At 44.1% G+C, this 258,519-nt stretch overlaps 2 protein-coding genes and 1 pseudogene across 5 annotated transcripts; 2 read left to right on the top strand and 1 right to left on the bottom strand.

Moving 5' to 3' along the window:
- The first annotated feature begins 21,037 nt into the window (after nucleotides 1-21,037).
- Nucleotides 21,038-45,997, top strand: LOC310796896 (ATP-binding cassette sub-family A member 2-like). 3 transcript variants are annotated; one of them, XR_014553696.1, is made up of 9 exons: nucleotides 21,038-21,098; nucleotides 23,171-23,252; nucleotides 24,461-24,567; nucleotides 25,208-25,306; nucleotides 26,018-26,162; nucleotides 26,341-26,457; nucleotides 27,063-27,220; nucleotides 36,081-36,226; nucleotides 44,227-44,346. XR_014553696.1 is itself a non-coding variant. In XM_083659140.1 (4 exons), exons 2-4 carry the CDS (start codon nucleotides 27,158-27,160, stop codon nucleotides 45,710-45,712), a joined length of 300 nt encoding a protein of 99 aa, XP_083515266.1. In that variant the 5' UTR covers nucleotides 26,352-26,457; nucleotides 27,063-27,157; the 3' UTR covers nucleotides 45,713-45,997. The 3 variants fall into 3 exon arrangements, 1 of the variants encoding a protein (XP_083515266.1); XR_014553697.1 differs by lacking the exon at nucleotides 21,038-21,098 and having other exon boundaries at nucleotides 23,136-23,252; XM_083659140.1 differs by lacking the exons at nucleotides 21,038-21,098; nucleotides 23,171-23,252; nucleotides 24,461-24,567; ... (1 more) ...; nucleotides 26,018-26,162; nucleotides 36,081-36,226 and adding an exon at nucleotides 45,677-45,997 and having other exon boundaries at nucleotides 26,352-26,457; nucleotides 44,227-44,427.
- Nucleotides 45,998-80,255: 34,258 nt separating this feature from the next.
- On the bottom strand, nucleotides 80,256-212,466 carry amph (amphiphysin; the record flags this gene model as incomplete). Its single annotated transcript, XM_083658963.1, has 21 exons — nucleotides 80,256-80,360; nucleotides 86,348-86,449; nucleotides 95,033-95,257; nucleotides 100,381-100,437; nucleotides 104,893-105,144; nucleotides 110,340-110,402; nucleotides 113,283-113,543; nucleotides 117,746-117,769; nucleotides 118,983-119,009; nucleotides 121,527-121,610; nucleotides 122,445-122,564; nucleotides 137,289-137,430; nucleotides 145,788-145,870; nucleotides 156,849-156,924; nucleotides 165,659-165,744; nucleotides 169,543-169,650; nucleotides 175,485-175,580; nucleotides 177,864-177,958; nucleotides 185,223-185,277; nucleotides 187,354-187,434; nucleotides 212,395-212,466. The coding sequence occupies 21 exons, from the start codon at nucleotides 212,464-212,466 to the stop codon at nucleotides 80,256-80,258; spliced, it is 2,214 nt and encodes a 737-aa protein (XP_083515089.1).
- Nucleotides 212,467-235,965: 23,499 nt separating this feature from the next.
- Nucleotides 235,966-250,072, top strand: LOC310796725 (inhibin beta A chain pseudogene; annotated as a pseudogene). The gene is made up of 2 exons: nucleotides 235,966-236,761; nucleotides 249,189-250,072. The product of its transcript is annotated as an inhibin beta A chain pseudogene (transcript).
- Nucleotides 250,073-258,519: the final 8,447 nt, after the last annotated feature.

Here is a 258,519-nt window from a genome sequence, read left to right as displayed (position 1 = left end):
CACTTACACTGCATCCCTGCACACTTACACTGCATCCCTGCAATCAAGGGATTTTTCCTTAAAGCGATTTGTCAATTTAATGGATTTATCCCTTTTTTTCCTGATTTATATTTTTCTACTGCTTTATCAGTTCAGTTACATTACACTCTTTTTCTGTGTTGTATTTCAAGTGACTGTGTGTTTAGTTGTGTGGTTTGGACTCTGTTATAGACAGTTTTCACGGAAATTGTGTGAGGCTGTAGGTGTCCACATCATGTGTTGTGGCTGTAGGTGTCCACATCATGCGTTGTGGCTGTAGGTGTCCACAGGGGCGTAGGCAAAAATTCAATTATGGGTGGGCCTGGATAAAATTGGTGGGGTAATTGCATGACGAAATTTTGCGTGCAAAGCGCGCAAAATTCCTAGATGTCATGAAGTTGTCATGCATTAGACTCTGGAGATGATGTGCCCTGCATTTTTAAGCTACAAAACCATTAGCTAGCAAGGCAGCAGCAAGTTTGCCTCTAGAAAACAACCAATTAATTATTTATTTTTTTGTTTTTTGGATGGGCCAGGGCAAGAAGTGGGTGGGCCTGTGCCTACCCAGGCCCACCTGTAGAAACGCCCCTGTGTCCACAGCATGTGTTGTGGCTGTAGATGTCCACAGCATGCGTTGTGGCTGTAGGTGTCCACAGCATGTGTTGTGGCTGTAGATGTCCACAGCATGTGTTGTGGCTGTAGGTGTCCACAGCATGCGTTGTGGCTGTAGATGTCCACAGCATGCGTTGTGGCTGTAGGTGTCCACAGCATGTGTTGTGGCTGTAGATGTCCACAGCATGTGTTGTGGCTGTAGATGTCCACAGCATGTGTTGTGGCTGTAGATGTCCACAGCATGTGTTGTGGCTGTAGGTGTCCACAGCATGTGTTGTGGCTGTAGGTGTCCACAGCATGTGTTGTGGCTGTAGGTGTCCACAGCATGTGTTGTGGCTGTAGATGTCCACAGCATGTGTTGTGGCTGTAGGTGTCCACAGCATGCGTTGTGGCTGTAGGTGTCCACAGCATGTGTTGTGGCTGTAGGTGTCCACAGCATGCGTTGTGGCTGTAGGTGTCCACAGCATGTGTTGTGGCTGTAGGTGTCCACAGCATGTGTTGTGGCTGTAGGTGTCCACAGCATGCGTTGTGGCTGTAGGTGTCCACAGCATGTGTTGTGGCTGTAGGTGTCCACAGCATGTGTTGTGGCTGTAGGTGTCCACAGCATGTGTTGTGGCTGTAGGTGTCCACAGCATGTGTTGTGGCTGTAGGTGTCCACAGCATGTGTTGTGGCTGTAGGTGTCCACAGCATGTGTTGTGGCTGTAGGTGTCCACAGCATGTGTTGTGGCTGTAGGTGTCCACAGCATGTGTTGTGGCTGTAGGTGTCCACAGCATGTGTTGTGGCTGTAGGTGTCCACAGCATGCGTTGTGGCTGTAGGTGTCCACAGCATGTGTTGTGGCTGTAGGTGTCCACAGCATGTGTTGTGGCTGTAGGTGTCCACAGCATGTGTTGTGGCTGTAGGTGTCCACAGCATGCGTTGTGGCTGTAGGTGTCCACATCATGTGTTGTGGCTGTAGGTGTCCACAGCATGCGTTGTGGCTGTAGGTGTCCACATCATGCGTTGTGGCTGTAGGTGTCCACATCATGTGTTGTGGCTGTAGGTGTCCACAGCATGCGTTGTGGCTGTAGGTGTCCACAGCATGTGTTGTGGCTGTAGGTGTCCACAGCATGTGTTGTGGCTGTAGGTGTCCACAGCATGCGTTGTGGCTGTAGGTGTCCACAGCATGCGTTGTGGCTGTAGGTGTCCACATCATGTGTTGTGGCTGTAGGTGTCCACAGCATGCGTTGTGGCTGTAGGTGTCCACAGCATGTGTTGTGGCGTTAGCTGTTGTCAGATCACTGTAAACCAGGGCCTCTTGGGGCTTATTGCTTCATTTGAAACCTAGCTTATTTTACTGTCAGCTATTATATTAGCAAACAGTGCAAGCTAGAGGCAATTTACAATGCTTATGTTGTCAAGTTAAAAGTCTGTATATATGTATCTATATATATATCACATATTATGTGTTTATGTTGTCAAGTTAAAAGTCTGTATATATGTATCTATATATATATATATATATAAAGTCTGTATATATATATATATATATATATATATATATATATATATAAAGTCTGTATATGTATCTATATATATATCACATATTATGTGCCCTCTGTGCTGCAGATGTTTGACTGGAGCAAGACAGAGACAGAGGGGAAGGACCGTCTGCTGGTGTTTTACCGGCTTGCCGAGCGCCTCAAAGGCCTGTTCGTCCTGTTCGCAGGAAACCTGGTCAAACCTTCTCTGACCTGCTGAGACACAGACAGACCAACGCCTCCAACACAGGTTCCACATAGTGTTCATTTTGTTGGCTATTTTTATGCCTCCACCGGCAACAGCTAGGAGGCATCATGGTTTCGGGTTGTCCGTACGTCCGTCCGATGTCCGTTAACGCGGTATCTGAGGAACCTGGACTATCCACCTGGACTCAAGGATGAACTGATTAGATGTGGCGGTCAAAGGTCAAGGTCACTGTGACCTCACGACCGCTTGTCTCATGCTTGTTAACGTGATATCTCAGGAACACTTTGACGGAATCTCATCAAATTTGCCTCAAACATCCACTTCGACTCAGGAATGAACTGATTAGACTTTGGTGGTCAAAGTTCAAGGTCACTGTGACGTCATGACCTCCCGGTTCATGCACATTAACGTGATATCTCAGGAATGCCTTGAAGGAATTTCTTTGAATTTGCCTCAAACGTCCACTTCGACTCAAGGATGAACTGATTACATTTTGGTGGTCAAAGGTGACCTCACGAATGCCATTTTCAAGCTGATTAACGCAATATCTTGACGGAATTTCTTCACATTTGGCTCAAACGTCAAAGTCTGGACAGACATGGATGTCGCCTGCTGACTTGTTGGCGGAGGCATATATCCGCGGTGTGGTCGTTCTAGTCATTAAAATATGATGATTATTATTATTGATGTCATTATTCAGTCTTAACCATGAAGATGTCACCTCTCCCTGTCCTGTTGGCATCCTCCTCCTCTCTCTTCTGCTCTCTCTCTCTCTTTAGTCTGAACACAGCATGGTGAACATGAATCTGTACATCACAAGTGCTGTTTCTTGCCATTATTTGCAAATGCAAATTCTGATCTGAATGTCAATGATTATTAAATCCAGAAACATTGTGTCACATGGCTGTATGCTTACTTTAGTAGGTGGTAGCACTGGTGCTAGTAAGCAAAAAACACAAAGTAGCACAAAGACAAAGACAGATTTAGTAGCACACACTGGTGGCAGTTGAACACATGCTTGTTGTTAAGATGTTAACGTAGCCGTACCAGATGTTTCTGTTCACACACCAATCTGTTTTAATCATGCTTTTTTGCCCTCATGGTCAGATAGAATTTGCCATGCCTGGAGTGAAAAGGGGCTGGTCTCCATCAGTGACCTGTATATTGATGGCCAATTTGCATCCTTTGATCTTCTGAAGAGAGCATTTGAGTTGCCCCAAACGCATCTTTATAGATATATACAAGCTAGACATTATGTCCGATCCAAGATTCGCAATTTTGAAGTTCTCCCAGAGGAACATGGTTTTGTTAAGCCCTCCCAACTCCAGGCATCTTATTTCTAAGTTTGTGTGTTTGTTCGACGATTGCATTAAGGCCCCCACTGAGAGGATCAGAGAGGCGTGGCAGGAGGAACTTGGTGTTGATCTGTCTGAAATCATATGGGACAGGAGTCTGTCTGTGGTCCAGCTCTGCTCACTTAATAGCAGACATCAACTTATCCAATTTAAAGTTGCTCACCGTCTTCATTACTCCAAGCATAGGTTACACAAGATATATCCTTCGGTCTCACCACTATGTGATAGGTGTCGGGTGTCGGAGGGCACACTGTCCCATGCTTTTTGGTTTTGCCCTTCACTATCAGGATCTGGGCCAAAATATTTGACTGGTACTCTAAGGCCTACAGGGTAGCCCTCCAGCTGGAGGCGGAACTCGCCATCTTCGGCTGCTCTGAGTCCTCTTTGCTCCTCCCAACGGCCGTGCAGCAATCTCTGACACAGGGAATGACGGTTGCCAAGAAACTAATTTTGAAGGAATGGAAGTCCTCATCTCCACCTTCTTTTCAGCTGTGGCTGACAGACATGATCTCAGTTATAGGTCAAGGTAAAAAAAAAAACTACTACACATTTGTCTGAATAAAAGAAACAAAAACTATCATTATCCTTTTCATCTGTAGTGGTTATTTGCATAAAAACACAATTTGATTAGGAAATTATGGTATCTTTAAATATATGTGCTTTGATTAAAAAAACGTAACTCAATTTGTAAATGTGTTACTTGACAAAGTAACTGGTATAATATTACTGAAATCCTATTGGCAAGAAGTTATAATACTGAGTTACTGCTACATTATATTACATAATAGCTATACTTTCATAATGTGTTACCCAACAGCTAGAAATATGCTTTTTATCCACATTTTCTATGGTGACAGGGTGCTAGCTTGCATAGGAAGCTACAATCAGCATTACTGTACACAGGCCACAATAATAATAATAATTATTATTATCGCTATAAATATGCACAGACATATTGGAGACATTACAAACAGCACTGTCTGCTAAGTGCTAACACTTCAGACAGACTGCATAACAGCTAATGTTATATCAGAGCTAGAACTGCATGTTTTTGAATGGAGTTTGGGTAAACATAGGCTACGTCAGACTGATACATGCTATTTCACGATCACCCACAGTGAGATATCGGTGGTCTCCCAATTATGGGACGTGACCGGGAGGCTAGGGGGCGTGGCATGTTTCAACGTCAGTGTCACTCATCTCAGTGTGGAGCAGAGAGGAGAGCGGAGAGACTTCGAGAGAGAGCAGTGAAGAGGAGGAGAGACAGAAGAGTAAACGAGAGAGAGAGGAGTAGACTACGACTGTTGAAGAAGACAATTAGATTGAGTGTACTCGAGCCATGAGCAGTTTTTTTAAAAACTCACAGACATCCGAAGAGCACACAGCGACAGGTGAGCCGATTTAAAATCTTTATTGGAACGAGGATGGAGGCACTGACCTAAAATGGCGCTGGCTACCTAGCTCAGCGCTAGCGCTAGCTAGCTAGCTAGTTCAAACATTAGTTACGTTGGAACATCAAACAGCTAACTGTGTCCGTCGTGTAACTGCTTCACTCAGCACAGGTGTTCTACATCCCAACCGAGAATTGCATCCCCACCATGTTTTGGTGCTATTTTAACTTAAAAATTGTGGTTTGCACCTGCCGAAATTTACCCCCCATAAAACGTCAAACTCATTGCTTGAGACGAGCGATCTGTCTAAACACTTTTATTTGCGAACATAGCAAGTGAATGTGAAGTGAAACTGCCAAATGGAGGCAGGGAAGTGCAGTTTTCGACTGCCTCACTCAACACATCACGTAACGTTATTCTGGCAGGGATTATAGTGCCGTGTGCACCTGCTCCCCTCACTCTGTCACTCTGTGCTGCGTGCTATCTATCTATCGTTAACGTCACTTGGTCATCTCATTCAAACGATCGATATGTTACATAATCCAGGGGTGTGTAGTGCAGGGTAAACAATGCATGAATGTGCCCCCTTCGGAGGTGACCAGACCCCGTTTTAGGTGACCTGTCCCTGCTTTTCTACTCCTCCTCCGCGGCCGTGATTACTGTATTTCAGGCTCACTTTTAAAGCTAGTAAAGATACTACAGTACGGATCACCCCCCACGCCATGCAAGTGAACCGCGGATTAATTGCTAATTTAACCATCAGTGTGAAATACAACTGCACTATTACTTTTTTAAAGTGTAATTAACGTGACCTACATCTCCATGCGATGCAGTAATGAGACAGATGTGTCACATTACCTTCGGGAAGGAGAAGGGGGAGACCGAGCGACTGATTGAATTGAGTGACATCCTGTAGGCTGTGAAGTGCGGGCATTTTCAGTCGTGTAACTTGGAAACAGGGCCATGCTTGTCATTGAAATAGATCACAAGAGTGTGGTGTTTATGCCACCAGTGGTGTAGCCTATGCAGGGGCTGAGGGCTGACAGCTGTCTCTTTGCCTGTCTGTGGCATAGGCATGTAACCAATCAATCAGCTGTCTGCATCAGAGTCAAAGTAGCAAAAATAATTATGGAGTTTATTTATCTATCTAGTATATTTATATTTTTGAGTAAATGATTATTAGCCTACATTTAGGCTATTTGTTTATTTAAATTCATATTATTTTTTCTTTGTATACCACTGTGATGAGAACATCTGCACTGTTTGCATAGCCTATTTGAATGTTTTTTCTTTAATCAAAGTAGCACATTTTAAAATTAATTAAAAAATTGCTGATGTGGAAAAAAATGATCCAATCTGTGACATCAAAACCGTCACACGACACGATCTGTGAGTTTTGTGATCCGTTGCACCCCTAGTGGTCAAAATACATGAAACTGCAATTGTCCCTCTTTTTATTTAATACATAATGACATTGTATATTTTTATGATATATTGCGTGGGGGAGGTTAGGTTTAGGCGTGGGGGGTGGGAGAGGTTAGGTTTAGGGTTAAGGTCTGGGGGAGGTTAGGTTTAGGCTCAACTGAAGCTGTACCTACGCTGTACCCACAAGTTTCATTTCGGCGTCCTTGTTAACAGGCGAAGGCGTTCACACCACCCGCACGCGTGCCACGCTGAAGCCGTGCCGAAGCCACGCTCACGCCACGCTGAAGCGATCACTCAGGCCTGACGCCGAATTTCCAAGCTTGACGCTGAAGCCGTGAAGCCGTGAGGCATGAAGTCAATGGGGGTTGTTGTGGGCGGGTTCAAGGTGCGAGAGTAGGCGCTGAGAGGAAGAGAGGAAAAGAGAAGGCGTCTTGTGTGAACAGTAAGACGTACGTACGTTCAGCTTGTGCCTGCTTCAAGCTTCAGTTCTGCTTACGTTTGGCGTCCTGTGTGAATGAGGGCTTAGGCGTGGGGGCTGGGAGAGGTTAGCTCCAGCCGGTCCACCGACTCCCTGCACGCCACCTCGCTCAGCTGGTTCTGCTTGTGGCCTGTCGGCACATAGACGGGGTACCGCACCTCCTCCTCCCTCTCTCACTCTGTGCTGCGTGCTGTCTATCGTTAACGTCACTTGGTCATCTCATTCAAACCATATGTTACATAATCCAGGGGTGTAGTGTGCAGGGTAAACACCTGAATCAATGAGTGCAAACAGGTGGGTAAACTACTCACCATGGATGGTTTCTTTACTAACTCACATCACCCCTGTATTTACCACTCCAGCCCTGCTTAACATAATGTACTGCTATTATTGTCATAGCCTGTGTGTGATCAGTAGGCCTAATGAGTTTTGGGGTGTGTGGCATGCTGATTTATTAGTGTGTGCATGTATTGATTACGATTTATTGTTATGTTGTTATTTATATGTTATTGTATGACGAGACACAGATTGTCTCTTAACAGGCTATGTTTTTCATATGTATGTCCATATGTATATATATATATATTAGGGGTGTCAAAAATAATCGATTATAAGATGCATCGCGATGCGGACGTGCACGATTCTGCATCGATTCACAAATGTCAAAAATCGATTATTATTATTATTATTATTATTTTTTTTTTTTTTTTTAATAATCGAATAAAATATAATGGAAGTACATGCAGTTGTTTATTTGGATCATAATACAATGCAATTCCAAATGCACTTTTATTTTAAAAGTAGCCACACAGTGAGAAAAGAGAAAGTGAGAAAAAATAAATCATGTATTGGGAAAAAAAGTGATGCATCGATTTAAGATGCATTGAGATGCATCGATAATCGTAATCGAATCGAATCGTAGCCCTCTGAATCGTAATCGAATCGAATCGTGAGGCCAGTGAAGATTCACAGCCCTAATATATATATATGTATGTTTTTCATATGTATGAAGCGCTGTGCCATTTGAGCTCTGGCGTGGCTGCGTTGCATAAATAGTTAACTACTCATTAGTAACTCAGCAACTGTAATTAGCATCATTTTATTTTCATTCAATACATTATTTAATCTGCATCTCTAACACACACTCAGCACCTACAAGCTGGTTGCCAGAAGAAGATGATGAAAAACACACACAAACACACACACACACACACACACACACACACACACACACACACACACACACACACACACACAAACAGTCCTGTTTTTTTTAGCAACTTTATGCACTAATTACTTTTTTCCTAGTGCTGCCAACACTTTGTTAATGGCGCCATGTTTTAGACAGAAAGACACAGCTGAATCATCTATGAATTGTCTGCTATAATAGTGGGTTGTTTTGTCTTTTCTAGATATCAACGACATGGAGACGCACCAGCTGATCGATAGGGAGTCCTCTGACTGCATCATCCCCTTCATCATCACCAAGTGCCTCTCTGACATAGAGATAGAGGAGGAGGAACTCAATCTGGTGGTGAGGGAGCACTCTCGTGCACGCGCGTGTGCACGCACACACAAACACACATACACACACACAAACACACACAACACACACACACACACACACACACAACATATTTACGTTTCAAAAGTCATAAGAGTGATTCATGTTTGTGAAGACAAATTAATCTCCATTCTAAAACCCCATTCACTTTTCCCCTGAAGATCCAACATGCTAGCCTGGTAAACCAGCCCGTCACGTGAACTCACATTTCATTTGGTTCTGCGTGACGGTCTGGCCCCAACTCTTCACCCAGTCCTTAGCAGGGGCAGGAGCATGGGCGGGCGTAGTTGCCTTGACAGACAACTCCTTCAGCCAAACCCAAATCCACTCGGGAGAACGGCAAAAACAAAAGCCGTTGTTGTTGTTATTGAGTCTTTCTGTAATAACTGCACTTTATGGCTGTTTAAACTAGACAAACGCTGACATTACTCCTCGAGACGATCAGGCAAGGAGGCGGCCATTACTGTTTTGTTAGTGCAGTGCTAGTAGCATTCCTGATTGGCCAACTTGCACTGTCAGTCACGCTGATTGGCTCTGCAGCTTCTGCTAAACCCCCCCCCCACTGGCTTTGGGGCCAGACCGTCACGCAGAACCAAATGAAATGTGAGTTCACGTGACGGGCTGGTTTACCAGGCTACCAACATGCTACTTCTGGACTCATTCCTGCAGGTCTCTATAATTGTGATCTTGTTAAAGGATCGTTTCCAGGGAAACAAAGTTACAGCATTTTCCTAAACAATTGAACTGAATGGTGACCATCTTTTCAAATGTAAAAAAAAAAAAAAAAAAAAAGCCTCCATGCTTGTCTGTTTTTGTTTACATTTGAAGTTGGTCAAAACCTGCTACCTACAGATGGAACTCAGCCATCAGCCAAGCGTACAGTGTTTAAAAGGGGACCTATTGCGCTGCCTTCACAGGGAGGAATAAGAATCACATTTGATCACCAAGTACAATAAATGTACAAGACTATTTTTTTGCAAATCAGGAAGCAACAGAGTACATACTCACACGGGGTACTGGAAACAGCTGGATTTACAATAGCCAGCAGATGATAGATATCTCTCTCAAAGAGGAGGAGATATTGATTCAAAGTTTTCAGATTGGTTGATATCTTTACCTCCATCCATCTTTGTACATACCCGGGTCCACAATGTGTTTTTGTTCCAGTCCAGACCTTCATACAGACACAATTGGCCGTGTCTGCGGGTGGGAAGCCGGTGGGTTATGACTGAGTCCTGGTCACTGCACGAATGCCTCTTCTGGTGGGTCGGGGCGCCTGTTCGTTGGGGAGAGGAACTGGGGGGAATAGCTGTCTGAGTCCAACTCGCTTGTGTTTATCCCTGTCCAGCTCGCCTCGTGTCCCGAGCCGATGGAGGTTCCTGACTACAGCCCCATGTTCCTGAGCACCTGGTCTCTGAACAATGGCGAGGACGACGTGGACCTGGATGACAACCCACCAAACTGGTGCCCATTGGAAATGGACAGGCTGCTCACCGCCCCACTGGTGTCCCACAACACTGTAAGTAACAAGTCCTCTATGGTTTAGATTTGTCTCAGGGGCAAATAGCAATGGAATTAAACCTAAGCAGCTTGATTTGTGATCATAATTGTAGACATCTATAATGTAGCATAATAGCAATGCTTTTACGTATTTTGTCATCTACCTGTTACAATGCTGGATGTTCATATTACAGGCTTTTATTACAGAGTCATAATGGAGGTAAAGTGTATACATATCTGTAATGGGTCAAAATCTAGCCTAAATTAAATTAATAAATACATTTAATTGAAGAAGTATAATGCACTATCTGAGATGGATTCTCCCTTTACAGCCTTTACATATTTGGACATGGACACACAATTTCCATCATTTTGGCTCTGTACACCACAACAATGGACTTGAAATGAAACAATCAAGAAGCGCTTTAAGTGCAGACTTTCAGCTTTAATTTGAGGGTATTTACCTCCAAATCAGGTGAACGTTGTAGGAATGACAACAAATGTTATATGTGGCCACTCCTTTTCTGTTTTTTTGCAGAAGCAAAGCTCTGAGCAGTCAGAGCTGGCTCAGGACATCCAAGAGTGGATCGACCACATCAACCAGATTGAGCAATACCAGGCACAGGTGAGTGTGATCTCACACACACAGTCCCCACTGAACACAACACACTTGAAGTTTAAAATGTCTCTCTTGTGCATATCTCTAACTACTTAATTGTTGAATGTCAAAAATAGGTGGCTGACCTGCATGAAGGGCTCCTGCAGGCAAAGATGGCCAATGAAAAGTTGGTGAAAGAACTGGACGAGGCCAAATGCCAGAACAAGGTACATGGAGACAACAACATTTATTTTTTGAATGTACAGTATTTAAAGTATGTTTGATTGAGCAGTTGCTAATCATGAGCTCACTTCAAAACAGATCCTGTCCTCTGAGTTGAAGGCCTACAAGAAGAAGATGCGTCGTAAGAATGATCGCAACCTAGAGGACAAGGAGAACCTGCAGCAGCATGTCACAAGGTAATGCAAGACCTACAAATCTGCCATTTCAAGTGCAATTGCCTCCCCCCTCCCCTTTTTTTTTGTCCCCAAAGAATAGAGTTTAGGCTTACGCACCAGAGCCATTCATCCGCCATTCCCCCCCCCCCCCCATCTCCATACAACATAAATAAATATTGCATAATATATGCTGTATTTTAAATATGAGTCTTAACTGCAAGTTGTTTAGACTAAGATCAAACATCTCCTGCTTCATATGATGCTCTTACTTTGACTTGACTACATTACCATTTATTTTCTATCATACTTGGGGATGCTTTTTGCACTATCACGGGGGATTCCATATTATAAATGATCTGAACTTTTCAGACCCAGTACACATGACTTCATGTGTAGATGTTCCATCTGCAATTTCACAATTGTTGTTGTTGAAGTATAGCTATTCTTCAGCCATAACGTGATATAGATTAGCTAACAATAATATTGAACCCTGACCCAAAATCTTTAAATCCAGTCAGGGAATTCAGGTCTGGAACAGGCCTTCCCAGGGGAGCCCAAGCAGTTTCAGGGGAGGCTCAGTGAATCAAAGTGAAAAAAGATTACATATTACATTTTTAGTTTTCAATAGTTTTAGATAATTTTACAGTTTTTGTCACTTTCCCAGAGTCAAACTAATAAATGCCATCAAACAGACGTTCTTTCTGTATTTGGTTTAGTCTGAAGGATGTCAAACAGTAATATCAGGCTATCTTGGCTCAATTGTTAAGTGTCTATGGGATCAAATAACATAATCATGATCCCATAGGCATCCAGGAATTGAGCGAGGTGGAGGCTCCTTTTTGCAAGCTTTGTCTGGGGGGAGGCCCACAGTCTCAGACTTTGAACACCCCTGATCTAACCCTGCATAACACTCCTGCTGCTGTTTCAGAAAAATGGCTGAATAATGTTTACTATGTTGCCCACCACCACTGTCTTGTCTATTGCCTAATCTTATTCACATGGCAACTATGTCATATATTGACAGATATATTTGGACACTTTCATGTGAATACGCCTCCCTCACAGACACGCACTCACAGAATTTCCACCTAAAGTGTTCTTGTTAGTGTCACCATGGATCTCATTCCTGGTTTCATTTCTCCAACTGCAGAGAGGCCAGAACCAAGGCCCACCTTGCCCCGCTGAGGGAGATCCGTCCCAAAGACAGCCCCACGAAGCAGCACACCTCCACCTGCAGCTTCATCAACCTTTCAGAGACCGAACAGGTAAGAAAAAAAAACAGACTTCTTTCATATGAATCACTAAGATGCATTGGATTCACGTCATGTTTGTCTGATGCACTACTTGTGCCAGTTTGCAATTTGGTGACTTTGTTGTAGAATACTTGAATGCAGGTTGAAGATATCAACTTTTTTTAAGAGTGGAAATTTCCTGGATTCGTTTCTCACAGAAGAATTCAACAGCCATTTTTGGTCACAGGCAGCATTATCCATTGACACTTTTTCACCAACCAAACAAATTCTTCACATACAAATGTAGCAGCCAGCACCGAAGTGTACCCACATTCTCCCAGTGGCCACTGTTGGTATTGTCCCCTTGTAGACCAGAGGCTGTTTTGAAGGTGTGACGGCTTGGTATAAAATGACTGCATCATCAGATTTGACTGGTGATGTGCTTGTGTGTGATTGTTTCAACTCTTGCTTGTGTGCTATCGCCTTTTAGGAATGTTGCTCTTTTAGGATCTTAGCTCATGGTTGTAAATGATCATTACAAACCTGGAAATGTATTGTCAAAGAATTTGGTCACTTTCAGCTCTTAAAGTCTGGAAATTGCAGCAAAGGTTTGCAGGATTGCCACAGGTCTGAAGGTGCTTCAAGACAAAAGAAACATCTGTTGCACAAAACACCTTGAGTTGAGATGTTCTTTAACGTCCTGGTGTTTTTTTCCTCATAGGCTTTGCCTCACGACCTCCATGAGGTGCAGGAGGCCACCTCAAGGAAGAGACATGAGGTGCAGGCCACCTCAAGGAAGAGACGGATTGAGGGGTCGTCAACTGACCACCCTGCAAAGCTGCGCAAAATCCAGGTAGAAAACACACACACACACACACACACACACACACACACACACACACACACACACACACACAGACAAGAGTGCAGGGAGGTCACTAGCAGGCCAAGAGATGAAGGCGATATATAATCATTCATCGATTAACTTGATCGGCAGAAAATGTATCAACAACTATTTTGATAATCCATTAATTGTTTTGAGTAAAATTTTAAGAGAAAAGGTCAAAATTCTCTGATTCCAGCTTCTTCAATGTAATTGTTTTCTGGTTTCTTTACTCATCTATGACAGTAAACTGAATATCATCTTGGGCTTTGGGAAACACTGATCGTCATTGTTCACCATTTTCTGACATTTCATAGACCAAACATCTAACAGAAAAATAAATATTAATGGTGGTTTATTAACTCATTGAGTGCCAAGGACGGACATGTTCGTCATTTCAAATAGTAACGTAGAGTGCCAAGGACGGACATGTTCGTCAATTGCGTTTTTTGACGGTGGGGCGTCGATCAAAGCCTTCTGCCTCTGATGTACAAATATTATAGCTATTGGATGTGTCTAACCTATTTTACAGAACCCTTAGGTGGCGACAGTGCTCTCCACATAACAGAAAGGCAAGGAAAAAACAAAGAAGAAGTCGTTATGGAAACGGAAATCCCATCGCATCCGTATGCATCGATATGCTGAAGCACGTTACTGCAGCTGTGCCTGCAGCAGCCAATCTGCTCCCACAATTGAGCCGCTCCGTGTCGGTTGCGACAGCACATCTGCACATCCACACCGTGGAGTTGTTATTATTCTCAACTGGAAGCATCGTTGCCGGTGACAAACACACGCGGAACGCTGTAAAAAAGCCTGGCTGTTCCGCACCCTTCACTGTGCGCACAGCAAACTCAGCAGAGAGCCACCACAGACAGGAGGAGGAGTGTGCAGTTGAGGCGAGGCGGGGCGGGGCGGGGGGGGGGGGGCACGCAGAGCAGCACGCAACACCCAGACAGACCCAGGCAGCAGGACAGGATTGACAAACGCAAGCCAGAATATCCGATACCCACCAGCAGCAAATCAAAACCAGCAAGAAGCTGCAACCAGCAGCGCACGCAGGGGCCAGCGCTGCTGGTTGTAGCTAAAAATATTATTCTGCCAAACAAAATTCCCTGGCCTAAACTGTTTTATTGAAGGAAATTATTTTTGAGGTGTGACTACATTAGAAAAGATTAGCTTCAGAGTCAGTGATGTGCTTGAAATGATTAATTTCACAAAAGGCCAATTATCTCAGCTTCTAGAAAAAAATTGCTTTTTTTGGATGAATCAAGCTATCTTCTCCGGCTCATAACTAAAGAACGGAAAATGGGATCAATAAACTTTTTTTTGCAGATGATAGAATAGAGTCTCATCGTTCTTTGTGCGTGTTCAGTGTTTACATAGTAATATCACACAATATTCTGTGGGCCTCGAGAAATCACTGAAAACGCTCTGAAACTCTGGCACTGGGAGCGTCCGTTCTCCAAAAGTGGCTGGCACTCAATGAGTTAACTGGCCCCTGGCCTCCTATCATTTTACAAAAGTGCCCCCCCGGGCAAAGAAAGTTGAGTATCCCTGATTTATCGGTTTGATAAATATCCTGCATCCATCAAAAGTTCTGTCATCACTTTCATAGCATCTTCAGCCACACAGACACGTATTACCGCCCAATCCTAATTCACCAGTTGGTGTTACAGAATACTGACTGTATTATGTGTGTTATTATTCTCTTCTTCTGACTTCATGCTCTGCCTCTGCTACTTGAACTTTTTCAGTTCATCCTCTCTGCAACTCCACTACCCCAGACCCAGCCCACCTTCACCGTGCCCAGAGGCTGCACCTGCAAGCAGTCGCATTGCATCAAAAAGTACTGCGAGTGCTTTAAGGTGCGTTTTCCCCTTTCCCGGGGTGTCTCCACTAGCAGTATTAATGTAGCTGTTCATATTAACACAATGGACTGTTTGCATGCAACCTAACATCTCTCCTGATTCTGATTCTCTCCCTTCATATTGAAGGCCAACGCAGTTTGCTCTTCACTGTGCAAATGCATCGGATGTAAGAACTGTGAGGAGAAGCCAGACCTGCCCATCTGGACCACACCTGTCACTTCAAGTGGAGGCGGGAGGTAAGACTTTTCTCTATAATAGGGATATTAAATTAGTTGGCCGTGACGTAGCAGGTTTGAACCCATAGAGGGCACTTTTGCTGCTGAAATTGGTGCAGTTTATACAATTGTTTGGATATTTTGACCAGAATCCTTCATAGACCACTAGGGATGGGAATTTCATGCATTTTCCTTAACCGTTAGTTGCGCACCTTAACAATCAGTTAATCGGTTAATTGCTAACGGTGTTTTGGGGTTTTAGTTACACTTTAACTTGCTCCTGAAGCCTGGTACCTCTTAGCTTTCACAAGTGCATCACATTGGATTGAAGCCGGTTCTGGCCCCCGGGCCGTATGTTTGATACCCCTGATTTATTGTGTCTCCTGTCTGTCTCCTGTCAGTTTCTGTGGGAGCGAGTGGACCGTGAGCAGCATGGCAGGTGCAGTGAACCAGCTGATGGGAACGTCAGAGAACGGGCTGGAGGCAGAGAAGGAGAACAGACCAGAGCAGGAGTTCACCGGCGAGGAGGGGGGTGCCGAGGACGCAGGCAAGATCAGCAGCAGCGAAGGAGAAAATGACGCTGGGTAAGTTGGCACCAACACTGCAGGGGTTCAACTCCCACTGGGACAGTCACACTAGTGGCGTATGACAGTGGTTCTCAAACCTTTTCACATCAAGGACCCCTAAACTGACAGAAATTGGACCACGGACCCCCATTTGATAAGATTTTGTCCCAGCGTCCCCCATCTGATAAGATTTTTGCTTTCAGATGTTATATTACAGAAAGTGTATGAAACCCATGACCAAAATAGTTATGCATTCTGTCATTGTGTTGCTTATGGATGGAATTATAGTGAAAATAAATTATTCCCTTTTTCTGTTTTCAATTATTTGCTCGGGAGCCCCTGGAACCCCCTCAAGGACCCCTGGGGGTCCCTGGACCTCACTTTGAGAACCACTGGACTATAGGGCAGGGTTCACTTTGAGAACCACTGGACTATAGGGCAGGGTTCACTTTGAGAACCACTGGACTATAGGGCAGGGTTCACTTTGAGAACCACTGGACTATAGGGCAGGGGTTCTTGAACTCAAATGAAAATTCAGCAACTCTAGCACTTATAATGCGGGACATTCCCACACACATTTACAGAGATATCAAATTCAACCATTTCCCACAGGTCCTTGAAATCCTCTTGTGAATTTTATTTTATTTTTAAATCAAGGCCTTGAAAGTTTTTGAAAATTGACATGGTCCATTGAAAGTGCTTGAATTTATAGATGTTGTGCAACAATTACTCGACATTGAAACACAACATAGTCTGCCATTATTGTAACACAGCGCAGTTGAGAACTGTTCACACATTCAAGCCTCTCTTTTTAATAGTTGTCTGTGAGCTTCTGTAAAGCTGCTAATTCTCAATGTTATAAATAGTCATGAACCTCAAACTAGGCCATGTTGGCTCCTTGAATCTGAGGGAATTGGGCCTGGAAAGTCTTTGAAAAGTCCTTGAATGTGATGTTTAAGAAGGTGTGGGAACCCTGTGAATGCCACTAACTGTGGCAGAAAACGTGTTTGTTGCAGCTGTGCCGGAGTCGATTTAGCCGATACACACATTCCGAATGCACCGCCCACGAGGTCCCTGGTTGGTCAATTCATACGTCTGTCACAGATCTTTTTTTATTTTTTTGGCTTGGGGGGCGGGCGTTAACCACTTTTGAGAGTTGTGCTCCAGACGTAGATATCATCTACGGCTGGCACTGCGAGACTAGGGTAAAGCCAGCCTCCACGTGACCTCTATGGCAGAGCCTGTGACGTCACGTTGAAGGCTGGCTTTACCCAGGCTAGGACTCGTACGTATTGCGCAACATATCATGCGCACGGTATTACAGTGGTTGTTTGATATTGCTGTATATACCTTCAAACAGTATCTCGTTACATCCCTAGTTCCAAGTCAAGCACGCATTTAGTGCAATTCAAGCACAAGCGGCCAATTGGAGTGTCCACCTCTGCTTATGGAGGATGATGCATTGCCTTCCTAATGCCTTATTTCCTTCTGCTGCAGGCTGGATGAGGAGCAGCTGGATGCAGCATTGCTGGGGCTGCTCAAGCTGGTGGAGGAGAAACTCCAGCCTCAGGTCCAGGCAGAGAGGATGAGCCTGGAGGAGTTCTACAAAAGAGATGGAGTGGGGGAATGTGAGGTCACATGGTCAGGATAGCAGGGAAAGGACATGCATGGTTCCAGCACCTCGTCCCGGTGTGTCAGTGGACTGTCACAGACAAACTGTTGTTTCTAATGTCAAAGGAAAAACGACTGACCACAAATATGTCAACAAGAATCTGCATAATATGAATGTAAAAAATCTGTCAGTTGCTCTGCTTGTTGCTCTTATGAGTAACTAGAAATCTCGTGCGCTATGCGTGCTTGATTCCTAGGCTTGCGCGCTGCGCGGCCTTGCCCGCAGCTCGGCTGCTGCGTGGCCTCGCCTGCTCTATTGGCACGCGCAGCGCACAACTGCTCAATTTCGCCTCACTGATGACATCACAATTGTTCGAGTGACCATCACTGATATGGGTACTCTCGAGTGATGTCACTCAATGCACAATTGCTCAATTTTGGCCTCGCCCGCAGCTCTGCTGCTGCGTGGCCTCGCCCGCAGCTCTGCTGCTGCGTGACTTTGGTCAATCAGTCCTGGCCTACATTCATGCATATTATATAACGGCTGATTTAAACTGTTGAAATCAAAAAGCTAAAAGATCACGCAAGAAAATAACTATCCTAAAAATCCCAATAAAAACGGACGACCCTTCAGACGCAATCCATACATCACTGATGATGTCATAGACATTGTGACATCATCAGTAGAACAAAAATTGAAACAGACAAACAGCCCACTTGCTCCCAGGCCCAGAGGTCTCTCCTCGTAACTCTACAATAACCCAGTCCCTCCAGGAAATTGCGATTTTGCAATTAATTAATTAATTAATGCCCATTCAACCAATCTCCGTGATATTTGTGGGGGCGTGCAATTTTTCAATATTCCCGCAATTTCACTGCAAAAATGGCAGATTTCTCAACTTACAATTTTTGCCAGTTCTCGCAATTGTACCACCCAAAAAAATCACATACAATTTTGCAAATTACATTGCAATTTTTGAGAAAGTTGTCATTAGGTAGTAGAGGTAAAAATACCCCTCAACTTGCTATTTTTGCCAGTTCCCGCAATTTTACAGCAAAGAAAATCACATAAAACTATGCAAAGTGCATTGCAATCTTTGAGAAAAGCCGCTGCAAAATCAAGCCTTTTTGATTGCAACAATCAGAAAGAACTCAGCAAAATCTTGGAGAGACTGATAACTGCTGTTTGAAGTATCAGACTTGGAGTTACTTGCTACAACATTCAGTTGTCATTTATGACAGTTTTTCTGAAGATGCCCTCAGACTTTCAGCATTCATTTGCATACATTTATATTAGTTTTCTATGTCAGGAATTATTTGTATTTCACCAATGATTTAACTGTAAATTGCTATTTTTGATCAAATGTATTGTAACTGTGAAACCCTTAATACAAATATTTCTCAGTGAAAAAAAAAAGAAAAGAGATGGAGTGAGTGTGACGTCACCCCTTCGTTTGTGATCGCCCATTCGGAAGACTCTAGTTTGGCATTTTCGACCATCTTGGTTTAGACATCTCGCACGAGACCAGGGGTTTCCCACAGAGCTGGAGCTCCACCTGCTTATTGGTCCGTGATCGGTCAGCTGCGTGATCATTGGACATTTCAATCACGCCCAAAACGAGTCTTTTTTTTATCGTCAATTTTACTCTAAATGAGTGAGTTATATAAACATTCACCCCCCGTATAGTTGTCATGAAAGGTGAAATTAGGCTACAGACCAAAAGCATCTTTTGAACCAGACTGGAAACATGTTTATTGATGCTGTAAACATGGGCACTTTGACATGAGCGTGAATGGGGACTGACTCGCTTCTGCAGCCAGCCTCAAGTGGCCATCTCAGGAACTGCGGTTTTCAGTACTTCCGCATTGGTGTCACTGCGACCAAGAAAGCCTGCCCCTTGCCCCCTTCGGTGGAGCCTAGCACCTAACAAGAAAGCAATACACGCCTGGAAGAGACAGGAGGCCAATGTGTTTATTTGTGGATGTAGTGAGGCATGTCCGTGAGGGTGTGTGTGTGTGTGTGTGTGGATATGGATGTAAAGGGGAAGGGCTTCGTGCATGTGTGTGTGTGTGTGTGTGTGTGTGTGTGTGTGTGTGTGTGTAGACACCTGTGTTACTGTCAGTATGTGTGGGCGTGTGTGTGACTGCCCGTGGATGTGTTTGTCATTGTTTAGTGACGAGCTCATGTTTTCCATGTTGTCGCCAAAGTGCGCGGGGCAAGTTTTCTTTATTATTCTTCTTATTATTAAATACATTTGTTATGTTTGTTCAATTGGTTTAATTGGTTCTCTATAGATTGTTGTTGTATATTGTAGATAGTTTTATATAGATTTTCCTGTAAATCCCAAGTTCAAGTTTTCTTTATTATTGTTATTATTATTATTATTATTATTATTATTAAATAAATTGTATCTTAATAAATATGTTTATGTTCATTCAATTGGTTTAATTGGTTCTCTATAGATTGTTGTTGATTGTAGATTGTTTTATATAGATTTCCCTGTCAAGTTCAAGTTTTCTTTATTATTATTATTATTATTATTATTAATAAATAAATGTTATCTTAATGAATATGTTATGTTAATAAACAAATGTCATGTAAATAATTGTTGTAGATTGTAGATGTTTTATATAGATTGTCCCAGCTTTAAGCCAATGCTAAAGGAGTCTGTGTAAAATCTCCACATTTGAGAGTAAACTAATTCTACACACTGTCATTTTCACGTAGTGAGAGTGCCCTCTAGGGATTGGAACCTACTTTTGCAGTTGGGTCTGCTGATAGATGGCTTCAAATACAGTGGAATCCGCTTATAGTGTTCACGGTTATAGTGATTAACCGCTTATATTCATCAAAAAGCTTTGTCCTGAATCATTCCTATACACATGCTGTTTAAATAATCCGCTTACAGTGATCATTTTGGGCCTTGTCCCACCTAAGAACTTTTTTTTTTACTACAGTAATTTTATTATTTTTGTCCTTACAAACTGCTAAAAATGAGCCCACAAGATACAGCAGTGATACTCGGTGCATGCCTGTCTGTACAGTGGAGAGATCGCAGCATCTCTGTCTGTCTGTGGAGAGATGTCTTCACAAGACCGCTGTTTGAAACAGCAGGAGGCCTAATTTACTGTATGGATTTTTTAAGTCAATAACATTCCTTTACTTAATATGTACTGTATTCATGTAATACATACAAATGTCGATTAGATGGTAATCTGCATGAAAAAGAAAGAAAAAAAGAAATTGCTTATAATGATCATCTGCTTATAGTGATCAGTTTGACCCGTCCCAGGGGTACTGTAGGGGTGGGCAATTCTTTCCACCATACTGATTTACATAGTTTTTACAAGTAAGTGAAGGGCCATACATTTTACATCATACCTGCCAACACTTGCAGGAGTCTCCCTATTTTTAACCCTCTCTCCTGCTGTGATTGGTCATTTCTCATGTTAATCCCCCTATACACACACACACACACACACACACACACACACACACACACACACACACACACACACACACACATTATGCGGTGTGTGTGCAGCGACAGTGTCGGCGTGACGTAATCAGTGCGCGACAACCATTTGGAATGTTGTTTCTTCATATCGTGGTGTCGTTAGATGTAAACTCAGTTGGTTATTTCACAGACAACAAGGTAGTATAATAGTTATGGCTCACGTCATTTATTGTCGTAGTTTTTATTGTGTAGTCACTAGTCAGTGCCATCACTCGACTGTTTCTTTGTCCTCGGGCGCCTCTAATTTCCTAGTGAAAGTGGAGCGAATGTGTCGAGTCGCTGCTTTGTGTTTTTCCTCTGTGTTTACAGTAGCTAGCCCAGCTAGTTTGAGAAGAATGGGTCTGTAACGTTAACGTTACGGTTCTGAAATACCATATTCTACAGTAGTAAATGTAGACTACTGAAATCTGTCAAATCTTAAATGGGGGACATCATTTTTTTTTTTTTTACTGCGGACGTGTTCAGGGAGCGTGGTGCCCAACTTCAGTTTTGTTTCGCTAACGTACAGTATAAGTATAACGCGAATGCACCCATGCAACTTAGTTGAAACAATAGAGCAGTGCAGAAGGACATTAATGTTAGCGAAGCATCGTTAACCTGCTTAACTTAAATGTGCATGTGCAATGCATGATTTGAAAAATGTAGCTATATGGCTGTTTAGGCCACGTCGCCACAGTTAATGTTGCTAACTACCTTATCCTAAATTAAGTTCTACCTTTTGAAAAAGTAACGTAACACGCCTTCAGGGTGGATGATAAATGGTACAACATTAAATCAAACTATGATGATACTTTTGTTGAGGATTATGTGTGAAACTTTAATGTCTATTTAATAGATAGTAATATGTAACGTGATGTACCACCGATACTCAAGTTGGCCAAGACAATAATATAATATATATTTTTAGTTGAATCTTCTCCACCATGGTTATCTTATCACCACACCAACTATTACTATTAATGACAAAAAACAAACACACTCAGATGGGTTTCCTTAGAACAAAGTTTATGAGGGTTAATTCTTAATTGGTGTACCCACTACTGGTGTGTCTTTTTTTCACATGAAAGTGTTTGGGAACTCTGGTGTTCCCAAACGCTTCCAATTAGAAGTGATCCAACTATCTAGCCATTATGAACATGGACTTGTTAAAAAAGAAAATCCAGTGCATTGTAATGCATTGTTTACATTTTCTTTCTTCCCATCTCTTCCTCCCTCTCCTTCCCATTTTCCCTCTTGCCCTAATTAGGAAGCTATGGTGTTATTTTTTTCTTTTTTTATATTTCCCCCCCCCAGATTTTTTATCCCCCATTAGTGCTAATTCAATTATTTATCCTGGTTGCTACTCCACCCTCTGCCGATCTGGGGAGAGCCAACAGGCACCTTTAACGACCAGAGGAGGAACCACATTAGTAACCGGGATATTGCATGTTTTGGTGAAGGGGGTTCCTATATGAAGGAAACCCCCGGGAGGCACGGGGAGAACATGCAAACTCCACACAGAAAGGCCCTTTTGACGACCCCACCCGGGCGGTGGGCACTCGAGGACATGCGGACGGGCACGCATTCCTTCAGCGTTCACAGCGTCCCAGGTGGGAATCGAACCCAGGACCTTCGAGCTGTGAGGCGTATGGTGTATGGTGTTCTTTTTATCCCAGATGGAGTCTAACTACCACTGAGGAACACTCACTACCTGCAATATTCTAGTCTGCGATCTAATGAATGAGCTCTGTGGTGGGAAAGGCCTGAGTCAAGATAGCTGTTGTACACTGGAAGATCAGAGAGCAATACCTTGAAAGGCAGGAAGGAGACGTGGAAGAGAGCGAGCGGAGCAGATTCAGACCTGGCACGACGGATCAGAGGAGCACAGGGGAGAAGAGGTGTTGGGGGATGGGGGTTGGAGCGCCATAGGAGGTGGTTGGTGTCATCTCAGGTGTCGTACGATATTTGTGGCGTCTGTCAGAGGAACCGGGATGTGCTTTTCCCTGACCTCATCGAGCTCATGCAGAACAGCGAACAGTTAGTGTCCCATACCGAACCAACATTTCCACGTACAAATTGTGTGGGACCGTTAAAACCATGGGAACTTACAGTATGTGTGGTATCATTAAAAACCATGGGAACTTACAGTATGTGTGGTGTGGTATCATTAAAAACCATGGGAACTGCGGTGAGAAGATGCTTTGACCCTTGTTCTCGATTCATCTTCACAGTCACTTCATTCGCAGCTTGTTCCCTGAAAACCTCAACACAGATAAGAAAAGCAGGCCGACCACAGCCAGCTCCAAGATCAAGGTGAGAACCTGGCTGAAACATCTTCTACCTCATGCCACATACAGACTCAATGAGATTCCTTGTTCTGAATGAGAACAAGAAAAGTGTGTACGGAAATGTCATTATGAAGAAATATAAAACAAACAAACAAACCAAAAAAATGGGACAAATACACAGAATACAGTCAACCATAAAAGTGCACCGCTACTACATATTTTTGCTATTTGCCCCAGTTTTTGTTGGTCCTGATCACACCGCTGAGCAAGAATAGTAGTGTGCACATCTCAAAGTCCCATTTGTTGAAAATATGAGGTGGTACATGACATGATGACATGGTAAACAAAGGGCAGCTTATAATGGGACCCTATGGAGCCAGCCTTGAGTGTCTCACTCTAGCAGGCTGTGCTTTTTACTGAATTCACTTGATTTGAAAAACGGCGACAGTTCACACAACCTTAACATGACATACATACTGTATATACGTCAGGCATTTGAGCTACTTCTGCTCTCACTCAGAATGTCAAAATATAAGCCATGTGATGTATGCTTTTTGAGATATTAACGTTTTGTTCGGCACAACTCATGCTAGTTAACTGCTGGGGTTCCGGGGTGGCTTATCCGGGTGTCGTGATGTCACGCTGATTCGTCCTATAACACCCCCAGAAGGCTCAACGTGGTATATCCCACAACCGACCCCACCATCCTGTTCTCAGTGCTGATCAGACCATCCTGTTCTGAGTGCTGATCAGACCATCCTGTTGTTCTTAGTGCTGATCAGACTCTTCTGCTGAAACTATCATCAATAAATCTAAATCAATAAAATCTATGATGATTTCTCTCAGTCGGGACGGTTTTGAGCGGCAGCTTGGCAGAGCGACCAGTTTCAGTACCTTCTTACCACCATGCATCTTCATTAGTAAGGCGGCGACTGCGTGTGCGACCAAGTCATCCACACATGAACGTGCAATTGTGTTGTCAGTGCTGTCACAGCAGAGATTCAGTGCACACACAGTTCACACAACAGGAAGGACTTGTGCCCATACTGATCTTGACATACTGTACACACCTGCTCTGCCTCACTCCACTCTCTTTCCCACAACAGTAGTGAGTGAATGGATAAAACCCACCCGCAGCACAGCTCAAATTGGGCAGACACACAATGTGGAAAAGGTTGTAATGATGCTTGGACTGTACACCTACTGTATGACGTAGTGAACATCTTCCCACAGGAACAAGCTAATGACCTAGTGAACACATTGATGAAGTGCACTCCTCATTATATCCGCTGCATCAAGCCCAATGAGACCAAGAGACCCAAAGACTGGGAGGAGAGCAGGTTGGCATCCTCACTCACGCACACACACACGCACACATACACACACACACACACACATGGGCTGGGCAATATATCAACATTATATTGTGATGTGAGACTAGATATCGTCTTAGATTTTGGATATTGTAATATCGTCGTTATACCGGCTCCTCCAGTCTGCATGTCGATGTGTCCTTGGGCAAGACACTGAACACCAAATTGCTGCCGTTGGTGTGCCAGCACCCTGCGTGGTAGCCTGCCACCATCGGTGTATGAATGGGTGAATGTACCTACTGATTGTAAAGCGCTTTGGATAAAAGCGCTATATAAATGCAGGCCATTTACCATTTATAGAATATGGCATAAGTGTTGTCTTTTCCTATAAGGCTGCATTACAGTAAAGTGATGTCATTTCCTGAACTTACCAGACTTTTCTATTTTATATTTTGTGTATCGCCGTTCAGCCTAGAAAATACAAAGATGTGATTTTTGGTCCATATCGCCCAGCCTCCCTCTCTCTTTCTCTGTTTCTTCTGTCTCACGCATACATATTTACATCTTCGTGTTGTCTCTCTCACACAGACACACACAGACACACACACACACACACAGAGTAAACGCCACTGGAATAATGATGGTAATTAATTCCAACTGTTTCCAGGGCTAAGCATCAGGTGGAGTACCTCGGGCTGCGAGAAAACATTCGCGTCCGGAGGGCCGGCTTTGCCTATCGCAGAGCATTCCCTAAGTTCCTGCAGAGGTGAGTCAAACATGTGTGACTGTGTGTGTGTGTGTCGCAGCAGAGATGGGGACTTGCACTTGAGACTTGGACTTGAGTCGCACTTAAGTCACCAACACAGTGAGTTGAGACTTGACTTGAGACTCGTCCTTCAAAGACTTGAGACTTGACTTGGACTTGAGGTTTGGGACTTGTGAACAATCTTTATTTTTTATTTGTATTTTTTTGGTGCATTAACATTAAGGAAATGTCTACTAATGTCATCCAATCAACTGCACACTGTATTCTAATAGATAAGGAGTGAGGATAATACAGTACATGCTTTGAATTCCTTAGTTTTAGCTATGCAGTGTTCTAAGCAGACCGGATTGCATGCAGCAGATGATAGAACACTCATCCACAAGACTTGAGACTTGACTTCGACTTGTGACCTGAGACTTGACTTGGACTTGCAAAAAATGACTTGTGAGCATGCATCCCATTTCTGTGTGTTTGTGTGCACGGTTTGCTCTAAGATCGTCCTGGGAGAGCAACATATATGTAACGTCTTTGTGCCTCCTGCTGTGTGTGTGTGTGTGTGTGTGCGCGTGTACGCGCATGCGTGTGTGTGTGTGTTCGCGCGTGCGTGCGTATGTGTCTGTGTGTGTGTGTTCGTGCGTGCGTGTGTCTGTGTGTGTGTGTGTTCGTGCGTGCGTGTGTCTGTGTGCGTGCGTGTGTGTTTGTCGTGTCCAGATATGCCATTCTGACCGCTGAGACATGGCCGCCCTGGAGGGGTCCCGAGCAGCAGGGGGTCCTTCACCTCCTCAGATCCGTCAACATGGACACCGACCAGTACCAGATGGGACGCACCAAGGTCTTTGTCAAGAACCCCGAATCGGTACTGAGCAGTTCATTGACTTGATGGATAGCAAACTGATGAAAATGAAATAGTTTAAAAAACAACATGAGGAATCATTCCGAACTGAAAAGAATGTACATGTATGTATGTATGTATGTATGTATGTATGTATGTATGTATGTATGTACCGTATGTATAATGTATGTGTGCTCCACAGCTCTTCCTGCTGGAGGAGATGAGAGAGAGAGACAGTTTGACACTTTCGCCAGGACCATCCAGAAGGCCTGGAGGAAATACAGCGCCAGGAGGAAGTATGAACAGATGAGAGAGGAGGGTGAGTTGTCAACCAGTTTTCAGGCTTTCGAATCTGCCCACTCCACATTTGGATAGGATGAACTTTTGTGGGGCGGGCAAATGGCAGAGCCAATGGCAGACCTCTGTGCATTTCCTGCTCGCGCATGTGTCATTTCATTCACGGACAGCTAGCGCTGTGAACGGACCAGTCCTCCTCTTTCTGCCTTCTTCCACCCCTCCCCTCCCTTCTCCTACCAAACACCAGCAGTGTTTGCATACTTCCCAGAGAGCATTGCGGCAGCATAACATTTTACAAGAAAACAACCAAATCAGGCTAAAAAGTGTTGGATAGAAATCATATTTATTTTTAACACAACATGCAATTCTGGAATATTTACATTTACATACAGGACTTTCACTTGTAACAGATTGAAACTAGTATTTATAGTTGATTGATTGATTAATTGATTGATTGATAGTAGCTATATATAAACTATAGTATTTGTATACTGTGGTATTTCTACTTTTACTCATTTAGGCCTAAAAGATCTGAGAACTTCTGCAACACCACTGTCCTAATCGCACTATTCGAGTCACATCTTATGTCCCGGTCCATAACGTGTGTCCCTCCTTTGCCCCACTCAGCCTCAGACATCCTGTAGAACTCCAAGGAGCGGCGGAGGAACAGCATCAACCAGACCACCTGGGTCTGGAGCAGCGGCCAGAGCTGCGCCAATTCCATGGCCAAGAGGGAGCGGGTCGACTTTGCCGACTCCGTCACCCAGTATGACCGCAGGTTTAAGGTGAGGTCCAACTCCTGTTTGATTCAGATGGAAAAATGATTACTGTAAAGACAAGTCAAGTAAAGACAAAAATGTGTCCCTAAAGGCTGGCTCACACTACAGGATTTTCGGGCCGATTTATGCCCGATTCACCCCTCCCGAGAATCGGAGGAGAAATCTGGCCTGGCAGCTTGCCAAGCTTGGTCGGGCCCGACGTTCGGCACCGATTATCTTGTAGTGTGAGCTGTTTGCAGATCCAATCTTAAGCCTCCCGATCTGCTCAAAGCCTCATCGGGGCCGTCCCGATCATATCAAACATGTTTGATATTTAGGACTGAAAATCTGCGCGAATACATCATTCTGCTGCTGCGCGAGACTCCCGTCGTTAATTGACGCGGCTCATTTGATGCGCTGCACTGCAGGCATTATAGGCTACCAAATACCAACAGCACAGAACCACGAGTATTTGGGGGAAAATGTCACTCATTTATATCACAATGAATGACCAATGAATAAAAAGTTGTTATATCGTAGTTTTGAGCCCCTGCCAGTCAGAGGCTGTAATCTCCTACCTGTCTATCAGCCAGGCAGTGTGGGGAAAAGGCATTGCTGCTGCGGGAAGCAATCCAGTACTATCCAAACTTTTGCCGATCTCATGACATGCAGCAGGGAAATATATTTTGTGTGTGTGTGTTTGTGTTCTCACTTGTACAGACAATAGAGTCGCGTTGTTTACACGCATGCTAACTACCGTGAGATTCATTTGTTTGGCGAGACGGGCATGAAAATGAGGAAACGAGAGAGAGAGGTGAGGTGGGGGCGGAGCGCTTTGGTCACTGCTGGAACCCCAAAAACGAAACAGGTTCGTATGGCCGGGCATCAATGTGATTATCCTGCCGATAATCTTAATAATATCCTGTAGTGCGTGGTGCGCCACATTTACAAATCTTGTAGTGTGTGCATGTTTGAGATTCTAGGGAAGATAATCTGGGAAGATTCTCCTGTAGTGCGTGTCACAGCCAGATTTCAAAATCGGCTAAGATTGTTAGAATCCTGTAGTCTGAGCCCAGCTTAAGCTAGGTAGGAGATTACAGCCTCTGACTAGCAGGGGCTCAAAACTACGATATAACAACTTTTTATTCATTGGTCATTCATTGTGATATAAATGAGTGACATTTTCCCCCAAATACTCGTGGTTCTGTGCTGTTGGTATTTGGTAGCCTATAATGCCTGCAGTGCAGCGCATCAAATGAGCCGCGTCAATTAACGACGGGAGTCTCGCGCAGCAGCAGAATGATGTATTCGCGCAGATTTTCAGTCCTAAATATCAAACATGTTTGATATGATCGGGACGGCCCCGATGAGGCTTTGAGCAGATCGGGAGGCTTAAGATTGGATCTGCAAACAGCTCACACTACAAGATAATCGGTGCCGAACGTCGGGCCCGACCAAGCTTGGCAAGCTGCCAGGCCAGATTTCTCCTCCGATTCTCGGGAGGGGTGAATCGGGCATAAATCGGCCCGAAAATCCTGTAGTGTGAGCCAGCCTTAAAGCTGGGCTCAGACTACAGGATTCTGACAATCCTAGCTGATTTTGAAATCTGGCTGTGACACGCACTACAGGAGAATCTTCCCAGATTATCTTCCCTAGAATCTCAAACATGCACACACTACAAGATTTGTAAATGTGGCGCACCACGCACTACAGGATATTATTAAGATTATCGGCAGGATAATCACATTGATGCCCGGCCATACTCCGAACCTGTTTCGTTTTTGGGGTTCCAGCAGTGACCAAAGCGCTCCGCCCCCACCTCACCTCTCTCTTTTCCTCATTTTCACAAGTACCGTCTCGCCAAACAAATGAATCTCACGGTAGTTAGCATGCGTGTAAACAACGCGACTCTATTGTCTGTACAAGTGAGAACACAAACACATGCGCTACCAAAATATATTCCCCTGCTGCATGTCATGAGATCGGCAAAAGTTTGGATAGACTGGATTGCTTCCCGCAGCAACAATGCCTTTTTTCCCCACACTGCCTGATAAAACAGGTAGGAATGAATGAATGAATGAATGAATGAATGAATATTTTATTTTCGTGTCAGGACAATTACATGACCCATCCCACATGGGATTATCAGACACATCAACATTCAATATTTAACAAAACATAACATTCTGGTATGTTACCCAACCAGAAGCTTTCAGTGCAGCCCAAATTAGAGAATATATATACATGCAGACATAATATGCCTATACATATACATACATATACATTCATACATACCTGCACTGAATACGAAAATAAAACGAAAAAAAATAAATAGAAAATAAACTCTACTTTATCAGTTGTACGTCAACCTTCTCCTCCTGTCCCATGCTTTAGAGAGAAATTCAGAGAATGCAAAAATATTATCAAAAAGAAATTCGAGTATTACTCCGTTCTCACTATCTATCATATTTAGCTCAGGAGTATGGACTCTTTTAAACATTGTTTCTCTCAAGTCATGATACAAAGGACAATATAAAATGAAATGAATTTCATTTTCCACCTCATTCAACTCACAATATTCACATATTCTATCCTCCTCAGCTACCCCTCTGTATCTTCCTGTTTCAATATGTAATGGTAGGATGCCACATCTTATCTGTGCACAGAGTGATCTCTGACTTTTTGGCAAATTATACAAAACATATTTTTCACATTTATAGTCTTTTTTAAATAAACAATATGTTCTTAATTTTGGCTTTTGCCAAATTTCTTCAGCCCAGGATTGTAGACATTTAACCCGGATTCGATTTTTAAATTCCTCCACATTCACAGTTTTTCTTTGGAAATAATGGTCTTCCAGACCACATTCCTGTAGTAAGTCATACAGTTCAGAGACCCATTCCCCATCAACAAACAAATCCCAAAAGAAAATATGGCTAGCCACCCTGTTGGGTGGTAAACCCAGCAGCCTGTTCCAAAGAAAGGTAGGAGATTACAGCCTCTGACTGGCAGGGGCTCAAAACTACGATATCACAACTTTTTATTCATTGGTCATTCATTGTGATATAAATTACCGTAGTGACATTTTCCCCCAAATCCTCATGGTTCTGTGCTGTTGGTATTTGGTAGCCTATCTGATGCCTGCAGTGCATCAAATGAGCCGCGTCAATTAATGATAATGACGGGAGTCTGACGCAGCAGCAGGATGATGTATTCGCGCAGATTTTCAGTCCTAAATATCAAACATGTTTGATATGATCGGGACGGCCCCGATGAGGCTTTGAGCAGATCGGGAGGGTTAAGATTGGATCTGCAAACAGCTCACACTACAAGATAATCGGTGCCGAAAGTCGGGCCCGACCAAGCTTGGCAAGCTGCCAGGCCAGATTTCTCCTCCGATTCTCGGGAGGGGTGAATCGGGCATAAATCGGCCCGAAAATCCTGTAGTGTGAGCCAGCCTTAAAAGACACACTTATTGTCCTTCAAAGGAATGAAGAAAAAAACATCTGTTACTGTAAGTTGCTTTGCATTACAAAAGTAAAGGCCATTCCGTGGCCTAATGGATAAGACACAGGACTGCGAATCGGGCGCCGCAGGATCAAATCCCCCATGAGGTGCTACCCCCCCCCATTAAAAACATGCAGAAGATCAGGGCCCGTATTTATCAAGCGTCTCAGAGTGCCATTTTAGTCGTAAGTGCTGAGAATTTGTGAAATTTAGTCCTACTCTCACACTTAAGAATAAAAGCTTTTTATCAACCTTCTTAAGACTAGGAAACACTCCTACTCCCCCAGCTATTTAGGAGTCCTCAGGAGGTGTCCTAAGTGGTTAGGAGTTGCCAGCAGGGCAATGTTGACATCATGGCATTCAGGAGACAGAGACGTGCGCGAATCTTCAGAGAGCGGAAGGATGTACTTGAATTATTTGACAACGAGCAGTTGATCAAACGATATCGATTAGACAGAGCGGGCATCATCTATGTGACCGATTTGATTAGGGACATCATCACACCACTGACCCTTCGCAGCAATGCCATAACAGCAGAACATGTTTGCTCATCATACAGCCTATAGAACCTGGCTATATAGGGTAGTCAATTGACAGCACACCAGTTTCGAGTCAGTTGTGGGATTAGGTGAATTGGGTGGATTAGGAAAGATTTAGCCTATTCTTGAGTCATTTTCAATGTAGGCTATCTTGTATTATTTTGTTGATAATTTCTTCTGAAATTATTGGTGAATATATGCTACACTCCCATTGTGCATTTCACTGTTGAATCATCTCTATTTAGGATATTCGTGCATAAGGGATCCATTCAGCGATTGGCCATTCCTGTGTACTTGGAATTGCGTCATCAACATTTCCCTTTACGGCACACACACCTGTCACCACACACACACACACACACACACACACACCTGTCGTAAATCAGCTCTGAGATTGACACTTAGGATTCAGTCCTACACCTCGCTGAAAGAGGGAGTGAGATGCATAATAACTGACTTTTAAGTGCAGCTTTTGGCTGGGATTTTTTTTGCTCATAAGTGTACTCTTAGCAGTGTTCTTAGCAGTAATTCTAGGAAGCTTGATAAATACGGGCCCAGGGCCCGTATTTATCAAGCGTCTCAGAGTGCCATTTTAGTCCTAAGTGCTGAGAATTTGTGAAATTTAGTCCTACTCTCACACTTAAGAATAAAAGCTTTTTATCAACCTTCTTAAGACTAGGAAACACTCCTACTCCCCCAGCTATTTAGGAGTCCTCAGGAGGTGTCCTAAGTGGTTAGGAGTTGCCAGCAGGGCAATGTTGACCAGTGGTGTAGTCTACCTTTTTTCAGAGGGTATACTGACTCTGACTGACATTTCCCACGGATATTGTCGCGTTTTTCTTTCATGGCTTGACAGAAAAAGTATGCCTTCACGCGCCTAGTTGGCTTGAAAATAGAACTCACGTAAAAATCGGCGCAGCTCAGGCGAGGCGTGGGTACACGGAAGGTTCACGTTGAGGCGCCCTGTGTACACAGCCTCATTGACTAAAAAGGACGCCTTTAAAAGCGTGGGTAAAGGCAAGGCTTGGGTGCTGTGTGTGAACGTAGGGTAACACACAGAGCGCACAGGGTGAATTTTATAAATGGAAATTGAAAACGATACATATCATAGCGCATTTCCCAGTGCGCATATGCAAATCTGAGTCATTTCGCAGTGTGTATACGGCGTATACCTGCGTATCACGTAGACGACACCACTGATGTTGACATCATGGCATTCAGGAGACAGAGACGTGCGCAAATCTTCTCCACTAAGCACAGCGTGTCATCCTCCATCCAATTCGGCTTTCTTTTGGATTCCATGTTTGCTCATCATACAGCCTATAGAACCTGGCTATATAGGGTAGTCAATTGACAGCACACCAGTTTAGAGTCAGTTGTGGGATTAGGTAAATTGGGTGGATTAGGAAAGATTTAGCCTATTCTTGAGTGATTTTCAATGTAGGCTATCTTGTATTATTTTGTTGATAATTTCTTCTGAAATTATTGGTGAATATATGCTACACTCCCATTGTGCATTTCACTGTTGAATCATCTCTATTTAGGATATTTCGTGCATAAGGGATTCCATTCAGCGATTGGCCATTCCTGTGTACTTGGAATTGCGTCATCAACATTTCCCTTTACGGCACACACACCTGTCACCACACACACACACACACACACACACACACACACACACCTGTCGTAAATCAGCTCTGAGATTGACACTTAGGATTCAGTCCTACACCTCGCTGAAAGAGGGAGTGAGATGCATAATAACTGACTTTTAAGTGCAGCTTTTGGCTGGGATTTTTTTTGCTCATAAGTGTACTCTTAGCAGTGTTCTTAGCAGTAATTCTAGGAAGCTTGATAAATACGGGCCCAGGGCCCGTATTTATCAAGCGTCTCAGAGTGCCATTTTAGTCCTAAGTGCTGAGAATTTGTGAAATTTAGTCCTACTCTCACACTTAAGAATAAAAGCTTTTTATCAACCTTCTTAAGACTAGGAAACACTCCTACTCCCCCAGCTATTTAGGAGTCCTCAGGAGGTGTCCTAAGTGGTTAGGAGTTGCCAGCAGGGCAATGTTGACCAGTGGTGTAGTCTACCTTTTTTCAGAGGGTATACTGACTCTGACTGACATTTCCCACGGATATTGTCGCGTTTTTCTTTCATGGCTTGACAGAAAAAGTATGCCTTCACGCGCCTAGTTGGCTTGAAAATAGAACTCACGTAAAAATCGGCGCAGCTCAGGCGAGGCGTGGGTACACGGAAGGTTCACGTTGAGGCGCCCTGTGTACACAGCCTCATTGACTAAAAAGGACGCCTTTAAAAGCGTGGGTAAAGGCAAGGCTTGGGTGCTGTGTGTGAACGTAGGGTAACACACAGAGCGCACAGGGTGAATTTTATAAATGGAAATTGAAAACGATACATATCATAGCGCATTTCCCAGTGCGCATATGCAAATCTGAGTCATTTCGCAGTGTGTATACGGCGTATACCTGCGTATCACGTAGACGACACCACTGATGTTGACATCATGGCATTCAGGAGACAGAGACGTGCGCAAATCTTCTCCACTAAGCACAGCGTGTCATCCTCCCTCCAATTCGGCTTTCTTTTGGATTCCATGTTTGCTCATCATACAGCCTATAGAACCTGGCTATATAGGGTAGTCAATTGACAGCACACCAGTTTAGAGTCAGTTGTGGGATTAGGTAAATTGGGTGGATTAGGAAAGATTTAGCCTATTCTTGAGTGATTTTCAATGTAGGCTATCTTGTATTATTTTGTTGATAATTTCTTCTGAAATTATTGGTGAATATATGCTACACTCCCATTGTGCATTTCACTGTTGAATCATCTCTATTTAGGATATTTCGTGCATAAGGGATTCCATTCAGCGATTGGCCATTCCTGTGTACTTGGAATTGCGTCATCAACATTTCCCTTTACGGCACACACACCTGTCACCACACACACACACACACCTGTCGTAAATCAGCTCTGAGATTGACACTTAAGATTCAGTCCTACACCTCGCTGAAAGAGGGAGTGAGATGCATAATAACTGACTTTTAAGTGCAGCTTTTAGCTGGGAATTTTTTTGCTCATAAGTGTACTCTTAGCAGTGTTCTTAGGAGTAATTCTATGAAGCTTGATAAATACGGGCCCAGATCGTCATCGTCATCCGACCAGTGACGACAACATCCGAAGTCGGTCCCCGGGCGCTGTACGAGAAAGCGACCACTGCTCCTGGCCTGCCCCTCGGAGGAAAGGACAAAAAGCCAGGATGGGTTAAATGCAGAGGACAAATTTCACCGGCCACCGTCAGCATGTGTGTGTTTGTGGCCCTCCGTGCATGTGTTGATGTGTAACCGTGTGACAATAAAAAGACGGGCTTGTCCGTCTAAAATCGTGTTTAAAAAAAACATATTACATGTAATATATTACTTTTAGCAGTAACTCAGTAATATAACTTATTACTTATAGGATTTCAGTAATATTATACCAGTTACTTTGTCAAGTAACTCAAGTTACAAATTGAGTTACATTTTATTAAATACATTACATTACATAATTTTTTTTTTTTTTTTTTTACATATTTACATATTTAAAAAAGATACAATAATTTCCTAATCAAACAGTGTTTTTATGCAAATAACCACTGTAGATGACAATAACAACGGAAAAGAATAACATTTAGAATTTTGGATTGTTTACACTGACTTCAAGGCGGTTGAAATTATTTTTCGGAATGGTCCCGGGGCGGCGATGTCATTCTGCTGCTGCTGTTGTTTTGGTAAAAGTAATGCAAAAGTAGTCTAATAAGTAACAAGTTACTCTACACAGAAAGTAATATTGGAAAGTAACTTATTACTTTCAAATGAAAGTAACTAGTAATATGTAGTAGGGCTGTGCCGATTCACTTATCTCCCGATTCGATACTATCACGATACTTTGGTGCCGATTCGATATATATTGCGATTCACGATTATTGCGATTCTACGATTATTGCGATTCGATATTACGATTTATTGCGATTTTTGTTTATTTTTTTCTTTTCTTTTTTCAGTTTGTTTGCTTTTTTACACTAGATTAGAACATGGGAAAAGTTGAATCATACACTAGAGACTGTATATTATATATCATGAGTAGGGCTGGGCGATATAGTTAAAAACAGGGGCGGACTGGGATCATAATTCAGGCCGGGCATTAGATACCAAGCAGGCCAGGCCGATATGGGCCAACGCGCGTGAAATTTGGGCCGTTTGAAGCCAGATTTGGGCCGTTTGAAGTCCAATTTTACAATGAGATGCACCCACTTTAACCCTGAAGTGTAATTATTACTTCAGACTAACTAATAAAGTAATAAAACCACTAGTAAACCAGTAGGCGGCGCCTAGCCTGCTGTTCAGTGAGTGGCCTGACTGCAAGCACCAAAAAAAAAAAAAAAATTTTTTTTTTTTTTTTTTTTTTTTTTTTTTTTTTTTTTTAATTTGCGATTATCGATTCTGGAATAAAAGATCGATCCAAAAAATCGTGACATTAAAAATCGCGATACTTAGGTGAATCGATTTTTTCTCCCACCCCTAATATGTAGTATATTACATTTTGAAAGTAACTTGCCCAACACTGGTCATTTGACACTAGCAAAATGTGGCTTGGTTTTATCCTACACTGCGACAATGTGAGACTGCAGATTTATCGAGCATCTGTTCCCATTAAAGTCGACTTCTAGAATAGATTAGAGGCTTCTTTGTGGCCTTGACATAACCATCCTTCTCCCGAGCCACCCACTCTACTTCTCCTTCCTTGCATTAGTCACCCCTCTCACTTCCTTCTTTTGTCTCACATCCAGTCCATTAAGAGAGACCTGATCTTGACCCCCAAGTGTATCTATCTGATTGGCCGGGAGAAGGTGAAGAAGGGGCCGGAGAAAGGACAGATCAAAGAGGTGCTGAAACGAAAGATGGAGTTTGGAAACATCACCGGCATCTCTCTCAGGTAGTAGCATATCTCTCAGGTAGTAGTATCTCTCTCAGGTAGTAGCATATCTCTCAGGTAGTAGCATATCTCTCAGGTAGTAGTATCTCTCTCAGGTAGTAGCATATCTCTCAGGTAGTAGCATCTCTCTCAGGTAGTAGCATATCTCTCAGGTAGTAGCATATCTCTCAGGTAGTAGTATCTCTCTCAGGTAGTAGCATATCTCTCAGGTAGTAGTATCTCTCTCAGGTAGTAGCATCTCTCTCAGGTAGTAGTATCTCTCTCAGGTAGTAGCATCTCTCTCAGGTAGTAGCATATCTCTCAGGTAGTAGCATATCTCTCAGGTAGTAGCATCTCTCTCAGGTAGTAGCATCTCTCTCAGGTAGTAGTATCTCTCTCAGGTAGTAGCATCTCTCTCAGGTAGTAGTATATCTCTCAGGTAGTAGTATCTCTCTCAGGTAGTAGCATATCTCTCAGGTAGTAGCATCTCTCTCAGGTAGTAGCATATCTCTCAGGTAGTAGTATCTCTCTCAGGTACTAGCATCTCTCTCAGGTAGTAGTATCTCTCTCAGGTAGTAGTATCTCTCTCAGGTAGTAGCATCTCTCTCAGGTAGTAGTATCTCTCTCAGGTAGTAGTATCTCTCTCAGGTAGTAGCATATCTCTCAGGTAGTAGTATCTCTCTCAGGTAGTAGCATATCTCTCAGGTAGTAGCATCTCTCTCAGGTAGTAGCATATCTCTCAGGTACTAGCATCTCTCTCAGGTAGTAGCATATCTCTCAGGTAGTAGTATATCTCTCAGGTAGTAGCATCTCTCTCAGGTAGTAGCATCTCTCTCAGGTAGTAGCATCTCTCTCAGGTAGTAGCATATCTCTCAGGTACTTGCATCTCTCTCAGGTAGTAGCATATCTCTCAGGTAGTAGCATCTCTCTCAGGTAGTAGCATCTCTCTCAGGTAGTAGTATCTCTCTCAGGTAGTAGCATCTCTCTCAGGTAGTAGTATCTCTCTCAGGTACTAGTATCTCTCTCAGGTAGTAGTATCTCTCTCAGGTAGTAGCATCTCTCTCAGGTAGTAGTATATCTCTCAGGTAGTAGTATCTCTCTCAGGTAGTAGTATCTCTCTCAGGTAGTAGTATCTCTCTCAGGTAGTAGCATCTCTCTCAGGTAGTAGCATCTCTCTCAGGTAGTAGCATCTCTCTCAGGTAGTAGCATCTCTCTCAGGTAGTAGTATATCTCTCAGGTAGTAGTATCTCTCTCAGGTAGTAGTATCTCTCTCAGGTAGTAGTATCTCTCTCAGGTAGTAGCATATCTCTCAGGTAGTAGCATATCTCTCAGGTAGTAGTATCTCTCTCAGGTAGTAGTATCTCTCTCAGGTAGTAGCATCTCTCTCAGGTAGTAGTATCTCTCTCAGGTAGTAGCATATCTCTCAGGTAGTAGTATCTCTCTCAGGTAGTAGTATCTCTCTCAGGTAGTAGCATATCTCTCAGGTAGTAGCATATCTCTCAGGTAGTAGTATCTCTCTCAGGTAGTAGTATATCTCTCAGGTAGTAGTATCTCTCTCAGGTAGTAGTATCTCTCTCAGGTAGTAGCATCTCTCTCAGGTAGTAGTATCTCTCTCAGGTAGTAGCATATCTCTCAGGTAGTAGCATATCTCTCAGGTAGTAGCATATCTCTCAGGTAGTAGTATCTCTCTCAGGTAGTAGTATCTCTCTCAGGTAGTAGCATATCTCTCAGGTAGTAGTATCTCTCTCAGGTAGTAGCATATCTCTCAGGTAGTAGTATCTCTCTCAGGTAGTAGTATCTCTCTCAGGTAGTAGCATATCTCTCAGGTAGTAGTATCTCTCTCAGGTAGTAGCATATCTCTCAGGTAGTAGTATCTCTCTCAGGTAGTAGTATCTCTCTCAGGTAGTAGCATATCTCTCAGGTAGTAGTATCTCTCTCAGGTAGTAGCATATCTCTCAGGTAGTAGCATATCTCTCAGGTAGTAGTATCTCTCTCAGGTAGTAGTATATCTCTCAGGTAGTAGTATCTCTCTCAGGTAGTAGTATCTCTCTCAGGTAGTAGTATCTCTCTCAGGTAGTAGTATCTCTCTCAGGTAGTAGCATCTCTCTCAGGTAGGAGTGGTCATGGCACCATCTCTCTCAGGTAGGAGTGGCAGCATTTGTGGTTGATGTTTTTTTTTTCTGGACAGTAAAACTAGAAAATGAAAATATTCCCCAGAATTCAGAATTTGCATAATTAATTTCTCTCTTCTTGGGGTCAGTTTCAAAAACGCTGATTCAGCATAAGTCAAATTTAAAGTTATTTTTCAATGGGGAAAAACAATCTAGTGTTTGGTTAGGCTTTTTACATGTTACATTTGAGTAATTTGGCTGACACTTATTATGAACCAGTTAAAATGAGTACAAATAATCCACAAATCACAATCATTTCAATGAATGCAGTTCTGCTGTAAATAAGTATAGCCTATCCACAGAAAGACGGATAGAGACCGATAGAGACACACCTTTTTAAGCCCCTCCCCCTGACTCTACAAGGAAGCGAGAGTGGAGACAGAAAGCGCAGCGGCCGGTGAAGCACGCACATACGCACGCACGTGCACACACACACACTCATGCACGCACATGCGCGGAGTGCCAGAGAGGGGAGGGGGGATGGGGGAGAAGTCTATGCGTCCAACCTGAGCAAACCTGCACGACTTACTTCAACACCTGGATGTGTTTTTTTTATGCTGCCTTGGGGGACATTCAGACCAAAAGCATTTTTGGAGCTGCCAGCATCTTTCTGCAATTCATTCTCTATGTAAGGACGCGCTAAACGTGCTCCTATTTTAATGAACGCACCTGGGGCCAGTTGAACCAACTGGTCTTACACTGGTCTTAAGCTAAGTTGGTCGTAACTTTACGACCTAACAGCTACGCTGGTTGCACCAAGACGGCTTAAGCCTTCTTTTCACTACGACCAGGCGTAACTCTTACGCCTGGTCAGGAGGAGGCGTAGAGCCTGCCTGTAACAGAGATCTCCGTGTCTTATCAGCGGAGACCTTTTTGAGTCCTTACTGTCATCGTCGTAACACAGCCAGTTCTCCGTCTTTGAAGCATGATGTTAGATTACAACGAACTAGTTGTGTGGCTTAGCCTTCCCAAATGTTGCCGTTAATTTTTTAGAATTTAATACATAGAATTGGGAACGTTACATTCAATTTCATTCAGACTGTCTGTCTGGCTCAATCGCCACCATTTTTCCCCGGGAGCGAGGGAGGGTGGGAGGAGGGAGGGTGTAGTGATGCACATACAGTAGTGGTTGAGAGAGCGTAGTGGCACAGTGCGCTCCAAGCAGGTCGCGAGGCACATTTTTGCAACATCATCCAATCAGGGTGCATTCCCTGGCAATTCACATGGACGCGCATTGCTACGACCCGCGTAGTTAAGACCAGACGTAAGCCGTGTTGGTGCAACAGGCGTAAATCCACTCTAAAGACTGGTCTTAACTAAGACCGACGTAGGAGTTACGACCAGGCATAGTTAAGACCACTTGGTGCAACCGGCCCCTGGTGTGAAGTGCGGCTCGTCTGCATTCGGCAGCGCCTTGTCCACGCGCCTCGGGAGCGCCTCGGGAGCGCCTCGGGAGCGCGCTCTGTGCTTTCATTATAACTTGATATCAAGTCGCGGGCCGTATTAAATCGTTTTAGGGGCTGTGTCTCGCCCGGGGGCCGTACGTTTGAGACCCCTGATATAAAGGCTGATCACTGAAGTGGCTCTACCCTGGAATTTAAAAAAAAATGCATCAGAATGTATCAAGTTGTGCAGCACTGGAGGGGGGAGGGGAGTGGGGCAGAGCACTGGGGGCACTTCAGCTGACCCACAGCAAACCTAGCCTAGGTAAACCCAGCCACCACGTGACCTGCTCTCTCAGTTCCCAGTCACTAGCGTCTAGACTCCGGGCCATTCAGATCGATTTCTGGGGCGATTGAAAGACCCGCGCAGACCCGCAGCCACCCCGCAGCCAATGAGTGACGGCGTGACTGCCAACATCAGTCCTGCCGTGATCGGCCAATCAGAGAGTGCGTCTTTGTCAATGACGTGTAACAGCTGCAGCGGCTTAGCACTACCTAGCCGTTAGCATTTGGCCTCTCTAAAGCATAGCTCCCGAGCTAGCTACTAGCTGGCTAGCTATATGGCTATGCAACTACGTGAGGAAATTCAAGTGAAAACAGCTGTTGAGGTTGAGGTCTGTTGATCAAAATAACACCTAGCGTTATCGAAATCGGATTTTAGCGGACCATACAAGCCAGGGCTTCAGAGCTGATCACCTGGACACATTTTATGGCGAAATTATCTGATAAACTTGTCTGTGCTGCTCTGTGGTGATCAGCTAATGTCTTCATAGCATTGTGATTATGATTTAATGCATTATGGAAGATAAACGCTGGTTTAACATAATTAAAATAATTCCCTACCAAACATGTAAAGTGACGCTTCTGGGCAGTAGACCATTTGGGCATAACATTATGTAATGTGACATGAGATCACCACATTTCAATAAATATAACGTTTTTGCACATTTGAATGCTGCTGGTCGTTTGTTTAATGCTGTATATATTGGATATTTAAAGCTGATACACTTTACACAATCAAATCTAACTTATTCACAGCAATACACAGTCCAGTAGTACAGTGGGCTAATTGTTTGAATTATATCGAAATATATTTGCATGGTGTAGCATGTAATGCAGATAATGTAGCTAGATACTCTGACACAGAAAGGCAGACAAGCTAGCAGCAGGGATCTTGTCACACTGATTCCAGATAAACTCCTCTGTCTAGCCAGCTATACAATATTGATCAAAATAACACCTATATCGAAATCGGATTTGAGCGGACCATACAAGCCGGGGCTTCAGAGCTGATCACCTGGACACATTTTACGGCGAAATTATCTGATAAACTTGTCTGTGCAGCTCTGTGGTGATCAGCTAATGTCTTCGCATTGTGATTATGATTTAATGCATTATGGAAGATAAACGCTGGAAGGCTGGGTAGCATTAGCTGACGTCATCCAGGCTACAGTAACATTAGGCTATTATAGTTATGAAACGCTGAAATATTTTGTGAACGCACCAATAGTTAGAGAAGGAAACCTCTCTTTGCATTTTATTTTTTAATAAAAGTAGGCTACTTGTGATATCTCACGTGGTCGATCATCATTGCAAATTTATGTGAACAGCTAGGTTTAATGACAAATATGGAATATCACCCAAGGAAATACCACGGTTTAATGCCAACAGATAAACCATACAGATTTGTTGTAATTGTGAACACATAAGGGAGCAAAGACATGGTTTTCAAGCATAACACAATGTACAACTTTTATTCAAAGACAGGATTGAAAAATATAGGTCACTTGTATTCACTTCAGTAATGTCAGGTCTCAGTCGCATTCACGCTAACCTCTTAACTTCTAGCTAGGTCAAACACACCTTAACGTTATGAGTGTGGCCGTTTTGGATTAACATTAAGTCCACGATCAAGTCTAGCATTTCGGTATATTCCTACCTCTTAACATCTAGCTAGCTAGGTTGGATCTGGAATATGATATCGGCTTGATACATTTGATTATAGCTACTCATACAGCCGTGTGGAGCTTATCTAGCTAGGTTGCATCTGGAATATGATATCAAGCCAGTAATGTAGCTAGCTAGCGTTAAATAGGTTTATCTGTAACCACGCTGAAATGTGAGGGCATTAACGTTAATATTTCTAGCTAGGTCAAACACACCTTAACGTTATGAGTGTGGCCGTTTTGGATTAACATTAAGTCCACGATCAAGTCTAGCATTTCGGTATATTCCTACCTCTTAACATCTAGCTAGCTAGGTTGGATCTGGAATATGATATCGGCTTGATACATTTGATTGTAGCTACTCATACAGCCGTGTGGAGCTTATCTAGCTAGGTTGCATCTGGAATATGATATCAAGCCAGTAATGTAGCTAGCTAGCGTTAAATAGGTTTATCTGTAACCACGCTGAAATGTGAGGGCATTAACGTTAATATTTCTAGCTAGGTCAAACACACCTTAACGTTATGAGTGTGGCCGTTTTGGATTAACATTAAGTCCACGATCAAGTCTAGCATTTCGGTATATTCCTACCTCTTAACATCTAGCTAGCTAGGTTGGATCTGGAATATGATATCGGCTTGATACATTTGATTGTAGCTACTCATACAGCCGTGTGGAGCTTATCTAGCTAGGTTGCATCTGGAATATGATATCAAGCCAGTAATGTAGCTAGCTAGCGTTAAATAGGTTTATCTGTAACCACGCTGAAATGTGAGGGCATTAACGTTAATATTTCTAGCTAGGTCAAACACACCTTAACGTTATGAGTGTGGCCGTTTTGGATTAACATTAAGTCCACGATCAAGTCTAGCATTTCGGTATATTCCTACCTCTTAACATCTAGCTAGCTAGGTTGGATCTGGAATATGATATCGGCTTGATACATTTGATTGTAGCTACTCATACAGCCGTGTGGAGCTTATCTAGCTAGGTTGCATCTGGAATATGATAGCAAGCCAGTAATGTAGCTAGCTAGCGTTAAATAGGTTTATCTGTAACCACGCTGAAATGTGAGGGCATTAACGTTAATATTTCTAGCTAGGTCAAACACACCTTAATGTTATGAGTGTGGCCGTTTTGGATTCACATTAAGTCCACGATCAAGTCTAGCATTTCGGTATATTCCTACCTCTTAACATCTAGCTAGCTAGGTTGGATCTGGAATATGATATCAAGGCTTGATACATTTGATTGTAGCTACTCATACAGCCGTGTGGAGCTTATCTAGCTAGGTTGCATCTGGAATATGATATCAAGCCAGTAATGTCAGGTCTCAGTCGCATTCACGCTAACCTCTTAACGTCTAGCTATAGCTAGGTTACATCTGGATTATGTATAATATACAGTATAATACTACGCTCACTACGTCATGACATTCACATTAACGCCTCCAAAAATCTACTGTAGCTAGCTAGCGTTAAATAGGTTTATCTGTAACCACGCTGAAATGTGAGGGCATGAACGTTAATATTTCAATTAGGTCAAACACACCTTACCGTTATGACTGCGGCCGTTTTTATTAACATTAGCGTTAAGTCCATGATCAAATCTAGCATTTCGGTATATTCAGTGTGTGTGTGTGAAAAGGATGTTAGCATGCTAGCATTATTAGCACAGAATGTATACAGTCCATGGTACAACGTTAGCCCTTCAAGTCCTGAGGCGAACAGCACTGGAGGATGAAGTCTGCAGTCTGGCATTCAGTGTCCAGCATAACAAGCACGCCTGTTTCCTCATCAGGTTGGCAGCAGCTGTATAGATGATGACTGTTCTTCACAGCCACAAATATCTCTCCAGATCTGCGGCCATCTGCAGCAGGGATCGAGGTTTGGGTCCGTGTAGACACGTCCTGTTCCTCTTTCATTCCCTGACCACCGTCACGCGATGTTCTCTCTTCTTGTAGCTGGTTGTAACCATTTGCGTGCTAGCAGTACTGAAATGAAAAGTGTTAGCTCGCTTGCTAACAACAAAGGTCGCAGAGCGATGACGCCATCTGCTGCACTGCGCATGTGCTCTGTGCACAAAGCTGGTTGGATGACGGTTGCGTAATGGAGCGGTCTATCGGGGGGGGGGCCAACAACCGCAGGAAATCGTTTAACAATGGTGGGAATCCAGACCATAGTGACTGAGAACAGAGGTCTGAGAGCAGGTCACGTGGGGGATGGGTTTACCCAGGCTACAGCAAACCCGCAGTTGCAGAGCAATAGAATACTGCTTATTCTTTCATGATCTTGAAACCTAATTTGCTGTACTTGGCGACATTTTTAATCTGGCTGGGTGGTTTATAACACATCTTTCTGTGGTGTGACTGACAAACTCAAAACACTTTTTTCTTTTGTTTCCATGGGCTTTAAGGATCAGGACACAGTACACATGACTATTCCCTCCCCTTTCCTTCCTAGGTGTTTGTGAACTTCGCCAAGAAGCAGAGCGACAACCTGGAGCAGCAGGAGCCGTCGCCCCCTGGCGGCGGCCAGTCGCCCCTGCAGCGCATCCTGAGCCTGCTGAAGCCTCGGCCAGCCAACACCGAGCTCAACGCTCTGGTCAGCGAGGAGCTGGAGAGCGACGACGACGAAGGTCTCATCAGCTTCGAGGAGGAACGGGTGAGGAGAGAAGGAACTGCCAGATATGAGTTTTTAACGGACGATACTGATCGCGATAGTTTTGGATTGAAGGAGCTGATAGCTTATGTATTATTACCATATGTCATAATCAGGGTTCACACACCTTCGTAAACGTCAAATTCAAGGACTGTGCATTTGGGGGGGGGGGGGGGGGTCAAGGACTTGAAAGTTTTTGAAAATAGACATAAATAGACTTGGGTCATTAGTCGGGTTTCCATCCACCTGTTTTGATGCGAAATTTCAATTTGTGCATAAAAAAATGAGTGGAAACGCTTTTGCTAATTCGCAAAAACCTCCAAATATCGCAAAAAAGTTTTCACGCTTGAGGGAGGCGGAAAAGTCGAGTGTATCGATAAAAAGAAAATGCGAAACGTGCGGTGGAAACAGTTTAAGCGATATACTGTTGTCTCTCTATTCAAAAACAACAGTTTGCCTTGATCACTGCAAAACATGACATGCCGTGTGTCGCCTCCACACAATGGGGCTACACACGGTAAATCATGGTAAATACACAGCACAATACCTGCTGTGGTAAACAGAAGAAGACTGGGATATTAACTTTAAGGCGACTCACTTATAGACTTGAATGAAATTGTATTCACCTACTATCTGCTCCGTGGATTACCATTTTACAATTTCGGAGCCGAAATTGTGGTTGGTCCACAAACGTTGCTATTTTACAATACTTTTGGAGATCGGGTTGGGATTATAACGTTAGTTTGCCGAGTCGCACCTGGTAATCTAGAAATGGCGTTATGGTACCTTTGTCTACTTGTAGATCATCAAGAAACTTTAAATTAATAAAGTTAGTGTTTAACAGAGCTGTATATCGGGTCTAGCAGCTGATCAGCAGCTCAGACAGCCTCAAACACGAGGTGATTGACAGCTCTATAATTCGCAAAATAGCAGTGCATTGTTTCGCATTTTATTTTGCCGACTTTCTGAAAATTCGATTAAAAGTTGCGATACATTTGGATGGAAACCCAGTCATAGAAAGTGCTTGAATTTATACATTGTGTCATGTTGGTAATTATATCCTTATCTGCAATGAACATTCTGAAATTGTTGGTTGCATCATATTTAATATCCCAACATTGGGCTAAATTCTTATTTAAATTATATTTATTTGTGCTGTGTGTGTGTGTGTGTGTGTGTGTGTGTGCGCGCGTGCGTGTGTGTGTGCGTGTGTGTGTGTGTGTGCGTGTGTGTGCGCGCTTGTGTGTGGCAGGTGCAGCTCTCTTTCAATACGGACACCCTGTGTTGAATTGAAGAAACTCAAAGAGCAGACAGACGAGGAACTGGCACAGAGGAGGGGGAAAAGGAAACATTTGCTAAAGCTGTGAAGCCAGGGGGAGAATGTAGCTGTTCATCTAGCCCGTGAAGAGGACCAAAACTCTCTCCGTGCCGTGGATTATAGGACCACTAGTTCACTATTTCAGCCTCAAATTCTTGCCGGCGGGAAGGGGCCCGAGGTGGTTCAAGCCCCGAGGTGGTTCAAGCCCCGGGTAGAAAGCCAGATCCGGACGGACGAGAGGAGACCACCTGCCCAGCCGAGGCCCGCCGCGCGGGGGGGGGGGGGGGGGGGAGACGCTGCCGCCAGCTTGTGAGATGTTGTCCCGGAATGTTCCCATATTTCTTTTCTTCTTCGAGAATGTATATCCATAGACGGCCATTATTGATAAGGTTGATACCAATGATGTCAATGAATTCACATATCGTGTCCCCGACATCACGTGTCCGACACCGCAGGGTCACTTTTTCAATTTGTTCAAACGCGCTCCCTGCCTAAAGGGGTCCGGTTGCAACCAGAAACGGCCCTTTTGACCAATCTAGACCTGCCTTGAGAGCATGCCGTGATGAGTCCAAGTCCAATCAAAGTCGTCAGTGTCGTGATACAGTATATTTTTCTGTGGCAAGAAGAAGAATGCTTTATTTTGGAATATGGAAGGAAGCACCTTGTGGACTGACGAGTGGGATTTGGTTTTGCAATAACGGAGGGGTCGCGGTGAGGTGAAAGCGCGTCTGGGGGAAGTGCCGAGTTTTGAGGTTGATGGAAACCAGACGCAGAGGTGGTTTTTCCCGCTTTGGAGAGAATGTACGTGGCATGATTTTTTTTTTGTCCGGATCGGTGCCTCCCTTATATCAAGCCGACTTATTTTGACACTGTACATTTTGACATCTCTCTAATGGCTCTTTATACAGAATGCTCTCTTTTTGTGCTTTTTACATATTATTGTTCTGGATTCTGCCAAGAAGATCCTCTATCCGCTGGACTCAGTGTACCAGCTTCTTTTACAGTGAAGGTAATCCACATTATAACAGAACTGAAGTCAGCTCTCGTCACGTTCAGCGCTCTCTTACAGGATGTTCAATAATAACCGCACTACCATCACTGTGATACTTAAGGGAACTCTCAGATTCATACAGTCGGTTTCACTTTGGGAAGTACACGTTTTTATGATTTGCAGGAAAATCGTACAGGATTTGGGGTACCCCTCGTGCAAAATATCCACATTAACGAAAGGCAGACATAAGATGTTTTTTCCTGCCTCTGTACGTCGGCATGTGATTTCAACTGGTCTTTCTCATGAGGTGTACATTTTGTTGTCAACGTACTTCTGTCAAAAATGATTGTTTCACCATTTCTTCTTCACGGCTAGTAATTCCGGTCATATTTTGGTGATTATGTGGGACTTTTCGTGGACTTTTTTCCTACTTGAAGGGGTTGTCATTAAACAAGGAAAACTGAATGTTGTAATTTCTTTATTTTCCTAGAATGTAAAACTGGAGGGATTTTTTGCATTCATGCGAATATGAAATTGAAAAGTTAAACAGTAACTATGACCATGACCATCATTATGACCATGACACTGTGAACCGAAAACCTCAGTGGAGACTAATTTTGACAACCTGTCCTGTTGTCACTCCTAACCCATCTTCAATAATGACAGACTAGTAAGAAGGTACAAACAAACTTTAATGATACAATGAACAAAGATTTGGCGTATGACTCCATGATATGATGAAGCTCCTGAGACGTCAGGAGGATAGGATAGAGAATCCCCCCATAGGGAATTCTTCTGGAGCAGTGTTGGGCAAGTTACTTTCAAAATGTAATATACTACATATTACTAGTTACTTTAATTTGAAAGTAATAAGTTACTTTACAATATTACTGTCTGTGTAGAGTAACTCGTTACTTATTACACTACTTAAGCAGCAGCAGAATGACATCCCCGCCCCGGAACCATCCCAAACTAATAATTTAAACTGCCTTGAAGTCAGTGTAAACAATCCAAAATGTTATTATTTTCCTTTGTTATTGTCATCTATAGTGGTTAAACTTATTTGCATAAAAACACACTTATTAGGAAATGATTGTATCGTTTAAAAACATTTTTTAATTCAATATGTAACTTGAGTTATTTGACAAAGTAACTGGTATAATATTACTGAAATCATATAAGTAATATTACTGAGTTACTGATAAAAGTAATGGATTACATGTAATATGTTACTTTTGTAATGAGTTACCCCCAACACTGTTCAGGTTGGTGGTTGTCAGGGGAGGAGGTGGGGTGAAACTACTGCTTCGGCGATGATCTGCAACTGAGGGGTGACGGCACATGGTGAGTTACGACATAGTAGAAAACATGGGCTCTGATATACTTCGGTTAGGTGAATGGCCAGCGAGGGAAATGGAGTGGCTTGAGCTGATTGGTTATTGGCCAGAGAGGGAGAGCGTGGGAGACTGTGATTGGACGAGGAGAGAAGCATGAATAAGTGATATCTGAACAAGACGTTGACTGCAGAGGGGTGAGAGATGGATGAAGGGGGTGTGCATGCATATCAATGAATGGGATGATCCAAGATATAACCATTATATATATAACCTAAACAAATTCTGCCGACTTTGTTGTGCAGTCCTTAATAAATGAATCCGGCAATGGCTGAAGTAGTCTTCATCATTGAAATTAGTCAGACATCACAAAAACTGACGTCTGTCACAAAGAAAGGTAGCCACCTCCCATCAGAATTCAACAGTGCGGGCAAGGCAATCATGAATCACGTGATTCATGAGTCATGAATCACGTGACCAGCTTGTCCCTCCAGCAGTCTTAAACATGACGGCAGTCTAATTTTCATTGATTTATTTCACACGGACAGTGCATAATAAACAGTGCATGTTAAAAACAATAAATATGCCAAAATTAGCCAGGAAGCTAGTTTCCACCTGCAGTCCCTGGCCAGCTGTGAATTTGGCAGCCAAGTACATGTCTCATCGTCGTTGACACATGGTTAATGGGTCAGCGTGGGGGAAATCTTCCAAGTTTTTCCCAGGCAGCACACAGCATTTTGCTGCTAGCCCAGCACAGCAGAGGAAGGCAGGGGACACGGGGCCCTGCTAGATGTTCTTTGAACACACCATGTTGACTGACCTGAAGATACAGCAGGACTCCGGGTGCCTCAGGGACCTCTTGGAGCCGCAGCGCCTTCTGCTGGTGAGTCAGATCATTAATTAATTAATGATTAATTAATTGCTATGTTTATTCTTATACTTCTGTAAAAGTGTATGTACGTCAGAAACCATAAGGCAGCAGCCAAGCTTTGCACATAGGTTGGAAATGTCACCCACAAAAAAATTACACCAATCTAACTACCAAATTCTGGCGATATAACAGCCCATTTCATGTTTTTAGGCCGGAATTGGCCGGAAAACCAGGATAGCCTCGATTTCTATTTTTCTGCGCCCGTAGTCGAGCTGAACAGATCAGATCAGGGCAGTCCACAGTCAAAAGATAAAACAAGGCAGATGGTTGTTAAAAATGCTCCAATGATACTCGGTACTCTGGGCGGGGAACTGTGATCCAAAAGAAACAATAATGACACACTGCAATCACCAACAAAACATGCAAAGGCTGACTGCCCATCAATCTGGCTTTACCTTGGCTTAAATGACCACTGCCCATCAATCTGGCTTTACCTTGGCTTAAATGACCACTGCCCATCAATCTGGCTTTACCTTGGCTTAAATGACCACTGCCCATCAATCTGGCTTTACCTTGGCTTAAATGACCAGAGTCAAACAACGCTCCAACTGGTACTCTCAGCAGTCTCACTAGGAGTCAGGGAAGACGCAGCCTAAAATCATGGAACAAAGTCAGTAAACCACACACCTTTAAACCTTTAAAATAGCCAGAGTACCATTCTCAGTTGGAGGGAGAGGCCAGACCTAGTTTCTCTACCCACCTGCCAGCTTATATACTGTGTTTAATTGGGGGCACACACCTGGACCTTGTCAGGAGGGGATTGGCTATTTAAGGTGGACTAGTGCAGTTCACCTGGTTACATTATCTTATTGCAAAGTTGCTGAGGTGAATGTATTCTGACACAGTGTTACCGACAGTGTTGGGCAAGTTACCGTACTTTCAAAATGTAATATACTACATATTACTAGTTACTTTCGAGTGTGCGAAATTTGTTCTCCGCAGCTCGGGAATCATATGGTGATCTAACCCCCCAATTCCAACCCTTTGATGCTGAGTGCCAAGCAGGGAGGCAAATGGGTCCCATTTTTATAATCTTTGGTATGACTCGGCCGGGGATCGAACTCACAACCTCCCAGTCTCAGGCCGGACACTCAAACCACAAGGCCACTGAGCTGGCCACTGAGCTGGCCTTGTGGTTGTAAGTTACTTTACAATATTACACTCTGTGTAGAGTAACTCGTTACTTATTACACTACTTTTGCATTACTTTTACCAAAACAACAGCAGCAGCAGAATGACATTGCCGCCCCGGAACATCCTGAAAAATAATTTCAACCACCTTGAAGTCAGTGTAAACAGTCCAAAATTCTAAATGTTATTATTTTCCTTTGTTATTGTCATCTATAGTGATTATTTGCATAAAAACACACAGTTTGATTAGGAAATTATTGTATCTTTTTGAAATATGTGCTTTGATTTAATCAAATGTAACTCAATTTGTAACTTGAGTTACTTGACAAAGTAACTGGTATAATATTACTGAAATCCTATAAGTAATAAGTTATATTACTGAGTTACTGCTAAAAGTAATATATTACATGTAATGTGTTACTTTTGTAATGAGTATCAAGTTCATAATTCTCCGCTTGTACCGTGCGATTCGGGGGCTGTATAGAGAAGAGAAGTGTAATACGCACAGGAGGAGACCGCTTTAATGCAGATGAAATTGATTTGATACTGTTGCCATCCACCGCCCATCCAACAGGCGTTTCTACACTCCTCCAGTTTCCCCCTGACATAATATCCAGGGTGTTTGCTTTTCTTGGAAATGTAAGAGAAGTTCAGTCATCAAGCCTTAATTGTTTCCCTACATTGAGTGACGAGCATATACAAACACGACATGTTCATGCATCAAAACTGACAATGTGCGGCCATGAACATTGTTGTGTTTTGATAGCCAGTGTTTAGCCTAAATGAATTTGGGGTGCTGCCTTGCCCCCGCACCGGTTGATCGTTTCTCTCCCTCTCTCCCACACAGGTGTTGCTTGTAGGCAACCCCCCCCCCCCATCCCACGACACCGGGTCATACCAAAAAGTTTGGCCAGGAGGGGTGTTGTTGGGTATAGTTGCTGAATTCGGAAAAGCAAAAATATATAGGCCTAAATAGATCAAATAAAATAGGCTAAATATATATTTGATCCGTTCAAATTTGTATGACCCTCCTCAAGACTCGAATGAATAACAGTGTACCCTCCCTGATACTAAATTTACAAGAACAGAATCCTCACCTGGGAAAATCTAACAAAATACACTGATGCCTGCCTACTGTTTAAGATTCTAAATGGCACGACCCCCCCCCCCTGTAAAACAAAAAACATCTCACAACAGGTCCACAAGATCTGCCCTGAGAGGAGACTGTACTGTACCGTTTAGGTCCAGCTCCTTCAGTCCATCCTGTTTTGCCGTCAGAGCCACTCAGTTTTGGAACACCCTACCAACTGAAATAAGATACTGTGCCACCTACCACACCTTTACAAAAAGAACTCAAGACCTGGATATTAACAAATCAAACATGTGATCACTTCTAATTAGTTCATGGGATATTTTATTATTGTTTTGATGTATTATGTTGTAAATACTGTACTTTACTTTTAATGCTTCTGTTTCAGGTCTATGGTCTTTATAACATCTTGCCAAAGGACTGCAGTTGATAATTAGCGAGCTGGCTAAGACTGGCACATTTACAGTAATGTTGATTCATGTGTCCTTTTACAATAAACTGAAACTGAAACTGAAATTTTAAAAAGCATCACCCTCCCCTATTGTTCTCCAGTGACCACCCCTTTTAAATATCGAAATCTCCCTCACATAGTTTAGGCAGTGCACAGACGCAGTAGCGTTAGACTCAGCTCTCAGTCTTACTACAGTAGCGTGAACTAGCGTTGTAATGGACTTTGTCATAGGACTGCGTGTTTTTATTGTCTCTTCACACTGTAATGGACGACAGAGCAGCTAAGTAAGGGCTTATATATATATGAGGTAGAAATACAGTTTTGGTGTCTATCTTTTTTTTTTTTTACCATTAGAAACGTGTTGGAATGCTTATCTTTACTAGGGCAGATGTGTGTGGAACCCTAATCTGAATATTTCCAAGATGAGTTTGATCATAACTTGTTGATGCTTTTAGCAAACTCGGTGTCCATTTTATGTTTTTTGAGTTTTAGAAACACATTGTAATACTCAGATTTATGATGGAATCTATCTATAGCACTCTACTTTGCATAGTAAGTAGGCTACCAATATGGCCGCTATCCCAGAGTCAGTCAGAGTCAGTTTATTTACCATTTGCAGTCGAAACTACATTGGAATTGGGGTGCAAGAGCTTAAAACATAGACACATATATGACAGGTCATGACAACATAAAATAGCATAAAAAGACAGACAATAAAAAGGTCTTTTTTACATACACTTTCACCCAGATTGAGTGTAGAGTTGTAAGAATAAGTTACCATTAAACTGGTGGAAACAACAAACAATCTACAGTATGTATCTTACAGATTTTATTGAAACAATTAGAGTAGACAAATAGAGTAGATCCCATTCCCATTGATTATGTAGGCTACAAGCGAGTAGTAGCCTACAGGGCTCCAGACTAACTTTTTACCTTGGGTCCACTGGTGCACCTTACTTTTTAATTTAGGTGCACCAGCACGTAATTTAGGTGCACCCAACATTTTACACCGCGTCTTTTGCCGCCGCAAAATACATTTTAAGCGTTACCTTTTTTTTTTCAGTTCCCACATTGGTAATTTCTTAACACATTGTGTAAATTGTGTAAAAAAGGGGGGGGCATGGTGGTGCAATGGTAAGCGCTGTCGCCTCACAGCTAGAAGGTCCTGGGTTGGATTCCCACCTGGGACGCTGTGAGCGCTGATGGAATGCGTGCCCGTCCGCATGTCTTCGAGTGCCCACCGCCCGGGTGGGGTCGTCAAAAGGGGCTTTCTGTGTGGAGTTTGCATGTTCTCCCCGTGCCCCCTGGGGGTTTCCCTCATATAGGAACCCCACACCACAAACATGCAATATCCTCTTGCTGATGTGGTGCCTCCTCTGGTCGTTAGGGGCGCCTGTTCGGAGGGAGGGGAACTCGTTGGAATAGCGTGATCCTCCCACGTGCTATATCCTACCGCTGAAGCTTCCCCTGTCAGGTGAAAAGAAGCGTCTGGCTAACTGCCCATGTCTCGGAGAAAGCATGGAGCCAGTTTCGGCTCTCCCCAGATCGGCAGAGGGTGGAGCAGCAACCAGGATAAATAAATTAAAAATTAGCACTAATGGGGGATAAAAATGGGATAAAAAAATCGGGGGAAAATATAGCCTATAAAAAAAACAAAAAAACATTGTGTAAATGACTGTAAACAGGAATAAAGCTACGAGCAGCAAATGCCTTTTTGTTGCATTTTTTCTTTTTCTTTTTTTAATCTGTGTAACACATTCAGCTCAACAGCCTAAACCCAGGTTTCAGATAGTAGGCCTACTCATTATCAATACTCCACATTAAAGCTGAAAATGATCATGAAAAAATAAAACAGAATAATAACATGATAACAGATTCTATAGTCAGGGCCCTACAAGAAATGCAACAAATTGTAATGGTTATATTCAGATTGATTCAATCAATGAATAGCTTAATAACGATTTGAATGTGTTGCATGTTTTATTTATGCTTAAAATACTATTACCCCAATAATAACGTTATGTACCTACCTTGTCACATGCGCGATTCGAAGAGACGTCCTTTTTTTTTTAAGAGCCTGAAATGACTCCAATGAATTGGGCACAATCAGTGTCATTACTGGAAGTTGGATTGAGTCTAACCCGCTTTTCTTCAAGAGGGAGATTTGACACGTGTACTTTGTAAACGGCAGCTCCCCTTTGCCTTTGTTTCAGGAAGTCACCTTAATGTTTCTCACTTAGGCTACTCATTTCCCTCTCTCCTTCAGGTGTCATGTATCTATAGGAGGTTTTGCTGATCCAATCACAGCTGGCCACATCCTTCCCATTCAGCCAATCGCAGCTTTAGCGGCAACCTTTTAAAACTGTTCCCTTCTCATACTCTGATCTGCTGTCATTTCAGTGCTGCTGCAAGTAACCCTCCTCCGCCCCATTCTCCTCCAGGTCAGAGATCTCCAGAAGCCCTTCTTAGTTCACCACCACCAGGTCTAGACTCCACAGGGGGGATATCCTATTCTACTCACGGCTTCACTACCCCCTTCATAATCACCATGACGTCAGCATGACATCTCACGGTGACGTCAGCATGACGTCTCAGAGTTGTGATGGAGTCTAATCGCCAAAGACTTTGAACTTTTCATAACCATTGAACATTCATAATCTGTTATTCATAATCATTGATCACATGTAAATAAATCATTGCTCATCATGTTAATAGATCATCAAAAGAATAGTGACCTCTGTCTGAAATGCTATCAGGCAGGCAGATCAGGGTCCCTCAATGGTGCAACAGGTGCAAGCCCTCCTTTGTCCCCATGCCCATCAAAGTCCCAAGCAATGTAAATTTATGAATGCATGAAATATACGTATAGGAATGTATGTATGAGGTACGTATGTACCGTAGTTGCTTTTTTAATGTGCTGGAAAGTGCAATTGTAGAAGATGTGTATTTATGTGAATTTCCTTTAGGACAGGAAAGTCTGTGTCTAATCAATAATTTATGTCTGAGGCTGTTTTAAGGGTATGTGCCAGTCAATCCTCTGCTGTTCTGACTGTCTCTTAGTGAGTTAATATCCACATCTACAGATGCAATGACTTTTCCACATTATTTAGAGGTAAGATGACAAATGCCAGTATTATTGGCATATCTTGTCAAATGAATGATGAATGTTTTTTAGCATTATTATTATACAGTCTATGATTTTAGCAGATCTTGTATCACCACCAGAGGGTGCTCCTGAATCCTTCGTCGAGGTGGAGGATCACAGGGTGAAATGCTGGGGTATTGGTGCCTTGCCTTACTGCCTTGACATAACTTGATAATACAAAGGCACTGTCTTTCTGACCTATCTAGGATTTATTGGAAGCTTTTATCACCACTCACCAGTATGCTTGACAACTCTAATGCACTTCTGTATAGACCTTCCACTGTGATAGTTAAGGGAACTCTAAGATATGTCATTTTACTGTGGGTACACAGTAAAACAGTACAGGTTTTATGATCTGCAGGGCACTTAAACTTTCTTCATTCCTTAAACAAATGCTACTGGCTGCACAACTGCCGCTTATGCATAGGACGGGAATCTCTACTTGCAGTTTTATTTGATTAATTTGCTTATTATTTTGACCAAATTTTATATTCACAGATCCAAAATTTTAAGCACAAAACCACACTTTCCAGAGCTATGTATATCAAACATTTCAACAATATCTGAATGTACAAACAAAAAAGCTGTTAAAACGTATAACCACTTCAAGCTTGACAAGATATTCATTCAACTATTTTTCTTTATTTTTTTTGTCATTTTCAACTGTTGTATAAGACTATTGTGAACTTGCTGATATTGTTACATGCATGCTTCCTGCAATAAAGGTTGTTTTGATATGGGTTTCATTTGGGATGGCTTATTTATCTTAATCTCTTTGCCATCTCTCTGTGATACATTAATATGAAAGCCTTGTACAATTTTGAAGAAAAAAAAGGATCAGGAACTCTGCCATTTCAATCTATTTACAGATTCGAAAACACAAGTTAATGTCGGAAATTATTGCATAAAATAACTAAAGGTTAGGTTCATGATGAGCTCATGCTGCATTCAATGTACTTTTTTGTTTTATTTTATGAAATGTTTAATTGCCCATGACCGAAATAATAAAAAAAAAAAAAAAAAAACATACAACATACATTGCTGCCTGCATTTATGTGGTAAATAACCAGTGTGTAGTGTACGAATGAGCAACTTTTTTTACGTGGGTATGAAACCGTCATGATGGAAGTGGTTAAGAGTGACTAGTGACTGAGGCTAGGGGTGATGGACGGCCCGCCCGGCTGGTTTGATCCCATGCACAATATCTTGTACAAGCACCTTATGTGGCTGGCTGGTATCATCCCGTTACAATGCTAAATGTCAAAGATATATGTATTTCTCTCTCTCTTCTTTTCCTGTGTCTGAGGCTGTTTGTTTGTCTTGTTTGTTTATTCTTCTATTTAAAAAAAAATGTAAATAAAATATTGGGGGAGGGGGGATGAATAGAATATAGGCTATAGGCCTAAATTAATTTAATAATAATAATTTAATTAATTAATTTCCTTTGTTATTGTCATCTATAGTGGTTATTTGCATAAAAACAGACAGTTTGATTAGGAAATGATTGTATCTTTATCAGTGTTGGGGGTAACTCATTACAAAAGTAACATATTACATGTAATATATTACTTTTAGCAGTAACTCAGTAATATAACTTATTACTTATAGGATTTCAGTAATATTATACCAGTTACTTTGTCAAGTAACTCAAGTTACAAATTGAGTTACATTTGATTAAATCAAAGCACATATTTAAAAAAGATACAATCATTTCCTAATCAAATTGTGTGTTTTTATGCAAATAACCACTATAGATGACAATAACAAAGGAAAAGAATATAATTTAGAATTTTGGATTGTTTAGGCTACACTGATTTCAAGGCGGTTGAAATTATTTTTCGGGATGTTCCGGGGGCGGCAATGTCATTCTGCTGCTGCTGTTGTTTTGGTGAAAGTAATGCAAAATAAGTGTAATAAGTAACGAGTTACTCTACACAGAAAGTAATATTGTAAAGTATGTATAATATATTGTATAAAATATGTGGTATATTACATTTTGAAAGTAACTTGCCCAACACTGATCTTTATTTAAATATGTGCTTTGATTTAATTTTGTGAGTTACTTGACAAAGTAACTGGTATAATATTACTGAAATCATATAAGTAATATTACTGAGTTACTGCTAAAAGTAATATATTACATGTAATATGTTACTTTTGTAATGAGTTACCCCCCAACACTGGTTACATTACACCACTGCTTCTTAAATCACAACTTGGGGGGAAAAGATATCAGCGGATATCATGCAGCAACAATTTTTTGGATGCTAACCGCCATTAAACACCACAGAAGAAGAAGCAACGCTCATTTGATTTCCGATGTGTTTTGAATATGTGAGCAGTTGCATCAGTCATTGCGCAGGTGCAGTCGCAACGGTCCGAGCTAGCGTTACTTTCATTATTGTTGATTTAACCACTAGAAGCGTCTGCTTTGCTTGTCTGGGAACACGGAATTTGCATCACTTGCAACCATTTTCTTCACCATGATGAACAAAGAAGAGGTAAGACAGGTTTATTTATGCCCAGGTACTGATATTTATGGCGAATGATTTTGGGTTGAGTGTTTGTACAGTAAGGTTGTGTGTTTCGCCCGGCTGACGGCGGGCTTCTCTCTGTAAATTAACGTTAGCGAACGTTAGCTAGCTTAGTTATTTTTCATTATAAAAGTTGTCGGTGTTGTAGCAGTAATTTACCGTCATCCGTGTCTCAAACTACGTCGTGTTATGTCGTTAAATTTGGGGGAATTGAGCAGGCTTGGAGTTATTACCGTGACTTTTGGATGTAATAGCTGGCAGCCTGGGGGCAGGACGGAGTGGCCGTGCTGCTCTTAGCCTGTTACGTTAAAAAAAGAAAAGGCCGGGGGGAGAGGAGGGGGGTGAACACAGTTCGTGCTGCACACAAACTAACATTAGTGACAATGTGACAGTGTTAAGTTATCATTAATGTCCTTTCACGGGTTTTAATAGTTCCAACGGGCCGCAGCAACGAACGTTTCAGCCAAAGGCCTTCCTCCAGCGTTCAGCTGCGCAGCCTGGCTGAAACGTTCGTTGCTGCTTCCCGGTTTGAGGAACTGTTAAAAGCTGTGAAAGGATTTGGAGTGCTGGCTTTTCTCTATTTACTGAACTCTTTGCTTGCCCTGCACCCAGTGAGTTTTTAATCCATTTTGAGTGTGCTCGCTGCCGGCGAGTTTCTAGTGTTAAGATGTGACATAATCAAACATGCGTTCTCAGTTGTTCCCGTTTGCTTGGCCCCATTAAATTGTATGGCGTAAGTGACGCAGGCCAGGCGTTGTACGGGACGTAAACACACATTTTGATTCGGTAGATTGATAGTGTTCTATTACTACATCACCACACGGCCACCTTGGAAGAGTCGATTGTGCTCAGCCATTGTACTCGATTAACAGGTGATTACAATCATGATACAAACAGCTAATGAGCTGTGTGTAGGCTATTGGTATGGAAAATGCTTGTGACATCGTGGGAATAGTAGCCTACAGGCTGTTTATTTTTACATTGCTCCATGAAATGTCACAAAACATATTTCACTAATGGCTGGACTGTGTTAATGAGAGATGCCTACACTCTCTGTCTCTCTCTCTCTGTGTGTGTGTGTGTGTGTGTGTGTGTGTGTGTGTGTGTGTGTGTGTGTGTGTGTGTGTGTGTGTGTGTGTGTGTGTGTGTGTGTGTGTGTGTGTGTGTGTCAGTGTGTGTGTGTGTGTGTGTGTGTGTGTGTATGTATGTATGTACCCTTCTTGAAAACTCCCAGTTGGTGAATCAAATGTTGTCCTGTTAGCTCAGAGCAAGGCGTGTGTGTGTGTTTGTGTGTGAGAGAGATTCCTATAATAATTGTGTAATGATGACTCCATATCTTCTCCCTAAACCCACCTCTCCCCATTTCAGAGAATGTACAACTGGTGGGACCTCGCCTACGAGGGGGGTCCGCTCCAATTCGAGGAACTTAGAGCAGCCAGGTATCAGACTACATATCTGGCTCTCGAGAAACAACGAGAATTGGGTAAGCTAATGGTTTCTAAAGTTCTCCCTTGTGTTTTTGGAGACTAAGTGGGACAGTAGTGATCAGATTTGAGGCAGCGGGCTGGTCAAAAGGTGAATGGGGCGGGGCTTGTTGTGACAGACTGGCGAAACCGGAGCAGGAAAAGGCGAATAAGTAACTGCTATCTTTGGTGAAGTGGGAATATTTGTTGGAATGTCTTCATGAGTGATGCTCTATTTGAATAAAAATGACCCTTACCCCCCCCCCCCCTTCCTATTGACATTCACTTGAACTAAAGAGTTCCTTTTTGGGTAGAATTCTTTAAAAAAAAAAAGTAGAAATTAGCCTTAAAACACTGATTTCAGGTTTTGTTTGCTTTTTCTTCTACTATTATCAACTCCTGAATGATGTTTTTGAATGTAAAGCAGGATTGTGCTAAAAACAAATAACATCCTCAGTGATGAACTGTTAAAAAAGATGGCTTCTCAAACTGCCATAAATATTGGTGACATTTTTAATTAAGGCATGGATAGCTAGACTGGGATGATGTGTTTAATGCATAATGCTGTGCGTGCGTGCGTGTGTGTGTGTGTGTTTTATGAATTTAGTCAGATATTTTTAATTTTGACATCTCTCTGTTTCTGTCATTAACCAGAAGCCCAGCAGAAGATGCTGGAGGAAGAAATTGCTGATCTCAAATCGAAGCTGGAGGACGAGGACCGAAAAATTGCGCTCCTCAAATCGAAGCAGGATTTAGAGAGGAGAAGCCAGCAGGTGAGACGACCCACTCGACAACTCAAATGATACGCCAAAATAAAAGCATCCGCCAAATGACACATCGCTGCATTCACACTGTGGTGGTATGTGCTAGACCATGGGTTTTCAAAGTCTGAAACTGTGCCCCGCCCCCCCTCCCTCCCTCCAGGCAAAGCTTGCAAAAAGGAGGTCACCCTCACTCAATTCCTGGATACCTATGGGATCATGATTATGTTATTTGATCCCACAGACATTCAACGATTTTGTCAAGATAGCCTGATATTGCTTTTTTGCCATACTTCAGACTACAACAAATACATAAGAAGGTCTGTCTAAAGGCATTTATTAGTTTCAGACTCTGGAAAAGTGGGGGGGAAAACGGTCAAATTCTTCAGCGTCGTATTTGTTCCCCTAGACCTTTGGGGGCACTTTGTCAAGTGCTGAAAAAGAAATGAGGCAGATTCAGCAAAAAGTGTTAGCGCTTTGCTGTAGCGAATCGAGTCGTGTACTAGAGAATCACATCGAATGCTGATTATCGGGTTACATTTACAGAGGACTTGGAAATAATAGCGGGACTATGAATTGGTTCTCTCTTGGGTCTGTCTCTGTGTTTCTCACGGCTCTCTCTCTCTCATCTCATCTCTCTCTTTGTCGCCTCCTGTCTCTTCTCTCACAGCCGAGCCTCATCAGACGGCTGACAGACACAGTGAAGAGCATGGTTCCTTCCTGGCTGCAGGAGCACTTCAAGAATGAAGATGCTGCTGAAGGGGGAGGGGCTGTGCAGGGGACAGAGCAGAACGTCCAGCCCACTCCCAATGACAGCGAGGAGGGACATCCTCCCCTTGACGGACGGGACTGCCCAGAGCCCGGCACCAGTGACGCTCCACCAGTACCCCCACCGGGTTTCAACATCTCCCCTGATAGCGGATTCTCCTCTGACAAAGGTACAGCGAGAACGCAGCATTTGTACAAATGGTTTTGTCTCATCATGTGTAGGCTTGTGTGTCTTTAAAGGCGACTGCGGTGTGTCAGAATATACTGTTTTTTTTTAAGAGATCAGGCCACCACTTTTTGAACGATCCACATCTCAAACGGTCTCAACGTGACACAAATGGCAAGTTTATAAATGATGAGAACATGTTATCAACTGGGTGTTAGGCTAATTGTACGGTAGCGTAGGTGACTATATTTCTGTTAAGTGAGAGCGGGTGGGGAAGGGGGTTGGTTCTGGGACGCCAGAACTTGGTGTTGAGCGTGTTATTGAGAGTGTTGTTTCACTAAAGTACATGTTTCTCTGCAGATGTCCCCACCTCCAAAACAGCATCGATGCCCCGGCTATGGTCTGGAGAGACATACAGGAGCCCTTCTGCGCCCCAGCTATGGTCTGGAGAGACGGACAGGAGCCCTTCTGCGCCCCAGCTATGGTCTGGAGAGACGGACAGGAGCCCTTCTGCGCCCCAGCTATGGTCTGGAGAGACGGACAGGAGCAGTTCTGGGCCCCGGCTATGGTCTGGAGAGACGGACAGGAGCAGTTCTGGGCCCCAGCTATGGTCTGGAGAGACGGACAGGAGCCCTTCTGCGCCCCGGCCTGCCCACTCCGGTCTGAAAAAGCCTGCTTTCAACCGGCCTGTCATGGGACCCTCCATCAATGTGAGTGTTTAATTTCCCTGCCAGCCGAATAGTGAGTTTCCTCAGCGATTAAAGATTGTTTACAGACAACACATTTGAGCCACAAACACAGTTTTGCATTTATATTGAGATACATTTTTAATTGATGACTACAGCGGCTTAGATTTTCCCGTTATATTTTGGATCCAAAAGTAGCACATCTTTCAATTAATTTGCCTTTTTTTGTGGGCTGATCCGATACATGACACGCACACACACACACGCACACACAAACACACACACACACACATGCACGCAAGCACACACACACACACACACACACACACACACACACACACACTGTATTATACTTGCATATTGGGGGGAATGACACACGTGGTCCTGGGCCGGATTTGCCCTTATTCTTCTACCAGTCCTTGGGGGAGAGCAAAGAAGTGAATGTGAGACAGTGGTGCTGTAGGATCAAAGTCAATGTGACATATGAATATTGATTTGGTTATTTGAGAGTGATTACATGACTGTCTGATTGATCTGTAGGCCCCAGTGAGGAGGCAGATGGAGGTCAAACCTGCTGATTCCCAGCTCTGTGGCATGAGCACCAGAGCCAGACGCATCCTTCAGTCCCTGGAGCGCACGTCAAGCCCTGGAGAGCGGACCAATAGTGCACGCAAGGCAACTAATAACACAAAGGTAAAGTTACAACATGGCAAAAGCAGAATTAGTTTGTGTTTGAGAACCATTCAAGATGTATTACTCTGAAGTCATTTTGACGTGGTGCACAAAGGCTGTGTTGAAGTTTCCCTGTTTACTGCTCTCTCCTCCAGTTGACATTGACCAGCAGAGTGATGAACTACGGCCAGCCGGGGGATTCTCCCTTCTACCCTGGGAAGACCACGTATGGAGGAGCAGCTTCAGTCAGAAGCTCTCACAGTCGCCTACAGGAGCTCTTGGCCCAGCAGAAGGCAGAGGAGGAGGAGGAGGAGCAGCGAGTCCGCAGAGCGAAGGAGCTCGAGAGAGAGAGACAAGCTGCTGCTGAAAGGTTGGTCCTTGACTTTTTAACGCAGAATCGATATAATATCGTATCGTGATGACACTTGAGATTTACACCACTATCGCCAATGTGACGCAAGTGGCATTGAGGTCTTGAAATATATTGAAAATGTCTTAAAAGGTCTTGAATTTAACTTCAGGATTCCTGCATATACCCTGCATAAATAACTAGCATTGTTATCTTTTGAGCATGATGACAGTTCATTCAATTTAAATTTAAATTGGTGAAGCTGGCAGTTAAGTGTGGACTGGTAGGAATTGTATTTTGGTTCTTTTTGTTTTGCTGACTTGAATCCTGTTCTTCAGGGAGCAAGCAGAAAGAGTAAGGGCTCTCCTTCTGCAGTGGGAACTGGAGACAGCTGCAAGGGAGAAAGAGAGGAGAGACTTGGAGGAGAAAAGACAGGCGCTTGAGGAAACCAGAAAACAGGTAAGCATCTGAAATTGGTGACCAATATGTCTTCGACATTCATGCACAAATGTATTACTGGGCCTTGCCCAGCAGGGGGCAGTGTTACTCTTGGCCACAGAGCAGCTTCATTGGAGCAACTGATGCCAAATAGATGAGAAAGAGCCTTCAGACGAAAGTGCATAAAAATCCAATAGCATTTATCAATCACAGATAGTGTTAATGATTCAATAGCATTTATCAATCACAGATAGTGTTAATGATTCAATAGCATTTATCAATCACAGATAGTGTTAATGATTCGTAGCTCATTGGCTCCTCCAGGTAACAACTGCTTGAATGAAAATAACTCCTCCAAATAGTAAATGTGAAGACATTCTTCTCCTGTTCAACTAGGAGGAGCAGCAGAGATTGGCTGCAGAAGAGCGGGCTGCTGAAGCCAGAAAAGCCGCCAAACAAAGAGAGGTGGCTTCTCCATCCACAGGAGTGCTTACGAGTGATTACGGAATGGACCTGAACAGCGAGGACTCGACCGATGACGAGTCCGCTCCAAGGAAACCGATACCGTCATGGGCACAAGGTATGCATGAACTATTGTACTGATGATACATGTCGGTTCAGTCTTCACAATGTATCTGAGCTGCTGTCATCTTATAGATTATGAATCCATTTTACTGTGACACTTTCTTTGGATTCACAATTTAATTATCCACATATTCATGATCTTTGAAAGTTGCTTTGCTTGTGGTATCTTGTTATTTTTAAAGGGCCTTTTTAGGGTTAAATATCTAGAAAGAAAGTACATAGGTTTGCCAGATTTGCTCGGTATATCTCAGAGCTGCCTCAATAGCCTATAATCTTATCATTGTCAAACTCTGTAGATGTTCTGTACATAATGCTTAATTTAAGGTGTTTTTCCTCCTCCAAGGTGACCAGCTGGAGCAGGCCATTAACAGGCAGTACTATGATCCTCCTGATCTCCGCTCCTTCTTCGGAGTCATAGAACCTGTCAAGCTGGAGGTAATCTTCGCTAAGAACAAACCAAGATATTTCAGGCGGACCAGCTCTGGCGTTTGGGACTCACCACCCTACCACCAAGCGGGCGTGGCAGATAACACTAAGGTAAGGTTATGATTCAAGCAACATGCGTTGTGTTGAACTAGCCAACAGTATGTCTGACTCTGAGTGACATTCCCTCTGGAATGTGGTCAGTGTGCCCAATTGACCATCTGTAAAGCCACAGGCAACAGAACCTTAAATACAGCTGGCACTGACCATTGCTTTTTAGGTGTAGACAAAATGTTGGGACATTGAGCACCAACTTAAAATATCAGTTAAATGCAGCACTAGACAAATCTGTTCTGCAAAAACATGCAAAACCATAATTAGTTTGTGTTTGAGAATCATTGAAGATTTTACTCTTAAATTAAGTCATTTTGATGTGCTCTACATTTATTTATTTGTTTGTTTGTGTGTTTATTTTTAAGCCAAAGGAGGGAGAGAAGCGCCAACAGGAGCTCTTGGCCAAGCAGAAGGCAGAGGAGGAGGAGCGAGTCCGCAGGGAGAAGGAAAAACAGCTGATCCTGCGTGTTCCCAAAACATATAAGTGGAAACCCATGCGCGTTCCAATTGAGAAGCCCAACTTGAAACCCATGTGTGTTCCCAAAAATTATAAGTGGAAACCCATGCGCGTTCCCAGGAAGCCTGTGGTTTAAAGACATGTCCAATGTGACTTGATCACAAGTTTTGGTTTGTTTGTTTTTCCATTTTTGTTTTGATCGCAGTTTATTTTTATTTATTTATTCTTTTTTTTTTAAGAGGTCACTTTTTTATTTGCTGTGTATTTGTTATTTTTGACTGGAATTCGTTTGCGAAGAAGAAAAAGAAAACACGCCATTAATTGCTCTCTGCTCCTCTTTATTTGACTGTGGTCAAACAAACTCGATTATGAGAATAGTGAAGAGCCAACCCTGTAAGAAAATACTGTGGAATTAATGTCTGTATTAAACAACAAAAGGTATTTTATGGGAATGGTTTTGAATTACCTTTTAGTTTTGTTTTATAAATAGCTATATGAAAAAACAGTATAACAAATGTGAATTTAAAAAAAATGTGAACTATTGTCCCTTTTATCGTTAATTGTTGTACTTGGACAATACTTAAGGGTGTTTCAGCACATGGAATGAACTATGAAAGGTGGTTTAGCTAAAACAATTATTGTGTTTTTCATTAGACCAACAACTACATTCTACTGATCTCAATTGCATATGAATGGCAGTGTTTATTTGATCAATGTACATTTCTCAGTATTCCTCGCCACAATTTACAATCAAACAATGGTTGGGATGAAAAACATGCTAAAAGGGAGAATACAAAGATAGTTGAAAAAGGATCCATCTGGTCACTGGAACACATACACTACATGAACATGCTGGCTGCTGAGATGAATGGGCGTAGCATTGTATTGTGGTTGAGTTGAAATATACAAATTGCCTTTTTCCTAAGGGCTGCCCGGGGTTCAGCATCTAAAGTGCTCTCCTCTCCACTTGGTCCCATTGCTGGCTGAGATGCATTATACCTGCAGGTGTGCTAGTTCCAGTTTACAGACTAAAGGGTCGTACATACACGCCAACCTTGGAAATAACCCTTGTGGACATAATTACTGTTAGTGCATTCAGATATCCCAGCTCCCATATGTCCATGTCCTCCTTAGCGGAGACTTCAGAGGACACTTGACTTCAGCTCCTATGAAAATGTCATGATCTGGAAAAACCCAACTCGAAAAAAGGAGTCCTAAGCGTTTTGGAATCGGTGTCATTGGTTTGACCTCTGCTACTTTTTAAACTATGCCAAGCCACCGCACACTCTTGACTTTCTTATCAACGTTTTTCCATCAAACATGTGAACGTGTGTGTGTGTGTGTGTGTGTGTGAGCGGGCGGGGAAGGGTTAGAGTGGGGGCATGATTGAAGTGTCTCAATCTGTACAAAGGTTAAGCATAACAATACACGGTTATTTTTCTGCTGTTGGTTGATATGATATTGACATGTTTCCCCCAAAAATATGGATGTTCAACATAATATGAATGAAGGATATTTGCATTGTGGAATATTGCACTGAGAACTGTTGTGTCATAAGACTATCTTTTTCTAAAGTTTTGGACTCATTTTGAGTTTTGGTTTGTTCTCCACACTGTGTTTTTAGCGCTTCTCTTTGACTATGTAAATATGAAGACATCAAAATAAGCTATTTTGTAATATTATATCTCTAAATACATGGTACCTTTTTACAATCAAGTTCATGTCTCCTGAGTCTTCCTTATTCAGTGTACATCAAATGTATTTTGCCTCCTCTCCCGTTCCTGACATCTTCTGATCATTAGCCTATACTTGATGATATTTAGCTCCCACAGTTATTGTAAGATATTTCTGGTAACAGGGTGCTACACTGGCCTTACCGGTGTTCAGACACTACTATTGGGCTGCTTATGTCAGAGCTTTAATGTTTTGGTGGCAAGGTATTCCTGGTCATTTAATTCTCGGGGCCCCCCTGTGGCTAAAAATGGAGCCCAGCTCTATTGCAAACTCCTCCCTGTCAGCTATGCTGTTTTCTAAGCTGGGGAAAGCCTGGGGCTTTGAGGAATTAGAGTTTTGTTGTGAAAAACTCGATCAGAATTCTGAATCAGGTCAGGAAAGTTTTGAATATACCGGACATTTCAGTCCACACACCGATTTGCTTTAATCATTCTTTTCTGGCCCCATGGTCAGACAGAAGCTACCATGCCTGGAGTGAGAAGGGGCTTGTTTCCGTCAGAGACTTATACATAGATGGTAACTGTGCATCCTTTGAACTTCTGAGGGGGAAATTTGAGTTGCCTAACACACACTGGCTCAGATACCTTCAAGTTAGACATTATGTTTGATCCAATATTCGTGATTTTGAAGTTCTCCCAAATGAACATGCTTTTTTTTATGTTCTGTTGAGCCCCCCCCCTCCCCACTTCAGACATATTATTTCTAGATTTGTGTACATGTTTGATGGCTGTCGGGGGCCTCCACTGAGAGGATCAGAGAGGCATGGCAGGAGGAACTTGGTGTTGTATTGTCCTAAATTATATATATCAATGATTAGATATCGGTCATCTGAGCAGTACAATGACCGGCAGGAAAGTCACATTTGAACACCAAAGCACATAAAACCATCATTCTGTGCTTTTGGCTTAATGTTGATTGTGTCCAGCTTGATTTGACAAGACTGTAGGCCTATAGGCTACAGCACATGTGGTTGACCCATTGCTAATTCTGCAGGGGTCTTCTCGGTACAGCTGATCACAAAACAAAAAGGATGTCTCAATAAAGGGAATATTTATCGGTAGCTACTTACTGTAGGCTATAAAAATGTATTTTACAGCTGCCAAGAGAGTACTTTTAAGTGCACAATGCTTTTTATGTGATTTTATTTATATTTTCTAAAGCCAGAATGTTTATATTTTTTAAGAACGTTTTGATCTCTGGGACATTTAAAAAAAATATGATTATTCTATTCCAGTGTCAGTATGCCTTTTTTTCTTACCTCAGAGATCTCAAGGCAAACATTTAAGGCTTTCTCAATGCTTTGTCTCCCTCCTTTGGCGTGAAAGTAAAATGCAGTTTGCATTGCGTCTCTATGGTGATGTTTGTGTGAGCAACATGGTGACAAGGACTTCATATGTGGAGCTTTAAAACCTGTATTATGAGGAGATAACTAAAGTAGAAAGGAAAATTGGTAGTCTATTCTCTACTGGATGAGATGAATCATGTCTAGTTTTGAGGTGGATATTTATTTACCCAAATATCTCAAATAGACTCTTCAGAGCAGTGATTAACATACCTGCTCTATGACTAAGATTCAAATAGGTTGCTATAAAAGAGGACATCTTCATACAGGGTAAGACTGACTTCTGATTCTCTTGAACTGGAATGATATAGACAAGATGCAACTTTGACTGGTGTTCAGTGACCACATATTCCCAGAAAATACAGCATGTGCAACTCTTTATCCAGGCAAGAAAAAATTGTCACCGGGCAGAACTTCTCAGAACATGTGAATTGAAAAAGACTCAGTGGAGTTGTGAGGATAAATAAAACATGCACATTAAATATAATATTGTGGGGGCAATGCATAAAATGCACAGCTGTTTGCGAGACTGAAGATGTATTAGTTCATATATTTGAGAATCAGTGAAGTCTAACTGTTGTTTGTAAATGTACAATCAACGAGCCCGAAAAACCTGAGCCACAGATGACTTTTGAACCAGCCGATCCAAGCAGAGAAGCAGGAAGTACTGCGTGCAAATGCCTGGAGGACCCTGGGAATTGTAGGCAGATCCAAGCAGAGAAGCAGGAAGTACTGCGTGCAAATGCCTGGAGGACCCTGGGAATTGTAGGCAGGACATCAACCAGGACCTGAACCCTCATAGTTTTTTTTTTTTTTTTTTCTGAACCCTCATAGTCTGGGCACCTTCCACCCCGCTTTTTGTCATGGGGGCGTAAACCCCGGACCCAGAATTAACACCGGATAGCCGCATCATGGGGTATTACATCATGTGTCAAGTATGGGGTTTGGTCTGTATGGGGGCAGTATGGGGATGCGGTGGCACAGTTGAGCAGTTGAACCGGTGAGCAGCAAAAAAGAAGAAGAGTCGTTGCACGACTCGTGGTGTAGAGGGCGTACAACAGGTGTAGAGGGCGTCCGGGAGGCAGGGCCGAAGGGTGGAGCAACCCTGGACGATGGGCCGGACACCAACGACACAGGCGGAACCTTTCAGGAGGCCGGCCCGGACACTGGTGACGAAGACCATGACGGTGGCTGGCCGTGCAGAAAGCTGGCGACTAAGGATGGGCAAAAACAAAAGGGGTCAGACGTCACAGCCCTAAAAGAGGCCTTGATTGTCATGCCTGGCCTAATGTCAAATTCAAAGCAACAAAGCTATACACTAAATTACATAACATCCAGTGTGACAGTCAGTCAGTCAGTCAGTCAGTGGCAGACAGACAGACATCAGTCAGTCAGGTAGACAGGCAGACAGTGAAACACACAGTCAGTTCAGACACTGACAGACAGTGGGACAGGCAGACAGTCAGGCAGACAGTGAGACAGTCAGTCAGGTAGACAGGCAGACAGTGAGAGAGTCAGGCAGACAGTGAGACAGACAGACGGTCAGTCAGGTAGACAGACAGTCAGGTAGACAGGCAGTCAGTCTGATAGACAGGCAGACAGTGAGACAGTCAGGCAGACAATTAGACAGACAGACGGTCGGTCAGTCAGTCAGTCAGGTAGACAGTCTGACAGACAGTCAGTCAGTCAGTGACAGACAGACATCAGTCAGTCAGGTAGACAGACAGTGAAACACACAGTCAGTTCAGACACTGACAGTCAGGTAGACAGGCAGACAGTGAGACAGTCAGGCAGACAGACAGACAGACAGACAGGTAGACAGGCAGTCAGTCTGACAACAGTCAGTCAGGTAGACAGGCAGACAGTGAGACAGTCGAGCAGACAGACAGAAAGTCGGAAAGTAGGATATTGACTGTCTGTCTACCTGTTGAAAGCACATTAATGTAACATACACATCTGTTATAGCTGATATAAGTTTGCAAGCATGGCCACATGGAGAGGACAACATAAAAATGACAAACATAAAACATACCGAAATAACGTTACTCACCTTCATTCCAGAACTGATATTTCAGCCAGGTCCACTTGCTCAGCCCTGCTACAGACAGCTTTGTCTGTGATCCCCGTCTGTCTGTCTGTCTGTCTGTCTGTCTGTCTGCTGCAATATAGGGCTGTTTTTGTGTTGACAATGACAGAATGTTGGCCATGGGTGCCACACACTATCTCCTAATAAAACATCTAATATCAGATGGGGGACCCTGATCAAATATGATCGAATGAGGGTCCATGTGGTCTAATTTGTTTTAGTTTAGGGGACCTTGACATGAAAAAGTTTGAGAACAGTGTATAAAGGCAGAGACTTTATTGATTTTTTTTTTTAGCTATGTATTTTTATTTTTTATTTTTTGTAGCCTATTATTTATTTATTTTTATTTATTCATTTATTTTGTATTTATGTATGTATTTATTTATTTTTATATTATTTATTTTTATTTATGGATTAAATATAGCATTGATGCACTACCACCATTTATACTTGAAACTGTCAAATTTTGAATATTCATTGAAGGTAAAAAAAAATAATTTTTAATGAACAATGTAATTATTTTGACCAAATATTTTATACAGAAATGTAAATACTGTATAGCAAAACTCTACTCTGTCTACAACCTTTAAAAATGATTTAGAAACATTTTCCAAGTCCATAAAATATACAGTATGAAAAACAAAATGTGTTGGGTGAGTTGAAAACGAGCCTAACTACGCTCAGTGTGGAAGATAGAAAGCATAATTGTTCTTGTAATTCTTTAAATCAAGAGAAAAATAACGAGTATTTTATTTTGAAGGGTGATGTGTATACCAGACCGTGTCAAGAGGCGTAGCCAGACCGTGTCAAGAGGCGTAGCCAGACCGTGTCAAGAGGCGTAGCCAGCTGGCTCTGCGGCGCTGCAATTAGATGTATCGCCACAGCTATGTCAGTCAGTGATGATGTCATCAGGCAGTGATGATGTCACCAGTGATGATTTCACCAGTTATGTGATCATGCCTGTTCATCCCTGGGTGAGGCTATTATACGTTCTGTGATGATGTCACCAGTCATAATGTCACCAGTGATGATGTCATCAGTGATGTGATCCTTGGGTGAGTCTATTATAAGTTATGTGATGATGTCATTGGGAATGATGCCATCAGTGATGTCATCAGTCTAAGCTATATAAGGCTATTATACCGCAGTAACTCACAGTCGAGTGCGTGTGTCATCCTTAGGTGAGGCTATTACAAGTTATGTGATGATGTCATCGGGGATGATGTCATCAGTGATGTCATCAGTCTAAGGCTTTTATTATGAATGTAACCCCCATAGTTTGAATATTATTTGACCACACGTCCACATATCGTGACTCTGGTGGGAATGAAAGCAACAATGGTATGTGAGCATCACTGAGCAGACTGGGCCGGGGCCATGGACCAAGTTACACGTTAAGAGAGCCTCTTTACCCACAAGCGATAGCTGCTGGCAAGCCTGTGTGGAGCTTTTTTCCCCAAATTCTTCGTAAAGCTGCCAAATTATTAATATACACCCCTGGTTACCCACCTCAAATGGTGTCACAAGTGAATTTAGTGAAGAATAGAATGTGAAAATTGTAGAAACGTACCGTGGTGTATAATGGCGGCTTCTGTTTTTCAGTCCACTGAAGAGTCGCAATGCATTATGGGGAAGATGAGTATATGAAGTAACCCACCATTCTGTACTCAGAAATTCTTGCGAATGTAGTATACTTCTGGGAATATCTCGCCTAGACAAAATGTATATTCTGTGCAGTGTGAACACACTACCTCCTCAATTTGAGTATCAAAAGTAGGCTTAGTAGAGGCAGGCCCATATACTGTGACATTATCAATGATGTCTTAGACATTGTGACATCATCAGTGATGTCATAGACTGATTCATTATGTCGGGCAATTGTAATGTCATCTTCTGGGCTCAGCTGTCCTTGGTGACGGACTGGAGAGTTGAGGGATTAGTAGAAGATTCTGTGTGGCTTGGGGTGGGCCACCGAGGGTCCAGTGGGAATCAGGTTTTACAGAATGTAGGGAAACAGTGATAGGATAAATCCAGGAGGTGTGAATGCAACATAACGGATGCAAACTGCCATAAAACACCACAGAAGAAGAAGCTGTCCTTAGCTGTGTTCTTCTGTGCTCAGCATTTCAATCGGCTGTCTGTTGTCCCAATAACCCGAGGAGAGCAGTTGGGTTATTGAGTCATGTTGTGTCTCTCAGTCTAGGGGAACACAACACAGTTCATCGCCATCACTGCTATCTCATAAGTGCACATTGTTTTGGGACTGTTCGATGACAAGTTAGTAGTGAAGGCTTTCTCTACCTGGAGTGTAGCTGATATAGCATTGTCCATGGACAAGCTTTGATTTCAAAGGTACGTACCCAAATCAAAGCTAATCAAACTAAAGGGTTTCTGCTTAGGGGGAGTGAATAAATGAAGGAGAGTGAATGAATGGACATGACAACTAACAGGTCTCTTCTTCCAGAACTTTCACAATAGCTTAATTTGACATAAGTCTCAGCCAAAACAATCTCAACACATTAACACCTCCTTTTCTCTTTCTTTATTATCTCACTCCCCCTTTCTCTTGAAATGAGCTCTAGTTCCCTGTCTGTCTATCTATGATGAGATGTGATTGGGCCGGCCCAGTGTCACTCAGTATACTTCTATGGGCCGGTCGCTGGAAGATGGGGCGGCCGCATGGTCCTAGTGCCTGACGCTTGGGGTCCGTCCGCTCACTATGCCGACAACCCGCAATGCCGAAAAACCCGCAATGCCGATAGCCCGGTAGGGTTAGGGGTTAGGATTAGGGCGCACTACACGCCCTAAGGGCACTAAAGGCACCGGATTAGCAGGCTATTGGCATTGCGGTTTGTCGGCATTGCAGGTTGTCCGTTTCAGTTTTTTAACATAATTTTTGTTTTTGGACTTCAAAAAGTGCATAGGTCCAATACTGCCTTCTTAAAAAGTGTGGGGGAGCATATGCACTGTGTCCCCACCCTTTGCTACATCCCTGGCGTCTTCAATGTTGATCCACCGCACTTCTCCAGGTCTCTTTGGCTGTCCACCAACCACGCCTCGGCTCTGTATGTCCACGGTGTCGATGTTCCGCCTAAAGACAGGACGTCCACTCAATGTGGGACATTCGCTCATTTCATGTGTTGTGATTGGTCTAATACATTGAGATTTGCAATTTTTTTAGGAAAAAAATGGCTCCTCCGAGTTTGTCTGCACCAGATTCATGCCAAACAACTGAAAAGTGGTATATAGATTATATTTTGGGCCAATAAGATAACTATACATCCTTGTGCAAGGTTCAGCCAAAAAAAGGCCCTTTGTCTGCCAGACTACTGTAGCTGGACAGTTTCCTTCTTTCTATAGGAAACTCTGTCCTAGTCAACCTGATGCCGGTTGTCTCTACTTGCTTGCCCAGTCCAGAGTTCTGGCCTTCAAAGAGGCATAATTCTCATCACTACTCTGAGCTGAAAGCAGACATCTCACATATAAAAGGGTGTGGAGAGCGACAGATGCCATCAATCCAGTTTTTGTATTGTAATTTTTCAATCGGGCCATCAGATATAGCCATGAGGATACAGTCCTGTCCATTTTGGTCATTTTGCCAAACGGGTATAAAATTATCGGGTTGATTGGTCCAAAACTGATATTCCTTGTATACCAGTAGAGTGGCATCGACCCACATATACACACCCTCCTTTACCAAGTCCTCCAGGCCAATCCACCATGCTACCACCGTAGTAGGGTCACTATGGTACGGTGCTTTTAGACTAAGTTGCTTTTGATGTACTAGGTTAGTCAGGAACTCCTGAGTTTCCTTAGTTTTAATCACAACCAGGTCGGCACCGCCTAAGAGACACATTCGGCGGGCCTCCGGCCACTTCAGATAAGTAATGTTTAGGAAGAAGCAGCGGGACTCATGCTTCTCCCAGCCAGCTGGGCAGGGCTGACACAACAGCGTCTCTGGGTCGCAAAAGTCCCACATGAACAAATTCTTCTTAAGGGAAGAGACAGCCTTTAAGGGTTTGTATTTTACCCACAGAATGAAGTTGATGACCAGGCATATGCATAAAGCCAAAGCGATGGCTGCATTCACAAATCCGGAACAGTGCCTGTGCCACTTGGACCGCTGTGTCTTCCGCTCTCTCCTCGGCTCATAGAGTGTGAAAAGCTGATCTTCTGGGCTCAGCTGTTCTTGGCTCTGTTCTTCTAGACTCAGCTTTCTGTTGTTCTCCCAATAACCAGAGGAGAGCAATTGGTTTATTGAGTTTGATTCATTTTGTGTAAGCACTGTATTTAGCTGCGATTCATTTTGTGTAAGCACTGTATTTAGCTTCTGCACGTTCAAAGTGTCCGTCATCCTTTCTGACGGAGAAACAACCCCCCACCACCTATATAGCATCAGCCAGGAGTGTTATGACAGGTCTTCTTTCATCACTGATAATGTCAGAAGATAATGTCAGTGCTCTATGACCTCACTGATAATGTCCATAGGCCCACAACATCATCTGGGGTCATTGTGACCTCATGATGGTCGTGACTGGTGACATCATGTGTCTGACCGGTCCGCTTCGTCAATTTCCACACAACTGACAGAACATCTAGCATCAGTAGCAGTATGGCTTAAACGTTCCGGTCTAACACTGAACATTAAGAAAACTGTGTCAATTTGTTTTTCGTCTAGGAGACGTCATCACCAAATCAAGTGAATAAAACAAATAAGTTAGATCTAAAAATCAATGATGAATCTATTGCTCAGATATCTGAGGTTAGATATCTTGGCCTGATGTTAGATACTCACCTTGAGAAACACATTCAGATGGTGAGTAGAGTTGTAAAAGCAAACCTATATACGTTCAGAATGATTAGGGACTGTCTCCCTTTTTATCGTATATGCACTCTACAATTCTAGGACCTGGCTCAGATATGTATGCGCTTCATATAGGAGAGAATATACCAACTGTCAATCACCATCATCATCATATAAAAGGGAGTAAGTGGGCTCTGTTCGTTTAAATTTTTTGTCCCACATTGTGATGTCACTGTGATGTCACAAAGTCTATGATGTCATCACTGATGATGTCACAATGTCTATGTGTTCAAAATCTCAAAATAAATATACAGTATTTACTCTGAGAAATGAAATAATGAGAAAAGGAACAATTATTGATGGTTAAAACTGAATAATGACATCACAACAGTCTAATCCTAATGCTAATTTAAAATGAGATTTGGGCGTTTTGGGCAAAAGAGGAAAAAAAAAACGCCCAAATTTTTTCCTCCGACACCATGGTGTCCAGTTTCACTGCTACGCCGATGATACCCAGGTCTATGTCTCCACCAAACCCACCACCGCTCTTCCTCCCACCTCCCTCACTGCCTGCTTCCAGGACATCAGGAGCTGGATGAGCAGTAACTTCCTGAAGTTAAATGCCAGTAAAACCGAGGCCTTGCCCATCGGCTCCAAAAACATCCTGTCCAAAGCTCAAAACACTACTGCCCCAAACATCATCATTGACAGCTTCCCTGTTCCCTTCTCCACCCAAGTCAAGAGCCTCAGTGTCATTCTGGACAGCACCCTTTCCCCTTTGCACCCCACATAAAAAACATCACCCGGTCTGCTTTCTTCCACATCCGCAACATCTCCAGACTCCGTCCATCCCTGTCCCAACACAGCACCAAAGTCCTCATCCACACATTTGTTACATCCCAGATTGATTACTGCAGCTCTCTTCTCTCTGGCCTACCCACCAAATTGCTTATCATCTGGCCACCTCACCCCTGTCCTCATTCAACTCCACTGGCTTCCCATTCACTACCGGATTGACTTCAAAAACCTTCTGCTCACTTACAAAGCCCTACACAACCTAGCACCCACCCATCTCTCTGACCTCCTCCAGGAATACACCCCTTCCCGCTCCCTATGCTCTTCCTCAGCTGGCCTCCTGACCGCCCCCCCCCCCCCCCCCCTCGCCTCAGTACCATGGGTGCTAGGGCCTTCAGCTGCTCTGCACCCAGACTCTGGAACTCCTTGCCATCACACATCCAACAGTCTGACTCCATCACCACATTCAAAACCCACCTGTTCAAATTGGCCTACTACTTTGGCACTCACTGTTATTCGGCTGCCGTGTGTATCTCCTGTCTTTTCTTATATCTACGCTTGTCGTATTTTAATGATGCTGGTGTTTGCAATCCTTGTTTTTATGTATGATCTTTTAGAATGTCATGTCTCTTTTATGACCTTGGGTGTTTTGAAAGGTGTCACCAAATAAAATGTATTATTATTAGTATTATGCCACTTATCCCCCCATTCGGAATTTCTGTTTCAGTGAAGAGGTATAGGCCTATGTCTAAAGAAATCTCATTTGCAATAGAACTGTACCAGATATCTCCATACAACTACTGGTCAGTGTTCAATAGCATCATAGACAATTCAGTAATGGTATATTTTTCAGGGAATTCAGTTTTTCTGATAAATGAGAGAAAAGTGATGGAGTCCTATGTTCCTATCACCACAAAGTACAATTTCCGCCTAAACTAAAGCTATATTTACAGGACTATAATTCATTATCTTTTTAGGTAAATAATTTTCTGACTATTTCGTGATGTAGGGCAGCCACCTGGTTCATACCTCAGCAAATCTGATGAAGAAAAGAGTGAGCATTCTCAAGTTATTGGCTTTTTTGTCACCTTTCCCCTATTCGGACTGGCCTAATTTGGCTCTTTTTCAGGGATTGGGGTAGTTCTAAAGAACAGCAAAAAAAACATTTTTTCCCCCATTTTTTTGACAACAATCAATTTCATTAATGGGAGACCCTAAAGATAAGAAAAATCATTGTTGTCATTTGTTCTACCTCGGGTAGGGGTATCTCAAAATCTGAAGGCCCTTTCTGCTAGACTAATAGGCTTGTATTACATATACTTCTACTCAATACATACTTATATTATATAGACCCTGGGCAGCATTCGCTGGCTTGCTTGCCGTTTCTCTGTGAGTGATAACCAAATTACTTAGAATGAAGAAACCACAAACGGTACCATATGAACTATCCTTTATTCACCTTGAGATCAATAATAATGGATCAATAATAATGGATTGAGAATAATGGATCAGTAATAATGGTATCTACATCACAAAACATTTGGTAACACTAGAATGCAGCCCTCAACTTACAGTGCTTTTGTTGCCCTGTACAGGGCAACAAAATCTGAATTTATGGAATAAGAGGGTAATAAAGGGGGACTTATAAAGAACTTATACGTTACCTATTCTTGTAACTACAGAGTACCTATTCTGTTGTTACAGGGTACGTGACCCATGAGAAATAAAATTTAAACTTATACTGTAGTTCTTCCGTGACTATTGGGTACCTATTATAAATTGTAAATGGACTGCATTCATATAGCGCTTTTATCCAAAGCGCTTTACAATGTGCCTACATTCACCCATTTACACACCGAGGGCGGCCAGCCATCAGGAGCAATTTGGGGTTTGACCAAGGACATGCGGACTGGAGGAGCCGGGGATCAAACAACCAACCTTCCGATTAGTGGACGACCTGCTCTACCTCCTGAGCCACAACCGCCCCCATTATACAGGGTAACTACAGGGGCACAGGCTGTATTCTAAAGCAATGGTAATTCCCTCCTACTTACATGTAATTACAGGGTAACTACAGGGGTGCAGGTGAGGAATTTAGGAGAGTTATGACAAGGACCATGGGTCAGATTTGAATACCGGGTCGGCCACGTGAACGACTAAGCTTTAGTGGTACACGCTCTACCAGGTGAGTCACAAAAAACAAAGTCTCCAGGCTAACTCTGGGGACAGGCCGGCAAAACTAATGTTTTGGTCAATGAAACAGACTGAGCTTGTAAGTACGAGGCAATTAACGTTGCTTTAAGAATACAGCCCGCACTCCTGTAGTTACCCTGTCATTTCATGTAACTAGGAGCGACTTAACAGTGCTTTAGAACACAGCCCGCGCCGCTGTAGTTACCCTGCATAATAGGTACCTGATAGTTACAGAATAACTACAGTATAAATTCTCCTAAATTAAAATTACAATTTCTCATAGAACATATCTACCCTGTAACAACAGAGTAGGTACCCGGTAGTTATAAACATTGCTACATCTTAATATCTTTAGATAAGAGGGGATTTTAAGTCTCCGTTTATTACCCCCTTATACCATATATTCAGATTTTGTTATCCTGTACTTAACCTGTAACTTTAGATTTTGTTACCCTCTACTTAGCCTGTAAGTTGCGGGCTGTATTCTACAGTGTTACCAAAAAGTTCTACAGTGAGGGCTAACTGTATCACCACAGGAAGTGACATCATATCCTTTGATCTATAAACCGACAACACAGATTGCATATCGGATATACACCAATCCCTTCTCTATGATCATACACTTACAAAAACAAGGTACATTTTATTTGATTTTCATGGAAATATAATTTGATATGAGATGTAAGTTATAAGGATACAGTCATTTGGAGATCAGTTTCTTCCATCTAGGAACAGGTTCTGACGTTTTTCGAACGTCACTTTATTTAACGATTCTTTTAATTTTTCATGCTAGAAATCCACTCACAATGCTCAGATGGTCGACGTCAATTAGCCAGTCCCTCCATGAAATTGCGATTTTGTGATTGCAATAATTAATGCAAATTATTTTGTCAGTTACTGCAATTTTACCACAAAAAGCACATACAATTTTACAAATTGCATAGCAATTCTTGAGAAAAGCCGCTGCAAAATCAAGCATTTTTTATTGCAATAATCACCACACACAAAAAAGGCGAAATCCTGGAGGGACTTCGCTTTTGGCAAATCTTGTCAATGGACCGATTACACCCAAAGCAGCCATTTTGTGTTTAAAAAAAAGGAAACCTACCTCCCCACACAGATTAAAGGAGTCGTTGTCTTTCACACTTGGAGGGCGCACATACGAGAAAGGAGCCAACAGGAGCTTGAATCCATGTGGGTTTTAGACACAAAATGGCTGACACACACACACACACACACACACACACACACACACACACACACACACACACACACACACACACAGAGTTAGCCATGACACTACAGGAGAACACTAACAACGATGTAAGGGAACCGTCATGGCCGACACGTGTGAGAAAACCCAAAACACTTTAAGTCTCATAAAACCCTCAAGAAGGTTTAAATAGATTACAGCACGACAAATATGATATATTCCAGCAGAGCAACTAAATCAGGGTTGCCAAGTCACGCGTCCCTGGCGGGTGAAGTCACGCGTCCCTGGCGGGTGAAGTCACGCGTCCCTGGCGGGTGAAGTCACGCGTCCCTGGCGGGTGAAGTCACGCGTCCTGGCGGGTGAAGTCACGCGTCCTGGCGGGTGAAGTCACGCGTCCTGGCGGGTGAAGTCACGCGTCCCTGGCGGGTGAAGTCACGCGTCCTGGCGGGTGAAGTCACGCGTCCCTGGCGGGTGAAGTCACGCGTCCTGGCGGGTGAAGTCACGCGTCCCTGGCGGGTGAAGTCACGCGTCCCTGGCGGGTGAAGTCACGCGTCCCTGGCGGGTGAAGTCACGCGTCCCTGGCGGGTGAAGTCACGCGTCCCTGGCGGGTGAAGTCACGCGTCCCTGGCGGGTGAAGTCACGCGTCCCTGGCGGGTGAAGTCACGCGTCCCTGGCGGGTGAAGTCACGCGTCCCTGGCGGGTGAAGTCACGCGTCCCTGGCGGGTGAAGTCACGCGTCCCTGGCGGGTGAAGTCACGCGTCCTGGCGGGTGAAGTCACGCGTCCCTGGCGGGTGAAGTCACGCGTCCTGGCGGGTGAAGTCACGCGTCCTGGCGGGTGAAGTCACGCGTCCTGGCGGGTGAAGTCACGCGTCCTGGCGGGTGAAGTCACGCGTCCCTGGCGGGTGAAGTCACGCGTCCTGGCGGGTGAAGTCACGCGTCCTGGCGGGTGAAGTCACGCGTCCCTGGCGGGTGAAGTCACGCGTCCTGGCGGGTGAAGTCACGCGTCCCTGGCGGGTGAAGTCACGCGTCCCTGGCGGGTGAAGTCACGCGTCCCTGGCGGGTGACGCTCTCTTTCACCTTCAATCTCATGCGCTCACTCTGCCCAAACAATTCTCACGCCAATCAACACTGACTGCGGTCGCTGCATGTCTGGTACGTCCAGAGCAGGGCTAACCCTAACCCTATCCTGTGTGTGTGTGTGTGTTATCCGCTCAATATAGAGGTGCTGCTTTTTGTACCAATGAAGTGGATACTGACAGTTATCTTGTCTTAGAACCGTATCTGTCAACCTTCCATTGTTATCATCCTGTGTGGCGTTATCCTTTTTGTGTATGCGTTAATGTGGTCGCCAATTAGGCACTCATGTGACTGACTCCCAACATTTGATTGCATTATTATTATTAGTTTATGTCCTTTTTACTTTGTATCCATGTAGATGTAAATACATCATTTAAGTGTGTGTGTGTGTGTGTGTGTGTGTGTGTGTGTGTGTGTGTGTGCACGAAGCTGCATAGTAGCCTACTTTTTTAAAGCCTGATGGTGAATTGAGACACGTACACGTGATTATGTGGGTGTATGCATGTCCCATGCCATCAAAATCTCACTCCAGCCAGGTACCCAAAGTTGGCAACCCTGAACAAAATCAACACAATAACACTCGGTGCAGAGGAAAGAGGGCCATTTTGTTTTTCTCTTCACGACAAAATCTCCCACTAGTCCCCCCCCCCCCCCCCCCCACACACACACACACACACACACATTTAGACTGACGAGGTCACTCAGAGGACAGAGGGGTGGCCACATGCTGACTGGAGGACACGTCTCTCTCTCCTCTTCCAGGGCAGGCCAGACAGAGCTTTAGTCCAAGCGTTGGGTGAAATTCTCTGGGAAAAGCCCTCTCTGGGCGCTGACGCTGTGCTTTAGCCAGTCGTTCTCTTTGATGCCTGTGAGCCAGCCAGCATCCTGCACCAACAACAAGACAAATGTTTTACATTTACTTTTTTATCAAGGTCCCCCATAATTCACCCCGCCACCTGCCGTTTTTTCCCCAATTGTACTTGTCCAATTTCCTCTGCTGTCCCAGTAGTTGCTCTGTGAGTGAAAATTATATTATTGATTGACAGTTGATCAGTATTGAATGTATTCAATGTTAGTGAGACCTGCTGATGTTCCATTTGGATGAGTCAAGAATTTTCTGCTTTCCTCTCTCACAGCCTTGTGTTTGTGTGGGAGTAAAGTAGATATGATTGTATTTTTCCCAGCCATCTGCAAAGTGGGTGAAGGTTCAAATCCCTAGACAGAAGTCCTTTGACTTCATGGAAACTCACAGGTTCCGAAGGTGGGGGCTATCTCTCTGTATAAGACACAGAGCTGATGTTGGCTCTGGGCACACTTGGTTGGAATTTGCACTGAGTTAGACTCCACTGCAGACTGGATAAATGCTCCACCCACCCCCTATGGCGATCCCGGGAGAGTTGTAGACTAGCATCATGCTAGTCTTGCAGTAGCCAGCTGTACAGTAGATATGATACATCTATGTCTGCAACACAAAGGGGTTACATGACTCCGTGTTAGTTTGTCTGTAATCGCCCCTTGACGATTAGCTGGTAAGCCTCGTGATGAAGGAGACAAGAAAGAGCTGATTGCACATCTGCATCATTAGTCGGGTTTCCATACACCTGTTTTTATGCAAAATTTCAATTTGCGCATGAAAAAACTGAGTGGAAACGCCGCCTAATTCGCAAAAGCCTCCAAATTTCGCAAAAAAGTTTTCACACTTGAGGGAGGTGGAAAAGTCGGGTGTATCGATAAAAGGAAAATGCAAAACGTGCAGTGGAAACAGATGAATCGATATTCCGTTGTCTCTCCATTCAAAAACCAGGCAGTTTGCCTTGATCACTGCAAAACATGACATGGCGTGTAGCCTCCACACAATAGGGCTACACACAGTAAATAATGGTAAATACGCAGCACAATACCCGCCGTGGTAAACAGAAGAAGACTGGGATATTAACTTTAAGGCGACTCACTTCTAGAATTGGATGAAATTGTATTCACGACTTACTATCTGCTCCGTGGATTATAACGTTATGCTTGCTGAGTCGCACCTGGTAATCCAGAAATTGCGTTATGGTACCTTTGTCTAGTTGTAGATCATCAAGAAACTTTAAATGAATCATGTTAGATGTGTTTAATAGAGCTGTATATTGGGTCTAGCAGCTGATCAGCAGCTCAGACAGCCTCAAACACGAGGTGATTGACAGCTCTATAATTCGCAAAATAGCAGTGGATGGAAACGCACATTATTTAGCATTTTCTTTTGCCGACTTTCTGAAAATTCTATTAAAAGTTGCATTTGGATGGAAGCCCAGCTAAATCCTATTGTCTGCTATTTCTGAAATTGGAAACGAATCCTGAAATTCGTTCCAAGAGCCCTACCGCACACTGTCAGGATTAAGGTGAGTTCAGCTCCAATAACACATAGCAAAATGTTTATTTAAACGGAAACGGTGGTGCATTGAAACATGCGAGGAAACATGAATGTTCACCCTGGGAACCATAGCAAATCTGTGCACACCGTTTTCATAGATGAACAAATCTCAGCTAAATAAGATAAAAGTACTCCGATATTGAGAAAAACAACAACGAACGTGCAAAGCCATAAGCCAAATAACATAGCTTACTACTTTGATTGCCAAATAAATCTAGAAAAAGTAAATATAAGCCGTTTTCCCACATGCGTACCGGAAAATTACCTGTAAGTCAATATCGGACATTTCCCTTCACACCTCTCCTCTGGCATGTGGGAATCTATCAGCGAAATTGCCTGTATGTGGGGGGGGGGGGGGGGCGTCACTGCAGAGCGGGTGGGGAGTGACGTGTCGGCAAAACTCCAAATGGTGAAATAAGTTTGCTTGTTTATCCGTTCACCTGCGTCGCGTTGAAGCACTTTTTACAGACTGGCTTCATTTGATGTGTCCGGGCTTGCCTTGGCTGTCGGCAACGTTGCTTAGTCCCTGTCGGGCTGTGACTGAAGGAGGAGGACGGACTGTGGCCAGAGAGCGAGCAGAGAGGAGAGGGGAAAATCAGCACACACACACATGAAGCTGACATAGGCTACTGCTCTTATTATCACAAGATCATTTCGCCAGTTTGCTTTAATGTGCGCTAATGATTAGATTATGCCCGCTGGAACATTAAGCAACGTGTGTACACCTCGCCCATGAGAGTGTCGCGCAGAATATGAAGACAGACTAAACCAGGGACAGATCATGACAGTGTTATGTACCTCTGCGCTGCTGCGTGAGACTAGAGCCGTCTGGAAGCGAGAGAGACCAGGAGGGAATTTATTTTGGGAAGATGCTCTGAACAATTTTGACGACGTGGAATGGAAGCGTCATTTTCGCATGTCCCGGTATTACGTGCTGAGTCTGGTCCGACCCGCACGCAAGATCACCCGGTGGCGAAAACCACTGGAAGCGCGTTTGCGACTGGCAATAGTCCTTTGGTGGTACGCAACACCAGGGGAATATCGAACAATCAGCTGTGTATTTGGTGTTGGACTGTCTACTGTGTGCAACCTGGTCCACGAAGTCACAGCCCACTGATAGCGGAAAATGACTGGACCCCTTTCTCACCTGTCTGTCTATCGCGGCATACCGCTCTTCTGACTAGCTCAAAACTGGTGAAATGGCCGCGACGACGGGGTCGCGCTTATACCGGCACGGCGCCTTTCCCACATGCAGCCATTTGACCACGTTCCGGTCATTTTGCGGTACAAAGCGCATGTGGGAAAAGGGCTATAGAGGAATGTGTGAAAAAGACACAAGATAAGATGAGCAGCTCAGGCAGGCTGCTGCCTGGGGGCTGGGGCAGCGCTTTGAGCTTAAAGTCCCTGGAAACCAAAATCCACAAAAACGTTCTAACTATGTTATTTAGGGTCTTATGTTAGTAATTATATGCCTCCGAAATTATTATGCATTACTTTCAACCCAAAGCCTTAAAATCAACACTTTTCTACAAGATTCTACAAGATACTTCCTCATTGAAGAGAGCAGTGCGCGAGGTGCTAAAATGCAGGAGCTTATGACATCATAAGCTCTATATAACCTTTGTACACGCACGCAACACGCAGTCCCGCACATTCTGCCTCCATCTCTCTTCAGAGTTCTAGTGGTCCCACACCTTTTTCTGCAGCTAGCTAACTACGCATTGCATCAACACAAAGGCTCTTTTAAGAACCAACATCTATCTATCTATCTATCTATCTATCTATCTATCTATCTATCTATCTGCGAGTTTATCGCCGGCGGTGTGTTGGAACCTTGAGAGGGAGAGCTCTCTCCTCTGCCTGCTGCGGCGCTGCTGCTACTGCTGTGTGTGTGTGTGTGTGTGTGTGTGTGTGTGTGTGTGTGTGTATCTCAGACCTCTCTCCTATGCTCCGAGAGGGAGAGAGGAGAGAGAGATAAGAAGGAAATAAAGTGTGTGTGTGTGTGTGTGTGTGTGTGTGTGTGTGTGTGTGTGTGTGCGCGCGTGCAGACAGATATGACAGATGACCGTCAGTCAGTACGCTATGCGCTGCGTGGAGCAACCAGGGAGCAAAGCGCGAACACACGCACACACACACACACACACGCACACACACACACACACACACACACACACACACACACACACACACACACACACACACACACACACACACTTTATTTCCTTCTTATCGCTCTCTCCTCTCTCCCTCTCGGAGCAGAGGAGAGAGGTCTGAGATACACACACACACACACACACGCACACACACACACACACACACACACACACACACACACACACACACACACACACACTTTATTTCCTTCTTATCTCTCTCTCCTCTCTCCCTCTCGGAGCAGAGGAGAGAGGTCTGAGATACGTGCACACCATGAAACGCTCGGCGGCATGTGAAAGCCGCTTTGAGCTGCATCTTGATAGGCTGTCTTGCTCTATTTCCGTGTCTGATTGGTCCATTTCAACCTCGCGCCCCCTGCCGCTGGAACCGCCCAGCGTTTCGTTGTCGCAGACTAGCCCCCTCCCCCCCTCCCCTGCTCCTCTCGCGCTTGAGAATTGTGGACACGCCACACAGTCCGCGGGAAAAAGGACACTCTAAAAAATAATCGATTCTCATGCGTTTTGCCACACCTGTCAAACCTAAATTTATATACTTTGCGACGTTCATCATCGTTCAAATTTGGCTGGTGGCTTATTAACATAGGGTCCTGTGATGTGATGAACTCAAAATGCTAAATAATAAAGAAATATTTCTGGTTTCCAGGGACTTTAACGACTTTTCGACGTCCTTTGATAGGTGTTGACGCGTGATAGTTCATGCAACCCATAGGGGTTGCATGAAGTCGTCGACACAACTATCACACGTCAACACCTTCTAGGCTACAACACAACTCTTGAAAAGTGGTTAACGCCCGCCCCCAAGACAAGAAAAGAGGCGTAACAGACATGAATTGACCACAGACGACATGCCGGACTTCCATATAGCCCAGCCTATCAGATTTGAAACAGACTCAGGTTGTAAGTAGGAGGCAATTAACAATGTACGCCAGGCTCTACTTTATCGGCTTCTCACACGGAGAGTCCCACAAGAATGAGTGCATTTTTCAATAGGTGAGAGCCTGGCAAGCATGATTATAGGTGAAACAACAGATATGATGTTTGTAGTGGGACGTTCCATGTCGCCGTGTGTGCTTTGAGCACCACAAGCCGAGTGCCACCCAGTTCCATTGTATTAGAGAGAAGACAGACAGATGTCTCCAAAACTCAGCAACTCACACCAAAGCTATCTAGATGGACATATTCTGTGGGTGGCTGTAGTTTTAATTCAAGCTGACTGGTTTGTTAAATAAATGATTTGTGCACATAGCTGATGCACGATCCCATGGAACCTCACGGATGTGTCAGTGAATTTTGCCTCTATTTACCAAATTGTAATGTGTCTGGGATGGATGAGCTGTTTTAGCAGGTTCCAAGGTGGATCTGAAAGTTGTGATTTAATGCCCCCAGTATGTGGCTTATCAACTTGAGATTAATTTTAAGATGTTGCGTGGTGAGTACACAACATGTACACATGGACGGTACTATGGCTCAGTGGTTAGCACTGTTGCCTCACAGCAAGAAGGTCCGGGGTCGAACCCCGGTCCGTCCCAGGTCCTTTCTGTGTGGAGTTTGCATATTCTCCCCGTGTTCGTGTGTGTTTTCTCCGGGTGCTCCGGTTTCCTCCCACCATCAAAGACATATGTATGTTAGGGTTAATACTCCTGTCAGTGCCCCTGACCGAAGCAATGGCAAAAAGACGTACAGGGAAGAGAAAGGCATCTACATTCTAGTTTTAGTATCGGGAATTTGGCAAATAGGCGAATCTTCCAAAATGTTGGCGTATCCCTTTAACATCCATATTTTTTTCTTTTAAAAATATGCCCTCGGACGCTATAGAGTACCTGCAGCAACCAAGAACATCTACAAAAAATCTTTCATACCAAACACAATAAATCTGCTAAATTCATAAACGTCAGACTCATCCACATCAGAACCATGTCCGTTATGACTGTCTGTATTGTGCTGTTTTCCTGTTGTCTTGTTCTATGTTGTATTATGTACCCTGTCATTTCCTGTGCTGTGTACTGTGTATTCTGGTGTTTGTTGCATGTACTGTACTTTTCATGTGTGCACGCAAACATATGAAGCCAAAGACAGATTTCCACATTGTAGACAACAATAAATTGAATTGAATTCAATGGAATTGAATTAATTACCCCTGGGTCAGTACATGAAAGGAAAGAAGGGCAAAGATAACAGCACTTTCACTGGGCATAAGATATGGCCCAAAGACTTTTAGTGTGGATCCTACACACTGTTTTATAAATGAGCCCCCAGTCCTCAGAGGCAGCAGAAGCATTACTGACCTGGTCTTCTGCCAGTGCAGTGGGAACCACCAGAACCACATCACCTCTCTTCAGATCCAGCTCGTCTGAGTTCGCTGCCTCAAAGTCATGCATGGTCTCCACCTACAGGAACACAAACTATATTTTACACAAATATGACAAATCCTCAAGGCATCCCCCCAGGCAGTGGTGTGCACAGACATTTTGGGGGGCAGGTGCTCTAGTGGAAAAAAGGGCACCTTGTGTGGCGCACGGAACCACCAGCTACCTTATGTTTGGGTAAGACTGGGTAAGAACTGGAACTGGCCAAAACAGGCATACATAGTACACACTGCAAATAACATATTTCTGCAATGTAGCGGTTCATATCCTCATAATATCTCATCCATAAATGAACGTGACGTGAATCCGTCTAGTCTCATCTGGGCTGCCTCGGGCAGCTTCATTTATGGACGAGATATTATGAGGATATGAACCGCTACATTGCAGAAAATACGTTATTTGCAGTGTGTACTACATATGCCCCGTTTGCCCGTTTTGGCCAGTTCCAGGACCTGAATATCTTCTATGGCGATCAGAATGAAACCAAAGTTATCTGGGTGAGTAAAACATCATATTTTAAGCTGGAAATAAGGTCCGGGGTGTAAAAAACTGGAATTCTTTAAATCTATGATCTAAATAGGCCTACGGATTTTGGAAATTTAGACTGAGATTACACTTCTACTCGCAAAAAAGGCATGCAGGTTTTATTAAGTATGCTGCTGTAGATTCATGGGCAGAAACGGCAGCAGAAATCAAATGACTGATGTGAATAAAAGTGGTAACTTTTGTAGGTTTTAGGGCGTTCCCCTCAGGTGTCAAACAGTCAAAAGTATCAGTTTTACTGCATGCGTCAAGAGAATTCAACAGACGTACATTTGTGGTTTAACCACAATTATAAAACGGCTCTCTCAAATCAAGCAATCTGATTGGTTCACAGCCATTGTATAATTCCAGTAACCGAGTTCAATAACCCATGGCCATGGGTTATTGGTTGCCATGGCAACTCTCTTACTAAAAGGCTCGAGCTCCGTGTTGGGCTTTCCAGAAAGCTCTCAGCTTCTCAGCAAGCGCCAGGATTGGCCAATGTCAACTTCAGTCTCCAGAACGATCCAATCAAATCACCCGCACGTCTATCTTCTTGCTAGATGTCCCGCCTTACAGTAGTGTCAAAACAAAAAGCTACTCGCTTGCAGCCAGACGCATGATGGCGCAACTCTCTTAGGCTTTGGTTACCTCAAAAACAAAATGGCGGAGACAACTTTCAGATCCTTGTGAATCGATCTTCGCTTATAACTTTACTAATACTTCGCAGAAAATGATGTTTTGTACAAGAATATACGCGGGCTAATGTCTCCCCTCTCTCGCGCGCCCTCACTCTTAACCCCGCAGTACTAAATAAGACGTAACGTTACTTGGTGTCGGCATACGGCTCTGGTGTCGAGCTTTGCAAAAAGCTCTCAGCAAGCACCAGGATTGGCCAATGTCGACTTCAGTCTCCAGAACGATCCAATCAAATCACCCGCACGTCTATCTTCTTGCTAGAGGTCCCGCCTTACAGTAGTGTTTCAACTGACTCTATCAGAATACGATGCCAGTCGGACTTATAGTATTATTATTATTATATTATTATACTTGGAAACCGTTTTATAAAAGCAATATAGCACTCGAGCAGCGTGTGTTGTGGAATATATCCCGCTGATAAGCTGTTATCCCACTCGGCCTGCGGCCTCGTGGGATAACAGCTTATCAGCGGGATATATTCACCACAACACACTTGCTCTCGTGATATATTGCTTAATTATAAAATGGCTCTCTCAAATCAAGCAATCTGATTGGTTCACAGCCATTGTATAATTCCAGTAACCGAGTTCAATAACCCATGGCCATGGGTTATTGGTTGCCATGGCAACTCTCTTACTAAGAGAGTAATAATAAGGCTTACCTCAAATGACAACGTAGGAAAAAAAAATGGCGGAGACAGCTGTCAGATCCTTGTGAATCGATCTTCGCTTATAACTTTACTAATACTTCGCAGAAAATGATGTTTTGTACAAGAATAGATGCGGGCTAATGTCTTCTTTGCAAAAGAAAGGCTGTTAACTCCGCATTTAACCCCGCATTTAACCCCGTAACGTTAGTTGGTGTCGGGCAAGCCCTGAGAATGCCAGGGTCACTACTGCTTCAAGTCTTTGTACAATGAGTCATTATGGACGCATGATGGCGCAACTCTCTTACTAAAAGGCTTTGAAAACAAAATGGCGGAGACACCTTTCAGATCCTTGTGAATCGATCTTCGCTTATAACTTTACTAATACTTCGCAGAAAATGATGTTTTGTACAAGAATAGACGCGGGCTAATGTCTTAACCCCTCTCTCGCGCGCCCTCACTCTTAACCCCGCATCTCTAAATAAGACGTAACGTTACTTGGTACAGCTCTGGTGTCGGACTTTGCAAAAAGCTCTCAGGTTCGCAGCAAGCGCCAGGATTGGCCAATGTCGACTTCAGTCTCCAGAACGATCCAATCAAATCACCCGCACGTCTATCTTCTTGCTAGAGGTCCCGCCTTACAGTAGTGTTTCAACTGACTCTCAGAATACCATGCCAGTCGGACTTATAGTGTTATTATTATTATATTATTATACTTGGAACCCTTTTATAAAAGCAATATAGCACTCGAGCTCAGTTGTTATCCCACTCGGCCTGCGGCCTCGTGGGATAACAACTGATCAGGGGGATATATTCACCACAACACACTTGCTCTCGTGATATATTGCTTAATTATACCATGGTCTGGGTGAATACTCGATTCTTATTGGCTGCAAGGTGTCCATTAATTTGTGATAATGTACAGTGATAATGTACACCTAGCTAAATGGTCTGTTCACCATTGATATCAATGCGCCAGGATGACGACTGTTAACGCTTAATATGGCACTTTTATAAGTTTGGGAAAAAAAATTGTCGGTCAAAGTAACTACCGGTATTTAGATTACCCCTGAGTGCTCAGTTTATTAAAATAACGGCTATTTAGAAATCAGATTTTCGTTCTGGTCAGCTGACAGAAGCCGGGCTCTCAGCTGTCAACTGTCAAACCCTCTGTTTACAACTTGCAGCAACCAGCAGCCAGGCGCTCTGGGAGAGCGCCCGCTGCCTCTATCACTGATACAAATCAAGTCAAGAGGAAAAAGACGAGATCAACAAAAAGAAAACAACGAAATGGGCAGTTGACAGCAACACACTGAGAAACGTCCTTGTACAAAACATACCTGGACTCCAACATACTGAAAGCTTCAGATGATTTTCCTCCAGCCTCGCGCCATTTATGTCTTATAAGACCCGCAGACGTTAACGTAATTCCCTGGAATGCGAGTATAAACGAGCCAGTTACATGGCGTTGCATTCTTAGAGATTGGCGTTTTATTTTGTATGTTGTTACATACAATTGGCCAAATTATTAGTTAGCTTGACTCTAGAATTGTGCCAGGTGCAGCAGGCACTAAGCGGCCATTTTATCCAATGATAGCCTAATCTTGAGCAGGGACTATTTTGTCTCGCCGCTTCTCAACTCATATTTAAGGTGTTTTGTTTTGTTTCTGTGACCATGGTATAAGCGGGTTAATGCACTTCGAGCTGTCCATTATCAGAAATGATTGGACTTCGCGGAGGCAACCTCGTCGTGCATTAACCCTTACATGTACGTCTGTTGAATTCTCAAAAAGACACAATTCTCAAAAAGACAGACAGGAACACAAAGCAGCACATAAGGAAACATTAAAACATAAAAGCAAAACATGAAACACAACATGTATGAAAGCAAAAATTAAGATCACATATAAGACAAAGACATGACTAAGACTAAAAGAGAGACAGCAGGAAACGGGCCTAGCTACGGAAGCACTCACAACCTAAATGGTAAATGGCCTGCATTTATATAGCGCTTTTATCCAAAGCGCTTTACAGTCAGTAGGTACATTCACCCATTCATACCGCGATGGCGGCAGGTTACCACGCAGGGTGCTGGCACACCATCGGGAGCAATTTGGGGTTCAGTGTCTTGCCCAAGGACACTTCGACATGCAGACTGGAGGAGCTGGGAATCGAACCACCGACCTCTTTTATCCAAAGCGATTAATGGATGACCCGCTCTACCTCCTGAGCTACAGCCGCCCCTATTCAACCTCCAATTGAATCTGCCTCCAAGCCCTTCTATATTTGTAAATGTACTAATGGGGATCAGCTCGACGAGCTGCAAGTCTGTCTGCAAGCAGGGGCAGAGAACATACAGGCCTGCTTGGTTCCAGGCAGCAGGGGCAGAGAACATGAAGGCCTGCTTGGTGGTTCCAGGCAGCAGGGGCAGAGAACATAAAGGTGTGCTTGGTTCCAGGCTGCAGGGGCAGAGAACATAAAGGCCTGCTTGGTTCCAGGCAGCAGGGGCAGAGAACATAAAGGCCTGCTTGGTGGTTCCAGGCTGCAGGGGCAGAGAACATCAAGGCCTGCTTGGTTCCAGGCTGCAGGGGCAGAGAACATAAAGGCCTGCTTGGTGGTTCCAGGCTGCAGGGGCAGAGAACATAAAGGCCTGCTTGGTTCCAGGCAGCAGGGGCAGAGAACATAAAGGCCTGCTTGGTGGTTCCAGGCTGCAGGGGCAGAGAACATAAAGGCCTGCTTGGTTCCAGGCTGCAGGGGCAGAGAACATAAAGGCCTGCTTGGTTCCAGGCAGCAGGGGCAGAGAACATAAAGGCCCGCTTGGTTCCAGGCTGCAGGGGCAGAGAACATAAAGGCCTGCTTGGTTCCAGGCAGCAGGGGCAGAGAACATAAAGGCCTGCTTGGTGGTTCCAGGCTGCAGGGGCAGAGAACATAAAGGCCTGCTTGGTTCCAGGCAGCAGGGGCAGAGAACATAAAGGCCTGCTTGGTGGTTCCAGGCTGCAGGGGCAGAGAACATAAAGGCCTGATTGGTTCCAGGCTGCAGGGGCAGAGAACATAAAGGCCTGCTTGTTCCAGGCTGCAGGGGCAGAGAACATAAAGGCCTGCTTGGTTCCAGGCTGCAGGGGCAGAGCACATAAAGGCCTGCTTGGTTCCAGGCTGCAGGGGCAGAGAACATAAAGGCCTGCTTGGTTCCAGGCTGCAGGGGCAGAGAACATAAAGGCCTGCTTGTTCCAGGCTGCAGGGACAGAGAACATAAAGGCTTGCTTGGTTCCAGGCTGCAGGGGCAGAGAACATAAAGGCCTGCTTGGTTCCAGGCTGCAGGGGCAGAGAACATAAAGGCCTGCTTGGTTCCAGGCTGCAGGGACAGAGAACATAAAGGCCTGCTTGGTTCCAGGCTGCAGGGACAGAGAACATAAAGGCCTGCTTGGTTCCAGGCTGCAGGGGCAGAGAACATAAAGGCCTGCTTGGTTCCAGGCTGCAGGGACAGAGAACATAAAGGCCTGCTTGGTGGTTCCAGGCTGCAGGGGCAGAGAACATAAAGGCCTGCTTGGTGGTTCCAGGCTGCAGGGGCAGAGAACATAAAGGCCTGCTTGGTTCCAGGCTGCAGGGACAGAGAACATAAAGGCCTGCTTGGTGGTTCCAGGCTGCAGGGGCAGAGAACATAAAGGCCTGCTTGGTTCCAGGCTGCAGGGGCAGAGAACATAAAGGCCTGCTTGGTTCCAGGCTGCAGGGGCAGAGAACATAAAGGCCTGCTTAGTTCCAGGCTGCAGGGGCAGAGAACATAAAGGCCTGCTTGTTCCACGCTGCAGGGGCAGAGAACATAAAGGCCTGCTTGGTTCCAGGCTGCAGGGGCAGAGAACATAAAGGCCTGCTTGGTGGTTCCAGGCTGCAGGGGCAGAGAACATAAAGGCCTGCTTGGTTCCAGGCTGCAGGGACAGAGAACATAAAGGCCTGCTTGGTTCCAGGCTGCAGGGGCAGAGAACATAAAGGCCTGCCAAAGGCTTGCCAAGTTCAGTGCCAACCTTGGTGGTGTCATCTGAGCGGAGGCAATAGTTTATAGTTTTGATGGAGAAATATCCACAAAGGTCAGATGGAAGCAGACCAAGGATGGACTTGTATATAAAAATGTAGCAGTGACCTGTCAACTGCCTCACCGAAATTAAATCATGGATGCAAACAAATTTCCTCAAACTCAACTCTGACAAATCGGACATGATCATCATTGGCCCAAACGCCCTCACCAAAGCCGCTCACACCTTCCGCCTCACCATCGACAACTGCACCCTGTCTCCCTCACCACACATCCTGTCTCCCTCACCACACATCCTGTCTCCCTCACCACACATCCTGTCTCCCTCACCACACATCCTGTCTCCCTCACCACACATCCACCCTGTCTCCCTCACCACACATCCTGTCTCCCTCACCACACATCCTGTCTCCCTCACCACACATCCTGTCTCCCTCACCACACATCCTGTCTCCCTCACCACACATCCTGTCTCCCTCACCACACATCCTGTCTCCCTCACCACACATCCTGTCTCCCTCACCACACATCCTGTCTCCCTCACCACACATCCTGTCTCCCTCACCACACATCCTGTCTCCCTCACCACACATCCTGTCTCCCTCACCACACTTCCACCCTGTCTCCCTCACCACACATCCTGTCTCCCTCACCACACTTCCACCCTGTCTCCCTCACCACACATCCTGTCTCCCTCACCACACATCCTGTCTCCCTCACCACACGTCCACCCTGTCTCCCTCACCACACATCCTGTCTCCCTCACCACACATCCTGTCTCCCTCACCACACGTCCACCCTGTCTCCCTCACCACACATCCTGTCTCCCTCACCACACATCCTGTCTCCCTCACCACACTTCCACCCTGTCTCCCTCACCACACTTCCACCCTGTCTCCCTCACCACACTTCCACCCTGTCTCCCTCACCACACGTCCACCCTGTCTCCCTCACCACACGTCCCTGTCTCCCTCACCACACGTCCACCCTGTCTCTCTCACCACACATCCTGTCTCCCTCACCACACATCCACCCTGTCTCCCTCACCACACATCCTGTCTCCCTCACCACACATCCACCCTGTCTCCCTCACCACACATCCTGTCTCCCTCACCACACATCCTGTCTCCCTCAGCACACATCATGTCTCCCTCACCACACATCCTGTCTCCGTCACCACACATCCTGTCTCCCTCACCACACGTCCACCCTGCCTCCCTCACCACACATCCCTGTCTCCCTCACCACACATCCTGTCTCCCTCACCACACGTCCACCCTGTCTCCCTCACCACACATCCCTGTCTCCCTCACCACACATCCACCCTGTCTCCCTCACCACACATCCTGTCTCCCTCACCACACGTCCACCCTGTCTCCCTCACCACACATCCCTGTCTCCCTCACCACACATCCACCCTGTCTCCCTCACCACACATCCCTGTCTCCCTCACCACACATCCTGTCTCCCTCACCACACATCCTGTCTCCCTCACCACACATCCACCCTGTCTCCCTCACCACACGTCCATAACTTTGGAGTCATCTTTGACAACCTCTCATTCGATCACCACGTCAAACACATCACCACAATTACCTTTTTCCATCTAAAAAACAGAGCTCGTCTACGCCCATCACTCTCCTTCCCTGCTGCCGAAACTCTAATCCATGCTTTCATCACTTCCAGAATTGACTATTGCAATAGCATTCTCCACGGTTCATCTTCCAAAGTCCTCAACAAATTACAGTACATCCAGAATTCTGCTGCACACCTCCTCATCCACACCCGCTCCCGTGATCACATCACCCCCGTCCATCAGAACCTCCACTCCCTGTCCCAGAAGGAATCTAGTTCAAACTCCTCCTCCTCACCCATAAAGCCCTCCACAACCAGGCCCCCTCCTACCTCAGCAACCTTCTCCACCATCACACTCCTTCCCGCAGCCTCCATTCCTCTGATGCTGACCTCCTATCCCCACTACTCAGGACCAAGCGCCGGACCTGGGGTGACCGAGCCTTCTCCATTGCTGCCCCCTCCCTCTGGAACTCACTCCCAAAACACATCCGTGACTGGTCCAATCTGCCCCAGTTCAAATCCCTAGTCAAAACCTATCTATTCAAAACCGCTTTTAATGTTTGATTACTTGTGTTGTGATTTTAGGCTATGTAATTGTTGTTTTTAATATATTATCTTTGATATTTTAACCTCTGTAATGTCTTTGAATTTTTAGAAAAGCGCTCAATAAATTAAATGTATTATTATTATTATAATTATTATAATTATGAATGCTGTCTGTGGCATACAGGCTGGACGGACTATGTGTATTTGCGACTCCTGGTGGCTGAAAACAGTGCACTTCCAGGGTGAAAAAAACAAACACCCCCCCCCCCCTTCCCTCTGCTTTGCTGCCGCGCTATGCATGCCAGGCAGGTGCGGTGGATTGCACCACGCTTGGTTTACTATGTCTAGGTGTTAGCCAGTAGCCACAATTGTCAAATAAATCAGTTTTTCCGTGTCAAAATCCCAGTCCAGGCAGTGGTCGAAGCCAGAAATGTAAATATAATGGGTCCAATGTCCATGATCCAGAAGAAGTAGTCAGTAGCCAGAATAATTGATCAAAAACCAAAGTGAGATGAGACGCGATATCGACAGTAGCAGTGAGGAAACAGGAAACAGGTGGGTAAACAGTTTTTGCTATGATGACACTCACCTTGTACATGAAGCTGTGAGGCAGCCCTGGTACTCCAGCGGCCATGTTGTCTTTGACCACGCCCCCTGGGTTGTCTGGGGTAACTCCGTTGTCACTGATGGCGGTGGGAGAGATGATGTCATCGCTGATGGTGGTGGGGGAGATGATGTCAGCGGCGTCTCGGTCGTCATCACCCTCGTTGCTGGAGGCGGGCTCAATCACTACTGACGGTATGGACATCTTTTCCTAACGAAGACCACGAGCTGTTACAACTTGCGGATTTCCACACATTTGTGAACATGTGAGAGAAATACGCCTTTTGTGAGCATAGAAAAATAGATAGATAATTTAATTCCAAAGGGGAGCAAAAGCAAAAGCAAGAAGCAAGCAGCAGAAGGTATGTGAACGACGCCATGTTTCTTCAAGGCAATAGATAGCCTACGATTTTACAATTCTGGTATGCTATTTGATCACTAAATTCACTTCAGACAACTTTCTGATTAACCGTGGTTTTAGATGATTAGGTATCTCACCCACTGCGCGGGCTTGCTACCCGTCCTGCAGCTCGCCGAGCTGGCCGTGCGGCTCACATACGTAGCTTGGACGCTTTGCGGCCTCACCCGCAGCTTGGCCTTGCCTGCCCTATTGGCACATGCACAATGTCTCCCTCAGTTTCTCTCCCCCTCTCTCTCCCTCAGTCTCTATCCCTCTCCATCAGTCTCTCCTCTCTCTCTCTCTCTCCCTCTACTCTCTCTCCCTCTGTCTCTCGTGAGCCTGAGACTGATGACATCATCACTGATGATCAGTGATGTCATCAGTCTGGGTGCATGATGTCTCCAGAGTGGATTTGCGTGTGCCCTAGAGGCAACGATACTGCAGTCTCTCACGTGCAGCAGGGCTGCGCTACGTTAAGACGTGCATCTATGTGCTCAGAGAAATACATCAAAAAGTATTTTGATACAAATTACAAATACTTGCTCAAAACATTTATCACAATACAAATACAAAATACTGGTCTGAAAAATGTATTTGAAATACAAATGTATTTTGTATTAAAAAAAAATCATATTTTTTTTTAAATAAAAGCCGATAAAGAGCTGCAATGATTAGTTAATTCATCGATTAATTGCCAAATATTACGGGTTAGGGTTAACCCTAACCCTAACCCTAGGCTTAAGGCTGGGTTCACACCGGCGACCCAAGCCTTGCCTACGCCTTGCCTTTACCCAGGCTTTTAAATAGGTGTCCGTTTTAGTCAACGAGGCTGTGTACACCGGGCGTCTGAGCGTGAACCCTGCGTGTACCCACGCCTCGCCTGTGCCTTTTATCGTTTAGGCGAGAGTTCTATTTTCACGCGTGCAGGCAGGCTTCTTCTGTCAAGCCATGAAAGAAAAACGCGACAATATCCGTGGGAAATGGCAAAGTCAACTGAATTTCAAAATAAAATGGAGTTACAACAGTGTTGAGCAGAGAGAGAGAGAGAGAGAGAGAGAGAGAGAGAGAGAGAGAGATTGACGGGTAGCTATCACGTGTGGCTTTCTCCCTGTCTGCAAACAAATCTTCATGAGAGAGAATAGCGACCGAAGAAGCAAGATGGACAATGTTGTTGTGCCAGCACATATTCTTGCAAGATCACCTCTCTAAAATGTCCGACTATAGTCAGACCTGGTTATACATATCCAGCATCAATAGAACATTAAATATATCAGATTTATTTTACCTAGAGGCTACCCATGACAATTCTGGACAACACGTGAAAAAATACAGTCGGGAGAGAGGAGAGGCGCTTGTGACTCGGCTCCAGGTTCGGCGTGCAAAAGGCGTGCGGTGTGATCGCAAAAGCGTGTAACAGGTTCACGCCCAGCTCGGCGTAGGCGTGGGTTGAGGCAAGGCAAGGCGTAGGTTGTCTGTGTGAACTAAGCGTAAACCCAGCTCACAGCTGATTAGGAGCTGATCTCAAACCCAGCCCACATCAGCTGACTGCTTAGCTGATGCATTCAATTGGCTCAACTCAAACAGGGCACCCTCTTTAAATCTGCTCCAGTCTGCTGCCTAACGTGGCTGCTTCATCTGCAAGGTGTTTGCAACCCACCTCTTCCCCAGCTCCTCCTTTCATGCTGTGTCTGACTTAAAACAATGTCATTTCTGTTGTCATTGTTGTTGCTCTGTTCTGTACCTGGAGGTCTTTTGTTGCTCTCCTTGCCTTAAGGCTATTCCATGTTGCTCATGGAGGGGGCAAGGAGCTCCCAGAATCTGCTGCTGCCGCTCTCCCTGCCTTACGGTGAAAACACACTGCACGCGACTCCTGCACGTAAGCTGCGCGGCGCGACCATTCGCGACCTTGTGCGCAGCCAGTTTTCATTAGGACACCATGTTAACAGATCTGTCAGTCCACACCGAATTGCGCGCAGCGCACAGCTCAGCTCAGCGGACGCTCAGGGCGCGCAAGATAGCCTGGATTTCTATTTTCCTGCGCGGCCGTCTGCGCCCGTGAGCGACTCTGTCAAGCAGAACAGATCAGATCAGGGCAGACAGGAACTCCGAAACCGGACATTCGTCAAATAAAACCAATTTCAAAGTGAAATAATGTTTATTTACGTTGTTGATTGCCCCTTTGGAAGTGTGAAAAGAGAGAAAGAGCAGTTGGAGAGGGGGATCGGCTTCTAGGGGCTCGTTGCCTGCGGAGCAACAAGTAGAGAGCTAGGACTCGCCTTCTCTCTACAACAGCGCGCACTGGGAAAACGGGAGGAGAACAGACTTACCGGTAAATATGATGCAATTGCATTTTATAACGCCGAAGGTAGCCATTAACAGTTATCCCAAACATATTACTTTATATATTTATGTCGTTATTTACTACCCATGATAACGAAGACAGTAGATCTGGGGCAAAATATATAGCGGACGAGCAGAGCGCGCAAAGTGAGCTGCGCTCTCTGTGTGGACACTTTAAGCGCCTTCTGCGCGGAGGTGCGCTGCGCGGCGCATACGCACAAGTCCCGCGTACCGGTGTGTCCCCAGCGTTAGGCTTTCCATGTATGCGCATGGAAGGGCAGGGAGCCTCCAGAACAGAGCCATACCGCCAAATATAACTCTTGCTAATAAAAGCTTTAAATTGATCGAAGTGGTCTTATGTTTTTGACTAAAGTGGTCCTGACTGAAATGTACTTAAACTTTTCAACTTTGTAATTATTCATATAGATAAAGGTAAAGATAGCTTTCTCTCACAACAACAGACAGCCAGACAGAGACACAGACAGACATTTACCGAGGCCTCATCGACTGAGCTTTCCCTCCTTTCCTCTGGAGCTGAAACTGGTTCCTACGTAGAAAGAATGGATTAGGTTTTGTTATAACATTTATAATATGCAGGGGCCGTAGGACGGCAGCTCAAAGGGGTTGTGGACAAAAGGTGTCTATATTTTAATGTACAGTATATATCTATAGACCCTTTTCACAGCAACCATCTTCAGGTGGTAAACAGTGGCGGATCTAGGCATCTGGAGGCTCCAGGCCAAGCCACGAAGGAGGCCCCTACCGGTGGCGCCCTTTCGGGGCGGCCTGGTTCAAGAACTGGTTCAAGAACCGCCTCTGGTGGTAAAGCAGGTGTACTGTAACCAATACCATTAATGATGGTTGCCATTCCATCTAGGTGTTCCATTGCCAGAGCCCTCAATGTTATTGGTTACACCTGCTTTACTTGCTGCTTTACCACCTCAAAATGGGTGCTGACAAAAGGGTATGGTCTACATCAAATGAAACGAGTCTGTGAGCTTATAACTGACACAAGACACTGGGTCATAATAATGTGTATTTAATATTTACCAGTGGAGCTGCTTGGCTGGGAGAAGCTGTGGCCTCTTCAGGGGGAGTCTGTGATGGAGAAGTTACTGACGTTACAAAGCTTTTAAAGTCAAGTATGAATTCTCCTGAGTCGTGCATTATCTACTCTGGATTAGGATTTAATCTGTCATTAGTCATGGACATAAGTGATTACATTTGGGATGACCGTAGTTTAAAAAATGCAAAGGACCATCTTTAAAATGTGGTTACATTGGCATATACAGCATTAAAACATTACAATAAAACTTGGTTTAAAAAGATGAGCAGCAAAACAAATACAATCTTGATGATAACCTAATTGTGAGCCTCAGAGCTGCACAAACAATAAAACGACACATAAATGCCGATTTCCTCTAGTCAATGCTTCAAACACATGGGACAAACTATTAAAAAATGAATAATGTATGTCTCAGAAACTCAGCAAAAGCTACGTATTCCTATTTAAAAGGCTTGGCTGACGCAGAGTGTGATGCACACTTGGTTTTACTGTTGACAAAATGCACTACTGTGAGTCACTGTACAAAAGCATTTGCTAAAAAATGTAATGTAAGTATTATCCAATCATCACTGAAACATTGAAACACAACAGATACAAATACAAGCAATTCAAAATGCACAAATAAAAGCTGAAACTTAAGTATCTGGAGAAATCTGGCTTTTCCTGTGCAGGTTTTTCTGTTAAAATGTCAATTAGCAGATGTTCACTAAATAAACTGATACACTGCTCCACTATGTTTTTACAGGAACATTGACTGAAAGCTGTCACAGATTAACTTCAGGAACAGGTGGGCCTTGCTCAGGGGCACCTCAGTGGTGGTAATGAGGGAGGGGCAAGCGCTGCCTTTTCACTTTCCCTACTCAAATTTATCCTGCCGGTCCTGGGGATTGAGCAGACGACCTTCGGGTCAGAAGCTCACTTCTCTAACCGTTGCGCCACCACTGCCCTAAGCTATTATGAAGCTCTTCTTCAGGTGTTACTAGTCTATATTTTAAACCAAAATCCTAAGCAATTACAAAATAATGTCAAAGGAAACATTTTATTTTTTATTTTATTTTAGCTTTATTTATACATGGGTGGCCCTTGAGAGCAAGCTCTCATTTTCAAGGGTGCCCTGTTAGAGTAAAACATGTATAAAAGTTACAAAATTGCAAACATACAAGCAGAAATAGACAAACAAAACAGATAAAAAAAACACATCAAGTAAAACAAGAGCACTGCCCATAAAGGGTAAAATTGTCAGACTAAACTCTGGCTGACACCCCAAAAACGGGCAATCCGCTACAGAAAAATGCATATTAATGTTTGTTTATTAAATGGCCCCTGACCTCCTGTCATTTTGCAAACGTGGCCCCTGGGCAAAGCAAGTTGAGTATCCCTGCTCTAGGAGCACTCTAAACGACTCTAAAGAGACCAATCTTAGTGTCCTGGAGCCTATTCCATTTATCAGGGGTGTAGAATGAAAAAGCAGTCTTTTTCAGAGCAAAGGAAAGGGGAGGAGCTTGTTGAAAGGAGAGGAGCTACATACCTGGTCGAGCTCCGCCCCCTCAGCGGCGGAGAGCTCCACGGGAGAGCCGACAGAGGACTTTGGAAAAGATTCACATCACATTTAATCATCTCATCTTGACATGTTCTCAACATTATCAGTTGCAGGAAGAAGAATGAGAAGTGAATGAAATGGATAGTAGGGCATGTTTGTGATGTAATGATGTATGCATTCTCAGTTAAAATAAATATATAATAAATCAAATATATATATAAAATTGACATTTAATACTAAATCAACACAAGCCAAATGGGAAAACTCAATGATCAACAAAATCCAAGGATGCTGAGGAGAAACAGGAGGACTATGATGCAGATGCAGATGATGGTGGTGATGCATAAGGCCATTAGGTGCTTTGGGACAAAACAGATGGGGACTCGAGGAACTGCCCTCCGGAGACCTCCTCAAAAACTACATACCTTCAAGGGCTTTTTTTACACCAATAGGAACGCTGAAATGACGTAAGCTAGCCACTTGTTAGCATGCTAACTGCTAGTAGCTTCTACATTCTCACGTCATATAACAATTTCTTAAAACACCACTGAGTGACTGAAACACTACTGTACACTACTGTACTACTGTAACAAACAAAGTCATGCTGACTTCAATGGTGAAATCTGTTTCCTGCTCGGTTGCTGAGAAAATAAAACATGCATGGTAAAACATGGTAAATGGCCTGCATTTATATAGCGCTTTTATCCAAAGCGCTTTACAATCAGTAGGTACATTCCCCCATTCATACACCGATGGCGGCAGGCTACCACGCAGGGTGCTGGCCCACCATCAGGAGCAATTTGGGGTTCAGTATCTTGCCCAAGGACACTTCGACATGCAGAGTGGAGAAGCCGGGAATCTAACCACGGACCTCTTTCATCCAAAGCGATTAGTGACGACCCGCTCTACCTCCTGAGCCACAGCTGCCCCGCTTAAAATTGACTATTTTCTAGGGAATAAAAATTATGATTTTTTTAAACTAACAAACATGCTGACATTTGTTGGTATACTGTAGTTACCATCTGGGATCTCGGTCAAAAAATGGGAAGGTGCCGGCTGTCGCAGGTGTGACCTGACCAGTAAATTCTTTAAATTAGGAGGTCTCTTATACACAACACGGGGGGGAATTGCAAATACATTATTAAGAGAGGAGTCAGAACTTAAAATATGCCAGTGTTTTTTGATTGTCTTTTCAAACTGACAGCCAAGAGGAGATGGCTATGAGAAACCTCCTTGAGGCCAGTATCCAGAATACTAGTTTTATTTTATAACTATTAAAGATGTTGTTGGTTTTCTATGTGACCCAACACACTACCTACACTGCTTACACTGAATAGATTTATATCATGTTTTTTAATTTTTTGGGGTTTGCATTTATATAATGTCAGTTTGTTAGTAGTGAAGGTCTATGCACTCTGTACTTTTACTTACATGCAAATGTATACCGGTATCTATGTATTGTTCTGTATGAGCATTGATTGACACAAATGTATTCACCCGTCTAGTTGTCTCTCCACCAATCGGTGTTGAGTCCCAGATGTATATGAGTGCTCCTCCTACTTCCTCCTTCATTTCTGATGAAGACTGTTTGGTCGAAACGTCAATAAACTGACCTGGGAGCTGACAAAATATCAGTGTGCGGACGCTATTTATTTTCTGAGGATGCAGGTGGAGCCAGCATTAGTCTCTTGGGTCAGGGACTACCTGATTTGCAGACCACAGAACTGTGCCTTCTGAACTGTGTTTCTGGAAAAATCCGGAGCAGCACGGGGGACCCACAAGGAAATGTCTTCTCCCCTTTCTTCTTCACACTGTACACATCTGACTTCTGATACAACTCAGACAGCTGTTTTCTCCAGAATTTCTCTGACGACTCGGCAGTTGTTGGATATATTGAGGGAGGAGGTGAGGGGGAGTACAGGGGCACAATCGAGGACTTTGTGGTTTGGTGTAACCACAAACACAACAGCTCAACATACTGTATCAAATACTAAGGAGAAGGTTGTGGACTTTAGGCGGAAGAGGCCCAAACCGGCTCCAGTTACCATCCAGGGTATGGAGGTGGAGCTTGTCTCCAGCTACAATACCTTGGAGTACAGCTCGACAACAAGCTGGACTGGTCCACCCACATGGAGGCTCTGAACAAAAAGGGTCAAATGCTGTATAAAAAAAAAAGATGAGATCCTTCAACATTTGCAGGCCTCTACTGTGCTCCTTCTACCAGTGTGTGGTGGCCAGTGCTCTGTTCTTTGGTGTGGTGTGCTGGGTGCTCACACAGCAGACAGGAACAGAATAAATAAACTCATCCAAAAGTCGAGCTCCACCTTTGAGACAAAATGGTAAATGGACTGTACTTTTAGAGCGCATTTTATATAGTCTATTGACTACCGAAAGCACTTCTACATGAATACCTCACATTCACCCATTCACACACAGACGGCATCTACAGCCATGCAAGGTGCTAACTGCTCGTCGGGAGCAGTTAGGGGTTCAGTGTCTTGCTCAAGGACACTTTGACACACTACCGGGAGGAGCCAGCCTCGATCCGGGAAGCTTCCGATTCCCAGGCGACAGCTCTACCTCCTGAGCTAATGCCGCCCCAAAATCCAGCAGGTGGCAGAGTGGAGAATGCCCTCAAAACTCAATCCTGCTCACCCACTCCATACCCTAGAGGTGGTTCGGCTGAGCACCTTCAGTCATAGGCAGTGTTTGGAATAACGCCGTTTAAAAGAACGGCGTTAGGTAACGCCGTTATTTTTTCAGTAACGGGGTAATCTAACTAATTACTGTTTCCGTCGTTACAACGCCGTTATCATTACTGAACACTAAATGCGGTGCATTACTATGAAATGATTGAGTAAACTACCCGTAGCCTACACTAGTGTTGTCAAGTGAGGAGACCGGGTGGGTTATAACGAGATAAACGATTATGATTGGCTAAGGCAGAGTCATGTGTTTCATGGTAGCCAATCGGAGCCAGTGTTACACACGAGCCAGGAGTCAGGACACGGGCGACACACACACACACACACAAACAGACACACCAAACAGATTCGAGGAAGCAGCAGAAATGGCGAGTCCGGAGTAGAGAGCTGCGCGGGGCTGAAATTTCGGCCCGAGCCCTCCCCGGCCCGTGACATGCAGACCCGTGCCCGATCCAGCCCATTGCGAGGCCCGAAGCCAATATTACGATATAATGACACATCTCTCTCCCTCTCTGTTCCGCGTGCTGCGTCGCCGCGCGGCCGTCCTGCGCAGCCTCTCTCTGTCTGTCTCTCTGACTCTCTCTCTCTCTCTCTGTGTTCGGGAGCTGTCCGCTCGCTGTACATGGACGGACAGGGTCTGTGTGTGGCTATGGGAGTGTCTGTGCACTCCTCCTCTTTGTCTGACTGTGCTCCGCTGTGTAAAATCAAGCGAGTACGCTAATACAACATTATTTAATTGAATTATTGAAACGGCCCGACCCCGGACCTATTAATTAAAAATAAATAAAAAACAAGCCCGGCCTCGGCCCGTTTTGGTCGGCCCGAGGGGCCCATGAGGGTACCCTCAGGTTTGCAGCAATCCATGAAAATTTGGCATTTTCAAGGTGGAGATAACGCAAATAGTTACTTTCCCTGGTAACTAGTTACTTTTATTATAGAGTAATTCAGTTACTAATTCAGTTACTTTTTGGAACAAGTAGTGAGTAACTATAACTAATTACTTTTTTAAAGTAACGTTCCCAACACTGGTCATAGGCTGATCCCACCCAGGTGCAGGACTTTGATTTTATTTTATTAGACAGTATGCAATACATAAGTACTGTAAGACAAAATGCTGCATTGTCAGGGATAAAACAAAAAAGTCCAGGACTTATTTCCATCGTTGTCCCTGGGACTGGGACATCGTTGTCCCAGGACTGAACGTTACAGGAAGTCCTTCCTGTTAGCTGCCATCAGGCTTTTTAATTTGCACACTAAATAAATTGTATGCTGTATAATGCACTTCTCAGAGTATATATTTTTAGTCGTATAGCTATGTGGCTGTGGGGGTTTGTTAGTTAGTTTTGTTTCTTATATTTTTAAAACTTTTATTTTTTAAGTCACTTTATGCACATTTGAGCACTTTCAGTATTTTTTGCATAATGTTGTATTAGATATATCTTTTCTATTTCCCTGTGTCTGTGGGTGGGAATACAGATTGAGGGTATGTGTCCTGGTCACTGCACTAACGACTAACTAGGGAACTGGTGGGAAAAGCGTGATCCTCCCTCTATAGTTCCTGTGGTGTGGACACACTAAAAAGGGGAGAGTTCACCCAGTTGTTTTTTGAACTATAAAAAAGATCCTCCACTCCGAAAACACCTACAGACAATATGATGAAGATGATGATGATGATGATGAACAAGAGATGATCACAGAGTTCTCTGACAGTGATGATGTCAGGCTGACAGCGATGGTGTCAGTCTGACAGTGATGATGTCAGAGTGATGATGTCAGTCTGATCAAGCTGACTCACAGCAGATGTCTCCTCCGTGCTGACGGGATTATCTGCTGCTGCTGCTGCCGCCTCACCAGCAGAGGGTGGTGTGGGCTCTGCTGGGATGTCCCCGGGCCCCTCAGTGACGTCACCGGGTCCTTCAGTGACATCACCGGGCCCCGCTGTGATGTCACCGGGCCCCTCTGTGGTGTCACCAGGCTCTGGGGGGACAGCTTCTGTCTCTGAGGCTTTGGGGGCTTCAGTTGTTTCGGCTGTGGTGTTGCTCTCGTTCTTTGGCCACACAGGCAGGAAAAAAAGGCCGTCAACCATTAAAACACTCTCCAGTAAATAAAGTCCAAACAGTACAAGCTTCTACAGGGCTAAAAATGTCATTCATGAATACTGATTCACTTTTCTTTATTTTACTTTTGCTTTAGTCACGGAATTTATAGCGATGTCACTTCATTGATTAGAAACGAGGGGGGCACGTTGGCGCAGTGGTACTGTAGCACTGTCGCCTCACAGCTATAAGGTCCTGGGTTTGATTCTCGCCTGGGATGCTGTGGGCGCCGAGGGTGTGCTCTCCCCATGTCTTCAGTGCCACCTGCCCAGGTGGGCTATCTCGTCGAAAGGGCCTTTCTGTGTGGAGCTTGCATGTTCTCCCTGTGCTCCCTGGGGTCCCTCCCAGGGCTGTAGTACTTGAGTCCGGTCTTGAGACCGATTTTTGACAGTCTTGGTCTCGTTTTGGACATTGGAGGCAATATGACTTGGACTTGACTCGGTCTCGGGAGTGAATGTGACTCGGACTTGAATCAGTCTCGGTAGTGAATATCTGATTCAGACTAGAATCGGTCTCTGATTAATCAAATTTAAATCAGAAGATGCCCCCGAGACCAAGTCCGCGTGAGAGCGGGGTGCAGGGGCGGAGCGACCCTCTCAGTCCATAGTGGGCAGACCATTCGCAGTGGGCCCCTCCCTGGCGCCGCCGCCGAAGAAAGATTTGCCTTTTTTTTGCATGTTTGGATCTTTTTTAGCCATATTTCGAGGAATATCTCATTTTAAACACACTAGTGTTATTGTCTATTCATTTAATTTCTCTCTCTCACACACACGCACCACCGACTTTATTAAATAAAGTCATTTTAAAAGTCACAACTGTAAAATAGCTGATAGCCCCTATATCCAAAAACACAATTTATCACTCATTGAGCCAAATAATATTATGTCCAAGAAAGCCTACAGTAAAGCCACTTTACAGACAAGCTATTCTGAAGAAAAAGAAAAAGAAGAAAAAGAAAAAGAAAAAGAAAAAGAAGAAGAAGAAGAAGAAGAAGAAGAAGAAAAAGAAGAAGAAGAAGAAGAAGAAGAAAAAGAAAAAGAAGAAGAAGAAGAAGAAGAAGAAGAAGAAGAAGAAGAAAAAGAAGAAGAAGAAGAAGAAGAAGAAAAAGAAGAAGAAGAAGAAAAAGAAGAAGAAGAAGAAGAAGAAGAAGAAGAAAAAGAAGAAGAAAAAGAAGAAGAAGAACAAGAAGAAGAAGAAGAAAAAGAAGAAGAAGAAGAAGAAGAAGAAGAAGAAGAAAAAGAAGAAGAAGAAGAAGAAAAAGAAGAAGAAGAAGAAGAAGAAGAAGAAGAAGAAGAAGAAGAAGAAGAAGAAGAAGAAGAAGAAGAAGAAGAAAAAGAAGAAGAAGAAAAAGAAGAAGAAGAAGAAAAAGAAGAAGAAAAAGAAGAAGAAGAAAAAGAAAAAGAAGAAGAAGAAGAAGAAGAAGAAGAAGAACAAGAAGAAGAAGAAGAAAAAGAAGAAGAAGAAGAAGAAGAAGAAGAAGAAGAAGAAGAAGAAGAAGAAGAAGAAGAAAAAGAACAAGAAGAAGAAGAAGAAGAAGAACAAGAAGAAGAAGAAGAAGAAGAAGAAGAAGAAGAAGAAGAAGAAAAAGAAGAAGAAGAAGAAGAAGAAGAAGAAAAAGAACAAGAAGAAGAAGAAGAAGAAGAAGAAGAAGAAGAAGAAAAAGAAGAAGAAGAAGAAAAAGAAGAAGAAGAAGAAGAAGAAGAAGAAGAAATGTTTCAGCACTGAGGACAGCACACGACGCTCTATACATGCATCGATTGGTGAACGGAACAGTCACCTTCTGATATTTAAACAGCACAAACGCTGATAGGCTATTGTTGCATAAACCATCGTTGGCGCCATGGATTTTACCAATAATTTGCTCAAACAAATGAATACAGTTTGACATTCCCATGCATACAGAATTGCCATACAGACACACAGCCATATAGTCAAGCAACACATAGCCTAATAAATAACCAACACAACAAACTACAGGCTATTTGCAAGCCTGCCCAATCTGACTGTTGTCACCTATAGACTCAGTAGGCTCGCCATCAGCCCCATTCCTGTCGCTGATAAACCTGCTAGTAGGTCGGAATGGCTGTTATCAAACAACTTTATATTTAGGCAAATACATGTCTATCTAACCTATAAAGAAATTAAAGGAGAATTCAGTTTTTTTTACACCCCAGACCTTATTTCCAGCGTAAAATATGATGTTTTACTCACCCAAATAACTTTGGTTTCATTCGGATGCCCACAGAAGATTTTCAGCTCCGAGTACAGTCCTCAAACAGGCTATAATGGGCGCAAACGGGGCATGCTGAATGCGCTCTGTAAATAACACCTTTTCTGTCACATCGCGGTTCATTGTGGTTGTTATATAATTATGAGAACATGAATTAGCTATCTAACTAACGTCCCGTGCTGCCGACAGCCTGCTCTGTTTACTGTCCGAGTGTCCGTCACATAGATAACACTTCCCACTTTATCTCCCGCTGCTGTTTGTAATTGATATATGGCCTTATTCCATACGAGCGGCAATTGAATTGAATCGTCCATAATCTTGAAATCAGATCATCAATAAATACAATGGTAGCATTGGATAGCACATTGCTATGGTATTGGACTCGAAATGGACTTGTAGTTTTGGTCTCGACTCAGTCTCGACCCGACTCTGTCTTGGTTCCGACGCGATTCACCAATGACCTGATCTGGACTTGGACTCGACCAAGGTGGACTCGACTACAGCGCTGATTCCTCCTGATATAACCCCCCCCCCACTGAGAATATGCAGAAGATCATCATCTGACCAGAGGCGGTTGGAAGAAGTTGGTCCCCGTGCATTTTACTGCAGCTGCCCACCTAATCAGTTCTCTTTCTCTGAGATTACTCAAGAGTGAATTGGCTATTATTTTCAACTCACTAAATAACTCCAAAGCTAAAGATGTCTTTGGTTTAAATATGCAGTTCTATAGGACTCATGCCGATATTCTCCTTTATTTCTCCACCTAATCAACCTCTGTATAAGGCACTCTATTTTCCCCTTTTCATGGTAATCTCTCAAACTGGACCCATCACTGTACAGCTCTCTCACATTCCAATGCCTTAAACTTGCAGAACTACACAAATCTTTTAGCAATTAAATTGTATTTTCAGTTACAAAATAATAACTTCCCTCCTGCAATTACCACCTTACTCCCAAGACGCCGTGCCAGACAGACAAGCGTTACCCGTGCAATCGCACATAGGAAGTTATCCCAGTTCCAGCGTATAAAAACAACTTTGGCCTGAGATCTTTCTTCCGTACTTCTGCTATAATCTGGAATGAAATACCCCATCACATTAGATCTACCACATCTATCCCTCACTTCAAACATAAATATAAGCACTTTCTGTTGCAAAATTACACTTGTAACCACTGATGCTCTTGTTTTGTTAGCTATTGTTTATTTCTGATGTTTATTTTGTATATTCTAAAAATGAAGGATTTGTCCGCACACTGATTAGCAGCTCCCGCTTTTATTTGCGCTCAAGGTAGGCAAGCTTTCGACCCTATTGGGTCTTCATCAGGCAAATGAATGACAGCAGTTACAGAAGAAAATAAATAGGCCTGTGCGTATGAGACGTCACCAGGTAGACAATCAAGGCAAGTCATCACAGCCGGGCGGGGGATATAATAATTAATAATAAGTAAGTAATAAGTTTTTAATACATTTTAGAATTACTATGTGCAATACTCTATTTTTTAATCTTATGAATTATTGCTGTTTTTATTAGCATTCTAGTTGTGGTGTAATTTGTCATATTCACTGTTGTCTCTTTCTCCTTTTCCCCTTAGGCTATATTTACAGTGTATTTTCTAGGCCTACTTAAATTGTTTATCTATTTTGATATTTAATATTGTTGTCTTCTTCCTATTAGTCTTACTATTATTATTAATTAATTATTATATCCCCCGCCCGGCTGTGATGACTTGCCTTGATTGTCTACCTGGTGACGTCTCATACGCACAGGCCTATTTATTTTCTTCTGTAACTGCTGTCATTCATTTGCCTGATGAAGACCCAATAGGGTCGAAAGCTTGCCTACCTTGTGCGCAAATAAAAGCGGGAGCTGCTAATCAGTGTGCTGACAAATCCTTCATTTTTTGATTTCACCTATTTGTCCTGCACCTGATGCCCAGTGTGGTTTTGGACGTGCGCACAGTTTTCCCACTTTATTTTGTACATTCTGTCTGATTAATTATCTGTTCTATATTTAATTTTGTATGATACAGTTTTATATTCTCGATCTTGTATTTAACTGTAATTTTGATGTAATACAGGAACCTGCTGTAAAACAGTTTTTAAAATGAAATAAACAACAAGCTCCTGGCCTGAACCAGAACGAGCCGGGATGGGTCAAACGCAGAGGACAAATTTCACAGCGCCTCCAAAGCATGTGCATGTGTACTGGCTGCTGTGCATGTGTGTGCATGCCAAATGGTGTTTGTGACAAAATAAAGACGGGGTTTGTCCGTCCGCTTTAATTTAATTTAATTTAGTGAGTGTTAAAAACAAATGTCTGTCAAAAGCTATTGAGTAAAAAAAAACATAGCTAACGTAATGTAGTGGTTTCAATTATGGCAATGTGAGGAGGACTTGCACTGAAATAATTTTTACCAGACTATATTTGAGGTTTGGTTATTGGTCCCTCATTCCAGGGTGGTTCAGCGTTATTATTAAATTCTGTTAATATATTTATGAATAATGATCATTTTATCATTATTAATAATATGGTAATAACCACACCTGCTCCTACTGGTTCCCAACAAATGATGCCCGATGTGAGGACTTCTAAATGCCAACTTTATTGCTTTCACACCATTCATAAATCGTACCAAATCTCTCATGAAGCTGTTTTTCAGTTGTTATGAGCCATAATCTGACATTGTTTGAAAACATCAGCTGATCATAAAGTTTTCAGTCTCTAGTTGAACAACGCGGATCGAGACTGAGAACTGAGTCTAGACATTTCTAGAGAACAATTCAGGTAAAAGTACCATTGATCAAAGACAAAAATCACACAAACGTACACCTACAGTAAACAACCCTCACACATCATGTGATCATGTCAGCCATAATCAACGATCACAGATAATGTACTGAAACTGTAAACTCACCATCTTATCAAAATCAGCAAAAAACGATCCATCCTGCGAGAATCCGTTAAAGGCATTGGTCACCTAGATCAAATTGCAGAGACACAAATTAGCATTTGAAGCTTTTCTGAAAGATGACTCTGAAATGTGTCAATCTGGGACAGATGGACAATATTTCGGGGTTTCCGGTGTAGAGCGGACATTTGTGCCAAGACTTCCCTCTTTTGTGCCATTGTGCCTTTAACCATTGTTTACACTCTGATTGATGCAAGAATGGAGTTGATTGATTGATAGTTTGTGTAGGTATTTACAGACAGCATTTTGGATAAATCTCTATAAACAGATAATTGCATATGAGACCTCGTCGGACTGTAAACAATGACGGAAGAGGAAGTCTTGGCACTCTACACTGGAAACACCGAAATATCGTCTGTTCCAGAGTATATTAGTCATCAGACTGATAGACTCTGGGTGCCCAGATAGGAAATGTGTTGCAAAGATTGATTTATGGCATTTATGAAAATTAGACTGAAATGGGCAAGCCGACAAAGCAGGCAAGAGAACAGACAGGGGCTGGGTTCTGCTGAGTCAGGGTCCAGGTGGGGTCAGACATAGCTGCCAACATTAGGCTGTGCGCAAACCCCCCCCCCCCCCCCCCCGATCGTATCCGTCAGGACCGTCGGAACTCCGTCAGTGATGTGATCCTATCGATTTATGCTGCCTTGTCAAAAGATTCTTGCACTACCCTATCGTTAAAAAAAACTACCTTATCTGTAAAGATGAGATTTGACCCATGGAATCCATTTGTATCTAGATATCCTGAGGTGAGAGGTCAAGGGATTATTTGAAAATAATTTTTCCTTTGGAGCGTTAGCATGACATGGTTGGTACCAATGGTAGCCTCGGGTCATCTAGATTCATATGTAACCAATCTGGCTTTAAAAATAAGCCGCAATCTGGTTTTAAAACTAAGCCGCAATCTGTCTTTTAAAATAGGCCTGTTACAGCCTCTGAAAGACAGTAATCCTATTGAGATTTGCTGAGAAACAGCCATTTGATTTGTATTCGTGATAAATTACCAATCGGGACCACAGCAGGAGAAAGCATTAAAATTACGGAGACTCCCGCAAAAATCGGGAGTGTTGGCAGGTATGGGTTCAGGGTCCAGGTAGGGTCAGGGTCCACATGGGGTGCAGTGCCGCTATTTTCATGTTGTAGTTGTTTTAGTCCGTGGGAGGGTAAAAACAGGACAGGGGGTTATTTGTTCTAGTCCATCTAACTCTATGCTACACTACTACACAGAGAAGAGGAGGAAGTCAGTACCTCTTCCTTTTCTGTATCTAGCTCTTGGTACAACTTTCCCAACCTCCAATTCGCGGCCTCGTCTTCGGACATGTCTGAGTTTTCATGTTCTTTTCTCGGGGTCTTTCCTGCTGCTGTGCCAGAGAAGGAGGCGGAGTCTCCTGTTGTGGTAGAGAAGGAGGTGGAGTCTCCTGTTGTGGCAGAGAAGGAGGTGGAGTCTTCTGTTGTGGCAGAGAAGGAGGTGGAGTCTCCTTGTCTGACCAAAGAACATAAGCTGTCACCGATTTCCTGCCAGGAGCCCGTGACTTCCTGCCAGGACCCGGTGTTCAGTGACCCCGTCCCTCCTTCCTCGGTCACTTCAGCAAAGGGATCTGCGGTGAAATCGGCCACAAGTAATCCCTCACCCGGGCTCTCATCAAACAGATCCAATTTAAAACCACCTCCGTCTCCAAGCTGAGCTTCTGCAAAGGGATCTGACCTAAAGTCACGTTCCTCTCCTGCATCCTGAACTTCTGCAAAAGGGTCTTTCTCAAAGCCACCTCCCCCGTGAAGGTCCATAAAAGGATCAGTGTCAAATCCCTGGGGAGTTTCAGACGGGGTCTCTGTCAAGGTGTCGGTTTGTTTCCCAGGTGCCTCTTGTTGAGACAAAGGATTAAGGTTTGAGTTATCGGTATTGGTCGGTTGCTCTGGTGCGTCCTTCTCTTGTAGGGCTTGTTCTATGTGAGACCAACTTGCTGCAAAGGCATCGTTTTCAATCTCTGCATCGTTAAACCCCAAATCTGATAAGCCTGTATGGGTCAGTGCTTCAGAAGCAGTGACTGGGGCATACTGGGGTACTAGGCTTGGGTTTCGGTTAGGTACTGGGGCGTTCTCTTCAGGTATTGGGTTAGGGTTAGGTATTAGGATATTCTCTTCCGGTACTAGATTTGGGTTAGGTCCTGGGGCGTACTCTTCAGGTACTGGGCTAGGGTTAGCTACTGGGGTGTACTCTTCAGGTACTTGGTTAAGGTTAGGTACTGGGGTGTACTCTTCAGGTACTGGGTTAGGGTTAGGTACTGGGGCGTACTCTTCAGGTACTTGGTTAGGGTAAGTTACTGGGGCGTACTCTTCAGGTACTGGGTTAGGGTCAGGTACTTGGGCGTACTCTTCAGATACTGAGTTAGGGTTAGGTACTGGGGCATTCTCTTCAGATACTGAGTTAGGGTTAGGTTCTGGGGCATTCTCTTCAGATACTGAGTTAGGGTTAGGTACTGGGGCATTCTCTTCAGATACTGAGTTAGGGTTAGGTTCTGGGGCATTCTCTTCACAGGCCAGTTCATCATCCGCACTCGCCCAGTCGCCGCCCTGGCCTCCGTCACACCATTCTTCAGCAGTCTCATATTCTGAGACAGAGCCGTCTGGAGACCTGGAGCACTTGTCTCCTCTCCCGTCAGTAGTGTCCTCGATCTGCTCACCGTGTTCATTGGTAAATATTAGCCCTGGAGTAGACTTCCTCCGATGGTCCCACTGTGCTTCGTCTCGCTCTGACTCTGCCTGCCCTGTCCCATCTCTACCTGGGCCCTCCTCCTCCTCGTCTAAGCCTGCCTCAGCTTCCACCTGCTCCCCCACTGCAGAAGAACCAAGGTCTGGGTTAGTTTTGGAGTTTGGGTCCCAGTCGCTAACCTCATCTCCGGCTGCTGTGGCTGCCTCACTGCCCTGTGGCTGTGGGGCCGGGGTTGCATCCAGGGCGTTTGCCGTGGGGGTTGGGCCCTCCGCCCCATTCCACCCCGGGGAAGGGGCCTCTGTAGCCGCCCCCTCCCAGCCCATGGGGGCACGCTCTGTAGCTACCCCCTCCAGAGTCATGGAGGCATCGGCGTCTCCATTTGCCGTCCCTGAGCCGAAGTCAGCGGACCAGTCGACGACGAAGCCGGCGTCCGCGGCCTGCTTGGGAAATGCAGGGAACGAAGAGTTAAAGATGGGAGCCGCAGCACCCCTTTCCCTCAACAGTGCATACAGGTAACATCAACTAAATTATAGTGTGAGACAAAGACGGTAACATTGACAGGAATGACTTAGGCTGTGTCCATATAGCGTGTTTTTTTCTGAGCGTCCGCAAGGTGCACAAAAAGCGGCCGCACTCAAAGCACTGCAGCCACAGTTTTGTCCCTCAGAGCGGAGCGCTTTCAAAACCTGAAGTGCTTTTCCCAGCCAAATCGATAAAGGGATCAATAAAGTGATTCTGTTTCTGATTCTGAAACAATCACAATGACAGCTAGCCATTTGCCATAGCATCCATAGCAACAACAATAATTAGGAAGTCAAAGTGGTGGGGGAGAAATAGAACATTGTAATCAGTGAATTGACGTTACTGTAACAGCGATTATAAAGGCAGTATGGATACCGGACATGTATTGTAAATATCTGGTAAGCCTTTTCTTGTTCCACAGCACTGTATTGGCTGCTAGAAGAGCTAATCAGCTGGTTAGTGAGCTAGCAGCAGGCACACACACACACACACACACACACACACACACACACACACACACACACACAAACATTGACAAATGCTATGTGGACACATGCCCTTAAGAATACTTATGAATACTGTATGAAGAATGGTCAAATATGACTAATTTGTGGCAAAGGAAGTGGATGACTACTGTGAGAGAACAGTTTTTATACATCATGTACTGTAAAGCAGTGGTACTCAACACGGGGACAACCAGAGGTCCATGAGGGGGTTCCAGGGGGTCCCCAGCAAACAGATGAATTGTTAAACATCAGTATTATTTAGTTTACAAGAGGTTTCTCTGTTGTCTCTCTGCCTACAATTCGGTAGTGAATTCTAGGGATGGGCATTTCAAGCAAAAATAATATTCAATATTCACTGGGAACTATTCGAAGAACAGTGCTGACTTGGCTAGCTAGCCATATTTACTATAGCTAGCCAGGCTAACTAGCTAGCTTGGCCATAGTTGAGATGAGCCAGGGAATACTACTAGACAGAATATCAGCTCTTCTGCAATAACGAAGCTGGAAACCTACTTTCCTTGTTGTTTGTTGTTTTATTGCCGTAATTCAGTTTAACATGTTTTATAATCCACGTTTTATCTCCCGTCCCCATTACAAAAAACTTCACTTCCCAGAATCCCTTCCCAACTGCCATCTGCCTTAACGAGGCCCGGAAGCTGCCACGACTTTACCCCCCCCCCCCCCCCCCCCCTCCTGCCCCCGTGCCCCCTGAGCACAGCCGGCATGGTGACAGGCCGGGGTCGCCCCACTGACATGATCATACCCCCCATCATAAGGGATAATTGTTTTGCCCCAAAAAAATACTTTAACGTATACATATTTAATAAGCGCATTGCCACTTTTCAACCTATATCTCATTTGGCTGGACAGTCAAAAAACTTTAAAGGAATTTTTCTCAGTTTCAGTGTTGGCGTAGTTACTGCGGTTATGATTTGTAGGGCAGTATAGTCAGATATGACTTGAATGCCACTTGTAAAATCATCCACAGTGTAATGTAATGTAGTGCGACCACTATTTTGACTGGCGGCTTTTGGGCGATGTAACAAAGGCAAGCACTCACTTTTTTGGCACATTGCCACCCCACGTTATCACCTGAATGCTGAAATGGATCCTCCATTAAAACGTAAAACCATTTATTTTTTATCAATACACCCTACCGCACCCCCTCCCCCCACCCACTCTACTCGCCATCGGCAGAGAGAATACGGACCATTTCCAGCTGTTTCTAAACATAGACCCCTCATGTCTAGAAAGGTAAAACCGGAAAATATCCTGCTCTGGCTAGCCGGACATGATCCAGACTTCATGTTTAGAAGAGGCTTTAGTCTCTGTGATAACAGTAGGGCCTAAAAATAAATAAAGTTCGGTTCCGGTTTCCGACCGACCCTGTCAATTTACGTGCGACCCAAATTTATTTTATGAGCTTGTTGATTTGACGGTGGCGCTAAGGGTTTGCCACTGCGCGAAGGTGCTTTTCGCTACGGATACTTTAAAACGAAAATGGCAGGGAGCATGACGGACATGTGCTTTGTGTCACTTCTCTGCCCATGCAGCACTAGCGTAGCCTGGGTAAACCCAGCCACCACGCACTACAGGATATTATTAAGATTATCGGGAGGATAATCACTTTGACGACCGGCCATACTCTGAACCTGTTTCGATTTTGGAGCGTCTCGCATATGCTCCCCAAACAAATGAATCTCACGGCAGTTTAACAAGCGTCTAAACAACGCGACTCTATAGACCAATTATACGCCTACGTCACAATGACAACAAACAGCGTCAGATGCGCAAGACGGAGGCAGAAAGACAGACTCCGCGCAGCCCTGTCAAGTAGTTTTCCAGTGGTCCGAAAACTATTCGAGCAAGACATGTCTTCGTGTTGTACAGTGGGATGCCAGAATCGGAAAGCTATTGTAGCAGAGTATTCGGGTCCGCCTATTCACACTTGGTTAATAAAATAATAAACGATAGAGCCAGGCTGTAACGTTATAACCAGCTTCACCTTTATTCTCCCCACATATCCTGTTCTACGGCAACCGGAGGGAACATACACAGCCTCGCACACACGCAATAGAACACAACACTGAACAGTCTGTTACACTATCAACAAAGCAAGGACTAAAGTTTTACCGAATCCCGTCAACTCATGCTGCTTTTAATGCTAACCGTAGGTGTCTTTGGTTGCAAGCCCAAAGAGGAAATCGTTAAAAATGCCCGACTTTGCAGTGCTCGCTCATTTCATATCAGGTATGCTGTAGTAGGCTGCTAGTGACAGCCACATCGCTCGGTTAGTTAACAACCAAGTAACGTTAAATCAAATGTCATTATTGAGTTGAACTGATTGGAACGAGGACATCATTAAAAATGCCCGAAATGTAGTGCTCTTCATAATCAGGTAAGCTGCCTGAAACTGTAGGCTGCTCAGCCACATCACTCGGTTAGAACGACCAAGTAACGTTACATAATGTCATTATTGAGTTGTGTGCATTATCAACATAACAATATATCTTTGCAAGTTACAGAATAATTATCTACGCTATCCCCAGTTATAAAGGAATGCACGATATATGTATTGCTGGCCACTCTAGGCTTGGCGAATTGACAGCGCCAGTGCGTATGGTATGGGTCTGTAAGACGTATCCCATTAACCAACGTTAATTTTGATGCATAACATTGCTTATCACTAGGCGATAAGCAGTGGTAGTAAGCCAAGAACTGCATTTTAAAACTAAAATCTAACTGTGTGTCGCAGATGAGCACAGAGCAGTCCTGACAGCGGCGTCTTTCACACAGCTCTGTCTGTGTCAATGAGCGGCTCCGGGCTTTTTGCCTACACGATGCGCGCGCAGCTCCATGTTGACAAGCTGTATAAGGGGTCTATAGCAAGATTGTCTGGACAAGTGAGGACACAAACACATCGGCTACCAAAATATATTTCCCTGCTGCATGTCATGAGATCAGCAAAAGTTTGGATAAACTGGATTGCTTCATAGCAGCAATGCCTTTTCCCCCCACACTGCCTGATAGACAGGTAGGAGATTAACAGCCTCTGACTGGCAGGGGCTTTGAAACTACGGTATAACAACTTTTTATTCATTGGTCATTCATTGTGATATAAATGAGTGACATTTTCCCCAAAATACTCATGGTTCTGTGCTGTTGATATTTGGTAGCCTATCTGATGCCTGCAGTGCGGTGCCGCGTCAATTAACGATAATGACGGGAGGCTTGCGCAGCAGCAGGATGATGTATTCGCGCAGATTTTCAGTCCTAAATATCAAACATGTTTGATATGAAAGCATTCATATTGACTTAAATATTTTGTTCATATAAAAACGTGTGTAGAGCACAGTGGTAGAGTACATGTAGGCTAAGTTATGAAAAAAGTATCCATCGCTGCTGTAATTTTAAGGAAAATAAAAAAATATATATATTTCCTATCTATCCCTTGCTGCCACTAGAAAAAAAAAAAAAAAAAAAAAAAAAAAAATCCCTACCGATCCATCACCTCAACTGACAACCAACAGGAACCAAACTTTATTTTTTTTTAGGCCTAGTGATAAATGGGTGATTTACACACAGTATACAAACAGATGTGCAGGGTTACTTACAGGCTGGGCTGGCTGGGCATTTGCCTAAAATAAATAAAGAAAACAAGCTGTGATAGATGATTAGTATGTGCAGAGGCCAAACCGTAAAATACAGCTTTACTAGATAATATATCATACTAGAATACTAGATAAGTATATCAGAATCAGAATCACTTTTATTTCCACAATATGCAAGATTACATACAATTTGAATTTGTCTTAGTGTAAGTATGCAGCAATGCAGCATACTTACACTAAGTATGCTGCAGGTCATAATAGCGGTCAATATTCAGACATAAACTAAAACGACTGCACTGCGGATATGCCTCGGTCAACAAGTGAGCAGTCGACATTCATGTCTGTCTTTGACGTTTGAGCCAAATGTGGAGAAATTCCATCAAGGCGTTACTGAGATATCACGTTAACAAGCTTGAAAATGGCATTCGTGAGGTCAAAATGACCTTGACCTTTGACCACCAAAATGTAATCACTTCATCCTTGAGTCGTGAACGTTTGAGCCAAATGTGACGAAATTCCGTAAATGCGTTAATGAGATATTGTGTTAAGAAACTAGAAAATGGTGTTCGTGTGGTCACAGTGACCTTGAACTTTGACCTTTGACCACCAAAATCTAATCACTTCATCCTTGAGTCCAAGTGGAGGTTTGGGCCAAATGTGACGAAATTCAGAAATGGCGTTCCTGAGATATCGCATTAACGAGCTTGAAAATGGTGTTCCTAAGGTCACAGTGACCTTGAACTTTGACCACCAAAATGTAATCAGTTCATCCTTGAGTCCAAGTCGATGTTTGAGGGAAATTTGATGAAATGCCGTCAAGGCATTCCTGAGATATCGCGTTAACAAGCTTGAAAATGGTGTTCGAGAGGTCACAGTGACCTTGACCTTTGACCTTTGACCACCAAAGTCTAATCACATTATCCTTGAGTCTAAGTCGATGTTTGAGGAAAATTTGATTAAATTCCGTCAAGGCGTTCCTCAGATATCGCGTTAACGAACATCGGACAGTACGTCCGTCAGATCCATAATCCGTCGGATCCATAATCCGTCGGATCCATAATACCTCCGGCCTGGCTATCGCCGGCGGAGGCATAAAAAAATAAATATCTAATAGACAAAATCACAAAATTGCAAGTGCAGTCCGATACCCAACCCTAGGTACCACCAACAGAATCACGTTTTGTTAATAGAAAAAGGTGAAAAGAATATAAACTGTCCAGGCAGAGACATGACTACTTACCGACCACATGTCCCAGGGCAGGGCTGTCTGCAGGGCAGAGAAAACATGGTCAACATGGTAAGAACAGGAAACCCTATCACGGCCCTGGGCTAAGCTGTTTCTACCTCTACACAATGGTCCCACAGGAGCGAGTAGTCTCACCCCTCCTGAATGGTCTCATCTAATAATAATAATAATAACTACAACGGGTTAAATTTGCTAAAGCAAATTGAATTGTGCTTGCTGCGACGCGACGCTCCGCCCCCGTTGCAACACCCCTGCCTTAGACCCCGCCCTCCCATCCAGTATGAATACAGCCCCAATCGGCAATGTGTAGCTAGGATGTGTTTAGGTGGTTGCAAGGGTGTATTAACTGGTTGCTAGGGTGTTTTCGGCTGATCGCTATAGGTAGTTCGTAGATCGTTGCTAGGGTGTACTAAGTAGTTGTGGGCGGGAAATGGGTGGGCCTATGTGAGTACAAGCGGGAGGAGCCAAGTAAACCAAGGCAGTAAGAATTTTGATCGAAGAAGCTACGGTTCCAAACGTATGAACTAATACGTAAAGAGGGCATCCATTGTGCCACCATGAGGTCAAACGGTGTAATTATTTAGGGCCAGAGTAGAAGAGTACTTTATGAACCTATGTACCCAATTTGGGAACAGTCGCTTTTATGGTTTGTGAGATACAGGTACTTAATTTTGCTATAGCGGACAGTCCACACACGGTGTGTGATGTGGTTTGGTGAAGATCGGACAAAATTTGAAGGAGAAATAGTGAAAAAAAAAACGCTTTTGGACAAAATTCAAAATGGAGGAAAATCTAGTTAAACAGAAATGGGCGCGGCCTATATCAGCAGATGCGGAATAACCCAAGGAATATAGGGAAAAAAGAAGTTTGAATGTAGCCCCTACGGTTCAAAAGTTATGGACCAAAAAGTAAGGAGGGCTGTTATAGCTCCACCATCTGGTCCACTAGTGTAATTTTCCAGCACATAATAAAATGTGACTCTGTGAACCTACCTATGAAGTTTGGTAGTGGCAGGTCTTACGGTTTCTGAGCTACAGCTAATTTAATGCCAGCGATTTCGAAACCCCATTCAAGTGAATGGGGGAAAAATTGCACGTTATCGCGAATATCGCGAAAACCGTGCAACGAAACTCTTAGCAATGCAAATGCGCACGATTCCTCAATGAGCCGCACATTTTGATGTCTCACATGTCTATGTAGTGTGAAAACTGTAGGAGAAATGGCGAACACAACTTTTGGGAACGAGAAAATATAAATAAAAAGCAGAAGTATGAGAGATTCCAAGATTGTGCTTGCCTACCAGCAAGCACAATAATAATAATGACTAATTTATTTTATATAGCGCTTTTCAAGGACCCAAAGATGCTGACAGTGTGAGTACAACAGAAAACAAGATAACAACGAGAACAGGCAACAGATATAAAAACAATTAACAGGATAACACAAGGAAGCAAGTAACAGATCAATTTGGGCATGACCACTCAATGGGGAGTTGTGAAAACTGACCACACAGCTGTACTTCACTGTCTGAGCATAGTCTTAAGTGAATCGCATTGACATTCAACAAACTATCACGACATGCAGTCTGAAAACAAGTTGCTAAAAATACATAATGGGTGATAACTGCCTAACGTTCACGGCATATAATAGTTTGCGCATAACGTTAGTAATTAATCAAACAACCCTACAACTCACAGCCAGATGCATCGATTTCCTTGAGTCTCAAGCGCTACAAAAAAAACAGGTCTTTTCTATATTCAGTCCAAAAATGCATCACCCCTACTAGAATTATACAGAATACAGGAAGCTAGACGTTTTTACCTTCAAAATAAAGTCAATGTTGTAGTACTGAGTAACAAAAAAACAAGTAGTTGGATTCATGATCAGTTAAGTCTCTCTCATAAGCGCAGCATTGACTGCACAAAGTAGGCTGTGTGTGTGTGTGTGTGTGTGTGTGTGTGTGTGTGTGTGTAGGCTCTCCTAACTGACCACTTAAAAAAAAACTCAACACTTGTATTCGCTGCCCTCCCCCCCTTCCCAGTGCACACCTAACGTCAGTTTGCCTATTTTAGAGAGAAAGCCCCCACAAAGCTCAGATCACAAGTCAAACCCTAATTGTAGGCCAAACCATTGAAGAAGCAAAAAGCAACATAGCTGATGGTAGCGATTTTGGATTTAGGGCTCTCAAAAATGTTGACCGCTCTCTGCGGTGTCATGGAATTCCTCGAAATTACCTAACTACTAGTGAATGTTAAATGGCCCCACCCTAAATGACCTGGTGAATGATAACTGAATAACACCACACCTAGTTAACAGCCAGCACCCACCCTCACCCACCCCCGTGGCGTGCACCCTCTTCCTTGTTGCCTCGATCCACACCCAAATTACATTACATTACATTTACATTACATTACACTGTAATGTAATGTAATGTAATGTAATGTAATGTAACACCCAAATCCAGACAACATCACAGTTGAGCAATTGCAAATGCATTTAACACACACACACACACACACACACACACACACACAATACCTGTGGTATTGGTGACACGCTCTCATCTGGCTGAAAAGCATCAAAGTCCAGGTCAAGCAGAGATTCTCCTGGTTGCTCGTTGGGCTGTAGACAACAGAGACATGGCTTGGTTTCATCCTGTGACGTTAAGCAATGCTGCTTCATTTTATATGAAGCTGATCTAGAGAGAAGCCTGCACTGGGTTGCACCAGCTATACACGAGTTCAAACGTAGCATAGTTTGAGCGTGAAGTCTCACTAAGTCAGAGTTTATGCATTACCAACCAATGCACCAACCGAAATAGTTCTGTAGGAACTAGACATAATAGGCAGTAATGGGCACACTACTTGGAAAATGTAGTAGGCTAAGGTACCAGTTACTCTAGATTCAATATAGCTTCACTACATTGAAGCTATCCCCAGAGAAATGTAGCAAGCTAAGCTACAAGCAACATGACATCTCAGTGATCAGGAAAAACTTTCCACCAAACAAATAGGCCGCCAAAAAAAAGCCCAGTTCAATTGGTTAATATAAAACAAACTAAAACTCTCACTGCCACTATATTCAAAAACAGAATTCCAAAATAAAACCATAAATGATAGAAACAAAACAAAAAATCAATGGAACCCCCACCTTCCCCCCCCAAAAAATCTATTGGCAACTTCAGCACAGGATCAACTCAACTTAACTCTCCTCTCCTCTCTCCTCCCCTCTCTCCTCTCCTCTCTCCTCTCCTCTCTCCTCCCCTCTCTTCTCGTGTTGTGTTAGTATTGGGTCAGAAAACAGATGTTCTCTCTCCCCAGACTCAAATATTGCAATGAATAGCGTAGCTGCAGCGGGACCCCCACTTGGGGTCGACCCCAATGTTGGGAACCACTGCCCTAACTTAAGAGAGAACGTAGGTTCAGCTGGTGCAACAGGCTACAGTAGTCCACTGACCTGTGAAGGAGAGGGCGCTGCGAAGAATTCCCCTCCAAACAGGTCTATGATCTGCTCCTGGGCCACCTCCTTGGTAGGAGTGACCATGGGTGGGGGGCGCACTGGGGGGCCCTTTTTCATCTGCATGGAGACACAATGGTCCATTAGCAAGTCCACTCTCCAAACCAGACCTATTACACTTTCTCTAACCTTCAAAGTCAAGAATGTGTGACTAGGACTGTTCTATTAGTAGAATTAAATTAAAAGGGGGGGACTGTATATATCAGGGTTGCTTTGTTGTGTATCTCTTAGAGATGCACAATATGGATTTTGTTCAGCCAATACCATTAACCAATAAAGTACCTGCTTTGGGCCAATAGCGATAAGATAACTTCACATATTTGTATTTTAAAAAGAAGTCGATAGGCTGTAGTTGATGCACACCTGAGGGTAAGAAAGGCTAAGCTGCAGTGAGATGCAATATTCCATACTGTAGGTCTGACGACCTAACAACACCTAACTGACGTCACTATTGTGAACACAACAAAAACAAACACTTCTGACTCTTCAAATGTTACTTTAGTTTTTTTCTAGTGAAGTTCATCAAACAAGTTCACTAATACTAATTACAAAAATAATAGTCGATAAATATAAATTTCACATTACCGGCCGATAATGTATCGGCACTGATATATATTGTGCATCCCAGTATGTGTCAGAGGGGACACCAGCCAGCATGATTTCACTTTACATTAAAGGGATAGTTCAGATTTTTGGAACCCTAGCCCTATTTGCTACTTAGTACTTAGCAATGATGCTGTTGATTGGTAGAGTTCTTTCTCAGCACAATCCATGCTGTTCCTAGTAGCTCCTGAAGGCTGGGCAAAAACGCATGCAAGGTCAATGGGGTCACGCTCCTGTATGTACAAGCCGACTGAGGCTCACTAAAATGTCATCCACAGTGCACACAAGTAATCAGTCAGATTTTAGAAAAAGTTGTTGCTAAGCAGCTCACGGTTCTCTGAATAACCATACAGTTTTTGATCATTTCCAATCTGGTTTCCGTCAGAGACATTAACTCATTGGCTGCCAGCCATTTCTGGAAAACGGACGCTCCCAGTGCCAGCCCTTTCAGAGCGTTTTCAGTGATTTCTCAAGACCCACAGAATATTGTGTGATATTACTATGTAAACACCGAACACGCCCAAAGAACGATGAGACTCTCTTGTATCATCAGCAAAAAAAAGTTTATTTACCGTAAATTCCGGACTATAAGCCGCGGCTTTTTCCCCGTTTTTTGGCCCTGCGGCTTATATAACGGTGCGGCTTATCTATGGATTTTTTCAGAGAGAAAAAAAAAAAAATAGAAATAAAATCTCTCTTTTTTAGCACTCTTTCTAACTATAAATCCACTTCTGTTTTAATTTCCTCTCTTGCCCTCTTTTCACCACACCGCGGACACTGTGTGCACTGTAAAAATAAACAAAGGTGGTGTTGTGTTATGTTGTTTTGTTGAAATGTTACGGTAATACGGTAAATGGGAGCTTCCTCAAACAGCCATCTCTTTCCCGACAATCCCCTCTGTGCGTGACCCCTTACATATGGTAATTACGGTAAGCAAACGGCCACTCGGTGACCTCCAAAATCGATGGATTTTACAGGTTACACAGCTTCATCAGCACATTTTATGTGCATTGCTTTGCTGCTTGTTTTATCGATTATTTTATATATAATCTAACATCATGCTTCAAAAGATGGAGAACTGGCTGTGTTACGACGATGGCGGCGAGAAGAAGAAGGAAAGAAGGAAATCGAGCAGCAGCACGTAACCTTGGCATCAGGGTGTTGACACAGAGAGCAGACGGCCGAGGTGTGTCCACCGTTCAGATCCGACTGAAGGCCAAAACAGTCGCCACCGAAATGAAAATTGAACATTTTAGAGGTGGACCATCCTGGTGTTTCAGATTTATGAGACGAAAGGGACTGATTTTTAAGCGTCTCACAATGCCAAAAGAAAAGATCCCCAGCGGGATATGCTTGTTTTGTTGAAATGTTAATAAATGGGAGCTTCCCCAAACAGCCATCTCTTTCCCGACATTCCTCTCTGTGCACGAACCCTTACATATGGTAATTAAACATCAAAACACCCGCGGCTTATAGTCCGGTGCGGCTTATATATGTAAAAAACAGTCAATTTTGGTGCTGCGGCTTATATACCGGTGCGCCTTATAGTCCGGAATTTACGGTATATAATTTTCCGTTCTTTAGTTATCAGCAGTAGAAGATAGGTTGGTTTCACCAAAAACAGATGTTTCAAACTAGAACCTGAGATAATGAGCCTTTTGTGAAATGAAGCATTTCAAGCACATCACTGACTCTGAAGCTAATATTGTCTGATGTAGTGACACCTCAAATATCTGAACAGTAATTTCCTTCAATAAAACAGCAAAAACAAAGGAATTTTGATGGCAAAATAATATTTTTTAGCTGCAACCAGCAGCGCTGGCCCCTGCGTGCGCAGACCCTACACCTTCTTGCTGGTCTTGATTATGACTTGAAAATAACTGGTGTATTATAAAGTTGTCCTGTTACAAAAACATATCTCCCATTAGGATCAGCCATAACGTCAGAGCACACAAAGGGAATCGATTTATGAATCAAAATAGCTACACCTCTAGACTTCCCCTGGAATGTAGAGTGGAAAACTTGCTTAACCCATCTCCTCTGCAGTTTAATATGGCTGGATGAATTTAAATGGGTCTCCTGAAGAAAAGCAATATGGGCCCCTAATTGTTGAAGGTGGTGGAGCACTCTACTGCGTTTAATGGGCTGATTTAAGCCATTACAGTTCCAGCTAACAATTTTAACTCCACAATCTGACTGTTGTGATATTCTAGACATGCATCAAATCAACAAATAAATGAATGTATATAGAGATATGGTGTAGCGTGGAATGAATAGTAACTGCAATAGTATATAGAGTAAGAAAATGTGGGTGACCAGACAATATGTAGAAACACAAAAAACACTTAAAACAACACAAAATCCCCCCCACCCCCCTCCCTCTGCTGAAGCATCTCCCCAAACGAGATGCGCGCAAAACCCCAAAATACCATCCTAACACACTCCATAGTACCACCTAAAGAGTACCACCCCTTGGAGTTTGTGGTATTTAAGAATATATTTAAAGAAAACACAGTATGAGCCTTAACAGGATACATTATTTCAAGTAAGCTTATCAAGTGAGAACACAGTAACATAGGCTACAGTTAACGTAACTTTTTTCTCCTCCTTCAGTTAACATAACGTTATGCAACAAACAGGCGCTGAGTAGCTAATTAGTCTGGCAAGTCGCCAAACATCATTTAGCTTACTGTTCCAGGAGTCACACCTGTTTTAATGTTTGCCTTCACAAAGTCCATTGCAGCAGCTGGATCACGGAAGGTGTGTGACGCACCATCGGGCAGAGTAAGCATGAGAGTCGCTGGGAACCTCAAGCCAAACTTCACCCCAGGACAGGAGTGTAGCTGACGCTTAACCTCCGTGAAAGCAGCACGTTGCTTGGCAACCGAGGAAGTGTAATCAGGGAAAATGAACATCTTCTTACCCCGGTAGAGGAGAGGGGAAGCCCGGGAGACCTCACCGGCCCGACGCATGATCTCGCTCCTCACATGAAAGAAGTGCACTCTTATCACAAAGGGTCGGGGTGGTTCATTTTCCTTGGGTTTCCCCCGAAGGGTGCGATGTGCACGGTCAAGCAGGGGCACCTCATCCAGGCCAAGTGCATCCTTTAGCAGCTGGGCAACAAACTCGGTCGGGCGCGCACCCTCGGATCCCTCCGGCACCCCCACCAACCTGATATTATTCCTCCTCGATCTCCCCTCCAGGTCTTCGCATTTTTCTTTCAGCAGCGTCACCTCGGATTTTAGGGTGGAGACGGTAGAAACAAGTGCAGTCAGCTGGTCGCTGTGGTCAGTGGATGCACGTTCCAGCTCCTTGATGGCCCGGCCGTGAGAGGAAAGCTCCTGTTGTAAAGGCTCGATGGTGCGTCTCAGCTCGTCTCTTACTGAAGATATTTCCGCCCGCAAATCAACGGATAACGTGTCAATCTTGCTGCAAATATCCCCGCTCATCGAGGTCAGCATAGCCTGTAGTTGTGCCAGACTGGGATCGCTTTCAGAGCTGGCCGACAACTTCGGTGGCAAAGCCACACTAACACCCGAGTGCGATGCGTCCATGCGGTCCCCTTCGCCATTTGCCGAGCCTGCCTTCGAATTCAAACGTGTTAAAGGCGTCTTACGCGATGCCATCATTGGTCAAAAGAGACGAAAAGTGCACAAAAACTGTCCAAACACGACGTATGATCGTATACAGGCCGAAATTCTAAGAAAACTGTGATTAATAAATGCAAATTCTCACAAAACTCCAGGAGCAGTGGAGAAACACGTCTTACATGCTCGATGCTCGACAGCGCCCCCCCTCTGTGAGAACTTCTATACAAATAAAATGTACTTACTTATTTACTTACTTACTAGCTTGCACAAACAGGAGCGTGACCCCATTGACCTTTGGCCCCATTTACCTTGCATTCGTTTTTGCCCAACTTTCCAGATAGACTTTGACTATGGCTTAGAAATAGTCAGACTTCAGACATACATCTAAATTCCTCCATTGCACAAAGTCGTTTTTAGTTCTTGACTATCTTAAGCAGGACTACTAAGCGCGAGCGGAGCCGCAGACTTTTCTCTCTCAAAACAATTGAAAACAACTGTCATGTTAAGGCTGAGCAAGGAGATCGATTTTATTCCACAGCTGAAGGCAGCAAGACAAAAGACTACTGGAAATAACAGGAGAGTTTGGGAAATAACGTTACACACAAGGGAAAGTATGGTAAGTGCCACTAAACTGGTATCCAGAGAGACAGTAAACACGATTCTGCCTGACCAATCGGTCGTCTGCAGTGTTTTCACGTCACCATATGGTCCCGGGTCCACAGCCCTCAAACCTCGACAAAGATGGTACTAGAAAAAGTATCACTCAACCCGGGTTGTCTCGGTGTTTTTTTTTTTTTTTTTTTTTTCCCCCCCCCGATTTTTTTATCCCATTTTATCCCCCATTAGTGCTCACTTGATTTCTCAATCCTGGTTGCTACTCCATCCTCTGCCGATCTGGGGAGAGCCGAGACTGGCTCCATGCTTCCTCCGAGACATGGGCAGTCAGCCAGCCGCTTCTTTTCACCTGACAGAGGAAGCTTCACCGGTAGGACATAGCACGTGGGAGGTTCACGCTATTCCAACCAGTTCCCCTCCCTCTGAACAGGCGCCCTTAATGACCAGAGGAGGAACCACATTAGCAACCAGGATATTGCATGTTTTTGTGAAGGGGGTTCCTATATGAAGGAAACCCCCGGGAGGCACGGGGAGAACATGCAAACTCCACACAGAAAGGCCCTTTTGCCGACCCCACCCGGGTGGTGGGCACTCGAGGACATGCGGACGGGCACGCATTCCTTCAGCGTTCACCTCGTCCCAGGTGGGAATCGAACCCACGACCTTCGAGCTGTGTGTTTGACCGGTGGAAAGCAACAAAAAAGCAAGTCAAGCGAGTCATCAAGAAATGTGACTATGACAACAACACGGTGAACTGCTCTTTTTCATTGGCCGACAATGGCTTGCTATGTTTTGTTCTTTATTTTTTATCTTTATAATGCTACCAGGTGCTCCAATGTTTATTTCATGTTTCCCCTCCCAGTACTTCAGCATCATCAGGTCTATATAGGGTAAGGTGTCTAATGTTTTTTTGCCTTAAAATAAGTTTTCTTTATTTTTGTTAAATGGCCTAACTTGCATCGGACTAATCTATGAGCAAAATTTAGACTGGGCTAACACTATAGAGTCTAGAGACCTAAAGTCTATAGTCTAAAATGTCTTTGTGAAACCAGCCCGAGAGCTACTATGAGGAACAGCATGGATTGTGATGAGAAAGAACTCCACCAATCAACATAATCAACTATCCCTTTAAAGTCCATGGAAACCTAAAATTAATGCATTTTGAGTTCATCACACCACAGGAGCCTACAGTATGTTAACTCATTCACCACCAAAGACGTCTTTGACGTGTTATCAGGAATAGCCCTCCCCGCCAATGACGTGTTTGACGTGTTTTTGTTTTTATTAGTGCAGCGCGTAGTTCAAAGACTTCCCCAGCCTGTGACATGGTATCAGGTCCCTGCCCTCAAAGACAAGCCGACAACACGTGAACAAACACATACCGCAGCTGTTGTTTTGAAATGAGCAGGAGGAAAAACAGAAAACAGAGAAACGCGCTTCCTTGTGCAGAGAGGAGAAACGCCATTGAAACGCCCCTCGGCGCGCTGCACGAGCTGGTCGGCTTGCTGCAGGGCAGCGGACATCGATCAGTTGTTCGCGGTAGTCAAACCCGTGACCAACATGATCGATCCTGGTCCCTGGACCCCGTTCCTGTGTGCCACCCCGAAAGAGACGAGACGGAGTCACAACTTTGTGAGCAGGAGGAGAACAGCAGCCTCGCCACAGAAATTGCTTTCACACAGAGCCAAGCAGCACGGCCACTTTCCTGTCGAGGGCGAGGAAGACTGGACTCCAATGCGACAGGACCCGGATGATCTCGCGGTAAGGAGTGTGTGTGTGTGTGTGTGTGTGTGTGTGTGTGTGAGAGAGACTACACTGATCTCTGCATTCTATGATCATATACTGAGACACTGTACACTACACTGTCTCTGTACTAAATGTGATTATATAGTTTACTGAGGATATGTTGCTTTTATTTCAGATGAGGAGCCGATTGTGAGCCCACATCTCAGAATGAGGTCAGGACGGTCATTTAGGTCTGCTAAATGACGAAATGTAATGTAATGTAAAGAGACACACATGGGCCCCGCGCACACACACACATTCACACTCACTCACACTGAGTAAACTGTATTGTTGAATGTAAAAAAAGCACTTCATGTATATATATATATATATATATATATATATATATATATATATATATATATATATATATTTTTTTTTTTGTCATTTGTGTCATAACGAATAATATTTACATGTCTGATGTCAATACAGTTCAAAATAAAAGAATTGAGAGCGAGTTCTGCCTGAGATTGTGTGCTTTACAAAAATGCCATTTTCTGCAATTTCTCTTCTCAGAGAGACCTTTTTGGTGAAAACAGGGTGTATATAAATGGCTATAAGTAGAGTACAGAACATGCTAAAAGCTCACTTTTTTTTCCTTGGTGAACCCAGAGACGTACATCTTCATTTTGAGGTATTGCAAATCACTTTGGTGCTAATAGATAATTTACTGTGGGTCTTGAAAGATGACCAACAATTATGAAAATCTTTGGCCTGTGCTAAATATTGGCAGTCCTAAACTGGCCATGAATGAGTTAATAAGACACCAGCCAAATTTGCACGATGATGAACATCGCAAAGTATATAAATTAATATTTACATTGAACCTGTGTGTGTGTGTGTGTGTGTGTGTGTGTGTGTGTGTGTATGTGTATGTGTATGTGTGTGTGTGTGTGTGTGTGTATTTGAAAGCGCAGAGGGCTCGCTCTGACTCCGTTTTCCTCCGAGACCTATAAATGTCGTAAATAATTGAAAATAGCCCACCAACAGATACAAAAACATGGGCATATGTGTATTAATGTACAGACTTTTGACACACGCATTTAAAGAAACGTGATGTGTGTCTGCCTGGAGGTGAGGTCTCCCCCAAGTCATTTCCTCAAATGCTGGCCACATTCAGACAGAGATGAGACGCAGTGCATATTGAGCGGGCTGCGCGGGTACGATGGTTTTGTAAGAATGGACAAGCTTTCCCCATGTGACGGCAGATGGCGTCGCCATGGCGATATCAATCTTGGTGGTGGTCCAACGCATGATTTTCCAACGCTGCTTCTCCTCCTGATTTGCCACCCCTTTTCCAGCGTGTCAGTGAGATTCAACTAGTGAGAACTAACCCTATTCATGTATCCAACACAATATAGCCCCTTCTAAACATGCAGTGAAATCCGGATTATAACCAGCTGCTAGCCGGTCGGCCTGTATGTTTAGAAACAATTAGCCGCCTTATGCGCACTCCTGTGAGTGCGGATCATGACCATCTGAGACCCTAGTATAGGATCCGCATTATTGGAAAAACAGCTGTTGTTTAACACCGGCAGCTCATGATCCGGATCATGTATGTCTGAGTGGGTGGGTGGTTAAATGGCACTTTACAAACATTATTTTCATGAATGGACGTAGCGTTAGTTATGTGGCTGGATTATTTGGAAGAGAGCCAAATTAGATGAGTAAACAAGTAAAAGTTGAATCGTTTCTTTCTCCCCCATCTGACAGTTTAAAAATGCAACAAGGAGATAATAGCCTACTACGTTTAGCCTACTGCATAGGCTAAAGTACCCGCTAACGTTCACGTAGCCTATTAATTAATTAATCGTTCGGGCAATCGCTTATATCAACAAATTAAACAAACTTTTGTGGTCTAGTCTCATCATGGAGCGAACAGGCAGCTGAAGCACATGGCTAATTAATATGGACGTTAACATCCATATTGATTAGCCATGTGCTTTAGCTGCGCTCCCCCTGTACTTTGCTAACTTAGCATCGATGCTAGCGGGACTTACCCAGCTATCGTCATTGCCTGCTTACTGCTGCTTGCTGGTAATGTTAATCCCATGTCAGAAAAAGTCTCCAGATTTGTCGCTAACGTTAGTCTCTTCTGAGAAAGATTGTCTCCAGGAGGGTCTGAAAAGTTGTCTCGAGTTGGATGCAGCCAAGTATTGTGAGATAGCCAGTGTTGTGACGTGAGCGTCCAAGCTAACACAGCACCGGAGAGGAGCTGACTGACTGGACCGTGAGGACAGCTGAGGATTTTCTTTTGCTCACTTTTTTGGCACATTGCCACCCCACGTTATCGCTTGAATGAGTCGGAATGGATCCTCCGTTAAAACGGCATGTTTTTGAATGGAGTTTGGTTACAGATTCGCTAAAGCTGTTATCACATTTCTTTTTATCGATACACGCTACCGTGAAGAAGGAGAGAGAGGGAAGAAGAGAAAATATGTGACTGAAACAGCAGAGCAGATTGTGGGATAAACCAACGTGCTGTTGCTATCCAGAGATGTGCACAGACAGTTTAGGGGCCAGGTGCATTAAGTGAAAAAAGGGCACCCCCCCCCCATAATTATTTATAAAAAATAAAGTATACAAGTCAGGCCCGGATAAACACAGAGTAACCAGTGCCACACTTGAAGTGCTCCCCTGCTACCAATTTACATGTAAAAATAAATGGATAAATAAAAATCTCTTTATTTTCACACAATTTGAAATCACACAATCTCGATCAGTGAAATACTGTAATTTATAGATTCATTATGCTATAACTTATTTGTACTGATACTTATGCTTATGCTTATATTAACCCAGTGGCACTCATATTCTGGCCTAAATCTCGCCTAGGGCACCAATATGACTAGAGCCGGCCCTGGTTTGAAGGGGTCCTGGGGGATGCCCTTCTGGAGGATACAAATTGCAAAATTCTCCCATCACAACATGGTTTTATGGCTAAAAGATCAACTGTCACTGCTCTCATTCAGATCCTGCAATACTGGCATGAAGCACTCAATAACAACCCTAAAATGGACGTTCATGCTGTTTTTGTTTTCCCACACTTTTGACACAATAAAACATTGCCAATTGCTTCATGCACTGGCTGACATGTGGGTCAGATGCCCCCTTTGACTCATTCTTAGGAGCTACCTGAGTAACAGAGCAAAGGATGCAGTGGGTTTCATGTGTGTCTGTTCCCTGTGCAATTCCAGACGGTGTCCCCCAGGGGGGCTACTATCCACAGTGCTCTTTGTCATCTGCATTAACAGCCTGGATTTATATCTGCCTCCTTCTGTTATCCTTGTAAAATATGCAGATGACCTCACAATGACAGAGCTTCTGATGGGGTCTCTACCTGGCCTGTCTCAGAAGGCTTTGGATTCTGTGGCTGAATGGGGTCAGGAGTTTTCACTGGCAATGATTGGAGCTAAGACCATGGACATGGTAATCAGTGCCAGGAGAGAGGGCAACATCCCCTGTCCACCACCCCCAACAATCTCTGGACAAAACATCAGCAGAGTCTCCACCTTTAAACTACTTGAAGTTCAGATATCATCCGACTTGTCATGGGACGCCCACATTAAATACATGCTCTCCCAGGCACGGCAAAGGATCCATTACCTCAGTGTTGCCAAAAGAGCTGGTCTTCCATATGATGTTTTAAAACAAATCTACCATTCATTCGCCCAATCCTTGACTCTGCCAACGCAGTCTGGGGTGGGCCAATCTGGGAACCCAGAGTCTATTTTTATTTGAAAAATAGACTCTGGGAGAGCCCTACTGTTTTTCCCGGCTTCCTGTACAGTGCGCCTCTCCTGCCACCGTCACTTCCTTTGCCGCGTCCGTGCTCCACTGTTTACAGTCTAAATAGCAACTTGTGCTGCGACTTTCCAGTCATTTTCCACTGTTGTTTTAAGACGAGTTGACGTCTTCTATGCAGTGTGTTTATGCGTTAACGTTATTAGTGAATAGCCATAATTGACGCGGAAAAGGAAAGCGGAAGTGACAGAAAAGCCATCGTCACGTCGTTTTCCGCGTCTGTTTTCGGCTATTCGCTAATGATTATTTCAAAAAATAAACTATTTTTGGGAGATGCAATCGGACGAGATGAGGTCCCTCTCCCTGGAGCGTGTCACATATTTAGTTGTGAGTGTCACAAGTGTGACGGCCCAAGGCCTCTGTTAGGGCTTGTGTGTGTGAGCTGTGTACCGTGGATACCGTCTATTATGTCTTGTCTGCCTTGCAGTGCTCATGGGGCCCTATCTTCAGACAGGCGCTATCCCCTATTAGCGCTTGCGCACCTGTTTGCGTGTGCCTTAAGGCAGGGAAGATAGCAGTCCCCCTTGCGCCAGTGTCCAGGTGTTATGGCGAGTTTTGCACCCCAGCGCCGGCAGCATCCCCACCTCACGGGAGCATATTGTAATGATTTATAGAGAAATGTTTAAAAGTGATATAATTGTCTGGTAGACGTGACCTCCCTGATTTCTAAGTTAAAACAGCCCCGAAATATGTTGGGGATGCAATTCTCGGCTGGCATGAGGAAACGTTAGAGCCGTGCCAAAATCATCTGCGCCCCCAAATGCCTGTGCAAACGGGATTTGGGCAGTCTTAACTACCAGAATTATTCACGGGTGTGGCCAGCCAATCCTGGGCATTACGTCAATCAAAACCAATCAGATTCCCGTCTTGCAATGACTGTTTGCGCGAGGCATGCAATATGCTGTAATTCTCTCCATGCATAATAGAGTGTACTCACTCGTGCGAGGACAGAGAGAGCTTATTGACAGATCGTCTGTGGTGCCAACGACTTTCCAGGTTATGAAGGTAAATAGCCCATGTCCATTGGCCAACAAGTTTTCTCAATTCATTTCCCTCTGCGATGTGATAAAAGTTTCTCAGTGAGTTATAGTTGATTGCCTCACTGAATTATCTGCTAATACCCAATTTTAGCAGTATAATTTGATGTATTGGTGTGGCAAGGCTGTGCGTAATGACATATCCAAAAGGAATTATTTTTGGCAGTGCGCTGCGCTGCACGGAGATTACGGTGCGCTCCTAGCGCAGCGAGGTATTTGCGCGTAAAAGGTCCTTTTCAAAGCTCTTAGCGCAAAGTAATTGCGCGCTGCTGACGATAGGATAATGCCATCCATCCCCACATTTTAGTGCTGAAACGCCTGCTTTGACATGTGGCAGCCTATGCCCAGTGCAATTATCACAGGCCTGCGCTTGTGTCCGCCGACAATTTGCATTGCGCATGGTGTTAAACGAGCTAAAAAACACTAAATTAGCGCTTTTGGGAAGATAGGGCCCACTGTCTCTGGTTGGCTTGAGGCAGTGATCAACTGGAATTGGGAGCAGCTGGCCACTTCCCCCAGGACTCTATAAAGCCTTGAAACCCCTCGAGTTGCTTCCCTTATCATTTATGGTCCTTGAGCTAGGCCATAACACAGGGCATAGGGGGTTAGCTTAAGGCTACCTGAGACCACGGGATGGTTAAGTTATGCTCTTTACCTCTTTCTCTCTGGGACAGAGAGAGTTGTTATTTAGAAAATAAATATATTACCAATGCTTACATACATAATTTATTCTATTCCGCTCAAAGTTTGATTCCGCTCAACAATTGATTCAAAGAGAATGCCATTGGCAAATTTTTTGAAAGCAAGAAGAGTTAAGCCACTTCTAAACATGAAGTCTGGACCATGGCAGGTTAGTCAGGGCCAGTTTTACCCTGCTAGACAGGAGGGATGTTTCTTTCTAAACATGGGGAAATGGCCGATGGCGAGTAGAGCGCGCAGGGGGAGGCGAGGAGTGGAGTGGGGTGGGGTGCTGCACAGGAGATCTTGAGGCAGGAATTGGCAATAATAATTGGCTACTAGGAAATGAATGAGTAGGGATTATAATTGGAACATGTGCATAGGTCTCCATACACTGCATCCACAACACGAGATCTCTGCCCAACACTTTTCTCCACTACTCCATAACGCACATGTCTCCCTGCGAAGTTCCCCGATGCATTCCGACGCATTCAGGCGATAACGTGGGGTGGCAATGTGCCAAAAAGTGAGCGCTTGTCTTGTTACATCGCCAGAAAGCCTCAAAATAGTGGGTGCCAGGTGGATGATTTTACAAGTGGCATTGAAGTCATATCTGACTAGTTTTAAATGTATTTCTCCCCACAAAAGTTAGGCTATATCATGTCTCAAGTAGGATATAATGCAACACTATCACCCTCTTGCATTTTCACATAGACTACAAGACAGACAGGTCGGGAGGAAAATAAACCATTCAAGCCATTGGCAGCACTTTATTAAACAGTGAGTTTGCTCATTTAATTCATTGATACTCACAATTGCATGAACGATTAATTAATAGCCTACATGAATGTTAATAGCGGGCATTTATCACCCAATAGCCTAATGAAGTAGTACTGTAGACTATCATCTCCTTGTTGCATTTTCAAACTGGCAGATGGGGGAAAAAGAAACGATTCAACTTTGACTTGTTTACTCACCAATTTGCCTCTCTTCCAGCCTACGTCCATTCATGAAATTATTAAATAACATGGGGGCATTAATGCTTTGTAAAGTGCCATTTAACCAGCCGCCCACTCACGCCATGTTAATCCGGATAATGAGCTGGGAGCTGCTAAACTACAGCCGCTCTGTCAGCGATGTGGACGTTATACTAAAGGCTCGGGTGGTAATGATCCGTATTCGCGGGAGTGGACATACAGCGGATAATTGTTTCTAAACATGCAGGCTTAATTTTCATGTTGGAGCTATGTCATTGGCATATACCAGTTCATATAAATATTTGGGTTTTACTTTTGATGAATTGTTTACGTTTGAAGAGGGCGTTAGTGTGTTGGCCGACACTGCTGGTAGAGCCCTGGGTTCAGTAATAAGTAAAGTGAAAACTTGTAAAAATCTTGGTTATGCTACATTTTCAAAGCTTTATGATGTAAGTGTGTCAGCAGTTTTGTTTTATGCAGCTGGAGTTTGGGGAAGTAAGGAATTTTCCAAGGTGAATGCCATCCAAAACCGTGCAATCCGATGTTTTCTGGGCGTACATAAATTTACACCTGTGTTGGCTTTTCAAGGGGATATGGGTTGGGAGCCTTGTTTGATCAAACAAAAATGTGAAATGTTGAGATTGTGGAACCGTCTATCTAATATGTCAGAGAGTAGAGTTGCAAAACAAGTGTTTAACTGGGATAAAGCACATAACTATCCATGGTGTAATGATATGAATGATATGTTCAGGGAAGCCGACCAGCAATTTCTTTTCAGAAACAGTTTACGTTGTAGTGTTCGCTATATTAAACATAGGCTATTTCTTGATTATAATGAAAAATGGGCCAATGACATCTGGCTCAAACCAAAACTCAGAACATATGTTCTAATTAAAAATATGTTTACTCCAGAACCCTATGTTACTTTACCCCTGGATAGATCCAGAAGATCTTTATGTGCCCAGTTGAGAACGGGTAGCCTCCCTTTGGCTATTGAGGTTGACAGGTTCAATTATATTGCTGAGGAGGAGAGACTTTGTACTGTATGTGAATTAGGTGTTGTGGAAGATGAATTTCATTTTTTGTTTCATTGTACGCTATATGAGGAACCAAGATTGTCTCTATTTCAGTTAATGCAAAATAAGAAACCTGAACTATTTTGATCATGAGATGATGCTAAGTTGGAATGGTTATTCAGAGATGAAGTCTTCAGTTTGACCAGGTTTATTGGGAGGGCTTGGAAACTCAGAATGGAGAAGTTGTTCATCTGAATCTACAACTCTGTCTTGTCTTGTCTTGTTTATGTTTGAGCTTTTTGTAGCTTGTTTGTTGATTTGTTTGTATTGTTGAACTTGAATGATTTGTGTCTTGTAAGCCCAGACGGGCTGGGCACCATGAATATGGTGCATGACACAGAAATAAAAATCTATCTATCTATCTATCTATCTATCTATCTATCTATCTATCTATCTATCTGCAGGCCAACCGGCTAGCATCTGGTTATGAACAGGAGTTCACTGCATGTTTAGAAGGGGCTTTAGAAACATACAACTTCCCATTTAACAGTGGCTATAGACAATTAGTAAGCCACCACACATACTCTTTTCTGCCACTTCTTTTGGAATGTCGGCCTACCTGGTTGGGGGACTTGACTTAGGCCTACCTGGTTCGGGGACTTAAATGATTTAGGCCTACCTGGTTGGGGGACTTGGGCCGTGGAGGACTTGGGGACACTGGCCGCAGCATGTGGTGGTTGGAGGTGGAGTCTGGACTCTCCGGTGGACTCTCGTCGTCTGGAGGTGAGGGGGTTCTAGCAAGCCGCAGTGGTCCAGAGTCGCTGAGGGAGAGAGGATATATAACCTTTATTAATTTAACTAGGAAGTCACATTGAGATTAAAACCACTTATACAAATGAGACCTAGCCATCTAATCTAGAGTCACTACAGTCACAGAGACTAGAATGACCGCAACGCGGACTTATGCCTCCGCCATTAGTTCATTCTTGAGTCCAAATCGCCATTTGAGGCAAATTGGAAGAAATTCCGTCAAGGCGCTCCTGTGATGTTGCGTTACAGAGCTTGGAAATTGGGTGGGTGAGGTCACACTGACCTTGAACTTTGACCACCAAAATGTAATCAGTTCATCCTTGAGTCCAAGTGGACGCTTGAGGCCAATTTGAAGAAGAAAATGGCATTCGAGAGGTCACAGTGACCTTGACCTTTGATAACCAAAATGGAATCAGTTCATCCTTGCGTCCAAGTCGATGTTTGAGCCAATTCAGAAGAAATTCTATCAAGCCGTTCTTGAGATATTGCATTAACCAACTTGGGAATGGCGTTCGTGAGGTCACAGTGACCTTGAAGTTTGACCACCAAAATGTAATCAGTTCATCCTTGAGGCCAACTTTCCGTCAAGGCATTCCTGAGATATCGCGTTAACAAGCTTGAAAATGGCATCCGAGAGCTCACCTTGACCTTTGAGCACCAAAATCTAATCAGATCATCCTTGAGTCTAGGTCGATGTTTGAGGCAAATTTGATGAAATTCCGTCAAGGCATTCCTGAGATATCGCGTTAACAAGCTGGAAAATGGCATTTGAGAGGTCACAGTGACCTTGACCTTTGACCACCAAAATCGAATCAGTTCATCCTTGAGTCCAGGTCGATGTTTGAGACATGTTTGATTAAATTCCGTCAAGGCATTCCTGAGATATCACGTCAACAAGCTTGAAAATGGCGTTCGAGAGGTCACAGTGACCTTGACCTTTGACCACCAAAATCTAATCAGATCATGCTTGAGTCTAAGTCGATGTTTGAGGCAAATTTGATGAAATTCCGCCAAGGCATTCATGAGATATCGCGTTAACAAGCTTGAAAATGGCGTTTGAGAGGTCACAGTGACCTTGACCTTTGACCACCAAAATCTAATCAGTTCATCCTTGAGTCCAAGTCGATGTTTGAGACAAGTTTGATTAAATTCCATCAAGGCATTCCTGAGATATCGCGTTAACAAGCTTGAAAATGGCGTTCGAGAGGTCACAGTGACCTTGACCTTTGACCACCAAAATCTAATCAGATCATCCTTGAGTCTAAGTCGATGTTTGAGGCAAATTTGATGAAATTCCGTCAAGGAGTTCCTCAGATATCGCGTTAACAAACATCGTACGGACAGGGGCAGGAGTAGGGAACCTTCTCCAAAAATCAATAAACATTTATTTGGTCTTAGCCACATTTATCTCCAGGAAAGACTGGTCGCACCATTTAATTAAGTCATCAAGGACTGGGCCATGATTTTGCTCTGCACCGTGCAACAGAGTCATCCACATACTTAAGAACAGATCTAAGTGCATGATTGCTCTGATACAGATTTGTATATAAGATGAATAAAGGTGCTGAAAGCACGCAGCCCTGAGGGGATCCAGTGGCAGATAAAAGTTTACTGGACGAGGTTCCATTAACCTGGACCCTCTGGGATCTGTTAGTTAAAAAGCCAACTAGCCAGCATACTAAACTAAACTCCAAATTAAAATTGAAATTGAGATAAAAGCGTGTGGGCAAGAACATGTGGCTGAATCCAATTAAAAGCAGAAGAGTAGGGCTGGGCGATAAAACGATCTCGATAATTTTCACGAAAAAAACGGCCACAATAACGATGATAAATTTATGAGCTGTAATTTCGATAAAATATTTTCAGTGTTGCGTTCAAAACCCCTCAGAAACATGACCGCAGCTTAGCACAGCAATGCTTATTGTGAATAACGTGTCGTTTTTGGGGGGTATTTGAAGGCAACACTGAGTGGAACCAATGGCATCAATGGAAAATAAACCATGTGATGCACGCGTTTGCGGAAGAATCCCTTTCTCTGCTCAGAGCCTCGCAGTCGGCTGGCTCTTACTAACCAGTTAGAGCCTGGCCCGGCAAAACAAGAGTAACATAAACAGATGGGATTAAAATATGTCAGGCCGTGGATTTGTACACGGGAGATAAAGCAGACAGTAGTTCTGGTTATGGGTAGCGGTAGCTGGCTGTCATGAATGGTATCAAATTAGCCCATTATCTACATCGCGTTAGCTAATGTTACACGCTAACGTTAATATCTTCATACTTGATAATCTTGCTAACGTTATGCTATCTGTTAGACCATCTATAGCAGCTATCCGAATAACATTACACATCTATGGTTTAAACAGTCTTTGCTTCCTTTATCAAACCAACAGCTAGCTGCATAATCAACACCTAGCCTTGGACCAAGATGTTCATTGCATTAAAACAACATAATGCAATACACACAACAGAATAAGCACACCAAAGACCAGTGGTATAAGGGAAAACAAGTAACAAGCATAGAACAATTATAATAAGCTGAAAATGCAAATAGATCAAGTTACATTAAAAAGCCATAAGTGAATAGTATGGACAAACAGATGACTAAATAAAGGGTTATCATTTAATGACAACAATAGCCAATGAGCTGCATTGAGCCTCTCTCATGAGAATACTTTGAATTGAATTCAACTTAATTGTAACCGGTCAGAGATTAATAGAGTCGTATCGAATACATTCTATATCACTCTGCATTGAATTTTAATTGTGCCCCTAAAATTCTTCATGTGCTTTTTATGTGCAATTAGTATTATTGATAAATTTATATCGTGATAAATATCGACAACGATCGATATAAGAAAACATATTGTGATCAAAACAAGGCCAGGTCGAAACCTGGCATAGGGCCGGTGTGCTCAGTAAAGTGCAGAACTCTGCCAAGGTGTAGAGTCATTTGTGTTCAGTCTAAAATTTTGGCCCCTTGAAACCAGATTAGAGGACCATTTACATTAAGATTACCGTAAATTCCGGACTATAAGGCGCACCGGTCTATAAGCCGCACCTTCAAAGGTGACTATTTTTTTCTTATATAAGCCGCACCGGACTATAAGCCGCGGGTGTTTTAATGGTATTTTTTGTTTTTTTTACAGTGCACACAGTGTCCGCGGTGTGGTGAAAAGAGGGCAAGAGAGGAAATTAAAACAGAAGTGGATTTATAGTTAGAAAGAGTGCTAAAGAAGAGAGAATTCCGTTTTTTATTTTTTTATTTTAGTTACTCACAGTACTATTGACCAGTCCAACTCAAAAGATATTCGGCAGTTTCACTTTGAGCTCTTGTTCCGCCGCTGTCCATCAATGGTTATGACGAGTCTCGCTGGGTACAGTACGCCAAAGCGATATCCATTGACTTTAACCTTTTCGATGATGCTGTTGTATGTTGCGCGTTTCTGTTGCACCAACGCGGAGAGGTCCTGCCGGACGAAAAAGCGCGTACCCTCCCAGGTGAGGGGCTTCTTCCCCGCAGCCTGGAGGATGAGTTGACGGTCGGGCCAGCGGAGTAGGCAGATGAAGATGGCCCTCGGTGGCAGGCCGGGGTCTGGACGTGGCCGAGGCGCCCGGTGTGCCCTGTCCACCTCTGGTGGTTTCTCGCCTTCCTTCAGGTCCAGGATGTAACACAGGATTTTGCCACGAAAGCGTCCATGTCACCAATCTCAGCTCCCTCTTTTACATTGATCAGGCGAATGTTATTTCTTTTACTCCTGCTGATTAAGTCATCAACCTGCGTGTGCAGGGGTTCGATTTGTTTTTGCATTTTATCCACTTTCGGACTCACTGTGTTGTTTTTGTCCTCCAGTGCGCTGATGCGCTTTTCCGCATTAGAAACTCTGTTCACGGTTTGCTTATTTTCTTTAGTGAGTGAGTGGATGGACTTCTGCACGTTTTCAAACTTGTTTTCAAGCTGCTCAAACCTCTGAGCGATGTCGGACTTAATCGATAGTGTTTCACGGAGTAAAAGTTTAGCCCAAGCCGTGTATCTCCAGCCTCCAGCAGGTGAGTCATTTCCTCATTCATGGCGGTGATTGCTTCGTCTTTTTCTTTCTGCTTACCTGTGTTGTGTTATGTTATGTTATGTTATGTTGTTAAAAGAGGGCAAGAGAGGAAATTAAAACAGAAGTGGATTTATAGTTAGAAAGAGTGCTAAAAAAGAGAGATTTTTTTTTTTTTTTTGAAAAAATCCATAGGTAAGCCGCACCGTTATATAAGCCGCAGGGGCCAAAAAAGGCCAAAAAACGGGAAAAAAGCCGCGGCTTATAGTCCGGAATTTACGGTAGACTGTTTTTCAGTCTTAACCATCAATTTGCTGAGTGAGTGGCACTGCTCTTGCCCAGATGTAGCCATATAGGTAAAACACTAATATTTTCTGACTCACCTCCACCACCACCTGCTGATGTCTATATTATTTAACCATCTCATTCTCTTTAACAGTCCAACATTAAATCTATCAAATAAAATTAAAGCAAGAGCTTGTCCTCAAATAAAATGAATATAGTGCAATTCAAAATAAAATAGTAGAATAAATTAAATTCAAGTCACTTTCAGGAGGAATACCAAAAACCTTGTGCAATGTCAACTGAGTTTAGCAGCAGTCCAACATAAAATCATCATCTTACAGTACAATGGTGTGCAATTTACAGTAACAGTGCTCTTAATTTTGGAGAAAGACAAAATGCTCCATGTAAGATGGTCACACACATGGACTGTACACACATCATCCAGACACAAGACTGTTAGTAGCATCCACACCCAACATGGGTCCATGTGAAAGGATGGGAATGCGCACTGGAAGCATGTGTGTGTTTGTGGCCATCCGTGCATGTGTTGATGTGTAATCGTGTGACAATAAAGACGGGCTTGTCCGTCTGAAATCGTGGAATCGACTGGAATGAGGCACGCGACATGTTTGGAAGAGTGTGCTGACGTCAAATGACGCTCCGCTGATGGGTAATGTGGCTAATATGTTAGCGGCTAACTGTTACTTGTCGTTACTTTACATGGCAGTAAAACGCCACCGAATGACCAAATTGATTTAACTTTTAACCATCTCGATTTCCACTTTCCATACGGACCGCCAGCATTGGTTAGTTTATAACGTGACTATATTTATAATGTTTATAACGTGCTCCAGCTTCCGGTTTATACTATCAGTCTGAATACAGCCAGGGGTTGGAGCTATTGCGCAACACCGCAAACCAGTCGGAGTACGTTATAAACGTTATAAATTGTCACGACGTTAACAACTAACCAATGCTGGCGGTCCGTATGGAAAGTGGAAATCGAAATGGTTAAAAGTTAAATCAATTTGGTCATTCAGTGGCATTATACTGCCATGTAAAGTAACGACAAGTAACAGTTAGCCGCAAACATGAGCTACACTATTTTTATTTTGTGACGATTGGGGCGCGTCGAGGCACGTAGCGTGCGTCGACGTCATCGATTACGTCGACTCGCCGGGACAGCCCTAGTCCGAGGAGCAAACGATTAGTCACATTCACAGCTGCTTTACATTAGGACAAAAAAGACGATACATGTCAACTCCTCAAAAATCGAATCAATAAATTCCTAGTCGGATCGAGAGAGGCACCAGACGGTGAAATGTCCGAAGACCGGCTCTTGTGGAACTCTCTGAACGAGCTAGCCACAATATTAGCCAGAGGTGCATTACCGCCACCTACCGGACTGGAAAGCGGAAAGACATTACATCGCCTGAATCCTCCGTGAATCCGTGCTAAATTGGTCTGGGCGACAGAGTGGAATGTAAGGGCCCTGCTGTGCATTCTGCACACCGGCCCCAAAAATTGCCATATCGCCCAGGCCTACAGAAGAGAAATTTTATTTAACAAAAATCCTGGAAACTCCAAACAGCTTTTCGCCACTATAAACCATCTCCTTAAGCCACAAACCCCATCACAAGCCGAACCCACAGATGAACAGTGCAATGGTTTTATTGACTTTTTCCGGGCAAAAGTAAACAACATCCGTTACCTTCTCTCCAACATCTCATCTCTACATCTCCCAAATGCTGACCCTCAGCCTGTGATTTCCCAGCGTCTCTGCCACTTCGCTGAAGTTACACCGAGAGAGGTTGAGGGCATCATTCGTAAGATGAAAGCCTCCACCTGCACCCTGGACCCTTTTCCCACTGCCCTGGTGAAATCAAACATCCGTACTCTATCCCCCCTGATCACCCATGTCATTAACCACTCCCTCCAAACCGGCCATCTTCCATCTGCTCTGAAAACTGCTGTCATCAGACCCCTCCTCAAAAAACCCACCCTTGACCCAGAAGTGCTTGCCAATTACAGGCCGATCTCAAATCTTCCGTTTCTCTCGAAGGTGCTGGAAAAAGTGGTTGCTGCTCAGCTCCAGGGCCACCTAAATTCCAACGAGCTATACGAAAAGTTCCAATCTGGTTTCCGCACCGCCCACAGTACTGAAACAGCTCTGGTCAGGGTCACAAATGACCTGCTGATGGCGGCTGACGCTGGCTCTCCATCCCTTCTGGTCCTCCTGGATCTGACTGCAGCGTTTGACACCGTTGACCATAATATTCTCCTCAACCGCCTCCACTGCATCGGTCTCTCTGACTCTGCTCTACACTGGTTCCAGTCCTACCTGTCTGGGAGAACCGAGTATGTCTCCCTGGGAGACGCAAAGTCCCGGACGTACTCTGTCATCTGTGGAGTCCCGCAGGGGTCAGTTCTCGGACCCATCCTATTCATCCTTTATATGCTCTCCCTCGGCAGTGCTGCTACGCTGATGACACGCAGCTCTACCTGAAAACTGTCCCAAACCCCTCTGCATCTTCATCATCTCTCACCACCTGCCTTGAGGAGATAAGGGCGTGGATAAAAGATAACTTCCTGCAGTTTAACGGCTCCAAAACTGAAACCATTCTAGTTAGCACTCCCCACCAGGTCCAGTCATCCCCCATAACCCACATCACCTTCTCTGGCCAAAACATTCCTCTCTCTTCATCGGTCATCAACCTGGGCGTTAGGTTCGACCCTCACCTGACGTTTGACGCCCACATCAAACACCTGTGCAAAACCTCATTCTACCACCTCAAGAACATCTCAAAACTGCGTCCCACACTCAGCCTGCCAGACGCTGAGAAACTCGTCCACGCCTTTGTCTCCTCAAGGCTGGACTACTGCAACGCCCTCCTCATCGGGATCCCCAGCAAGAGCCTTCAGAAGCTCCAACACATTCAGAACTCTGCTGCTAGGATCCTGATGAGAGTGCGAAAATACGACCACATAACCCCCATCCTTCACTCTCTTCACTGGCTCCCTGTTTCCTCCAGAATCAAATTCAAAATCGACCTGCTGACACATCAATGCATCCACGGACATGCCCCCCCATACCTCAAGGAACTCCTCATAACACAATCCTCCTCCCGCAACCTCCGCTCAAATAACAACCACCTCCTCCATCCCCCCAGAACCAAGCTCCGCACCATGGGAGATCGGGCCTTCTGCTCCGCCACTCCCCGTCTGTGGAACACTCTTCCCGACCACCTAAGAGCTCCACAGACGGTGGCAAACAATGGCAAACAATATGATAACGAGCTATCAGACTCTTATGACATGACATGATAGTCTATTTGAATGCCAAAAACATGAACCATTACTTTAGTACCCTGATCCATTACGACCATTACACAGGCAATGTCATCAAACATGCCAATCAATCACTGAGTGCATGTCGTCTAACTGAGTGATGTCACTCGAGCACTCCATGATGTGATCAGTGATGGTCACTCGAGCAATTGTGATATCATCAGTGATGCTAAGTTGAGTCCTGCGCATGCCAATAGAGCAGGCGAGGCTACGCTGCAGCCGAGCTGCGTATGCGAGCCCGCTGCGCGGCCTCGCTGATTGTTTATGTTTATTGTATATTTTATTTAACTGTACTTTGCTTTTAATAACATCTAGGGACGGGCTTTGCAAATTAGTTCAGGCTATAAATGTTATGATAGATGACATCAGATATTTTTGACAAATGTTATGTTATGTATCTGTCACTTATCAAATAAATGAAAAATGAAAAATGAAATGAGATATGATGGTTTATAGTGGGACTTACCCTGCCCACCCCATTCACTTCAATAGAACTGACCCCAAAGTCTGGCCTCAATGCAAAATTCAAACGCTGTGATGTGAGTGTAGTTGTATGATGTATCCTTCTTTTTAGAGTCCTTGGTGAGATTCCAGGCAATATTTGATTTTAGGAGCAGTTTGTAGAGGACACAGAGAGTGGACTGTAGATTGAGACGTTAATTGACAGAGTGGATGGGACTGAAAGTACTGACCTGGGTGCTCCCTGGATGGTGAACATCTTGTCAGAATGCTGCTCACCCAGCTTGGTCATCACCTCATACAGCTGCTTACAGAGCTGGAAAGAATGGAGAAATAAGGTCATGACTTTCAGAAGCAAGTTGACATGATTTGTGGCACTGTTAATATAAAATCTTATTTATTTTTCTTTCTTTCTTTCATAGGGACAATGCAGCATTAATGAACATTTGCATGTAAATGTGCCGGATTGTAGCCTTAGCTCATTTCCATCCATAGTCCCTCGACAGGTAGATGTAAAGTGCATCGAGTTAAAAAGAAAAAGAAGATTTTGTGCATACATAGGGCAACTGACAGGGATACAATGTAAGTAACACATACATACATATGGGAAAAAGTATAGTGTATACGTAAAGGAGACAGACTTACAGAGACATACATACAGTATACATTGGACTTTCAGGGGTGTGCATATACAAATAAACAAAGACAGGATACATTAGAGACATTGGCTAAAGGAGACATTAGACTTTCAGGAATGTACATATACAGTACAAGAAACAAAAACATGGAACAAAAAGGGTTTAAAAGTGGTCACAGTTTTGGTTGGTTCTGAGCCATGACTTTAACAGCCCCTTAAAGGTGTGGACGCTGCTACTCTCTCTGACTGACAGTGGTAAGCTGTTCCACAGTTTGCTACCTCTGTAGGACAAACCATTTTGTCTGACAGAGGACCATCTGAGAGGTAGTTCACAGTCGCCTCTCATTGAGCTTTGCATAGTGTTCTGGATAGCTCTCCGCTTGATAAAGTATTCTAAAGGAGGTGGCGCTAGCCCATGAAGCCCCTTATAAATAAAGGCAATTTAAAAAAAATTATAATTGTCAAAGCTGAGGAGCTTGTACTTTAGAAGGATATTGCAATGATGGTAAGATGTAGGTTTCTTATCTAAAATCTTCAGAGCCTTTTTATATAGAGACTCGATGGGCTTCAAGGTGGTTACTCCTGTGAAGGACCAGCTCGTAAGGCAGTAATCTGTGTGTGCAAATATCATTGAGTGGAGAAAAGTTAAGGCCACACTGTCAGTCTCTCTGACTGACAGTGCGGCCTTAACTTTTCTCTAATCTGCCTGAAGTTGCAGAGATTGAATTTTAGAGTCTTCAATACCTTTTTAATATAACTCTTGAAGGAGAGTGTGGAGTCCAAAGTGAGCCCTAGGTACTTGAACTCACTTACAGTTTCTATCTCCACCCCTCCGACAAGGATCTTGAGATGTGGGTTTGAGATGGATTTTTTTTAAGACCATACCTACTGTTTTCTTGGTGTTTAGTGCAAGATAAGATTTTTCAAGCCAAACCTGAATTTGAGTCATGGCTGCAGAGAGTGTGTTTGAGGCATCCTCGATGGTTTTGGATGGAGTAAAAATTACTGCGTCCTCCGCGTACATTAATGTATTCATACTAGGGCATACATTTGGTAAATCATTAATATAAAGTGAAAATAATATAGGTGCAAAAATGGAGCCCTGAAGTACATTCTACATAGGGAGATTTAGCACCCTTTATCATCACACACTGTTTTATATCGGAAAGATAGGATTTCAACCACAGGATCGCAGTAGCGGAGAAATTAAAGTGGGATAGTTTGGCTAGAAGGGCTTCATGGTTAACAGTATTGAACGCTCTTCTGAGGTCCAGAAATACACAAGACACAAAGTTATACAAAGTTTATATTATTAATTAGTTGATTTGTTATAAAATGTTATATTACTTTGGAAAATATGGGCAGTACACTAATGGGTCTGTAATTTATATTGTACAAAAAATATCTCCCAAAAAGATTCTCTGCGTTGTCAGTGTCATATAGATAGTACGAGTACGTCATCTCCATTCACTCCAATGGACCCTTTTCCTTTTTTTCTCTTTTTTTAACCCCACAATACTTCCCGGAAGTAAGGTTCTGTAGTGCTGTACAGTTGCACTAGAATGACCAATTTGTGTTGTGATGTACTTTGAAAGGGTAAGACATTCAAAGAATCAAATGTATATTATCAGCTTTATTATTTTATACATTCAAACGGCCCGCCATGTACTCCTGGAACTATCCTTGAAGGTCCACTATAGGTTGATGCTAGAATCAACCCTATGGAATGGAGCTATACATGAGTCATGTGACGATCAAGCATTTTTTTGGGGGGGGAGGAGCGGAGAGTTCCTGCACCTGCTCTATTTTGTTGGATGTGCATGACTGCTTCAATTAGTACATACTGGGCAGCACAGTAGAGCCCTGCACGGGCCTAAAATATAAGGCCTAGTCTGACCCGGGCCCGAAACAATCAAGCCCGGGCCGGGCCTGAGCCCTAATGCTTATGAGAATTCTGAGCCCGAGCCCGTCATGAAGCGTGACTTTTTTTTTTTTTTATACAGTCAAAACATTAGGGTTGTGCTACAACCCAGGTTTTACGAGTGAGAACGAGAGCTCTCACTAGTGCCTAGTTCGCTGCGTACGCAGCATTCTGAACCTGGCCCAAATCTGTTCCACCACCTGAGGGTGGAGGCACCACTCCGTGTGACGGGGGTAGCCTCGAGACAGCAGGTCTCGCCTGTCGCTCCCGCGAAAGGCGGGCTCGCATAGCCCGGGAGTTCAATTCGAGCCCCAGGAAGATCGCCGTCTGTTCTGGGGCGAGGCAGCTCTTTTTCCAGTTCACCAGAAACCCTAAGGTTTGTAGGTGATCGGTCACCACCTTGGTATGTTTCGTGGCATCGATCCTCGAGCCGGCCACAATAAGAGCGTCGTCGAGGTAAAGGAAGATGCGAACCCCTCTCGCGCGGAGGGGGGCCAAGGCCGTCTCCACGAAAGCCGTGAAGGTTCGCGGGCTCAATGACATGCCGAAAGGCAAGACACAGAACTCGTAAGCCTTCCCCAGGAAGGAGAACCTCAGGTATTTCCTGTGTCTCTTGACCACGTGGACATGGAAGAACGCATCTTTCAGGTCCACGGAAGTAAAGAAATCCCCCTGTCTCAACGCGTTGAAGAGGTGGGGAAAAGAGAGCATTCGGAACGGGAGCTTCCTCAGCGTCTTGTTGAGGCGCCGGAGGTCCAGAATTGGACGCATGGAGCCGTCCTTTTTGGGCACGACGAAGTACCTGTGGTAGAACCCCGAGCGCACCTCTGCCTTGGGGACCGAGCGGATCGCCCCATTGGCGAGGAGCGAAATGACCTCCTTGCGGAGTATGTCTATGCACTCCCCCTCCACGACCGTATCGTGGGTCCCGTCGAACCTGGGTGGGGCCCTGGCAAACTGCATGGCGTAACCCTTCCGAAGGGTGCGCCGTAGCCACGGGGACGGGGAACACAGACGCTCCCAGGCCTCGAGCCTGTCGGGCAACGATGGTCTGTTTAGTATATTGTTGGGCACCGGGGGACCCGGTGCTTTGGTTGGGGAAGAAAAAGGGGGGGGGGCGGGACAAACGAGGCTAAGCCCCCCTGCCGGTTTCTTACGTGGGCTCCGCCTACTGACGTGCCCTGTGAGCGTGTTGAACCGGCGAAACCCCCCAACCGTGCGGCTTTCGCCGGCTGGGGGGAGTAAGGAGGCAAGCCTCTCTTTTGACCGCCGGATGCGGACTCGTCCGCTCGCGCGGTCCCCAGGAGAGCTCCCGACCAACGATGGGCCCATGGCACCATCGATGGTGGGCTTGTCCCGGGGGCCTCCTGACGGCGGATAAGTGATCCAGGGAGAGCTCCCGACCGGACTTGGGCGCTGGGCACCGAGGACGGTGGGCTTGTCCCTAAAGCTACAAGCCGAAGGCTGGCCCTGAAGCCAAGCCTCGGCGAGCTGGGTTGGGTAGGCCCCTGCTGAGTCCCAGACCGAAGTTGAGCGCTGAGCTCCAACGACGGTGGGCTCATAGCCCCCCCCCCCTTCCCCAGGGAGGTGACTAAGTACGGGACTGGTTACCTGCTCCCCGCGCACCTCCTCGTTTTGGGGGGCGGGGGCCGCGTCCCCTGACCTGCCGTGGGACGAATGATGGGCCCACCGCGGCTAGGTGGGGCGCAACCACTGGGGGCGCCCTAGCCGGTGAGACTCGTACCCGCTGATGCGGGGCGGTCCGCGGCGGCGGAGGCCCCGGAGGACGACTCCGTGCGCGCGCCTGGACCTGGAACCGGCGGTCCTCCCCCTTCGCCCGCTTGGGCAAGAAGGAGCTGACCGCCGCAGAGTCCCTCTGACGCGTCTCCAACCGCTGGGCCAAGTCCTCCACGGAAGAGCCGAACAGGCCCTCCGGGGAGATCTGAGCCCCCAGCAGCCTCCTCTTATCCTGCTCAGGGAGCTGGGTAAGATTTAGCCACAGGTGGCGGTGGGTGAGAACGGAGAAGGCCATGACCTTCCCACTGTTCTGCGCCAGGCAGTCTACCATACGCATGGCGTAATCCGTGGCCATCCTGAGTTCTGTAAACAGCTCGGGGGCAGGGTCACCTTGCATGTCCCGCAGGAGCACCGCCTGGTAGCCCTGCAGAATGGCCAGGTTGTTGGTCATGGCGGCGGACTGCCCCGCCCCCAAGTACGCCTTTTCGGCCAACTTGGCTGTAAGTTGGCACGCTTTAGAGGGCAAAGCAGGCCTCGCGGAGTTAGGGGCCAGGTGTCTGGCCACGATATCCTCGAGAGGAGGCATCGCGGTTAACGCGAGTTTATCCGCCCCCTCTAAGGCCGACCATGGAGCCATGCCTGCGCAGAGCGGCTTGGCCTCCTGAGGCCTTTCCCATCCTGACTGCACCGCGCGAACCACGTCTATACAGACCGGCAGCCAGGGCCTGTGGTGCCTGGAGTGGCTGGTAATAGCAACCCCGCAGCACTGATTCGAGGGGCGGAGGTGGTTCGGCCCGAGCGATGCCAAGCTTAGCTGCAGCCCTAGACATTACCCCCAGAAACTGCTTCTGATAGGGCTCGTTGAGGCTAGCCTCCGAACGGGTCCCTAACAGAGAGGTGGTCGCGGTAGCGCGGTCCCATTCCTCCCCGCCAGACAACTCCTCTTGGGGGGCGTCCTGGGGGGGAATGATGGGGTCATAGGGGAAAAACCCCCCCTGTTGTATCACAGGGTCGATGGGCTCGTCCCCCCAGTTCAAAATCTGCCGTTCGGGTAGGACCGGGGAGCCCTGCTCTTCAGGTAACTCCTCTTCCTCCGAGCGGTCAGACCCACCGCACGCGCCTCCCTCGGGAGGTGCGTGGCTAAGCCGCTGGCCCACCTGGATAAAGAGCATCGCTCTCTCCCATAAAACGGCCAGGGTAAAGCCTTCGCATGCCCGGCAGAAATCTGATTTCAACAGGGCGTCGCTAGCATGGTTGTGCCCGAGGCAAAACACACACTGGCTGTGGCGGTCCTGGATCGCCAATTTAGCCTCACAGCTAACACAGCTCTTGGCTGTCTCCCTCTGTCTCATGTCAGCCGCCCGGCTCATTGTGCGAGTAAGCAGTAGCTAACCCGCCAACAACCCCGCCGACTGTCTAGAATTAGCGGGAGTTAACCGTGTATGCTGACTGTATACAGTCGCTTGCAACGGTGAATATGCTGGAGTGCTACAAGCTAGCTGCTAGCTGCACGAGACGACTAGCTAGCTATCTATCTAACGTTACTCCAGCCGGAGAAACGTGCGCGCTAACGCTAGTAGCTGGCGCCTAAAGTACCTAGCAACAGAAGCAACCGCACGGATGCAAGCTAGCTAACTGTGACAACTGTGCTAACTAGCCTGTTGTACTAGTGCTTAACGGTACAAGCTATTCTGCACGTGTGCAACCTAGCTAAAAGTTATGAGTGCAGACCTGAGTCGCGCTCAAGCCTATCAAACGTTAACCCAGCCGGGGAAACGTTAACATGCGCTGCACGGCGGCAGCAATACAACAGTTAGCAAAGAAGATACTCTTAGCTTGGATGGCTTGATCCGATGCCGCTGGTGAAGAGCACAGGAACGGGTCCCCGAATCCTGATTTATCTCGTCCACGCGAACCTCTCGAAGGTGGGCAAATTAACCGGAGCGAGTCTATTTGTCCAAGCTATGAAGAGCGCTGTACTTTAGAGCTAACTGCGGAGCTTAAGAAAACGACGTCCTCACACTGGCTGGAAGAAGCGAAGAGTGACGGCCCCTGGGCTGACTGGCCGTGACGTAGTCACGGGGGCGAGGTGGGAGGCCCAGTCAGCCCCAGGGGGGCACCACGTCACCTAAAGGGGCGTGGTCAGGTTTTAATGTAAAGTAATTTTTGGAGCAAAAATGACAGTCTTCCATAATGCTGCGTACGCAGTGAACTAGGCACTAGTGAGAGCTTGAGTTCGAAACGAAGTAAAACCTAATGTGTTTGATCAATTTCGAGTAGCTTGTTATATCAACACCATTACAAAACACATCTTAAGCATTACCAGTATTAAATGTGATCAAAACAGTTTATCAAAAACATTTTTGGGGAAAATGAGATTGGTATGATTTAGTATGATTTAATTGACAGTCATGCATCTGTCTGTTCGGTATTTTAGCCATATAAATAGAGTCAAGTCAAGTCATGTTTATTTGTATAGCCTGTGTTCAAGAAGGCCCAGTCTCGACTTTTCCACTTGAGGAAGCTTAGATCGTTTGACATCAGCAGGTCACTTCTTCATGTTTTCTACCAAGGTATCCTAGCTAGTGTCCTCTTTTATGCTGTGCTCTGCTGGGGGGCCAGCATCACGGTCATTGACAAAAATAGGATAAACAAAATGATTAAAAAGGCTGGCTCAGTGATTGGCCTTCCCCCTGATTCCTTGGAGATCACTATAGTCAAGAGCACGGGCATGGGCACGGTGGCTCAGTGGTAGAGCTGTCGCCTCACAGTCAGAAGGTCCTGAGTTCGATTCTCGCCTGGGACACTGTGGGCGCTGTGGTTGTGTTCCCCCCCATACCTTCAGTGCCTACTGCCCAAGTGGGGTATCTCGTCGTAAGGGCCTTTCTCCCTGTGTGGAGTTTGCATGTTCTCCCCATGCTCCCCCAGGGGGTTCCTCCGTATATAACCCCCCCAATAAAAACATGCAGAAGATCAGATCGTCATCGTCATCCGACCAGTGACGACAACATCCGAAGTTGGTCCCCGGGCGCTGTACGAGAAAGCGACCACTGCTCCTGGCCTGCCCCCCGGAGGAAAGGACATGCCTGGATGGGTTAAATGCAGAGGACACTTTTCACCGGCCACCGTCAGCATGAGTGTGTTGTGGCCGCATGCATGTGTTGTGGTGTTCGTGTGACAATAAAAGACGGGGCTTGTCCCGTTACGAGAGAGAGAACAAGGAGAAAACTGAACTATATTCTTTCTTTTGAAGGCCATCCTTTGTATAATGTATTTGATGCTCTGCGTAGTTCATTTAGTGATAGGCTCTTGATGCCTCTGTGCTCTACTGAGCGATTTAGAAGGTCCTTTGTTGGGAGCAGGGAAAGGGAGGAGGCGGGGGGAGCAAGCGAGGGAGAGCGGGGGGATGTGGGGGAGGAGAGAGCAGGGAAAGGGAGGAGGTGGGGAGGGAGCAGGGGGGTGTGGAGGAGGAGAGAGCAGGGAAAGGGAGGAGGCGGGGAGGGAGCAGGGGAGGGAGAGTGGGGGGGATGTGGGGAAGGAGAGAGCATGGAAAGGGAGGTATCTCGTGCTCCGCCCGTCGTCTCTCCGCTGAAGTTGGTGTCCAAACCTCCTCTGCTCTCTGATCTCCGGTGGTAACGTATCCAGGTCTATTTTCCCCTCACCATGTTGTTTGATGTCGAGGAGCTGCTCTCTGGTGTAGGAGATTGGTTTTCCCCTCATTTCTTCATGTGGGCAAAGACAGTGAACTCCCGTCAAGAGTATGGCCCCGAAAATGAGATAAAAACAGTTAATTTTGCAATCCATTTAAAACCCTCTTGCTCTGTTGTCGTTGCATTGTCGTTGTGTTCCTTTGTTGTTGCGATCCGTAACACTTATTGTGCCACGCCCACATCGATCTCTTCGCATCGCGGGCCGCAACGCATTGCCCCCTGTGGTTCTCGGTCCAAAACGACGACCCCCTGCGTTGCCACGCGGTGGCGCACGCATGGCCCAGGGAGAGCCTTTACGTGTTTCCCCCGATTCCCCTGATCCAGACTGTCCTGGACAGGGTGAGGGAGCAGGGCCTGCGGCTTACCCTGGTGGCTCCGCTGTGGCCAAAGCAGATCTGGTTCGCGGACCTCATCCTGCTGTCACAAGGGCCACCGTGACCCCTGCCGTGCCGGGAGGACCTCCTGTCGCAGGCAAAGGGCGAAATACTCCACCCCTCCCCTTCCAGATGGAAGCTGGCAGCCTGGTCCCTGAACGGGAGCGCCAGTTAGCTCAGGGCCTACCTATGAGTGTGGTACACACTATACAGAGCGCTAGGGCTACCTCCATGTGCTCTCAGTACGCTTACAAGTGGCGAGCCTTCTCGCACTGGTGCGCAGAGCAGGACGTGGACCCGGTGTGTTGTAGTGTTCAGCCCATCCTCTGTTTCCTGCAGAGCCTATATGATGCGGGCCAGTCCCCTCAGTCCCTCAAGGTGTATGTGGCTGTGATATCTGCCTGTGACATGGAGATCGAGGGGAACCCGTTGGGGAGCCTCCTGCTGGTCTCCCGGTTCATGAAGGGAGTGCGCGGGTGCAGAACGTCTTCCCCAAGTGGGACTTGGTCACAGATTTGGAACGTCTCTCGGGTCCCCCGTTCGAGCCCTTAAAACTGTGGACTTGAGGTTCCTGTCATTGAAGACTGTGCTGCTGTTAGCCTTGTCTTCAGGCAAAAGGGTCGGCGACTTGATTGCCCTGTCGGTCCAGCAGTCTTGCTTGGTATTTGCTGATGATGAGCGGAGGGTTACGCTTCGGCCCAACCCCACGTACCAGCCTAAGAATATCAATGCTAGCTTCAGGTCTATGGTTGTAGACCTGGCAGCTTTCTGTCCCCCTCCTTTCAGCTCAGAGGAGGAGCGGCGGTTAAACATGCTATGTCCGGTGCAGGCGATCCTGGCCTACGTGAGCAGGACACGCACGCCATGCACCTGTCACCAGTTGTTGGTGTGCTTCGGGCCGCGAGCCCTGGGCAGGGCACTGTCCAAGGAGCGGTTGTCACACTGGATAGTGGAGGCCATTGCTTTGGCCTACTCTGCCGTGGGGGGGGTTCCCCCGGAGGGCATTAAGGCCCACTCTACGCCAGGTATCGCGACATCCTGGGCATTGTTGCGTGGTGTGTCGGTGGAAGACATGTGTGCGGCTGCCTGATGGTCTACTCACCACACTTTTGTCAGGTTCTATAGCCTTGTTGTGGCACCTTGTTGCGCGGCCTTTGCGCTGTTTTGTCAGCCGCCAGGCGGCAGTGCCTTAGTCACTCGTTATGCCTTCGGGGTGCCATGGGCTACGGCCATGTGCCCCGTTGCCAGCCTTAGGGCTCAGGGTCGCACGAGATGCTCCCTTGCAGCAAGGTTGGTTGGATATTGGCATAGTGTGAGAATCCGAAGTTCAAAACGAAGTAAAACGTAGGGGTTGTCCTACAACACAGGTTTTACAAGTGAGAACGAGGATTCTCACACATCTAGCCTTGCTGCTTTCATTACGGAGCAGCAGGTCGCTGGATGCTTATGAGCAGTGTTGGGCAAGTTACTCTGGAAAAGTAATTAGTTACTGATTACTGATTACTCCTTAAAAAAGTAATAAAAGTTACTTTACTGATTACTTTTTCAAAAAGTATCTAGGTACGTTACTAGTTACGTTACTAGTTACTTTTTTTTACCCCAAATACCTTACACTTAAGTTGTTACATGTCTAGCATGTCACTGTATTCATTATTTTTCGTTTTGGTATTATATAGGCAATGTTACAAGAAACGTCAAAGGCATTTTACTTTGAAATTCGGTTAGAAAGAACAGGAAGTGGTGTGTTAAGACTGGCTAGCTTCACACTGGAAAAGACGTGAAATGACAGTCAGACAGATAGATAACGTGAGTGGTTGCTGTTACTGTCGGAGACGAGTGGTAATAAAACAACAGCCTCAATGCAAACGTTTCAAGCTTCGTTGCTGAAAGAAAAGTGATGATGATCTGTCAACATTCCCTGGGCCGTCTGACTAGGTCAGAAGACTTTGACGAGAAGGTTAGGAAGTAACAAAGTGTACAACACTTACCCAAAGTGTATCTGTTAATCCAGTGAACTGTTACACCCAAGTCTACCTCACCCCCATCCCCGCATATTCTCTCTCGAGGTAGCCAGCAAACGTCTTTCTCTGTGTGGCAGCTTGATATTGTTCTTCGTGGCTATTTTCTCTATGATGCATCGATATGAGGGCGAGTCAACAGTGCAAATAGGTAGCATCTGCCAAGCTGCTCGCACATAGTTTACAAAGGACAATAATGGTCCAGCTTTTGAACGCATATTTCTCTTGCTCGTCTCCTTCTTCTGACTCCATCATGCTTCGGTTTGTTTTGAAAGCTGGTGTGCATGCTCTGACGCTGTCGCGCGCACATACATGTCATAGATGAGGTATATGTGTGCGCGACAGGTCTACCTGAGTCCGTGAGGATAAAATGTTTTATTTTCTTCTTTTACATAGAAAACACTGCATTCTGGCAGGCAATGATGTAACGCAGTAACGCATGCGTTACTTGGATTAGTAACTGTAATCTAATTACTGTTTTGGAAATTGTAACGCCTTATATTACTTAGTTACTAAAAAAGTAACTAATTACAGTAACGGGTTACTAAGTAACGCGTTACTGCCCAACACTGCTTATGAGTGAGGTTTCTGGCTATTGGCACGGACGTGACATGGCGGTCACGGGTGGCCATGTCATAGCCAGTGTTGCCAAGAGGCCTTCAGGTGTAATGGGTGATTTTATAGTGGTAAATTCTTTGAGAAAATGGACATTTATCCAGTAGGATCACTGCGGCGAGCAGCTTGGCATAGTGTGAGAATCCTCGTTCTCACTCGTAAAACCTGGGTTGTAGGACAACCCCTATGTTATTTTCCTTGGTGGTCGAGTCCCTACAAAACGTTGGAAAGCCATTGTGCATTTATGGTGCATGCGCAGTGACCCAGAGCCCCCCCCCTCACCAAAGAGATTTCACGGTGGAACTTGGCCTCCAGGCTCGTGACATTCTTGAAGGTGTTGACGTAGAATCCAACCCGACTACAGAACAGAGAGAAGAGGAGTTACTACAGTAATAGTGGCTGGCTTAACAGTATGCATACATTGTATCAATACTCATTGGAAATGACAGGTGTAGCTGGAAAACATGACTTAATACAGACTTGACTGTTGGATTATTTTGTTAAAATGAAGTGAAAAATTAAGAAAAGATGTCCAGTAGTGAGACAGGGTCTGCAAAGTCACTGAAGGAATCATTCACTGTGACACCATAGACTGTATATTATAAAACGGATAGTTTCAGTCCTTGATTGTGATTGACTAAGGCCTTGGCCACACTGATCCGTCAGAAAATGGACAGAACGGATAGACGGATAGATTTATGTCCGTTGCATGTACAAGTAACCTACTTGTACAGCAGGTGGCGGTAAGCACCTTGAAGGTGTCAGCGACCCGCCTATAAACCGAGAGAAGAAGAAAGCTGGCGTCAGCTAGCTGTTAGCTCTGTGGGCTACGTTACTTATGTGGCAATAAAATGCCACCGAATGACCAGATTAGATGGTGAAATCAGATGGGATGGTGTACACAGCATTAATTATAGCCTCCTTCACCGCCTCGGCCGCCATCTTCTTTGAAAAGTTGAAACAAATCTCGGAACGCCTCCTCTCGAGACCTCGACTCTGATTGGCTAAAGGGACAGTGACTATCCGACCATCCGATACGTCCATCCAGAAAAAGTTCATCCCTCTTCAACTTTCTGTCCATCAAAACATATGCAAATTTTCTGGATACGTACGCTTCTGAGTACCGTAAATTCCGGACTATAAGACGCACCGGTGTATAAGCCGCGGGACCAAAATTTACTATTTTTTTCTTCTATAAGCCGCACCGGACTATAAGCCGCGGGTGTTTTGATGTTTAATTACCATATGAAAGGGTTCGTGCACAGAGAGGAATGTCGGGAAAGAGATCGCTGTTTGGGGAAGCTCCCATTTATTAACATTTCAACAAAACAAAACAAAAGTCAGGTCACTAATCCCCAGACAAAATCACACAACAATAGGCTACCGTATATGTGCAGCAAACCTGTAACCAGAGAAGTCAAGTCACTAATCCTCGTCTTCCTCTTCTTCCTGCGTACTGAAACCACCAAAGTCCTCATCTTCAGTGTCGGAAACGAACAGGTTCAGGGTGGCTTCGTCAACCACTCTCCTCTCTCCTTCAGGTGCCATGGCACGAGTCCGATACCTCACGAGTCCGACACCTCACGAGTCCGAAAAAAGAGGCTAACTTCCCCCAGACCCTAACCCAAAACCTAACCTCTCCCACCCCCACGCCTAAACCTAACATCCCCCAGACCCTAACCCAAAACCTAACCTCTCCCACCCCCACGCCTAAACCTAACCTCCCCCAGACCCTAACCCAAAACCATGAGGTGTCGGACTCGTGAGGTATCGGACTCGTGAGGTATCGGACTAGGGGGCAGTCCCCGTGGCGGTGATCCTCTTCATCCCGCAGCAGTCCAGCGTTTTGGAACCCGTTGGTAATTGTGGATGTTTTCACACTCCTATAATATTCCGTGATCTTCCTTTGTGTGAATTCGCCGAAGTTTGTGATTTTCTCCTGATAGTCGGGAGGGAGTTGTTCAGTAGTTCTCCCCCGGACGGACAGTCCCTTTTGCCCAGGTTACGGGCGGCTGCTCTGTTTGATCGGCGGCTGCTCTCTTTTAATGCGAGATTGACTGCTTTCAACTTGAAAGCTGCCTCGTGTGAATTTCTGCGTACCTTCCCCATGGTAAGTGAGAGTGTTGCTTCTACTGCTCGTCTTGTTGTGAATATTCCTTGATCTTCCTTTGTGTGAATTCGCCGAAGTTTGTGATTTTCTCCTGGTAGTCGGGGGAGGGAGTTGTTGCCCGAGTGGCCGTTTGCTTACCGTAATTACCATATGTAAGTGGTCACGCACAGAGGGGATTGTCGGGAAGAGATGGCTGTTTGAGGAAGCTCCCATTTACCGTATTACAACATTTCAACAAAACAACATAACACAACACCACCGTTGTTTATTTTTACAGTGCACACAGTGTCCGCGGTGTGGTGAAAAGAGGGCAAGAGAGGAAATTAAAACAGAAGTGGATTTATAGTTAGAAAGAGTGCTAAAAAAGAGAGATTTTTTTTTTTTTTTTTTTTTTTTCTGAAAAAATCCATAGATAAGACGCACCGTTATATAAGCCGCAGGGGCCAAAAAACGGGAAAAAAGCCGCGGCTTATAGTCCGGAATTTACGGTACTCCACGGACAGTGGGACAGCTGTCATTGAAAATGAATGGAAGTGAACAGAGAAATGAACGCACACGGACAGACACCACGGATCTGTGTGGCCAAGGCCTTAGCCGTGTTTGAAGCCGTTGTAAAATACTCTATACAGATATGTCATGCCCATTGTGTGTGTGTGTGTGTGTGTGTGTGTGTGTGTGTGTGTGTGTGTGTGTGTGTGTGTGTGTGTGTGTGTGCGTGCGTGCGTGCGTGTGTAAAATTTATGGCAGTCATTAGTAGTACAGCATCCCTAACCCTAATCCCCTATTCAAACATGTGAAAATGAAATGCTGTTAGTTATTATAGGCATTTGCATAGCAAGATAGTTGGCTAGTTAGTTAGTTGTACCAGGCAGCTAAGCATTGTAATGTTAGTCATCCCACAATCATGTTGGTTACATCTCATGGAAAGCTGTGTGAGTGTTATGGCAGTGAGCTGATAGTTTTTACCACCGCTATCATAGGTTATACCGAAAGAACCTTCAATAGATCGCTCGCTATTTCCTGTAATAAAGAAAGTCGAATGGCCATCTGCAGCAGCTTGTGATTGTGCAGTGAGAGCGCTATTTGTTGATTTCCTTTTACTGTGTGTCCCGCCAGTTCCGGATCGCCTGGGTGTGTGGGGCCAGCATCTCCTGGGTGTGTGGGGCCAGCATCTCCTGGGTGTGTGGGGCCAGCATCTCCTGGGTGTGTGGGGCCAGCATCTCCTGGGTGTGTGGGGCCAGCATCTCCTGGGTGTGTGGGGCCAGCATCTCCTGTGGCCGCATCCATTGCTTGCATCCGCCGTCACCAAGACTGCCCCGCCGGGCTGGACTCTTTAAACAGACTGTGCTTATGGGAAGGGGTGAGACGGACAATTGTTTTTATTCTCTTGGCCGGAAGGCTCCGACCGAGAGCGGACACACCTTCTCTGCAGGCTCCATCTGGGCCTGTCTTGAACTAATACCTTTCTCTCTCTCTCTCTCTCTCTCTCTCTCTCTCTCTCTCTCTCTCTCTCTCTCTCTCTCTCTCTCTCTAAAAAACTAAACTGTACCACTCTATTCCTTCAGAAGTTGTAGCTGTCATAGATTGTGTTGCATAGTTGATTTCTCTATTGTTGACAAAAAATGTTATTGTAAGTCGCTTTGGATAAACAATAAATAATGTTTACAGTTGTTACGGTGGGGGTACGGTGGCGCAGTCGGTAGCGCTGTTGCCTCACAGCTAGAAGGTCCTGAGTTCGATTCTCGCCTGGGACGCTGTGGGCGCTGGAGTTGTGACCCCCCCATATCTTCAGTGCCTACTGCCCAGGTGGGCTATCTCGTCGAAAGGGCCTTTCTGTGTGGAGTTTGCATGTTCTCCCCGTACCCCCCAGGGGGTTCCTCCGTACATAGCCCCCCACTAAAAACATGCAGAAGATCATCATCCGACCAGTGACGACAACATCTGGAATTGGTCCAATGATGGTCCAATGATGGTCCCCGGGCGCTGGAAAGAAATAGCGACCACTGCTCCTGGCCTGCCCCCTGGAGGAAAGGACAAGCCTGGATGGGTCAAATGCAGAGGACATTTTTCACCGGCCACCGTCAACATGAGTGTGTGTTGTGGCCGCATGCATGTGTTGTAGTGTGTTCGTGTGGCAGAGTGAAGAGCTCCGCCCGCGCGTCCCCGCTGCCTGGAGCACAGCAGCTCGTGCTCGCGCTCTAAAAGGCAGGTGCCTACGAGCTGCTGCCTGGCCGGCAGAAAGTGCTCCAGACTCGGTGTGATAATCCTGTAACAGCATTTGAGCTTATTCAGGTAAGATATTAATAATGTAATGACACATTCAGCGATAAACTGTCTACAATGAAGACATGCTCAGCCAACATAGCTGCGACAGCACGCTCCTGTAGGTTCTCCCTCTACAACATCCGCAAAATCCGTCCCTTTCTCACAAGAGAAGCGACTCAACTCCTGGTCCAGTCACTTACATGTATCATCTCTCGCCTGGACTACTGCAACGTGCTCCTGGCCGGCCTACCTGCCACCGACATCCGACCGCTTCAGCTCATTCAGAACGCTGCAGCCCGTCTGGTATTCAACCAACACAAATTCTCTCATGTCACTCCCCTCTTCCAGGAGCTCCACTGGCTTCCCATCTCGGCACGCATCAAATTCAAGACACTGGTACTGACCTACAGGGCAGTACACCAGTCAGCTCCCCTGTACCTGCAATCTATGGTCAGGTTCCAAACCTCTCATCGCTCCCTTCGCTCCTCCACCAGTGCAGGACGCCTCGCCCCTCCTTCGCTACGGGGGCTCAAAAGTCGCTCATCCCGATCTCGACTCTTCTCGTCCCTGGCACCTCAATGGTGGAACGAGCTTCCACCTTCGGTCAGGACAGCTGAATCACTGCCGATCTTTCGGAAAAGACTAAAGACTCACCTTTTCAGGCTCCATCTGGGCCCTTCTTGATCTAACTTCTTTCTCTCTCTTTCTTAAAAAAAAAAAAAAAAAAAAAAAAAAAACTAAACTAAACTTGTACCACTGTTCCTTCAGAGGTTGTAGTTGTCATAGACTGTGTTGCATAGTTGATTGCTCTGCCAGCTGTCTTGCTCTGCCAACATAGCTGCTACAGCGTGCTCCTGTAGGTTCTCTCTCTACAACATCCGCAAAATCCGTCCCTTTCTCACAAGAGAAGCGACTCAACTCCTGGTCCAGTCTCTTGTCTCCTCCCGCCTGGACTACTGCAACGTGCTTCTGGCCGGCCTACCTGCCACCGACATCCGACCGCTTCAGCTCATTCAGAACGCTGCAGCCCGTCTGATATTCAACCAACCCAAATTCTCTCACGTCACTCCCCTCTTCCAGGAGCTCCACTGGCTTCCCATCTCGGCCCGCATCAAATTCAAGACACTGGTACTGGCCTACAGGGCAGTACACCAGTCAGCTCCCCGGTACCTGCAATCCATGGTCAGGTTCCAAACCTCTCACCGCTCCCTTCGCTCCTCCACCAGTGCAGGTCGCCTCGCCCCTCCTTCGCTACGGGGGCTCAAAAGTCGCTCATCCCGATCTCGACTCTTCTCGTCCCTGGCACCTCAATGGTGGAACGAGCTTCCACCTTCGGTCAGGACTGCTGAATCACTGCCGATCTTTCGGAAAAGACTAAAGACACACCTTTTCAGGCTCCATCTGGGCCCTTCTTGATCTAACTTTGTCTCTCTCTTTCCTTATTAAAAAAAAAAAAAAAAAAAACCTAACCAACCTTGTACCACTAACCTAAACTTGTACCACTGTTCCTTCAGAAGTTGTAGTTGTCATAGACTGTGCTCCATAGTTGATTGTTCTATTGCTGACAAAAAATGTGTTATTGTAAGTCGCTTTGGATAAAAGCGTCTGCCAAATGACGTAATGTAATGTAACGTAATGTAATGCTCTATTGCTGACAAAAATGTGTTAATGTAAGTCGCTTTGGATAAAAGCGTCTGCCAAATGACGTAATGTAATGTAACGTGTCAAATATGACAACGTGGTGTTCAGTATTTTAAGAGCACAGGGTTTTTCTCATTTCCTGAAAAGTTGGCGTTTTGGAGATAAGTGGCTTTCATTGCACAGTGACGATATTATAGTAGCCGATGTGTTTAGAGCAGCTTTGTCATGATGTCACGTCGTAGTATAGCATTATATTTTATATATTGTATATTTTATTTAACTCAGCACTTTTCACTTAGCCATGTAGAGCCATGTAGAGCTCTAACTCAGTTCTCATTTTGCATTGTGTTTATATTTAATATGTTTTGTTGCACTATGCTACCTTTTACCTCTTAGGACTACCTCTCTGCATAAATGCACTTTGCTTTGTGTTTACATTTTAAATATGTTTTTGTTGCACTGTTACTTTTCACCCCTCAGGACTCTAAGCCTATATCATCGGGCAGGGGGACAAGCAATGGAAATCAGTCCTGTGACTGCAATTGTCGTGCATTTACATTTTTTTTAAATGTTCATTAATGTACACCTGTCCCCTATCGAACAAATAAACGAAATTGAATTGAAATTGAATTGTATTTTACATGTGCGATAAACTGCGATGAGATTTGTTTGCGGAAATGACGGCGGGGATGAAAGTCGCTCAGGGAGGCTCACTTTGGTGCAGGGGCTCGGAGCTGATAATGTTGCTGCAAACACATAATAACCCCTCCCTCCCTCCAATAGGCTTGGAGTTGTGAGGAGCCGGGAAAGGGTACAGGGGGAGTAGGGGAGTAACTATCTTGAAATCCCATAGTCTTTGGTTCATCGTGACGTCACGACGTATCAAATATCCCATTCATTTTAGGGCACAAAAAAAAGCAGTGTTCCACCCATAGAGGGCACTTATGCCAGTTATGCTGCTGAAAAATTATACAAATGGTAAAATGGCAACAGTTTGGTCTCAAATGTGAGAATTCTGACCAGCATTCTTCACACACCACCCCCAAAGTCATATATATTGGTTAAAAGCTGAAAAAAAGTGTTTTGGGGGTTAGTTACACTTTAAGTTACGTCAAGGCGCATTCACTCATTGCCAATAAAAACACTTTGTGCACATTTATTTCTCGCCAGAACCGACGGAATGGGCCTTTAAGCACTTTTAAATGAAAATTAAGCTACTTTTGCAATGTAGTGAAATGAAAGTTTTGAAAATGTGATGGCGCGTTGTGTCAAGTGTACATATAATGGGATTAATAGCTCGGGGAACGGTCCGGTCCCCGGCCCCTTAGGTGTCTAACAATGTGGCCCCCTGAACAATTTAGTTGAATAGCCCTGCTCTAGGTGTTACCCAAGAGAACAAAGCTGAAATCTTTATTGAAAGATTATCACTTTAACTCAGAACTAAAAAATTTAAAAAAATCGCAAGTGACCCTAATCATCTTTGGTCGTTTTAAATTGCGTGGTTTTTTTTTGTTAGGGTCGCGACCCTAAGGTTGGGAACCACTGTTATATGCAGTAACCTTAAACACCTCTTAGCTGTTAAATGTAGCTATAGACAAGTTTCCTGGGCACTTCCGGTTTGCTTCCGGACTCGGCCGCGATATGTCTGTCTCTTCCGGTGTTTGTGAATACAGAGAAGCTCTGAGAGAAGCGTAACGTACTAGCGTAGTAGCCATAGCGACCGCCGAAAAAATGCAAACTTGGGATCATTCTCCGAGTCTCCTGTCTAACGAAAGAGTGTCTATCCCACACCCGTTGACAATGGACACATGGGAAGATAATATGTGTAAATGGCCGAACGTAACTACAGGCAGGATTATAGCGTATTTTGAGGAATCAATGGCGGTGGACGGGAACGCGATGAACAATCTCAAAAGCTCCGAAGCGTACCAATATTTCCACAGCAACAAAGTAGGTCGGGTATGTTGTAACGCTATGTATTTCATCAAATTACCCACAGTCAGGCTATCTCCCGTTGTGAATCAATGAATATTACGGCTATTATTCCAGTGTTGTCATTAAGAGGCCGATTTCGCAGCAAGAATATTGAATTGGTCGGCACGTCGTTCTCGGTAAGGACGCTTTCTTTATTGAAACAGACAACATCCATGCATGCTCCTACTGTAGCCTATCTATCTGCATTTGCAGACACTCATGAACCCATATCTTCTGGACATTGCCTTGATGAAAAAACAACGTAGCATTAGTTAAAAGTAATAAGTGCGACAGTGTCAGTGCAGACAGCGCACAACTTGAATCTCCAGCAATAGGCTACGCACCTTAATCTCTCCCATACCACACCTGGCATCTGCGGCAGCTCTCCTGCACTCGATCTCGGCTCCCATGTGGCTTTATTTGTGGTAAGCATTTTGATTAATCTCCTCATCATACGAGCGTCGGGCAACAAGCGCGAGCCATTGATTGATTGATTGATTCGGCCGACGTAGGTAAAAAGGCTTTTTACCTCCGCTAAATTGACAGCCTACATCGGGTCTCTTTTGCTTTTGACGGTGGCAGGCACACTTCTGTTTCTTTCCTGCCGTCTTGCTGGCCTCGGCTGAAGTAGGCTACTTGTTGCATGATCTCGATTAAAAAAAGGACTGGCCTAGCAAGACATTTAGACATTTCGGTTTCCTCCTGTGTGTTTCCTCACAGCGGGTCCAGCGCTGGCCGGCGGGACTGATGCTGCTTGTTGTGCGGCTTTTAAACGGCGCTCTACAGTAAAGAAAGCGTCTACTATATTTTTCTTTTTCACCAACACTCAACATACAGGGGGCGGAAAAAATATGATGTAATAAGTCTCTATTTAAGTCGTAGCTTATTGGCAACATCACTTAGGCTGCTGTGGACGCAATGTGGACTTAACCGGAAGCCGGGGACATATAAGGCTGCTATGGCGCCGCCCTAGGCCAGCGCGGGGAAACTTGTCTATAACACAGTCAGACTCACGTGGCTTATTGCTTAATACTATGGCGCACACACACACGAGACAGAGAGAGGGAGGGAGAGAGAGGGGGGGGGGGGGGGGGCGACTCACTTGTCCCAAAGAGTGGGCAGCTCGTCCTGTAGGCCGACGTTCAGCTCGTCAAAAACTTTCTGGGCTTTCTTGAGCTCCTCCTCTGCCTGAAACATAAGTCACATGTCACTTCTGACCAATCAAAAAAAGTCACATGTTAACCCTCCTCTGCTTGGAAGAGTGTTGGAGTGTTTTTAGAGACCTTCCTTTTTTTCTATTCCCACAACATTTAACATGCTCCCTCTAATGGCCCTTCAGTCTTGCTCCACAGCCTGTGAGAAGGTCCACACCGCAGAATGGGGCGGGCTCGGGTGAAAGGGCAGGGTTGGATATCAGTCCATGCCCTCCAACTGTTTTGATTGGCTTGCTCTTCCCCTCACTTCCATACAACCATTGTGACCGGCGTTTCCGTTCTTTTCTGTCAAATTTGTCAGACCTCAACGAGAAACGATGGTTCACCTGGCTTTTAACTGCCATAAATGTTATTTTCTTATTTATGTCATTACTTGATATATTACATGCATGTATGTAATATATTTTCATTAATACTGATTTGTTTTGTAAACTCTGGCCCAGGACCACGTGCGTCATGTGGCAAACGCGGGGGCAGGCATCCCTGGGTTGTGGCTAGATGGGTTACAGCCACGGATGGAGTGACGCAAAATTGTGGCAATTGTTATACCATTTAATTTGTGTTACCTCTTGAATTCACTGTATGTAGCCCCGCCCACTTGACCCATTGTCTCACGACTTCCTGTTCAAAACGCCGGCTGTTTTACCTGCTCAAACTAGTCTATCTCACCTGGTTAAACTGACTCACATACTTACTCATATTATGAGTCAGACTAGGTTTATGAGTCACAGGAAGTGTAAACACAATCAGAACTTCTGATTGTGTTTACACTTCCTGGCAGTCTCTCAAGCCAGACTGTCTCTTCTACATAAGGTGAATAATGTCATGACAAAAGCAAAGATACAACAGGGTGAGATAAAGGATAATTCCCCCCAATATTCAATTATAATAGTTAGTTAGTGTGTGTGTGTGTGTGTGTGTGTGTGTGTGTGTGTGTGTGTGTGTGTGTGTGTGTGTGTGTGTGCGCTACTTTGGCCCTTTTTCGTTATTGGCACACACAAAAAAACAACTGGCTATATGCAAACAGTGCAGACTATGAATTTCCACAAATAAATGTAATAATTTATTTAAAAAAGCTGAGATAAATAAAGTTGGGATAAATAAACTCCATTGATCAGAAATAATTTGCTTCTTTGGCCCAATCCCATTTGTATGTTCAACCCCCCAAGCCCCCCCCCCCGCCGCCCGCCAATAAAAAATAATTGCTCACCCCTGGGTTATAGGATGCAGCAGCGGCAGTTGCCTTGCACATCTACAAGTGCACTACATCAGAGAAAGTATAGAAGGAACCAGGGCCGTAGCTAGCTATGAGGACGGGGAGGTCCGGACCTCCCCTAATATTTCAGAGATTTTTTTAATATTTCAGAGATTTTTTTTTTTTTTTTTTTTTTTTTTAGCCTTTATTTAACCAGGTTTGTCCCATTGAGATCAAAGATCTCTTTTACAAGAGAGACCTGGCCAAGAAACAGCAGCAACACAAAGTTACAACAAACAAACACATACAATTGAAAAACATTAAAATGATCAAATAAAACATTTACATACAGACAGCCTGTTCTCAAGAGATTTTACCATAGCCTTAAAACCATTTAAGGTTACTAAGCTACCGTATTAAGTTTAAGATCAGACTGCAGACTGTTCCATGCGGTGGGTGCAGAGAACCTAAAAGCTTTCTTCCCCAATTCAGTTCAGACTTTGGGAACAGAAAATTGTAGAGTGTCCTGAGAACGAAGATTGTAAAAAAATAAAACAATCTGCATGGAAAACAGGAAAAGCATGAAAAACACGGGATCGCTTTTATTTTGAAACGAAAGGCAGGTCAGGCAGGAAGTCATCTGACGCCGCGTCCGCGGTAACTTGATTCTGAGAGAGCAGCAGCATGGTGGTGAGTGATGACTGTCTGTCTGCCTGGCGAGATAATTGAAGGTGAGCAAGCTGCGAGACAGTGAGCGAGTGAACGACAGACAGTGAGTGACACACACTGACAGATTTTTTAGCAACAACCAAGAAAGTAAGTGTCTAGTCTGTCTAAGTAACTTTGTGTGTTGTGTACGGCTTGGGTTGTGTACCTGTGTTTGTAGGTGTCATTTTGATATGAATTTGGCTAAAACAGTTTGTGTTTGTTAGTTACAATTATGTTGACAGGAGAGCTGAGCAGGTGGTGACATGAAAGAGAATATACTGAATAATGACATCACAACAGTATAATCCTAATGTTGATTTAAAATGATATATTACTCTAAATATGGCTTAAAAAGGGGGGGGAAAAAACTCAATTTTTTCCGGCGGCGCCCGTTATCCCCTTGCTGGATCTCCCCTATTTCGGAACCCTGGCTACGGCCCTGGAAGGAACACACAAGATCCAAAGATGGCAGATTTGCCAGAAGACATATTGTGGCATAGATTGCTTTGGCCCATTCTATGTGAAAGAGGGAAGAAAGGAACTGGAGAAATATGTTATTTTCACTTGTACTGTATATGTGTTCTAGAGCAGCGTTTCTCAACTGGTGGGTCGCGGGGCCGTTTTGATTGGGTCGCGGACATTGGCCCAAAAAAAAAAAAAAAAAACATATTTAATTTGAGTTAAATTCAGATTATTGAAACTGGATTAGCCTGACCAGTTTTACTTGTTTAACAAGATGAAGCATATGCTCTGCCTGTAATTCAAGAGAAGTCTGCCTTTTCATTTCATATTTAATTTTAGTTCAATTCAGATGATTGAAACTGGATTAGCATGGCCCCAGTTTAATTAAAAGTTATGACCAGTTTAACTAAAAAGCATATAGCCTGCCTGTGATTCCTTTTTATTTCATATTAGTTAAATTCAGACTATTCAAACTGGATTAGCATGACCAGGTTAACTTGTTTTATTGTTATTATTATTATTATTATTATTATTATTATTATTATTATTATTATTATTAACTTGTTTAAAAACATATAGGCACGTAATTCAAGATAAGTCTGCCTTTTATTTCATATTTCATACAGTTCAAATAAGACTTTCTGAGCATGACCAGTTTGACTTGTTTAAATTTAAAAACATATAGGCCTGTATTTCAAGTCTGCCTTATTTCAATTGGTTTTTAGCCCTAGTTGCACTTCTGTTGCACTTTTTTGTTCATTTGAAGTTTATAACAGTGCATGAAGGCATTGTGTACTAAATTAATGCGCTATTTTTTGTGCAATTAATTTGAGTGGTTTAGGAAAATAGTGGGTCCTGAGGCTACACCAGTTGAGAACCACTGTTCTAGAGCCATACATATATCGAAATGCTTGATGACAGTATTGGATGGAAACACATAATTTCGCAATTTTATTTTGCCGACTTTCTGAAAATTTGGTTACGATTTGTGATACCTTTGGATGGAAACCCAACTTGTATCTGCCCCTATTAAAAAAAACAATAACAAAGATGTATCGACAATCCTTTTATCATCGGCTCGTAGCCCTCTCAGTCTGAATCTGTACTGAATGGTGAGGTGTCTGTTTAGTGCGCACACACACACACACACACACACACACACACACACGGCTTGTTTGGTGTGCGCGCGCGCACACACACACACACACACACACACACACACACACACACACACACACACACACACACACACACACACACACACACACACACACAGCTTTAGCTGTTTAAAATGTTTGTAGGAGGCCCCTGTGTGTTTTACATGTTTATCACTACATCAAAGCAGCTGGACACCTCACCTTGACCATCCTAATAGAGGCAGCTGGTAAATATGACAGGTCAGCTCACCTTGACCATCTTGCGGTCGTTCTTCATCCCAGAAGATTGCAGGGTCTCCATGTGGTGACGAGCGCTGTCATAGTCAATCAGCTTCCGGCTTCGCTTCGACACCCGAATCTGAAAGACAGACAGACAGACAGTCAGTCAGACAGACAGACAGAGACAGACAATCAATCAAGACACCTATGACTATACCAGCTGCTTTATATGACACCACTACCATGGGATACTATAGACCATTTTCACAGCAGATATTTATGTCTCAAAGGCAGGGTAAACACAGGTACAACGAAAACATTAATGAGGGCATCGGCACTGGAACACCTAAATGGAATGGAAGATGGAAACCCTCATTAATGTTTCGGTTACACCTGTTGTTACAGACAACTGAATCCTGATTGCAAATCATACAGTGAGTGTATTATGTTCATTGACATACTCTGAAATCTGTTCATGTACTATACCCTCTCCAAGATTTTAGATGTTACACCGAGTATTGGTACTGGCCTATAATTACCAGGGTCAGTTATAACCCTTTTTTCTATATAATGGGATGATCTTGGCATGTTTAGTGGCCTGGGGGACATTACCTTGATCTAAGGTGATCAGTAGCGGAGCGTACACTGGGGCAGAGGGTGCGCCCGCCCCGGGGCCCACTCGTCATCTTTTTTTTTTTTTCCACCGGGCCTAGCTGGCAACCTGTGTTTTTCTTTTTCTTCTTCAGAACAAGCTTGTCTGTAAAGTGGCTTCACTGTAGGCTTTCTTGGACATAATATTACTTGGCTCAATGAGTGACAAATTGTGTTTTCGGATATAAATGGTAAATGGTAAATGGCCTGCATTTATATAGCGCTTTTATCCAAAGCGCTTTACAATCAGTAGATAGTCTACATTCACCCATTCATACACCAATGGTGGCAGGCTACCACGCAGGGTGCCTACACACCATCGGGAGCAAGGAGGGTTAAGTGTCTTGCCCAAGGACACAACGACAGCAGCTGGGAGGGAGCGGAGATCGAACCGCAAACCCTTGCGTCATTGGCCGACCCGCTCTACCTCCTGAGCTAAAGCCGCCCCATATAGGGGCTATCAGCTATTTTACAGTTGTGACTTAAAATGACTTTATTTAATAAAGTCAGTGGTGTGAGAGGAATTCAATCAATAGACAATAACATTTGTGTGTTTAAAATGAGATATTCCACTAAATATGGATAAAACCGATTCAAACATGCAAAAAAGGCAAATTTTTCTTCGTTGCCTGGCCTGGTCTTTAAAACCCTTGTACCCACTAATCCATCTGATGGATATTTCTTACATTCGCGTATGGGCCGTTTCGACATTTTTTAGTAAATGGTCTGAAATTAAGGCTAGGTATTTTTGGGGGGGTATTTGACAAAAATCAATCATATCTATCATCTTTCTACCATCCAAAGACCTTGTTTTAAAAGTACACCTCAATTTACCATTAGTCCATGAGATGGACCCATTGACTTCCATTATAAACACTCTATTGGTACTCCCAGCAAATTCTTACAAAATTAATTTATTTAATTTGTTTCAGCGGGCATCCTGGACCAAATACCTTGAAATTTGACCTTAATATCTAACCTTGGAGTTGGTAGAAGATTTGGGGGAGTTACATGGTCTCAAAGTCCATTGCATAGTTGTCCCATTGGTTTCAATGTTAATTTTGCACAAAAACAAAAAACAAAATTTGACTCCCAGCTAATTTTTCAAAAAATCATTATTTCCTTGATGTTACACATCTCACCTTGACTCAAGCGGTTAAAATTGTAGTTTCTACTGTGTTTGGCTATTTCCCCATATTCCCCCAGTTTTGGCATAGCAATCAATTCCATACAGTTTACATGAAATGTAAAAAAAACTTATTCCTATGCCAAAGATGGGAAAATATTAGAAAACTGAATTTGACAGTCCACACTACTGATTTGAAGCCTTTAGACCAGGATGGATGCTGGACTAAAGCTCATTTGTGTGTTTTGGGGGAAATGGCTGGTAGTCCAAAACATGCGCTTTTTGGATTTTTGGCTCAAAATATGAAAAATATTATTTTTACAAAAAATCACAAAAAATATGAAAACCCACTGATGATGTCACAATGTCTGTGAAATCATCAGTAATGTCATCAGTGACATATTATTGACCAAAATCATCTTATGACACCACTGATGATGTCATAGGCTAGTGATGTCATAGGTATTGTGACATCATTCCTGCCAATCTTTGACACTAGGCATCTTGCAGTGGTGACTTTTGTAAAACACCCGAACCTGCCCATAATATCAGACCCAAATCCAGTTTGACTTTATGGGAAGGGGAAAAAAATCACTTTTTGTCTTTTTACTGTACTTTTTTATTTTTACTGTACTTGCTGTACACTGGCATTTGAGGGGTTAAAATTCGAATAGGTATGAAATGTTGGTATGAGGTATTAGAGATGAAGTTACCAATGAATTATAAACAATAAAAAAAACAATAAAAAAAATGTATATTCATAAATGAATACATTATAAATATGACGGTCCATCAGATGGACTAATGGTAAATTGAGGATTATTCGTAATTGGGGTACAAGGGTTTTAAAGTGAGTAGGCCAGTGTGAACAGGTGGGATTTGAATGTGTTTATGGTGTCAGACTGTAGGATGTGTGATGGCAAAGAGTTCCAGAGTCTGGGTGCAGAGCAGCTGAAGGCCCTGGCACCCATGGTACTGAGGTGGGAGGGGGGGCGGTGAGGAGGCCAGCTGAGGAAGAGCGCAGGGAGCAGGAAGTGGTGTATTCCTGGAGGAGGTCAGAGAGGTAGGTGGGGGCTAGGTTGTGTAGGGCTTTGTATGTGAACAGAAGGTTTTTGTAGTCAACCCGGTAATGAAAAACTCAACACCTTCTTCATAAAATCTATTGATGACATCTCGAAACAGTTTGGCGTATCCACATGCCCTGTAAATATGGTGAATAACCCTACAGTCAATGGAGTACCAACCTTTACCATCCAGGAAATTTCTGTACCTGAGGTCATTGATATAATTAGTGCTCTGAACAGCTCTAAGGCTAAAGATGTTTATGGTCTTAACACCAGCTTCTTGAAGTTAAATAAAGAGACATTAGCGCCACCTATTATGCATTTAGTTAATTTATCCATCAAGCACTCAACCGTCCCAAAGGCATGGAAACTGGCCTCAGTTACCCCAATCTACAAAGCTGGTGATAAATCTGACATGAACAACTTCAGACCCATCAGTATTTTACCAATAATCTCTAAAATCATTGAAAAATGGGTCGCTAAACAACTTATAGAATTTCTTGAGACGAGCCAGACCCCCTTGCACCCCATGCAGTTTGGTTTTCGTCCACATCACTCAACTGACTCTGCTTTGGTCCTGCTCTTGGAGAAAATAAAAGGCTCCTTGGATAGGGATGGTTGTGTGGGAGCTGTGTTCCTCGATCTTAAGAGGGTATTTGACACCGTCAACCACAGTGTGCTCCTCTCTAAATTGTCCAGCTTCAATTTTTCTGTTGAGGCCATTAAATGGGTTGAATCATATCTGTCTCACCGGGAGCAGTGCACTGTGGTTGGCGGTGTCAGCTCCCCTTACCTGAGCTGTCCAGTAGGGGTCCCCCAAGGGTCAATTTTGGGGCCAATTTTCTTTTCTCTGTACATTAATGATCTTCCAGATTACTGTTTTAATGTAGATGTCCAGCTTTATGCTGACGACACAGTTATTTTCACAAGGGCTAAAAACCCAGTGGAGGCGGCACATGTCTTATCTTCAGCTCTCTCTCATATCCAGGCATGGCTAACTAAATCTTGTCTCGTGCTGAATGCAAAAAAACAGTTTGTATGTTCTTTTCTAAAAGAAACATAGCACCTCCGCGCTCCAATGTCTTCTTGGGGTCAGAGGAATTATCTGTGGTAAACGAGTTTAAATACTTAGGCGTGATGTTGGACTCCAACCTAACGTTCAGCAACCACATTAAAATGATCTCCACATCTTTTTAATTCCACCTGTATAATTTCAGACAAATAAGGAGCTGTCTGTCCACAGACGCTGCGTTTTTATTTTTACACTCGATGATCCTTTCGCATCTGAATTATTGTATAACTAGTTGGTCGCTGACAGGAGTAACCACTCTCAAACCAGCCGAACTACTTTATAAAAAAGCCCTGAAAATACTAGATAAAAAACCCTTTTCTCATCACCATCATATCATACGTAAATATGACATGCTAAGTTTTGAGAACTTTAGAAATTTCACCTCTGCCTGTCTAATATACAAAGTTCTACATGGACTGGCGCCGCCTCCTCTTGCTGACTTCATCAAATATCGTTCGACCGCCAACTCGACCCGTGTCACTCGGGCCATCACGAACAAGGTCTGTGAGGTCCCCTTTAGAAAAACTTCCTTTAGCCAGAAGACCTTATCCTACATGGGAAGCACCCTCTGGAATAATCTACCTCCCTCTATTAGAGAATGCCCTAGTCTCGCCACCTTCAAAGGCCAGTTGAAACTATGGCTCAGATCAAACCAGCAATGTGATCACACTTAACATATCATCTGCCATGTTTCGCTGCATGCTCTATGTGTTTTATTCATTTTAGGTTTTACTAACCTTTTATACTATTAATTTTTTGGTACTATTAATTGTGTGTGTTTTAATCATTTTTGGTTTTACTAACCTTCTGTACTATTAATCTTTTTTGTACTATTAATCTTTTTTCTCTTTCATGATTACATCAACCTGCCATGGGACTACAGGTGGAAACTAGCCCTTGGGCTATAACCTGGCATATTTACTGTACGGCTGTACTGTTCATTAATGTGTAAAGTCCCATTCTTTAAATAAATGAATCTGAATCTGAATCTGAATGGGGAGCCAGTGGAGTTGAATGAGGACTGGGGTGATGTGGTCAGATGATTTAGTGTGGGTGATGATCGAGGCAGTTGAGTTCTGAATGATTTGGAGTCTGTTGAGCAATTTGGTGGGTAGGCCAGAGAGAAGAGAGTTGCAGTAATCGATCCGGGTTGTAACAAATGCATGGAGGAGGACTTCGGTGCTGTGTTGGGACAGGGATGGGCGGAGTGGATGTGGAAGAAAGCAGACCGGGTGATGTTTTTTATGTGGGGTGCAAAGGAAAGGGTGCTGTCCAGAATGATGCCGAGGCTCTTGACTTGGGTGGAGAAGGGAACAGGGAAGCTGTCAATGATGATGTTTGGGGCGGTGGTGTTTTGAGCTTTGGAGAGTGTGTTTTTGGAGCCGATGAGCATGGGCCTCAGTTTTACTGCCATTTAACTTCAGGAAGGTCCTGCTCATCCAGCTCCGAATGTCCTGGAGGGCTGGAGGCAGGCGGTGAGGGAGGTGGGAGGAACAGCGGTGGTGGGTTTGGTGGAGATATATACCTGAGTATCATCAGCGTAGCAGTGAAACTGGACACCATGGTGACGAAGGATTTTACCCAGGGGGAGGAGGTACGTGATGAATAGGAGTGGAATGGAGTGGATAGGAGAAGTCAATACTGACCCCTGGGGGACACCCAATGAAACAGCAGAACCCCCAGACCTGTGGTTCCCCAGTTGGACAAACTGTTGTCTGTCTGTGAGGTAGGATGTAAACGAGGAAAGTGCAAAACCAGTGATCCCAATGTGCGCCAGGCGCTCCAGAAGTAGTGGGTGGGAGATGGTATCAAAAGCAGTGGAGAGGTCAAGAAGGATTAGAATGATGAGTAGTCCGGAGTCAGCTGCACGGAGGTCGTTTTTTTTAGATTAGAAGAGCAGCTCTGCAGGCTGCTACCCTGGGCAGTGCTTTGAGCGCAAGTCTCAAATCACATGATGACCGCGGCATTCCTAAGTTTGGGAACCCCTATGTGGTGTTAAGTGAAGTGAAGTTACGGGTTAGGTTAGGTTAAGTTAAGGGTTAAGTTAAGTTAAGGGTTACCTTGAGGTCAGGGAACTGCTGCAAGTAGGCGTCCAGGTTGAGCAGAGTCGAGTCGATCAGTTTGTTATGGAAGTCTTCCCACAATGCATCACAGTCCTACAGGAGAACACAACACACATGAGTACCGCAGGGATGATGTATTTTTGTAGGCTTACCCAGAAGTCCCTGCACCTTGTTCCTATGTGTAAAAGTCAATTGGATTTTTGTATGGGAATTTTGGTTAAATGCATTCAAGATCTGTGATTAACCCATTGATACCTGATGCAGCATTTGTGTGTGTATCCCTTAAGATGCGGTTTGCGGTCTGCATCAGGTATCAATGGGTTAACAAAAGTTTATGAAACAGCCAACATTGTGTTCAGCAAGATCATCTTCACAAATGAGGACCAGTTTTATGACTTTTGAAGCATCTCCTGAAAATGGTGTAAAAAGGCATTTAAAAATCATAAAAGTGGTCCTGATTATCTTGACTTGCTGAACACAAAGTTTGCTGTTTCATAAACTTTTGTTAAACACAGACCTTATTTTAAGTACTTAACCAAAATCCCAATACAAAAATCCCATTAGACAAACTTCCCCCGGACAGTGGACCTATAAGAATTAGGACTTAGATTATGGCGTTTTCATCATCACAGGCAGAAAGACTTTACCTTCAGGTCGGGGGTCCATGGTAGTTATTCTCAGATATACTTATTTTGTATCTCTAAGCAGGATATAGACAAGGTCGAATCCTGCAATATTGAACCAGTGACCATCTCAGACCATCATGCACCTGTAACTCTTCAATTTAACCTCAGAACCAATTTAACCTCAGAACTAATAAGACCTTTAAATACTGGCGGCTCAATGTATCCATGCTGTCTGACTCTCTCGTATGGGAGAGGATATGTAGAGAACTGAATACTTATTTCGATCTCAATAATAACGGGGAGGTTTCACCATCAGTTTTATGGGACGCGGCAAAGGCAGTAATGAGAGGAAAGATCATCTCTATATCAACAGCCTTAAAGAAACAGCGACTCGAAAAAGAGCAAAATCTAGAAAATTAGATTAAAACATTAGAAAGGAAACATAAACAGTTTCAGAGGAAGACCTCAATGCTCAATGCTAAAAATGTAGGCAGAAATTTGATGAGCTGTTGACATATAAAGCAGAGGGGGCCCTCAGATTTACAGGCCGGACTTACTATGAGATGGGAAATAGGGCAAGTAAGCTGTTGGCATTCCAGCTCCGTAAAATAGTCTAGTCGGATAGTTTTAAAAATTAAACATCCAACTACAAACGCAGAGGCCATACAAGCCCAAGATATGGCCAATGCCTTTGCCGATTATTATAGAGATCTTTATAAAGCACAAGAAGTGGAAGAAAAGGAAGAAAAAATTAAAAGCTGGCTACATACTGTTAAACTCCCTAAACTGTCCAGTAATGAAGCCGAGGAACTGTCCTCCCCTATTACTGAGATTGAGATATCGGAAAAATAACAAATCACCAGGCACCGATGGGTTTCCAGGTGAATTTTACATGTACTTTATGGAACAGCTAACATCCTGTGCTATGTGAGGTCTCTCTCACACAAGCTACCTGCACCATTTTGTCTATAGCCACAAAATTAACACTTCTAGCTGGAGCGACGCCAACTGTACGTGATCCAGCAACTGCGGTGGTGCATTCGGTAAGTCTAGGCATTTTGAGATGTCCTCTTTAGCGTAGCAACTGTTAAGTTAGCGATAGCTCGTTGCTAACGTTAGTTGTGGACACAACCTAGCGTGCTGGTCCACGGACGCTAATCTGATTGGCAATCAGGGGATTGGGGGACAGGGGAACTGTTAGTTCTGAATATATTATAGAAACAGACCATTCTTGGGAAGCGACGAGATGAGGAAGTGACAACTCCGTCAGAACAAACGGAGTTTTCGACAAATTAATCCAGAATCATGTTTTATGGACCAGAGACACACGTTTTTAAGAGGTTACAGCAGCACGAATTGGGACCTTTAACTTATGCAGCATTTGTTTATGGTCAGAGGTGGCAAGTGGCAAAACGCGGCATCTCCGACCTACATGCGTTCGAGCTTCAAGTAGCAAAACCATGGATGTTATAATAGCATCAGCTATGTGACATCACCTGTATCACCAAGCCAGAAAAACAGTTGGCTAAATGAAGGTAAACATGTTTACAGCAGGTAATTGTGGCTAATTACAGATGTTTTCCCTGTAACTTACATTAAGAAAGAAGTTATTTAGCAATAATATAATAATAATATAATATCAGGTTTCAATAATAGCAAAGAAAGAAAGAAAGAAAGAACGAACGAACGAACGAAAAAAGAAAGAAAGAAAGAAAGAAAGAAAGAAAGAAGTGGGGCATGTGACACTGACCTTGCCTATAGTCATGACATCATCCTTGCCATGCCAGTCTGGCTCATACACTTCATGGAGAGACTCTGTCAGGTTTATGGAGGCCTGCTGCATTCCTGTAGGGCACAGCACTAGTGTTAGCGTGCTAACACTGACGGTGATCGGATGCAACCTGCCATCCCTTCAGGACCTGCACACAGCCAGGACAGTGAAGCGGTCTGGTAAGATCATGGCTGACCCCTCCCACCCTGGCCTCATCAACAAGGCCCGTCTGCTTTCAGAACGGACCCTAATTACGGTACTTCATGGGAATAATTTGCTTTACAAAAAACTGGAAGCAAAAGGTAAGAATTATCCTTGTACCTAATACATGATGGTGCCTCTGTGATCCATAAAGTCGATCAGATGAATATTGTTGTTGTTGCCTTGTTACCATGCTGCATGTGGAGAACACTTTCTGCGTTGTGGGCATATTAAGGTGAGCTCTCATCAGACTCCTCTTTTGTCCTTTGATGTTAACGACCAGCTGCACGTTGAGAGCTGCTGGCGTACATCGGCGATGTTTGGTTGTTGAATGAATTTGTTCATCATACAGTAGCCTAGGCTACACTAACCTATGAAAATATTCATTAGGCAAATAGGAGGAGCTGGGTAGAAATGCCTCCCCTCGCCTCATTTCAATCTGGGAGGGGTGAATGTAACCTGAAAGCACACCCCGGGGCGGAAATATGGTGGGGCTGCTTGGCTCTGTGTGAAACATGGCTGCCGGCGTTGCAGGCCTTCTGAATGGCAATATTGTGGTATCTCTGTGTGAAAGTGGCTTTTATCTGTTGTTACTTTAGAGGTCCAGTTGAATGCCGACCTAAGATGGTGCATGTTGACTCGATAGAGACATTTCTGGCCCTATCTTCCCAAACGCACTAATTAGCGCTTGCGCAGCTTTTTAGGCGCGGCGCAGCGCAATTTGTGCTCTGCTATTCTCCGTGCACCGCAAAATGCCTGTGCGCTCCACGCTAAAACAGTAAATGGCCATGCTTAAAGCAACAATTATTCACGGTTGTGGCCATGTGCCAGCTGGGCTCATATCAATAAACCAATCAAAGTCGCCTATCCGGTCCCCTTTAAAAGCCAGCGTTAGCGGCTGGAGCATAGAGAAAGACGAGAGAGACAGACAACATGGCCAGCAGAATGAGAGCACAACGATTCACTGACCCGGAGATGGACGTTCTCATGCGCGAGGTGCTATATCCTTCAACAATCAATTATGAATAGCTATTGTAAAATGACCCTTTCACTCACACATTCATTCATTCATCCATCCATCCAGGATGGATGAGGGAGAGGGAGAAGACCCTATTAGTTAAAAAAAATAAAAAAAATAAAATTCATTAATTTCACATTATGCTTTTTATTCCCCTCCTTTTGAGATCATTTTGTGTCCAGTCTTTCTTGCACTTAACGTAGGCTACACGGGGGTGATGCCGGGCACAGGCATCACCGGCAGATTGGTAAGTCATTTGCTATCCTCTGTGGCCGTAATATGTCAGCGCAAATGGGATTTGGGCGGGTTTAACCACCAGAATTATTCACAGATGTGGCCTGGCAATGGCTCGGCATAACAACCGTTAAACCAATCAGATTCCCGTCTCGCATTCCCTTTAATAGTTTGTGCCATGCATGCGTAATGTCGTGCGTAATGTCGTACCGAAAAGGAATTCCCTGGTACTGCACTGGCAGTGAGGAGAATAACGGTGCGCTCAAGCGCAGAGGGGTGTTTTAGCGCGTAAGAGGTGCTTTTTAAAGCTCTTAGCGCAAATAATTGCGCCCATGCTGACGATGACCGAAGGCAAGCATTTAACGAGGAAACGACTGGTTTGGCATAGGGCATGCCCAGCATTAAGACAAGTGCTAAAAGCAAATAGCGGGTTCTCTCCTCTCAGGTCGGCAATGGGCAGCGCCGCAGCTTGGGTGGACTGAGGTTAAATCAAAATTAGCAGCGAGGTTTGAAAGCATACATTTTATATAGGCCGCCAAACAGGTGCCGGAATCACACTGTAAATGACGATAGATTATCACCGCTCTCTCATTGGTTGTTTTCTCCCGCGGCTTACTGTAAAAACGCCCATGCTATTCTCAACCACTGGGCCGTGGCCCACTGGTGTGCCTCAGAGCACCGTGTAGTGCAGGGCCACGGAGGCAGTGGTATTGCCAAATATAGGATATTAATAAAAAATAAATAAAAAAGTGTGATTACAATTAGTTAGTTATTTATTTGTATATCTAAATGTGCTCAAGAATTATATAGATCAAAAGCGTCCAATTCAAATGCATAATTTCAATGCCTTTTTTCTCTCTCTTTCATTTATCTGGGAAGGTGATACTTGGAACTGTTTTAACAATCAGAAGTGGGCCTTACATTACAAAAGGTTGAGAACAGAGCTCTGACTGCTGCTGTAATCTATTCTATTCTATTCTATTCTTACATTTTGACTAAATACTTTGATTAATCTATTTAGTTGACCTCATGCATCAAAGAGTTTGCTCACACACACACACACACACACACACCTAGCTGCTATCAATTGGTCTGTTTTTCAGTATAGGCTACAGTAAAGTGTTGCCTGCGGGCATTGAAGGGTGGAACTGAGAATGCTTGGCGAAAAAAATCGATAGTGACAATTCTCTAATGAATTTCTGAATTAACCAGTTCAGGTATAATCGAGATACATACTTAGAAATGAATGTACAAAGCTGATAACGAATATTTGTGGTGGGGGAACGTATTCCATTTGAAGTACATCAGAGCCTCACCCGCGGCTGCACTAATCATGCAGGCTGCAGCAGAGTGAGAGAGAGAAAGGCCAGAAAATATTTATGGCAGTAACGCGCACGCATGCGCGCGCGCACACACACACACACACACACGAGATTAAGAACAATTATCTCCCCCCGCATATTTATTTTCTCTTCTACATCCCTCTCCTCCTCCAAATGTCCCTCCACTCCCCGCCTATGTCATCCACTGGTCCGCCCAGGGATAGAACATGAGGAGGCCTACTATGGTGTATTGTTTGTTTCCATTGTGGCGGTGCGCCATAAATGTATCAATGTTCATGTTCAGTTATTTAAATATCTTGGTCTTTGGGTTGACCCCGAACTTTGTTTTAAGCCACACATTGACAATATTGTTAAAAAAGCTTATGGTTGCCTTGGGTTTCTTTATCGTTCTATTAATTGTTTTTCTTTTGAAATAAGGAAAAGATTAATTTTACAGCTTATTTGACCAATTATTGATTATGTTGACATTGTCTACCAGAACACCACTGAAACATATCTTAGGCCCCTAAATGTTCTGTTTAATTCCCTCTGTCGTTTTGTTCTCAGATGTCCTTTAACACACCACTGTCATATCTATGATCAACTTGACTTGTTATCACTCAAAAACAGACGGAAATTTCACTGGTTACAATTTATTTTCAAATGTATTTACTTTAATTACCCCCAGTATTTAAAAGTTTATTTGGTCCCCTGTAACTCTCCATATCCACTCAGACACCACCAAAACCCCTGCTTCAGTGTGCCCAGAATTCTTTGGGTCGCAGATCATTTGCTCACAAGGCCCCCTCTGATTGGAATCTCCTTCCCTCCCCTCTCAGGTCTATCACTTCTCTTCATTCCTTTAAGTCATCTTTACTTTCTTCTCTGAAAACTCCCTGTTCCTGTTTTTAATATTATTATTATCATTATTTTTTTATTAATAATATTATTTTATCATCTTCTCATTTTTCTGTGGCTATGTCATGCTTTACAAGAAACTTTGTATATACATGTACCATGTATTACTACACTACTACATACTATGTATTTAGGCTATGTATATATTTTTGTAAACATTATGGTTGGGTTGGAGACGTGGGTGGTGGGGAGATGACAAGTGAGGTCTCCAGACCATAGTTCAAGCAGAAGGCCACTCACGCGTAATCCGATCTCAACGTGGTCAAAAAATCCTAGTATGACGTCTGCTATGACGTCAAACATGACGTCAGTTAATCCTCATATATATAGCAAGGGTTCTACGTCACCTCTCTCTCTCTGGCCGATCATAGCAGCAGCAGCCCACGGCAGTCCATCTCCCTTGAAGCCGGCCCCGAAGCGTTGTTTTGCCCCACCCACCTCCCCAGTCCACCACCAACGAGTCTTGACTCCTGATCCCCCACGGGGGGGGGGATCTCCTAGCCCATGCAGGCGCCCTCCTCTGCCTCAAGAGCAGCGCCACTGGCCAATGGATGCCCATGCAGGCGCCCTCCTCTGCCTCAAGAGCAGCGCCACTGGCCAATGGAGTCAAGCGCCAAAGCATTTGCCATGCACGCCGATTGCTAAATAAAGTTTGTCTAATCCTACCAACTGGCCTCTCCTGATTGAAGCTGTGTGCATGTGTGTGTGTGAGTTGCGCATTTCCTGTTTTGTGTTCTTTTATGTTCTATGAGGACCCCCTCGAAAATGAGATTTTTTCTCAAGGGGCTTACCTAAATAAAGAATAATAATAATAAAAAGAATGGGAAACAGGCGTTTTTACCTTCAAAATAAAAGCAGTAATTTATAACTGGGTAAATAAAAAACAGAACTGTCGACTCACTACGGTTTCAAATCGACTTTTAGTTGTCTGTGTTCTATGTGTTCTGTGTATTTCGGATCACACACATGTTGCAACATGCATCAATAAGGCTATTAGTTTATTTAATTGCTATTATTGTGACGTTTTAGCCTATAGGCTCCAGAACACTAAAATTGGATCAAGTGGTCTCTTTAAGCTGCGTTCACACCGACCTATTAAAGTTTTTCGCTGGCGTCGAGTTTACATTACATTACATTATGTCATTTGGCAGACGCTTTTATCCAAAGCGACTTACAATAACACATTTTTGTCAGCAATAGAGCAATCAACTATGGAGCACAGTCTATGACAACTACAACTTCTGAAGGAACAGTGGTACAAGTTTAGGTTAGTTTTTTGTTTTTGTTTTTTTTGAAAGAGAGAGAACGAAGTTAGATCAAGAAGGGCCCCGATGGAGCCTGAAAAGGTGTGTCTTTAGTCTTTTGCGAAAGATCGGCAGTGATTCAGCTGTCCTGACCGAAGGTGGAAGCTCGTTCCACCATTGAGGTGCCAAGGACGAGAAGAGTCAAGATCGGGATGAGCGACTTTTGAGCCCCCGTAGCGAAGGAGGGGCGAGGCGACCTGCACTGGTGGAGGAGCGAAGGGAGCGCTGAGAGGAACCTGACCATAGATTGCAGGTACAGGGGAGCTGACTGGTGTACAGCCCTGTAGGCCAGTACCAGTGACTTGAATTTGATGCGGGCCGAGATGGGAAGCCAGTGGAGGTCCTGGAAGAGGGGAGTGACGTGAGAGAATTTGGGTTGGTTGAATACCAGACGGGCTGCAGCGTTCTGAATGAGCTGAAGCGGTCGGATGTCGGTGGCAGGTAGGCCGGCCAGGAGCACGTTGCAGTAGTCCAGGCGGGAGATGACAAGAGACTGGACCAGGAGTTGAGTCGCTTCTCTTGTGAGAAAGGGACGGATTTTGCGGATGTTGTAGAGAGAGAACCTACAGGAGCGTGCTGTAGCAGCTATGTTGGCAGAGCAAGACAGCTGGTTGTCAAGGATCACCCCAAGGTTCTTAGCTGTTTGGGAGGGAAGTACAGTGGTGTTGTCAATGGAGATGGAGAGATCTGCGAGAGGGCAGTCTTTCCCTGGGAGGAAGAGTAGCTCTGTCTTACCAAGGTTGAGCTTGAGGTGGTGGGCAGACATCCAATCGCCAATGTCTTTGAGGCATGCAGAGATGCGAGCCTCGATTTGAGTGTCAGAGGGGGGGAAGGAATGGAAAAGCTGGTTTACATACAAAGTCAATGCAAACGAGCGATTGAGCGTATATTCGCCCGGGAGAAAAATCGCTGGGTGTCCGAGCGGCAGAGACAGAGCGATAGGGAGAAAATACGCTCGTCGCCCGAGATGAAATATCCCAACTCGAGCGAAAATATGCTGCTATCAGTCGCTCGCTGTTCAATGCTGATTGGCTGCCGTGTGAGAGCGAGTCAAGGATCACACTGGCTTGGAACAAACCGCTGGTTTATTGTGTGGCAACAAACCGCATTGACAGGCTGACAGCTGACATGAAGTGAAGTCTGTCCTACCGGTATGGAGCTCGCATTAGGAGCACGCTGATAGGCTTTAGCTTGTAAACAATGACGGGGGCTCGTAGTGGACAAACAGCATGACATTGCGTAACGTTATATCCCCCACATGTCCGTCAATTCGTGTGCCTGTTGATGAGCGATTTAATCACAGCGACAGAGCGATTCCAAAGGGTTGAATCAAGCGACAGAGCGAAAAATAAATATCTCGGTGTGAACACAGCTTTAGAGTCATTTAGAGTGCTCCTTGAGGGTACCATGCATGGGGAATGCTCTTGTTTTACTTGATTTGCTTTTATGTTCGTGTTTTGATTTGTTTTTCCCCTCAGCCATACGGACTCTGAACTCCCTCAGCACCCCACTCCCTCTCCCCCCTCACCTTAACTAAACGTCTGTTGGTCTCATATCTAGTATTTATGTATTTATTGTTGGGAAAGTGGTAATTGTGTAAATGTCTAAATGTATCCATGTCCTGTCATGTGCTGTTTCATGTTATTTCAGAGCTATAGTAGCCTATATCTGTACTGAAACTAAATACCACCAACCTGGTTGTGTGGCAATAAAAGTATCTTGTATCTTGTTGTTGTCTGTATCTGTTTGTTTGTAATTCTGCAACCTCTGTAAATGTGTTTATTGTAACAGGGCTCCATTGAAAATGAGAGGGTGCTCTCAAGGGCCTGTATAAATAAAGGTTCAAGCTAAATTAAAATAAATAAAAGCCTTTGAGTAAATTTGAATTACATTTTAATTTGAATCCCACTTGAAAAGCTACAATTGTGTTCCTATTGCGTGTAAATAACATTTTCTGTTTTACAGAATAGAGTTGAGGTGGAACTCTGTTTCCAGTTGGTCAAGAGAGTTCCAGAGGAGGGGATGGACTGACTGACAGATTGATTTTGGACTGACAGATGTGGACAGAGGACAGAAAATGACTGGTGATTTGGAAAATGGAAAAATTCTGACATGATGTGACTGAGGTGTGTAGGTGAGCTCAACATGTAAATAAATATGTTGTTTGTTTACTTAGAGGAACTTTTACTGTGAAACAAGTTTTGACTATTGGGATCTTTGCTGAACAGTATATATATCTTATAGCTGAATAGTTAAATGTGTGTGTGTGTGTGTGTGTGTGTGTGTGTGTGTGTGTGTGTGTGTGTGTGTGCGTGTGCGTGCGTGTGTGTGTTGGGCCTACCTTTAATGGCAGCCATGTAGGCCTTCATCTCCCTCTGTAGCCTGGAGCCCTCTGACTGAGAGAGAGAGACACATGTTATGAGCGCACGTGCACATTAATTTAATTGAGAAGCTGAAAACTGATGTTGTAACAGTACCCTCTGTCCAACCCAGGCCCCCAGGAATAGCGCCAGGCTGTGAAGCAATTTGAACATGGTGCCCAGTCGGTATTGCAAGTCACGTGACGCCATGCAGACCAAAAAGATAAATTCCCATCCACTTACATGGGGACATCGGCAGCTGTTAAGCCCAGGGGATTTTTTTTCCGGGTGTCACTCAAAGTCAAAAGCAACTCTTTTAATTATAAAATACTTTTTTATGGGTCAACTTTTCTTCAGAAGCCACTAAGGGACGTATACGGGTGTATTTTCTGGGGCTCCATGAATGAGCATTCATGAATGTGCATTTGGCCACGGGAACGTGGATCATCATAGCGTCATCACTTCCTTGTTGTGAGGTGAGCTAAATGCTCCGTTAGCTGTATTATACAGTCCGATTTTGCCTTTTAAGATATGAAGTAGTTAATTTACACGAGTAGCCCACCGGAAACTGTGTACAGATAACTACTGATAACAAAAACAGAGGTTTGGGATTAGGTGTCTTTTCTGTGCTGTTATGACATGATGGAGATAGAGACAGCAAGCTAACACTATTAGCTTGCCTTCATTTGTAAGGTAGCCTACTCCATTGTAAATTAACTTTGTGTTCTGTTGTGATTGTCTAATACACGATTTTAAATGGTTTGCCCTGTGCGTGATTCCAATTCAGTTCCATGACAGTATTGCCAGTGGCTGCTATAAGCATGAAGGGGGGCAGACAGTGATAACCGATTGCTGTTTAACACACTATATGATATGACATCTTGACAAAGTCAAAGTGCTGTAAACATTTTACTAACAAGGTCCTTGTCAGGCAGTCATTATTCAATTATTGCTTTTATATTATTTTAGTTGTGATCAAGTCAAGGGAACTGACATCCATGTGCAGATGTTCTCCATTCAATTGCTCAATTTAAAAAATACATTAGCATGATCCCGTTTCCATAAACCTTGATGTGTACATGACTGATTCTATTAACCTTTTTCATACCAAGGACCCCTCACTTTTATGGCATGAACAATATCTAAGCAAAACAGTCAGTTGAACTATGCTGGTCTGCATTCTCTAATCTGTTAATCCTGCCTCCATTGGCTCTGTTAAACAGATCAGTGCATGTAATCAGGAGCTATAGACGGTTTTAACTTGACAACAACAACATTCTAAATTGAACCCCCGCTCACTTCCTGTTGCAGTGTTTGCTATGGACATAAAAGAAAAAAAAACATTCAAGTGCAGGACTGACCATTCCGTGAAAACCGTCTATACAGCTGAGCGGCGAAAACAAAAGTAACGATGTCGAGTGAATATTTCTGCAGTTTGCCGAAGGCTGAGAAAAAGGAAGTGCTGTGGGGTTGCGCTCTGGTGAAAACCGTCTATAGGAGCGATATGGGTGTAGGGTTAGGGTTAGGGTTATATGGCTGTAGGTGACTCTTTAAATGACTCAATGGATATTTATATGATTGGAACGAGTCTATAAGCTCACAAGTCAAAACGTGCCATTAGTGTCAGAATGTTCAGGAGATATGTGGTTGTGGAAAATGGGCCAAATATTCACATGGGTGATTATGGAGCAAAAGAATCAGTCATAATCTGAGATCACGCTCACTTCTCCCATTAACTCGAGTAGACTGCTGCTAGTCTCAAGGGGGCATGGCAGTGGAGACACCCACGCGACACATACAGGAAGTGACTGCAAGTTGAGTTGTCCCTATAAGTCTCTGTTATAGACCAGAGTTATGCACAGAGACATAACGCAGAAACATAATGCACAGAGACATAACGCACAAAGACATAATAACGCACAGAGACATAACGCACAGAAACATAACGCACAGAGACATAACGCACAAAGACATAACGCACAGAGACATAATGCACAAAGACATAACGCACAGAAACATAACACACAGAGACATAACGCACAAAGACATAACGCACAGAGACATAACGCACAGAGACATAATGCAGAAAGGAGACAGCCTGTTTGCGGTTACCTCCTGTCTCTTGAAGTTGATGACAACTTGTTCAAACTGCTCATCTTTAGTCTCATCTGCCTTCCCCAGCTTCTGCAGCACCTGAAACAACATTATAATACAGAGTGGTATAGGGTTAAAATTACATTATAATACAGAGTGGTATAGGGGTAAAACAACATTATAATACAGAGTGGTATAGGGGTAAAACAACATTATAATACAGAGTGGTATAGGGATAAAACAACATTATAATACAGAGTGGTATAGGGATAAAACAACATGATAATACAGAGTGGTATAGGGTTAAAACAACATTATAATACAGAGTGGTATAGGGGTAAAACAACATTATAATACAGAGTGGTATAGGGGTAAAACAACATTATAATACAGAGTGGTATAGGGGTAAAACAACATTATAATACAGAGTGGTATAGGGGTAAAACAACATTATAATACAGAGTGGTATAGGGGTAAAACAACATTATAATACAGAGTGGTATAGGGATAAAACAACATTATAATACAGAGTGGTATAGGGATAAAACAACATGATAATACAGAGTGGTATAGGGTTAAAACAACATTATAATACAGAGTGGTATAGGGTTAAAACAACATTATAATACAGAGTGGTATAGGGTTAAAACAACATTATAATACAGAGTGGTATAGGGGTAAAACAACATTATAATACAGAGTGGTATAGGGGTAAAACAACATTATAATACAGAGTGGTATAGGGATAAAACAACATTATAATACAGAGTGGTATAGGGTTAAAACAACATTATAATACAGAGTGGTATAGGGTTAAAACGACATGATAATATCAGAATCAGAATAACTTTATTGACCCCAGAGGGGAAATTGGGACGTGCTACAGTTGCTCGTACTCAGGCATGGAAAAATATCAACATAAGCATCAAACATTAAGAGACATAGGACTGTTCCATACAATGAAATAGAATCAAATCAAATAGAATAATAGAAGTCACTTAGCCTATGTACAGTAATGTCACAAAAATATGTGCCTTCTCCATCAGTCATTCTCAAGTACCCTTTAGTAAAGTGAAATATCTGAGGTACCTACTATTTCCTTATATACCGCAGAGGGAGTATAGTAATAATAGTAGTAGTAGTAATAATAATACAGTAGTACTACTACTACTAATAAGAATGACAATACTAGTAACAATAATACCACAGTAATACTAATATAATAATAAAATAAAATAATAATAATGATTGCACAAATTGTGGTAATTTGCAGTTATTGCACATTGAGTTGTATTGCACATCAGGTATACATTATCCAAGTAGGTTTGAGTTTTGGACGGTGGAGTGAGTCCAAGGCTTCTAATTGACTGACTCAGTGACTGGTGCTCTGAGGGAGGAGTTAAAGAGTTTGATGACCACTAGTCTCGCTGGCCAGCCTCCCCTCCCTACCGGGAGAGGAGTCTGGTGGCGCAGGTCTCCATTGTGGGATTGCGATAAGCTGCGCTTGGCGGCAGTGCCCATGGAAAATAGTTTCCAACAATCCAACTTGCCATTTTCAGCGTGTAGCAACGAGCTAGCGTCTAGGTTTCTGCCATTAGCTTGCTAGCTAGTTAGCGTTGTTGTTTTCACTGAGGCGGCAGGGCACTATTTACATCCGGCAGTGACTGAAACAGTCGCTCCAATGGGGAGCAGCTGTAGAGCAGGGGAGGGCTTATCCCAGTTGCCTCCCCTCCCAGAAGGGAGGGGAGGCTGGCCAGCGAGACTAGATGACCACAGGCAGGAATGACTTCCTGTGGCGCTCTGTGGTGCATCTGGGTGGGATCAGTCTTGCACTGAAACGTGCTCCTGTGTTCGACCAGCTCGTCATGGAGTGCTGCTGCATACAAGGTTAGAAGTGTTGACATGCAACAATAATTCATCATTTCTGCCTTCCCATCGACACCTACACTACACACAACTGAAACGTTGCTAACGTGAAGTGCTTACCCGTGAGATCTTTTTAGTTTTTAGTTTCATAGTGCATGGTCTAATAAGCGCATGGTACAAGTGCATTCAGGGCCGTAAGTAACATGGTGCATGGTCCTATATGTGTATTCAAGTCCAAGTCCACTTGTGTTACTTACAGGATGCACAATCTGGGCGCAAAGTAAGACGCATATTAGAGATGATGTAAGGGTTAATGCACGATAAGGTGTACATTATCACAAATTAATGGACGACGTGGAGGTGTGAACTGTACCACTGATGGTGGTACTGACGGTTGCCTCTGCGAAGTCCATTAATTTATGATAATGTACACCTCGAAGTGCATTAATCCTGCTTATAGCCAAAGAAACAAAACAGACGGCAACCGACTAATACCTGGTACAAGCATTACCATCCCGTCAGCTTCTCATCCAATGGAAACGTTCACTGCTGCAGTAAATAGGATGAACCTTGGATGTCAGTTAGCAACAGGACATAATATACAGTAGTCCAGTCAGCTCATCACAGAAGCCTTTTGGCTCAGAGCAAGAAAGCTAGGGACCTATCTTGGTACAGGCGATATCCCCTATTTTTGCTTGCGCACCTGTTTGCGCGTGCCTTAAGGCAGGCAAGATAACAGTCCGCCTTGCACATTTGTCCAGGTGTTATGCCGAGTTTTGCACCCCCGCCCGGCAGCAGCTAAACGCATCCCCACCTCACGGGAGCATATTGTAATGATTTACCGTAATTTCCGCACTATAAGCCGCACCGGAGTATAAGCCGCAGCAGCAAAATTGCCTGTTTGTTACATATATAAGCCGCACCGGACTATAAGCCGCAGGTGTTTTAATGTTTTTTTTTTTTTTTTTTTTGTGTGTTTTAATGTTTAATTACCATATGTAAGGGTTCGTGCACAGAGGGGATTGTCGGGAAAGAGATGGCTGTTTGAGGAAGCTCCCATTTATTAACATTTCAACAAAACAACATAACACAACACTAGGGGTGTCACAATATATCGTCCCACGAAATTTCGCGATAGTAAAACGTCACGATATGTATCGTTGAGATGAAATTTCATATCGTGAAAAAAAAAAAAAAAAAAAAAAAAAAATTTTTTTTTTTTTTTCAAAAATAGACAAAGAAACGTTTTTGTTTGTTGAAGTTCAATGTGTGGAAAGTAGTTCAGTTGAACAAGTCTCTGAAGAGACACATGAGAAGTTATACAGGAGAGAAACCATTCAATTGAGTTTCTGGCAAAACTGTTTACTTGACAGGAAAAACTGAAGATGCATAAAAAATAGACTAAGAAAAGTCTTGTTTGAGTTTGAAGAAAAACTGAAGATGCATAATGAGAATTTATACTGCTGAGAAACCTTTTAGTTCAAAGTAAATCTAAGTGACGGTGTAACTCATTCTATTTCAAGATAAGCCTTATCTCCAATCTCATGTTTTTTCTAGTTGTTATTGTAATAACAATTTCCCACAACAGCATGTTTTGTATTTGTGCATTTCAAATAAAATACTACTTTTCCAGTCATATATTGTCATTATTCAAGTTTAAAAAAATATTGTTAAAATCGTATCGTATCGTATCGTTATCGTGAACCTAGTATCGTGATACGTATCGTATCGTGAACTGAGTGTATCGTGACACCCCTACACAACACCACCTGTGTTTTTTTTTACAGTGCACACAGTGTCCGCGGTGTGGTGAAAAGAGGGCAAGAGAGGAAATTAAAACAGAAGTGGATTTATAGTTAGAAAGAGTGCTAAAGAAGAGAGAATTCCGTTTTTTATTTTTTTATTTTAGTTACTCACAGTACTATTGACCAGTCCAACTCAAAAGATATTCGGCAGTTTCACTTTGAGCTCTTGTTCCGCCGCTGTCCATCAATGGTTATGACGAGTCTCGCTGGGTACAGTACGCCAAAGCGATATCCATTGACTTTAACCTTTTCGATGATGCTGTTGTATGTTGCGCGTTTCTGTTGCACCAACGCGGAGAGGTCCTGCCGGACGAAAAAGCGCGTACCCTTCTGCGGGGAAGAGGCTTCTTCCCCGCAGCCTGGAGGATGAGTTGACGGTCGGGCCAGTGGAGTAGGCGGATGAAGATGGCCCTCGGTGTCAGGCCGGGGTCTGGACGTGGCCGAGGCGCCCGGTGTGCCCTGTCCACTGTGGTTTCTCGCCTTCCTTCAGGTCCAGGATGTAACACAGGATTTTGCCAAGGAAAGCGTCCATGTCACCAATCTCAGCTCCTCTTTTACATTGATCAGGCGAATGTTATTTCTTTTACTCCTGCTGATTAAGTCATCAACCTGCGTGTGCAGGGTTTCGATTTGTTTTTGCATTTTATCCATTTTCGGACTCACTGTGTTGTTTTTGTCCTCCAGTGCGCTGATGCGCTTTTCCACATTAGAAACTCTGTTCACGGTTGCCTTATTTTCTTTAGTGAGTGAGTGGATGGACTTCTGCACGTTTTCAAACTTGTTTTCAAGCTGCTCAAAACCTCTGAGCGATGTCGGACTTAATCGATAGTGTTTCACGGAGTAAAAGTTAAGCCCAAGCCGTGTATCTCCAGCCTCCAGCAGGTGAGTCATTTCCTCATTCATGGCGGTGATTGCTTCGTCTCTTTTCTTTCTGCTGACTGGTTTTCAGTCTTGTGCTTCTTCCATCAGACATTCGCCTCACTCTTTAAAGTTATTCAGTTGGTTCTGGTCACCTTATTCATTTTAGATCAGATCGCTAAAACATATTGTTTGGTCTGGTGTAGCAGCTGTCTAGCTGAGCGCCATGTTCACCGTGATGCCGGTTGATTTCCGCCAAATGATGTCAAGTCAAGTCAAGTCAAATTTTATTTATATAGCACCTTTCATACACAAAGGCAATTCAAGGTGCTTTACAAAAAAATAATCGAAAAAAACAAGCAGCAAAGCAATGCACATAAAATGTGCAGATGAAGCTGTGTAACCTGTAAAATCCATCGATTTTGGAGGTCACCGAGTGGCCGTTTGCTGAAAAAAATCCATAGATAAGCCGCACCGTTATATAAGCCGCAGGGGCCAAAAAACGGGGAAAAAGCCGCGGCTTATAGTCCGAAATTTACGGTATACAGAAACATCACTGTTTAAAAATGATATAATTGTTTGGGTAGACGTGACCTCCCTGTTTTTAAGTTAAAACAGACCCAAAATATCGTGAGGATGCAATACTCGCCGGGGAGCATAAAGGGCTCATTATACTCGAGCAAGGCTCCGCGAGGCGGAGCTCCGCGAGTCACGTGCGGACCTCGCACTGGGGCAAATGCTTTTATACTCAGAATGGCAGCCAAGTGATACATTGTACAATGGTAATAGTGAGAACAGCCCATGAAAAGTCGCAATGAAAACACCATTATGTGCAGTACTGAGTGCGCTTTCACTCTTAAATGACCGTACATCAGCACATGAATAGAATCACCAAACTTGTTTTTACTGAATAGGCGTTTCAGTTCTCAGCCCTGATAGCCTACTCCGTGCTCTCAACACAACACATTGACTTGTTGCAGACCTGCCACACACCACACGAAGGCGCACAAGGGCATAGTGTTGTTAAGCTTTGATATTGTATGCCGTTATCCCCTATAGTATAATAAGTAGAATACTTGAGTTTGTTATTTCTTTGATATTTAACTTTACATTTGCAACCAGATATTCATCACTTATTAAACAGTCGTACTGAGCTGAGCGCATTGCCCTTAATTGCCTCGTCAAACTCCAACTGTGAAAAAGGTTTGCTTGTCAGAAAATAACACACTCGTTTGACTTGGCTTGAGGGCATGTAGCCTTGAGGGCATGTAGGCTTGATGACATGTACGCTTGCCGCAGCAGTCAGTGTTACGGTGGTGGGACATACACCGATTACGTAACAAGCCCACCGGTAACACCGTTCATTTTATGGAGGAAGAAATTAAAGAAAAAACTCCACACGCTTGTGCCAGTTTTAGCGTGCGCCGGGATAAATTACAACTCGCGTTAGTTATACATGTGATGAGCACAATGCCCCCCTCATACAAATGTAGGTAAGATCCAGCTAAGCCTGTGTGTGTATTCTGTTGTCACTGCCATCTCTGCAAATGTGCTTTTAATACCACAGTCCCCTAGCATTGATGCTAATACCAGTCTGCAATAGCGGGCCTTTCAGCTGTGGTAAAGGCACACGCTACCCAACTATCCTCATTGCCTGCTTACTGCTGCTTGCTGGTAATGTTAATCCCATGTCAGAGAAAGTCTCCAGATTTGTCGCCAACGTTAGTCTCTTCTGAGAAAGATTGTCTCCGAGAGGGACTGAAAAGTTGTCTGGAACCAGCCAGTGCTGTGAGCTTCCAAGCTAAGTGCGGAGAGGGCCTGACTGACTAAACCGTGAGGAGCTTGTCATGACCCACCCGCCTCTGCCTCTGATTGGCTAGACCAGGGGTGCCCACACTTTTTCAGCTTGGGAGCTACTTTTAAAATGACCAAGTCAAAGTGATCTACCAAACATATTTATTTATATATATATACACTGAGTATACAGTGGAAAACAGTGGAAAACAGTGGAAAAACAGTGGAAAAACAGTGGAAAAACAGTGGAAACAGTGGAAAAACAGTGGAAAAACAGTGGAAAAACAGTGGAAACAGTGGAAAAACAGTAAAAAAAAAAAAAAAAAATCTTCCTCAATGCCATGCGATCGACCACACTACCTTCGCGATCGACCGGTCGATCGCGATCGACGTATTGGGCACCCCTGGGCTAGACTCACTCCTTTTGTCAGTTGGATTGGTCTGGTTATCGCCACAGGATGAAGTAGAATTCACAAAGCAGGACATGCTTGGATGGTGCATTGTGCTCCATTGAATTAACAGGCGTCAACTCATTTTTGCGTAGTTTCAAGTGACACATCGTACCAGCGTACTTGGGTGTCAAATTGCGTGCCTGGTAAGAAAAATGCATGCAGGTTGGCAGCTCTGTTGTTGAAAATGACTAAAAACGAACAGTTACAAATCAAAGTTTGACCACATAGGTTAGGAAATGTGATCAAAACACCCCTCAGTGCACTAAATTCTTCATTTAATTTCTCTACATGATGTAGCCTTCAACTTTAAAACAAAACAATGTGCTTCTGCTTACTTCTTACATTCAACTCTGTATGGCAGTGAGTGCAGACAGTGCAACACCAGTGGCATGTAGCCCTCAAGTATTTAAAACAAAAACAATATTGTGCTTCTGCTTACTTAGCCTACATTCAACTTTTTATGGCAAGGGTAACGCATCCAATCTCGCCAAGCACCTGAAAGACAGGCACCCAGACCTGTTCAAAGAATTCAAGGTGGGTTAATTCTTTCAAACGGTGTGAAATAACACGTTTAACAACATATCAAACGGACCTTATCCTGTCACATTAGTTTTTGAGATAGCTGGCAATGCATTGTGTAACCAGAAAACGTTTGGCTAACGTTAACGTGTTTTGTAATGGAATCATTATGGGACCCGGCTAATACCTGGTACAGCGTTAGCTAGCATAGTGTAGCACGTGTGCAATGCAATGTTTGTAATGGAATCATTATGGGACACGGCTAATAGCCGAACTTAGCCATAGTTCCATAATGATTCCATTGCATTGCACACGTGCTACACTATGCTAGCTAACGCTGTGCCAGGTATTAGCCGTGTCGTGTGCAAGTCCAGCAGCGTGTGCAGGCCCAACAGCATGTGCCAGTCCAGCAATGTGTGCTGGCCCACCGCACTGGTGTGGGACACTTGCAAGTAGGCAGAAAAGTTAGTCTGAAACCATGTCGGCTGTTAACACGTTCACTGCCATTGACGAGATATCTCGGCTTACACAATCCAACGGTTGACTGCCAATGACGAGATATCTCGGCTTAAAAAAAAAAAAAAAATTTTGACGGTGGGACGTGGATCCAACCCTTTTACGTCTCCTATACAAATATTGGAGGTATTGAATGTGTTTAATCTATTTTACCGACCCACTGAGTGGCGACATGTCTCTCCAGAGTAGGAAGAGGCGAGCCAAAACTGCAGGGAAAAGCGCGAGGAAGCCGTTCTCATACTGTAAAATGGATGGCGAAAACGCTTTCGCTTTCACACTGACGCACAGCGGTGGCAACGGTGGGGGGTTCCAAGAATAGACTGGGTGCACACTTTGAAACACGCAGCATAAATAAGCGCAGAATCGCAAGATCTTCATCAGAGCTCTCAACCGAAACGCCAAGAAACGAGCGAGCCCCATCCAGCGAGCCCCATCCAGACTGCCAGGAAGCAGCCAGGCAGCAGCAACTCGTTTGTGACAGACCCGCTGCAGAGCCAAGGAGGGCGGAGGAGAACGCCCACGGAGGGAGGAGTTTGAAGCAGAAGGGGGTTTCCTGCTGTTATGGAGGAAATTACTGTTCAAAACTATTGTTTAGATGTCTGACGTCTTACTGATGCCAAAAATGAATGGTTAAAGTGACTGTTCTATCGAATTTCACAAAAAGCCATTTATCTCAGAATAAATTTTCAGACGCTGAAACCATGCTGTATTCAACTGCTAATGCTTACATAACTACTAACTCTACAAACTAACTCTTTTAGACAGAGAAAGCACACAATCTATTAGTTATTTTGAGATATTGTGTGTTCACAAAATCCTAACAGAAACTAATCCTCGGCTCTTGAAAGATGAGCCAGAATCCTCAAAAAAAACCTTGGCAGAAGCTAACTACAGTATTAAAAAACGGCTGGCAGTGAATGTGTTAAGACGGCATGGCTCGGCATTGGGCCAGATGTTGTGGTCCCAGGCCGGGTGGCATGGTTTGATACCAGGTTGAAGCTGCAGTGGCGGTCTCCGACGCCGACACCCAGGCGGGAGCTGTCATCGTTGCAGGGGACAGACGAAAGTCCTCGGATCCACCCCCTCAGTCATGGCAGCCGGCGGAGGCTCTGCGTCGTCAAACCGTGGCGTAGAAGCCGGAACCCCGTGCAGAGCGCAGCCGTGGTAGCTTCCGAAGCGGGCCAGGTCTGGAAGTCGAGCAGCAGCCCCCCGTGCGTCCCCTCGCAATCGGCAAAAGGGAACGTGAGGCGTCATGATGAACAGCAGCTCCCCGTCAGCCGGGCAGCAAGATGAAAAAACGAGGCAGTAGCTTTGGCTGGTCGCCAAAAACTAGCTCCATGTCGCATGCTCGTGGCTCCTACAAAACGGCAGGAACCGTCGCGGTCACCAATGTAGGGAATGACAAATGAGGAAGGTAAAAGTTGATCCAGCAATGTGTGCTGGCATCATTTATTCCAGATCCCTATCTATGTACATGGAAGTTACAGCACGTTGGTAGCTATAGCTAAGAGTGGTAAGCTAGCTAGTAGCTGCAGGCTGTGTAGAGTGGTCTAGTTGCCTCCTGTGCTAGGAGACGTAGACTGAAGAACAAGATACTTTGATTAGCTTAAATAGCCCCAGCTGCTCAATCCACCAGAGTCACATGACTGCACTTGAGGTTTCTGTCCCAAGCCTGCTATAGATCACTAGCAGTTAAGTTAAGTTAAGTTAAGTTATCCTTTATTTATCCCCTTGGGGAAATTCATCCTCTGCATTTGACCCATCCTCTACTAGGAACCTTCCTAGAACTAGGAGCAGTGGGCAGCCACTGTGCAGCGCCCGGGGACCAACTCCAGTTCTTTTGCCAGTACCTTGGTCAGGGGCACTGACAGGAGTATTAACCCTAACATACATGTCTTTCTTGATGGTGGGAGGAAACCGGAGCACCCGGAGAAAACCCACACGGACACGGGGAGAACATGCAAACTCCACACAGAAAGGACCTGGGACGGACCGGGGTTCGAACCCGGGACCTTCTTGCTGTGAGGCAACAGTGTTAACCACTGAGCCACCGTGCCGTCCGGCAGACTATGTTGTGGTCACCACACCATAATGATTCCATTACAAAACACGTTGACGTAACGTTAACGTTAGCCAAATGTTTTTTGGTTACACAATGCATTGCCAGCTATCTCAAAAACTAATGCGACAGGATAAGGTCCGTTTGATATGTTGTTAAACGTGTTATTTTACACCGTTTGAAAGAATTAACCCACCTTGAATTATTTGAACAGGTCTGGGTGCCTGTCTTTCAGGTGCTTGGCGAGATTGGATGTGGTTTTGGGGACTGATGATAACATCATCTGCATTTGCCTTGAATACGAAATATTTCCAAATGCGACTCTTTGCATTCTTCTTCTCTACAAGTTGAGTTGTTGGAATCGGAGCAGCCGCTCCTGCTGTACTTCCACTAGCCATTCTCTTCGCCGCACTGTGCGCACTGCTCGTGTCAACAAGCTGTGAATGACTGTTCGCAATTCCGTGTGGACGTTCGGGGACACCGTAGTCCCGGAAGTGCGCGGGCTGTATGCGCAGTATGTACAGTATGTGTGTTGCTCAGGCAGACAGGCTAACGTTAGCTGACGGCTGTGTCCATGTTTTGGTGTTCATTGCCAGCACTCAAATAAACTCGCCTCAGTCGCCTGGAGTTAAAGCCATGGTGGCAAACTAAACTCGGTACCCTCGGTACCATGAAAAACCGGTACCGTTCAGTACCGTAGCAGTGTAGTACCGACCAAGTACCGAAGTACCGAGAACCATGACAACACTACACCATAGCTTATTGTTTTTACTGCTCTAGTGTGTTGGTAATGTTTAACAAAAAGTAGGCTACATGTTACTACTTTGTGGTCAATTCTTAATGCAGTTCTAAACATTAATATTTTTAGAGGTTAGAGGGTTCCTTGTACAATTTACAGCATTTGTTTTTATGCACAGCCTGTGAGGTCCTGTAGTGCATATCACTACAAAATAAAAAGGGAACACTGCACGTAGGCTCTATCATTCACTGGAAAAAAAATATATAGGTTTACTACTTACATGTCATGTAACTGAATTGCATAGAAACAACTCACCAAAATTGACTATTGCACAAATGATTGTGTGTGTGTGTGTGTGTGTGTGTGTGTGTGTGTGTGTGTGTGTGTGTGTGTGTGTGTGTGTGTGTGTGTGTGTGTGTGTGCGAGAGAGAGTGTATGACAGGCTGCTGTCTGTTACAGCCTGTCTCTGTCCATCGGTGGTGGTGCTGAATCGTTGATACATAATAGAGTGCCGTGCGCTGCGCTGTCCTCGGGGCTGAAACATTTGAACAGGACTGGCAGCCTGGTTTTTCTTCTTCTTCTTCAGAATAAGCTGGTCTGTAAGGGCCTGTGTACACCTCGCGTCTTTTTCCGACGTTAAACGCTGGAAGTGCGCTGGGAAGCGCTGGTCTCGGCGCACAATATAACAAGAAGCAGTCTGAAAGTAACGTTAGTTCAGCTTGATAGCTGACAGCTAGCAAGCTAACAACACAGGTAGGCTACGCTATTAAAAGCAGTAAGCACAACACTCACCAGACATATTAAGTGTCTAGCCAATCTGCTCCCACAATTGAGCCTTTCTGTCTCTGTTGCGATAGTTTCTCCATATGATTAGTTGCCAGAAAAGGAGCACCCGACACCAGCGTCTTTCTGAAAAGTTAAATTATTCTCAGCTGGGAGCGCTGGAAGCCGGCGCACAAAAACGCCGGAGCGCTCTGAAAATAGACGGTGGGTGCAGCGCACTTTGTTTAGACGTCCGTGTGCGCTCGCATACGCTCTCCCCCCATTGGAGACAACTGAAAAAAGACACTGGACCTGAGGAAAAGATGCTAGGTGGACACAGGCCCTAAAGTGGCTTCACTGTATGCTTTCTTGGACATATTACTTGGCTCAATAAGTGACAAATTGTGTTTTCGGAGAGGATAGGGGATATATATCCAACTCTTGCCCCAAGTCCCGCTGAAGTCTCGTGAGTTTCCTGCTGACTCCTTTGTCTACCTGGCTGGGCCATTTTCCCGCGACTATTTACAATGACGGATGAAGAGCTAATCGAAATTGAAGAGTGGACGAGGAGAGAGAGAGGAACAACAGGCCAGGGACGAACAAGCACTGCACGGCCGAGAACAGAGAAGGAATGCCTCTGTTGGATTCACAGACCCCGGATGAGGAAACCGAGGCTGCCCGAAGCTGGCCGAGGCAGCCCGGAGGAGACTAGACAGATTCACGTTCATTTATGGGCGAGCTATTATGAGGATATGAACTGCTACGTTGCAGAAAATACATTATTTACAGTGTGTAATTCAGGTCTACTCGGACCTGAATATCTTCTATGGCGATCAGAATGAAACCAAAAAGCCCACTGAGAATGGTCCGCCCCCTCTGGACTGAGAGTGTAGCTCCGCCCCTGCACTTGAGCAATTGTGATGTCATCAGTTATGTCACTCGAGCAATTGTGATGTCATCAGTGATGTCACTCGAGCAACTGTGATTGCTCTACCGTGATGTCACTCAGGCAGTTGTGATGTCATCAGTGATGTCACTCGAGCAACTGTGATGTAGTTTGAGCCGATGGCGCACGTTGCATGATGGCACCTAGGTGGGTGGTGTCTGTCTGTCAGTCATGATTTTGGGAGCCCGAGGAGCAGGCGATTTCCATGACTGCAGCCATGGCGAATCATCTCCAGAGTCTCCACCCTAGGAATCGAGCGTACAGACCAGGTATGTATGATTGACAATAGGGCTGTAACAATGAGCGTAGTGGTACCGAACCGTTTAGGTACAAGATTTTAGGTTCAATACGCATTGCAAACCAAACTAATCTTTCACTGCTGAACAGCGCAAGTCTTCTAAATTACCGGTACAAGGTATCATGGAAAACTGAAACAGATGAAAAATATGCAAAGGTGTTAAAGAAAATCACACCCAGGTGCTGAAGTAAGCGTTGCAGACATACAGACACTGCCTGATGACATCACAGTCGAGCAATTGTGTGACATCATTTCCAGTTGGGTGCAGTTAGTCTTAATAATACAATGGAAGGAAGGAAACCCAATAATAGTTATTGGAAATTAAACAATGCCCTTTTAGAAGACAAACAATTTTTGGGAGCTGCTAAATTGATTATTAATGAAAGTTGGAATAAGGCTAAAGTATTAAAATCCTATGGCGGACATTGGGAGTTTATGAAATATAATATCAGAAGTTTGGCGATCCAGAGGGGGAAGGAATTAGCAAAGGCTAAACGAATAAAGGAAGATGATATAACCAGAGAAATAATTACATTGTACGAAAAAGAAAGACTGTATCAACAAGATAAAAATAGGTTGACCAAGTTACATTTAGAATTGGACCAAATTTATGAAAACAAAGCAAGAGGAGCTTTTGTAAGATCGAGAAGGAAATGGCTGGAAGAAGGCGAAAAGAACACAAAATATTTTTTTAATTTGGAAAAAAGGAATGCAGAACTTTCCTCATTAGTTAAGCTCAACATTAATGGCCAAGTTTCTGAAAATCTAAAAGATATCTCTTGCTTTGTTACATCCTTTTATGGGAAATTATATACCAAAAGAAGTGATATTAGTGATGCATCTTTCTTTGCCTCTATAAGGCAGAATGCAAAGTCTATAGATGAGGATTCAAAAAAGATGTGTGAGGAGAATTTAACTTTAACAGAAGTAAAAAATAGTATCTCTAAATTAAAGGATAATAAATCCCCTGGGAACGATGGACTAACGAGTGAGTTCTACAAAGTATTTCAAGATGACTTTGCAGAATTTATGTTATGTGTCTTTAGGGAAGCAATAGAGGTTGGGAAGCTTCCTCCAACATTGGCTCAAGGGCTTATTTCTTTAATACCAAAGCCAGATAAAGATTTATTAATGATTGAAAATTGGAGGCCTATAACTTTAATTAACAATGATGCTAAAGTATTTGCACTGATTTTTGCTCAGAGATTGAAGTTGTGCCTTAATTCAATTATTGACGAGTGTCAATCTGGTTTTATGCGTGGAAGGCACATAAGCAATAATATTCGTCTAGTTTTAGATCTGATTGATTATAGCGAGTTCATTGATGATGATAGCTATATTTTGTTTGTGGATTACTATAAGGCCTTCGACACTGTGGAGCACAGATTTTTATTTGATACTTTAGACTTCTTTGGCTTTGGCAGTTATTTCAAACGTGCAATCCAGACAATATACGAAGGCTGTAATAGTTCAGTTAAATTATCAAATGGAACCACTCCTAGATTTAATATCGGGAGAGGGATTAAACAAGGGGATCCGGCTGCTCCTTTCTTATTTTTACTCGTCATGCAAATGATGGCACTTCACGTTAAAAAAGACCATTTCAAAGGCATTCAAATAGCCGGGAAAGAATTAAAATGCTGTCAGTTAGCAGATGATACGTCAATTTTTTTACAGGATGAAAAAGAAGTTAAAAAAGCTATCGATTGCCTTGCTGTATTCTCTTCGGTATCAGGTTTAACTTTAAATATAAAAAAATGCGACCTTTTTGCTTTAAAAAATAAGCCGCATGATTTGGTTGAAATATGTGGTATTCCCATAAAAGATGTAATTTCATACTTGGGTATTAAAATATGTAAAAATCAAGATGAAAGGGTGAATTTGAATTTCCCTCCTTTGATTGAGAAGATCAATAAGAAATTTGGTTCTTGGCTAATGAGAGATTTATCTTTAAATGGCCGTGTATTGTTATCAAAAAGTGAAGGTTTATCACGGTTGGTATATACTGCAATGGTATTGGATGTCCCACAGGCAATAGTTAAACAGATTGACACAAGACTCTTTAATTTTGTTTGGAGGAATAAACCCCACTATTTAAAAAAGAGTGTGATTTGTAATACATATTGTGAAGGGGGTCTCAATGTGTTAGATTTTGGTACTTCAAATACTACGTTCAAGGTCAAGTGGATACAAAATTATATGAAAGGAAAAGATAAACTGTGGTACATTTTTCCAGAACTTATTTTTGAAAAATTAGGTGGTATTGAATTCCTCCTGCATTGTAATTTTGACATCAATAAGATCCCTGTCACATTGTCAAACTACCATAAACAAGTATTATTATCCTGGTTACTTATGTATAAACACAATTTTTCGCCCCATAGATGTTTAATTTGGAATAATAAATATATTAGATTCAAAAATAAAACACTGTATATTGATAAATGGGTTAAAAATAACATTTTGTTGGTGGCACAATTACTAAATGAAGATGGACTTCTATTTACTTATGCAGAATTCCTCAGAAAATACGGAGTTCCAGTTACGCCCAAAGAGTTTGCTGTTGTCTTTGACGCAATACCTGCCGGTCTTTTGAGGTTACTACAAGGAAGTATGATGCTTGATTTGAATCCACAAGTTAATGGTAACCTTATGGTAGATGGTATATGTTTCACAGACAAAAAATGTACTAATAAGTTCATTAGGAAATTATGTCAGGAGTCCACAACACCTACTGCCAAGTTTTTCTGGAATTCTAGATTTGAGAATATTGATTGGAAGGCAGTTTGGAATATCAATAAGAAGTATTGTGTTACCAACAAGATTAGAGAAGTTTCTTTTAAAATTTTACATTTGATTTATCCTGTTAGCCAGGTACTTTCAAGGTTCAGGATTGATATTGATGGAATATGTGTGTTTTGTAATCTTGAAATTGAGACCATATGTCATTTATTTTTTGATTGTTTATGTGCAAAATTATTTTGGATAGAGATAGAGCGTTTCTTCAAGGAGCTGACTGGTCCAACTGTTCACTTAGAAAAAAGAGACATTATATTTTTTTATGAAAAGAGTGATATTGATTGTAAAAGATTATTTATTTTGAACCTTTTTATTTTATATGGGAAATACTATTTACATAAGTGCAAGTGGGCTACCAAGAAACCGCACATCCAACAGTTCAAAGTTGAATTTGGACATTACATTAAAACTTTATGTGATCTCAAGAACAGTAAAGCCTTAAAAACTGTGAATATTTGTAAAGATTTAAATATTTTTGTTAATGCCTGAGTTTATTCTAACATGATACCCCTGTTTGTTTGTTTGTTTTGTTCATTTATTTTGTTTCTATCGAAGTAGCATACTCTGTATTGATGTTTAATGTATGCTTGTTGACTGTATGCTTTGGAATGAATCAATAAAAAAAAAAAAATATATAAAAAAAAAAAAAAAAAAAAAAAAAAAAAAAAAAAAATTTCCAGTTGGGTGACAGCCTCGATCCAGACCCAAATATCGGGTGACATCACAGTTGAGCAATTGCAAATGCATTCAACACACACACACACACAACTGCCCAACTGACATAACCTCCGTCACAAATTGTGACTAAGATACGATCACAGTTGCTTGAGTGCATCAGTTAACGACAGTTAACTAGTTAGGCGACTAGTTAACTAGTTAATCGACAGTTAACAAGGTATAAAATTTTGCATCTTTTGATCAACTGAAGAGGAAGTTTGAGTTGCCCGGCACGAACTGGTTCAGATACTTGCAAACCAGAAATTATGTTAGATCTAAGATTCATACCTTTGAAACGCTCCCAAATGAGCATGCTTTTTTCGATGTATTGCTGAACCCTCCTCACTCCAGGCATCTTATCTCTAGATTTGTATGTATGTTTGACAACCGGCATACAGCATCTACTGAGAGGATTAGAGAACCGTGGCAGGGGGAACTTGGTATTGATTTATCTGACATTATATGGGAAAGGAGTCTGTCTGTGGTACAACTCTGCTCAGTTAATAGTAGACACCACCAAAAGACTTATTTTGAAGGAATGGAAATCCTCCTCTTCACCTTCTTTCCAGGTGTGGCTAATGGACATGGTCTCTGTAGTACAGATGGAAAGACTTCGGTTCCTGAGAACAAACTAATTTGGAAAGTTCTCAACTATATGGGACCCGTTTTTAACCTACTTTGACGAGGTTAAAGGGATAGTTCGGTTTGTTTGAAGTGGGGTCCTATCAGCTAGTGAGATACACTAACTTAATTAGGTACAGTGTTCAGGAGTGAGTGCGCATTGTGGAACGAGACCGTGCACTCAGCGCAGCAGCCAAACCAGCCTTTTCTCTGTAAGTACGGGGGGTCAACAACTAAAACGTAATTTAGCCACCTAAAACACCAAAAACAACGCCCACCTAAACAAATCGATATCTGTGTACATGCACGCTCTATTTTGACAATTTTCAGCGCTTTACTTTTCCGCAAAACAGCAGTTTCATTCGGCACTGCTTTTTCTCCCAACCGTACAACCACCGTATTCCTCCGCTAAAGCCAGCACAGAGCACAGAGCCGCGGTTTACAAAACAGGAAGGCAAGAGAGATAAAACACTGACTTACTTTAGAGACAACAAGTCACCTGGCCTCTCTGGTCTGGGTCGTTTTCCACAATTTATCCTGGGAATGGTGAATAAGGTCTGCAGCCAGGGCACCCAGGCATTTAGGCAGCAGGCGCATCTCTCTGCCTGTTCACTCTCTGCAAAAGTTCCTCTTCTGTATTCTCTCTGGTTCATAATTGTATCCTCTTGTCACCAAGGTGAATGGCATATCATCCTCGCTATCAAAATCACTCATATTTTCGTTCGTGTATTCTATTTGTTGTGTCTTCAAACCGGGAGAAATAAAATAGCCTACCCCCAAATAACTGCGGAGTAATCCAGTGCTGCGGCTCGGAGCTGGCTTTTAGCGGAGGAATACGGTGGTTGTACGGTTGGGAGAAAAAGCAGTGCCGAATGAAACTGCTGTTTTGCGGAAAAGTAAAGCGCTGAAAATTGTCAAAATAGAGCGTGCATGTACACGGATATCGATTTGTTTAGGTGGGCGTTGTTTTAGGTGGCTAAATTACAGTTATAGTTTTAGTTGTTGACCCCCAGTACTGAGAGAGAAAAGGCTGGTTTGGCTGCTGCTCTGGGTGCCGGATCTCGTTAGACGCTGCGCCCCGCTTCAAGACCACTGTACCTAATTAAGTTAGTGTATCTCACTAGCTGATAGGACCCCACTTCAAACAAACCGAACTATCCCTTTAAAGGTGAGCGTTTTTTTTGTGTGATTAATTCGCACGTCAATAATATTTTCCGAACAAATATCAGTTAATGGAACCGTGCGTACCAACGGCGAAGTTTCGCTGAGCGTTATTGCGGCGTTTATTTTTTTGGGTCAAAACTCGCATCGCAATTTCGTGCCGTATATTCGCATCGCTCTTGATGTGTAAGGATCTTAACTCATTGAGTGCCAATGACGACTATAGTCGTCAATTCAAATAGTAACGTAGAGTGCCAATGATGACTAAAGTCGTCAATTGCGTTTTTTGACGGTGGGACGTGGATCAAAGCCTGATACATCTCCTGTACAAATTTGGGGCATGTTGAATGTGTATAACCTATTTTACGGAGGTGGCGACAGTGCTCTCCAGATTAGAGAAAGGTGAGGAAAAACAGCAGAAGAAGCCCCGTGATGAAACGGAAACCGCATCGGTATGCATCGATATGCATGAAGCATAACGTTAGCTGTGCCTGCAGCAGCCAATCTGCTCCCACAATTGAGCCCCTCCGGCTGCAACCAGCGCTGCTGGTTGCAGCTAAAAAATATTATTTTGCCAAACAAAATTCCTTTTTTTTCGCTGTTTTATTGAAGGAAATTATTTTTGAGGTGTCACTACATCAGAAAATATTAGCTTCAGAGTCAGTGATGTGCTTGAAATGCTTCATTTCACAAAAGGCTGATTATCTCAGCTTCTAATTTGAAACGTCTGTTTTTGGTGAAAACAACCTATCTTCTCCGGCTGATAACTAAAGAACGGAAAATGTAATAAACTTTTTTTTGCTGATGATACAATAGAGTATCATCGTTCTTTGGGCGTGTTCGGTGTTTACAATATTCGGTGTTTATAATATTTACAATATTCTGTGGGCCTCGAGAAATCACTGAAAACGCTCTGAAACTCTGGCACTGGGAGCGTCCGTTCTCCAAAAGTGGCTGGCACTCAATGAGTTAAGAATGACAAGTGACTGAGGTTAGGGGTAATTGACGGCTTGCCCACCTGATTTCCTCCACAGACCCCTTGTATAAGATCCCATACGCAATATCTCTTACAAGCACATAAGCACCTTATGCGGCGGGTAGCTCTATGTTATGATGTTAAATGTCAAAGATGTTTTTTTGTTTTTATATTACTATTTTTTGTTTTACTTAAAACAAAAAATGTTATTACTCCTTTTCCTGTGTCTGAGCCTGTTTGTATTGTATGTTTACTGTTCTATAAAACATTTAAAATAAAATATAAAAACGAAAAGAAAGTAGAAAATAGTGTTCCTGAGGTCACAGTGACCTTAAACTTTGACCTTTGACCACCAAAATCTAATCAGGTCATCCTTGAGTCCAAGTGGACGTTTGAGCCAAATGTGATGAAATTACGTCCAGGCATTCCTGAGATATCATGTTAACGAGCTATAAAATGGCGTTTGTGAGGTCATAGTGACCTTGAACTTTGACCACCAAAATCTAAGCAGTCCATCTTTGAATCCAAGTGGACGTTTGAGCTAAATTTGACGAGATTCCGTCAAGGCGTTCCTGAGATATCACGTTAATGAACGTGGGACGGATGTACGGACTAGGGCATTCACGACTAGTGAATTTTACTAGTCGACTAGTCGTCCCTAAAGGTAGTCGACTAGTCTTTTTTTTTTTTTTTTTTTTATTAAGAACATGAGGTATTTACATGACATAAATGGACTATCATATCCCATATCCCCCACAAAGAACATCAAAACACAACAAAACAAAACAAAACAAGAAAACTGCATAAGATACACAATAATCCAAGAACAAACAAGACTATTGGACAAACAACCAAACAAAAACAATGCATTCAGCTCCTATCCTGATAAGCCTAATGACACTCGGGTAAAAAGTTCTTAAAAGTCAAACTCTGTATGTGGTTGCCATATGTTGGGGATGTCTAAGAATCTGCCTTTGCTCTTGTAGTAAATGTTATCCAATGTATGGTAGCTTGAGAGTTCATTCCACCAGTGAACTACAGCTGGGGGATTGGATGCTTTCCAATTTAAAGCTATGCATTTCCTAGCTGCCAACAGGGCAAGATCTATGTATTTACTTTGAATGCATTGTTTTTGTTTGGTTGTTTGTCCAATAGTCTTGTTTGTTCTTGGATTATTGTGTATCTTATGCAGTTTTCTTGTTTTGTTTTGTTTTGATGTTCTTTGTGGGGGATATGGGATATGGGATATGATAGTCCATGTATGTCGTGTAAATACCTCATGTTCTTTCTTAACACATTCACTGCCAGCCGTTTTTTTTTTACTGTAGGTAGGTTCTGCCAGAGGGTTTTTTTGAGGATTCTGGCTCATCTTTCAAGACCCGAGGATTCTTTTCTGCTAAGATTTTGTGAACACACAATATCTCAAAAGAACTAATAGAATGTGTGCTTTCTCTGTCTAAAAGAGTTAGTTTGTAGAGTTAGTAGTTATGTAAGCATTAGCAGTTGAATACAGCATGGTTTCAGCGTCTGAAAAATTATTCTGAGATAAACGGCTTTTTGTGAAATTCGATAGAACAGTCACTTTAACCATTCATTTTTGGCATCAGTAAGACTTCAGACATCTAAACAATAGTTTTGAACAGTAATTTCCTCCATAACAGCAGGAAACACCCCTCTCCTTCAAACTCCTCCCTCCGTGTGTGTTCTTCTTGGCTGCAGCGGGCGTGTCACAAGCTCGTTTCTGTTGCTGCTGTAACCTCGCGTCACCAGGCTCACTGCTTCTGCTGCTGCTGCCTGTCTGCTGGCGGCCGCTGTGCAAGTCTGGATGGGCTCGCTCGTTTCTTGTGGTTTCGGTTGAGAGCTTTGATGAAGCTTTTGCGATTCTGGTCTTATTTATGCTGCGTGTTTCAAAGTGTGTTCCACCCGTAATCTATTATGCAAATTTGCAATCCTGCACCGCCAGCAATCAGCGCGAAAACGAAAGCGTTTTCGCCAATCCATTTTCATGAGAATGGCTTCCTCACACTGCTTTTTGCTTGCCTTTCTCTAGTCTGGGAGAGCACTGTCGCCACTTAGTGGGTCGGTGGAATGGGTTGTACATGTTCGGTGGCTCCAATATTGATATAAGAGATGTAAAAGGGTTAGATGCACATCCCACGGTCAAAATTTTTTTTTTTTTTTTTTTGACGTATTAATACGTCATTGGCAGTCAACCGTTGGATTTTTTTTGACGGATTAATACGTCATTGGCAGTGAACGTGTTAAAGATAAAAAATAAAAAAAAACGAGTAGTCGACTACTAAGCACAGTGTCGACTAGTGGTTTTACTAGTCGACTAGTCTGTGAATGCCCTAGTACGGACAGACCGACATACGTAGGTTCGGACGGAAAAACTTAAGATTTTGATTGCTAAACTTGCACCAAAAATTCACAAATACTTTTATTTTATATTGTTGGCAAATTAACTTGGGTGCACCTAAATTATGTGCTGGCTAAATTTAAAAAGTTAAGTCGCACCAGTGCAACCAAAGGTTAGTCTGGAGCCCTGTTACTATTATTATTGCTAATTTGATTGATTATCACTGTGTGGCTAATGAACTATCTGATACTGATAAACCTCATTAGATTACATTTGAACAGTTCAGTCTGCTTCTATCAGCAGACAGGCTGTGTATGCAGCTTGACTGTTTCAGCACCATGGACAGAGACACTGTGGCTAACCAACCGCTCACACAGGCTAATGGAAACTTACCCTAACATGACTCAACAAACACAGCAAACAAATTATATCAGTCTGTAAACAAACCAACAAACAACAACATCAGTCTGTAAACAAACAAACAACAAACCAACAAACAACATCAGATTGTAAACAAACCAACACATGTTATTTCCCTGCACAGCATGCATTTATTTACTTAGCCTGCATTTATTTACTTGCAGGCTAACTAACTACCGTAGTTTCTGTCCTCAGACCGTTTCCTACAAGGGTTATTAGAAGACATACAATCCTCTTACTGAGAGATAGGGAGAGAGACAGAGAGAGATACAGCTTGAGAGGGAGAAAGAGAGAGACAGAGAGAGAGATACAGCTTGAGAGGGGGCAAGAGAGCGACAGAGAGAGATACAGCTTGAGAGGGAGAAAGAGAGAGACAGAGAGAGATACAGCTTGAGAGGGAGAAAGAGAGAGACAGAGAGAGAGATACAGCTTGAGAGGGAGAAAGAGAGAGACAGAGAGAGAGATACAGCTTGAGAGGGAGAAAGAGAGAGACAGAGAGAGATACAGCGAGAGAGAGAGAGAATTTTCAAATTTTCAAAACATCTTTATTTGCTCAAAACAAGAGTCCTACTCCTTTCTAAATACAATGACGCTGTTTTCCAAAAGTGAATTAAAAAGGAAAGACATAAATCAGCTCAAAATCAGCCCAAAAATGAGCTCATCCTCTACAACAGAGCATACAACATCTTCAAGGCACCATATGTTCATGTTCATATTAATTTAAAGACTAAAAATGCAATATCACTTAATATTCCAATGTCCTAAAAGCCAAATGCCAATAGTAGGCCTAAACCCCTTTCTTATCGTGAAATCAGAGTGGAGAAAAATATAATTCGTCCACATTGTTTGTAATGCTGTATAAATTGTAATCTACTCTCAACCTGGCCTTCATCATCCTGGCAAAAATAGTGTTTACATTAAAGTCCAAAGAGCCTTCTACTTTATTCTTTCTGCTGAAGTAGATAGCCAGTTTTGCTTGACCCAAAACAAAATAAAAAAAGTTACATTTCACTCTTTTTTCTGACTATTTGCATCCGAGGATGAACATACTGTACATGTAGAAAGATTCTCCCCAAACATCCTCAACATCTGCTGTAGCAACTCAAACAGGAAACACAGTCTGCCACAGTCTAAAAAGCAGTGATAAACTGTTTCTCTTTGTGAGCTTAAAGGACAATTACCACTTACATTGGGGTTAATAACGAGAAGAGAGAGAGTAGGGGCTCCCTTGAAAAAGAGGTTTCGATCTCAATGGGTCTCACCTCGTTAAATTAAGGATAAAGAAAAGTTAGCCTGAGGCTAAACTAAATAGATGAAACATGAAATAAATGATATCTATCTATCTATCTATCTATCTATCTCAGAGTTATCTAACTCTGACTGTAAATTCATGTAAATCCACTGCCTATTTAACGTATATTTAACTCAGTCTGTAAATCTCATGTAAATCCAACGTAAATTTATATTGATCATCCACAGAACACTTCACCACTCATGTACATGTTGTATATATTGACTCGATTTGATTCAATTTGATTGCACTTGCAACCTTGCGATTGCCGTTAGTTATCTTCCTACTTCTTATCTCTGTATATTGATGTAACCGCTATGCTGCATACGGACACTAAGACCAATACCTTGTATGTAACTTGCATACTGTGGCAATAAAAGTGATTCTGATTCTGATCTATCTATCTACATCAGTGGCAGCTGGTGAGCTAGAAAGCAAGGGAGGAAACTCGCTGGCGACCGTATAAATAAAGAAATAAAAATATAGAAATATATACATATATATCCTATATATATATATATATATATATATATATATGTATATATATATTTTTTTCAATGAAAACGAAATGCAAAAATGATCATTCATAGTTCATACCAGGGGCGTATCTACGGGTGGGCCTGGGTAGGCACAGGCCCACCCACTTCTTGCCCTGGCCCACCCAAAAAAAAAAAAAAAAAAAAAAAATTAATTGGTTGTTTTCTAGAGGCAAACTTGCTGCTGCATTGCTAGCCAATGGTTTTGTTACTTTTGTAAAAACGCAGGGCACATCATCTCCAGAGTCTAATGCATGACAACTTCATGACATCTAGGAATTTTGTTCTCTCTGTGGATAAATAAACCAGAGGGCGTCTTGTTCAAACTTGAAGCAGCCTCAGTGTTGTTATTTTTTAAACTCACAGCAGTATATGGATCAGTGGTTCTAATTTCTGTATAAAGTAACAGTATACACACAAGTATAAGCATTCATGTATGCAACATTTGGCACCTATATGTAACCTTTTAAGGTTGAGATAATTGTATTATCATTATATGGTCCAAATATTTCAGTAAAGCACTTGAAACACTTGAAATATTCTTGCTTGGGTGGTATCATTCTACTTGAAATGATGGTCAAATGCATTATTTTTAGTAAAATAACACGTCGGCCGGGCATCTGCACCCCTTCCTTCCTATCCAGGCCCACCCAATTTCATCCAGGCCCACCTATAATTCAATTTCTGCATACGCCCCTGGTTCATACAGTATGGTTATGTGTGTAGGTAGTCTAAATACTGTATGTGTACACACACACACACACACACACACACACGGTAATAGGCTATCCTAAACGAAGATCACAAACAGGAGTGCATTGCATTCTCAGTTATGTTCTCCCTTTAGCTTAAAATGTGTTTATTTGTTTGTTATAGAAAACTGATTTGCAGTCAGAGAGGCCGTGACGTGCAGTGACGCGGCACAGAGAGTCTTTCCCTTCTGACCTTGGGAGGAAAAAACGCGTTAAAACCCGCACCTACCTACATGTCCATCTGTCTGTCCGCTAACACAGCAGATCATAATATCATGACGGATCTGATGAGGAATGTCTCGCTGCTCGTGACATCACTCATGGACGCATAAGGGCCATAGACAGCGCTGCATGTCTATCTAACGTTAAACTAAACACAATTGCCTACAGCCTCATGTTTATATTAGCGTATATATTGTAAATATTATCCAGGCTCCCCTCTGCAGTCAGCGGCCTGCTCTCTGATCCTCCCTCGGCATGCCTGCAGCCTGCCCGGCCAGCTGCAGCACCGCACACCGATAACGTCACACACATAGACACACACATTTCAATGATTTATTTATGTCCACATAAATACAGAGTACAAAGGACATAAACACTAATAATGCAGTCCGATGATGGGAGACAGTTAGCAGCCTGTCTGTCATACCATCTCTCTCTCTCTCTCTCTCTCACACTCACACACACACACACACACACAGCTACAAACACTCTCTCTCTCTCTCTCTCTCTCTCTCACACACACACACACACACAGCTACACTCGGTCTGGCTGTTAAATGATACTACATAACATAAGATATTAAAGGGTACCTTCTCCTGCGCTCTGTTCAGTCTCTTCTGGACGTTTTTGGCGAAGATTCCTCCGCTCTTTATCTCCGTCATGGCGGCTCTGATCTGAGGCTGACACTCCGGGAGGATTACCTGCTGTACAGGGAGAGACAGACAGGGGGAGGGGCCTACGTACACAGAGAGAGAGAGGGGGAGAGAGAGAGAGAGAGAGAGAAAGGGGGGGGGGGGGGGGGGGGGGGGGTTGGAAGCGATCTACTGAGAGAGAGAGGGAGAGACAGAGACAGGAGGGGGATGGGCTTAAAGCGACAAGGCGAGCCAAACCATAGGATGTGTGCAAAACGCGTAGGCCTGTAACCCCAGCAAGCAACATTATGTCATGATAACGTTGTGATGACGTCTTTCAGTGATATCCAGGACGTGGCCAATTCACAGGGGATGATTTATAGTCTAGCAGCAAGTCCTCAAAAAAGGCTTTAGTTTTCGAGATACCCCTACCCGAGGTAGAACAAATGCCAACAATGTTTTTTCTTATCTTTAGGGTCTCCCATTAATGAAATTGATTCTTGGCAAATTTTATTTTTGGGGAAAAAATGTTTTTTTGGCTGTTCTTTAGAACTACCCCAATCCCTGAAAAAGAGCCAAATTAGGCCAGTCCGAATAGGGTAAAGGTGACAAAAAAGCTCATACCTTGAGAATGCTCACTCTTTTCCTCATCAGATTTGCTGAGGTATGAACCAGGTGGCTGCCCTACATCACCAAATAGTCAGAAAATGATTTACCTAAAAAGATCATGAATTATAGTCCTGTAAATATAGCTTTAGTTTAGGCGGAAATTGTACTTTGTGGTGATAGGAACATAGGGCTCCATCACTTTTCTCTCATTTATCAGAAAAACAGAAATCCCTGGAAAATATACCATTACTGAATTGTCTAGGGTGCTATTGAACACTAACCAGTAGTTGTATGGAGATATCTGGTACAGTTCTATTGCAAATGAGATTTCTTTAGACATAGACCTACTACCTCTTCTCTGAAACGGTCAAATTAGGTCATTCTGAATGGGGGATAAGTGAAGTGGCATAATAGCCTATAAGTTAAGAATGCTCACTCTGATGGTCATCATATTTGGAGAGGGAAATACCAGGTGGCTGAACTACATCACCAAATAGTCAGAATGTGGGTAAACCAATAAAATAAAGTTGATCTAAATTACAAACCACCTGGAGCGGCTGTAGCTCAGGAGGTAGAGCAGGTCGTCCACTAATCGCTTTGGATAAAAGAGGTCGGTGGTTCGATTTCCACCTCCTCCAGTCTGCATGTTGAAGTGTCCTTGGGCAAGATACTGAACCCCAATTGCTCCGGATGGTGTGCCAGCACCCTGCGTGGCAGCCTGCCGCCATCGGTGTATGAATGGGTGAATGTACCTACTGATTGTAAAGCACTATATAAATGCAGGCCATTTACCATTTACCATAAAACATAGAAATACAAGGTGTAAATATTGGAAGTTTTATTGAAACTGGAACATTAATCCAAGTATAATAGTAATCATAATACACAATCACAAAAACAGACTAGAAAAACGGATTAGAAAACAAAATGGCAAAAATAAAACAGAACAGAGAAATAAAAAGTAACTGCTTTTTTGTCCAGGTATATGGACACTTTTTTCACAGCCAAAGTATCAGGCCTTTGTTGAACGTATTATGACCCAACCAGATTATTGTGCCAGTGTTTGGGAGTCTGGGGCACATTCACAACCTTATCCTCCATGGACTGCAATTGTAAGGATTGCAAAAGAGTGATGCAAACAAAACTGTCTAAATATTGTTCAGTCTGGAGGCAGCCTGTCTATCTGGAGACAATCATGTTTAATATATCCTTAGTATCATTGTCCATTTGTCAGATTAAGCTATCACAATGTTACATTCTTCCCTCTTCTGTGTATCATATTGTAACCTTTTTCCAAAGTATTTGGATCTTGCATTGTTGCTGCGCGTATATAAGATGTTGGAAGGGCAACAGAGAGGCACTGGCCCTTTCCACTCTCTCCACAGTTTGCATCTTTGCACTACAAGTAAGTAATGTCTCTCACTTCTGTAGGTGCTGGGGGTTTCCTAAATAGAGCTGGTCAAATGGCTCCATCTCTGACAATCCATCCCTTGACGATAGGACTCCATAACAGGGGTTTGGACATGTGACTGTGACACCATATCACTGTCTGATACATTGCTCTTGCTGTCTACCAGCATGTCATGCACTCACTGGCTGTGACACAACAAGTAGTTTGTACAGAATAGGAAAGACAACAGCATTCACCAAACTCAAGACCCATCTCAGTGAGCTCAAAGATCTGGCCCATTTTGGACTCTTCCAGCTTGGAAGAGTCTTTGCCAGTCGCAAGAGAATTTGCGCTTCTGCTTTACGGAAAAAATAAAAAGGAAAATGGACTGATGTGCACAAACTTGTATGAACTGAGGTTCATAATTGCATCAACAACATATGCAGCCTCTGCAAATCTGCCACCAACAGAGGATGAATTTGCACAACATGTGCAAAGAGCAATGTACTGTATCAGACAGCGATATGGTGTCACAGTCACATGCCCAAACCCCTTTTATGGAGTCCTATCGGCAAGGGATGGATTGTCAGAGATGGAGCCATTAAACCAGTCCTATTTAAGAAACCCCCAGCACCTACAGAAGTGAGAGACATTACTTACTTGTATTGCAAAGATCCAAACTGTGGAGAGAGTGGAAAGTGCCAGTGCCTCTCTGTTGGCCTCCCCTGTACGGAGTTCTGTACCTGGTGTGTAGAATGTCAAAATGTGTCCCCAAACGTCTCTGAGGAACCTGACATTTGACATTCTAGTATCTATATACTTGACCTCTCACTGAAACATATCTTATGTACGCGCAGCAACAATGAAAGATCCAAATACTTGGGAAAAAGGTTACAATATGATACACAAAAGAGGAAAACATTTAACATTGTGATAGCTTAATTTGACAAATGGACAATGATACTAAGGATATATTAAACATGATTGTCTCCAGATAGACCGGCTGCCTACAGACTGAACAATATTTACACAGTTTTGTTTGCATCAGTCTTTTGCAAGCCTAACAATTGCAGTCCATGGAGTATAAGCTTGTGAATGTGCCCCAGACTCCCAAACACTGGCACAATAATCTGGTAGGGTCATAATACGTTCAACAAAGGGCTGATACTGTATTTCATATTTGGATATTTGGACTTTGGCTGTGAAACAAGTGTCCATATACCAGGTCAAACGAGCAGTCACTTTTTATTCCTCTGTTCTGTTTTAATTTTGCCTTGGTTATTTTGTTTTCTAGTCTGTTCTCCTGTTTTTGTTTATGAAATGAAATGAAGCACTGAGATTTGGGGCTACCATAAAACAAATGTATTATTATTACTATTATACTTGTATTATTTCATCATGTCAAGACAGGAGATACTACTGATTTATTATAGTTTGGATTAATGTTCCAATTTCCAGCAAACTTCCAATATTTACACCTTGTATTTCTATGTTTTAGAGGCTTGTAATTTTGATCAACTTTATTTATTGGGTTACCCACATTCTGACTATTTGGTGATGTAGTTCAGCCACCTGGTATTTCCCTCTCCAAATATGATGACCATGAGAGTGGGCATTCTTAACTTATGGGCCACAGTACCCATCTGACCTGAACCACTACTGTCCCAACTCCAACCTCCCCTTCATCTCCAAAACTCTTGAGAGGGTGGTTGCCGCCCAACTCCAGTCCCACCTCGACTCAAACAACCTCCACAAACCATTTCAATATGGTTTCCGCCCTAATCGCAGCACTGAAACAGCCCTGGTAAAAATAACTAACGACCTCCTCCGTGCAGCTGACTCTGGACTCCTCACCATCCTCATCCTCCTTGACCTCTCCACTGCTTTCGATACCATCTCCCACCCACTACTTCTGGAGCACCTGGCGAACATTGGAATCACTGGTGTTGCAATTCCCTGGTTTGCATCCTACCTCACCGACAGACAACAGTTTGTCCAACTAGGGAACCACACGTCCGGGTGTTCTGCCGTTTGACCCAGGGGTCAGTATTGGGTCGACTCCTATTCATCACCTACCTCCTCCCCCTGGGTAAAATCCTCCGACACCATGGTGTCCGGTTTCACTGCTACTCCGATGATACCCAGGTCTATATCTCCACCAAACCCACCACCACTCTTCCTCCCACCTCCCTCACTGCCTGCCTCCAGGACATCAGGAGCTGGATGAGCAGGAAGTTCCTGAAGTGAAACGCCAGTAAAACCGAGGCCTTGCTCATCGGCTCCAAAAACACCCTCTCAAAAGCTCATAACACCACCACCCCAAACATCATCATTGACAGCTTCCCTGTTCCCTTCTCCACCCAAGTCAACAGCCTCAGCGTCATTCTGGACAGCACGCTTTCCTTTGCACCCCACATAAAAAACATCACCCGGTCTGCTTTCTTCCACATCCGCAACATCTCCAGACTCCGCCCATCCAACACAGTCTCACAGAAAATTGTCCCTGTCCCAATACAGCACCAAAGTCCTCATCCACACATTTCTTACATCCCAGATTGATTACTGCAACTCTCTTCTCTCTGGCCTACCCACCAAATTGCTCAACAGACTCCAAATGCCTGGATCATCACCCGCACTAAATCATCTGACCACCCTGTTCTCATTCAACTCCACTGGCTTCCCATTCACTACCGGATTGACTTTAAAAACCTTCTGCTCACTTACAAAGCCCTACACAACCTAGCACCCACCCATCTCTCTGACCTCCAGGAATACACCCCTTCACGCTCCCTACGCTCTTCCTCAGCTGGCCTCCTGACCGTTCCCACCTCTCGCCTCAGTACCATGGGTGCTAGGGCCTTCAGCTGCTCTGCACCCAGACTCTGGAACTCCTTGCCCCCACACATCCAACAGTCTGACTTCATCACCACATTCAAATCCCACCTCAAAACCCACCTGTACAAATTGGCCTACTCACTTTAATCATATACAGCACTTAATCTGTTATTCGCCTGCCGTGTTTATCTCCTGTCTTTTCTTATATGTACGCTCATCGTATTTTAATGATGCTGGTGTTTGCCATGCCTGTTGTTTTTATGTATGATCTTTTAGAATGGTATGTCTCTTATGCACTGTACAATGACCTTGGGTGTTTTGAAAGGTGTCATCAAATAAAATTATTATTATTAGAAGTATACCACTTATCCCCCCATTCGGAATTTTGACTGTTTCAGAAAAAAAGGCAGGGCTATGTCTAAAGAAATCTCATTTGCAAAAGAGAAAAGTGATGGAGTCCTGTTCCTATCACCACAAAGTACAATTTCCGCCTAAACTAAAGCTATATTTACAGGACTATAATTCATGATCTTTTTAGGTAAATCATTTTCTGACTATTTGGTGATGTAGGGCAGCCCCCTGGTTCATACCTCAGCAAATCTGATGAGGAAAAGAGTGAGCATTCTCAAGGTATGAGCTTTTTTGTCACCTTTACCCTATTCGGACTGGCCTAATTTGGCTCTTTTTCAGGGATTGGGGTAGTTCTAAAGAACAGCCAAAAAAACATTTTTTCCCCAAAAATAAAATTTGCCAAGAATCAATTTCATTAATGGGAGACCCTAAAGATAAGAAAACACATTGTTGGCATTTGTTCTACCTCGGGTAGGGGTATCTCAAAATCTGAGGGCCCTTTCTGCTAGACTATGCGGAACGTCAAGCTGACGTCGAAATATGACGTTACCATGAATGGGCATGTTCAGTTATTCTGCTTTGTAGGCCTACACAGTGTGTATTGCAGCAGCTTTATACATATAATTATGTCCAGATTAACAATTTATGCTACATTTAAAAAATAATAATAACACTGTCCGGAGTGGGCTTTGAACTCAGGACCGGCCGGCTATTCTACCACTACACTATCTGTTCGCTGAAGTAATCTGTTGTACATTGGAGTAATATAGCCTACCTTTTCAAAACATGGACCCCTTGTTCTTTTTTATAGCGTTATAACATCCATGGAGTCGGGACAGTTTTAATAAAAACGAAAGCTAATTTAATTCAAATCTTAATCTCGAAGAATCATTGAGGGATCCCTCAAAATTTACAAGTGTCACCACCAGCCTATAACGTTGTTTACCCAGTGCTCCTGCACACACAGGTATATACGACACAAATATAGCCTATACCATAGGATTATGGCAGAAACATGTTTTTTTATTTAAAGCGTGGGTGTCAAGTTTTTGTGGATCGGACATCACAGTGTAACTGTCTACAATCTGTGTAAGCAGAACCCCGAAACACATTAACGCCGCCCAATGCTACATTCCAACTTCCAACTCATAAATGTAGTTTACGCCTTGCTGTGTATTTTCTCTCTTTCAAAACAATCTGGCAACAAGATGCAAGTGAGACAATTGCAGGATTCCCCCGCAATTCAACTCCTCATAGTCCCACCTCCACGAATAAACAGTTTGTTAATCAGCACAGATTGTCCACATGCAAGTGCTGATCATTCAGATTTTGGATAAAAAATAGCCCAGGCTGAGAAATACATGATTGATTGCAACCATTTCGTTATCCTCATGGGTATTTCAGTGGTGAGTGAAATGAGTTGGATAGTGATACAGTGATAATCTGGGCCAGATCTGACTTGTCATGATATGACTTGAGCTGGCTCCGATTGGGCTCTCTCAATTTGTCCGGGTCCGTCCTTGCTTGCTGGGATAAGATCTGTAGCTACTTACAGCCAAGTACAGATCTTGTTACCCTGTACAGGATAAATTAACATCTTGTACCCCGTAGCTACCCTGTAAGTACAAGGGTGGTACCCCGTACTTACCCTATAAGTACAGATCTTGTTACCCTTTGGTTACAGGCTAAATTCACATCTTGTACCCCGTAATTACCCTGTAAGTACAGGTGTGGTACCCTGTAATTACCCTGTAAGTACAGATGTTGTTACCCTGTACTTACAGGGCAATTTGCGAGCTGTATTCTAAAGCGTTACAATAGTTTTACTTGTTGAAACCAAACGGTACAGATATATTTAGAAACAGGAGAGGTCGCATAACATTTCACTTGGACCAAAACGTTAAAAAAAATGTGGGTTTAAAGAAAATATTTTTTAGATGTTTTTTGAGTGAAATGTTCTCTGGTCTCTCCCGATTCTAAATATAGCTGAACCGTTTGTTTTGACCACTGACACTCAGCCTCTTCTAAACATGAAGTCTGGATCATGTCCGGCTAGCCAGAGCAGGATATTTTCCGGTTTTACCTTTCTAGACATGAGTAGGCCTAGTCTGTGTTTAGAAACAGCTGGAAATGGTCCATATTCTCTCTGCCAGTGGGCGGGGGGAGGGGGTGTGGTAGCATGTATCGATAACAAGAAATGTGATATGGAAACAGCTTTAGCGAATCTGTAACCAAACTCCATTCAAAAACCATTCCGACCATTCAGGCAATAATGAGGGGTGGCAATGTGCCAAAAATGAGCGCTTGCCTTTGTTACATAAAGCCACCCAGTCAAAAATAGTGGTCACACGTCGTCAATCACTGTGGGTGATTTATTTTACAAGTGGCATTCAAGTCATATCTGACTAGTTTTCAATTTATTTCTCCCCACAAAAGTTAGGCTAGGCCTATGTCTCGATATAGGCTGTCAGTCAGTCAGCTCCTTCATCGACATAACCAAATATGCTCCTCTCCGCAGCTGTGTTAGCTTGGACGCTCACAGTCACACAACACTGGCTGCCTCAAATGGCTGCCTCACACAATACTTGACTGCATCCAACTCGAGAAAACTTTTCAGACCCTCCTGGAGACAATCTTTCTCAGAAGAGACTAACTTTAGCGACAAATTTGGAGACTTTTTCTGACATGGGAATGATGGGATTAACATTACCAGCAAGCAGCAGTAAAAGCAGGCAATGACGATAGCTGGGTAAGTCCCGCTAGCATCGATGCTAAGTTAGCAAAGTACAGCGAGAGTGCAGCTGAAGCACATGGCTATTATGTATTAATATGTTACCGTCCATATTAATTAGCCATGTGTGACGTCCGCTGTGACATGTGACTCATCACCCCATCCTCAACAGCCAATCAGCCCCTCAACTTGCCAATATGACGTAATGACGTCAATGCCGAGGCTATGACGTGGCAGTACTTATAGCCATGCTCAGCGTGTCATCGTCCTCTTTCCCTGATCCTTCTCCTCCATGGTCGCCGCTGTACCTGGGCTGATCGCATCCCATCCTCTGAAGCTGTGTTTCGCTCATTTTTCAAGTCTCATCCATCCGCTGCCCTGTTCTGTTCCTGCCATCAAGCCATTCAGTCTCCCAGCGTCCGCTGTTCTGATTCTGCTAATCAAGCCATCGTAATCGCGGGTCCTACTTGATCATCGTTCTCAGCATGTCCACGTTCGAGGCGCAGTTCCACGACGAGGTTGGGGAATTCGGCTTCCACGATTAAATGCTATTCCAGCCGGGGACGGCATGCAGCATGCTTCCCATCATCAGCCCCGAGTGCAGGGGATACCCGCGGAGTGCGTCTCGGACATTCAGCCGAGCAGGCCCGAGTGCAACGGCTCAGGCCGCATCTAGGCCGCTAAGGCCGGTGATCGGCACGAGGGGACGGATGAATGGCCCAGAGGCAGGAGGCGCGTCACTGCGAAGGCCCGATGGAGGACCGGTCACCCGTGGACGTGAAAGGACCCGCGAGGAAAGGCAATATTTCAGAATCACACAATATATATATATATATTGTGAATATATATATGTTGTGCTCGCAGGAGCTGGTTTGGTTATGAAATATGATTATTAATAATTATAAATTATTAATATTCATAAATTTATTAGATTTGACAGAAAATATTGTATTCTCTGTAAGATTCGGGGCACCACTGTAGTTAAGGCTACAGACCTGTCTAAAAGTCAGTTATGACTAGTTTAGACACCAAACCAAATTGTCATATCAGTCTCATAATGATATAATGTACATTGTACAGTTGATTGAAGGGTCAAAGTTCGTAAGCTTCTGTCACAGATTTCCACAGATAAAATACCTCATGAATAACAACCAAGATTCATAGCATTATGTAAGAAAAAGATTTAATAAATCACAATATCAATTGACATTAACATAATGATTAAAATATCAGTTCATCACATTTACTTTACAACGAATAATCTATCACATCTATAGCTAATACCTAATGTAAATAAACATTATCAATTGTGTGTGTGTGTGTGTGTGTGTGTGTGTGTGTGTGTGTGTGTGTGTGTGTGTGTGTGTGGGTGTGTGTGTGTGTACGTGTGCTTTAGGGGAAGAGAAGGAGGGAGAGAGGGAGGAGTGGCTCGTTCTGGCTGTCTCTGTGATGTAATCACAGGATTGGCTGAGAGGCGGGCTGATCGTGTGTAGACCGCCTCCTTTTCAAAATGGCGGTTTTGCCAAAGTTGAGGAAGGATTGACCTGGTCAGACAGAGGTGGCTGGGGGGCGGTCTGGAACCGCCTCCTTTCCAAAATGGCGGTTCTGCCGAATTTAGGAAGGGACTGTTTAGCCTGGATCACTCGGTGTGAGTGACTGATCAAACTCTCTAATTCAGCTTAACTGTATTCTTGCGGGTAGACATTCTGAACACCTCCAGACCGTTCCAAGCCTAGCCCTTTCGGTTGAACGGGCTCAGCTGGGAAGCCGAGAGAGTGGGAGGGGGAGAGAGAGAGAGGAGAGTGGCCCGCTGGTGGCCGCTAAGTTCGTGCGGAACTTGGCGCTCACCAGCTCTGCCTACGACACCCTTAGGCGTCTCTATCATTCACCAGTGTGCGAAACATTGTACATCAACATACACGGTAATGCATTTTCACCCTAACTGCCCAGAACCATTAAACCATAAACTCTCACGCGGATTCACTCTGCTAAGTGAATCGTTCCGTTGTTGGCACGGCTGTCCTGTGCGCTGTGGGTTTGGCTGCGGTGAGGAGGAGGTTCGAGGTTTGGCTGAGTTGACGTCGGGGCCGACGTGCGTTCTGGCCTGGGCAAGCATGCAGCGGACGTCTGATGGGGGTTGACGATGCCGGGGGTGGACGTGCAGTCTCTCTGCTGGTTGAGTCGAAGGAGTGCTGCGGCTGTGGCTGGATGCCAGCCACGGTGTGTCTTTTCTTCAGCCGTTGGTCAGGCGGTCTTGCCTGGAAGCTTGATCAACAGCTGGCGTTGTGCCAGGCTGTGGCACGTCTGGAAGCTTGGTCTACAGCTGGCGTTGTGCCAGGCTGTGGCAAGTCTGGAAGCGTAAGGAGGTTTTTCCCTGCGACTTATAACGCTAAACCGACTTAAATTAAACTGAGATTAAGTAGAACTATCTCAGTTACGCATGCTATTCCTGGTGGGACTTACGGCTGGCCTTTCAGCCGATTTCTGGTGCTGCTGTGGCTCGGAGTCCTCTGGGCCCTGCTCAGGCCTGCAGGCCTTGGTCCCTCCTTTGTTGCAGAGAGGGTACAGAGAGCGGGGGAGGGGAGCTGCTTCCTGGCTCCTCCAGTCCTTTCCGCATCAAGGTCTGACGGAATCAAGCTTACTGCAGACTCTAACTGGTTTCCAAACAGTTTTGTCTCACTGTATGGGGAAGTCACGAAGGGTTCACTTCTCATTGGCTTGTCATGTGTCTTTGGTGATGGTTCTGGCCAATGGTTGCTCTGTGAGCTGGACTATGCCCAGCCCACTCTGTAAGGTGAACTCACAGGGTGTTGGCCCTTTGTGTACCTTTCGGTTGTGGGGGCACTTGGTCTTTGAAGCTCCGGGAGGTGTGAAACGTCCTGGGGTTTGAGAGATAAAACAATGGCCGGAACCCCTTTAGGCTCGGCCTCCAGCTGTGCTGGTATCTGTAGGGTGTGACCCAGCCATTTGGTTCTCCCTCCAGCAGGAATGTCAAGACAAAGAAGAGAGCCTGTTAAATCATGATATGTTCATTCATATTTCTCATGATACAGTACAGTCCATAGTGTGTCGATCACAACATATATATATTATATACCGTGTATATATGGGCGATTTACCGGCCCAGTAAAATCAGATGTAATCATCTCTTAAATACATAACATATTGTCATATATTTTTAGCAATCAAATCTCGCAACGGACGGACCGTCGGACCGTAAAAAAAAAAAACTCTCGTAACGGATGGACCGTCTTTTATTGTCACACGAACACCACATTACATGCATGCGGCCACAACACACTCATGCTGACGGTGGCCGGTGAAAAGTGTCCTCTGCATTTAACCCATCCAGGCATGTCCTTTCCTCCGAGGGGCAGGCCAGGAGCAGTGGTCGCTTTCTCGTACAGCGCCCGGGGACCAACTTCGGATGTTGTCGTCACTGGTCGGATGATGATGACGATCTGATCTTTTGCATGTTTTTAGTAGGGGGGTTATTTATGGAGGAACCCCCTGGGGGGTACGGGGAGAACATGCAAACTCCACACAGAGAGAAAGGCCCTTACGACGAGATACCCCACCTGGGCAGTAGGCACTGAAGATATGGGGGGAACACAACCACAGCGCTCACAGTGTCCCAGGCGAGAATCGAACTCAGGACCTTCTAACTGTGAGGCGACAGCTCTACCACTGAGCCACCGTACCCCCTTAATTTTAAATCAGTTTTGGCGCGTATTTCAAAAACAATCATCTAACTATTCACTGCGGTCTGCACGTCGGGCGCAAAGGAAACGAGCTGGGCACAAGCAGCAATGTATTTATCATAGTGAATGAATGAACTCTTGACAATTACCACAGAGTCATTACGCCAAAGAACTAGTTGCCATGCTGCCATGCCATATAATTAGTTGCCATGCCATTTCATGCCATAGATCTTATCGCCATGCGTGAATAAAGCTTGCTTGTTAATTCTACCCTCTGGTCTCTCATGATTTAAATAATCGTAATCGCCACGTAACTAACGCTACGTCCATTCATGAAAATAATTATGGGACATTAATGGTTTGTAAAGTGCCACCACCCGCCCACTCAGACATAACAGCTACATGATCTGGATCATGAGCTGCCAGTGTTAAACAAGAGCCGCTTTTCCTATAATGCGGATCCTATACTAAGGGTTGAAATGTTCATGATCCGCACTCGCGGGAGTGCGCATAAGCCGGCTAATTGTTTCTAAACATGCAGGCCAACCGGCTGGGAGCTGGTTATAATCCGGATTCCACTGCATGTTAAGAAATGGCTTTAGTTTCTCACACCTGTGACTTGAGACTTGACTTGGATTTGAGGTTTGGGACTTGTGATCAGTCTTTATTTTTTTGGTCATTACCATTAAGAGAATGTCTACTAATAATACATGTGTATCCAAGTCCCAATCTCTGTTAGAAACTGGTGGTACAATAGAGATCCAAAGTCCTGCCCCTTCCGGTAGGGGCCTACGCACACCGGTGTGGTGTAGACAGTTGCATTGTTATACTTTAGCTCAGGAGGTAGAGCGGGTCGGCCAATGACGCAAGGGTTGGCGGTTCGATCCCCGCTCCCTCCCAGCTGCTGTCGTTGTGTCCTTGGGCAAGACACTTAACCCTCCTTGCCTCGTATGATTGGTATGAATGTAGACATGAATGATGGTGGTCGGAGGGGCCGTTGAGCGCCGATGTGTGGCTGCCACGCTTTCGAACCACCGGTACGAATGGTGTGAATGAATAATGATTCTGTGAAGCGCTTTGAGCACTTGGAAAGGCGCTATATAAATCCAATCATTATTATTATTATTATTATTATTATTATTTGGCTACAGAGTGTTGCTGCACCTGGCATAAGTCTCGTGAGAGTTGCAACGTGATCTTATGAGATATACATGTTCCTGTGCTGTCATGTCACCATGTCCTCCTGCCTGACTCCGGTATATTTGTCAAGTGAATAAACGTCAAGTCAAATGTGTATTATGATTCCGAGTCAATCAAACTACAGGTGGTGAATGGCAAGACACAATCATTTCTTGATCCCGTTTGAATTGTGTCATGAGGTACAGATATGTTTGTCAATCTATAAGATTACTTTGCAAGTCAAGAAAGTCGCAGTTTATTGTAAATCAGTAAGTGATGTCATAACTGCCCAGCAAACATTTTCACGTATAACGACCGTCTGCTGCACGTCAAACCACTACATCTAGTCAGGGTCTAATTATATATTCTGAATGGAAATCTTAGCGACGTAATTCCTCTACTTCCCCACAACGTGTCCAGATTCAACAGATCGCACCTCATGCGGGATTCGATCCTGCGGCGGCCGCTTCGCAGTCATGTGTCTTAACCATTAGGCCACCGCATTAGTTACAAATACTACGGATTTGGTCATATATAGAGATACTTAACATTGAGCACTTAGCATTTTGACGGTCCCGACTGGAAGTTGCGTTGATAGGCTAGCTGCCTCGCTAATTCTGTTTCATGATTTCAACCAGCGATGAGACAGGTATATTTATATAATTTACGATAATATAACCAACGTGACTTTAGCAGACAGCATAGCACATCCAAAACCCACAACACTGCGTTTAGTTACGGCAAGAGAAATGGGACACAGGATTCAGGAAGTTTGTGATAAATACAAGCCCATAGCAAGAGACACTTGCACTTATATGACATAAACGTGTTTTCATATTAAAAAAAGAAAAGGGCGTTCAATAAAAGTCGTCATTGCAGGTGGAGTGCATGTCACACTGTGAGTATCTGATCACACAACAGGTAAATTGTCAATCAAATGTCATTTTTATTCAACAAAAACACAAAAGACACCTACATGTGGTGTTTTCAAAGCAATATGAGGTAAATATTTTTTGTTTTGAAGTGACAGTCTAAACGTTACTTTGGAGGAATGTGGAGAGAACGTCAGACTTAGATGGTAGATGCCAAACCACAATTCTATCGTCTGGTGATGTCGCGGTCAAGACGATGTTTGCTGGGTGTCTCTCCCGCCAGGTGGTGTTGGTTGGTGTGACGTATATTGTGAGATTATTAGAGATGTTATTGAGAGATGTAGTTGATTGAGCGGTTTTATACAAAACTAAACCTTACGTTTCAGTTTTACGACAAACTGCTGCTTTCTTGACATACAAAGTTATCTTTTAAATTGAGGAAAATACATGTCTTCATGGCACAATTTAAACGGGATCAGAAAATGTTTTGTCTCTCGCTGTTCACTACCACTCGTATTTTTTTAGGCTGGCGCATAGCTGAAGCAGGAAGTAGGTGTGACTTTGGCTCTCTATACCTTTGGAGGTGGATATCATCTGTGACATGAGAAGTATAAGTGACCATGACATGACACGGAGAGAAGTGAAAGTGAAACTAAATCAGCTTCAACAAGGAAATAAACATTGGGGGGGGGGGGTGTATCTATCCAACAGGGGCGTCGCTAGCCCTGGGCTTCCGGGTCTAGAGCCCCGGATGTTTTTTTCCTAGCCCCGGATTTTTTTTTTTTCATGCACCAACATGCACAGCATCACAGTAGCTACAACTATGAAATTATCTTATGTTATTTAGTTGTTTAGTTGTGAAGATATTTTCTGAGATAAATGGGCCTTGATGCTCAAGGCCCATTTATCTCAGAAAATATCTTCACACAGAATATTATTAACCATACAACCTACAACCTACAACGCTAGCATCAGCATGAAGCCACAGCCATCTACTCCAATGTCTATAGAAGCTAACGTTAGCATGACTGTCACAATAACAATGCCTTCACTTCACAGTTACATTAACTCATTGAGTGCCAGCCACTTTTGGAGAACGGACGCTCCCAGTGCCAGAGTTTCAGAGCGTTTTCAGTGATTTCTCGAGGCCCACAGAATATTGTGTGATATTACTATGTAAACACCGAACACGCAAAAAGAACAAGGAGACTCTATTGTATCATCAGCAAAAAAAAGTTTATTGATACCATTTTCCGTTCTTTAGTTATCAGCCGGAGAAGATAGGTCAAAAACAGCAAAAACATGCATTTCTATCTAGAAGCTGAGTTATTCCGCCTTTTGTGAAATGCAGCATTTCAAGCACATTCACTGACTCTAGCTAATAATTTCTGATGTAGTGACCTGGTGTAGTTCTGTGGAGCCTGCGTGCCCCACCCCCCTCTCCCCCCCTGAGCTGCAAACTCCTCCCCACACCCACCCAGTCTATTAATGGGAGCCTCCGTTTTTGCGGGCGGTGCGGCTCACAGCGGCTCACAGCGCGACAGCGCTGCGACAGCTCGCCAAGGAAATGCCAAACTGCAGGTAAAGGTTTGGCCCTTCGGGGTCGGGTGCTGCCTTTCTGGTGGGTAATCGTGTGGAGAAACTATATGCAGACAGACAGACAGAGGCAGAGGAGCAGTTGTGTGCGCGGATTGATTGCTGTTGGCAGGCAGCGTCAAGCAGCAGCCAGAGCAATCTACATGGCTCTGGGCTGCAGCATGAGCGGTTTCGCTTTGATCACGGCTTTTTCAGGCTGTATTCCTGACATTTCTGTAATCTGGAGAGCACTGTCGCCACCTAAGGGTTCTGTAAAATAGGTTAGACACATTCAATAGCTCCCATATTGTAAGAGGCGATGTAAGAGGCTTAGATCGACATCCCCCCGTCAAAAAACGCAATTGACGAACATGTTCGTCCTTGGCACTCTACGTTACTATTTGAAATGACGAACATGTTCGTCCATGCCACTCAATGAGTTAAGGGGTATAACGAATTTGTATATAACATATTCAGAAAATCAGCTGTGAGGGAATGGGACTCACTGTGAAATAAGTTGATGTTAAAATCACCTAGTAGAAAACACACTTTACCTTCTCTATTAATTTTGTTCAAAACACAAGCAAGACTGGAATTGAAATATTCAATGTTTGCATCAGGAGGCTTGTAAATACAACCTATAATAACACATTTCCCAGCAAATACATCACAGGAGGGTATTTCAAGAAAGAGTGACTCAACATCACAAGACTCTGAATTTAGAACTAAATCATCCCTTGGTTTGACTTGAAGTTCATGGTGTACATATATAGAAACACCTCCTCCACCTCTTCCAGTTCTACAATGGTGCAGGGAATGATAGTTAGGTATGTCAAAGAAAGATGTAGACTCATTTGACAGCCATGTTTCTGTAAAAGCCAAAATTGAAAATGTGTGATTTAATGATGATAAAAAATGAATAAGTGGGTCATGGTTTTTGGAGAGACTACGCACATTTAAATGAAACGTTGAGAACTGCTTTGATTGGGGCTCCAACATATCCTGTAGTAAGGTGTTAAAATGATCAATACTGAAATAATCACAAGAGTGAGACTCAGATGTTAGAGAATTAACTCATTGAGTGCCAGCCACTTTTGGAGAACGGACGCTCCCAGTGCCAGAGTTTCAGAGCTTTTTTCAGTGATTTCTCGAGGCCCACAGAATATTGTGTGATATCACTATGTAAACAATGAACACGCAAAAAGAACGATGAGACTCTTTTCTATCATCAGCAAAAACAGGTTTATTGATATCATTTTCCGTTCTTTAGTTATCAGCCGGAGAAGATAGCTTGATTTAACAAAAAAGAGCAGTTTTTTTCTAGAAGCTGAGATAATGGCCCTTTTGTGAAATTAAACATTTCAAACACATCACTGACTCTGAAGCTAATTTTCTGATGTAGTCACACCTCAAAAATAATTTCCTTCAATAAAACAGTGAAGGCCAGGGAATTTTGTTTGGCAGAATAATATTTTTAGCTGCAACCAGCAGCGCTGGCCCCTGCGTGCGCTGCTGGTTGCAGCTTCTTGCTGATCTTGATTTGCTGCTGGTGGGCATCGGATATTCTGGCTTGCGTTTGCCAACCCTGTCCTGCTGCCTGGGTCTGTCTGGGTCAGTGTTGTGTGCTGCTCTGCGTGCCCCCCCCCCCCCCCCGCCCCGCCCCGCCCCGCCCCGCCTCAACTGCACACTCCTCCTGTATGGGAGGTGGCTCTCTGCTAAGTTTGCTCTGCACTGTGAAGGGTGCGCGACATCCAGCTTTTTCCGCGTGTTTGTCACGGCTACTACTGTATGCTTCCAGTTGAGAATAATAACGGCTGATCATGCGAATGGGCTGGCTGGCGCAGCGGACATGGAGGAGCTCAATTGTGGGAGCAGATTGGCTGCTGCCTGCTGCAGGCACATCTAACGTTAAAACGCTTCATGCATATCGATGCATACGGATGCGATGCGATTTCCGTTTCCCCAACGACTTATTCTCTGTTTTTCTCTGCCTTTCTGTTAACCTGGAGAGCACTGTCGCCACCTAAGGGTTCTGTAAAATAGGTTATAGACCTCCAATAGCTATAATATTTGTACAGGAGAGGCAGAAGGCTTTGATCGACGCCCCACCGTCAAAAAACGCAATTGACGAACATGTCCGTCCTTGGCACTCTACGTTACTATTTGAAATGACGAACATGTTCGTCCATGGCACTCAATGAGTTAAACAAAACCACACATCACTGCTTCATTAAACTATTACAACAAACAATACCTTGTTCCCAATTCCAGCTAGGCGCTTTTGATTAGATAGAACCGTAGGTTGAAGAGCGACATGTGTTTTGCGACCGGCCGGTGAGCACACCTTACGTCAAGTAGCGTAGATATAATATCACTACGTCCGCTCTGTTTCAAAATAAAAGTACCATATGATACAAAAACGGCACCATCAGAATTTAGGTTTACAGGAAGCGTGTACCTTAATAAAATACCTTCACAGGAGTTACTGGGGGGGGTTCGTACCATTGAGATATAATATTTAATAAAATAAAATATGTAAATTTGCTAAGTGGACTCCCGCCAGAACCCTATCAAGGACCTCTGGTGGTCCCTGGACCTCACTTTGAGACCCACTAATCTTGTTCTTCTGTATTCATCTCAAATGACTCACAACATGGCTATTTACGGATTGGAAAAACCAAAATTTTTGAAGGGGGGGGGGAGGGGGCCCCTCCCCCCATCGGGGTACCTGGCTAAAGCCCCCAATGTATTCAGGACCTAGAAACGCCCCTGGTATCCAACATGCTTTCCTTTTCCACAGCAGGTTTATGATGTTGCCACCCCCTGCTGGGGGTGACTCAAAAATAGTCCTTTATTTATCACTGTTAATGAAGCATTTTGTAATTGTTTTACTGTTACTAAAGCATTTTGTGACTGTTTGACAAGTTATTTTATTTGTGATGGTTTGACTGCTAAAGCATTTTGTGACTTTACAAGTTCTATACAAAGACACACATTCTAAAGCGCTTTGGATAATAGCGCTATATAAATGCAGGCCATTTACCATTTACCATTTACACACAGAAAAACTTTCCTGTAGAGTGGGTTGTGATGTAGTTGCAGTGTCAGTGAAGCTCCACTAGAGGGTGGCAGAACACTATAAATCTCACTGTTAAGGGGCTTCTGTTAGTGTTTCACTAACCTCGCGTCACCAGGCTCTTCTCGGCGAGAAAGAGCCTGGCTCCCGCCCACAATTGATTTTGTCACCCTACTGGTTCCCGCCTAGAGCCCGCCCTAGACCGGATGGCAGCGTTTCTAGCTCGTCAACTTTCACGTTAACTTGACAATTTGACCCAAGTATCAGAATCCTCTTTCACCGTTTTGACCGGTGTGTCAGGCGGTGGTGGCGGAGATGCCATATTGCATAAACGTTTTGTTTTATGTAACGCTAGCTTTGTTTTGATCAGACTCTAGTTTAGGTAACATCACCGCGTCAAGCTAACGGCAACAAAGACGTTGTTAGGCGCATTGCCATCCGGTGTTAATTCTGGGTCCGGGGTTTACGCCCCCATGACAAAAAGCGGGGTGGAAGGTGCCCAGACTAGTGTTTCACTGTTATTAGAACACGGCTCTCTTGAATACTCGATTCTGATTGGTCAATCAACAATATTCACCGGTCATTATTTCTCGACAACCGACCGCTGCTCTGCCACACCTGGATTAATCAGTTGATAAGAGCTTTTTGTCAGCAAGACACTACTAATTAGGCCAACCAGTTGCAGCTGTGGTGTCTTGTGTGCCAATTACGAATGAAACCGCTTTGTCGTTGAAAACGCTATTAAAAAATCTATTTGAATAATTATTTTTGTCAGATTATTGAATGATTTAGTTGTAGGCCGTGTTCTAAGCGGGATAATGTATATTGAGGCGGTGATTACTGGGAAATAATGACCTTCAGGGGAACGATTAAGCCCTCCGCTGGCGCGTCGGGCTCAATCCACCTGTCGGTCATTATTTCCCCCGTAATCACCGCCTCAATATACATTATCCCTTACGTAACTCCTGTCTGTGCCCTATGAAAATACACTGACCTGAAATCCTATTAGTTCCACATTTCGGAATATGGAATGTGTGGAATGCCTGGAATGTACCGTTCCCTTTTTTTCTTTCTTTTATCAGTAGGCTCAGCTCTCATCATGGGAGCAACATTGTATTCATCCTCAGAATTTTAACCCCTTAAAGTTTGTTCACACAATTATCAAAAGCACAAAAAGTTATTTATTTTCGATTTCATAAATGCAAAATGTTTTTTTTGGGGGGGGGGGGGGGTGGATTATCAGCCAATAATATGTCAATGACTGGCAGCAACATTGAATTTGAGCCATTTTTAGTTCTTGTGCAATGTCACATTGCCAAATACACTGACAAAAAGTCCTGTTAGTTCCACATTGTGGACTGTGGAATGTGAGGAATGCCTGGAATGCTGTGAATTATATTCTTTTTTTATTAGTTGGTCCCTATCATGACGGCTGAACCTAGTAGATTTCATTCGTAGTCAGAATTTTAACGCCTCAAATGCCAGTTTGTTTACATACTGTATGGCACTGTTTGTACACACACACACACACACACACACACACACACACACACACACACACACACACACACACACACACACACACACACACACACACACACACACACACACACACACACACACACACACACACACACACACACACACAGGACCTGTTATTATTATTATTTTGTAGTGTTAGATTGAAGAAGAATTCCCGATTCAAAAGCCGGTAAAAAGGCATTTTTACATGCAAAACAGCAGTTGACATATGTCACCACCAGGAGATTAAAAAAAGAATCAAACACTAAAAACACTAGTACTTTGAAGCCTTACCTCCAGGATAAATGCCTACTGTAACATCAAGTAATTAGTGATTATTTTCTTTTGCAAAAATCCCGGGAAGCCCAAACATTTTTAACTTTTTTTGAAATTCACTGCATGCATTGATACCATGTTACAGCCAAAACGTGTCGTGTTTGGCATTCATCTTGAGGTAAGCTTTCAAATTTGTAGTTTTAACTGTAAAATTAAGTTTTCCACCATTTCCCCATGTTTGGCACAGCGATACATTTCTGGGTAAACTGCATGAACTTGATCCCTATGCCAATAGGGAAATACAGAAAAATACTTAAACACACTAACAACTACAAATTTGATGCCTTGACTCTAGGATGGATGCATAGATGTTGGCTTGAGTTTCTTTCTCTGCTACACTCTGAGTCTGGTAAGGATCTGAATGCAGAGACTGATGCTCACTGTGGTCACTTTCATCACAAGTAGGAGTCAAGTCAAATGTATCAGCCTCCTCCCACAGTAAAGGCTGCTCTCCCTCATCATGACTGGTGCAGAGTTCCTCTCGTTCCTCTTTAATCTGTGTAGGCTCTGAGTCCTCTTGATCCAGACTGAAGTTCCTCTGCTGGTTACAGTGCTGATGGCCAAGGAGAACCTCCTCCTCAACAACAGACGGCTGTGGGGGTTCTGAAAGGACAAAGGAAGGGACTTGATCAAACATAAAAACAAAACAACCAAACAAACAAACAAAAATGCAAGAATTCAGATTATATCCAAGTCCTGGGGGCCTATAGTCAGCTCTGCCAATCATACGTATTTATGATTGGCAGAGCTGTTTCAAAATATGTCAAAGTTCTGGATATTGGACAGTAGGGGGTCGAGCCCGGTGTCAAAAGTATGGTAACTACTGATCTCGAATCAGTGTTGTCATCAGTGGGACAGAGAAAAAGACAGACCCCAAGCTCTCTTTTATATACTGAATTATGGGATGGGGGGAAAAAAAGTGCATAATGTTGCTAAAGCATAGTGTGAACAATAGCACTGTATCTGTGGGTGTATTCTTTGTCGTCGTCTTCTTGCAACCAATTTGTAGATGAGTCCAAGTGGAGGTTTGAACCAAATGTGACAAAATTCCGTCAAGGCATTCCTGCACGAGATATCGCGTTAACAAACATCAGACGTCATCAGACGAATGGACGGACATACGGACGGACAGCTCGAAACCATAATGCCCCCGGCTCGGCTGTCGCCGGCGGATGCATAAAAACGAGGAATTTTCTTTTCCTCCACTCCTTTTATACACAAATGTTTAGAATGAACAGTAGGCTATTTCAGAGACAAGTAACCATATAAATGCATTTTTTGTGTCTATCTATAAAGTCTAAATAGAACATAGTACGTACATACATACAATAGAGGGTATGCACACCCACTGGAACACGCCCCCTCAATCGGGAATGAGTGTCAAAATGAGTGTCAAGTTCCTCCCTGAGCAGCAGGTGTCAGTTATCTAGGCTGATTACTGCATTCAAGCTCAGTCTTGCTGTGACTCAGTGGGTGTGACCCCACAGTGACTTCTGCCTCTGTGACATCACATGCATACCCTCTATACAACCATTTGAAGGCATCCATATTCTACATAACTTCAGGTCTGTTTATTTCAGGATATAGACTACTCTTAAATGGTAACTTAGTTGAATCATTATAGGTGTAATTGTTTTGGATCTTCCCATTGCCTAGTCTGGGGCCAAAAGTGTAGCACTACGTCATCCTGCGGAAACACACCACGGTGTTGCGGCGCAGGAACGGCTCCAAAAGATATTCTGCTCTGAAAACAGGGCATCATAGGAACGTAAATAAATGTGATGCGCATTATCTAGCTATGTAGCTATAAAAAAAATATACTGTAGCTGTCTCTCTAGGAGAGCCCATGGTACCCATTATTACAGGGAATGATCATCCTCATTTTATTTCTCTCTAGGAGAGAGCCTGGTGATGCGAGGTTACATTTGACCAGCAGATGTCGCCAACGCGCTGTGTTTTGAAACTGCAAATTTGCAGGAGGATAACAATTTTTTAAAATAATTTCCCATCAGGCATCACTAGTATCGTCACGCACCATTATACCCACCGCTATAAACCTATTGATTGATTTCAATGTGATTTTACAAACCTGTCCTGTGTAGCTTTATCTCAGGCTTCAAAACGTCATCCAGCAGCCTGCGCTGACGGTCGATCTCTTCCTCGTACTCCACTATTGTTTTTACAAACACTCCGAATATTTCCTCAGCAGCTGCAGTTAGTCGCTCGTTAACTAAACTTCTCAAACACTCGACAGCAGACATTTTCTCTGAATTAGAGATGAGGTAGACCCTCTTATAGATGCATCGGCCCCCTAGTGGCCACGCAGTGTCTAGATCTGATGGGGAGCCTGCTGTGCATTTACCATCATATAACCATATGTACCAGAATCCAGACCTTCTGCCTCCCTTCCTCTGGACAGACTCTGAGTTCCTGAGTTAAAGCCCTCAGAGCCCAGGATGTGCGTGCGTGCGTGCGTGCGTGTGTGTGGGTAGAGTAAGGGCCTAAGGGGGCCGATGTTAGTGACACAAGAAGGGAAATACCTCTGTAGAGAGAGAGTGAGTGGCGAGTGAGAGAGACACAGAGAGAGAGAGAGGGGGCGTTCCCTGACCCTGCCCACTCAAAGTCATTGAGATCGACCAGAGAGTGAGCGCAGAGCCACCAGCCGGACCTGTTGCTGGACTCAGACTTCAGAGTGAGAGAGAGAAAGAGACAGACAGAGAGACAGAGACTGACAGAGAAACAGAGACTTCACAGTCTAGCCGATTACTTGCCAACTATTAAATTAATCAGTGGAGTCTTTTATTTAAAAATAATAATAATAATAAGTCTAACTTCTCTGATTCCAGCTTCTGGTTTCTTTACTCCTCTATGACAGTAAACTGACTATTTTTGGGTTGTGGACAAAACAGGACATTTGAGGGTGTCATCTTGGTCTTTGGGAAACATTGATCTACATTTCTTTTCACCTTTTTCTGACATTTTATTGACCAAACTAATCAATTAATGGAGAAAATAATGGGCAGATTAATCAACAATCAAAATAAGGGTTAGGACAGACAGGAGAGATCGATACTGAATGACTTGAACGACCACCAGTGAGAAGAGAAGAAGAGAGGACAGAGAGGACAGAGAAGACGAGAGGACAGCAGTGAACCCTGAAGAAGGATTTTACTTAACTTTCTACACCAGCTGTTTGGATTGACCTGCTGCATTCTGCACCACTGCTGTGTCCTGCATCTCCTCAGCACCTTGGCAGGCATCAGAGGCTGTGTGTGTGTGTGTGTGTGTGTGTGTGTGTGTGTGTGTGTGTGTGTGTGTGTGTGTGTGTGTGTGTGTGTTAGTGTGTGCGCAGCATGGCCTCATTATGTGTGCTAGCAGCAGTCTTGGTGGTGGTGGTCAGTCTGCAGTCGGTCTCCGCCTCTCTGATGGCCGAGGGGGCGTCGGCCTCACAGGAGGGGACGTCGACCTCGCCCTGCCCGGCGTGTGCTCTGGCTCAGAGGAACGCCTCCTCCTCTCCAGGGGCTGGGCAGAGTGACATGAGGGTGGGGCAGAGTGACATAAGGGCGGGGCAGAGTGACATAGGGGTGGGGCAGAGTGACATAAGGGTGGGGCAGAGTGAGATGGGGGTGGGGCATAGCGACATGGACGCTGGGCAGGACGATCCGGGGGCGCTGCATAGCAACATGGGGGCGGGGCATAGCAACATGCAGGGGGGGCATAGTGACATGGGGGTGGGGCATAGCGACATGGAGGCAGGGCATAGTGCAATGAGGGCAGGGCATAATGACATGGGGGCGGGGTGGAACTCTCCAGGGGCAGGGCATAGTGACATGGGGGTGGGGCAGAGTGACATGGGGGCGGGGAAAAGATCTCCGGGGTCGGGGCATAGCGAAATGGGGATGAGGCATAGTGACATGGGGGCAGGGCATAGCGACATGGTGGAGGCGGTGAAGCAGCACATCCTTTCCTCGCTGCACCTGAGCGTGCGGCCTAACCTCACAGCGCCCCCTGCTATGCCGCGCGCTGCACTGCTCAACGCCATCAGGAAGCTGCACCTGGGGGTTGTGACCATCCATGACGAGGGGCGGAGCCTAACCGACGCCGCGCCCCCCGAACCGCCCGCCGAAGTCATCACCTTCGCAAAGCCAGGTCAGTGTTGCACGTTTATTGTCGTATACTGGCACAAGCATTTTACAACATTTTACAATCTAAAATCAGGTTTTAAAGTTAAGCGACCTCTACCGGTCGCGTAAATAACCAACCCACACAGCACAGTCTCATAGAAAATTGTGAAATAGTTACGTTTGTCGACAGTTTTGAAGTCCACAGTTTTGGTGGGGGTTGAAATTAAATTATTAGGTTATAATGGAGGTGGGAGATGGTCGGAGGTCTCCCGGAGATGGAGGGGGTCTCCCAGTGTGCGAAATACTCCGTGCAATCAGCGGTCCCCCTATAGTGCTCCAGACAGGGAAGTCTTACACAGACGCATTGATGCAAGTCATCAATTATAGGCTATAAACGCTTTGCACACACATCACCAAGGCAATATCGTTAATAATAAGGCCACTGGAAGGTCCCTTTTTGTGGGTTAAAATATAAGCGATGTGATGTATAGTTTTTGAGATATTAATGTTTGTTTACTAGTTAACTGCTGCTGGGGTTCCGCATTTCATCATTTGACATTGATGTCACGCTGACTCATCCTATAGATGTCGGTGCGTTTCTCAGCTAAAGTCATGGTTAAATATAGTCTTCCGACCACGCCTATCCTATTTGATGATTTTAGTTGCCTATTAGAGTTTTCATTCCGTCTATATATTGAGTTAATCTACAGTTAATTTGGCATGTTTTTGAGTTTGGTAATATATTATCTTAATTTTTTAAGCGATGACGTTAAATGAGAGCTGCGGTTAAAACAGACAGTCGCTGTACAACCTTTCACCAGCCTGTCTATCACAATCCAGTCACAGCAAAGATAGATCAAATAGTATACAAATATTTCAATCATGAGAGACTGGTCGGTAAGGTTTAACAAGATACTTTATTTACCAAATGGCGTGCATGGCAAGTACTTTGGCGTATGACTCCATTGTAAGGTGGCGCTCCTCTTTAGGCGAGAGGGCGGCATCTATATGGGCTAGAATAGAGAATCCCCCCCCCCCCCCCCCCCCCTCCCCCCGTGGGGGATTCTTCGGGAGTCAACACTCGTTGGTGGTGGACTGGGGAGGTGGTGGGATGAAATGACAGCTTCAGAGGACGGTTTCAGGGGGAATGAACAGCCGCAATGCCGGCTGCTGCTATGATCCGTCAGAGTGGGGGGTGACGTACAACCCTCGCTATATATACTAGGATGAACTGGCGATGACTGACGTCATGACTGACGTCATATGGACGGGATGAACTGAGGACAACTGACGTCATGACTGACATAATGCTTGGGCTTGACTGACGTCACGGGCTGATCAGATAATGCGGATATGGCGGCCTCTCTCTCAGCTTGAAATTTGGTATGGAAACCTCAAATAATGAGAATAAAATATTCTCCTTCTCGGAGACCCCTGGGGGGGCGAGATTTAATGAGGGAAAATGTTTTTTCCCAACTCATAGGTTCAACACACAGTGAACATTTACGCACAAGGCTGCAAGGTTTATGTCACACACAGACCCAAGTGGAATCAGAAAGAAAATGTATGCATTTTATGGTTAAGGGTTCCTACCTTATTCTGATGATGGCTTGCACTGAATGGAGGCAGCCAGGAAGGTGTCATCTGGACATGATATGCTGCTGATGGTGAGTCTCAAGCAGGAATGGTATTTGGACTTCACAATCTTCATGTGGGTAAAGTCCGACTCACATAAATACAGCAAGTCGAGTCAATGAGATGGCACATTTTCTCATGTTTGCAGTTCCTCCCTGAACAGTTCCAAAACTGTCCAGCAGGAGCCTGGAGCGACAAGATCTCATCCTCCAGCAGAGACGAGCCAATCTGGGAACGCAGAGTGTATTTCGGCACGTCAACTCAACTTCAACCAGCATCATTATTATATTATTATTAGGGCTTTTAATCACATGCCGCTATTTTGTCCCTTCGTCGCACCCGTACTTGTAGTCAAGCCGGTTTCCTGTCTCCTGCTTGTTTGAGTGACAGCTAGTGACAGCTAGTTTGAGTGATAAGTGAGGCAGGAGGAATGACAGCGTTTTCGTGTGAGGACTGAAGGTGTTTCAGAGCACACTCGACGGTTTACTATAGGAGACATGACAACTGACAACGCTTAGACTGAGGAATGATAGCCTATACTCTGACGGACGAGGATGCCCTAAAATGGTTGCCGTACTCCTGTCTACATTCCACTTCTATTGAATTGAAAACAAATCTAAAATTCAAGATCACAAAGTACATTTATTTGCATTCATTTGATTCCCAATCATGACACACTGGTAAGAATGATTAATATCTAATTAAAAATGCTTTGAAATGCAAAATAATTTAAACATGCGATGCAAAGATGCGATTGATCGCGATGAACTATAGTTCATCGCAAGATTAATTGCGATTAATAAAATTAATCGTTTGACAGCCCTAATTATTATATATATATATATTATATATTATCATACGTGAAAAGCAAATATCAGTAAAGAACTCAGGCATACTTCAAGTATGGACTTAAAGTGGGACAGACCAACGCCGAGTGAATCGACGAGTGCTGTCTTGCTGATTATAGTCTGTGTGCGGGCCGGAAGATCAGGAAGTGAAACGAAAGGGTTTACGGCAGCCACTTTTACAAAATTACAAAATTACTTTCAAACAAACTGTTAGAATATAACGAGAGATGGGACAGTGGGGGACTGGCTCTACATGGGACAGTGGGGGACTGGCTCTATATGGGACAGTGGGGGACTGGCTCTATATGGGACAGTGGGGCCTGGCTCTACATGCAACAGTGGGGGGCTCGCTCTACATGGGACAGTGGGGGGCTCACTCCACATGGGACAGTGAGGGACTGGCTCTACATGGACAGTGGGGGGCTCGCTCCACATGGGACAGTGGGGACTGGCTCTACATGCAACAGTGGGGGGCTCGCTCTACATGGGACAGTGGGGGGCTCGCTCCACATGGGACAGTGGGGGGCTCGCTCTACATGGCACAGTGGGGTGCTCGCTCTACATGGGACAGTGGGGGGCTCGCTCCACATGGGACAGTGGGGGGCTCGCTCTACATGGGACAGTGGGGGACTGGCTATACATGGGACAGTGGGGGCTCGCTCTACATGGCACAGTGGGGTGCTCGCTCTACATGGGACAGTGGGGGGCTCGCTCCACATGGGACAGTGGGGGGCTCGCTCCACATGGGACAGTGGGGTGCTCGCTCTACATGGGACAGTGGGGTGCTCGCTCTACATGGGACAGTGGGGTGCTCGCTCTACATGGGACAGTGGGGGGCTCGCTCTACATGGGACAGTGGGGTGCTCGCTCTACATGGGACAGTGGGGGGCTCGCTCTACATGGAACAGTGGGGGGCTCGCTCTACATGGGACAGTGGGGTGCTCGCTCTACATGGGACAGTGGGGTGCTCGCTCTACATGGGACAGTGGGGGGCTCGCTCTACATGGGACAGTGGGGTGCTCGCTCTACATGGGACAGTGGGGGGCTCGCTCAACATGGGACAGTGGGGGGCTCGCTCTACATGGGACAGTGGGGGGCTCGCTCCACATGGGACAGTGGGGGACTGGCTCTACATGGGACAGTGGGGGGCTCGCTCCACATGGGACAGTGTGGAGCTCACTCCACATGGGACAGTGGGGACTGGCTCCACATGGGAGAGTGGGGACTGGCTCCACATGGGACAGTGGTGTTCTTATGGATCCCACTGCCCTTGGAGTCAAAACACGCCCTGCACAGCATTCAAGCACCAGGATTGGCCTGGAGCGAGCCAATACGCCCCAGTGTTCATTTTTGACAGCTCAGGCTCACACAGCACAAATCTCCCACACACTCTGCATCCATACATCATAGCGATTTCATTAACCAACTGAATTAATGTTGATAGCTGACATTGAAATGGTCACGTACGTTTGTCAGTGTAATATGTGAACGCGGGAGGTACGGTGGTGCAGTGGTAAGCACTATCGCCTCACAGCTCGAAGGTCGTGGGTTCGATTCCCACCTGAGACGAGGTGAACGCTGAAGGAATGCGTGCCCGTCCGCATGTCCTCGAGTGCCCACCGCCCGGGTGGGGTTGGCAAAAGGGCCTTTCTGTGTGGAGTTTGCATGTTCTCCCCGTGCCTCCCGGGGGTTTCCTTCATATAGGAACCCCCTTCACAAAAACATGCAATATCCTGGTTGCTAATGTGGTTCCTCCTCTGGTCATTAAGGGCGCCTGTTCAGAGGGAGGGGAACTGGTTGGAATAGTGTGAACCTCCCACGTGCTATGTCCTACCGGTGAAGCTTCCTCTGTCAGGTGAAAAGAAGCGGCTGGCTGACTGCCCATGTCTCGGAGGAAGCATGGAGCCAGTCTCGGCTCTGCCCAGATCGGCAGAGGATGGAGTAGCAACCAGGATTGAGAAATCAAGTGAGCATTAATGGGGGATAAAATGGGATAAAAAAAATCGGGGAAAAAAAGTATTAAAAAAAAACATGTGAACGCTAATGTCACTTTATTGGATCAATATTGCTCGACTAGACCATCTGAAGCTACCATTCCTTTGATCAATAACTCAAACCTTCTGAGTTCCTAAACCATGCAACAAATATTACTTAATTATAACACAACATTAACACTAGAAAGGTTAGTCTTTTATTTTAGTAATTGCGCTACCCAAATTGTAATAGGCCTATAGATTAATAAATAAATTGTAATAGAAACCACATTGTTTCTCTGTCGCCTAGATGGGAATTGTGCAGTGATCCTCACACCCCTGTGATCAAACATGAGTGGAATTAACGCCTGGGCATTTGCACTGGCATCTGATGGGAAAACTCTGAGATATTACTCTTCTTGGGGTTGATGCAGGTAAATCTCATCTCTTTTTTCTCTTTTTACATAAGCAAACTTGAGGAGATAATAATGCCTGCGATTCAGAACAAAACATGAAATGTAAAAAGTGAAAATACATGGCCAGATCACAGGACAGTAACTTCAATTTAATCTTAAAACCGGAATAAATACCCGAATAACGCTGTCTTGATAAACATCATGTTTTAGACAATACCGCGGAACAGGCTAGCGCAATGAAAATAACAGGTAACGTAATGTTACGACATGACACGACCACCACACCTCCTTGCCTCAAATATCAGATTGAGGTGAGAAGAAAATACCTAGTGCGCTCTCAGATCAATCTGAATGGTTGCCTGCCTGGCAAATCCTGGTGCTTGAATGCTTCGTAGGGCATGTTTTTCTTCCAAGGGCAGTGGGTTTCATAATACAGTTTTTCCTGGTTGTTTAAACAGATTTTTGGGAACATCAGACACAATGTGCACAATCTCTAACTCATTTACCAACTGCTAAACCAATTCTGCTAAACTCCAAGCACATTTTCCTGCTTTAGACTCATCTTCCCATTCCATACCACACATTTCCTGCTTTAGACTCATCTTCCCATCCCATACCACACATTTTCCTGCTTTAGACACATCTTCCCATTCCATACCACACATATTTCAGCTCACTAAACACAATTCTCCATATCTTGCACACTCTTCCTGATTTTCCACTCCTGATGTTCACTCAGAACACACTGCCAATCACATTCCTAAACTCCAAAGGCTGTTGTGCAATTTGCAATCATCAATACAACAATATATGTCGATATTTCACATCCAACAGGTGAAACACTGAACATGCAAAGTCCTGATTCCACTGCTAAGGCATTCCTACAGTGTTTTCCATTCATATATAGTGTTTTCCATTTTGCACATCAGTGTTCAATGGTGTCTGTTTCCCCAAAATTCTAAGCACAAAACACTCGTGTTTTGTGTTTTTGTGTTTTGGGGAAGAATGTATTTGTATTGCATTCCATTCAGTTTGCTGTTGGGTCTGAGATACAGTATAATATTTTCTTTTTTACTACATTTCTGTTGCTTTATATTTGGGTATTTTACGAAAGGAGAAAATGCTAGCCTACAACATGAACATGCAAAGGTATCATTCTCCTGATCATTCATAAAGTGTTTTCCATTCATACTATAGTGTTTTCCATTTTGCACATCAGTGTTCAATGAGTGCTTGGAATGTCTACTCGTATGATGTATGTGTTTGAGTTTTGAGAGCAAAGTGTGCTTGTGCAAAGGAAGTATAGGATTTAGCATTTTGTGCTTGAGTTTTGAGGGCAAAGTGTGCTTGTGCAAAGGAAGTGTAGGATTTAGCATTTTGTGCTTGAGTTTTGAGATTTGTGTTTAGGATTTTGAGGGAGTGAGGTAGTGAATCAGGGAATATGTTTAAACAACCAGGAAAAACTGTAATGTGGGACAGTGGGGGACTCGCTCCAAATTGGACAGTGGGGGCTGGTTTTGGGGTTTGAGGGTGTTGTGTGGTGAAGTTGTGTGGTGAAGTTGTGTGGTGAAGTTGTGTGAAGTTGTGTGGTGAAGTTGTGTGGTGAAGTTGTGTGGTGAAGTTGTGTGGTGAAGTTGTGTGGTGGTGTTGTGTGGTGAAGTTGTGTGGTGAAGTTGTGTGGTGGTGTTGTGTGGTGAAGTTGTGTGAAGTTGTGTGGTGAAGTTGTGTGGTGGTGTTGTGTGGTGAAGTTGTGTGAAGTTGTGTGGTGGTGTTGTGTGGTGAAGTTGTGTGGTGAAGGTGAAGTTGTGTGGTGAAGTTGTGTGGTGAAGGTGAAGTTGTGTGGTGAAGTTGTGTGGTGAAGGTGAAGTTGTGTGGTGAAGTTGTGTGGTGAAGGTGAAGTTGTGTGGTGAAGTTGTGTGGTGAAGTTGTGTGGTGAAGGTGAAGTTGTGTGGTGAAGTTGTGTGGTGAAGTTGTGTGGTGAAGGTGAAGTTGTGTGGTGAAGTTGTGTGGTGAAGTTGTGTGGTGAAGTTGTGTGGTGAAGTTGTGTGGTGAAGGTGAAGTTGTGTGGTGAAGTTGTGTGGTGAAGTTGTGTGGTGAAGTTGTGTGGTGAAGTTGTGTGGTGAAGCGGCGCGTGACAAACACATTCTCTCTCGGCTTGTTTGCTTACATAAATGTGCATAATGGCTGTGGGCTATAAATAGTCTCTCCTTTGAGTGAAATGTTCAATTAAAAAGGCCCCTCAAAGGCCCGCCGACGTTATGGGATGGTAACGATGGGGTGGGGTGGGGGTGGGGGGGATACCCTCTGGTATCAGGTCATACATAATCACCTCATTCTGCCAAATATGGGCTTCAGTAATTACTCTGGGGCAGGGGAGGGGGGCAGATAGAGATAGAGGTAGCCTACATCAGAGATGTAGAGGTACATTTACTTGTGTTAAATAAAACTGGTAAAAGTAGAAGACTGATTCAATTGTTTACTCGCGTAAAGGTTAAAAACAAAACAAGTACAGGCTCTGAAATGTAATAAAGTATCAAAGTAAAAAAAATGATTTGTACTGGCTGTTATGTGCAAAGCTAACTGACGCTCACGTCATATTAATATAATCTGAAGACTATTAAACTTAAAATTCCTCTCCAACATGTTTAAGGCGTATAAAGACTTTCATTTGATTAATCATTTGTGTCATATGGTTTTTCCACAAAAAAGGTGCACATAATGAGGGAAAGCTGCACGAGATGAGAGAGAAACAATGTTACATTGTTTTTGTATGTCATGCATTAAAACTAAAGTAAATAGCCTGTTTTGAAAATGCAAGGAGAAAGTACAGATATGTGTGTTAAAATGTAAGAGGTAAAAGTAAAAAGTTGTCTGAAAAATAAAGACTCAGGAAAGTACAGATACCTGAAAATCCTACTTAAGTACAGTACCAATTAAGTATTTGTACTTGTTACTTCCCATCTCTGGCCTACATGGACACAGGAGAAGATGGTGGGGTGGGGGGCGTGTGTGTGTGTGTGTGTGTGTGTGTGTGTGTGTGTGTGTGTGTGTGTGTGTGTGTGTGTGTGTGTGTGTGTGTGTGCCTCTCACCATCTCTTTGAAACCAGTCTTTTTTTAGCACTGAATATATTTAGCGGCTCCATTCATGCTTTTATGTTCAGCACATTTCTGTCCATTCAGTCAGATGATGGGAAGAGACAGGAGGTGGGAGAGGGGGGAGTGGAACAACTGCATTCTACTGGTAAGGAGGAGGGTCAGTCCAAATTAATGACATTTTAATTAAGTTGAGATGATCTTTAAGTTAAGTTGAGTTAGTTTATAGTCTGCCTTCCATTTCTTAACAAGTGTTCACATCAGCGCAGCTGGACGGTTTATTAGAGCGAGACGGTCTCCACTATGAGTCACTTCCTGTCCACTGTGAGTCATTTCCAGTATGTGTGTCATGTGAGTTTCCCCACTACGGGTGGGAATCACCAGATGCCCCACGATACTTAAGCAATATAGCATGAGAGCCAGTGTGTTGTGGCGAATATATCCCGCTGATCAGCTGTTATCCCACGAGGCCGCAGGCCAAGTGGGATAACTGCTGAGCAGCGGGATATATGCCACAACACCACGCAGCTCAAGTGCTATATTGCTTTTATAAAACGGTTTCCAAGTATGATAATATAATAGTCCGACTGGCATGCTATTCTGATAGAGTCAGTTGAAACACTACTGTAAGGCGGAACCGCAAGAACGTGCGGGTGATTTGATTGGATCGTTCTGGAGACTGAAGTTGACATTGGCCAATCCTGGCGCTTGCTGAGAAGCTGAGAGCTTTCTGGAAAGCCCGACACGCAGCTCGAGCGCAGCGCTGCATTCTCAGCGCTTGCTGAGAAGCTGAGTGCTTTCTGCAAAGCCCGACACCAACTAACGTTACGGGGTTAAATGCGGGGTTAAATGCGGGGTTAACAGCCTTTTTTTTGCAAAGAAGACATTAGCCCACATCTATTCTTGTACAAAACATAATTTTCTGCGAAGTATTAGTAAAGTTATAAGCGAAGATCGATTCACAAGGATCTGACAGCTGTCTCCGCCATTTGTTTTTTCTACATTGTCATTTGAGGTAACCAAAGGCTTTTAGTAAGAGAGTTGCCATGGCAACCAATAACCCATGGCCATGGGTTATTGGAGTGGGTTACTGGATTTATACAATGGCTGTGAACCAATCAGATTGCTTGATTTGAGAGAGCCGTTTTATAAAATATTATATACAATAGTATCACTATCCAACTAACTTCACTCACCACTGAAATATTCATGAGGATTAATGGTTGCAATCAATGTCAAATAGCTCGCGTATTTTTCAGTGTGGTTTATTCTTATCCAAAGTCTGACTATCTGATCAGCACATGTGGAAACAATCTGCGCTGATTAACATTGTCTCACTTGCATATCTTGTTGCCAGATTGATTTGGGCAAAAAAAAAAATACACTCCGAGGCATAAACTACATTTACGAGTTGGAAGTTGGAATGTAGCATTTTGGGTGGGGTTAATGGTGATCGTTTCGGGGATCTGCTTACACAAATTGTTATAGACGGTCACACTGTGATGTTCGATCCACAAAGACTTGACACCCACTTTTTAAATAAAAAAGACCTTAAATAAAAAAGACCCTAACCTACCCAGCAAACATTTTCACGTATAACGACCATCTTCTGCACGTCAAACCACTACGTCTAGTCAGGGTCTAATTATATATCCGGAATGGAAATCGTAGCGACGTCGATGAAGTTTCCTGTACGGCCTGGACGTAGATCGTCTCCTTCCCCACAACGTCGAAATATGCTGCTCCCACAACGGCTATGTTCAGAGAGAAAAGAGACATCCTCGAGCGGGAGCATGCCTGCTTTAGAGTCCTCTCTCTTAACCACTCGGCTATTCACTTGTTGAAAATACTCTCTGCATTTTGGCATATATACTTTCAACGAAGGTTCCTACTGGAATGTGCATGCAAGGCTATCTCGCTAATTCAGTTTCATGATTCCAACCAGCGATGAGATTATTTTATTTTATTTATTTTAGATCATGTATGATAATGTAAGACTTTATGTTGACTGTGCGTGCGTCTACTCTGTATGGCTTATACTGTCCTCAATGTTGAAGGTTCATACTAGAACTTCAGTTTGATGATTTTAACCAACGATGAGACAGGTATATATTTTATATGATACGATAATGTGTGTTTACCCAGAGCACACTGCGTTCAGTTAGGGCAAGAGTAATGGGGCATACACCACAGGACTCAGGAAGCTTGTGATAAATACAATAAGAGGCACTTGCTATGGACACTTACACACACTACAGGTTAAAACTATAGGCATATATTTATATGTCATATAAACATGTTTATATGACATAAACATGTTTTCATATTTAAAAAAAATGAGTGTTCAATAATAGTAGTCAGTGCACGTGGAGTACACGTCACACTGTGCCTATCTGATCACACCACCAAATTGTCAATCAAATGTAGTTTTATTCAACTAAAACACAAAAGAAGACACCTACATTGTGGTGTTTTCAAAGCACTATAAGATCAATATTACTTGTTTTGCAAGGGACAGTAGAAACGCTACTCTGAGGGAACATGGAGACAACGTCACCTTGTGGCCGGTCTATGTTTGCTGGGTAGTCTCACGTAGTCAGACCCACCGTCGACGTCATCAAGCTTCCTGCGAGACTACCCTAACTCGTATCTGTATCTCCCCACATCGGTTTTGACAGACAACAGCTCGCTTCCCTTTTCAGATAATATCTCCGCTCCTCCAGACCTCCACTCCGTCCCACACCACCCCTGACTCTTTTCACCGGGGAGGAAGCTGCTGGCCCGGGCAGGCTGGCTGTCAGACACCGCTACACTGACAGAACTCCCTCTCTAGCCAATCACAGACAGAACTCCCTCTCTAGCCAATCACAGACAGAACTCCCTCTCTAGCCAATCACAGTGCACCACTACACAGACAGAACTCTCTCTCTAGCCAATCACAGACAGAACTCCCTCTCTAGCCAATCACAGTGCACCACTACACTGACAGAACTCTCTCTCTAGCCAGTCCCAGACAGAACTCTCTCTCTAGCCAGTCACAGACAGAACTCTCTCTCTAGCCAATCACAGACGGAACTCTCTCTCTATCCAATCAGTGCGCCACTACACTGACATAACTCTATCTCTAGCCAGTCACATACGGAACTCTCTCTCTAGCCAATCACAGACGGAACTCTCTCTCTATCCAATCACAGTGTGCGACAAAATATCATACAATATATGTCCATGACATGACATTCTCCAGGTATGTGACACCAAAGGAAAGTGTGGAGAGCCGTTAAAGACTTCATATCTGTCAAGAGACAGTTTCAAAAGTGTTGAACCATAAATTGGGCTTAACACGCGGCCTCTCTTCTAAAGTAAACAAATCCCAGGTGAACCAGCAGTCACAAACAGCAGAGCTTGAATCAACAAAATCTTGGCACATTTTGCCCACATTGAGCACAAAAGGCAACTTCCATTAGGATGTTGTATTTAAATATATTTCAAATTCTATTTAAGGCCATACCATTAACGTTATACATTTTTTACTTCAAAGGTACCGCTTATATATATTTTTTTAAATGGGTATTACCTGTAAAGCAGTGTGGGCTAAGCATTACAAATAGGCTACATTTTCACATTGCCTCACAAGCCTTTCAGGGGCTCCCCTGGAGGAGGCTCTTCAGCATCCTTCCTCCCCTGAGCAGTTTGCTCACATGGCTGCACAGTGTCAGGTTAGCAGAATAAAATAGAAACTTCAGGTTAGAACTTCCAAAATGATATTTAAATCAAAGTAAACAGCCAGCAATGCATGTTGGAGGAGAAAAGGGCATTTCAACAAACAAAGCAGCAAACCTTGTATCAAAATACTCGTTGTGATGTTAAGATTACATATGGACGGAAACTGTGGCTGTAAAGCATTACTCAAAATTAATATTAATATTAATGTTAATGTTACAATAAAGGGTTTTATTATTGAAGCCCTAAAGCAGTACTTACATTCTGGATGACTTGACGCCTGACGCTCTTGCACTAAATTGGGGAGATGCCTTTTTCTGTCTCCATATTCCATCATTTGGGTTCCATTGGATACAATGTAAAGACATTTTAAAGTAATTAACCGTTAAGAAAGTCAAATTTCAGCCTGTGAGAATCACTGAATCACTGACTCGCGCCGGAAAATGGGCAGCCAGCATCTACATTAAATTTACACCGAATAAGAAGAAAATGCTGATTTGTAACAGCCCGTTATATCGCATGCCGTTCTCAGCCGGGTATGTTGCAGTGTGAATCTATTGCCTAAACTGAACGGCTTGTTACATTTTAGACCGAAGAAAAAGCCAGTAGTTTGTGGATATTAGTGGCTTTTTGGGCCAATCTAAAAGGGGGTTTAGTGTTTTTGTTGAGAACGACTTAAACTAAACAGCTGTGCCATACTACTGTATAAATGTGACTAATATTTCATGCTAACATGTGAACTGTTTTTCTGTTCTTTCATGCACCAGGGGATTCTCCATCCACTGTGACCTTTGACATTTCCACAGAGGGAATGGTCTCCTGTGTGGTGGAGCAAGCCAACGTCTGGATCTTCCTCAAGCTAGCCAAGGGCAACCGAACCAAAGGCAAGGTGATGCTAACGCTGCAGCTGCTCCAACGCCATAAGCGCCAGGAGGCGGAGTCTGTGTCAGAGAAGGAGGAGCTTGTGTCAGAGAAGGCGGTTGATGCACGGCGTAGTGGTTGGCACATGCTAAGTGTGGCACGTAGCATGCAGACTCTGCTGGACCGCGGCGAGCGGGTGCTAACGCTGAATGTTTCCTGCCCGCTGTGCGCCGACGCCGGAGCCACGCCCCTCATGATGCCAGGAAGCGGGGCTAAAGACAGGGAGCAGCCCGGGGGTGGGGCTAAAGACAGGGAGCAGCCTGGGGGCGGGGCTAAAGAGGCTGGGGGTGGGGCTAAAGACAGGGAGCAGTCTCACCGGCCCTTCCTCTTGGTGGCCCTCAGAGCACGGGATGAGCCTGACCACATGCGGGTCAAGAGAGGTCTGGAGTGCGATGGGAAAATACGCATCTGCTGCAAGCGGCAATTTTATGTTAACTTCAAGGACATCGGCTGGCACGACTGGATCATCGCACCACCCGGGTACCACGCTAACTACTGCGAGGGGGACTGCCCCGCCCACGTGGGGAGCATCACAGGCTCCGCCCTCTCCTTCCACTCCACGGTCATCAGCCACTACCGCCTCCGTGGTCACGCCCCCTTCCAGAACATCCGATCGTGCTGCGTGCCTGTCAGGCTCCACCCCATGTCCATGCTCTATTACAACGAGGAGCAGAAGATCATAAAGAAGGACATTCAGAACATGATCGTAGAAGAGTGTGGCTGCTCCTAAGACACTTTCTGAACAAACTCTTAGCCCATGCCACACCAATCAAACATTCTACAACAAACAGGGACAAACACAGATGTTTGTTTAGTGTGCCATGGGCTTTAGATGTGATGGGACAGTGGGCAGGCAGAGCATGCTCTACTACGAGGAGCAGAAGATCATCAAGAAAGACATCCACAACATGCTTATAGAAGATTGCAGGTGCTCCTAAGAGATTTTATGGACAAACTCTTAAACTCTTAAGCTGTGTCCCTTTAAAAAGACTTGGTCTTAATCAGCTCAGAGACAAACTGCTGCCTTGACTAATGTCATACAGTACATTATGATGTTCAGAGCTGCCCTATAGCAGTTAGGGGGGAGCTGCCTTGCTGAGGGGCACCACAGTAAAAGAGATTATCAAGAAGGACATTGAGAACATGATCGTATAAGAGTGTGGCTGCTCCTAAGAGACCTTCTGATGAAACTTTTAGAGACGATGGGACAGTGGACATGACAGGCAGATATGCTGTGCCCCTATAAAAACACTTTGGGCCCTAACTTACACCCCTGTGCAAGGTGTTGTCATTGCTAGTTTCTAGCACTCAAAAAAACTTTTTTCTTTTCATTGCTGAAACCCATCCATTGATGTACAGCCCCCAGTGGTAATTGAAAGAAAAAAAGGGAAATTTTGATTGCTAGAGACTAGCATTAACAACACCTTGCACTGGGCCTAAGATAAGGCCCTTGGTCTTAACCAGCTCAGAGACAAACTGCTGCCTTCACTAATGTTAATTTGTTATTATGTTAACACATTCACTATAGCAGTTAGGATGGAGCTGACTTGCTGAAGGACACCAGAGTAAAAGAGGGGGATTTGAACCAGTGAGCTTCCAGCAACAAGCCCACTTCTCTTCCCTTTAGGATGTCCTAGACTGTACAGTTCAATGGAAACTGTCAGAGTGACAGAGCTTGGAGACATTACTGTCAATAGTTGACAATAGTCCTGACATCAGCAAAGACTCTCTTGTACTTTCAGATTAATTTCCATCATGTATTTCTGTTCCATTTCGTGGAAGTGGGTCAGAAGTGGGTCAGAAGTGGGTCAGAAGTGGGTCAGAAGTGGGTCAGAAGTGGGTTGTACATTGGATTTCTTGTGTGGAGTGACTGTCTCCACATTGAGAACATCTAAACCAGCTGAGAAAACTGCAGTAGATTTGAAGTCTATGATGTAATGTGACATTTTCTTCATCGGTCCTGACTTGTTTTGTCTCTATATTGTGTTCAACAGATTCCTTTTTGATACAGTGTTCTATTTTTGAATTTTTTTTTATATATATTTTATTTAAAATTGTTATGGAACAACATACAAACAAGACAAACCGGTTCAGACACAGGAAAAGAAAGAAAAGGAAAGAAATACATACATCACTGACATTCATCGTTACAACGTGGTGCTATCAGCCACAGGGGCGAAGCAACCCTATCAGCCCGGAGGGGGCGAAGCTCTTAGGGGGGCCCCCAATCCCAATTTTTTTTTTTAAAGAAAAATTTGCCTTTTTTGCACGTTTGAATCTGTTTTAGCCATATTTAGTGGAATATCTCATTTTAAACACACCAATGTTATTGTCTACTGATTTAATTGCTCTCACACTCAGGCCTGGCCTGGCCTGGCATGCAAAAAAAAGAAAAAAAGAAATTGGGATGGGAGTGGGCCCGGGGCGGGCGCACCCTCTGCCCCGGTGTACGCTCCGCTACTGATCAGCCGCATAAGGTGCTTATGTGCTTGCAATGTGCATGAGATCCCATGCAAGGGGTCCACGAGACACCACCCCTAATCTCAGTCACTTATCATTCTTAACCTCGTCGAAGTAGGCCAAAAACGAGTCCCAGATAGTTGAGAACCTTTTGAGCGTGTTGGTTCTCATGCAGGGACCTGAGTCTCTCCATCTGTCTAACAGAGATCATGTCCATCAGCCACACCTGAAAAGAAGGCGAAGAGGAGGACTTCCATTCTTTCAGAATGAGTCTTTTGGCAACAGTTATCCCCAATGTCACAGATTGTTGAACAGCTGTTAGGAAGATTAGAGAGGACTCTGAGCAGCCGAAGATGGTGAGTTTTGCCTCCGGTTGTATTATTATAATTTTTTCAGATTTTATCCCATTTTCTCCACAATTGTACTTCGCCAATTATTCCCCCTGCTGCCCCAGTCGCTGCTCCTCCCTCTGCCAATCTGGGGAGAGCCAAGACTAGCACCATGCTTCCTCCAAGACATGAGCTGTAACCAGCCGCTTCTTTTCACCTGACAGCGGGAGCCTCACCGGTATTACGTAGTAACGTGGGACGATCACACTATTCCAACCAGTTCCCTTCCCTCTGAACAGGCGCCCCGACTGACCAGAGGAGGCACTAGTGCAGCGACCAGGACAATACCCTCAATCTGGCTTCCCTCCCGCCTGTATGCCTGTATGGATGTGTGCCCATAGACATATACAAGGCTAGATGGCTTAAGGCGGAGTCACCAGCGTCGTTGAAGCGCCGCCATCTTGCTACGGCAGGCTTTCTGGTACGTTCTATGGTAGCTGTTGGAGGGTGCACAGACAAAAATACTCATAACTCGCTGAAATCTTGACGGATTTACAAACGGTTTGGTTTATTACAAGCATATTCCGTTCCCGAGATATGGCAACAACAAAAAAAAACACACTAAAAACACAATTTTTTTGATGGGCTCCAAATTACACCAAAATTAAACCGAAGCATCTATGCCATGAGAGGGATTCAGGCACAAAGTTTCATGCAGTTTCATCCATTTCCCTAGGAGTTATGATAATCTGATGTGATAATACTAACCCAACAACAGATGCTCATAGCTCCTAGCAAAATGGATGAAACTGCATGAAACTAGGTGCGTGAATTCATCTCATGATGATGATGCTTCAGTTTAAGTTTGGTGTAATTTGGGGCCAAAAATAATAATAAAATGTTAGCGTTTTTTTAACCCATAGATATATATAAAGCTGTGGTGCCGTAGCAAGATGGCCACCATGCGACGACGTCGCTCTCCATTGACCGGCAGCGCGGGTAAGCCATCTAGCCTTTATATATGTCTATGTGTGTGCCTGTATGGATGCCCAACCAAGCTGGCGGTAACACGGGGATGCGAACGTGCAATGCAGGGATTTTAGCACTACGCTACCCAGATACCCTGGCTGTAGGGTTATTTTGTAGGTCTTAGAGTGCCAATAAAATATTTTGGCTAGAAGGCATGAGATAGTGTGCTCTCTGACACCTGTCACACAGGGGCGAGACAGAAGGGAAGATCTTGTGTAGTTTATGCTTGGAGTAGTGAAGACGGTGAGCGACTTTAATTTGGATCAGCTGGTGTCTGTTATCAACTGAGCAGAGTTGTACCACAGAGCGACTCCTCGCCCATATGATGTCAGATAAATCAATACCAAGTTCTCCCTGCCATGCTTCTCTAATCCTCTCAGTAGAGGCTGTGTTGCAGTTGTCAAACAAACATACAAATCTAGAGATAAGATGCTTGGAGTGAGGAGGGCTCAGCAAAACATAGAAAAAAGCATGTTCACTTGGGAGCGCTTCAAAGGCACGAATCTGGGATCGAACATAATTTCTGATTTGCAGGAATCTGAGCCAGTTTGTACTGAGCAACTCAAAATTCCTTTTCAGAAGATCAAAGGATGCAAAATGACTATCTATGTATAGGGCTTTGATGGAAGTCAGACCCTTCGCACTCCAGGCATGCTAGTTTCTATCTGACCCAGGAGGCAAAAAAGAGTGATTGAAACAAATAGGAGTGTGGATGGAAACATCTGGTAGACTCAACGCTTTCCTAACTTGGTTTAGAATTCTGAGGGAGTTTCTCAAAACAAAACCCAATTTCTGAAAAGTCCCTGGTCTCTCCAGCTTGGAAAAATAAGATGGCTGGTAGAGAGGAGTTGACAATAGAGCTGGCCTCCATTTTCACCCACAGGGGGAGCATTATTACTATGAATATCACATGTTTATTATTATCATTGTTAGAGTAATAAATATCTTGAATGTTGGAAAGAACATTCTTGATTTTTTTTTGCTTCAGCCAGCAACTTTCCAACTGAGAATAGCCTACGAGTTAACTTCAGATTTCCCTTTTGCTTGAGTTTTTTTGGATTTCCCCCTGTTTTCTCCCCAATTGTACTCGTCCAATTCCCCCTGCTGTCCCAATCATTGCTCCACCCCCTCTGCCGATCTGGGGGGAGTTGTAGACTAGCACACTAGCTTCCTGTGATACACGTGCAGTCGCCAGCCCAGCTGCTTATGTTCACCTGACAGCGAGGAGTTTCAGATTTTCCTGTCGTTCAGAAGAATGCCAAAGACGGTTGCCTGTTTTACTTGGCCAGACAGTTTCCACAACACTACCGATGACAAACGTCAATTTAATGAACATATCATTCATGTTATCTTTGGGTCAATCCAACATTTAGGTCTCAAGAGACTGGCATGGAGATCATTTGATGTGGTCCAGTTTATCATTTGAATTTTAGGGTTACAAAATACATTGAGAAGTCAAAATCTTTCATAAGTTTTGTTTTATCACTTCATTGTAAATATATTAACCGTTGCCGACATTCTATAATTTATTTGCTGAATTTCCTCATTAAACATGTGTTCTAAACTGTTGTAAACATTGTTTCATTTGGTCTTTTATGTTGTAAACCATTTTAGCCAACAGCCTTTTTGAGCACAGCAACTGTGATCCTAACCTCCTGGAAAAACTTGTAAAAAGATACTCTATGAATATTACATTAATATCTCTGGAACACTATGGCTGATTCACTTATTTCCTCTGAAAGCCAAGGCTGCACCGTTAGTAGGAGGGCTCCGGTAAGATTGGAGCCCGTTCAGAAGCTTTGTAATCCAGCCTTGAACTATGTCCATCTTGGCAACTATTTTGTTGACGTGATCAAACCAAGACAATGTACAGTCAAGCCAAAGTCCTAGAAGCGTCATTGTTTTTACTTGCATAGTTTGACCCTCTATCTGTAAATTCACTTTAGGATTGTGTGATAATCTGTAATTAGAACCGAATATTATGCAAAACTGTGTTTGATATGTTAACTATAAGTTTATTTATTTTTATCCAGTTATATAATTTAAGATGTTAAGCTCACTAGACAGGAGGACATGCTACAGCTCTGCGCATGTAGGTGCCACATAAGAAAGAGTGGAATCATCAGCATACATTGTCAAGATAGCCTGTCTAATTGCATTAGTAAATATTGAAAATAGGGGGCAACTCCCCTGCGGGACACCACAGTCCAGCTCCCAACTGCTCGATAGAGATCCATTAAAATATACTCGCTAAGACCTAAAGGACAGATAGCTCCTGAACCACAGAACAGCAACTATAAGTTTGGAAATTAAAATGTCGTGATCAGTCACATCAAAAGCAGCAGCACTGAAGTCAAGCATCACTGTACCCAAAAGCATTGAGCTGTCAATTGATGTAAACCAGCTATCTGACATTTGTGTCATTGCAGTGCAGGTGGAATGACCAGCCCTAAGCATGTTGGTACATTGTTGTTAAACCGTTTGCAGAAAAATAAACTTGTATTTGCTCAAACACAATCTTTTCCAATAATTTCTAAGTACTGCATGGCAGAATGCTGATAGGCCTGCTTTTGAGACCACAGAAAGTTAATTTTGTGTCTTTGGGGAGCTGAATAATCTTTCCCTGCTTCCACAATTTTGGACACACACCAGTAATTGGTTCGGAAGCATGTACGGCAGATATTCTCAACAACTTGCTATCAAGGTGGTCAGTGCCAAGAGTTAAGTCAAGTCAACTTTATTTATAGAGCACATTTACAACGAAAGTAGCCAACCAAAGTGCTTTACAAGTAAAAACACAAATATAAAGGCAGGTATAAAAACCATACACTATGGAGCAAGGTACAACAAAGTGCAGCAGAACAAATAATAAAAAGATAAAAATAGAAAAGATAGACCAGAATAGCAGCTCAAAGCAAGTAATAAAATAGATAAAAGTAATAAGATAAATAAAAAGGCGCAGAATAGCAGCTAACTCGAGTCGAAGGCCAGGGAGAAAAGGTGGGTCTTGAGCAGGAACTTGAAGGCCTCTAGGCTCTGGGCTGATCGGATAGGGAGGGGGAGTGCGTTAAAGAGCCTGGGGCAGCTGCTGCAAATGCTCGATCTCCTCTGGTCTTAAGTTTGGTCCTGGGTACCACCAGCAGCAACTGGTCGATCTCCTCTGGTCTTAAGTTTAGTCCTGGGTACCACCAGCAGCAACTGGTCGATCTCCTTTGGTCTTAAGTTTGGTCCTGGGTACCACCAGCAGCAACTGGTCGATCTCCTCTGGTCTTAAGTTTGGTCCTGGGTACCACCAGCAGCAACTGGTCGATCTCCTCTGGTCTTAAGTTTAGTCCTGGGTACCACCAGCAGCAACTGGTCGATCTCCTCTGGTCTTAAGTTTGGTCCTGGGTACCACCAGCAGCAACTGGTCGATCTCCTCTGGTCTTAAGTTTAGTCCTGGGTACCACCAGCAGCAACTGGTCGGCAGACCTTAAAGGCTGCTTTATACTCACCATGCCATGAAGGGCGCGGGGGTGGAGCGAGGGCCGCCAGCGTCAAATGACGTGAATGTGTTGGGCGCTACCTGCATAGGGCGCCCACCGTGTACCTGAAGATTTTTCTCACAGCGCGACCACCGCACGGCTTCTCTCCAAACATGGACGCTTTCAAGCCACTGAGCCCTGAACACTGAGCTGTGTTTTCACCACATTTTTTTTTTATTTCTTTTTTTTTTATTACAAGGCGGAGTACAGTCCACATTGGTGCATAGTCAAGTGAACATATTTTTACAGAAACAATATTACAGGTTAGAATGTACAGTTATCTTTTCTCCCCCCCCCCCTTTTTTTTATAACACACAAGGCTGAACAAACAGATAATAAAATAAACAAAACAAAACAAAACAAAACGAAAACAAGGCGAAACAAACAAACAAAAGCACCACCGTACCCCCTAAGAGCATGATTGAGAGAGATTAAAAGCAGCACAGACAGAGTAGGCTATCAGGGCTGAGAACTGAAATGCCTTTCAGTAAAAACAAGTTTGGTGATTCATTCATGTGCTGATGTACGGTCGTTTGAGAGTGAAAGCGCACTCAGTACTGCACATAATAGCGTTTCATTGCGACTTTTCACGGGCTGTTCTCACTATTACCATTATACAATACATGCTGATCACTTGGCTGATCACTTCTGAGTATAATAGCATCTGCCCCAGCGCGAGGTCCGCACGGTGACTCGCGGAGCTCCACCCCAGGGAGCTTGCTCGAGTATAATGAGCCCTTTATACTTTACTTTACTTTATTGTTTATTTAGACAGGACAATGCACATTAATAAAACAGTTATACACATACAGAATCATCCATATGTGACAACGGTAAAAGTGCCGGGGTTAGCCGAAGCTAATTTTCACCCGCAGTCCTCGGAACATAAACAACTAAACTACAGGATAAATACAGAATACGGGAATAAAAAAGCAATATAATAAAAATGCACAAGGGATAAAAAAAAACATACACAAGGGATAATAATACATACACAGAATAAAAGCAATACACACAAACAGATAAGATAATAAAATGATAAAAATATCAAATGTCCAAGAGAAGGCTACTGGTTATGGGTGCACTGTTGTGTCGTTTTGAGCCATTCCTTGATTTTGACTTTAAAAGTAGGGTAAGTGGGACATTCCCTCACTGCGGCCGGGAGACTGTTCCATATCTTTCCGCCCAGAATGGACAGGACGTTCTTCCTGAAAGCGGTGCGTCTGTGGCCCAGCTCGCAGTCTCCTCTTAGGCACACCCTGGTGGTCATGCCCTCCACGGACCTCTGTTTAAAAAACTCTCCCAGGTGGGTGGGGCAAGACCATGGAGACACTTAAAAACAAAACAGGCCTGTCTAAAGGTTTTTAAATTGTCAAAATCAAGGAAATCATGCTTCTTTATAATGTTACAAATATGGGCGAAGATTGTTTTTTTATCGAAGATCTTTAGGGCTTTTTTAAATAGAGATTCAATCGGCTTAAGAGCTGTTTTACATGCCAACGACCAGTGGGAAAAAATCATAGAGTGTAGGAACATCAGGGCAGCATCGTCCGTCAGGAAATTTCTGATCTGTCTTAAATTCGCCAGATTGTATAACGCTCTGGATGGGGTGTGGTGGACCAGGAACTCTGCAAGGTACGATGGAGCTAGCCCATTAAGAGCTTTAAAAACTATCAGCAACAGTTTAAAATCAGTGCAGTAACGGAAGGGGAGCCAATGGAGAGAGGCCAGGACAGGTGTGATGTGTTCACGCTTTTTAGCGCTAGTGCGAAGGCAAGCGGCCGCATTTTGGACCAGCTGGAGTTGACGAAGCAGCGACTGGTCCATGCCAACAT

This window comes from Poromitra crassiceps (assembly GCF_964638095.1).
Source record: "Poromitra crassiceps genome assembly, chromosome: 23".
Lineage (NCBI taxonomy): Eukaryota > Metazoa > Chordata > Actinopteri > Beryciformes > Melamphaidae > Poromitra > Poromitra crassiceps.
Note: the sequence above shows the minus strand (reverse complement) of the source record. Positions and strands in the feature narration are given on the sequence as shown.

Coding starts and splice junctions, on each gene's coding strand:
- LOC310796896 (XM_083659140.1), top strand. CDS start 27,158: ATGGCCAAGAGGGAGCGGGTCGACTTTGCCGACTCCGTCACCCAGTAT. Junction 27,221..44,226: donor AGTATGACCGCAGGTTTAAG/GTGAGGTCCAAC, acceptor TTTCCTTCCTAG/GTGTTTGTGAACTTCGCCAA. Junction 44,428..45,676: donor TCAGCTTCGAGGAGGAACGG/GTGAGGAGAGAA, acceptor TGTGTGTGGCAG/GTGCAGCTCTCTTTCAATAC.